The 288,358-nt window shown below is 39.9% G+C and overlaps 3 protein-coding genes across 9 annotated transcripts; 2 read left to right on the top strand and 1 right to left on the bottom strand.

The window, feature by feature from the left end:
• Nucleotides 1–73,377: 73,377 nt before the first annotated feature.
• Nucleotides 73,378–112,413, top strand: STUM (stum, mechanosensory transduction mediator homolog; the record flags this gene model as incomplete). Its single annotated transcript, XM_083358255.1, has 3 exons — nucleotides 73,378–73,600; nucleotides 106,939–107,118; nucleotides 112,273–112,413. 3 exons carry the CDS (start codon nucleotides 73,378–73,380, stop codon nucleotides 112,296–112,298), a joined length of 429 nt encoding a protein of 142 aa, XP_083214381.1. The 3' UTR covers nucleotides 112,299–112,413.
• Nucleotides 112,414–134,502: 22,089 nt separating this feature from the next.
• ITPKB (inositol-trisphosphate 3-kinase B) lies at nucleotides 134,503–208,982 on the bottom strand. 2 transcript variants are annotated; one of them, XM_083376351.1, is made up of 8 exons: nucleotides 208,762–208,982; nucleotides 201,567–203,416; nucleotides 148,380–148,479; nucleotides 145,794–146,007; nucleotides 142,254–142,458; nucleotides 140,220–140,321; nucleotides 137,418–137,489; nucleotides 134,503–137,051 (listed from the first exon to the last, which is right to left on the bottom strand). In XM_083376351.1, exons 2-8 carry the CDS (start codon nucleotides 203,220–203,222, stop codon nucleotides 136,836–136,838), a joined length of 2,565 nt encoding a protein of 854 aa, XP_083232477.1. In that variant the 5' UTR covers nucleotides 203,223–203,416; nucleotides 208,762–208,982; the 3' UTR covers nucleotides 134,503–136,835. The 2 variants fall into 2 exon arrangements, with proteins under 2 accessions (XP_083232477.1, XP_083232478.1); XM_083376352.1 differs by having other exon boundaries at nucleotides 145,866–146,007.
• A 291-nt stretch (nucleotides 208,983–209,273) lies between these two features.
• On the top strand, nucleotides 209,274–285,677 carry PSEN2 (presenilin 2). Of its 6 annotated transcripts, none has more exons than XM_083376386.1 (11): nucleotides 209,274–209,505; nucleotides 257,424–257,605; nucleotides 259,554–259,783; nucleotides 260,594–260,735; nucleotides 262,442–262,509; nucleotides 271,051–271,271; nucleotides 273,176–273,274; nucleotides 274,256–274,333; nucleotides 274,893–275,027; nucleotides 279,037–279,155; nucleotides 280,763–285,677. In XM_083376386.1, the coding sequence occupies exons 2-11, from the start codon at nucleotides 257,462–257,464 to the stop codon at nucleotides 280,916–280,918; spliced, it is 1,392 nt and encodes a 463-aa protein (XP_083232512.1). In that variant the 5' UTR covers nucleotides 209,274–209,505; nucleotides 257,424–257,461; the 3' UTR covers nucleotides 280,919–285,677. The 6 variants fall into 6 exon arrangements, with proteins under 6 accessions (XP_083232512.1, XP_083232516.1, XP_083232515.1 ...); XM_083376390.1 differs by lacking the exon at nucleotides 209,274–209,505 and adding an exon at nucleotides 250,973–251,107 and having other exon boundaries at nucleotides 274,899–275,027; XM_083376389.1 differs by lacking the exon at nucleotides 209,274–209,505 and adding an exon at nucleotides 250,973–251,107 and having other exon boundaries at nucleotides 274,896–275,027.
• Nucleotides 285,678–288,358: the final 2,681 nt, after the last annotated feature.

The following is a 288,358-nucleotide window of genomic DNA, read 5'->3' as shown; positions in this document are numbered from 1 at the left end:
TATTGACTCAAATAAAACTAGATTTGGAATAATGGAAAAATTTGCAATTGTCAATATTAGGAAGAATTGCCACAGTGAAAATGAGTTTACTACTGAAAATCTTATTTGTATTTCAAACAATACCTATAAAACTGGAGAATTTTTTTTTTGAAGATTTGAACTCACTAATTTTGAAATTTATCTGGCAAGGAAAGAAAGCTAGAATTAAGATGAAACTGTTACAAGATGCCAAGGAAAATTAAGGATTTGGCCTACTGGAGTGGGTTCTATATTATCAAGCATCTGTATTAACATGGGTAAAAGAATGGATAATTCTGAAAAACAAAAGGTTGTTAAAAGGGGCATGATTTACAAACTGGGCATGATTTACAGCTGGGGTGGCACGTTTTTTTATGGTATGGGAAAAATAAAGTTCATAAATATTTCCAAAATCATTATATAAAAAATGCATTGTTAACAACATGGGGAAAAATAAAAAGTAAAATATATTTAAAAATTCCAGGGTGGTTGTCAACAATGGAAGCATTTGTACACCCAAATTTAGTGGACTTTTAAAAAATATAGAGATATTCTAAACTCTGAAAGAAATTTAAAATATAAACAAGAAATGGAAAATCAGGGTATCAACTTAACATGGTGGACACATTTACAAATGCAAACTAAATATGATAAAGATGTTAAAATATATGGATTTTATAAGGAACAAACTGTTTGATAAGACATTGTTGACTTTGGATGAAAAATTAATTAAGAAAATGTACAAGTTTTTATTAACTTTAGAAATGGAAAGTGAACAAGTCAAAGAAACAATGATAAGATGGTCAAAATTTTTTGGTTGTAATATAGAATTAGAAAAATGGAAAAATTTATGGGAGAGAAAGTATAAATTGACAATGTCAACTTCCTATAAAGAAAACTTATATAAAATGTTTTATAGATGGCACTTGCCACCAGTGAGATTAGCAAAAATGTTTAAAAATATGTCAGATAGAGGTTGGAACACAAGTCAGGCACGTATTATCATGTTTGGTGGACATGTGGCAATGAGGGTGGCAAAGCGTGCCTACTTCACCACCCTCATTGCGTCCGCAGATAACCGCCCGGCCACCCTTTTTAGAGTGGTCCGCTCCCTTTTAAATCAAGAGACGGGAGAAGACCCCCTACAAGGACGGGCTGAGGAATTTAGTAAGTATCTGGTGGACAAAATTGCTCAGATTCGGGCTGGTCTGGACTCTGACTGGGCAGTATCTGACGAGAGGAAAACGATGAATTTGGCCGAGAACATTTGGGAAGAGTTCGATCCTGTGACTCCGGATGAAGTGGACAAGATCATGGGGAAACTAAGTGCCGCCACATGTTTATTGGACCCGTGTCCCTCCTGGCTAGTCTATGCATCTCGGGAGGTTACACGAAGCTGGCTCCTAGCAGTTATCAATGCCTCACTGAATGAGGGGTACTTCCCTGCCGCCTTGAAAGAGGCGGTGGTAAGGCCCCTCCTCAAGAAACCGGCATTGGATCCAGCTATTTTAAACAACTTCCGTCCCGTCTCCAACCTTCGCTTTCTTGCGAAGGTCGTTGAGAGCGTGGTGGCACGACAGCTCCCTTTGAACCTGGAGGAAGCTGAATATCTGGATCCGTACCAATCGGGTTTCAGACCCGGGTATAGCACGGAGACGGCATTGGTCGCACTGGTAAATGATCTCTGGCGGGCCCGAGATAGAGGTTATTCCTCTGTCCTGGTCCTATTAGATCTCTCAGCGGCTTTTGATACCATCGACCACGGTATCTTACTGCGTCGTCTTGAGGGGTTGGGAGTGGGAGGCACCGTTCAGCGGTGGTTCTCCTCCTACCTCTCGGACCGTTCGCAGACGGTGTTAGCAGGGGGGCAGAGGTCAAGCCCTAGGCCTCTTAGTTGTGGAGTACCCCAGGGATCGGTGCTCTCGCCCCTCCTGTTCAACATCTATATGAAGCTGCTGGGAGAGATCATCCGTGGCTTCGGGGTGAAATATCATCAATATGCTGATGATACCCAGCTATTCATCTCCACCCCGAACCAACCCAGTGATGCCCTCGATGTGATGTCCCGTTGCCTGGAAGCGGTACAGATCTGGATGGGGAAAAACAGGCTTCGACTCAACCCGGCCAAGACTGAGTGGCTCTACATACCGTCATCTCGTTTAGTCCAAGAGGTTCCATCTTTGACTATAGGAGGAGAGATGTTACCTCCCATTGATAGAGCATGCAATCTGGGCGTCCTCCTAGATTCACGACTCAGTTTTGAAGATCATATTGGAGTCGTGGCTAGGGGGGCATTTGCCCAGATTCGCCTAATATACCAATTGTGCCCCTTTCTGGACCAAGATGCCCTACGTACAGTCACCCACACACTTGTTACCTCCCGTATAGACTACTGTAATGCTCTCTACATGGGGCTGCCCTTGAAGACCACCCGGAGGCTTCAGCTGGTGCAGAGTGCAGCTGCACGGGTTGTGATGGGAGCACCCCGATACTCCCATATTACACCCCTCCTGCGTGAGCTGCATTGGCTACCGGTTGCCCTCCGGGTGAGATTTAAGGTGCTGGTACTTACCTTTAAAGCCCTACATGGCTTAGGCCCGGGATACTTGCAGGACCACCTGCTGCCGGGAACAAACTCCCATCGCCCAGTACGCTCACACAGAGAAGGCCTCCTCAGGGTACCGTCAGCTAAGCAATGTCAGCTGGCGACCCCCAGGGGGAGGGCCTTCTCTGTGGGAGCGCCAGCCCTATGGAATCAGCTCCCCCCTGAGCTACGGATGGCCCAAAATCTCCAATCCTTTCGCCGCGGCCTCAAAACACTCCTATTCCACCAGGCTGACCTGGACTGACAGGCATTTTAATTAATTATATTTACAATCTTTAATTTACTCTTAGTTTTTAATTTTAATTTATTGCACAGATGATTTTAATTTTATTTTTATCTTAATTTCTGTACTTATTATATGTTTTGTTGTTAGCCGCCCTGAGTCCTTCGGGAGATAGGGCGGGATATAAATCCCATCAATAAATAAATAAATAAATAAATGTGATAAAGTAAAGAATTATTGGAAAAAGATACATACTTGGTTAGAAGCGATGTTAAGAGAACATGTTGATTTTAAACCTGAACTTTTTTTATTAGGTATAATGCCAGAAAAGACTAACAAACAAAGCTTATACTTGACTTTGCATGTCTCAACAGCGGCAACACTGGAAAAATGAAGGACTACCATCAAATGAAGAAATAATTAAAAAAATACTAGAATGTGCAGAGATGGACAGATTGACTATGAGACTGAAAGAAAAAGAAAAAATGGACTATTATCAAACCTGGGACTTATTTTACCATTGGCTAGAGCAGGAGTAGGCAACCCAAAACACTCAAAGAGCCACTTGGACCCATTTCCCACCGAAAAGAAAACACTGGGAGCCGCAAAACCCTTTTGACATCTAAAATGAAGATAACACTGCATCCCGACAGGTAAAAACAATTTTAGTAGTTTATCTACCATCTTTAAATACAGCATAATTATCCCCATACCTCATCTCTTAATTAAAAAACATCAAAATATTTCATTAAACGTTCTTTACTAAAAGTCCAGTAAGGACAACCACATATATTCATATTTTCTCTCTCCCTCCCTCCCTCCCTCTCTCTCCCTCCCCTCCTCTCTCTCCCTCTCTTCCTTTCTCTTTCTGCCCTTGGTCTGCCAGTCCTCTTTCCCCACTCAGTGTGTTTGTGCGTTTTGTGTGTGTGTGTGTGAGAGAGAGAGAGAGAGAGAGGCACTTGCGCTACCCTTCTCTCTCTCTCTCTCTTCCCACCGGTGCTTCTCTCCTGCCCTTGCTACGTCTGTATGGAGGAAAGCGAGCTGCATAAGACTGTCCGGGGTATGTCAGCTTGTCAGAGAACAAGCCGGCCGCCTGGCCAAGTGAGGAGAGAGAAAGAGAATGAAAGGCAGATGAGGAGCGCTCACCCCTCCCTCTCCAAGGCAAGCTGCCCTCCTCTCCATCCTCTGCCCCCTCTCCCAAAGAGATTGGCTGGCAGTTTGTAAATCGCCACTCTTCCTCATCCCCCCCATTCTGGCTTGACCACAGAGTTTGCACCAGACGAAGAAGAAACAGGGTGCTTTCCCCCCCACCCGCTGTTTCTCTTCCTCTCTTCCTTCTCCCACCACTTCTTCGGTGCTCATTTGCTGGGAGCCCACCCAGATTTGAGCATCTTGGATTCCAACTCTTCCTCCCACCCACCCACCCTGCCTCCATGCATCCCTTATTCCTCCCCCAACCCCCTCCCCCCACCCTGACACCAGCACAGCCCACCCCCTTTTTCCAGTCATTCCCGTGAGCGTGCGGGGGGGGCGCCTAGCTTGCAATGGGACTGGCATGGAAGGCGATGCTGCTGCTGCTGCCACAAAGAGGCTAGCAGTCCTGGTGCCTGGGCACAGTAGGAAGAAGGGTGGCTGAGCACCCCCTGCACCTCTATTAAGCTCTCCCCTCCCTCCCTCCCTCCCTGAGCCCAAGAACGTTCCCCCTTTCCCATTACTCTAAGCGCCATTGCGAAGCTTTAGGGCAATTGTGAGGGGGGCAAGCAAGGGGGCTGCGAGAGTGTCAAGGTGCATACCCTGTGTGGTGCCAGGCTTGGGGTGTTTTTTGAATGCCCAGTTTTCAGAGGCTCAGTTTTAAAGTGTGAAAATTGGAAAAACAGTGTAGGGAAAAACCTTATGCCTCCACGAGTCAAAATGAAACCATTATGGCTTAACAGAGAAGTGGCAAATGCCTGGGCTTCTGAGAAAAAATTAATTAAAAAAAACCCATTACAGAGGTGAATCATCAACTGGGGACCAAAACCTAAGGTCTATCCCCTTTCTCCTGTTTAGTTCCAGCAATGCGTGGGAAGCAACCATCTGGAACTGCTCTTAAAGCCCTTTGAAATTTCCTCTAAAACTGCTGAAAGCAATCCAAGTCAGCCAGATGATCCAATTAAAATCTTTCTACATAAAGCAGTATATATAAAAAAGTCCCTTTTACTTCCACTTCTTCTATCTAATTACCAGTATTGAATTGACACACAATTTCCTTTCTTTTTATTTTTTTTTTTTAAAAAAATCTGGCCAGGCTATCATTACTAACTGCATAATCTTTCACGTTTCAGGAATTTAACAGATCAAAAATGACAAGCTCCATTTCTGTAAATATAAACTTTTTCCTCAAATACATTTTTCCGTGAGCTAAACATTTGTTTTAAATAGCAAGCCTGTCTCCAAATATGTTTCAAATGCAAGGGGACAGACTAATGAAAATGCTACTTCCAAGAATTGACCAGTGTTTCATGCAGAGAATAGCAGGAGCTGGTGGCAGCATGAAATATTTGTGTCAGGATGGAGTGGAAATGTTGACTCAACCCACCACAGTTATGATAAAAGAGGATTCCTTTAAGGAAGCATTAGGAGAGGATAGCTGATAAAATGGTTGATACTGTAATTAGAAGCGGATGGAAGCCTTTAGTTTTTTTAAAGGGCTGATGCAAATTGGACAAAACTGCATTTGACAGTCTATTAAATATCTCTGAACATAATTATTTTGGGATTTTGACCTTTGAGTATTCTCACATATAATCTCCTAAACTGTCAAGTGTGCTGAATTATATGTATAATATGGGAACGTTTATAGACATGATGAAATTTGCCATTATAATTATCCCTACAAGCACCTGCTAGCTAGATATTGTAAGGAAAACAAAACAAAAAAATTTCCATAATGTTTTTGATTTCATATGCATTTTTATGCTGGGGAGACACAACAATGGATTCAGTGACAGACAGGTTTTCTTTCAAGCTGATCCTAGACCATCATTGGTTATTGTCACAGTGCCTTGGGTGTGGAGGAATTTTCGGGTTGAGAAAGATATTAATTTTATATTTTTATCTGCATATCACCACTTTCCCTAGTTTTTCTTTGTGTGTAATATTATATCCCTATATACTTACTCATGAGGAGAAAGTCAAAGCTTTAAACCAGTGTTTCTTGACCTTGGCAACTTTTAAGACATGTGGACTTCAACTTCTAGAATTACCCTGTCAGCTGGCTGAATTCTGGGAGTTAAACTCCACACATCTTAAAGTTGTGCAGTTGCTCTAAACGAGGGGTGTCAAACTGGCGGCCTGCAGGCCAGATGCGTGATGCTCAGGCCATGCCCACCCTAGCTCCGCAAAGGCAAAAAAGTCACAATACATCATGATACGTCACGTGGCATGATTGAGTTTGACATCTGTACTCTAAACACTGCTCTAAACAAATCTGTATGTTCACAGGCATATGACTGCTAAATAAGGCTGCAAAAAAATAGATTCCTTCAAGATGGCAGTGAAACATTTAAAAAACACATGCACAAACCTTAGTCTAAATTCTAAAACCTTCATCTGGCTTTTTGCACTTAAGATCTTATAGCCCTCTACAAATATGGTCATGTCTGCTAATATGGAAATTAAATCAAACTTGGGTGTCTGCAAGCAATTGAACCAAATTATGATGCTGAGGCTGAACTTGGGCCCAGAGAGAAGAGCTTTTGAAAGCTTTTTAAATTATGCTACAGTGATTTACAATCAAAGAAGGTGCAAGTACAAAAGCAAAATATATATTTAAGAATATAGAATTCCTTGGAAAGGGCTTCAGTGCCAACAGTTGAAGCTGTGGTAAAATTCTACCACCTCCAATATGGGTTCAGTTCCAACCTACCCACGCTGGAAACAGCATCTGCCACCAGCTCTTGCCTCACCATGTATCTGATTCCTGCCTGGCATTCTGGCTTGATTCCCAGACTGATCTTGGACTTGCTTTCAGATGCTGACTTAATTCTGTTCTTCCATATTACTGTTCATCAGGCATCAGAGGACAGCCTGTTGACTTGCTCTTGAGAATAATTTTGCAGTTAACCTAAAGGATCTGATATTTTCTTATAAATGTGGCAGTGAATCTGTCCCATTTGCCTGTCAGCTCTAATACAAGACAGACTGAGTGGCTGTATACAGAGGTTCCTCCAGCATTTCCCCAAGCCTGATGGTTAACAGAGTGACTCAATTCTGGAGACCTCCATCCCAAGATTGCCATTGGACTTTTGCCTGGAACAAGAAGTTTCCTTCTGTCCAAAAACCCATTAAAAGTACCAAAGAACAACTGCCTTATGCCCTCCCACTCTTCCAGGATTAGTAATTATACCCGCTTAAAGCTTGGGTAGCATATTTTAGGCTTTGTAGCCTAAAGCAAGTACCCTAATGAGTTGCAAAGAAAACTGGTTAAGGTTTTACAACAAAAGAGTTAAATACCAAATAGTTAATTCCCTCTCTTTTAGCTAGTAAATTTTGCAGACAAAATTTTCTGCTGAGCAATAAATTATGCTACAGTGATGTACAATCAAAGAAAGAATTTTACAACAATACAATGAAGAAAGAAAGAACAATAAAATGGAGAAAAGAGCAATACATTTTAAGGAAACAGAATGCTGTGATACTCTTGTTCTATTCATGGCTTTTCAAAGGCATCTGGTTGACCCTTATGGACACAGGACTTCTGGACAAGAGCTTTTAATGCTCCTAGGTTTTTATAATAAATGTGTAATATAAGCAAGGAAAAAACCCCCTCTTAGGATGAAAGATTGGGTTTGACAGAATGATTTCTCCAGGAGAATTTATGGGCTAGAGAATCCTTTTCTCACTATTTCCAAATAGCTACAGTTTAGTTTGCTAAACAGCATTCTTTGTGAGATCCTCAAAGAAGTTAGGGACATTTTCGATACTATCTCATTAATATTAATTCATTTTAATGAGAGACTGACCCTGTTTAGGGGTTAAAGTCTGAAATAGAATTCTTTTAAGATTTTTTTCCTGAGCTGAATTTCACTGAAGTATTGCGCAGGAGTGTGGGCAGATTCTCTATAGAATTCAAACTTCTAGATGTGCTTTTCAGATTGAATTATCAGGGAAAGAGGGGGAGGAAATCTATCCTAGAAAGACTAAAAAAAATCATTTTTAGTCAATAAGACCTCCTCTTCATACATCCACCTACAGACTTTCTTTGAAACACTGAACTGTGCTGTGAACTACATCATCTCCGATCAGCCTTTTCCTCTCTGGAATTCTTTTGTAAATAGTGCTAATATCTAAACACATTACATAAATGTGCAGCATGTTCTGGTTTTGGAGTTCTTAGAGAGTCATGCAAAAATGACATTAATAATATATTTCAGCTCACAGGTGTTGGTGGATCTCTACCTACACCCAAGGACATCCCAGAGGATTTATCCACAGCTACTGGGACGGAATATAATAGATATATATTCCATTTCTAGAAAGGAGAGTGAGAAATCAATTCTGCAAACAAGAGAGAGATTAATTATAAATGATGGGAAGCAAAGTGAGGTAGAAAAACAATAATCAAACTTAACTAATTCTGAAGAACTTTCTACACCATCAGTCTAAATGAACATTTCACTTATGCTTGTTGCAAATAAGGCCACTTCTATAATGCATCTTTACAAACAATACATGTTTCACACAGATAATGTTTTCAGAGAGCCAGATTTTGAGAAGAACCCTCAACTAAGTTTTTATAACTATTGTTATTCTCAATGGATTGATCCATTCCCCTTTTATATTAGTGCATATTAACACCCATCTCCCAGTCTTGTGGTAATGGTTTTAATAGATAAATAACACACTGAAATAGTATGAAATATTGTTTCCTTTTGGCCATTCACCCCCTTCCCGTCAGCTTCATTTGAATGATCCCTGGTCCTATTGTTTTGAGAGGGGGGACATTTTTCATTGGACAATTACAGTGGATTACATTGTCCACTTTTTCCTTGCTATTTATTATCCTCCTTGGTCATTTTTTTTCTAAATTAAAGAGTCCCCAAAACTCTAGCCTTCTTTTCATAAGAAATATGTTTTAATCTCCTGATGATTTTGGTTGTATTCTTTTCAACTTTCAGGAATTATAGGTACAGTTCTAAGGTTGATCTGGATAATTGCATTCATGGACTTTCAAGCTTCTATTATATTATCTTTCAAGTAAGAAAGATTCTTCCCAAAACCCAAGTGGCTTTTTCTTCCTGAGTTTGACAATCTTGCACGGTTTGACACCCTTTAGGCTTAATCCAGTTGTCTCCCTTCTGGTTAGTTCCAAGACCAACTGCAACATAATCTAGAGTATTTAACAAATTGGTGTCTTTACTCTCAGTGTGAACATACCCAATTTATGTGAGGTTAACTAAAGCGTCCTGTTAATACAACAAATTGTATTCTCCTTCTCTCTGATTTCTTTCACCTTCTTAAGATTCCACCCATGTCTTGTTCAGGTGGGTAATAGGATATCTTTAAATGTTATATACATTTGTAGTTAGTTATTGTCCCAAAGGCAGAGAAGTACACTTTTCCAATGTTTTCTAGTATGGTACATTTTATATCTTCTTTAATGCAAAAAGTAACTTCCACAGGTGGCCCTTCCCTGTCCATTTTTTAAAGTTGGTACAGTATACAGGAATGACCCCCTTTATGGATTACTGCCTTGTCGTGGCGAAGGGGCTTGCGTAATTCAATGAAGCTATGAGCTATGCCGTGCAGGGCCACCCAAGACGGACAGGTCATAGCAGAGAGTTCTGACAAAACGTGATCCACTGGAGAAGGAAATGGCAAACCACTCCAGTATCTTTGCCATGAAAACCCTATGGACAGTACCAAAAGGCAAAACGATATGACGCTGGAAGATGAGCCCCTCAGGTCGGAAGGCGTCCAATATGCTACTGGGGAAGAGCAGAGGGCTAGTACTAGTAGCGCCAGAAAGAATGAAGCGACTGGGCCAAAGCCGAAAGGACGCTCAGCTGTGGATGTGTCTGGTGGTGAAAGGAAAGTCCGATGCTGTAAAGATTTTTTCTCCATAGGAACCTGGAATGTAAGATCCATGAATCAAGGAAAGTTGGACGTGGTCAAACAAGAGATGACAAGACTGAACATCGACATCTTAGGTATCAGCGAACTAAAATGGACAGGAATGGGTGAATTTAATTCAGATGACCATCAGGTATACTACTGCGGGCAAGAATCCCTCAGAAGAAATGGAGTAGCCTTCATAGTCAATAAAAGAGTAGGAAAAGCAATACTGGGATACAATCCTCAAAATGACAGAATGATCTCAGTTCGAATCCAAGGCAAACCATTCAATATCACAGTAGTCCAAGTCTATGCCCCAACCACCAGTGCTGAAGAGGAAGAAATTGACCGGTTCTATGAAGCCCTACAGCACCTTATAGAACTAACACCCAAAAATGATGTCCTTATCATCATGGGGGATTGGAATGCTAAAGTAGGAAGCCAAAAGATAACTGGAATAACAGGCAAGTTTGGCCTTGGAGTGCAAAATGAAGCAGGGCACAGGCTGATAGAATTCTGTCAAGAGAATACGATGGTCATAGCAAACACTCTTTTCCAACAACCCAAGAGACGGCTCTACACATGGACATCACCAGATGGTCAACACAGAAATCAGATTGACTATATGCTCTGCAGCCAAAGATGGAGAAGCTCTATACAGTCAGTAAAAACAAGACCAGGAGCTGACTGTGGCTCAGACCATGAGCTTCTCCTTGCAAAGTTTAGGCTTAAACTGAAGAAAGTAGGGAAAAGCACTAGGCCACTCAGGTATGAATTGAATCATATCCCTGTTGAATATACAGTAGAGGTGACAAATAGATTTAAGGAATTAGATCTGATAGACAGAGTGCCTGAAGAACTATGGACAGAGGTTCGCGACATTGTACAACAGGTAGCAACCAAAACCATCCCAAAGAAAAAGAAATGCAAGAAAGCAAAATGGCTGTCTGAGGAAGCTTTGCAAATAGCTGAGGAAAGGAGGGAAGTGAAAGGCAAGGGAGAAAAACATAGATATGCCCAATTGAATGCAGAATTCCAGAGAATAGCTAGAAGAGATAAGAATGCCTTCTTAAATGAACAGTGCAAAGAAATAGAAGAAAACAATAGAATAGGGAGGACCAGAGATCTTTTCAAGAAAATTGGAGAGATGAAGGGAACGTTTAATGCAAAAATGGGCATGATAAGGGACCAAAATGGCAGGGACCTAACAGAGGCAGAAGAGATTAAGAAGAGGTGGCAAAATTACACAGAAGAACTATACAAGAATGAGCTTAACGTCCCAGATAATCACAATGAGGTGGTCACTGACCTCGAGCCAGACATCCTAGAATGTGAAGTGAAGTGGGCCTTAGAAAAGCTGAGCAACAACAAAGCTAGTGGAGGTGACAGTATTCCAGCTGAGCTATTCAAAATCTTAAAAGACAATGCAGTAAAAGTGCTACACTCAATTTGCCAGCAAATTTGGAAAACTCAACAGTGGCCACAGGATTGGAAAAGATCAGTTTACATTCCAATTCCAAAGAAAGGCAGTGCCAAAGAATGTTCAAACTATCGCACCATTGCACTCATTTCTCATGCTAGTAAAGTCATGCTTAAAATCCTACAAGCTAGACTTCAGCAGTATGTGGATCGAGAACTACCAGACGTACAGGCAGGATTTCGAAGAGGCAGAGGAACTAGAGATCAAATTGCCAACATACGCTGGATCATGGAGAAAGCTAGGGAATTCCAGAAAAACATCTACTTCTGCTTCATTGACTATGCTAAAGCCTTTGATTGTGTGGATCATAACAAACTGTGGCAAGTTCTTAAAGAGATGGGAGTACCAGACCATCTTATTTGTCTCTTGAGAAACCTATATGCGGGTCAAGAAGCAACAGTGAGAACTGGACATGGAACCACTGATTGGTTCAAAATTGGGAAATGAGTCCGGCAAGGCTGTATACTGTCGCCCTGCCTATTTAACTTATATGCAGAGCACATCATGAGAAAGGCAGGGCTAGATGAATCAAAAGTTGGAATTAAGATTGCCGGAAGAAATATCAACAACCTAAGATACGCAGATGATACCACTCTAATGGCAGAAAATGAAGAAGAACTAAAGAGCCTCTTGTTGCGGGTGAAGAAGGAGAGTGCAAAACTTGGGTTGAAACTTAACATTAAGAAAACCAAGATCATGGCATCCGGCCCTCTCAATTCCTGGCAAATAGATGGGGAAGAAATGGAGGTAGTGACAGATTTTATTTTCCTGGGCTCCAAGATCACTGCAGATGGGGACTGTAGCCAAGAAATTAAAAGACGCTTGCTCCTGGGGAGGAAAGCCATGGCAAATCTAGACAGCACACTAAAAAGCAGAGACATCACCCTGTCAACAAAAGTGCGTATAGTCAAGGCTATGGTCTTCCCAGTTGCAATGTGCTGGAGAAGACTCCTGCGAGTCCCTTGGACTGCAAAGCGATCAAACCGGTCAGTCCTAGAGGAGATCAATCCCGACTGCTCTTTAGAAGGCCAGATCCTGAAGCTAAAACTCAAATACTTTGGCCACCTAATGAGAAGGAAAGACTCACTGGAGAAAAGCCTAATGCTGGGAAAGATCGAGGGCAATAGAAGAAAGGGACGACAGAGAATGAGGTGGCTGGATGGAGTCACTGAAGCAGTAGGCGTGAGCTTAAATGGACTCCAGAAGATGGTAGAGGACAGGAAGGCCTGGAGGAACATTGTCCATAGGGTCGCGATGGGTCGGACACGACTTCGCAGCTAACAACAACAACAGGAATGACTCCATCTTGCCATTTGTCAAGGTTTTTAAAAAATGTCCAGTGCACTTATGTTTTTGTTCAGACTCAAGTACTCTTATGCTCCCATCATTGTTTAGAAACTTCTAGTATTTTGTGTGTGTGTGTGTGTAGTTCTTCATGTAGATTCATAATAGTGAATTTCTGTGACTGGAAAGTTGCTTTTTTGTTACTCCAACTTTTTTTGAAGTAGGGAAGTGCTTCATATCAGCCTCAACTCCTGGTGACTGCCTGGACATCTCCCTGTGGTTTTCTTGGCAAGATTTCAAAAGTGGTTTGGCACTGCCTTCTTCCTAGAGCTGAGAAAGAGTCACCAGCTAGATTTGTGCTTAAGGCAGGACTCGAATTCATGGTCTCCCAGTTTCTAGTCCGGTGCCTTAATCTCTAACCAAACTCTTCACTTCAATTATGTAACTACATTTATTTATTATTTATTTTTGAGCCTATATCAGCTATTAATATTTTTCCTGCATCTCTTGCCTTAACAATATTAGAGAGCCTATTTGGACAAGGGATCCTGATTTTTATCCTTAAAACTTGGCGTGCTAAATAAGGAGAAACTATTTTTTCCATTCAAAATAAATTCAGTCATTGAAGGAGGGGGAGTGGGGGATAGGCAGGAAAGGAAGGCTATCAAAGACTTTTCAGACACAAGTGATTCCATGTAGGGAATGAAGAAAAACTGAAAGGGAGCCAAAGAAAGAAATGCATCCGTCCTTTTTTTCTTCTTCTTCAAGAACAGAGTCATTCTAAAGGAATGTGTTATTTGGAGTGAATCATTCTGGTGAACCAAGGACATATTCACAATAGTATTGCTGTTATATCTCCGGTTCTTTAGGCATTAAGCGAGACAAAGCGTTGAAACAGCAAACAAGTTTATTAACTGAGAACAGAAGCAGCCCTAATGGCTGCTGTGCAGCTATTTATACTGTTAGCCTCTGGGCGGCAACCAATAGGTTTGAAGTAACAATTTCCAGCCCAAAACCTAATTATCTGCCTGGAGACAGTAAGTCTGGCTTCAGTAATAGCAACCATTTAAGCAAGTGATCCAAGGCATTTAAGAAAACAGTTAAAGCCAATACATTAAAATTGCTGTCACTGATTTTGGTGGTATATTCCAGATAAGAACAGAACAATATATATTTCAGGTCTAACACATGTCCCCTTGTGAAAAATACAATACTAAAAGAAAATGAGTTGAGCTAAGACCTATCTATATATTCTCTACTCTGAGCTGCCAAAATACCAAACTGATTTGCAGGACTTGCTGAGCTCAGGACCAGTGGGTGAAATGCCAAAAAACCTATAGAAACCAGGCACATGGTATCCTATTGTAGTATAGGAGGAGACCTTCCCAAGCTTTTAGCTATGGAGCCAGGTAACTGGCAAGTGAAGGAGATCTCATATAAATGGGAAAGAGTCATTTGCCATCTTGCTGGTGGGCTGCATCTTACACTTCTTGATCTTTTTGCATGATAAGGAAATCCTTGCCTACTAATAACTTTTTGATAAGGTGGGTAAAAATGGTGCAAATTTGAAATCTGTTTCAGTTAGAGTTTCATCTGGGATGGACAGCCTATTTTAAGAACTGGAGGTGTACTAGTTTATTTAGATTTTAAAATGGCTTTCAATACATTTGACTGTATTATGGTTTTGGAATACTAGAAGGCATCTCAATCAGCATGAAATACATTAGGAACATGGTTAGCCAGTGTACTATATTGGGATCATATTATGTAATGTTGAAAGTGTAAGGTTTTACACTTAGCCTCACAATTTCCCCAGCATTACTCAGGAACTTAAAAGAGCCAAAAGAAACTCCTGAGCTGAGGTTTCAGCAAGCAAACAACTTTTATTTTGATCAAAATAGAGTTGGGTTGCCACATCTCTCTTTGTGGCTGGTAGAGAGATGAAAGGAACAACCAGGAAAGATGTCTTCCACCTTTTATACCTTTCCAGAACAAAGAGTTCTGGTCTTGGTACTAGGAATCAAAAGGTACAGAAAAATAATTCCTAGATGATGACTCATACACAACAACCCAGGTTCCACCATAACTCCTTTTCCCCCTCCCCTCACCATGCTCTTTTCACGTAAGCAATCTCCTGTACCTAAAGCATGAAACATTTGCTTTTATATTACTAATTTCCCAATATAAAGCACCTACAAAGCTGCTTGCACATAAACAAGCATATATATATGATTACAAAGTATCACTACTAATATCAACAGGGCTTTTTTTCTCATAGAACACTCAGAATGGTGTTCCAGCACCTTTTTTTTGCAAAAAAAGCTCCCTCTATTGGCTTTTGAATGCCTATTGCAAGAGTAGGCAATCTTGGCTCTTTTATGACTCGTGGACTTCAACTCCCAGAAATCCTGAGCCAGCCACGCTGAGGGGAAAGAGAGAGGTTTCCAAGCTGAGCCATGCTGGCTCAGGAATTTTGGGAGTTGAAGTCCTTGAGTCATAAAAGAGCCAAGGTTGCTTATCCCTGCACTAGAGGAGGACATTAAAATTATTTGCAAGGTTACTTCTTTAGGAACTAAAGTTTTAGAATCTAAAACAGCTAATTCAAAAAAGCCAACAGGAAAGAACCTCACATTTTTCATCTGCTTCTGTCTTGTGGAAGGTAAAATTACATAACAAAATAATCTATTTCCTATATTAACATCTCTGCAATGAAATCAATAAAGGTAACAGGAAAGAAATGAGAAACATTTTTCTCAATGTAATATGTCTAATTTAGCTGATGCTAGAAAAAAATAGTATCTTTTGTACATACTCTTGAAAACTATTTTGAATCTATAACCATCTATTACAACTAAACCACTTTAAATCAAAGAATTCTTAAGCCCAAAATTTAAGAGAAAATTTTTATAAAATGTTTTATAGATGGCATTTGGATCCTAAAAAGCTGTCTTGTACGTATTCCAATTTACAGCCCAAATGTTGGGGATGCGGTAGCTTGGATGCTACTTATTTTCATATTTGGTGGACTTGTAGAAATATACCTAAAAGCTTTTTGGATTTAAATTTGGTGGAACATTCAAAAGATTTTTAAGAGAAAGATAAAGTTTACTCCACAATTATTTTTATTGGGTGTCATTACAGATTGTGATACTAAAGAAATTAATTTGATGTTGAATTTGATAACAGCTGCAAGGTTATTGGTAGGGCAATATTGGAAGAAGGACTGTCTGCCTACTATAGAGGAGTGGATGCTTAAAGTGTCAAATTTAGCAGAAATGGCTAAGATTTCTGCTTACTTGAAGGATCATTCACAAGAAAGATACATTTCGGTTTGGAGAAGATGGATAGATTATATTCAGAAAAAATATGGGACTAAAAAGTTCCATTTAGCTTATGAGTAAATTTTAGATTGTTATAATTTAAATATTTTTTCCCTTATTTTATATATATTTTTATATATATTTTATATACACCTTCAACTAGTCGCTCAATGTTAATTAGGTTATGATTACTATATATTTGTAACCCTGTAATCAGCTTTGGGAAGTGGGGGAGGGGGGTTTAGGGGAGGGGTTTGGGATGGGATAACATTGTAATTTTTATAAAACTTTTCAATAAAAAAAATTCTTAAGAATGAAATATTCTTAATTTGGACTTTTACTGTTTGGACTGTTGTGTGTTTTGAAAAATAGATCATTTAGAATCTAGTTATGTTGCACTTCAGTCTTTAAATAATTAACCTAGTATATATATAACAATATACGATTTTTTCCATGGTGAGCTTAACATCAATAACAACATTTATTAAAAAGGCTAAAATAATTTCTGGTGGTATTATTTATTTTATTTAGTTATTTATTTAGTTATATTTATATACCGCCCTATTCCCTGAGGACTCAGGGCGGTTTACAGGGAATTAAAAATCCAAAATACAAAAATTAAGAACAAATTAAAAAGTATTAAATTAAACCTGTAGTCAGTTAAAAAACCCCAAATTAAAAATTCTTCCTCAGTCTGGGCCCGAGAGCTGAAAAAGCCAGGTCTTCAGGCCCCGGCGGAATGATCGGAGGTCGGGGGCAGTCCTCAGCTCCACCGGCAGCTGGTTCCAGAGGGCAGGCGCTCCCACTGAGAAGGCCCTATCCCTGGGTGTCACCCGCCGGCAATCTCTCACCGGCGGAACCCTGAGCAGACCCTCCCTGTGGGAGCGCACTGGGCGAAGGGCGTTTGATGCCGGCAGCAAGTGTTCCCTCAAATATCCCGGACCCAGGCCATGTAGGGCTTTATAGGTGATAACCAGCACCTTGAATTTCACCCGGAGGGCAACCGGAAGCCAATGCAGCTCGCGGAGTAGAGGTGTTACATGGGAGTATCGGGAAACCCCCATTACAACTCGCGCGGCCGCATTCTGCACCAGTTGAAGCCTCCGAGTGGTCTTCAAGGGCAGCCCCATGTAGAGATCCCCATTATCTGTACATTAAAATTTTGTTTAGTCACAATCTTTCACTTTTCACATTCTGGACAAGCAGTGGTCATGTATCCTAGCAAAAGATGTTACATATGTGCATAAGTGTAGTCAGTAGCATATGCCTTTTTAAAAATATCAAACATGTAAAGAAACAAAAATAAGTCCAAAATATCTGTATTACATCCAGAAATGCCAACTTTGCAACCAATATTTCTCATCCATAACTATGGCACCCTAAGGATACCTGCATACATGCAAATGCTTCTCTGGGATCAGTAATGCAGCAGGGATTGTTTTTTTCCTTCCAATAACAGATTGCTGGGAAATACCAAACATGGCCTTGAGAATTCCAATGTTTGTTACAAATTTTTCTGGATGTGGTTGGAAAGAGGCCTAGAAATGCCAGCACAAATACATCACACGTGCACACACAACTATTTACAATCTTCAATTATATGTGCTATATCTAAAATGAGATGGGCTGTCTCAACTGCAACTTGCAAACTGTTCCGTTTTGCGGCAAAACAACCCAGGACAAGCTGATCAGCAGAGCTTAGAGAGGACTCATTAACACAATTTTTGGGAAGGAAAGAAACAGAAGGACAGTTTAACATCTTCCAGTTGATGTTATGTTGTGTAACATCTTCTGGGAGTTGAAGTCCATGAGTCATAAAAGAGCCAAGGTTGCTTACCCTGGGCCTATTGGCTTTCAAAAGCCAATAGGAATTGCTGCAGAGCGCGCCAAAAAACCCGGCCGGCAAACGTTGTCCAGGCAAGTTGTCTGCAGCAAAGGCAGGAACTTTGCATCTCTCCCTGCTGCCCAGCTACACTATCTCAACTAGGTAAGTAAGATATTATTTGCAAATAGGATGGCAATAAACAATTTAGGTTGTATTTACATCAGGGCTTTTCAACCTTTTCCGAAATTGTACCACTTTTAGGACATGACAATATTCAAGTACCAACGGTGCTTAAAAAGGTGTCAAAAATTTGACTAAAAAAAGGGGGGGGTATTTTGGGTTTCATTGGTTAGGTTCATTTATTGTTATAGAAATGGCTAATTTATAATATTATAGAAAAGCAAAAAGTTGAGGTTCAGTGTTAATGCTTCCTTCTACTCCTGCAACAGAGGAAGTCAGAAGTCTGTGCCTTTTCTTTTTCCCTTCTCCCCCTCACCTTTCCCTTTTTCTCTTACCCTTCGCTCGCAAAAGCCCCCCCCACTCACTCACACTTTGTTCACAAAAGCCTCCAGTCGCTCTCACTCACTCCTCCATCTTTTTCAAAGGCACCTCATTCAGTCTCTCCCCCACTCACTCCGTCTCTTTCAAAGGGCCTCTTGCTCACTTGCTCACTTACTGCCCCGTTGCTTCCAAATGCCATTTGCTCGTTCACACACTCACTTACTGCCCCGTCGCTTCCACATGCTTCCAAACGCCACTTGCTCACTTGCTCACTTACTGCATTTGGAAGTGATGGGGCAGTAAGTGAACGAGTGCTGGTGCCGGAGGCCATCAGCTGTTTGGCTCCGGAGACCGCTGCCACGAGGAACACAGCTCTGGGTCGGGGTTCGGAGCAGCTCCAGCGTGGCAACTGCGGGGAGGGGAATCCCCATGGCAGCTGTGGGGAGGGGAATCCCCATGGCCTGTGGCTCCGAGCCACAGGGGTGGGGGTGCAAAGGATGGGCGGTGATGCCGTAGTAAGACACGGGCATCGCTCCCAGTGACAGCACCTCTGAGTTCTGGCACCTTTTTTTTTTTAGAAAAAAAGCACTGAATATCAATATTATAACATCAACCTTAAACATAATAAAATCCCTTCAAAAGTATGGCACTGGTGCCTTTTGCTTTCTGAATATAACAGACTGTATTAATTTTAAGCTTCAGTTTGGACTTTCTCAGATCCTCTCTCTGTATAAACCTATCTGAGCATCAAGGTTGGCAGTAGAAGCCCACTTAAACTTCCAAACACCTGTTTGTTGAGCACATGAGAAAAGCCAGTCTACTGTTTACAAATAATGGAACTTAGTCCCACAATAATCGTGCTTTGACACTAATCTTTTGATCTTTATCCAGGTCCTATGAGCTGAATAAATAGTAATTTTAATTTTTTTTACTTTTTATTTGTTTTCAATTATTAGCCATCTCAGAGCACTGTGGGTGTAAAGATAAAGTGCAGATTTGAATAACAAAAATAGACCATTTCAAACAGGTACAATATTTTATATAGGGTAATCTCTTAAGTTTTGCCAAAAAGGAAGCATATCACCAGAAAAATACATCTATATAAAGTTCGATATGCCAATTTATATGCAGAAACGCAAACTTGGAAATAATAACCATGAACCAGACAGAAATGCAGTACATTTAATTATTTTGGAGAAGTCTGTGGCCTGTGTCTTCTTTTACTCTGCTCAGATGAGGTCATAATACTGAAGTAAGAAAACAGTTCTGAAATAAGAGTTTAATTTACTCTGTAAAAAATGAGATACCTTCACTACTTTTTAGTGTTCTGCATAATTCTTTGCTGCAGGACCTTTTTTTTATTCTGTTTATTAGTCATACATAAAAACCAGAAATATATTTTGCAAAATCTCTCCCCCACTTCAATGAAGTGAGGCAGTATTGTTTGCATTGGGGAACAGCCAGAAGCAGCCTGGCATCAAAAGAGATATGCTTCTAATGAAATCCTGCCTTCCAATTTAGTTTCTCGGTTTTTGATGACCCAGGTGGGACCTGACAAATATGCTAGTACCATCAGAAACCAGGGTATCAGGCCCCAGAGGCTTCTGAATAGCATGTGAGTCATGTTTTTGTCAGCTCTTTGTATGCCTCCTGCTTCTGCCCTTATTCCTTCCCCTGCATCCTGTGTTGGTTGGTGTTTGCAGCTATAGGATTGTCTATAGGAGGGCTTCAAGGGACGCGGTGGCTCAGTGTGTTAGGACGCTGAGCTTGTCGATCAGAAGGTCGGCAGGTTGGCGGGTCAAATCCCGAGTGCCGCGTAACAGAGTGAGCGCCTGTTACTCGTCCCAGCTTCTGCCAACCTAGCAGTTCGAAAGCATGTAAAAATGCAAGTAGAAAAATAGGGACCACTACGGTGGGAAGGTAACAGTGTTCCGTGCGCCTTTGGCGTCTAGTCATGCCGGCCACATGATCACGGAGATGTCCTCGGACAAGCGCTGGCTCTTCGGCTTTGAAACGGAGATGAGCACCGGCCCCTAGAGTCGGAAACGACTAGCACGCATGTGCGGGGAACCTTTACCTTTACTATAGGAGGGCTTCACCAGCTATAAACACCATTAATGATCCCTCTACCAAATCATCTGGTTTTAATCTGCCTCTCCCTGTCTAGATGAAACTGAATTACATGTGATGTTGGAAGAAGTGCCTCTGGCCTCTATCAGTTGAGCTGGAAAGATTCCTGTTGTTGCGACTATAGTGCTAATTTGCAAACTTATTAAACATATTGTACAGGACTGCCCATGACGTGCATTCTCTGATTCTTTAGAACAGGAGTCCCCAAACCCCGGGCTGTGGCCCACTACCAGGCTGTGGCCTGTTTGGAACTGGGCTGCACGAGCAGCTAGCCAGCGCTTGTGTGCACACGTGCAACTTGATGTTCATGAGCGGCAGGCTGGCATGCACACACACACACACATACAGCTCGACTTGCGCAAGAAGTGGGCCAGCACACACATGCGCAGCTTGACTTGCATGGGTGACAGGCTGGCACGCACACATACAGCTCAACTTGCGCAAGCGGCAGCCCAGTGCATACATGTGTGCTCACACACCAGCTCGCTGCTTGCACAGGCCAGTTTCCCTCTTCGCCCCCCAGGCCGCCAAGGCATAAAGGTTGGGGACTGCTGCCTTAGAAGATTTGTTTGAAGCAACGCCAATCACCTGGATAAGCTGAATTGGACCTCCAGTTATGAGGCCACTGCTGTACCCCCGTAGAAGTTTGGCATATACATAATTATGTGGATTGTGTGTATATCTTTAGTTCTCTTTGTCATGTTCTCAACATACGCTAAATAATTATCAGCCATGGAATGCCAGCATTTCATGGATAAGTTATGGTGCTCTGCAATGTTGTCCAAAGATCCGAAAGAAGAAATTAATAGATTTGGGATCCATTTTCTAGGCCTATGAAGTATACTTTTTATGAATGAGTAGAGGCATTGGAATACCTCCTCTCAAATTCCATAGCAGGACAAAAATATAAACACTAGAAAGTTGGGGGATAAAAATTCACAGAGGATGTTTTTACATGAAAACATGCCAAAAATCCTACAACTTCTTCCTTCACATACTTCCTTGCAAAAGTGGTATATCAGCTCCCACTATAAACAAGATCAAATATTGAAATAGGCTGAATGTTATTCCATGTCCAAGAATTCTTTTTAAAAATCTAATCCCTAGCATTGCTGAAATACGCCACTATAAGCATGCTCATACTCCTCACTAAATGTAATTATTAACCTACCGTATTAAAAGAAAGGAAAAATAAAAGCATAAGAAAACTCTGTTTTGTTTATTATATTCATTTACAAAGCTGTCTATCTCACAATTCTGGTCAATAAATACAAAATTAAAAAACCAACAGAATAAGGATAGATTAAAACAAGTAGCAATAACACAATTGTAGTACAATGGTCTTAACTGCAAGCGCAGGACTCTAGTTCTCCAAGCAAAAACTATATATATATATATATATATATATATATATATATATATATATATATATATATATATATATATATATATATATGGAACATGTTACAGCTTAATTCCACTTTTCTAAAATTTCAATTTTAAATTGTACTTTTAGTGAGATTTTAATGACAACTTGCTATATTAATCCTTTTTATATGACTGTCTGTTATGTAACTAGAACAAATTATTAATTAGGAATAGTCTAATTTCTAGATACAGCCACAGCAGGTGGCAGCATTTGGTTGACTTTAACTGATATCAAAAAGGTTAAGCAAGATTCATCTTAGTAAGCACTGGATAAATCACTACTTGAAAATCACTGTAGACTAGAATGGGAAGTTGGGGGAAAAAATCCCCCAAGAAATATTTATTTGTATACCTTGGTTGAACATTTAGTAAAGATGGGGGGAAATATCTTAACAGATTCTTTTTGTGCACAGGTAGTCCTTGACTTACAACCATTCATTTAATGACCATTCAAAGTTAGAACGACACTGAAAAAACTGACTTATGACCATTTGTCACACTTATGATTGTTGCAATATCCCTGTGGTCACATGATCAAAATTCAGATGTTGGGCAACATCTGAATATTTATGACAGTTACAGTGTCCCTGCGTCATGTGATCACTTTTTGCAACCTGCTGACAAGCAAAGTCAATGGGGAATCCACATTCACTTAACAACGGTGTTACTATCTTAATAACTGCAGTGATTCACTTAGCAACTGTGGCAAGAAAGGTTGTAAAATAGGGCAAAACTCACTGTAACAGATGTCTCACTTAGTAACAAAAATTTTGGGGTCAACTGTGGTCGTAAGTCAAGGACTACCTGTATTTAGCCAAAGTATTCAGTACATTATATACAGTACAACTGATTGCATAGTCTCTTGCAGATGTTTTGTTCTTGTTTTGTCATCTCAAAGATATATTTTGTCAAGTATAGTATAGACGTTTGAGTTCTAGGGGAAGGGTTTGAGAGGAGAAATACTTTGAGAGTTGTATTAATTATTATTATCTTGGTATCTTATTAGTTATGTGCTATTTTATTTTTGTTGTATTAGGAGGAAGCAAGAAAAAGAAAAGTAACTTCTGTTTTGTGCTTTGTTTTACTTATACATAGTTTTATGTACAGAATACATCTCACCATTTCTCTGAATGGAGTTGTGATCTAAAAATATTTCTAGCAGTAAATTAAGAGGGAAAAATATGTGGTCTGAAAAACCGGAGACCTTAGCTCTGTATACATGATGCTCCTTGTGATTAAAGATGAACGATTTGACTTGAAAGAGTAGAATTCAAGATTCTGCTGGATCATGGATTCATGGGGCAGTTTGACAGTCTAGTTTAGGTTGCTTGTTTCTTGTACTGCTTCTACCTGTTTTTTAGGCTAACTTCAGAAGTGTCAGTTCCAGGCTGGCAATAGGCTGGTAATAGGGTCCGGCTGGTCCTTGGTCTGGAATATGGCCACAGCAGAACCTGACTATTGCTTCTTCTACTTCTTGCCCTTCCCATTCACGTGCAGAAGGAAGACCAGCCTTGTTTCCTTCCAGGGATTATTTTCACTCATCCCTACACTTTTCCTTTGCTTTCCCAGATAATTGTACTCATAGATGCCTTCAACCCTCTTCCCAGATATCTTCCTTGACCCTAATACAGACCTTTCTTTTTTCTCCTTCTGGTATCATCATTGCGTTTATGTTGTAATAATCAAAATAGCAGGGGGAAATATTGTTGTTGTTGTTTTTATTTCTATGATCCTCTGTAAATCTATGGATATACAGTATTGCAAGGAAGAGCTGGTAGCTCAGCTTCATAGAAACAAGTACCAATGTACCTATGAAGAGAAGGCTATTGTGAGAAGTGGTGGGAAAGGATCTGCTCATTGTCTCCTAGATGTTATTGTTCTTCTGAAGATAATGAAGATGATAAGACAAGACAAGACAAGACAAGATAACCTTTATTGTCATTTTTTACTGTGGGCACAATGGCTGTTGTGATTCAGCGTCAGCCTGTGGATTCGGCAGCTGAGTCGGACAATTCTGAAGAGGAAGAGGAGGAGGGGGTTGGAGAGCCTTTGGTGTCAGAGGAAGGTTCTGATGCACCGCAGAACTCTCAGCCAGGCCCCTCTCGTCTTGTTCCTCCTCAGACCCAGCTGTGTGAGCCTGAAAGATTGGAAGAAGACGATCCACAGCTGGCTCTGTTCAGGGACGCTAGGAGCAGGAGGCAATCCAGCAGAACTGAGCAAAGGAAAGCAATGAGGCAACCCGGGAGAAGGCAATGAGAAGCCACGCCTTGAGACTGCTGTTTAAAAGGTGAATGTGTGGGGACTTCCGGTGGCTGCGCGGCGCCGGAGACAGCCTTCCCGGGCTGCCCGCGGCTCAGCTGTGTGTTTTTTCGCCCGAAACAGCGCCGATCAGCTGTTCGGGCGAATTTGAAGCCCCCTCCTCGGGAGAAGAGGAGGGGGTGAGGCCCCAGGTAGGGGTAGAGTTCTCCGGGGCCGCCTGAGCTTGGAGCTTGGGCGGCTGAAGGATTGAACTCCCCCGAAGCCTGGGTTGCTCCCAGCTGGCCATCGTCTCTGCTCCGGACTTCTTGGAGCAGAGCCAGGCGTCTGCGACCACCCCTGCCTGAAGAAAGGACTATGGATTAAAGGAGCAGGCAGAGCGGTACAAGAGGAAAAGGTGAAGAGGATTATTTTATTTTACTCTCGAGCTTGATGGATTTTTTAAACTTTAAGTGAAAGTGCGTCACAATTGAAAGAAAAAGATGGCGGCTAAACCTCCCCCTAAAACTCTTCGGAGTGGTGGATCTTCTCCGGTGCAACAATCATCATTACAGGCGTTGCACCCTCCTGATGTATTGACACCGAAGGATTTACGAGATGCTCTGGATAAACATGCCCAGGTACTTTTGGAATCAATCAATCAATCAATGGGTGATAAATTTGCACAGATGGAGGAGAAATTGGAGAAAATGGAGGAGAGAATAGAAGAGAGGATGGAACAGAAGCTCAGCGTGATGAAGGTAGACATTTTGTCTTCAGTGCATAAAGTGGCGGAGTGTGTGGATGATTTGGATGAAAAAGTGGATGACTTGACTCAAAAGAATGCCATATTAGAAGCAAAAGTACGGGAGAATGAAGATTTAAGAGACAAAATGGAAAGGGAATTAAGTCTTGCTCAATATTACCAGATGCAGTTTGCTGTTAGAATCAGAGGTTTAAAAGAGAATATTAAGGAAGATTTAAAGCAGCTGGTTTCTGAGGCTCTTGAAGTGGTATTGAAACAGCCAGCATCTGAAATAAGAGAAGCTATGGATAAAGTGTTCCGTGTGAATTCATGGATTGCTAGACAGAGAAAGCTACCTAGAGATGTGGTGGTCTACTTTGCAAAAAGAGAAATTAGAGATGAAGTTATACAAGCTGCCTATGATGCTAAAGTTGTGATTGCTGATCAAGAAGTCTTGGTTTTAAAAGAAATCCCTCCAAAGATTTTAAGGAAAAGGAAAGACTTCACATTTCTTGTGCAAGAGCTTAAGCAACGAGATATAAGGTTCAGATGGGAGATTCCAGATGGGCTGATGGTGATGTATGAAGGTAAAAGGTACCGGCTGATTACTGTGAAGCAAGCGCGTGATTTCTATAATAACGTTCTAAAAGCAACCCCATTAACACTTCTGGAAGCTGCAAAGGGATCTGGAGAAGGAGAACATCAAGAGGTTGAAGTAGAGGAAAACGGTGCTGGAGGAGATCAAGCTATAACTTCTTTGGATGATCCTAGAGAGCAAAGGGTAACGCGTGCTGCTTTAAAACGAGCAAAGAAAATAAAAGAACAAGACCAGCAAAAGTCTTCGGAATCTTCACAACCTACTCATAGCCAAGCAGTGGGAGGAGCACGGCCTAAAGATGATAGTCCTATCAAAACAGTGCTCCAAGAGCTTTGGGAGGATATGCATGGCAACTAAATTTTTAACTTGGAACGTTAATGGACTAAACTCACCACAGAAGAGGAAGAAAGTTTTTCAATATTTAAAACAATTCAAGTTAGATGTTATATGCTTGCAAGAAACGCATATTAGAGTTTTGGATCAAAAGTATTTATTGAACTCAAGGTTGGGTACGCAATTTGTCGCTTCTGCAATGAATAAGAAAAATGGAGTGGTTGTTTATGTTAAAAGTGCCTTAACAGCAGACTTAATTGAAGCAGATAAGCATGGAAGATACGTTATGATAGAGCTGCTGCTAGAAGGTAAAAAGACGCTTTTAGTTGGATTATATGCACCTAACCAGCAACAAGCTGACTTTTTTAGTTTACTTCACACAAAGCTTACCCAGTTGGATTATAAATCTTTTATTTTTATGGGGGACTGGAATGGTGTTTTGGATGTACAGATGGATAAGGCTGGAGCTTTTAAGCGCATTCCAAGTCATGCTAGACTGCCTAAATCTTTTTTTGAAATGAAGGATGATTTGGAATTGCGAGATATTTGGCGTGAGAAACATCTGCAGGAAAAGGATTATACCTTTTATTCTGATAGACATCAATCTTTTTCGAGGATTGATTTTATTTTGTTGACTAATGACTTTTTTTTGAGGACTAAAAAGGTGAAGGTTTGTGCAAGAACTATTTCTGATCATAGTCCAGTTTGGTTAGAGATTGATAAAGAGAAAAGGGACAGGCGCTCCTGGCGTGTAAATGAGAACTTATTTAGAAATCAGAGAAATGTGGAAGAATGCAAACAGCGGATGAAGGATTTTTTTGAAATTAATATGAACAAGGGTACCTCTATGGATATGGTTTGGGATGCTAGCAAGGCCTACATGAGAGGAGTGTTGATATATATGAATAATAAACATAGACGTGTTGTGGAAGCTAGAAGGAAAGAATTGGAGAATGAAATAAAGGAAAAAGAAAAGGCTTTGATTTTGAACCCAGAGGATGTGAAGATTAAGGAGGCTATTAAATTGTTAAGAGGACAATTTGATAAACTAATGGCTGACCAAGTGGCAACCAATTTGCGGTTTGCCAGGCATAATACTTTTTGCAACGCTAATAAACCAGGTAGATGGTTAGCTTATAGATTGAGGAAAAAACAAAGTGCTTCTAATATTGACAAGATTGAGCATAAAGGAAGGGTCGTGTTTCAACAGGATCTTATCAAGGATGCATTTGTGGATTTTTATTCTAAATTATATGCTAAGGAGAAAATTAATGAAAAAGATATTGATATATATTTGGAGAATGCTAGCATCCCGGTTCTTACGCAAGTACAAAAAGAGGGGATTAACCAATTGATTACAGAAGAAGAAATTTTTACAGCAATTAAGGAACTGAAGGTGGATAAAGCACCCGGTACGGATGGTTTGACTGCGGCCTATTATAAAAATTTGCAATTAGAGATGATAAAACCGTTAAAGGAACTGTTCCAGACAATCCAGAGGGGGGGAAAGGTGCCACCGTCGTGGAGAACAGCTTTTATTTCCCTGATTCCGAAGGAAGACCAAGATGCTACTCAAGTTAAAAATTACAGACCAATATCGCTTTTAAATATAGATTACAAGATATTTGCTAAGGTTTTGGCTAATAGATTGATGAGGGTTCTGCAACAGGTGATTCATGGGGATCAAACGGGGTTTATTAGTGGTAGGCAAATGAAAAATAATGTGAGACATATAGTTGATGTGTTAGAGTTTTTGGAAAGGAACAACCAGATCTCTGTGGCGCTAATTTTTCTAGATGCTGAAAAAGCTTTTGATCAATTGAATTGGCAATTTTTGTTGAAAGTTTTAGATAAAATGGATTTTGGGGAAAAATTTTTGCAACCGATTAGGGCATTATATCAAAAACAAACTGCCCGAATTATAGTTAATAATAGCCTGACAGAGGCATGTAATATCGAGAAGGGCACAAGGCAAGGGTGTCCATTATCGCCCTTGTTATTTGTGTTAACATTAGAGATATTATTGGTTAAAATACGGAATTTGGAAAAAATTAAGGGGATACAAATTAGAGGTCAGGATTATAGATTGAGAGCATTCGCAGATGATCTGGTTGTTACAGTCACCCAGCCAGAGAACTCTGTTGTGGACCTGATGGAGATAATAACACAATATGGGAAGGTTTCTGGATTTAAAGTAAATATACAGAAAACCAAAATTTTGGCCAGAAATATGACAGTTTCGCAAAAGGCTCTCTTAGAAGGATTAACTGGATTTGAGATTGTTAAAAGGGTTAAATATTTGGGGGTGTTTTTGTCGCCCTCTAATACAAAGTTATATAAAAATAATTATGAAAAATTATGGGGGAAAATTCAAAAAGAATTGGAGAGTTGGGAAAAATTGCAATTGTCTTTGTTGGGACGGATTGCAGCAGTGAAAATGAATGTCAGCCTAAATTTTTATTTTTATTTCAAATGATACCTATTCTTAAGAAAGACTCTAATTTGGAGGAATGGCAGCGAGGTATCAATAAATTTGTGTGGGCAGGGAAAAAGCCACGAGTTAAACTTAAGATTATGCAGGATACTCGTGAGAGAGGTGGCCTTAAAATGCCCAATTTTAAACTATATTATGAAGCTGCTGCATTAGTAGGAATAAGTGATTGGATTAATTTGACACAAGAGAGATTATTAAATCTTGAGGGCCATGATTTGTTGTTTGGCTGGCATGCATATTTGTTGTATGACAAGAAGGTAGACAATGTGTTTAGAGTGCATATTTTAAGACAGGCATTGCTGAGAGTTTGGAAGAAGTATAGACATAAGTTAGATTGCAAGATACCACTGTGGGCAATTCCAAAGCATGCAATAGAAAATATACATGCTGGTTTCAAACATGATGTGACTACGTACAAGGAGATCCTAAGTCTGGAAAGAAATGTCTGGTGTTTGAAATCATATAGCCTCTTGCGAGAAGAGAAGGTTGTTCAAAACTGGTTTCAATATACTCAGTTACGGGCCAGGTGGAAAGAAGACCAGAAAAATGGTTTTACAATGACTGATGAAAATTTGATAAAGCAAATTAGAAATCAGGGTCCAGCACATATCAAACGGATATATCTTGCATTGATAGAGGTTGATTCAGAAACAGAGCTTGTTAAGGATTGTATGATAAAATGGGCCCAAAACACCCAGGAAGTTATCACAATGGACATGTGGGAAAAGATTTGGGTGAGGAACGTAAAATTTACACAAGCTCAAAATTTAAGAGAGAATTTTTACAAAATGTTTTACAGATGGCATTTAGATCCTAAAAAGCTTGCAAGTATGTATCCGAATTATCAGCCTAAATGTTGGAGGTGCGGTGATGAAGATGCAACATATTTTCACATATGGTGGACATGTAAAAAGGTTAAGGCTTTTTGGATAAAAGTCTGGTGGAACATGCAGAAGATTTTTAAACAGAGGATAAAGTTTTGTCCGCAACTTTTCTTGTTGGGAATAATTACAGATGCTACAGTTGTGGACACCAAGCTGATGTTGCATTTAATTACGGCAGCAAGACTTTTGATAGGTCAGTATTGGAAGAAAGAGGAACTGCCGACCATAGAAGAGTGGACTTTAAAGGTTTCCGACCTGGCGGAGATGGCGAAGATTTCGGCCTATTTGAAAGATCACTCGCAAGAACGCTATATTATGGAATGGAGAAAATGGATTGAGTTTATCCAGAATAAGTATAGGGTTAAGAAGTTTCATGTAGCATTTGAATAAGTCTTCTTTCTTTTTTTTCTTGTCTTATTTTAGTTTTTCTATATATATTTAATATTATTAAGGTTTGTTTTATCCAATATAAGCTAGAGAGAGATGGATTTTAGAGTTTATAGTTGTTAGTATATGATTGTTTATGATTGCTTTTTATATATATACCTTGTATTTAGCTCTGGGAAGTCGGGGGGGAGGGGGAGGGGGGAGAGGTTGGGGGGGTGAAGGGAGGGGGAGGGGGGAGGGGGGAGAGGTAGGGGGGGTGAAGGGAGGGGGAGGGGGGTTTTAAAGGAAAATTGTATGTTAAAACTTTTCAATAAAAAAAAAAGGGGGAATGTGTGGGAGGTGCTGGTTGCTGAAGGTAACCATTTGAAGAGCTTCTGATAATTGTTTAACTTTTGTTTGAACTTTTTCGTTTAGCTTTTGCAAATAAATTTGGTTGGATTAGTTCCAGCCTATTGTTTATAAAAAGGGGTTGTCCCTGACATTCCAACAGGGCCGGTTGTAGGCTGGAACAGAACAACGGAACACATCAAAAATGAAATTTAGTTGCCTGCTTTCAAGTGAAACACATACACAACATACACCTAACCATACTATATACAACATATGCATAGACCCACACCCCTACATTACATAACAAATAAATATTAAATACCATCCATCTTGAATATATAACGGAAGGAGGAAGCTTGAAAGTTCACAAGGTTAATGCTGTATGGAACAGTTTGCAAGAACAGTATGCAAAAATTATCATATACCACCTAACACTTATATGATTTATATAGCACTTAATGATAAGGGCAGACTAGTTCAGAATACTTACAAAACGTTTCCAATAAACTTTCACCTGCACATAAGTAATTTTCCAGATACATAGATCTGCCATTTTTGATTCTTCAAACTACATTGCACTTAGGAAGAATGATACACAAATGAGTTGTAACCTTAAAGTAATCACCAAAGACTCCAAAATAATAGTAATTGGGGGTTAGGACTGAAGCATACAGCTTAAAGACTTATTAGAACTTTATTTCAGCTGAGCAGTATGTGCCAGGATTAAATCTGATATACAGAGAAAACAAAGGCAATAAAACAAGAGATGAACCCTGTAGCTTGTTTTTAAACAGGAACAGGAGAATTACAGGAGAAAATCAATTGTGCCCTTGGCATTTTGTTACCTAGGTGGCATTTGACAAATGACAACATAGCTCCTTTCTGACATAAAAACAAACAGCAAGCAATCTTACTATAGCTAATAATTATGAGGCACTTGGGAAAGGAAAATAATATTGTGGCATAAATCAAGGCAAACAAGTAATTTGGAAAACTATTTTCTTGTCACTCAAGAAGGATGAGGGTAAGACTTTTCATCCTCTGGATGCCTTGTCTTGCACACAAGAGGGAAGTTCATAACATTTCCTAATATGTTTCTTTTCACTTAGCTTAGGCTGTAATCTTTTATCCACTTCCAAAGGATTCACTGAATTTAATAGGCCTTACAAGACAGGCCTTGTGTTCCTTCTGAGTCTCCATGACTTAAGACTGGTTGGTTCCACAAACAAAACAACTTGCTTCTTAATATAACCGGGTTTTCATGACACACTACCGTAGACTAAAATGAGGGTTGTTTTGGTTCAGGTTTCACTGTGTGTAAGCAGCCAACCAGGTTAGGGGAAGAAACCTGTTCTCAGAAAGAAAGAAAAAAAGAAGATGGAGTCTTTCTTATAAACAGGGCGCTGTCCTGTTTCTGTTCCTTTCTATCTCCTATTGTTTGTCTGCAACCAAGTTAAATAAGAGATAGAAAAGTGATGAATGCCTCCATGTAACAAAGTAAGTGAGCCTTCCCGCACATCTTCTTCAAATACTCATTTGCTCAGCATTCCTCCCATGGAGCTGAGCCATAGCATTGGGCTGCCTGCAAAGAGATACTGGTTAGGTATTCATCTTTGCCTTGTCTCACCACTCTCCACAACCTGCCACAGTGTCATGACTGAAGAGGGAAGATAACAAAGTTGGAAGACAAATCACTTTTGCCTGTCATGTATTGTATGTGTATAATCTGGACAATACAATTGAAGCACTAAGTCAAAACAAAGGAAGATAGGGATCAATGAGAGGTAAACAGATTTCAGAATGGATGAATAACACTTCAACTCAGCAGTCTGGAAAAATCCCTTTTGAGCTTCATTAATACAGTATGCATAATTGGAAGATGCTTTATTATATTACTGTATGAGATTGTTTCTCCCATTCATTTAGCCATTATTTTATGTTGCAGCCTATATAACTTAATGATAAATTGCAATTCAAGACAAATACATTAATTCAATAAAATGTGATGAAATAGGTCAAATAAACAACATTCATATATCGCAGAAAATAATTTTGGAACAATTCATCTGAGTCATGAACCAGCCAATTACAATAAAATTAAATGAAAGATAACTGAGTGAATACTGTTTTGACATTTGGGTTTCCTTCAATTACAATAAAATTAAATGAAAGATAACTGAGAGAATACTGTTTTGACATTTGGGTTTCCTTTCTAAAGTTTCTTTATTCTATTAAGGGCTCTAGTTGAATATGACAGGAATTAGGATGATTTAACAGCAATTTTGCTGTGAAAGAAAAGAAAAAAAGTAGGAGGAAATTGATAATTAAAGTATTTTCCATCTCTGGGAAGAAAGAGCAAAAGACATTGGTCCAACTAAAAAAGCCTCTTCAAGAAACATGTACGGTCACGTTGGAATGACATAGTATGAACGTATAAACCAAAAGGCACAGAACTAAAGGCATAGAAGGTCTTTGAAAACTCAATATTATTTTGCCTGTCAACACTTGACAGCTGTGATATAATTATATACAGGTGAAACTCGAAAAATTAGAATATCGTGCAAAAGTTCATTTATTTCAGTAATGCAACTTAAAAGGGGAAACTAATATATGAGATAGACTCATTACATGCAAAGCAAGATAGTTCAAGCCGTGATTTGTCATAATTGTGATGATTACGGCGTGCAGCTCATGAAAACCCCAAATCCACAATCTCAGAAAATTAGAATATTACATGCAATCAATAAAACAAGGAGTGTACATAGAACAATATCGGACCTCTGAAAGGTATAAGCATGCATATGTACTCAGTACTTGGTTTGGGCCCCTTTTGTAGCAATTATTGCCTCAATGTGGCATGGCATGGAAGCTATCAGCCTGTGGCACTGCTGAGGTGTTATGGAAGACCAGGATGCTTCAATAGCAGCCTTCAGCTCTTCTGCATTGTTCGGTCTCATGTCTCTCATCTTTCTCTTGGCAATGCCCCATAGATTATCTATGGGGTTCAGGTCAGGTGAGTTTGCTGGCCAATCAAGCACAGTAATCCCACGATCATTGAACCAGGTTTTGGTGCTTTTGGCAGTGTGGGCAGGTGCCAAGTCCTGCTGGAAAATGAAGTCAGCATCCCCATAAAGCTCATTTGCGGAAGGAAGCATGAAGTGCTCCAAAATCTCCTGGTAGACGGCTGCGTTGACCCTGGACTTAATGAAGCACAGTGGACCAGCAGATGACATGCCTCCCCAAATCAACACAGACTGTGGAAACTTCACACTGGACTTCAAGCATCTTGCAGTGTGTGCCTCTCCATTCTTCCTTCAGACTCTGGGTCCTTGGTTTCCAAATGAGATGCAAAAGTTGCTCTCATCAGAAAAGAGGACTTTGGACCACTGAGCAACAGAGCAGGTCTGTTTTTCTTTAGCCCAGGTAAGACGCTTCTGACATTGTTTGTTGTTCAGGAGTGGCTTGACAAGAGGAATACGACATTTGAAGCCCATGTCCAGGATCTGTCTGTGTGTGGTGCTTCTTGATGCACTGACTCCAGCCTCAGTCCACTCCTTGTGAAAGTCCCCAACACTTTTGAATGGCCTTTTCCTGACAATCCTCTCCAGGCTGCGGTCATCCCTGCTGCTTGTGCACCTTTTTCTTCCACACTTTTCCCTTCCACATAACTTTCTATTAATGTGCTTTGATACAGCACTTTGGGAACATCCAACTTCTTTTGCAATTACTTTTTGAGGCTTTCCCTCCTTATGGAGGTTGTCAATGATGGTTTTCTGCACAACTGTCAGGTCAGCAGTCTTCCCCATGATTGTGATTCCTACTGAACCAGACTGAGAGACCATTTAAAGGCTCAGGAACCCTTTGCAGGTGTTATGGCTTAATTAGCTGATTAGAGTGGGACACTTTGAGCCTAGAATATTGCACCTTTTCACAATATTCTAATTTTCTGAGATTGTGGATTTGGGGTTTTCATGAGCTGTAAGCCATAATCATCACAATTATGACAAATCACGGCTTGAACTATCTTGCTTTGCATGTAATGAGTCTATCTCATATATTAGTTTCCCCTTTTAAGTTGCATTACTGAAATAAATAAACTTTTGCACAATATTCTATTTTTTTGAGTTTCACCTGTATTCTACATAGTGTTACCACACAAATGAAATCACATACACAAACACACATACACACACTACAGATCAACTGATAGCTGAGGTCCCAGATACTGGGAAATCCTACCAGTGACCGGAAAGTGCTGGACTAAAAGGATTGAGGCACTGATCATAGCAGCACAAGAATATCAAACTCTTTGATAAGATGGCTTACCAAGCTCACTTTGACCCAACCTAAAGAACTTTTAGCAATTGCAGTGAGCAGTGCTACCTTGTCCACTCTTGAATGTAGGGACAAGCTGTATTTCTGAGGTGGTGCTGAGATCTCCGGGCAAGGACAGTGAGTAGGTGAGACTGGCCAGGAGGTTTGGCCTGTCCAAAAAGGAGCAAGGAGAGAGTCGAAAAAGAAAAGCAAAATTTGGATAGTTCTAGGTTGGATGGGCCACCAGATATAATAGATATAACTTTGAAAAAGAAATACCCATTAACACTGTCAGCTACTATAAGTGGTCAAAATGAAAGGGTGTTTTGCAGTTCTATTTTACAAGTAACTTTTTATTTTAATTTAATAAATTTATGCTTAATGGTGTATCATGATACCCTTTATTTCTGACACACTGGAGAATTACGTATTGACAAATGAAAAGGCTTCCGTGTTGGGGCTCTCAGCCTAATGACCTGGCTATCATGCAGCGCTTGTGATGATTTGTGTTGGTTTAAAAATATACAAGATCTGAATCAATTCTATGAAACCAAGAAGCAGGAAAAATTGTCATTGACAGAAAGACTAGTAATGGAATGGTGTAAACATTAGGTGAAAAACCTCTTAGAAGATTAAAAAAAGTCTTAGCACTGAAATAATATTATTACAATCAGTGCCAGAAAAAAACAGCTCTCTCCCTTGTGGTCAGCCTCTGGAGTTCAGATGGTGAAGACCTTGAAGTGGTGATCAATGAGGAGACAGATTTATTTACATAAGAGGAGTTCCTTTAGATGAGCATACAGTCTTTTCAGCTTGAGGACTGCAAGAGCCAGCTTTTAAACTTAGTTGAATTAATGCATCAACTAAATCTTGTTTCCCAGATTGAAACATCTAGGAGTGTGATCCTCTCCATCACTCTCTTATTAATTAGTAAACTCATCCTATTCATCAAAATTTATTTCCTTCTGGTTCCAACCAGCCCTGTAACCAGTCACAATTAGAAACAGAAATTAAAATGCTGTCAAGCATTGGGTGTCAGACCTACATTGGTGAGCCACAAATTTAACACTGTACTTGGTGTGGTTGTCCAATGGGAAAAATGCATTTCAGCTAGCCAAGCTAAGGATAGAGTCTTTTTCTGTATCCTAATAACTAGTTACAAACAATTTTCTCAATTTTTTAGTGTTGACATTTCAAATCTGAAAGAAAAGGTCAGGCAGGTAAAATTTAGAACAAAAGTCTACTAATGTTAGGGTCACCCATTATTCCTGTGACAAGCAGTCATTTATAATAATTACTGCAATCACGTATATGTTCAAGACATCATTTGCTTCAGCTTGTATGATTCTTTGAAGAAAACATCTTGACATTAATGCAGTTAAATTGTTCACCTGCTGGTAATGTACTGGTGGTGAAAGACTTTTGTGTTAAAATTCTATAAGCCTATTCCCGGAAATAAATCTTTCACATATTTATACAGAAGCAATCATTTTCAACAGTGTGTTTCCAGTACTACCAGCTACTAACCCTTGATGCCTTCATTGCATTAAAAACAACACATAAAACAGTAATACAGCAAAAAAAGAAAAAGAAAAAATAGCTCTGCTTTTCTTGTCCTTGAGGTCTCACCAGATAATTTTATTGCTCTTACCACAACTATCTTAAAATGCTATTGGATAGATTTAAAATGAAAATATGTGCAGGAAGAAGAGGGGGAAATTAGAATTGGTGGTATTAGGCACAGTTTAGAAGCAGAAATTCTTCCATTCTTGTAATTTTCCCCACAGACAGTTTCGCTTGCCAGAGTCACCTGTCACTATGCAAGAACTGCTCTAACAAAGAAAAGTTCAAAGCATGGTCGGTATCACCTTCTCTGCAGATAGAATAAGTCTCAGAAGATTTTAGGCAGGGTTTAGAGGGAAGAGGAGCTATAACTGCTACATGTACACGGTAGCAAAAATGTTTCTCATATACAGTACTATAAAACAAAAGGAATGATAATGCATATCAAGATATTGTTCTTGTTTACTTGGGAGCAGAGAGAAATCTTGGATATCAAAATGTGCCACAAAAATTTTCATTTGCTTCCTCTTTTACTATCTTTGAGGTATTTTCTATAAATGATAGAACCACAATTATCAAGATTCCTAGCCAGGATACTTCACAAACAACATGCAAGTGTCCTTTAGTAGTGCAGAGACTATAGATATTTCACCAATGATCAACTCATCACCAAGTAGGTTGATATCCAGCAGGAGTACTTGAGAAGAACAGCAATTGGAAGCAAAATAGAGACCGAGAGAGATTTAAAAGGAAGAGAAAGAAGTAACCATTTCTAAATGGAACTATCTAGAACAGGGGTGTCAAACTGCCAGCCTGCCGGCTGGATGCATCATAACAAGACCAGGCCCACCCAATTGCTGGCAATGGCAAAAAAGTCGTGATATGTCACAACATGTCATGTGACATTGTGAGTTTGAGACCCCTGATCTAGAACAAGAAGGCTCAAGAAGTGATCATCATTCATGGAAGAAGACATTTCCTGGTTTGGAATTTACTGCCTTATGCTTCCAATAAGCTGTGCCGTATTGATATACAGCATTTGCCTTTTTTCTAGTGTATAAGAAAACAATGTGATTAAAACCTAGAATTTGTTTCTTCATGGGCTACTCCTGCCAATGGAAGAAAGAAAATTGATTCTCCGATCATTTTTTATGGTCCCTGGTGTTGCTCACTGCCTGCTTTGAAATAGTAAACACATTTCAAGAAGGAAATTTATGAAAATTTCCTGTCTCTCCATTTCTACTTCTTGGATGCAAATATAATAATAATAATAATAATAATAATAATAATAATAATAATAATAATAATAATAATAATAATAATAATAATAAAAGTTGGAAGGGACCTTGGAGGTCATCTAGTCCAACCCCCTGCTCAGGCAGGAAACCTTATACCATTTCAGGCAAATGGCTGTCCAGTCTCTTCTTAAAAACCTCCAGTGTTGGAGCATTCACCACCTGATAATATATATTGATAATATATATTTTATTTAGGGTTTTTAAAGTTAATAATATTCTTCATTCTTGCAATTCTTATAAAGAGTCCATTGAACATTTATGCCCTTAAACTGTTTTTTTTACCAGCTAGCCTTGGTTTTCTATTTCAGAAGTTGTTAAATGACAGCTTGCATTACATCAATTCATCTCAAATTAAAACATAAGAGTCAAATGTGTTTAACACTACTGGGGCATTTGCAGTAAATGCTTTGTGGATTCGTCAACTTTCACAGCAAGTTGTTTCTAAATCTCTTTAGTGTTGCTATGGAAACTGCAAAAAATGGCAGTTAGTTGTAAATCACACACCAAGCCCTCCACTGTTGGTTTTTTGTTTTTTATTTTGCTCTTTCTTTACAAGCCTTAGCAGGTGTCTTGATTGGGCTTATCTTTGAAAATTATAGTTGCTTAACTATTTCCAACAACCATGCATAGCTCAAAACTTTTTAAAGAAAAGCTTCCGTTGTTTGGATAAATTACTCTCATCTTTTCTCCTCAGTAATTTGCACTATTAAATTTTAGAGTCCCAACATGAACATAAAGACATGAAGGAAATTAACATCTAAATCCTTCAAATCTGGTTAAACGTAAGAAACTCAAATATAACCCTTCCTTGCTGGTATTATCTTTCAAGAAAAAAAATTGAAGACTTCCCAAATGAATCTGCTTTCTTTTCTTTTTTTTAAATCCCATTTATATCCCACCCTTCTCCGAAGACTCAGGGCGGCTTACAATCTAAGAAGCACAAATCAATGTGCTTAGCAATAGCCTTCATTCTATGTATATGCCTGCTTATTAGGGCATTTGGGCCCCCCCCCCCAGCGGCATTTTTACAAAGTCAGCTTATTGCCCCCAACAATCTGGGTCCTCATTTTACCTACCTCGGAAGGATGGAAGGCTGAGTCAACCTTGAGCCTGGTGGGACTCGAACCTGCACAGGCAGCTGGTGTTACTTAAGGAGGCATTAGCCCACTGCTCCACCAAGGCTCTTTTTCCCCAATGATTTTAAAGACTTTTTTTGTTGCAAACTGTTTACATTAAAATATTTAAACACTCTTTAGAATATGTAAATATTCTACATAAAATCCCTCGTATCACCATCTAGAGGCATTTTAATAAAAATAATCCATGAAAAAGCAGCACCATTACAACAATATAAAAGCATGAAACTTGAATCATAGCATGCTAAACCAGCTAGCCAAAGGTAACTGGTGACAGACTCTTGCAGTTGTATATTGAGTTGTGAGGTTTCAAGAGTATTTCATGGATTAAGTAAAGCTTAAGTGCACTTTTTCATAGCTACATTAATGCATTCCTTCCATCATTCCTTTCCAACAGAAATCCAGTCAACACTGTTGTGGAAAAATGTGCATTTACATTGGGAACCAAGCATTTGGAGATAAATGAAAGGAGGGTTTTTTGTTAGTTTTTTTGCATGCATAACCACTAGGGTCTTCTTCAAAACCCCCAGCAGCTTTCACAAGGCAGTAAAAAAAAAGTCAAGATGGCAGTTGCAACTGCATGATCAAACTCTAACTCTTATGTATATGGACAATACATGAGAGGGGCTTTAAAGTCATGGTTAGGAGCCCCATCCTGCCTTTCTGATTCTCCCTACACCCTAAACTCTGGGGCACTGCTGGTTGGAGAATTTTGTTATTAGGATTGTCACAGATCCAGGTAGTTGTAAAGTTCTATTCACATAGACATAGGTTTTCCAAACAAGTAGAAGATTTGCCAACTAGAATATATCTTCTATGGATTTGAAAAATGGGTGGAGCAAGTCTTCATAACTGTACTGTTAGGAAATGGTATTAAAGAATGAAACTTACTTCTGCCAACCTAGCAGTTCGAAAGCACGTAAAAATGCAAGTAGAAAAATAGGGACCACTACGGTGGGAAGGTAACAGCGTTCCGTGCGCCTTTGGCGTCTAGTCATGCCGGTCACATGACCACGGAGACGTCCTCAGACAAGCGCTGGCTCTTCGGCTTTGAAACGGAGATGAGCACCGGCCCCTAGAGTCGGAAACGACTAGCACGTATGTGTGGGGGAACCTTTACCTTTACCTTTATATTTGCCTATAATTACAAAATTTTTAATTTCATGGATTTAGCAAAGGCCATTCAAGACATTTTGCTGCCTCAGGCAAAAAAGCAGATGGTGCCATGATTTCCTTCTCCCCTCCTAGTCAAGAAGGAAAGACTCCAAGGCCAATCAAGTGATATAATTGCTGTCTTATGCAGCTATTTCCCTTCTGCTTCTAGCTTTCCTAGAAATAAAAACACAATAGACATATATGAAGGAATTAAGTATTTGCAACTCTTGCATGATTTTTAGTTTACTGCACCTAGGAGTCATATTTACTGGAGAAGAATTAATCCCACTACACCTAATTAACAGGAATGGCAGAATGTACATAATAGCCACTGTTTTTAGGAAGGATTGTTTTTCCTTGCTCCGTTCTCTATTAAATACAGGTGAAACAGCAGCCATCAATTCTCTAGTAATCAAGATTTGTGAGCTTAAATCAGGAGGGACATATCCTCCACTTCCACACAGCCAACCACCATGATTGCCATATAGGATTCTTTGAAATGGACAGAGAAGGCTAAATAAGTAACAAGCTAACAAGCTAATTAGTTTGATTATAATTTTTTTAATTAAGGAAGCATATTTGCATAAGAATCTGCTGCCTACCCATCCTCAAAGAAGAAGAGAGTTATTAGAGATATATTCAGTGTCACAGACAAATGTTATTGCTAATATTAGTTCTTTGGTGCATTTCTTTCTCGTATTTCAAAATGTTCACTTTATAATCTGCATTTGAATCTTGCCCAACTATAGATTTATGACGAAATTTCTGTTCCTATATCTTTAACATTAAAATGTGATTGAATTTTAGGAGAAAAACATGGAAAGGGATTCAATTTCACCTGAGTTATTGCTGACATGCCCTCTTCTTAAGCAATAAGAGAATTGGTACCTGAAGCGTGCTTTCATATTCCAGAAAATAAAATTGCTTCTTTGTAAGACCTGAAAGGTTCTGTTTTATGTAAATAGGGTTGTGGGTGGGGGAAAAGGCTATGTGAACACTAATGAAATAATATTTCCAAGTAAAAGCTCATTAATCTTGTCTGTTTGTATGTCTGAGAGAGACCGTAGGCTTCTAGGAATATAGAGACTATAGAAAATATAGAACTATATAATTTTATCATTTTTATAATGGAGTGACACAAAATCTTTCTAGAGGCAAAAGCACATTATATCAGAGGAAAATGAAAAATTAAGATCATCTTTTGAACTCACAGTTGCTGTTCAGTAAGGCTCTTGATAATTTGCATATAGTTTCATAAATATACAGCTCAAAAGTGATATTTCTGTCAAAAGGCAATTTTTTTTTTATTCTTAGATTTCTATACCGCCCTTCTCCCTAAGGGACTCAGGGCGGTTCACAGGGCATATATAAATAACAGTACAAAAATTGAAAGAAAATTAAACCAATGCCCAATTAAAATACAAGAATGATAAAATAATAAAAACCAATAAAAAACCCATATACCCCTATCAGGCCAGACCAGCTAATTCAAATAAATGGGTCTTCAACCCGCAACGGAAGGATCGAAGGTCCGATGCCGTCCGGAGCTCAACCGGCAGTTGGTTCCATAATGCCGGAGCACCCACAGAGAAGGCCCTCCCCCTGGGGGCCACCAGTCAACATTCCCTGACCGGAGGCACCCTGAGGAGGCCCTCTCTGTGGGCACGCACAGGGCGGAGGGGAGTTGACGCTGGCAACAGGTGGTCCTCGAGGTATCGCGGACCCATGCCATGTAAGGACTTAAAGATCATAACCAAGACCTTGAACCTTACCCGGAAGACAACTGGTAACCAATGCAGCTCGCGGAGCAAAGGTGTAACATGGGAGTACCGGGAAACTCCCAAGACAACTCTCGCGGCTGCATTCTGTACCAGTTGGAGCCTCCGAGTAGTCTTCAAGGGAAGCCCCATGTAGAGAGCATTACAATAGTCTAGGTGAGAGGTCACGAGCGCATGAGTGACCGTACACAAGGCATCCCGGTCCAGATAGGGCCGCAACTGGCGCACCAGGCGAACCTGGGCAAAAGCCCCTCTAGTCACGGCCACTATATGATCTTCCAGAGTAAGTCGTGAATCTAGGAGGACTCCCAAGTTGCGAGCCCTATCCACGGGGGGGTAAGAGCTCACCCCCCATAGAAAGAGATGGAACATTTTGAATGTCCCGGGATGCCGGAATGTACAGCCACTCAGTCTTGTCACCCAATCTTGTATCAAAATATACTCCTCATGCACAGATGACACCACTTTTTGAATTCCAAATCTAACAAAAGGGACACTTTGTACCAAACCAGAGGTGCCCCCCAGCAATTTGCTGTACATACATGCCTTTGGATCTCCATTTGGATCTCCAGTGTGAGCCACAAATACAGACCTTTTCTCATTTTCAGATGGTGAGAAGTTTTGAAAACAAAAATCATGCTACTCTTAAGTAACAGACCTCAACCCCACCCCCAGTTGGGTGTCCCTTGTGAAAGATGGTGTTGAAAAGATTGTGTATTGCTGAGCTAAGCTGCAATGATTACCATGGTTTGGGCTTAGTGTGTGTTGTGCAAACCTAGCCACCTTTTTTACTCAATAAATCATTGGTGAAAACAAAGCATGGCTTAGAATAAGTTTGGGAACCTTTCTGCAGTGGCTCAAAATTTTTCTATCATTTGCGGGGGCATAAAAGTAGTATGACTAAGGAAATGGGAAAAGATGTTGGCTTTTTTGGTGTGTGTTTTGTGTGTACTCAGTGGTCAAGAACACCGAATCACTTCCGGTGGCTGCGCGGCGCCGGAGACAGCCTTCCCGGGCTGCCCGCGGCTCAGCTGTGTGTTTTTTCGCCCGAAACAGCGCCGATCAGCTGTTTGGGCAAATTTGAAGCCCCCTCCTCGGGAGAAGAGGAGGGGGTGAGGACCCAGGTAGGGGTCGAGTTCTCCGGGGCCGCCTGAGCTTGGAGCTTGGGCGGCTGAAGGATTGAACTCCCCCGAAGCCTGGGTTGCTCCCAGCTGGCCAGCGTCTCTGCTCCGGACTTCTTGGAGCAGAGCCAGGCGTCTGCGACCACCCCTGCCTGAAGAAAGGACTATGGATTAAAGGAGCAGGCAGAGCGGTACAAGAGGAAAAGGTGAAGAGGATTATTTTATTATACTCTCGAGCTTGATGGACTTTTTAAACTTTAAGTGAAAGTGCGTCACAATTGAAAAGTAAAAGTAAAAGATGGCGGCTAAACCTCCCCCTAAAACTCTTCGGAGTGGTGGATCTTCTCCGGTGCAACAATCATCATTACAGGCGTTGCACCCTCCTGATGTACTGACACCGAAGGACTTACGAGATGCACTGGATAAACATGCCCAGGTACTTTTGGAATCAATTAATCAATCAATTGGTGATAAATTTGCACAGATGGAGGAGAAATTGGAGAAACTGGAGGAGAGAATGGAAGAGAGGATGGAACAGAAGTTCAGCGTGATGAAGGTAGACATTTTGTCTTCAGTGCATAAAGTGGCGGAATGTGTGGAAGATTTAGATGAAAAAGTGGATGATTTGACCCAAAAGAACGCAATATTAGAAGCAAAAGTACGGGAGAATGAAAATTTAAGAGACAAAATGGAAAGGGAGTTAAGCCTTGCTCAATATTACCAGATGCAGTTTGCTGTTAGAATCAGAGGTTTAAAAGAGGATATTAAGGAGGATTTAAAGCAGCTGGTTTCTGAGGCTTTTGAAGTGGTATTGAACCAGCCAGCATCTGAAATAAGAGCAGCTATGGATAAAGTGTTCCGTGTGAATTCATGGATTGCCAGACAGAGAAAGTTGCCTAGAGATGTGGTGGTATACTTTGCAAAAAGAGAAATTAGAGATGAAGTTATACAAGCTGCCTATGACGCTAAAGTTGTGATTGCTGATCAAGAAGTTTTGGTTTTAAAAGAAATCCCTCCAAAGATTTTAAGGAGAAGGAAGGATTTTACATTTCTTGTGCAAGAGCTCAAGCAACGAGATATAAGGTTCAGATGGGAGATTCCAGACGGGCTGATGGTGATGCATGAAGGTAAAAGGTATCGGCTGATTACTGTGAAGCAAGCGCGTGATTTCTACAATAATGTCTTAAAAGCAACCCCATTAACACTTCTGGAAGCTGCAAAGGGATCTGGAGAAGGAGAACATCAAGAGGATGAAACAGAGGAAAATGGAGCTGGAGGAGATCAAGTTATAACTTCTTTGGATGATCCTAGAGAGCAAAGGGTAACGCGTGCTGCTTTAAAATGAGCAAAGAAAATAAAAGAACAAGACCAGCAAAAGTCCTCAGAATCTTCACAACGTACTCATAGCCAAGCAGTGGGAGGAGCACGGCCTAAAGATGATAGTCCTATCAAAACAGTGCTCCAAGAGCTTTGGGAGGATATGCATGGCAACTAAATTCCTAACCTGGAACGTTAATGGACTAAATTCACCACAGAAGAGGAAGAAAGTTTTTCAATATTTAAAACAATTTAAGACAGATGTTATATGTTTGCAAGAAACGCATATTAGAGTTTTGGATCAAAAGTATTTATCAAACTCGAAGTTGGGTACGCAATTTGTTGCTTCTGCAGAAAACAAGAAAAATGGTGTGGTTGTTTATGTTAAAAGTGCCTTAACAGCAGACTTAATTGAAGCAGACAAGCATGGAAGATATGTTATGATTGAGCTGCTGTTAGAAGGTAAAAAGACGCTTTTAGTTGGATTATATGCACCTAATCAACAACAAGATGACTTTTTTAGTTTACTTCACACAAAGCTTACCCAGTTGGATTATAAATCTTTTATTTTTATGGGGGATTGGAATGGTGTTTTGGATGTACAGTTGGACAAGGCTGGAGTTTTCAAGCGCACTCCAAGTCATGCTAGATTGCCTAAATCTTTTTTTGAAATGAAGGATGACCTGGAATTGCGAGATATTTGGCGTGAGAGACATTTGCAGGAGAAGGATTATACTTTTTATTCTGATAGACATCAATCTTTTTCGAGGATTGATTTTATTTTGTTGACTAATGATTTTTTTTGAGGACCAAAAAGGTGAAGATTTGTGCAAGAACTATCTCTGATCACAGTCCAGTTTGGTTAGAGATTGATAAGGAGATAAGAGACAGGCGCTCGTGGCGCGTAAATGAGAATTTGTTTAGAAATCAGAGAAATGTGGAAGAATGCAAACAGCGGATGAAGGATTTTTTTGAGATTAACATGTATAAGGGTACCTCTATGGATATGGTTTGGGATGCTAGCAAGGCCTATATGAGAGGGGTGTTGATATATATGAATAATAAACATAGACGTGCAGTGGAAATTAGAAGGAAAGAACTGGAGAATGAAATAAAGGAAAAAGAAAAGGCTTTGATTTTGAACCCAGAGGATGTGAAGACCAAGGAGGCTATTAGATTGCTAAGAGGACAATTTGATAAATTAATGGCTGATCAAGTGGCGACCAATCTGCGGTTTGCTAGGCATAATACTTTTTGCAACGCTAATAAACCAGGCAGATGGTTAGCTTATAGATTGAGGAAAAACAAAGGGCTTCTAATATAGATAAGATTGAGTATAAAGGAAGGGTTGTGTTTCAACAGAATCTTATTAAGGATGCTTTTGTGGATTTTTATTCGAAATTATATGCTAAAGAGGAAATTAATGAAAAAGATATTGATATATATTTGGAGAATGCTAACATCCCGGTTCTTACGCAAGTACAAAAAGAGGGGATTAATCAACTGATTACAGAAGAAGAAATTTTTACAGCAATTAAGGAATTGAAGGTGGACAAAGCACCAGGTACGGATGGCTTGACTGCGGCCTATTACAAAAATTTACAATTAGAGATGATAAAACCGTTAAAGGAACTGTTCCAGACAATCCAGAGGGGGGGAAAGGTGCCACCGTCTTGGAGAACAGCTTTTATTTCTTTGATTCCGAAGGAAGACCAAGATGCTACTCAAGTTAAAAACTATAGACCGATATCGCTTTTAAATACAGATTACAAGATATTTGCTAAGGTTTTGGCTAATAGACTGATGAGGGTTCTGCAACAGGTGATTCATGGGGATCAAACGGGGTTTATTAGTGGTAGGCAAATGAAAAGTAATGTGAGGCATATAGTTGATGTGTTAGAGTTTTTGGAAAGGAACAACCAGATCGCTGCGGTGCTAATTTTTTTAGATGCTGAAAAAGCTTTTGATCAATTGAATTGGAAATTCTTGTTGAAAGTTTTAGATAAAATGGATTTTGGGGAAAATTTTTTACAACCGATTAGGGCATTATATCAAAAACAAACTGCCCGAATTATAGTTAATAATAGCTTGACAGAAGCATGTAATATTGAGAAGGGCACAAGGCAAGGGTGTCCGTTATCGCCCTTGTTATTTGTGTTAACATTAGAGATATTATTGGTTAAAATTCGGAATTCGGAAAAAATTAAGGGGATACAAATTGGAGATCAGGACTATAGATTGAGAGCATTCGCAGATGATCTGGTTGTTACAGTGACCCAGCCAGAGAACTCTGTTGTGGACCTGATGGAGATAATAACACAATATGGGAAGGTTTCTGGATTTAAAGTTAATACACAGAAAACCAAAATTTTGGCTAGAAATATGACAGTTTCGCAAAAGGCTCTCTTAGAAGGATTAACTGGATTTGAGATTGTTAAAAGGGTTAAATATTTGGGGGTGATTTTGTCGCCCTCTAATACAAAGCTATATAAAAATAATTATGAAAAACTATGGGGGAAAATTCAAAAAGAACTGGAGAGTTGGGAAAAGTTGCAATTGTCTTTGTTGGGACGGATTGCAGCAGTAAAAATGAATGTCCTGCCTAAATTTTTATTTTTATTTCAAATGATACCGATTCTTAAGAAAGATTCTAATCTGGAGGAATGGCAGCGAGGTATCAATAAATTTGTGTGGGCAGGGAAAAAGCCACGAGTTAAACTTAAGATTATGCAGGATACTCGTGAGAGAGGTGGCCTTAAATTGCCTAATTTTAAATTATATTATGAAGCTGCTGCATTAGTAGGAATAAGTGATTGGATTAATTTGACGCAAGGGAGGTTATTAAATCTTGAGGGCCATGATTTGTTGTTTGGCTGGCATGCATATTTGTTGTATGATAAGAAGGTAGACAACGTGTTTAGGGTGCATATTTTAAGACAGGCATTGCTGAGAGTTTGGAAGAAGTATAGACATAAGTTAAGTTGCAAGATACCATTGTGGGCAATTCCAAAACACGCAATAGAAAATATACATGCTGGCTTCAAACACGATGTGACTACGTACAAGGAGATCCTTAGCTTGGAAAGAAATGTTTGGTGTCTGAAATCATATAGCCTCTTGCGAGAAGAGAAGGTTGTTCAAAATTGGTTTCAATATATTCAGTTACGGGCCAGGTGGAAAGAAGACCAGAAAAATGGATTTACAATCACTGATGAAAATTTGATAAAGCAAATTAGAAATCAGGGACCTGCACATATCAAACGGATATATCTTGCATTGATAGAGATTGACTCAGAAACAGAGCTTGTTAAGGATTGTATGATAAAATGGGCCCAAAACATTCAGGAAGTTATCACAATGGACACGTGGGAAAAGATTTGGGTGAGGAACGTAAAATTTACTCAAGCTCAAAATCTAAGAGAGAACTTTTATAAAATGTTTTATAGATGGCATTTAGATCCTAAAAAGCTTGCAAGTATGTATCCGAATTATCAGCCTAAATGTTGGAGGTGCGGTGATGAAGATGCAACATATTTTCACATATGGTGGACATGTAAGAAGGTTAAGGCCTTTTGGATAAAAGTTTGGTGGAATATGCAGAAGATTTTTAAACAGAGGATAAAGTTTTGTCCGCAATTTTTTTTGTTGGGAATAATTGCAGACGCTACAGTTGTGGACACCAAATTGATGTTGAACTTAATTACGGCAGCAAGACTTTTGATAGGCCAATATTGGAAGAAAGAGGAACTGCCGACTATAGAAGAATGGACTTTAAAGGTTTCCGACCTGGCAGAGATGGCGAAGATTTCGGCCTATCTGAAAGACCATTCGCAAGAACGCTATATTATGGAATGGAGAAAATGGATTGAGTTTATCCAGAACAAGTATAGGGTTAAGAAGTTTTATGTAGCATTTGAATAAGTCTTCTTTCGTTTTTTTTCTTTTCTTATTTTAGTTTCTTTTTATACATATTCAATATTACTAAGGCTTGTTTATCCTATATAAGCTAGAGAGTGATGGATTTTAGAGTTTATAGTTGTTAGTATATGATTGTTTATGATTGCTTTTTATATATATACCTTGTATTTAGCTCTGGGAAGTCGGGGGGAGGGGGGGAGGGGGGGAGGTAGGGGGGGGAGGAGGGAGGGGGAAGGGGGGATTTTTAAAGGAAAATTGTATTTTAAAACTTTTCAATAAAAAAAAATTTTTTTTTCTATCGTTTGCGGGGGCATAAAAGTAGTATGACTAAGGAAATGGGAAAAGATGTTGGCTTTTTTGGTGTGTGTTTTGTGTGTACTCAGTGGTCAAGAACACCGAATCTTAAAGCACTTGTGTTGCTTTTTTTTTACCTTTTGCTAAAAAGATTATACACCTTGCTAGTGAAAACCAGCAATTTTGCTCTGCAGTCTAGGGATACTTTGAAGCAGAGACATCCCCTTGATCAGCTGAGTGATCAAAGCCAGGTCCTTTTTATGTAGTGTTGCATGTGTAGCACATGAAAATGGGTGTGCTTTGATTGCACAATGGAGGCAGACATTTAGAATTTTTTTTGACTCATCTGCTCTGGCATCTGCAAAATGATGGGGCCAGGTGAGGTGCATGGGTCCAGTTGAGTCTGATGTGTGTTTACTATGACCGAGATGGCAGTCTATATCTCCAAAATGGATGAAGCTATGTCTGTTCAAGCTGGATCAGGTTGATGAGAATTCAAGATGAAATTCAAGATGAAACTTGAAGATGCTGTGGTCTTTATTCATCATGCCAGAATGATGTGATGCTAAGAAGATTATGAGGACCCTAGCAATGTTTGAGTTCTTCCCCTCTCTTAGGACATAATTAATTAGCATTGTTCAAAGAGGGAAGTTGGTTTTTTTTAGATCAAGATAGAAGAGTGTTTCTGAACCTTAGCAACTTTAAATTGTGTGGACTTCATCTCCCAGAGATGAAGTCCGTATATCTTAACATTGCCAAGGTTGAGAAACCCTGGAATAGAGAGTAAGCTATAATAACCTTTCTTTATAATTTCTATTTTGGATAGGCTTTTTTCATTTGAAATAGGTGCTTCTCAGGATATGTTATGGTGAACCAAGCATTTATTTCTGGGCAATTCCCCACTTACATCTAATGATGGCACAAATGTGCACTATCCACCTCTTTTTTGCCATGTCCTACTGATTGCTTTCATCTCGTCCCCACCTATGATTGAGACAGGCTTGTCTTTATTTGTGCTGGTATTATGATAGTGTTTTCCCTTTTTCAGACGTTTTCCAAGATATATAAATCTATTAAGTTTTGTCACTCATCACTTTGGCAGGAAGTCAGGAAGTGAGGACCCAGATTGTTGGGGGCAATTAAGCTGACTTTGTAATAATGCCGCTTGGGGTGTGTGTGTGAAAGCCCTAATAAGCAGGCATATACATAGAATGAAGGCTACTGCTAAGCTTGTAAGCCGCCCTGAGTCTTCGGAGAAGGGCGGGATATAAATGGAATTAAAATTAATTTTTTTTAAAAAAAAAGTCAGGTGACTACGGTGACTTGAAACAAAAGCAATAGGAATGGGGTAAGGATTGACAATGGGATGGGAAATTCCATGCTAGTATAGTTTTTCACTGCCTCAGCGACAGCCCTCACAGAATCATAAAATTAAAGAGTTGGAAGGATCTTGGAGATCATCTAGTCCAGACATGTCAAACACAAGGCCCGGGGGCCAGATCCGGCCCGCGAAGTGGTTTCATGTGGCCCGCGAAGCCATCCTGGAAACAGTGAGGGAACGGCCCCCTCTGCCTTGGCCCTGGACCAGAGACCCTCCTTCTGTCAGAGGCCCTCAGATCTGTCCCACTCCTGCCCGGGCCCCCATAGGCACCCTTGATGCGAACGATGTAGAGCTGGCCACACCCACCCAGTAGGCCATACGCACTCTAGCCACGCCCACCCAGTAGGCCGCGCCCACTCTGGCCATACCCACCTGGCCCCCTGAGGGCAACCGCAATGCTGATGCGGCCCTCAATGAAATTGAGTTTGACACCCCTGATCTAGTCTATCCAATGCAGGAATCCTCTACTTTAGCATCCCTGATAATTCTATTTTTAAATGCTTCTAGCAAAGGACAAATTCACCACCTCTCAAGGCAGTCTGTTCTACTGCTGAACAGCTCTTAACTATTACAAAATTGTTTTTGATGTCCAGCCAAATTATACTTTCTTATTTCTTGTTTTTGTCTTCTGGAACAACACTAAATAATTCTGTTCCACAGCAACATCCTGGGGATTCCTATGGAATGACCTTTTCCAAATGTTTGCACAGCCCTACTTTCCCAGCCATTTGGAATCTTTTTCACTAACCAGTTTCACTTTTGCTGAATTGAGTTATTTGTAAAAATAATATAGGTGGGATGTAAATAAAATAAAAAATAAATTAAATTGATAAGAATTAGAGTTCAACACATTTCTGTCTCTAAACTATAGCAAATTCTGAGACTTTGAATGTTTTTTTAAAGGAAATATTTAAATTGCAGAGTAAAGCAGTTGATAATAAAGGTGGGATAGAAATCAAATCAATCAATCAATGAGTATTTTTTTAAAAAAAAGTCTTTTGGATAATCTTCCAGGAGCAGCACACAATGACCTTAATAGGAGAACACATGGCTAGAAATTCCCATAATGCAGTCTTTTTTAATCAGAACAATGCAATTGATTTTTGTTTGATTTTTACAAATATTTTGACAAGACCAACTTTCCTTTTGTGAATAATTTTAATGAAAGACAATAATTCCCTCTATTTTAGTTCAATGAATCTCACAAAGTAATTTTATACTTTTGCTGCCAGACACATGTTTGGCTATACTATGGAAACAGAAATTGCTGAAAAATGACTACTACTTGGGATATTCAAAACCTTAGATTAATAATAGGTAAATTCATTTATCTATTATTGGCTCCCAAGCAGATGTTTGGAATTCTTTGTTGATTTGAAAGTAAAATATAATTTGTCTATATAGTTTATTTGTCTATATAAGATGTAAAGGGGTGGTGAAAAAATTGACAACTGTGGCAATTGTGCATGCACAGTGATCTGAGCAAGCTTTCAAAATGACAAACAGAAGAATGTTTAATTTTTAATAATTAATACCACCCCCTGCAGAAAGTCTGGTCAGTTAGAGTACACATCTTAATTTCAGTAACATCATTGATTTGCTATATGGTATCATCTGTTCCTTTTTATTATTTATTGCATTTGAATAAATCATTGTGTGTGACTGATAACTAGGTAATGTCACCAGAGATGGAAGGATTAAGAGACATTTAAGTGCAAAACAGAAATGTCAAATTTTAGTCAAGATCTATTGTGTACCTTGTTAGGAACAAAAATGAAAAATTGCACTGCCCAAAATACGGTAGGTGGTTTTCCATCAGATTTTGAGAGGATTGGTTTGGAGGGCAGCTGCAATCCAATATCTCATTTCTACATTGACATTGTCACAAGTAATACTTCCAATGCATTTAAGATTAAGCCCTGTTAGTCTTGACTTGCCTTGTTTCGTAATTCGATTTGGCAGTTTATCCTCCAATTTTCAATGAAAAGCTACTCTTCTTCCTGAGTTTTAGCAACTTGCCTTGGTTTTTCTCACCCAAAATAAAATTAAATATCATTAAAAAATAAAATCAATAATAGTATAATACATATGAAATATTTTATAGTATAGTTATATACTGCATAAAATTTTATATAAATAAAGTTTCTTTGACACAATTAGCTGCCTCATTGCTAATTTCCAATTATCAAACATTATAACACAGTACAAATCTTCAGGGGACTTCACGGGTTATTATTATTCCCTGTGAAAGATGTCCATTTTTCCTCCACTACTTGCTCTTCTCTACTCATTTACCTATTCATATTAGGATGTGTCCTTTGAGCTTATGTCTTGAAAGCTCCTTCTTTCTGGATAAGAATCTTAAAGGGGGAAGTGAAAAGTCGTCTAAAAACCTACTCATTGTATTTTGGGCACCAATTGTCATAATGGTTGAAAATAAAAGTAATAACTTGTCTGTATATGCCAGTCATAGCAGAATTGATTTTATTTCCAGACCCAACGTAGGCGAAGTTGACAGTCAGTGAGTTTGTGTGCCTGTGCATAAATGTGTGTGCATGTATGTTGTAAGAATCTTGTTCTGGAATTCCATGCATGTCTGCTCCAAAGATAAACAGTGAACAAACTTGTCAATAATGACTGGTCAACTTTCTTCACTTCTAATGTCAGTTGTTTAACATGTTTTATTTGAGCCCGGATTTGCCTGTATATCTGGCACTATTAAACAGAGAATTTCTTAACGAGCTTTGCCTGTTCACAAAGTTTCAACCATAATCTTCAGAGGAGGAAAAAGTTCAGCAGATTATATCTGCATTCACCCATGATTTAAACAACTGTGTTTAGACTAGTAATTCATTTTGGTTTTTTTAAAAAAATTCCACACTAAAACAGCAATGTGCCAGCATTACAAAGTTAGCCACATGGCTGGGAATTCTGGGAGTTGAAGTCATAACACATTTGGAAGATATCAAATTTACATATCAACAATACCTGCCATTGTAGGAGGGGAGGTGTGTTAATTATGGTGGCAAAAAGAAAAATCAGGGATCTGATAATACTTGTTCTGATTTTATTAAAAGGTGTAACTTTTGGGCTGACATGAACTGCAGTTCACAAATGCATACCTTTCTAAATATAATACATTAGTTAGAACCCTGGTAGGTTTTTTTTGTTTGCTTGCTATCTGCCATGGATCTGAAGGCATGGCTGTTCTCAGGGGAGGATCAAGATGGCTGGTATACCATCTTAATCAAAACCATGCCCCTTTTATACATGAATGTCAAGCGGTTGGATTTTGTTCACAGACTACCATCTTGCAGATTTTCAGTGCCTTGTAGACACTGCTGCCTAAAGATAGAAGTCCTTTACATACTATTCTTTTGATCTTTTATGCTGTTTTTATCTATTTTCAAGAATCTATCTTCCTTGGGTAGGAAGTTGGACTAGAGCAGGGGTAGGCAACCTTGGCTCTTTTATGACTCATAGACTTCAACTCCCAGAATTCCTGAGTCAGCTGACTCAGGAATTCTGGGAGTTGAAGTCCATGAGTCATAAAAGAGCTGAGGTTGCCTACCCCTGGACTAGAGGATCTCCAAGGTCCCTTCTAGCCCTATGATTCTATGATTCTAAACTGGCTACTGACAAAGTTTCTTACTGAGAAGGTACCCTCTAAACTTTGTTCCTATCCACTTCATGACACTATGGTGGTGGTTGACTGGAGAAGTGGGGAACCCAGTGCAGTATAATAGTTAAGGTCTTATATTAACACTAAAGGGACCCAAGGACTAGTTTATCCTCAGTTATAGAAACTCAGTAGGTGACTTTGGGCCAGTCACTTGCCCAATCCAACTTATCTAATGGCTGAAACTGGGGTCAGGAATAGGGAGGATAAAAGACTACATAGCTTGCCTTGAATTCCTGAACAAAATAAATAGTATATAAATTTAACAAACAAACAAACAAATAAATAAATAAGAGTATAATCAATCTAAGCAGAAAAGATGGTCACATACCTTCATTTTGGACATTTTACGAATATGTGGAGCCCCTCCCTTTCATCACTGACAGTGCTGGATTATCGGCAGGAAGGACAAGGGAGACGTGTCTTCATTAACAGGTTGTTTATTCAGTTAGCCCGGACAACAGAACAGGGAAAAACATGCCTTATATAGGCAGCTGTCAAACGGGACAGCAAATCAGCTGGGCGCGTTCTCCCGCCAAGAACAGGGGGCCAATCGGTCAGCTGTTAGGGCAGAATCTCCCCAGAGACAACGCTAGTGCGTTAGCCAGGCAGGGGATCCCGTCAGCTGGTTTTGGTGCGCGGCCGGCGTTTTGACAGCTCGCCGCCGCTACTGCGCATGCGCTAACTTTGACAGCTTGCGGCGGCCGCTGGGGCTTGCCGCGGTTTTGACAGTTCAAGTGGTAATGCGCATGCATGTCGTTTGACAGCTGTCAAACGGCCGCGTGTGCTTGTAGGCCGCGTGGGCGGTTGCGCATGCGTAGTCCTTTGACAGCTGTCAGTGCGGCCGCGTAAAAAGCGGCCTATGACAGCTGTCATTATGTTTTGAATATAATGCACCCCTTTCCCCCCCCCTTGAACTGAACACATAACTTGGAGTAACTTTCAACTGGTGTTGGAACTGTTCGGCGAACTTCCGGCCCATTCAAAATCCGCTAAGTATGCTGGCGGCCTCTTCTGACGAGTGGATCTGCGGGGTGCAGGTGCTTCTATGGTTTCGGGGGTCTCTACGGGGGAAATGGGCGGAGGGTCTATGTGGCACGGGGTTTCTTCCGGGTAGTTGGTGCTGGAGGGTTCTAAGTTTTCTGCCGCCACTTCTGGCGTGGTGGAGTTGGGGGGTGACCGGGGGCGAAGCTGGTCTGCGTGCCTCCTAAATGTGAGTCCCCTGCCCACGTTAATGGTGTATGACAGGGGGCCGGTTTGGTCGAGAACCACCCCCTGGGTCCATTTATCCCTTCCCCCATAATTTCGGGCCCAGACATTTTGTCCCTTAGAAAATGTTTTGTGTGGCAAGTTGTTGGTTTTTTCGGCCGCTGGCCTGTCTGGGTGCAGTCTGTCAAGTCGAGTGACCAGTCGGCGACCCCATCTTAGTTCTGCTGGAGATTTTCCGGTGGTGGACACGGGAGTGGTGTGGTGTGCGAGGAGGAAGCGGGCGAGTCGACGGTGCCAGTTTCCAACGATCATTCTGCGCAGAGAGTCTTTGGTGGTCTTCACCATGACCTCTGCGAGGCCATTACTGGACGGGTGGAACGGGGCCGATGTTGCGTGTCTAATACAGTTCCTCCTCGTGAAGATCTGGAAGTCACGGGAGGTAAATTGAGGCCCGTTGTCAGTGATTATGACATCTGGAAGACCGTGGGTGGCAAAAACTCCCCTTAATGCTTGAATGGTGGCCTCTGATGTGGTGCTTGAAACTGGGAGAACCTCCAGCCATTTAGAGTAACTATCTACAATGATTAAAAAGGTTTGCCCCTGGAATGGTCCTGCGTAATCGAGGTGGATGCAGGACCAAGGATTGGAAGTGGTTTCCCATTTGTGAACTGGGGCGTGCGGAGGGGAGGGTCTGGTTTGCTGGCAGAGATAGCAGCCGGCTACATGCTGCTCGATGTCCCTGTCTAAGGATGGCCACCAGACATAACTGCGTGCCAGGGCCTTCATTTTTGAAATGCCAGGGTGGCCCTCATGTAGTGTTTGGAGAACCCTTGCCCTGTGGCATGAAGGGATTATTATTCTGCACCCCCAGAGGATGCAGCCTAAATGTGTTGAAAGCTCGTGTCGTTTTGCAAAATATGGTTGGATGGGGGAAGAGGGGCAGGATGATTGCCATCCTGATGTGACCCATGAGAGTACCCTGCTGAGGGTGGGGTCCCTGGTTGTGGCGTGTGCGATGTCTTTTGCTGTTACTGGGCATTCTGCGAGTTCTTGTATGGCCAGGACTTGGCCGGCTGGGGCTGGGTCAGGGTCTATTTGAGGCAGTGGGAGCCTGCTGAGGCCGTCTGCATGGGACATTTCCTTTCCAGGCTTGTAGATTAATTGATAAGAGTAAGCAGATAGGAATGTCGTCCAGCGAAGCATTCGCGGGGATAAAATTTGCGGGGTCTGGCGGTCCCATGTGAATATGCCCAGGAGGGGTTTGTGATCTGTATAGATTGTAAAAGGTTTGCCATAGAGGTAATCGTGGAATTTCTTAATTCCAGCTACTATAGCCAGGGCTTCCTTATCTATTTGCGCGTAGTTGCGCTCAGTTTTTGAAAGTGTCCTAGAGTAGTATGCGATTGGGGCTTGCGTGCCATCGTTAAGGGAGTGGCTGAGGACTGCCCCGATGCCATAAGGTGAAGCATCGCAGGCGATGCATAGAGGTTTGGTTTCGTTGTAGTGCGATATGGTTGTATCGCTGGAAAGTAATTGTTTTAGCTGTTTGAAGCTGTCATTATGAAGTGGGGTCCACTGCCAGGGAGCCCCTTTGTCCAGGAGTCTATGAAGAGGTTCTGCTATTGTGGCTTTTCCGGGCAAAAATGAATGGTAAAAATTTAGGAGCCCTAGGAATGCCTGGAGCTCCGTTTTATTTTTTGGGGAGGGTGCGGCTTGTATTGCTTGTATTTTTGCATTGGTGGGGTGAATGCCTTTGCCGTCTATTTTGTACCCCAGGAACTCTGCGGAGGGTACTCCGATTGAGCACTTCTCACGTTTTAATTTTAAGCCAGCTGTGCGGAATCTTGAGAGGACTTCGTGCAGCCTGGTTGCTAGGGAGTGGGAGGAGTCGCCCGCGATGAGGACGTCATCAAAATACGGGCAGACTCCAGGGATGCCTTTGAGAGTTCGTTCCATGACTTCCTGGAATATTCCAGGTGCCACGGAGATGCCAAATTGGAGGCGGTTCACTTTGAACGCCCCTCTATGCGTCACTATGGTTTGGGCTTCTGCGGTTTCCCTGGTTACAGGGAGTTGCAGGAAGGCATGTGCCAAGTCTAATTTGGCAAAAATGGAGCCGGACCCTATTTCTGAAAGAACATCTCTAACTGATGGGACTGGGTACGCATGCGGATTGAGTGCGCGGTTGAGGGTCGCTTTATAGTCCGCGCAGATTCTCACTTCACCATTGGGTTTGACAGGTGTCACTATGGGGGTTTCCCAAGTTCCGCTGTCAGTGGGTTCCAGGACTCCTAGTTTGAGCAAGCGGTCTAATTCCCTGTCTATTTTTGGTTTCAGGGCGAAGGGAGCTTTCCTGGCTTTTATTCTAATTGGTCCGACCTCCGGTTTGAACTTGAGGTCGATGGGGGGGCCGTTGTATTTGCCCAGTGAGCCGTCAAACACATCCGCAAATTTTTTGCAGATATTTTCTAAGGAATTGGTTTGGATGCGGTTTGTCCCTTCGAGGCGAATGCCTAATGCCTCAAACCAATCTAATCCTATTAAGCTAGTTCTTGGTTGCTTTGTTATTTGGGCTGTTAAGTGGCCTGAGAATTTTTTAAATTTGACTTCCAGGACGGCCTGTCCCTTTAAATCTATCTGCGCCCCTTGAAAATCTGCCAGCATGATCCTGGAGGGTTGGATAGGAATGCGGTGATTTGTTTTGTTGGCTATTTTCTGGAGGGTGTCCCCTGACAGGATGGAAACGGAGGATCCTGAGTCGACCTCCATTTCACAGGGGATTCCCTGTATTTTGACCCACGTTCTAACCTTGGCTCTGGGGATGTTGTTAGCGGGAGTTTTTGTTAGGGAGCATACGGACCCTACAACCCTTGGGGGAGGGCGGGGAGGGGCGGTCCTACCTGCGGGGATCTCGTCAAGGTCGTGGAGGGTCTCCCGGTTTAGGCTGCGACAAGTTGATCGGATGTGGCCGGTCTTGCCACAGCCGTGGCACTTCGCGTTCCTAAACCGGCAGGTGGCTCTGGCATGGCTTCCGCCGCAGCTTGCACACTTCGCCCTGGCGTTGGACTGCGGTTTCTTCGTGTTGGGGCCCGTCTGTCGGTCTTGGTTGCGGTTCCTTTCCCGGCTGGCGGTCATCCGGTTGAAGCGAGAGAGGATCGCATCGACCCCGGATTCGGGCTCCGGCGGCCCTTGGTCGAGCTCCCTGGCCTGATGGACAGAGTTGCCTGAGTTTTCGCCAAACATCTCGGTTTCGTCGCGATGGCTGTCTTCAAACGCCATTATCTCCAGCGTGAGCTCTGCGAGGTCCATTGTGGGCTTTGCCACAAGCTTCCTCTGCAGACGCGCGTTCTGGAGACCAGCGATAACTTGATCGCGGATCCGGTCCTCCAGGTCGGGGAAATGGCACTTGCGGGCGGCGTGCCTGACGGTTGCGATGAAAGCGGTGGAGGTTTCACCAGGCTGCTGCTTCCGTCGGGCGAAATAGAGCCGCCAATACAGTTCTGACCGCCTTGGCATGAAGTGTTTGCTGAGGCGGTCTGTGAGCTCGGCGTACGGAATGGTGGCGACCGGGTCCGGGCTGCAGAGGCCAACGGCGACATCGTATACCGCTGGCCCGCTCAGGCATAGGAGCGCGGCGGCCTTGTGGCGGTCCTCCGTGATTTTATTCACAAGGAGGTACCCCTCGACCTGGCCTAAATGCGACTCCCATCCTTCGGGGTGCCGGACGTCGAACTCCCTTATATGTCCTAGGGTTGCCATTCCGGGTCCGCGGTACTTCGGGCACCTGGAAGGTTGGCTTGTCCGGTCGGTGACTTAGCTAGTGACTTCAGCGGTTGACCGGACAGCAACGCTCCTGGCCCGTGACTTCAGCTAGTACCGGGATCCCATCCTCGTCGCCAGGTGGATTATCGGCAGGAAGGACAAGGGAGACGCGTCTTCATTAACAGGTTGTTTATTCAGTTAGCCCGGACAACAGAACAGGGAAAAACATGCCTTATATAGGCAGCTGTCAAACGGGACAGCAAATCAGCTGGGCGCGTTCTCCCGCCAAGAACAGGGGGCCAATCGGTCAGCTGTTAGGGCAGAATCTCCCCAGAGACAACGCTAGTGCGTTAGCCAGGCAGGGGATCCCGTCAGCTGGTTTTGGTGCGCGGCCGGCGTTTTGACAGCTCACCGCCGCTACTGTGCATGCGCTAACTTTGACAGCTTGCGGCGGCCGCTGGGGCTTGCCGCGGTTTTGACAGTTCAAGTGGTAATGCGCATGCGCGTCGTTTGACAGCTGTCAAACGGCCGTGTGTGCTTGTAGGCCGCGTGGGCGGTTGCGCATGCGTAGTCCTTTGACAGCTGTCAGTGCGGCCGCGTAAAAAGCGGCCTATGACAGCTGTCATTATGTTTTGAATATAATGCAAGTGCAATCCTCAATATATTACTTAAGAAAAAGCACTGTAGATTCAGTGAGGTGAGCTGCTAATTAGCTTGTATCAGCCATAGTTTTTCAAGTGCAGAAAGTTCTGGTTTTTGTAACAGGAAACTTTAATGTTAGTTTTTATAAATATTTGACTTTCCTGTCTAGAAAACAGTAATTATTTTCCTCTGGAATCAAGACTCTTTTCGCCCCTAAGGGATATAGAGGACATCTCTTAGTCTGGAAAGTGTCATTTCTCGATATTGTTAGTATGAAATGTAAATAAGCCATCTTCTACTGGAACAGAGGGCTAGCCATGCCAGCCTGTAGTGTAAAGCGACACAATTAGTCTTAAAAGACTAACAGTTTGGAGGAAATACAGGTCACTTTATTAGAGTCATGAAGTCATGAGGTCATATATACAAGTATATGCTTGGCAGGGATAAACAATGAAGCCAGAAGAAAATTAAATACTGAAAGTACAGATTGAGGCTACTGCATTATTAATAACTGCTATTCTCAAAACAGGTGTTGGTTTGAACCAGAGACCATGTTAATTATTGACAAACTAGACTTTTGTATGATTTTTTTGAAAAAAAAACACACCACACCCCTTTTTCTGATTCACATGCACAATGAAGACTTCTTGGATTGAACAGGAGAAATGTTTGTGGAAAAACAATGGGGGAAAAAAGGCTGTCCCAGAAAACTAGACTGGTAGGTAATATATAACAGAAAAGAAGTTCTCATTGGAAAGAAAAATTACAAGAAAGAAATCTAAAGACATCTCAAAGGCTCATGTACATGATCTGTAGAACGAATGAGATCGTTAATAGCAAACCTAATATATGTGAGAGTATTCCCAGGGGTAATAGAAATTTCATAAAAACTAATTTTCCAGGGTCACTCAGTAATAAGCAAAAATCAGGCAGAAGGAAATGATTAAAATAATAGGAGCTTTTAATCTTCAAGAAGAAAGTGGGAAAGTGTGTCAGTAAGTATTACAGAATACAGATTTGCAATAGGGAAAAATTATTATAAATTTCATTGAGATAAGGAGTCTTGCTAAGAAAGATTCTTGAGAACACTTAATAAACTATGTTTAAACTAGTTTGCATTTAACAATATACAGCATTAAGGAAATTGTTTAAAATGATGTTCATAATTTCAACTCCTTCTATGTTTTTATTCAAAATAAAACAATCTCTAAGCGTTATATTGTATTGCACCCTGAATGAATCTGTATTCTACATATACCTCTAGTTGGCTTACAGAGTAGTCTTAGATCAGAGATCCTAATCCATGCTTGGATTATATTTATTGTGTATTAGCTAAAATGTCCCCATATTGTTCAGTGTTTTATTTTTCCAATAGCAGATTTTTTTTTGTTTTGCCAAAACACCTACACAAAAGTCTTGTTCGATCATGCTTCCTGGTGGAGGTCAATATTCATGGCTCCCTCTATGAATGTCCATGTATATGGAAGATTGCAATTTGGCATGTAAGAGGAATGTATATAAAGAAAAAGACTTAAGTACAAAAGTAAAGAAAAGACAAAAAATAAATTTAATTCCTATTTGAGGTCATAAAGAGCACATAAACATTTAGCATTTAAGGTGTGTGTGTGTGTGCCCCAGATATTTTACTATTTTACATATAATTTTACCTAAATGATATTAAACTACGCTCACACAACAGCCACATTTAAAATAAAAAATCCTTTCTTGCCAGTTCTTTTACATTCAATTAATCTCTAATTCTTTTCTTCTTCATTAGTGCTAAAACAGTACACTATCTAAGAGCTTTAAGTGGTATGAAAAAGGTTACTGATTTGAAACCCAAAAGTTTTTTAAATTAGTATTCTTTTTCTTTCACTTTGAAACAACAGTAATTTTTAAAAAGCATTGTTTATTCCCTAAGGAAGTAGCATTGTATGTATGTATGTATGTATGTATGTATGTATGTATGTTAGTTATTTGATTACCGAGCAGCCATTTAGTTATAAGAAATTTTAAAAAGGAAAAGTATATGAAATTTAAATGATACAAGGGATACATACAGTAAATAAAATTTCTCTTAGACCTTTTACAGGATTAGATGGTCATGAATTTTGGAAGTACTCCAAAATCTCCCATCTCCCTTGGTAGTCAGCAAGATTCAAGCAAGATTTTCCTATGTACATTCAATATACTTCAACATTTTAAATACCTGATACTTAGTTTTTCCTCAATGAAATAAGAAACATACTGAGACATATTACAGATAGTCCTTGTTTAACAACCACGATTGGGACCTGCAACCCTGTTGCAAAGTGATGCTATTATTTAACATCAAGTGGCCATTGCAGGCTTACATTTACTGCAGTCATTAAATAAGAAGTCAAGTGACTACAACTTTTACTTCCAGCTTCTTCACTGACTTTGCTTGTCGACAGCTGGTTGTACAGTGGGCAAATGGCAATCATGTGACTATGGGATGCTGTGATATATATTTGAACATAAAGTTAGAGAGAATGTAAATATAAGAGACACAATCCAACCCCCCCAGGTGATTATGTATTCAAATAAAGAAAATATATAAAAATATATTTGTTGAAATATGCTTTGTTGAAAGTTCTGCTTGAATTTACAATATGGGGAAGCACTGCATGCCAAAATTGTTCATAAATTTTTAGAGGAAGGGATAAAAGCAGAATATTTTTTTTGCTATCTGTAATAAGGCCGAAGAAAGCATTTCAACTGTATGAGTTACATCTCAAAACAGCAAGCTGTTTGCTATAATTTATCAAAAATATGTTTAGAGCAATTTAAAAGTGAAGATCCTGTTGCCCAGGTTTAATAATTATAAAATAGACTGATTTGAGAAAAGAAACTCAGAATAAGTCAATCAATAATTCTGAAACTCTTCTGGAACTTAATTGCTCCAAATTTCAAAAACAAGATGCTGCACATTAAAAGCAATATTTGAAGTTTTCCACTTCTTCATAGTTTTGTTCATGCTGTTTAAGGTGTCCTTTTCCAACATGGCGTTTTCAATCAGCCTCTGTAGTCTACCACAGATGTCCCCAACCTTTTGGGCACCAGGGACTGGTTTCGTGGAGATAGGTTTTCCCACAGACCGGAGGGTGTGTGGTTTTGTGTGCTGCCTGCATCTTGCAGATGGGGCTTTGCTTGTTTGTGCATACTGCTTGCTGGCATGCTGCGGCCCGGTACTGGTCCACGGACCATGGGTTGGGGACCCCTGGTCTACCATATATGAAGGGTATCAAATTGGAAAAGGATGGTTTGATGTTGCAATTGTTATCCTTGTGTTGATCTTAAGCACCCATGTTTTAATTAGTAGCAAACAGCCATTGCTAAAGTAATCCATCATAGTTTATAACTTCAGAGTAAACATCTTTGCTCCTGAAATTAAATAGCACATGGGAACCTTTCACAAATTTGATTTGTGCAATGCATGGATTTTGTTCATGTGGAATAAACTGTGAAAACTGCTATTTTTAGTTTCATGGCACTTTTCTGGCCAGTTTTAGGCTTTGACATTTGCAATTCAGAGTGATTTAAGCCAAAATGGAAAATTTCTAATACTCATTTCCACTTTCCAGGATCTCCAAACTGAGCTTGGATGTAAAAACTGCTTCCTTGTTTATGATTTCTTGTTTAACCAAAAGCTGTTGTTTCCTCTGCAGTTTAACTAGCATCCGGCACCAGTACATCCCTACATATTTGCAAAAAAACAAGTAAAACACATGTCCTTCAGTTGCACGTCTTTGACCCATTGTGAGATGGTAGAAAATAATATCGACATACAATTTGCAGCTCCCCATCACCGATTCCTATCCTGACTCTCTCCTTGCAATTCCTGTGGGTGTTTTTTACACTTTAGTCAACTTGTGTTGTAACAGAAAGAGTGTAAAAGGAAAGGCACAGAGAACATTTTAGGGAAGCCTAAGCAGAGTAGTGCCATTTTTGTCAGATCCTATATGTCTTTCCATTCCTACTGAATTACAGCATGGAATTGGCCACCTACAGTAGCCCCACAGCGAGATAGGTTTAATAAATTTAACAAACAATAATGTTTTTCCTTCCAACTGGTGCAGTTCTAAACAAGGACTACAGCAAAACCAAACCCTGATCACTTTTCGCATCATAAATGATGTTGGTAAAGAGTAGGACAGCCCCACTTGGCATTCCTGGGCAACAGAGACAGGATAGGAATCGGTGATGGGGAGCTGCAAATTGTATGTCGATATTATTTTCTACCATCTCACCATGGGTCAAAGACGTGCAACTGAAGGACATGTGTTTTACTTGTTTTTTTTGCAAATATGTAGGGATGTACTGGTGCCGGATGCTAGTTAAACTGCAGAGGAAACGACAGCTTTTGGTTAAACAAGAAATCATAAACAAGGAAGCAGTTTTTACATCCAAGATCAGTTTGGAGATCCTGGAAAGTGGAAATGAGAATCAAGTCATTGGCAGAGACTTTCAAGGGAGAGCACTTCTGGATACTACATAGTCAGAAGAAAGGCACCAGATGACAATGCAGCATCCTTCCAGGGTAATCCTGTGGGGTAAGGTAATGGTTTCTCCCAGTAATGATTGCACTTTTTAGATTTCTTTTTAAAAGTGCAGTCATTTATGGGAGGAAACATTACCTTCCTCCACACAATTACCCTGAAAGGATGCTGCATTGTGATTTTTTCTGGCAACATAGTACTGTGGGAACCATGTGGAGAAGGACACTTAAAAGGCCGGGGGGAATTAAAACTGTTATGTATTGGGCTCAAGTGTAACGCTACTTGGTTAGTGGGAGCAGCTAATGGCTCTCCAGCAACCCAGACTCCAGGTCTCCAGTGCTGCTATTGGCTGCCCCTAGGCGGCAATGGGTTACTTTAAATCTATTGGCTGCCGCCTAGGGGCCAGGCTATAAATTGCTGCAAGCTGCAGCCCAATTCTCAGTTCAGATCCTGCAAGCAATAAACCATGAGCTTTTTAAAACTCACTTGCCTTGTCTTCTTTCCTGCGCGAAGAACTCACTACACAACAAAGACGATGAGCAGTCTATTGTTCTGTTCAGTGCTGCAGCAGGAGGAGGAAAGCTAAACTCGCTTGTAATCCTTTTTTTAAAAATATACTGTAGTGTATTTGTATTGCTGCCAAAAAAATTATCAGCTCCAACAAAGATATCTCTCTTTTAACTTAGCTGCTGCACTTTTAAAAAAAAATTAAAATTACTGCCGAAATAGAAATCGAGAACCTTTATTGTTTCCTAAACAGCAGAGGCATATAATCTAAGACCTAGAGAAGTATGATTTGTACCCCAAAGTCTTCAGTACACACCCCAGCAACTCTGCTAAAGTTGTTACTGAATTCTGGTTTTTAATATGAAAGAAGAAGAACATTAAGTGTGGTGTACCAGTAGGGTCCATCAGTAAGGTGTACCAGTAAGGTTATTTTACAGGAAAAATTGAGCAGGGACTATTTCCACTTTGAGCTCCTGGCAGAAAATGGATCGATTACAAATGTTCACTTGCAAAGCTAACCAATTAAAATTATGATTGCCATTTATTTTTATTTATATTAACCTAATTTCATGTATTTTCTTGGCTGCACTTATTTGCTCCCTTTTCCGTATTAGATAAGCTGTATGAATTGAGGCAGGCTCCTTAAATGTTGAAATGTAGAACATTTTTCCTAGAATAGATGTTTCTCAAGGGGCAAAACAGAAATCCCTAATTTTAGTTTTTCTCCTGAGCAACTGGTTTTGTTACTCATAACTGATACTGTTCTGGCCACATTACTATATATATTTAGGTATATCAAATCTCCTTATGAGCAGAAATAATTAACTTGTTGCATTAAGAGCAATCTGAAATTACAAAAATTAGATCACTGATATAAATGATAAAAGCCTAGCAATGGGCTACAGTAACTCTATATTTATGCCAATGCCAATGAAAATGGGATAGGACAAGTTATGATAGGATAAGCCAATTTTCTAAGAGCTGCCTTTTTTCTAAACAACATTCCTAATTTGTTTTACATTTTGGTCTATTTTTGTCTCATGTCTGAAATATGTAAAATGGCCTGGTAATCCATTCAAGATTTGTATACAGGATGTGTGACTTAAACAGATATTACCCAGAGCAGAATAAAGTTTAGAAGAAACAGAATAGAATGTCGTTTCGTTTGAAGCAGCACCACTGGGGATTGATGGTACTGGCTGTGTATATATTTACATAAAAGCAAGTGAAACATGTTGGGAATCAGTGTCCTGTTCAAAACAGGCTGCACAGACACAGACTAACCCTACATCAAGTTTTCAAAGAATAGATGCCCATCTCAGATGCCTTAGTTTTTGCCAAGTCATATTAACATTTCTCTACCATCTTCAATCTGCCATATTTTCTGCTGTTGCCAACTATAATGGTGTGTGGAAATGGGAGACAGAAGTTTAGTTAACAGTCTGATAAAAGAAATTTGGGTGCAAAGGACAAAGGTGGCAAAATATCTCAGAAGGGACCCTTCCTAGTTTTTAGGAGAATAAAAGTGAAGGATGGGGACGTTATGTACTGGGCTTTTGGAATATCACCACGTGCTCTGCTGGAGAACCAATGGTTCTTCAGCATCTCAGACAGGACGGCGCCAGTCCTGCTATTGGTTAACATTGGGCAGCAAGTATAGCTTCAATCCGATTGGTTAATACCATACAGCCTGGCTATATGTATTGAGGCAGGGTGAATCCAATCTCTCAGTACAGTTTCTGCTTAAATAAAGTATGTGTTTGTCTGTATTCCTCTGCATGTTCTTGTTCCTGCTCATCAGAGCCACGACATAATAGGGGAGATACTTTTAGACTTGCAAGACTCTGTTAATGTAACCTCACCATAAAGATAGAGCTAAGAGCTGTGGTGGTGCAGTGGTTAGAATGCAGTACTGCAGGCTAATTTTGCTGACTGCCAACAGTTCGATTCTCACTGGCTCAAAGTTGGCTCAGCCTTCCATCCTTCTAGGGTTGGTAAAATGAGAACCCAGATTGTTGGGGGCAATATGCTGACTCTGTAGACCTCTTAGAGAGGGCTGTAAAGCACTATGAAGTGGTATATAAGTCTAAGTGCTATTGCTATTGCTAGAACTCCTGATCATGGTTCTTGCAAGGTTCTTGCAAGAACAGCCATTGGATCTAATCTTTAAAGCTTTTTATGGTGCAATAGCAGGACACATTAGCCAATGTCCTTTCAAAACTGAATCTGCCATCAAGAAATGGGCTGTTTCTGGTTCCACAGCCTCACAATAGTTCAAAGACAGAGGGTTAAGGAGAGAGGGAAAGAGAGAGGGAAAAGCATCCCCAGTGGTGGCCTCCAATTTTAGGGAATACTTCTGGAAATACAGATCGTCCCTGCTGTTTTGCATTTCACAAACTGACCAGAGTGGTGTGCTGGTATTTCACCTTTAGATTAGTTTAATGAGCACTTTTGGAAGGATTAATTCTTTTGATGCTATTTTAATTATTTATGCTGGATGCCACAGTTGATTTTTCTGTTTTTGCCTCTGTTACATCCCATCCCAACTCTCTTTAGATTATGTTGTAAATTCAGTCAGTTCCCAGATAATTGTTAGAGAAGCCTTTCCATTATCTAATTCAAATGAGGTGGATTTTTTGTTGTTGTTACCTATGATTCTTTGGGACTCAGGGATGGACATAGATTTGCTAGAATTTTCTGTCAGTAACTGCTTTTTTAGGTTCTTTAAAGCTCAAGCTCATATGTCAATCATAGCAACTAGAGCTGGATTTTTTCAGGATCAGAGCCTTTTTCAAATACTCCAGCTTTGGCATTATGTGCCCAAAATATTGAACCACTAGCCTCAAAATTAGTTTTTCCAGTGCATTTTACTTGATTTATTTTATTTTCTTGCCTAAGGTACTCAAAGCTATTTCCCCAATGCCACCATTCTAACAAACTGATTTTTCTTCATTCAGCATTTTTGATGAACCAACTTTCACAGATAGATATTACAACTGGGAAGAACCTGACCTTGCAATATATAATGTTTGCTGGCAATGTATCTTTAAAATGTAAAACTTTACATTTACAATATATGGCTAGATTTGTCGTAGTTTTTCTATAAAGAAGTAATAAATTCTTTATTTTGTGGTTAAAATCAACATTCCCTTGGACTTTTGATTTCAGGAAGGGAAAGTTGACTTCCATTACTTCATCTAGTGCTGAATTTGCCCTAGGTAGGTAATTTGTTTTGATTTCTTTGATTGTTGTGAGCCACCCAGAGTTGCTGAGAGTTAGACAGAATACAAGTAATGATTACGAAGATAATGATAATGGTGACAAAATCTCAAGTCTTCTTTTTCATGTGTTTTTACATTATTGAACAATACTGAGATAACATTATCAAATGCCAAAGGAAAGAGCTGAGAATTCTGGCTTGCTCAGCTTTGCATTTCAACACATGGAACTCAACTTTTCTTTCAAATTTCATTTTTTTTTCTTTCCAAGAAGGATGCTGGAGTTGGTTGGGGACAAATGAGAATGAACAAGCTGAACCCTAATCCAGAAAAGATATAGGAACAACACCACTTTACCATATTGGTCTCAGAGGAAATTAACTGCCCTCCTTGCATCAAGTACACCATCTCTGCAGATGGTAGTACAGTACTGATCAAGATTTTTTTCCAATTTATTTACAAACTGAGACTGTACTATAAAGCATTAATTTGGTTTTAATTATCTTTGTTTTAGTAACAACCAAGCCATAATATTAATATGTGGGGGCTCAAACTGGTCAGATCGTGTACATTTTACCGTAAATTTGCACTGGTTGCCAGTGTAATTCTGAACTCAGTTTAATGTAATGGCATTGGCTTTTAAAGTCTTAGTTTGGATCCTAGTTTTTTGGATCCAAAGCATTTTATATTTTGAAGCCTTATTGTCTTTAAGACCGAAGAAGCAATCAAGATGGCAAGCCTGAATATGTATTTTCAACAGTGTCTCTCTGATTATGGAACTGCTTCAGTTTATATTCACTGAACTCATCATTACAGGACTTCAGGGAGACCCCCAATACCGAGCTCTTTATTTTGACTTACAACTCAGATAGGACTTTACTGAGTTTAATGTAATCTGTTAACTTGGATGTTTTTATTATATCGTTCTTAGATTTTTATTATCATTGTGATAATAAAGCCAATTTATACAAATTCAAATGATTAATTAAAATGATAGCTCATTTCTCCATACCTTTTTAACGTAAATGGTTTAAATTGATTCACAATTCAAGTAAAATTGCCTTGAGTTGAACGGAGGTCAACTTTATTCTTTAATGTCACATGTCTACATTTTCCCTTGTGACTCTTTGTAATATTCCCTTTCATTATTTTACATATTCCGTCACCACCATTGTCGCTATTCCAAACAAATGACACTTCTATTAACGTTCTACACAGTAGGTTGCAGAATGAATTACAATTACTCATCATCTATTAAAAGGTTTTTACAACTCACAGTATCAGGACATGTTCATAACCCAAAGACAGGAAAAAGAAACAAAAAACCATAGCAAACTGGAGGGGTATGTTTTCACTCATTGTATAGGAATTAAATATTTAATTCTATTGCTGTGCATTGTAATCAGTTTTCATGCAACAAACAAATAATACTAATAAAACACACTGTTGCTTTTTCTTATAATTTCCCCTCTTTTTCAATTGTTACAGTGTACAGTATATGATCTCATGAAATGTGTGTCTATATGAAAATGGAATTGTTTATTACAATTATGCATAACTGATAACAAAATTCCAGACTGTATTACAGAATAACAGAGTAACAGAGTTGGAAGGGACCTTGGAGGTCTTCTAGTCCAACCCCTTGCTCAAGCAGGTGACCCATTCCAGACAGGTGGCTGTCCAGTCTCTTCTTGACAACCTTCAGCGATGGCACACCCACAACTTCTGAAGGCAAGCTGTTCCATTGGTTAATTTTTCTCACTGTTAGTACAATGTATTTATTACACAATGTACTTGTATTATACAATGTATTTATACAGTACAATGTACTTATTTACTTATCGATCAATCAAATTTAAATGCCACCAATTTCATTTTGACTTCTTGTGGCTTACAATTGTTAAAATCCCCACAAAATGCATGACAGTATAAGCAACAAAACACCCACACCTACAATAAGAAGTAAAACATTAAAGTATTCACTAACATGTTCATGGAAAACAGTCTAACAAAGAACACAAAACAGTATAATGTCCTACCACTATAGTTAACTAAAATATACCCCTAAATACAGCAACAATTTTATGCAATCAATTTAAACTTACAAAATAGAAAGAAGTCCATAGGCCCTCTCATACAGCTTGTCTTTCTTGCTTTCGAGAAGATGCTCACAGTGGGGGTTTACCAAATTTCAAAGGAAGCTGTGGGATAACTTTGATGCTACAGCAGAAAAACATCATGTCCTAGCCTGATCTCTTTTATCTCAAGAAAATGTGGGATTAGCCAGAATTTCTCCCATAATTAATCCACCAATCAGTTCTAACTGGAACACAGCCTGCTTTCTACAGCAGAAAGACTGACCATTTGTTGAAGTCATGTGTACATTTCACATGTTGAGCTGGACAAAAGCATTCTGGCGTGAAAATAGTATTTTGTATTTTATGCTAGAACCAGACCAACTTTGTTGTGGATTCTTAGTTTGTTGAGGACCTTTTTGGAAATTGATGATTTGTTGAAATATGGCTGTGCCACACCTGGAATTATCAAGTCACAATCTATCAGCACTTGAAGGTCACAAGTTGCCAATATTTGAAAGTAGGTGAAGAGTCAAACCAATGGGTTGCATTCTCTAACCCAGTATTTTTTAGCCTTGGCAACTTTAATATACCATTTGTGGACTCCAATTCAAAGAATTCCCAACAGCATGCTTTAAGATGTGTGGATTTCAACTCTGCAACTGGGGAACTATGGGAATTGAAGTCCACACATCTTAAAATTGGCAAGGTTGGGAAACAGTGCTGTAATCCAAATCCCTATTGGAAGCATGCATAGTGCTTCACTGATTTATTATTTCCACTAGCTGCCTCTTTTCTCTATAGTGTTCTCTGTGGAGCTAATCTATGTATTTTTTAAAAAAATTGGAAGATAATAAAACTGGTCCCATTGTCTTGATAATCAGGACAAAGGATAAGAGAAGAACTAAGATATCAATTGTGCTGCTTTACAGATAGTTGTCAAGGGCATAGCATCAGAAATGGCATCTCCAGCTCAAGGCAAGGGAAAGCCATAGCTGAGATGAGACTATGATTCTGGATTGAGAATCCAGAGTGCAGAAAGATTAGATCCTCATATCATATGGCAATAAATATGGTTATAAACTTCCTCGGCAATGTAAAATTAACAGAAAAAACCCAAGCTTATATGAAACATGTGAGACACCTTGTAGTTTATGTGCAAGGAAATGAAAAATTGAATGAGAGTCAATCAAGAAAAATATGAAATTGGACAGATGGATGGAAACTAGGAAAAGTATAGTTTAATGTGCACTAGAAAAATGCATCTGAACTATGCCAGAACAAATATTTTGGTGCTTTGCTTCTAATCTTAATTTATAGGAACATAATACTTATACTACACTTTTGAATTAATTTTGCCATTGCAAAAGCTTCCAGTCAGTTCAAGCACCTAAACTAAACAAATGCAGGTAGTCCTCCACTTACGACCACAAGCCCAGAATTTTTGTTGTTAAGTGAGACAAGTTATCATTCAGGCAAGTTTGGCCTTGGAGTACAAAATGAAGCAGGGCACAGGCTGATAGAATTTTGTCAAGAGAATACGATGGTCATAGCAAACACTCTTTTCCAACAACCCAAGAGACGGCTCTACACATGGACATCACCAGACGGTCAACACAGAAATCAGATTGACTATATGCTCTGCAGCCAAAGATGGAGAAGCTCTATACAGTCAGTAAAAACAAGACCAGGAGCTGACTGTGGCTCAGACCATGAGCTTCTTGTTGCAAAGTTTAGGCTTAAACTGAAGAAAGTAGGGAAAAGCACCAGGCCAGTCAGGTATGAATTAAATCATATCCCCGTTGAATATACAGTAGAGGTGACAAATAGATTTAAGGAATTAGATCTGATAGACAGGGTGCCTGAAGAACTATGGACAGAGGTTCGCAACATTGTACAAGAGGTAGCAACCAAAACCATCCCAAAGAAAAAGAAATGCAAGAAAGCAAAATGGCTGTCTGAGGAAGCTTTGCAAATAGCTGAGGAAAGGAGGGAAGCAAAAGGCAAAGGAGAAAAAGAAAGATACGCCCAATTGAATGCAGAATTCCAGAGAATAGCTAGAAGAGATAAGAATGCCTTCTTAAATGAACAGTGCAAAGAAATAGAAGAAAACAATAGAATAGGGAGGACCAGAGATCTTTTCAAGAAAATTAGAGAGATGAAGGGAACGTTCAATGCAAAAATGGGCATGATAAAGGACCAAAATGGCAGGGACCTAACAGAGGCAGAAGAGATTAAGAAGAGATGGCAAAATTACACAGAAGAACTATACAAGAATGAGCTTAACGTCCCTGATAATCACAATGAGGTGGTCACTGACCTCGATCCAGACATCCTAGAATGTGAAGTGAAGTGGGCCTTAGAAAAGCTGAGCAACAACAAAGCTAGTGGAGGTGACAGTATTCCAGCTGAGCTATTCAAAATCTTAAAAGACGATGCAGTAAAAGTGCTACACTCAATTTGCCAGCAAATTTGGAAAACTCAACAGTGGCCACAGGATTGGAAAAGATCAGTTTACATTCCAATTCCAAAGAAAGGCAGTGCCAAAGAATGTTCAAACTATCGCACCATTGCACTCATTTCTCATGCTAGTAAAGTTATGCTTAAAATCCTACAAGCTAGACTCCAGCAGTATGTGGATCGAGAACTACCAGAAGTACAGGCAGGATTTCGAAGAGGCAGAGGAACTAGAGATCAAATAGCCAACATACGCTGGATCATGGAGAAAGCTAGAGAGTTCCAGAAAAACATCTACTTCTGCTTCATTGACTATGCTAAAGCCTTTGATTGTGTGGATCATAACAAACTGTGGCAAGTTCTTAAAGAGATGGGAGTACCAGAACATCTTATTTGTCTCTTGAGAAACCTATATGCGGGCCAAGAAGCAACAGTGAGAACTGGACACGGAACCACTGATTGGTTCCAAATTGGGAAAGGTGTCCGGCAAGGCTGTATACTGTCGCCTTGCCTATTTAACTTATATGCAGAGCACATCATGAGAAAGGCAGGGCTAGAGGAGTCAAAAGTTGGAATTAAGATTGCTGGAAGAAATATCAACAACCTAAGATATGCAGATGATACCACTCTAATGGCAGAAAGTGAAGAGGAACTGAAGAGTCTCTTGTTGCGAGTGAAGAAGGAGAGTGCAAAAGTTGGGTTGAAACTAAACATTAAGAAAACCAAGATCATGGCATCCGGCCCTCTCAATTCCTGGCAAATAGATGGGGAAGAAATGGAGCTAGTGACAGATTTTATTTTCCTGGGCTCCAAGATCACTGCAGATGGGGACTGTAGTCAAGAAATTAAAAGACGCTTGCTCCTCGGGAGGAAAGCCATGGCAAATCTAGACAGCACACTAAAAAGCAGAGACATCACCCTGTCAACAAAAGTGCGTATAGTCAAGGCTATGGTCATCCCAGTTGCAATGTATGGCAGTGAAAGTTGGACCATAAGAAAGGCTGAGCGCAAAAGAATCGAGGCCTTTGAACTCTGGTGCTGGAGAAGACTCCTGCGAGTCCCTTGGACTGCAAGGCGATCAAACCGGTCAGTCCTAGAGGAGATCAACCCTGACTGCTCTTTAGAAGGCCAGATCCTGAAGCTAAAACTCAAATACTTTGGCCACCTAATGAGAAGGAAGGACTCACTGGAGAAGAGCCTAATGCTGGGAAAGATTGGGGGCAAGAGAAGAAGGGGACGACAGAGAATGAGGTGGCTGGATGGAGTCACTGAAGCAGTAGACGTGAGCTTAAATGGACTCCAGAAGATGGTAGAGGACAGGAAAGCCTGGAGGAACATTGTCCATAGGGTCGCGATGGGTCAGACACGACTTCGCAACTAACAACAACAACAATTATAATAGAAATAAGCAGCTTCAAAATCTTAGTTCATATTTTGCATACCTATTGAAAACATTTTTTCTTCCTTCACCCACACAATTCACCCATGGGATACAGGATCATTGGCTGAGCCCCACGTTGTGCTACTATACATTGGGGCAAATTCTGTCCCAGCTGTTGGGTTAGTTGTTATTGTGGCATTCTACAAATTGGTCATCTGTGCATCCGCTTGGGGAGGGGGGGTAAAGAGTGATTTTTCATAACTTTCTAGAAAAACTACTCGACGGGGCAGAACAGGTGAGCTATGCTGGCTGGGGAATTCTGGGAGTTGAAGTCCACGCATCTTCAAGTTCCTAAGGTTGGGAAACGCTGGAATAAGCCAAGTCCCCCTGTAACGTGGCGGTCGGAGAGAGTCTGCGAAGCCAGGACCTGAGGAAAGAGGCAGAAAGGCCATCAATCTACCGCTCGCCTTCGGGCGGGAGAAGCGCGCGCGCGGGGCGAGGATAAGAGAGAGAGAGAGGCGGGAGCGTGCGTAGCGCGGTCTCTCCAAGCGGCGTAGTCGGGCGCTTGGACGCGCGTTTAGCACCGCGCCTCGCCTCGAGATTCCCTCCACTTATGCTCAGGCGCCTCCTTGTCCTTAGGCAGACGCGGAGTCCCGGTCGGAGGCTCACACGAGCGGAGACGCTCTGGGACGCAGCTACTCCGGCGCTTCCTGGCTGCTCCGGCTAAAGCGGGCGTCATGGACCATGGCCCCAAAGAAGGGGACGCTGCCGGGCCGACTGCTGGCGACGCCGCGCGAGGAAATGCCGCCGCCGCCGCCGCCACTGCCGCCTCCTCCTCCTCCGGCGGCGTGGTAGTGCAAGTGCGCGAGAAGAAGGGACCCTTGCGTGCCGCCATCCCCTACATGCCGTTCCCTGTAGCCGTCCTCTGTTTGTTCCTCAACACCTTCGTACCTGGACTAGGTAAGCCGCCCCTGCCCTTCGCAATTGCACGCCCGCTAGGCGGCGCTCGCGTGACTCCACCTGCTAGAAAAAACAAAAGAAAAGAAAAGAAAAGAAAACTAAGCGGGAACCGGGGACGTACCCGAAGCAAGCGGAATTCCTCTGTTAAGGCAGACGCAGCTAACCGCCCAGGTGCGAAGGTGTAGCCTGGGCGAGGCTGCTGGGCGGGACGTTCCGTCTTGCGTCCGTCTGTGCCTTTCCGTTTTGGACTCGTGGGGAGCTTGCCGGTTAGGCAGACGCCTTGGCTGCCTCTCTCGGGCGGCTGCTTTATGTTTCGCCGTTACTTGGGAGGTGGGAAAGGGGGTCTATTCTATTACCAAGCGCTCAGTTGCAAACCAAGTCAAGCTGCCTGTCCAGGCTAGTGCGAGCAAGTCGCGTGGAGAAGTGGAAAGTCCGCACAACACGTCTGGCGATTGTAACTCTTCTCTTTGGTAGTTCCACTGAAGGGAGCAGAGTGGCCAGCCTGCACTCCCTGAAGTTGGATTTCTTATAGGGGAAAGCAGGGGTTTCTGTGGGACCAGGACGAGTGTTCATATAGCATGCAATCCAGCACTGTCTTTTTCTTTGGCAGTTAACCAAATATATACCAGCAGAGCCTAAAAGCAGTTTTAATTGATGTTGGTAGAGCTGCATCCCCCATTTGGTTATCAAAAGTTCTGGAGCTAAGAACTATATTCGTCTTTATCCTCTGTGAATATCTTTCAGCTACTGTTAAAAATAGCACTGATTTAAGCTAGTAACTGTTGCTAAGTACTGGGGGTTTTGAATTTTGTAAACCAATTTCGGTGTTGTTTATCCTGAATTCATTGTGATGTTTTAGAATGGAGCCAGGAGAAGTCTGTTCACAGAGTAATTAATTCAGAATCCCAAATAAAAGCTTTGCACTTCTCAAGTTCTGACATTCTTGTTAGGACAGGAACTTAAATGTGGGGAAGAAAATGTAAGCATCTTTTGCTTTAATTGTATGAACATACGTAGTAGCATAACATATGCATTCCCTTTTAAAGTTGTTGAGGTTTATCTACTGCAGCCACCACGAAAAAACATTTTGGGTTTACATTATTGGCTTTTCCTTCAATTCTCTACAAAATTTCCATTTAGTGGAAATACGAAACTCTTTCACATGATGAATCGGGTCCATCTCGAGTGGAAAAGGAGAGGTGAAATGCTCTTGCATGGCCATTAGAATGGGAATATTTAGAGAGAAAAAAGTCAACTTCCAGAATCAGAAGTCAGTTTTATTAGATATAAGATTACTGAAACAAGCTTCATGTCACCTCATAGCTGAATTATACCTCTTCTGATAGGAAGATTCAGAGAAGCAAAATTCCCATCTGTTGTATTTCTCCTTGTTGTATCTGATATGGCAAACTGTCAAAAAGATGAGTTATTTTCTTCTTCTAGCTATATTGACTATTCATGAGAGGAATTTCTCTTTGTATTGCCTTTGAGAAATGTTAAGTTTTGCAATTGTTTAAACTTGTAATGTTAATGTAGCCAGGATAGAACTAGAGGCTATTTGCAAAAAACCAGAAGAGAAATTTATATATGTGTGTGTATGTGTGTGTGTGTGTGTGTATTAATATGAAGAAATACTATAGAATGTGGTTGGCAAAATTCCTCTTGAGTACAAAATAACTGGGTAATGTGTCCTTGAGCAGCACTGAGATAAGACTTTACATATGCTGACATTGTTAAAATAGCATGCTGTTTAATCCTCCTGTAAATATATTAAAAGCCAAAGAATAGTGCCATGGAATTGGCTCTAAATGTTCTTTTGCATGGTGTGATATTACACCAGCACATTGTTGATAATAATTCAAGCAAATAGTTGTTATATTTTAATTAAGTCTTAACTTTATGAAATACCAATCAGCATAAATGAGTTTCCTAAATTTTGCGCCCTTTCTTGATAGGAGCTGGTGCAATTTAAGACCATCCTCATATATCTCCCTGACGTATGGCATGTATTCCAAAGGAAATACTGTGAAGAATATTTTGTAGTGTTTCCTCTGGAGTTGCATTATAGACTGTTTTCCATAAATGAGAGCTTTCTTTTTTTAACCCCTTTCCTCTTGTATTATAATTGTATTATAGAAAACCATGCCATTCAAATCTCAGATTGTGCCCCAGCTAACAAATCTACCAGTTAAAGCTCCAGATTTGAGAAGGAGAGCCAAGTGATCCGCCCCTTGGCCTCTCCGTACAGTATGGAGACTATGGGACCATCCTGGAAGCAAGTGCTATTTCAGAGTGGCCACAATTCATTGCAGTTGCTTCCAAGGTAGTTCCCACTTCTGGGACGGTGCCACACTGCCTCCATGTAGGAAGGCCGTGTGGCGGAGAGGCTATTTCTCAAATGACATCTAGAGAAAACCTAAGTGAATGAGCTGTGATGGGGGTTGGGGAGGAGGATGTGAGACCCAGCAGGGTGTGAAGCAGACCCAAAGCCTGCAGGGATCTGACAGGGAGGGGGATGTGGGAGGAAGATAAGCAGGGGAGCTGCTGCAACATCCCTGCAGTTGACCATAAGAGCAGGTGCCTTGCTGAGCACCTGAATTTTGTTCATGTGACCATGGGGGCACTTCAGTGGCCATAAATTCAGGCAGGGCTCATAAGTCCCTTAATTCAGCACCATCGTAATTTCAGTTGGTCACTGAACGAAGGGACTACCTACCTGTAAGGCATGACATCACACACAGACTTGATTATCAGATTCCGCAGTAGGTACAATGATACACCTGATTACTTCTTCAAATGAAGTGATGATCCTATAGGTTCACATCCTTTTGTTACACACAAATATATAGCTTTGGATCATTTTCTTCAATAAATCAATGAACAAGTATAATGTTTTTGACTCGATTAACTGTGCTCTTTATTTAGTTTTAGGATTTGTGTGGAGAACAGGTAAGATTTTAGGTCATATTTATGCAGAAATATTAAAGATGTTCACAAACTTGTAGGTACCACTGTTTTCAATATGAAAATGAAAAGGCACTAACCAACCAAAGTTTTAAAAATTCAGAGCATCAAAGCATCCAGATTGGGAAAATAAATGTTTCAATTAAATACAGTATATTGCCATTCAGCAATTTTAGGTAGGTTGTATTCTTTTTATAGCGTTCCCAAAGTCTTAAAAGTAGAAGTAGTGATAAGCTAATTAAAGGTGTTAATTTTTTTAAAGAACACTTTTCATGCACCATCTTTAAGTAAGAATTATTTTAGACCATGGGTATCAAACTCGCGACGTCACGTGATGTGTCGCGATGTAGCGTGACTTTTTCCCCATTGCCGGCAATGGGGTGGGCGGGGTTTTGGCGTGATGCATCCTGCCCATGGGTCAGCAGTTTGACACCCCTGTTTTAGACAGTCAGTTTTTCATGAGAAGTATCAGATCTAAATCTTATTCCCAGTAATATGTCTTGGTGTTTGTTGTTTTCAGTAAAGTTAATTTCCAAACAAATTACAGCTAAACACCTGCCAGAAATTCAGAGGAGCCAAATAATAACTTTCTAGTTGTACCCATAGAGGTTCACATTCAAAATAATTTCCATTCCAAAGAGTCAGAAGTTAATGTATATACCAAATGGTATAATTAAAAATCAGGAAAATTAAAATTAGGCTTAGGCTTAAACTGCAGAGATCTTGGCTGATAATAAGTATTTTAACAGGAAAAAGCATAGGAAAATAATTGGAGGTAAGCCCACCCATAACTATACAATTGACCTGGCAACTCTTTTTTCAGTAGAACCAGGTCCCAATGTTACAACTTAGCTAGGAGAGAAAATTATTTTGAGTGGATGTTATATAAAATTGATTTCCTGTATCCACTACTTTGCCGGCCCCAAATAAGAGGTGGAGGGAATTTGGAATTGATGAGTAAAAATGATACCAGGATTTGAGAGTTGCTTGTTTCATTCTATTCTCCTAAAATCTTTATATTTCAGGGATGGTGACAACATTAAATCATAGTACAATTATAGTAGAAATAAGCAGCTTCAAAATCTTAGTTCATATTTTGCATACCTATTGAAAACATTTTTCTTCATTCACCCACACAATTCACCCATGGGATACAGGATCATTGGCTGAGCCCCAAGTTGTGCTACTATACATTGGGGCAAATTCTGTCCCAGCTGTTGGGTTAGTTGTTATTGTGGCATTCTACAAATTGGTCATCTGTGCATCCGCTTGCTGCTGGTGTTTCAACAATGCTACTGCCAGATGCACAGCAGATAGTGGAGTTCCTTGGGAATTGGTAGCCATTCCTGAAATTCTTCTCTTTGGAAGAGAGTAGAAAACTTGCAAAATTGATGTTGATTTCATGAGATAAACCAGATAAGAATCACGATCAGATTACCTATTTCTACAAAATCTTTCAACTGAAAATATATTCAAAATAATGTATTTTTATCATTCCAGCAAGGATTTTTAAGTTGCTAATTAAAAATTCTGGTATGATAGCTTTATTAAAATATATTTTAGCATTCTGAATGCTTATTTCTGCAAATCGTTTGTGCAATTTTTATCTGTTGATTGCAAAACTTGTGCTATAGTGCAATTGTGGGAAGAATCCAGAGAAAGAAACATTTTGGTAAATATTAAAAAGGCAGAATATATTTCCCCAAAGGATTTTAAAGGTAGAAAGCAACCCCCCCTCCCCCCAAGTCTCTCTGCCCCAAACAGAAACCAGGTCTGCAGAAATGCAGATGTGATGATCTTGTCAGGAAGATTGGAGTCAGGAAGCTTGGATTAGAAAAAACGATCCCTAGAATCAACAATCTCTCACACCAAAAAATCCAACAGTCATCAACCACACCCCCAGGGAAGAAGGATATGGCCTTTGGGACATAATAGGATTAACCCACCACCATCAGAATACCAGAAAGCCACACTCAGACTCAGGTCAAAGTTCATGCCACAGGAACAACTCCAAACAAAGGCTCAAGAAGGTATACAGTAAAAACCCACTCCCTAATACATGTGGTCAGTTTTTCCAGAGCCATCTTTCTGTCTGGCTCTCCTCTTCAATAAACTACAACCTTCTTTCTAAAGCAGTCTCCATGTTTGTTTATTCCCAGCTTGGACTGGACCCTGATGAAAAAAAAATTGTTCAACACAATTATTACTAGAACAAGAGGATTTTTTTTTCAAACTGGTACTAGATGGCATGTGATTAGTAGTTGCAGAATTGTATTTGTAATGGTATTAAAATCTCTCACGAATAATTTATTTGTATAATACAAGTGTATGTTTAAGATAACTATTACAGCCATTAATGATTATTTAAATGTAACAAGTATAAATTACATTTCATCTGAATCTGATAAATGAGTCCTGTAGTGGAATCTGGAGTTGAAGTGAGGGGAGAAGTAGGAGACTGACTAGCCTGGAATTGTGGAGGGAGGGGGAGGGAGCAGCGGAAAGCACACCCTCCCTAAACTTTGCAGTGTTTATCTAGTAGTTTATCTAGTCAGTGCATGAATCTGGCAAGATTCCTGTTAATAGGCAAGTGGCAAAAACATACCATTCTGACCAGCTACCTTGTTCCTTGCATCTGACAATTCAATAATATTTTATAACTGTAAAAAAAATAAAGTTTTTCTTGGAAGTTTATAAACAAAATACAACAATAATTGTTAATTGCAGTTCTTGCCTAGGTTAAAAGTTATAATAATTATCCAAGATGTTATACATAGTAAGCATAACAGCATAAAAATAGTTTAAAATGAGTATAACAAGTTATTTACTTACTTATTTACTTACAAGTAAGTAGTAGAATCACATAATCATATCATAATCATAATAGTAAAGTTAGAAGGGACCTTGGAGGTCATCTAATCCAACCCCCTGCTCAGGCAGGAAACCCTATACCATTTCAGACAAATGGCTGGGGCACCCCACTACACACTTCCGTCCATGTAGATGCGGTTCCATTCAGGACCACACACTGAGTACGGCCTGTCAGCCAGCTATGAATCCATCTGGTGGTGATGCTGTCTAAGCCACATTTGTCTATCTCATCAAGTAGTAGTTTGTGATCTACTTTATCAAATGCCTTATTGAAGTCCAAGTAAATTATATCCACAGCATTCTTCTGATCCACTAATTTTGTCACTTGGTCAAAGTGCAACAAGATTTGTCTGGCATGAACTGTTTTTGACAAACCCATGTTGGCTTTTAGTAATGACTTTGTTTGCCTCTAGGTGCTCGCTGATTCATTGTTTGATTATCTTTTCCAGAATCTTCCCAGGTATTGAGGTCAGTCTGATAGGTCTGTAATTTCCTGGATCCATTTTTCCCCTTTTTTGAAGATGGGAACTACATCAGCTCTTTTCCAGTCCTCTGGTAGTTCCCCAGTGCTCCAAGATCTTTGAAAAATATAGTTCAGTGGTTCTGAGATCACATCTGCCAGTTCCTTGAGAACCTTGGGGTATACTCCATCTGGTCCTGGTGATTTGAACTCGTCTAGGCTGGACAGGTGCTCACTTACCATTTTCTTTCCTATCTTAACTTGTGTTTCTATCTGTTTTTTATGGCACTATTTTTGATAGGTTGGTCTGGTTTTTTCCTTTGTGTAAAGACACACAAAAAATTAGTTAAATAGTTCTGCTTTCTCCCTGTTGCTTGTCACCTTCTTGCCACTTTCACCCACTAATGGAGCAATCATTTCCTTTACTTTTTTGTTTTTTGCATGTTGAAAGAAGCTTTTTTTTTGTTATTTTTGACTTTGGTCGCAAGCCTTAGTTCATTTTGAGACTTAGCTTTCCTCACTTTGTCTTTGCAGGCTCGGGCTATTTGCTGATATTCTGACTTAGTTACGTTCCCCTCTTTCCACTTTCTATACTTGTCCTTTTTATCTTTCAATTTATCAGTGAGTTCTTTATGCAGCTATGCTGGTTTCTTTTGAGAGCTGTTATTTTTCTTCTTTGGTGGTATTATGCTAGACTGGGCTTTTATTATCTCACTTTTCAAAATTTCCCAAGCTTCTTGAGTTGTTTTCCCCTTGAGGATTCTCATCCATGGAATCCTTCCCAAGCTCTCTCTAAGTTTATTGAAATTAGCTCTCTTAAAGTATAAGACTGTAGTTTGACTGTATTCTATTGCTTGTGCTTCCATAATGTTGAATTCCAGTATTGCGTGATCACTTCCTCCCAAGCTTCCTGTGGCTTCAACACCTTCTATCATTTCATCTCTGTTAGTGAGAATTAGATCCAAAATGGCTAATCCCCTAGTTCCCTTGTCTACTTTTTGGGTGACAAAGTTGTCTGCTAGGTTTGTCAGGAATCTGTTTGATCTTCCACTTGGTGCAGAGTTTGTCTCCCAGTTGATGTCAGGGTAGTTAAAGTCCCCCATTACTATTGTGATGTGCTTCCTACATACCTTAGTTAGCTGACTAGCAAAAAGTTCATCTATTTCCTCTGTTTGGTTGGGTGGCCTATAGTATACACCTATGGCAATGTCATTTTTTCTCCCTTTTACATTGACCCAAATGCCTTCAGGTTTACAATTTTCATCATTGTTGTGCTCTATTTCTGTAGAGATGTAGTTATTTCTTATAGAGAGAACAACTCCATCTCTTTTATTTGGTCTGTTTCTTTTGAATAATTTAAATCCCTCTAGCTGTGTGTTCCATTTGTGGGTTTCATCCCACCATGTTTCCGTAATGGCAACAATATCATATCTGCCCTCATTAACCTGAATTAACATGCTTTGAATTAATCTTAAATGATTTTTAAAATGATTTAAATTTATGATGTGGCTGTCCTTTATTTTCTGCATACAGGGAAAGTGTATTTAAATACATTTCTGAAAGAATATATTTTGTATAAATAGTTCCTGTTAATTTGCTATTTTTAAAATATTTCTGAGTTCATTCTTGTTGCCATGACAATTTCATTTTCATAAACACATTTTTGTGGTGTCTATGTCTGCTCCTATTTGACATTCTGGAAATTATATAAAATTGAAGAAAACAAATCAGTAATTTTGATATTAAACAGATAATGCTATCAATTTTGAGTGGTTGTATATTTATGCATTTTATTGGGGTACTTTACACTACTTTCTGACCCCCAAATACTCCTACAAAGTAGCACAGTTTAATACAATAAATAGCTCAAATGCCAAACTCAAATGATAATACTGTAAAATTGGGACCAAAATAAAATGATTTACACATTTTCTTAAAAAGAAAAGCTGGAAAAAAATCTTTAAAGTTCATCTGATACTCGGAAAGAGACAGAATCAACTGCTACATAGAAAGAGTTTCTCAATCAGTTTCATTGAAAATGCTCTCCACCCCGCAATGCTGTCAGAATCTTGCACAAGTTTTTCATGTATTAGAAAAAATGATCGGGCTCTCGTACCCATGATAGGCTTTGTAAGAAGCTGAGTCTGTTTTTAAAAAAAAACATAACAGAGAAGCCAAAAAGGATCTTTTTATAGATCTGCTAACACAGTGTCAATTTAGCAAGCTGCTAATAAACACAGAGTGGGGAGGGAACATTTCAGATTTCAAATTAATTTAGGTAAGATATTATCATAAGTTAAATCAAGAATAGAAGAAGAATAGAATAGAGCTGGAAGGGACCTTGGAGGTCTTCTAGTCCAGCCCCCTGCTCAAGCAGGAAGACCTATACCATTTCAGACAAGTGACTGTCTATCTCTTAAAAACCTCCAGTGGTGGAGTGCCCATGATTTCTGAAGGCAAGCTGTTCCACTGGTTAACTGTCCTCACTGTTAGGAATTTTCTCCTTGATTCCAGGTTGCTTCTCTCTTTGGTCACTTTCCAACCATTGTTTCTTGTCCTGCCCTCTGGTGCTTTGGAGAATAGTTTGACCCCCTCTTCTTTGTGGCAGCCCCTCAAATACTGGAATGCTGCTATCATGTCACCCCTGTTTCTTCTTTTCTTTAGACTAGCCAAACGCAAGTCCTGCAGCCGTTCTTCATAAGCTTTAGTCTCCAGGCCTTTGATCATTTTAATTGCTCTTCTTTGAACTTTTTCCAAGGTCTCAACAACTTTTTTGTAGTGTGGTGACCAAAATTGGTTGCAGTATTCCAGGTGTGTTCTGAAATCAGCTGCTGTCAGGCCTTCAAGATAGCCCAGACTTGGAAACCAAAGCCATAAATGCTAATGCTACCTTTACTGTAGTTACAGTTATAGAATCTTGCAAGTTGGAAAGTGCTTCCCCTCATTGTCCAGGCTGCAGCCCTTCCTACTATCTCTCAAGGTTATTCTGACAGCCCATTATAATTGCACAGTTAAGAATAAAAGAGATAAAATACCTGTGCCAATATATACATTGTGTCTTATTTGATTTGCTGTTCTACAAGCATGCACTGAGACCATAACATGAGCAATCATGCATGTAAATACATAGAGCTTATCACCTCACTCTACCCCAGGAACTGCTGGAAGCCACATTTTTACCGCTTTACAAAAACCCAGAGTGGGTACCATATGAACTTCAGGGTGAATACTGTTCCACAGGAAAAGCATAGTGTCTACTGAGAAGACACATCTCCTAATTCCCACAAAATGACAGTGCTTTATAGCTGCGACCTGGAGTGTGCCAACTCTAGCAAATCTTACCGCCAGAGGAAAGTCAGCTATACATATTCAAATTCTAAGCCATAAATTACATCCAAAAAGCCACTGATAATCAATGCACCTTGAGTTGAGCCCAAGCTCATTTCTTTCCCCCAAAACAGGGGTCAGCAACCTGAAACAGTGAAAGAGCCACTCGGAACCGGTTCCCTCACAAAATGAAAAACTGGGAGCCGCAAAAAATATGTGCGCATGCGCATACATGCAAGCATGCGTAGAACAGGGTTTGACTGAAGAGTGGAGCCAAGGTGAAATATGCACCTACCCTGCATATTTGAATTGATTGGCTGAACTTTTTTAGTCCCACTTTTTTTTTTTTGGACTGCACATGGCAGAGTACTTGGAGCCGCAGGAGATGGCTGAAAGAGCCGCATGCGGCTCCGGAGCCGTGGTTTGCAGACCTGTGCCCCAAAACTTTGCAGCATTCAGGCACCAAGACAGGATCTCAGTGGCATTGCCTGTCCATCTAGGGGTCAATATTTAAAACGGAGTATCATTCAAACATTGATGATACCTGACAATCATGCCAATGGGTGACTTCACGCACTGGCCTCATGTAGATGTTGAATTGGAGTACATAAGGAAAGTGTCAAGCTCTGTGAAATTCTATATTGCAAGAACTTTGCATTATATCACTCCTTATCACCACCAACTGGAACAAGCCCCAGAAAGTGAATCACTACAGTCCAGTGCTCCCTGCTCCTAACTCTCATCAATGGTCCAGAAGGATGCTTTGATTTTATTTTTATCCTGCCCCCCTTTTTAGTATTTTAGTATTCAATACTTTTTGATATTGAATGCTTCTGAAATATCAAACAGAACCAGGAGAGTCATGTCACCCCTATTCTGGTTCTGCCAAATAAGTACAACCAGTGTTGTCTCAGGGCTGTACTCAGACTGAAGGCTTGACCAAAATGGCTTCAGATAATCAGTTTCCTTCAGCCTCTACTTTATCCTTAAATGTTGCACAAAAAACGGAAAGTTGGAAACTGGTTCTAAATTATCCCACAGTTGTCAGTTCCAGTTACGGCTTCATGAGGATGGAATGTACCATTATTCAAGGCAGATGGGATAGTCCACTCAGTCCAGAATGAATGCATCACTGTTTGAGCCCAGCCATTTGTCACCCCCTAGGAGGCCTTAACCAACTAGGAGGGGCAAGAGACAATACTAATATCCCCAAGGACCTTGTCTACTTTCTCAAGACCTACCTGACCAGGGTCCAACTTCATTAAATCTGAATGATCTTATCCATCAGATGTCTAATGTATTCATGATAGCAACTCTTCATATATTCATCTTGTCCTTCAATGTCCATGAGTCTGAGGGTTGCTTTTAAAAGGGCTATTGGACAGTGATAAGCATAGTAAAATAATTATATACTGCAATCCTTGTTATCATTACATAGACTGTAATGTGGGCATAGTCATGTTTAAACAGATTTATTCTTCATCTTTCTCTAGCAGTAATCTAGGCATCTCTTCTGGCTACTCTGTTTCCCTGCAGTCCTTAGAAAACCAAGGGGCTCAGTGAGATTAGCAGCAGTAGCTCATATGCAGTCCTATACAACACAACTGACACTTCATCATTTGTGGACGCAACTAGGATTTCTGGTGAACTTTCAGAAAAATTTCCAAATACCAACTGAAAACCAATTGTGGGTCCATCATGCATCTATTGCAGACTAATCTAAGAAGGTCCATCTTTCTTCAGGATGGAGGACATCAGAAAGTTTCAAAGGAACCAATTTCTGAACCGTGATCAGAAATTGATCTGACCATGACAAGGCAAAGTTACAGTCCCCTGCAATCTTCAAAAGCCTGGGCTTATTATCTAGGCAGGGTTTTTCAAATTGTGGTCTGCAGAACCTCTCTCTTTCTCATGTACAGCTCAACAATGTGAGGTTTTTAAAAAGTAACCGTATATCATAAAAAGGTGAGTGAAAAAGGACAATAGAAACAACCAGCAGCCAGATCTTAAGACCAGTAATGTGGGGGGCCTGCAATTAGTGCAGGTTCGCATCCCACCAGGCTCAAGGTTGACTCAGCCTTCCATCCTTCCGAGGTGGGTAAAATGAGGACCCAGATTGTTGGGGGCAATAAGCTGACTTTGTAATAATGCCGCTTGGGGTGTGTGTGTGAAAGCCCTAACAAGCAGGCATATACATAGAATGAAGGCTACTGCTAAGCTTGTAAGCCGCCCTGAGTCTTCGGAGAAGGGCGGGATATAAATGTAATAAAAATAAATAAATAAATATAGTAACTCTTGATCAGGAATTCTGGATATATATATATTTAAAAAACATTAATAGATTCCACTCCCTAAAAAATGTTTAAGACCTCTGATCTAGGCAATATGGCAGCATTAAATATACCTCCTGGTAAACATATTTACTATGAATTTAAGGATTTGGATGGAAAAGAACAGATCAAGAGGCATTCTGTTATATTGTCCCAGATTTCTGCCTCTGAAATCTCTGAAAGGGGTGGGGGGTAAAAGATGGGCAGTCAAGATCAAAGATGCTTTTAAGTCATCCTTCCTCTCACTCACCTGTATAAATGAGCCATATGATGTTGAAGTGATTTCTTTGGGTATAATGTCTTTGTGCTGTAACAAGACTTCAAAAAGAGCTATGAAGCCTAAATACTGGGTAGAATAAGAGCAAAATATAAATGAAGGTACAGTGCACACATATTAACTCAGAGAGCTGTTTAGTGGATGGAAAAGCAATATTTTCCTGACAAGTTTGTTTTTAAAATCCTGGGTTTAAAGGCACAGTTGGGATTTGTTCCCTAGCAACAGTGTACATCTAAGGCTTGTGAATGATTGCCAATATTGTGAAAAGCTTCACGGAAGAGTGAAGCAATTAGGAATGTGGAGGGTGGGAACAGTTAAATAAAAAGGTAGTATGGTGAAAGAAATTGTCAAAGATCTTCTGGAGCTGAAAACATTTCTAAGTAATAGTCAGATACTTTAAAACTTAACACTTGAAGAAAAATAATTATTTGATTGACAGCTTGTTGACATAACCACGTTTTCATAACCAAAAAATTAATATATTGTTGAAGCAACAGTGAATAATATATAGAATTATACAGCTGTTGAAAATTATGGAGAAATGAAGGTAGGCTATATTATTAACTCCCACTAATATGCAAGGAAAGCATTTTCTCCTTAGGAATAATCCTGATTTTCAGAAATGATTGTTGCAGGTGTGGAAGGATATTTATATTTATATTTATATATTTATATTTATTTGATTTGAGAATGGTTCCTGAAAGCAGAATATAATTTGAAGGAATAATGTTCTTCTTTGTACAAGAGATATAAAGGGAAAGTTTATACGTAGATTGAAAAGGGTCTAAGTTTAGTTTCTTGCTTCTACAGCTAAAGGGAATTAGATTCAGAAATCAAGTAATGGAAAATATCCTCTATGAATTTTAGTTAGTTATATTTAATATAAGTTTTAATCATCCATTTTCAAATCCAAGAGATGATGCTTCTGGGGTGTACATTTTTATGATACTTTTTTGGGTGGCTTGATTCTGTTTCATACATTTAACAAATTTGTCTAGTAAGATGAAAGGAAATACGTGTGCAGATAAGAGGCAAACTTCCTGAAGTAATTTTAAATTGTATTTTAAAAGCTGTATCTGCAGATTGAGGAAACAAGTGATGGGTTTCCCAGATTTGCATGTATGCATGCTATTATATAAATCACAGAAGGAAAGTTTGACATAGTAAGCCCAAGAGATAAGAATATAATGGGATAATAACTCTAGGTTTGCACTATGTATGTAAAATTTGTATTAATTCATCATTTTTTCCTATCAAATATAACTATCTCAGTCTTTAGTATATTAATTTTCAGATTTGGTTCTTAGAAAACAATTCTTCAATCTGACTATGGAAGTACTACATTAAACAACATACTCTAACTTCCCTACAAGGAAAGATCAAACTTCTATTTTACTGTCTGTTCAATGTTGTATTATTTGCTAACTATTCCATGTATTCTATATTCTACAAAATATTCCATAATTCAAGCTGATTTGTTAGATTCATAAACAAGAAGAGAAGAGCATTGTTCAGAGGCTTCTAATTCAAGACAAAGGATTATAAGTAGTTCTAAAAAAGGAAGATTTAATATTCCTGTGATTTGGCTGATAACTGTGGTGGCTGAAAAATAAAATTTCCCCCTTGTTTTTGAGGGGAAAAAAAGATAATAAAGATAAAATTAGGAAATGTTATCGAATTGTAATGATCCCACAGTCTTTAAATATGTACTGCTTAATTTTCGCAAGTAATGCCAGTTTAGTCTCAGTTTTACTAAAAGCCCATGGTGGATTGTGTGCTTTAAGTACTGTGGTAGATACAGGTTACCCTCAATTTACGACCACAATTCAGCCCCAAATTTCTGTCGCTAAGTAAGACATTTGTTAAGTGAATTTTGCCCCATTTTATGGCTTTTCTTTCCATAGTTGTTAAGTGAATCACTGCATTCTGAAATTAGTAACACAGTTGTTAAGTGAATACAGCTTCCCCCTTGACTTTGCTTGTCAGAAGGTTGCAAAAAGGTGATCACATGACCCTGGGACACTGCAACCTTCATAAATATGAGTCAGTTGCGAAGCGTCTGAATTTTGATCACATGTCCATGGGGATACTGCAATGGTTGTAACTGTGAAAAACAGTTATAAGTCACTTTTTTCAGGGTTCTTGTAACTTTGAACGGTTACTAAACTAACTCTTGTAAATTGAGGATTACCTCTACAACAGGCTTATAGATGATAGTTTGTAAATAGGGTTTTAACCATCCTGTACTTATTTCTGAACATAAGACGGGAATTCTAATGAAACAAAGGAGAGTAAGAATTGATATATATTTGAGGGATAGGTTCCACGTTTCTTGTTCTTTGTGGGTGGGGAGGATAAAACCCCATGTATTTGGTGCAGTATTTTTAGCCTCTCTTCCCAAAGATTCAAAATAAAAATTATTGATGGTTAGACAAGATTGAGATTTGACTTTACATGCATTCTGCCAAGGTACACAGAAAGAGAAAAACTTCAATATTACATCTAATGATTGTTTCAAAAATACATCAGTGCTACGTTAGGGTTTTTTATCACTTATATTTCAGTAACAATTGTAAATAACACCTTGCCAGATTCCCTACTCCACCCCATCTCAATATAAGCCAAAATAAAGACTAAAAGGTGGAAGTAAAGCAACATTCTCTTGTGCTTTCTTTGCATGACTGTTTTTAACTAAAGTGAAGGGGGTCACCAGTCTGAGCTTCCACCCTGGATTTTAGTAAGCCTGTTTTATTATCTTGAGTATTTGGATACCCAGAGTCCACATCACTCAGCCTTTTTAAAAGGAAAAGAGTTAATAATTTAATATTCTGAATAATACAATTGTCATATAATAATGATAGCCTTATTGAGCTCTATTGAGACCTGGCTCAAAAACAATAACTGTGGGAGGGACCTTGGAGTCCTAGTGGACGATCACTTGACTATGAGCCAGCAGTGTGCAGCAGCAGCCAAAAAAGCAAATACAATCCTGGGTTGTATAAACAGAGGCATAGAATCAAGTTCATGCAAAGTATTAGTACTGCTTTATAGAACCCTAGTGAGACCACACCTGGAATGCTGCAACCAATTTTGGCCACCATACTACAAAAAAGATGTTGAGACTTTGGAAAAAAAAATTAGAGAAGAACAACTAAGATGATCAAATGCCTGGAGACTAAAGCATATAAAGAATGGCTACAGGACTTGTGTTTGACTAGTCTAAAGAAAAGAAGAAACAGGGGTGACATGATAGCAGCATTCCAGTATTTGAGGGGCTGCCACAAAGAAGAGGTGGTCAAATTATTCTCCAAAGCACCAGAGGGCAGGACAAGAAACAGTGGTTGGAAACTGATCAAAGAGAGAAGCAACCTGGAATTAAGGAGAAACTTCCTAACAGTGAGTAGAATTAACCAGTGGAACAGCTTGCCTTCAGAAATCCTGGAGGTTTTTAAGAAGAGACTAGAGCAGGGGTGTCAAACTGCCGGCACATGGGCCGGATGCATCATAGTGAAATTGTGCCCACCCCATTGCTGGCAATGGCAAAAAAGTCACGATATGTCGCAACATGTCACGTGGCGTTGCAAGTTTGACAACCATGGACTAGACAGTCACTTGTCTGAAATGGTATAGGTTCTCCTGCTTGAGCAGGGGACTGGACTAGAAGACCTCCAAGGTCCCTTCCAACTCTATTCTATTCTAAACTCTATTCTAAGGATCCCTAATTTTGTATCCATGGGCACATTTCTATTGCTAAGAATCAGAATAGTTCTTACAAAATAGTTACTTTTACACATCCGGGTTCTCATTTATTGATTTGTTTAATAAAATGTAAAATGAAAGGGTCAGATGGACCCTTGCAGTCATTGGAGGGGAGTAGTCATTCCATGTCTACAGCTTTTGAACTGTTTAGTATTTTAGATATAATCCTCCAAGGGAAGCATACACTGAACTGATTTTGCCCTGAACTCAGGCCAACTGAGATACAGTACCGGTATATTATTTCTTATCTTCTTTTGAGAATCTAATTCTGATCATTTAAGTCTGTCTCAGTCTCATGATAACAGGAGGGTTTTTTTGTTTTAAGAATAGTATCTGCATTAAAAGTCAAATTACCTTTTCCATGATTGCATTTATTTATCTTTTTTCCCTCTTGAATGCATGCTTCCACTATCAAATTATCTTGAAAACTATAATATTGTTAAAATTATATTTATAATTTTATAGTGCAATAATTGGAAACTGCATACAATGTAGCCAATAAAACTACACTTGGATGATTCTGTGATTCACATAAAAAACGTTCTGTTCTAATCAAGGAGTGAGAAAAAAAACATGCTGCTGCATCTGTTGAAAACTTAAGACTACTCAGTACTTAAATGCAGTTTCAGTGCTTGGCCTTACTTGTTCTCTTGTAATTACTTCTTCTAAATTATCATTTCTGTAGTTCATATCAGCTGTTTCCTTTATATTTCCAATTATTAACTGAGTTATTTCTATATTCTACTATTGTGTTTTTTATCTTCCATTTTCACAATATTTCTGAATCAATTCCAGTTCTGCATTCCTGAATATTTCAGATCTAGTAATTAATCCCCTTTGATCTGCCAATTGTTATTCAATGATATTTGAATCTGGATAAATTCTTTTCAATGTTCAAACATTTGCTTTAGGTATACCTGCTTTGTTGGTTCTGATGTATAATAGCAGGCCATATTGGCATGATTTTCATACACAGGATACTTTTGCCTTTTCTGTGGTTTTTGTTCTTCCAATAATCTTACAGCCATAGTTACCCACCTTCAGCAGGTGCCCAGGAATTCTAATATCTGATGCAATATTTGTTGATCTGGACAATGTCCGATCCAATATAGAATTCCTTTTGTTTTCTCACCCCATTAAATGGATTGATAGATACCCTTAGTCTGGCTCTTTTGCTATGGCTGTCTGGTAGACACAGTACAGCCAGCCTAATTATGAACCCTACCAAAGCATCATAAGCTCCTTCCCTTTGGCAAGAAAGTATTATTTCCCTACTTACTTGCCTCTGGGGTTTTATCTTTTAGAGTGTGAAGTGGGGTGCATCATTTCATCATTACTTCAGTCACTTGAATCTCCTATGACTTGAGCTAAAACAACTAAGAAGAAATTTCTTGACAGTGAGAACAATCCATCAATGGAACAACTTGCCTCCAGAGGTTGGTGGGTGCTCCATCACTGGAGGTTTTCAGGAAGAGATTGGACAACCATATGTCCAGAATCACATAGGGCTGGAGCAGGAGGTTTGGTCTAAACTCTAGAAGACCTCCATGGCTCCCTCCAACCCTGCTATTCTATATTCCAATATAATCCCTTCTGTGCTTAAACTCTTGTAACTCAACTGATTGGAGAAGTTATTTTGAACCAGCCCCTTTCTGTTTACAGTACCAGGCAAATGTTAATAACTATTGTTCTGCAATACAAGTACTAGTATAGGTAGTTCTAGAAGGCGTTAGAAACCAACAGGACAGTAAGAAACTAATTTTTATTTTAAAGCTGATATGCCTGTTTTCATGTGTGCTAACTTTGTATGTATAAATTTAGCTTAATCTTCTGTTTGTATGTGTGTTACAAGACATACCTCCATGAAGGAAAGCATTTGGGAATTGTTTTCCCAGAATAGAAACTGGATGGCCGAGCAACAGGTGAATAATACAGTTGGAGGACAAGGTAATTACTGTCTGGACTGAATATCTCACAGGTTTTGCTGAATTATCTCAGTCTAGACAGGATTTTCTAAAGCATACTTGGAAGCAAATTATCCTGAGCATAATACAGGAGCATCTTAAGAATACAATGTGCTCAGAGGCTAAAAGTCCTGAAAACATTCCATTTCTGTAGGCATTGTAGCATTTTTAGCATATAAAATAATATATTCTGGAACATTTCTAATTAATTTTGTTATTAATCAGATTGTTTTTGTTTATGCAGATGCTGAACATTTTTCAGAAAGTTGAGCCAGCTATGCTTATAAATATGTACAGTATTCCAGGTGCTGCTTATAAAAAAACCCAGAATGATAACAATAATAATAATTTGTGCCTTTTATTTATCTTGAATTTTCTTAACCTTATTAGAATGTTGGTGCAATTTTAATACAGTTCCTCAGAATGGGTTTTCTTTTGTTTTAGTATCAATAGATGGATTACTATGATTGAGCTACATAATAAGCATATATGTTATGAAGCTAATTTTCCTCCAAATATCTGGGTACTGTTATTATATATTTACCCTCCAAATTCATACTTTGAGGACCAATACAATTACACAATAAGAGCCTATACTGTTTTTGTAAAGCCTTTTCCCATAAATTCTAGGAATGATATCAAGTGTATGATTTTGGACATGACATCTTTGTGCTAATTCTGTAGCTTTTATTAGTCTATGCAGGTGTTCCAATACCAGAAAAATGTAGTGGTTAAGGTGAGGAACTAGGCATTCTAGAGAGACCCATGTTTAGTCCAGCTTCAAGCTTCTAGTCCAGAATTACATTGGGTGTCTTTGGGCCAGTCATTCTCTTTCTTCATATCTACTTCAACAGGTTGTTTGTGGAAAAATGCAGGTAGAAGTTGTGATTTGAAGGTTGGCCAATTCTTTAATAGGATAGAAACCAAATAAATAAATGAAATATGTGTAATTAATAACAGAATAACAAGAGTTGGAAGGGACCTCGGAGTCTACTAATCTAATTCAATCCTCTGCTCAGGCAGGAAATCCTATATCATTTCAGACAAATGGTTGTCCAATCTCTTCTTAAAAGCCTCCAGTGTTTAGTATGAAGATATTTCAGTACACCACTAATAAGGTCTGTCCATAGTTCTTTCAAAGCACTGGAGAAGACAAGAGGGAATTTCACAGTATCAAGTAGTATAAATCCTACAAAATAAGGTTCAAGTAGCTTTATGACAAGGTTAAATGTAGGATATCTTTCTGACAGGATATTTTTTTCACAGCACTAGAGAATCCTGGATCCTTTTTCTTATGAAAAAATGTAGAATTTCAATTCCAACTATTTTGCAGTGTTAATACATGGGCAGGTTGGGCGGGTATTGACAAGAAGATCAGAAGTACAATTAGTTCTCGACTTGCAACCATTCATTTAGTGACCATTTGAAATTACAATAACACTGAAAAGGGTGACAGTCGGTCCTCACACTTTCAACTGTTGCATTCCCACAGTCAATATGGTCAAAGTTTGGGTGCTTGGCAACCTACCTGCATTTACAATGGTTGCAGTACCCGGTCATGTGATCACCATTTGCGACCTTCCCAGCTGGCTTCCGAAAAGCAAATAGGGGAAGTTGTATTCATTTAACAGCCACATAATTCACTTAATAACTGCAATGATTTGCTTAACTATGGCTAAAAAGATAAAAAAACTGACCATAACTAATTTAACAACTCTTTGCTTAGCAATGGAAATTCTAAGCTCGACTGTGGACATAAGTCAAGAACTATCTGTATAGGAAGAATATCTCCTTTTGCATACCTCCACCTGTTCCATTTTTAATATCTTATTTGATAATGTGAGGATGTGTGTTTGCAAAAATACAAAATTCTAAGTATATAACTTTCTATGCTTTAATATTAATCCTGAAAACCTTTCTAATTCTTTTCCTATAAGTTATCCTGTTTCTAAAATATTTGTGTACAATATAAAGCCTTTCTCTGACTAATAACAACTGTGTTATCTATTTGGGTAATGAGGTGCCTGCAAGCAAGCAAGCAATCAAGTTCAGAGAATACCAAGAACTGAAAAGTTCAACCCTGAACTAGAAAATATTCTCTTACACTAATAATGCAGCTGTATTGCAAGACTGGAATATTAATAATGCTATGTTGTCAAGCATCTTTAGGGGTTTTTCCATACAAATAATGGGTTTAATGGGAATCCCTCTTTCAAGTCCTTCTCTTCTCTGCATTCATTCACTCAGAAATACCAGGAGAAGGGGACTGACCTTGGGAGGTTTACTTAGGGATTTCTGTTTATTTTATAATATAAAATACTATATTTTAATGCAACTAACAATTTATTATTGCAATCATTCATATATTTTAATATTGCGGACATTATTCACAGATGAGGTTTTCATTGCTTTGTTGTTAGCACCTTTGATTTGCTTTTATCATTTATCAGTTTTTAAGCTTTTATTTAGCCCTGATTAGATGTTGCCCTGGAAATTGTTAATCAGAAAGGTTTTGATCATTTGCCATAGTGCAGAATCTGTGGAAACTCATGGTTGGGCTATTGGTCTCTTAGTAATTCTCTGAGTTTGCTTCTCATGGTGAGCATGAGATGTCCGTTTTGTAGGGAAGTGCCCTGTAGATGTCTCTGTATTTTGTATTTCATGGTGATGACTTTTGTTTTTCTTTACACCACTTCCCCTACTGTGCAGCTTTTCAGGGTTTTCTTTTCCTGCAAAAATCACACAAAGTGGGCAAAGTACTGGTTACAGTAGCTATTAATGCCAAAGGGGTCATGTTTTAACTGTCCCATTAAGAAAATAAGCAGCTGTCTTTGCTAATTAACTGGAAAATCTTTCTTGTCAGAGGAGAAGCAAATAGCACATTTCTACTACTTAGCTCAATCTTACATTGAAATGGCCCTGGAATAATAATAATCTTGAAACTATTTGTTACACTGGCTTGAACTTGTGTATAAAAGACAGAAAACTTCTGTTTTGGACTTGTTAGGAAAGAGGAATGTCCCTGGATGTGAAGGCTGGATTTTTAAAAACAACTTTCAACTGACATCTCTACAGTTGTGATAAAGCAAAGAGGTTTACATTGTTTTCACACAATTTAAAAGAAGTTAAATAAATGAATCACAGAGCAGCAAGGGCTTTTTTTTATATTCAGACTATCCTGTGGTGTTCTTATATCAGGACATTGTAGCAAAGTCTATTGATGCTTCTGTGCTCTCAGCAAATCAACCAGGCCAACCCTAACAGTGTGGCCAGGTAGGTTAACAATTCATTTCTGTCCATTTACTTTTAACCTGGTCCAGAAATAGCAGTTTCAAGAGAGACTTTGGATAGGATGTATTACAAAGATGTAGCCTGAAAGATAATGACAACATGAATAGCAGCTGTTTGAATCTCAATGGAAACACTGTCACATTCTCATTAGAGAAAGCAGGTGAAAAGCACATTGTCAGTTATGGCTTGATAATAATAATCTCATGCACTGATCATGTTCTAATTAGGCTGAATTCCAGTAGTTCACTGGGTACCGCATATATTTTATTTTTTCAGTAACCCTTTGATTCTAAGGTAGTTGATACACCATGGTAAAAAGATGAAACCTTGAGCTAATATTGTAGAGTGAGCAGATAAAAAAATTAGTTCATGCTTTTCCTTCCCTGCATATTTATTACTCCTTATTAGCAGAAAAATTAGTATTTTTTCTAAACCATAAATTTCTGAGTTGGGTGGATTATGCTTTATAGCTAACCATAAACGAAAGCAATAAAAAAATGTATTAACTAAGGAATTTTGCCTTTGTTTCCACCAAACATTCCATAATGTTTGGTGGAAATCACCCTAAATTGATCCTCTGGAATGAGAGAGAAAGTGAAAGAGAGATACATTTATCAAATTGTTTTGCTGAATTGTCATGTGAAAATTGAATCTCACAAGATTTCAGTATATTTGCATGAGATCGCACACAGGATCCGTGTGATAAGATTTATTTATTATTTATTTGTAAAATTTGTTGGTTACCCATCTTACCATAAGCTAACTCTGAGCAGCTTATAATCATACAAAGATAAAAGCTATACAAAAGCTAAAAGACATAAATAAAATACTGTGAAGATCCAAATACTGTGGCCCAATGAAAAAAATGGGGAGGGCAGGAGCAGGTGGGGGGAGAGGTAGGATCTGTTGTTAATGGATCATCTCCACTTTGATGCTTCCCTATTGGGGCTCCAAGCTAACTGGCAGAGCCAGATCTTTAGGCTCTTACGGAAGATTGGGAGGGTTGCAAGATGTTCCAAAGGTCAGGTGCAATGGCAGAGAAGGCTCTTCTCTTGGACCTGGCCAGGTGGAATACTTGGGCCAATGGGGTCTGCAGCAGGCCTCCTCTGCTGGCAGAGGTGGGGCAGGCCAATCCCACTGGGTGAGATGGTCCCTCAAGTAGCCTGTATCCATGCCATAAAGGGCTTTAATGGATCCTGATAGATTCCAAGCGGCGCTGTGGTCCCCACCTGCCTCCACTGCTCACAGCTCGGCGGATGCCTTAGTGGAAGCCTGGGAAAGGGCAGCCACTGAGGCACTTGACCGGGTTGTACCCTTGTGGCCCCTGACCCGGCGCAGATCCCAGCGAGCTCCATGGTTTTCCGCGGAGCTCCGGGAGATGAAGCGTCGGAAACGGGGCCTAGAGAGCTGCTGGAGGTCTAGCCGATCCGAACCCGACCGGTTGCGGTTAAGAACCTATATTAGGTCTTATCTCGCAGCGATGAGGGTGGCGAGGTGCAATTACTTCTCCACCCTCATCGCGTCCGCAGATAATCGCCCGGCCGCCTTGTTTAGGGTGACTCACTCACTTCTTAATCAGGAGGTGAGGGAGGATCCCTTGCAGGGTCGTGCCGAGGAATTTAGTCAACATCTGTCGGATAAAATCGCTCGGATTCGGACCGGTTTGGACTCCAGCTGGGCAGAGTCAGGCGATCAGGACACGGGCGGTCTTGTCAATGTTATCTGGGAAGAGTTTGATTCTGTGACCCCTGATGAAGTGGACAGGATTATGGGGAGGCTGAGCTCCTCCACATGTTTGTTGGACCCGTGCCCTTCCTGGCTGGTTTATGCAGCTAGGGAGAGGACACGAGGCTGGCTCCAGGCGGTTATATCTGCTTCTTTGAGTGAGGGTTATTTCCCCACCGTCTTGAAGGAGGCGGTGGTGAGACCTCTCCTCAAGAAGCCTGCCTTGGACCCAGCTGTTTTGAACAACTTTCGTCCAGTCTCCAACCTTCGCTTTCTTGCGAAGGTTGTCGAGAGTGTGGTGGCGCATCAGCTCCCTCTGGTCCTGGATGAAGCGGATTATCTGGACCCCTACCAATCGGGTTTCAGGCCCGGGTACAGCACGGAGACGGCATTGGTCGCTCTGGTGAATGATCTCTGGAGGGCTCGGGATAGGGGATATTCCTCTGTCCTAGTCCTATTAGACCTCTCGGCGGCTTTCGATACCATCGACCATGGTATCTTGCTGCGGCGTCTCAGGGGATTGGGAGTGGGAGGCACAGTTCTTCAGTGGTTCTCCTCCTATCTCCTGGGATGCACGCAGTCGGTGTTGGCAGGGGGACAGAGATCGGCCCCTAGGTCTCTCGTTTGTGGAGTTCCTCAGGGGTCGGTTCTCTCGCCTCTCCTGTTCAACATCTATATGAAACCGCTGGGTGAGATCATTCGTGGTTTTGGAGTTGGGTATCATCAGTATGCCGATGATGCCCAACTTTTCTTTTCGACCCCAAACCACCCCAGTGATGCCCTCGCTGTGATGTCCCGTTGCCTGGAGGCGGTTCGGGTCTGGATGGGGAGGAACAGACTTCAACTCAACCCTGACAAGACTGAGTGGCTGTACATTCCGGCATCCCGGGACATTCAAAATGTTCCATCTCTTTCTATGGGGGGTGAGCTCTTACCCCCCGTGGATAGGGCTCGCAACTTGGGAGTCCTCCTAGATTCACGGCTTACCCTGGAAGATCATATAGTGGCCGTGACTAGGGGGGCTTTCGCCCAGGTTCGCCTGGTGCGCCAGTTGCGGCCCTATCTGAACCGGGATGCCCTGTGTACGGTCACTCATGCGCTCGTGACCTCTCGCCTTGACTACTGTAATGCTCTCTACATGGGGCTTCCCTTGAAGACCACTCGGAGGCTCCAACTGGTACAGAATGCGGCCGCGAGAGTTGTCTTGGGAGTTTCCCGGTACTCCCATGTTACACCTTTGCTCCGCGAGCTGCATTGGTTACCAGTTGTCTTTCGGGTGAGGTTCAAGGTTTTGGTAACGATCTTTAAGTCCTTACATGGCATGGGTCCGGGATACCTCAGGGACCACCTGCTGCCGGCGTCAACTCCCCTCCGCCCTGTGCGTTCCCACAGAGAGGGCCTCCTCAGGGTGCCGCCAGTCAAGGAATGCCGACTGGTGGCCCCCAGGGGGAGGGCCTTCTCTGTGGGCGCTCCGGCATTATGGAACCAACTGCCGGTGGAGCTCCGGATGGCACCAGACCTCCGAACTTTCCGTCGTGACCTGAAGACCCACCTATTTGAAATAGCTGGTCTGGCCTGACGGGGATGGGTTTTAATAGTTGTTGTAGATTTGTTCACTGTTTTTAACTGGGCATGGGTTTAATCTTTTTTTTAATTTTTGTATTGTCTTTTTTATATATGCCCTGTGAACCGCCCTGAGTCCCCACCAAGGAGAAGGGCGGTATATAAATTAAATAAAACTAAAACTAAACTAAACTTTAAAGGTGGATTAACAACACCTTGAATTGTACCCAGAAGCAGACCGGCAGCCAATACAGCTCATGGAGCAGTGGTGTTACAAATTTCAGAAACTGAAATTTGGCATCTCTCAAGATTAATCCATTTTAAAATAAATGTTTGGAGGAACTCATACCATTTTATAAGATCACAACTCACATCCACTTAGTGAAAAGATTGCTGATCTATGACATGATAGCAAGCACTGCGTTTAAATAACACTTGTCTACCACACTAAAATATACAGGACTATTTCTTAATCTCTTTTACCATTATCTTCCACTTGCTCTTTCTGGAATATATTTTTTTATCAGAAAAATATTGTCAATAGTTCAGAATTATGAGAAAGGCAGCTTTAATTAGGTTTAATATCAACATTCTGGATTTTGAGTTTTTGAGTGTGAAGTCTTTTGTAATGTGAAGCATACTACAAAAGAAGATAATATACAATTCTGAAAAGTGCTTTAGAAAAAATTCTTTGAACCTAATATCCCCCAAGCAGTCTTTATTATTCTCTCTTTTGTGTTATTCTATTCTCCAATTTGATTAATGGTATTTGAAATTTAAGTGGGATTGTGGGAAGACTGACATAATGGGGAGCTCTAAAAACCTTGGTATTAACATCTGCTTTTTAAAGAACTATAAGAATGAGGCCAGAAGTAGTGCAAAGATGCCCTTTTCTTTATTGAAAAGTTTTTCAATACATTTTATCTTTAACAAAACAACCCCTCCCCACCCCCAACCCCCCTTCCCAACCCAACCCTCCCCCCCTCCCCTTCCCCCCTCCCCGACTTCCCAGAGCTAAATACAAGGTATAAAAGTAAAAAACAATCATAAACTACCATATGCTAACAACAATAAACTATTAGGTCTATCGCCCTTTAGCTCTTATAAAATGACTACAAGCAATATAAACGTCCCATCAATACTTATTCAAATGCTAAATGAAACTTTTTAGTCCCATATTTATTCTGGATGTAATCAATCCACTTTTTCCACTCCACGATATATCGTTGTTGCAGTAGTGCAAAGATGCCCTTGACTTGCCTTAATTTACAAAACGTTTATTTCCCTAATATGAAAAATAAAAGCCCAGGCAAATTGTATCTCAGTTTCAGTTCAGAATTTCTTTACGTAGTTTAATTTTGACTGATCCTGTTTAGAAAAAGATTGTTACGTTTATATCAAAACTACAGGTACAGGTAGTCCCCAACTTACAAATTAGTGAAAAAAATGAATTATGACTCTTTTTCACACCTGTGTCCCTTGGAGCATTCCCATAGTCACGTGATCAAAATTTGGATGCCTGACAAGTGGTTCATATTTTTGACAGTTGCATTGTCCCAGTTTCATGTGGTCACCTTTTGCAACCTTCTGACAAGTGAAGTCAATGTGGAAGCCAGATTCACTCAACAACCGTGTTACTAACTTCAGAATGCAGTGATTCACTTAACAACTCTGGCAAGAAACATCATAAAAATGGGACTCATTTAACAGCTCAATTGTCGTCATAAGTTAAGGACTACCTATACCTGTTTTAGTAACATTTGGAATCCATCACATCTACTTCACATTTTTTATTTTTCTTCCTTTGTCTTTTTTTCCATGGTTGCCTGTATTTTGAGCTATTGTTAGATCCTGTATTTCTACCATAACTATTAGCAAAGGAAAATATGTTATTGATTTTACCTTTGATTCCTTCAATGATATTTTGGTTGTTTTTGCCATGAAAGTAGCTCATGTTATTGATTCTTATTTGCACACAGGATTGGGAGAAGTAAGCCATCTTAGATTTAACACAAATTGGTCAGTATTGTTGACAGACCAGCAGTATAAATCCAGGGTTCTATGCAAGTGCTCTTTTCATCCATGACTACATAAGCTGGTCTTCTGCATTTAAAGCATGTGCTGTATCCTTATGTTGAATCATCTCCAGTTATTAAATGAAGCAAGAATGGATGGATTCAAGTTAAAATAGTGATGAGTTGCACTGTTGGAAGACCTGAAGGACTAGGTTGGAAACAGATTATCATGGACAAAATCTATATGTGTACTTAACTTGAGGGCACATAATTTTAGTCAAGAAAAGGCTATTGTTTAAATGTGTGAAATCCTTAAGTAGTGGTTGTTGTTGTTATTATTATTATTATTATTATTATTATTATTATTATTATTATTATTATTAATTCAGTGTATGTGACCGCCCATCTTGCCATATCAACTATAGGTAGCTAAGAGCATATAAATGCATAATATAAAAAGCATTGAAACAGCAACACATGCAGCCAAAATAAAAACCATTTTATAGTAAAATCATAACAACCACTACATAGACTCAAACTAACCACGTGATCTCCATGCCCAGGAACACATTAATGTCTTCAAAGTCTTCCAAAAAGCCAACAGATCATGAACAATCTAAACTCAGGGGTTATAATGTTCCATTTGATTATAGAAAATATAAGTCAAAAAATTAAAATATGTCTTTGCCTATTTAGATGTAATTTCTGCAGTAGAAATGTGTTTCTGAGCCTAGAATTGAACCTGAGCCTTATTGAAGCCATACCTCTTGACCAGTGGTGGGATTCAAATATGTGAAGATCCAGTTATTTTATTTTTTATTTTAATTCCATTTATATCCTGCCCTTCTCCGAAGACTCAGGGCGGCTTACAAGCTTAGCAGTAGCCTTCATTCTATGTATATGCCTGCTTATTAGGGCTTTCACACACACCCCAAGCGGCATTATTACAAAGTCAGCTTAATTGCCCCCAACAATCTGGGTCCTCATTTTACCTACCTCGGAAGGATGGAAGGCTGAGTCAACCTTGAGCCTGGTGGGATGCGAACCTGCACTAATTGCAGGCAGCTGGTGTTACTTAAGGAGGCATTAGCCCACTGCTCTACCAAGGCTCTGTGTGGATGCCGCTTCCGGAAGTCCATTCTTGGCCTGGGCAACAAAAAATTAGCTACCGGTTCTGCTGAAGTGGTGCGAACTGGCTGAATCCCACCACTGCTCCTGACCCTCCCAGCTTTATGTGCAACTGTATTTTTTTAAAAAAGTAATTAAGGAAACTTTTATGAAATGTAAGGGCTAAGTATTCTTTGACTCTCTCCCTCAGAAATCTAGCACATTTGAAGAATAATTAAAATATCTTAATATTGATTTGCAGCTTTTCTCTGTGTGCTTTGTTTCTGTCGTCCAGATACAAACCTCCGTGTAGACTCAGAAGCAATACAGCCCAGCCAAGCCTATATGCCTCTGGCTCCAAAGCGTCTCCCACTGTTCTACTATATAATATCTCTTTATGATGGAGGCTAGCAGGGAACAATGCATGGATTTCTATTTCATTGTATAAAAGCAGAAATCAAAGGTTTTTTTTGGCAACCCCACTTGCTTACCGATAAATTATGTGTATGTAGAATCATGTATTATATAATTGAAGGTCTTGTAGTGCTTGGATCTGCATTAAGTCTAATGTAACTACAGGCAAGGCATCCAGAAAAATCACTACTGCCATATTACACTTGCCAGCTTCAGAAAAATGCAGATTGAGACTAGTGGCATACAATACTGTTTTTGTCTATGATATATTTAGCGTTTCACCTGAAAGTAAGACTCCCTTTTTTTCCTTTCAGCTCAGTTAGGAAATAATGTATGTTTTCCTTGGCTTGTTACAAGAGGGGGAAAAAATCAGACTTGATTTTGAGGTGAAATTAATCAGAAATATCCATACAGTAATTTGTTAGTTGCACCCAGTCTGGGAAGAGCTAACAAGTAAAATAAAAACAGCAAGTTTTAACTCAGAGTGTGAATTCTGGTTTTCTGAGAGACAGATTTCTTCCTGTATCATTAGCAAAGTTGTCTACTTTTAAAAGTTTGTGTGTGTGTGTGTGTGTGTGTGTGTGTGCGCGCACGCCCTTGTTTGGCATGGATAAATACTGTACATTCAACTACTGTCTGCATCAGGTCTTAGGCATTCTAATTTGTATCTCTATTGGAGAAGTCTGGGGATGAACATTTGGAACAGTAAAGTAATCCAGAATAGTATCAAGCGAATGCTGAGATACTGAGCCAAAATGCACAGATCAGGCTTACTGCCAGAGCTTGAATCATCCAGCCACTCGACCACTATATTAATAATTAGGTACTTTGTTTTGTGTTTTATTGACCTCTTTATTCTTTTAAAGGTATAATTTCTTTATTTGCAAAGCAATATACTGGCTAATTAGAAGTCTGAGACAATAGTAAGGTTTTAATCTGTTTTTATTTTTCAATCCTTTTTATTACTACTTTTTTGCTTGTGGAATAAATAGCTATTTCCTTATAAGGTTAGGAATGATGTGGTGCACTTTAAAACTTAATTTCTTGTCCTTTTAACAGAGGTTCCTCATGATTTGTTCCTCAGCATTTGTGGGCTGAGATCCATGTAACTTGGAGGGAGGAAAACATAAAGAACAATGACACTTAGTGGGTAGACAACCTTGGGAGCTTTTTACTAGGGGTTTATTTTAGGCTTTTAACTGTGTCAAGCCTTTTTTAAAGACTTTTGCTATCACTTTATGTGTTTCCTCCTTCAAAATAATGGAAAAGCAAAATGTCAATGTTTGACAATCATTCTCTGGTTCTGTGATTTCTTGAATAGGCTTTGGGGATGGGATAATTTTTAACCTGCTACAATGATTGCTTAGAACAGTTGTGGTGAACCTTTGGCATGCGTGCCAGAGGCGGCACTCAGAGCTCTCTCTGTAGGGCATGCACGCCATTGCCCCAGGCCTACCTCCCCTCGCAGCCCCCTTCTCACCAGCAGCCCCCCCTGAAGAGCCACACCTTGGCGTGGCCCACACAGACCAGTGCAGCCAAGGACATGGCAGCCGGGCAGCAGGGACAAGACTCCACCCTCGTGCCTCATTGCACAGAGAAGATGCTGCGGGGCATGAGCAGAGGGGGTGGCTACCATGGCACTGCAGGGCTGCCTGGGCGAACTGCTGCAGCAGGCCATGGAGGCAGTAGGAGACCCTGCGGGCAGGTGGGGTGGGGGTGGGCGGGCGGCAGAATGGGGGTGGTCAGACAGTGGGGCAGGCAGCAGAGCGGGGTGGTTAGCGGGGCGGGGGCAGGGCGGTTTTTGGGCACTCAATGTTTAAAAGGTTCACCATCACCCTGCTTAGAAACTAGGGATAGAATGTTGTTGTTGTTGTTAGCTGCGAAGTCGTGTCTGACCCATCGCGACCCTATGGACAATGTTTCTCTAGGCCTTCCTGTCCTCTACCATCTTCTGGAGTCCATTTAAGCTCACACCTACTGCTTCAGTGACTCCATCCCGCCACCTCATTCTCTGTCGTCCCCTTCTTCTATTGCCCTCGATCTTTCCCAGCATTAGGCTCTTCTCCAGTGAGTCCTTCCTTCTCATTAGGTGGCCAAAGTATTTGAGTTTTAGCTTCAGGATCTGGCCTTCTAAAGAGCAGTCAGGGTTGATCTCCTCTAGGACTGACCGGTTTGATCGCCTTGCAGTCCAAGGGACTCGCAGGAGTACTATGGACAGTACCAAAAGGGATAGAATAAATTATTTATTTTCTATATTTTGAAATTTGAATTTTGCTTTTCATGTTTAATGTACTCATCCCATTACAGAGGCAGATTGATCTGTACCTCCTCTCCAGCAGCTGTTTTGGATTTCTTTTGGGGTTTTGCCATTTTTATTCTGTTATGGAATATGAAGGAGTTGTCAGGCCAGAGATTTCTCTGGCAACTCTAGTTTTAAATACTGAATTTCCAAATAGTATATATATGGTTTTATTAAGAATTTTCATTATAATAGTAAAATCTAATAATTTTCTTTTACTGCTTTTTGCTCTCTCTTTCAGCTTCTTTAAGCTTATAAGTAATTGTTCTTTTGTTCAAAGCTTAAAATAAACTCATCAATGAAGATATTTGAAACATCATTCTGATGGTCTCTAATAGCTTTAAAGTTAATAAAGTTAAGGAAAAAAAACAGACCCAGAAAACTATAGACTAACAGTCTAACATCAATACCTGGGAAAATACTTGAAAAAATAATAAAAAACAGATAGCTGAAAAACTAGAAGCAAATATAACTAGGACCCAGCACAGGTTTGTTAAAAACAGATAATGGCAAACCCATCTTATTTCATTCTTTGATAAAGTGACTAAATTAGTAGACCAGCGAAATGCCATTGACGTAGTATACTTAGATTTCAGTAAGGCATTTTACAAAGTAGACCACAACCTACTTCTTGGTAAGCTAGAAAGAGGCAGAATAGACAACATCACCACCAGATGGATCTGTAGCTGGCTGACAAACCGTACTCAGCGAATAGTCCTCAATGGTGCTACATCCACATGGAAAGAAGTAAGCAGGGGGGTACTACGAGGCTCCATCTTAGGCCCAGTACTCTTCAATATCTTCATTATTGACTTAGATGAAATAGAAGGGGAACTCATCAAATTTGCAGATGACACTAAACTGGCAGGAATAGCCAACACCCCAGAAGACAAACTCAGGATCCAAAAAGATCTTGGCAAAGTTGAACAATGAGCCCTATCCAGCAAAATGAAAAGCAAAGTTTTACATTTAGGCAGGAAAAAAATCAAAGGTATAAGTATAGATTAGGTGAGACCTAGCTCAAAAACAGTAACTGTGAGAGGGACCTTGGAGTCCTAGTGGACGATCACTTGACTATGAGCCAGCAGTGTGCAGCAGAAGCCAAAAAAGCTAACACAGTTCTGGGTTGCATAAACAGAGGCATAGAATCAAGATCACATGAAGTATTAGTACTGCTTTATAGAACCCTAGTGAGACCACACCTGGAATATTGCAATCAGTTTTGGTCACCACACTACAAAAAAGATGTTGAGAGTTAGGAAAAAATTCAGAGAAGAGCAACTAAGATGATCAAAGGCCTGAAGACTAAAGCATATAAAGAATGGCTGCAGGACTTGGGTTTGACTAGTCGAAAGGAAAGAAGAAATAGGGGTGACATGATAGCAGCATTCCAGTATTTGAGGGGCTGCCACAAAGAAGAGGTGGTCAAATTATTCTCCAAAGCACCAGAGGGCAGGACAAGAAACAGTGGCTGGAAACTGATCAAAGAGAGAAGCAACCTGGAATTAAGGAGAAACTTCCTAACAGTGAGGAGAATTAACCAGTGGAACAGCTTGCCTTCAGAAATCGTGGGTGCTCCATCACTGGATGTTTTTAAGAAGAGATAGACAGTCACTTGTCTGAAATGGTATAGGTTCTCCTGCTTGAGCAGGGGGCTGAACTAGAAGACCTCCATGGTCCCTTCCAGCTCTATTCCATTCTATTCTAATAGGAAATTTCCAAAAGTGATTAGAAAGTGAAGCTTGTGATCTTAATGTCCTTGAAAAGGCTCCACTGTGATTGTGAGCAAGATGGCTAATCCTTTGTCTCCCAGTGCTCCAATTCATAGAAAATGTCTTCCTGTCATTGGCTTGTGAGGAGCAATCATCCAGAGTTCATGTGATTGATCTCCCATCTTGTCCTTATATGGAGAGATTTCAAGAAACTCATAGTTATCTTCAGTTTGCCATTCCTCCCCCTAGAGTCTCTAAATTTCAAAATCGTATCTGAATGATCAAGTAAATTTTGAGTTAAATTCTAAATCAGAAATTCAAATGCAGTTTAATTCTCAACTGCCTGATTTTAGCTGTATTTAATTAATGCTTAAATAGGAAATTATTTTGCAAAATAATATTACAACCTTGCCTACAGGTTTTTTAAAAAAAATAATAGTGCTGTTCCATAAGCATTTTTAGCACAAATAAGGGAATGACACCCATCCTTTCCACATTATGCAATTGTAAACTGGCCCACCAATGGCAGGATCTTTTAATTGACTAGTCAATACACTATTAACATCTCTGCCATTCCTGCTGCTCCCTGCTTTGCTTTTGAACTGATTCTCGACCGCCATGGTCTTTGGCAGGAATGTGTACAACGGGTGGTTTTACATACTTGGGTGATAAACAAAATAATAGTCAAATATTAATGCCTAAACTCTTGCCTACTGTCCACAAAATCTACTTGTATTAAGAAATGTACTCTGAATTTTCAGAAATGAATAAAAAGAAACTAACACTGAAATCTGGTGTGCTCTATTGAATAAGCAAATAAATATATAGCTCATCTTATAGCCTAACAGCACATATATTCTAGGACTGTTATTGAATTTAATTAGCACCTATCTTCTAGATTTTCTTACTATAACAATATTAATGATTATGTGGGCTGATCTGTGGAAATGGTGATTCTGATTTGTTATGTAGGAGTAGGCTAAAATTTGGTTGATTTGTTCCTTTCCAATTCTGTGGTCCTACAATAAGCTTTTTCTAAGCTGTAAATAATATGCTTTTTAATATATTAAAATGCTGCAAAATGTTTTCAAATGTAATGGATATTTTTATTTATTTATTTGTGCCTTTTGAAACAAATGCAGATAATTTCTGAGGCTGTGCCTGCCAATTATTCTACTGCTCTTATATGATGGTGTTTCGTGTGATGTGCCTGACCGTTGTTTTCTTCTGAGTTTTTAATGCTGATCTTTCTTCCTACAGGGACATTTGTATCAGCTTTCACAGTGCTGTGTGGAGCCCGGACTGATCTCCCTGACAGACACATTTGTTGTGTGTTTTGGTTGAACATTGCAGCAGCTCTGATTCAGATTCTTACAGCAATTGTGATGGTTGGCTGGATCATGAGTATATTTTGGGGGATGGACATGGTCATTCTTGCCAGTAAGTTGAGTACAATCATTTTTGTTTGTTATTCCAATAATTAAGAATTTAAAGTGAGCTTATGGGAAGGGGGATAAAAGTGGGCACTAATTAAATCAAATAGTTCTCTAACAGCTGCAAACTCTTTTTGTGTGAGTTGATACCTTTATGGAATATCTTTGCAGAAAAAAGCTAAAGAAAAAAATTGCTTCCTTCTCTTTTTTCCTAATTTTTCTTTGAACAGAAACAACATTAGGAAATAATAATAATAATAATAATAATAATAATAATAATAATAATAATAATAATAATAATAATAATAATAATAATAATAATAATAATAATAATAGAAGAAGAAGAAGAAGAAGAAGAAAAAGAGAAGAAGAAGAAGAAGAAGAAGAAGAAGAAGAAGAAGAAGAAGAAGAAGAAGAAGAAGAAGAAGAAGAAGAAGTAGTAGTAGTAGTAAGGGACCTTGGAGGTCATCTAGTCCAACCCCCTGCTCAGGCAGGAAACCCTATACCATTGCAGACAAATGGCTGTCCAGTCTCTTCTTAAAAACTTCCAGTGTTGGAGCATTCATCGCTTCTGGAGGCAGGTTGTTCCACTGGTTAATTGTTCTAACTGTCAGGAAGTTTCTCCTTAGTTCTAGGTTGCTTCTCTCCTTGACCAGTTTCCATCCGTTGCTTCTTGTCCTGCTTTCAGGTGCTTTGGAGAATAGCTTGACTCCCTCTTCTTTGTAGCAGCCCCTGAGATATTGGAATACTGCTATCATGTCACCCCTCACCCTTCTCTTTGTTAAACTACACATACCCAATTCCAGCAACCTATATGTTTTAGCCCCCAGTCCCCCAATCATCTTTGTTGCTTTTCTCTGTACTCTTTCTAGAGTCTTGACATCATTTTTTACATCGTGGTGACCAAAACTGGATGCAGTATTCCAGGTGTGGCCTTACCAAGGCATTGTAAAGTGGTATTAACACTTCACGTGATCTTGATTCTATCCCTCTGTTAATGCAGCCTAGCACTGTGTTGGCTTTTTTGGCAGCTGCAGCACACTGCTGGCTCATATTGAAGTGATTGTCCACTAGGACTCCAAGATCCCTCTCACAGTTACTACTATTGAGCAAGGTACCACCTATACTATACCTGTGCATTTGATTTTTCCTGCCTAAATGTAGCACCTTACATTTTTCACCATTGAATTTCATTTTGTTAGATAGTGCCCAGTGTTCGAGTCTGTCCAGATCCTCCTGTATCTTAAGCCTATCTTCTGGAGTATTGGCTATTCCTGCCAGATTGGTGTCATCTGCAAATTTGATGAGTTCCCCATCTATCCCCTCATCCAAATCGTTGATGAAGATGTTGAAGAGCACTGGGCCCAGAACAGATCCCTGGGGCACCCCACTACACACAGCTTTTGTGATGGAGTGACCTCTAAAACATTTTCCTTCACATTCAACTGGTCTTATAAATGTACCGTACCTGTTTTCTTTACTAGTCAATCAGTTGGCTCTGAGTAACCATAAATGGTGCATAAAGGCAATCAAGATTTATTTATTTTTTAAAAAAATGTAATCAATTTGGCCATCTCAATTACCAAAGGAATTCTAGGCAGTGTGCAGCAATGTAATAAAAACAGATTAAAACAAACCTAACAAAAACAGTGTACCAACAGAGAAGCTCACATTAGGGAAACGTTAATATAATTATATGGCTAACAAATAAACATCATAAGCTGGGCCACAAAAGCAACCCATCCCAGGGCCTGCTCAAAAAGCAAGGTCTTCAAGCCTTTCCTAAAGGCAGCTGGGTCACAAGTAATGCTCTTTCAGAGGGCAATGGCAGACATAGAGAAGAGAAGTCTCTGGGGTCCTGTAAGATAACACTCCTTCATCTATGGGACCTGGAACATGCTTAGTCTACAATATTTACTAAACAAGTAAACAACCAAACCATAGATAGAAAAATATATTCATGTAGGTAACTAGACCTCAAGTCATGAAGGTGCCTACTGTCATGTGGAATTGCAACTGGAAGCCAACTGGTAACCAGTGCAGCTTGTGAACTAGAGGTGTCACATGGGTGCAATGGTCTGCAGCTACTCATGCTGCTTCATTCTAGACCAGGGTTAGGCAACCTTGGCTCTTTTATGACTCATGGACTTCAACTCCCAGAATTCCTGAGTCAGCATAGCTGACTCAGGAATTCTGGGAGTTAAAGTCCATGAGTCATAAAAGAGCCAAGGTTGCCTACCCCTGGTCTAGACCAAATGCAGCTTCCAGGTGCAACCCCAACTGGAGCGTGTTGCAGTAGTACAAACAAACAAAAGTATCTAAAACCTGAAAGACTATTTGAGAAGGGCCTCCCAAATTAGAAAAGGGCATAATTGGCTGAGCAAATGTATTTGTGCAGGTAGCCCTCTTGGCCATAGCTGCCATTAACCCCCAAATTCTGCCTGGGTTACTGCAATGCAATTGAGAACTAATATTAGAAAATCTCTAGAACAGAAGGTCCTTGCATCTTCAACCATTCAGTGTTGCTAGGGTTGTGAAGAAAACTCAACAAGGCTGAGAATGAAAACAAAAGTATTTCAAAACATAACTAATAAAGGTTGTTTCAGTATCAGGGTTATCTGGGGGGGGGAATGAGTGGTTAGTGCTTCGGTTTCATAATCTGGAAAAAAAGGTTCAATAATTCAGTGATCCCATCTCAATGAATTCATTCCTAAATGTAGGTAGGAATTTTGCTTATTCTGTTTCCAAGATTCTATATTCTAACCTCTTATTTTCCAACAATAAGCCTAATTAAAGACATTCCATGTGACTCTTGTTTCCCCTTCTGCTAAGGGCTGCACAGGTTGACCCCGATCCTGTTCCTCTGTATCCAGATCCAATATCCGTGAGGCACTAGAGCAAAACATTGGCAATGCGGTCCATTGAGTTTGGGATTGAAATAGACAACAGGATGTCATCCACATATTGACATTCCCTAATCCAACGTTTCCTGGTTACCCCACATAATATCCTTATGTAGATGTTAAATAAGAATGGGGAATGCATTGAATCCTAAGGGTTCAAAAAATGGGGGTTTCAGGTGTCAGGATGCTTTCCCTCCCAACACAACTGGAACCAATCCTAGAGAAACATGGAAAAATACAGTATGATAGCCAGCCATTCATTCAGCAACTGTTCAAGGTTATGTTGGCACTGAAATATGGACTTAAACTGGTTCTTAAAATTCCAGCCAACCCTGCGGTCACATGATTGCAATCCAGGCACTTGGGAGCCTGAGTCATGATTACCCTGTTGCAGTGAGCTGTGTCATGTGATCACCATTTGTAACCTTTTCTGTTAGCTTTCCACAAGCAGAGTCCAGTAAGTTGCTCCCATCTCTTTTTGTCCAGGGAGCCCATTACAGAGATCTCATACTCCTTAGAACCCCTTCCTGCCTGCACTCCATAGTGCACGCCTGCTCACAGCACCCTGCTCACACCTTCTGCCAGCCTGCCCATGTTCTCCATCACCCATTGGAGACCCTTGCTGCCTTGCACACATTCCCTGGCATCCACCTGCAATTCTTATTAGCTCACTGTGTTCTCCACAACCCACCTTTCAGCCTTACCAAGTAGACTAGACAGGAAACATGACCAAATAAACTAATTCTACGTTATTATGAAGCTGCAGCAATAGAATCTTGAAAGTCTGAAAGTACAATTTTATCTTTACAGCCCAAGAGCTTGGAAAGGATCCCTTGTGATCCTCTTGCTTCACCTGCTATACGACTACAGCCTATGCTCTTTCTTATCTGACCATTCCTTGCATTGTATTTCTTTGCCTTGCCTCCCAAGACCATTCCCACATACCATTTCATTTCCTACAACCTCTGGTAACCCACCTGAGGCCTCTGCCAGCCCTCCTGCAGCCCTGCCATCCTGCCCACATTACATAGTGTCTGCCTGTGGCACCCGCCCCCTGCACAGCACCCTCTCACCAGCACCCCCCGTCCTGTGCTCTTTGCCTAGGACTCCCCTGTTTCCATGTAATGATTTCCACAGTCCTGAGGTTATGATGACAACTGGGACTGCCGGGATTGGTGTTGATAAGTGATCTGATCACATGTTGTTGCACTTTACAACTGTATCACTTAACAGTGGCAGTCCCAGTTCCAATTGCTGTTGTAACCTGAGGGCTACCTGTAGCACAGTCCCTTCCATTCCCAACTCTCAGACCCAGTCCGGAAGAATATCATAACCAATAGTATCATAGGTTGTTGAGGGGGCAAGGAGGGAAAGCAGAATTATACCTCCTACTGTATATCCTGCTATTGCCAGAAGTGGTCCACATGTATGATAGATGCCATCTCAGGCATATATAAAGCCTGAATTTCAACTGAAATTCCCACTAATGACAACTTCCTCTGATCCTGGACACATTTTATTAATATCCTGAGAAGTTGCCCTTTTATAATTATCTTAGTTGGGGGCGGTCATCATGTGATTCTGATAGTTTTAACAACTCTATGTGAAAAAAATACAACTTTAATCACTCTCCACTAGTTTAATGTCAACTCCTTATATATAGGAGAAATTTTTCCCCTCTGTACCATACATGACGTTGTATCACTCTGTCACTTTCACTATGCTAGCTAAAATAATACCTTTTGGTAGCACATTTAATTCCTTAATTCTTCATTTGGATTGCCATTTTAATACCTTTTTAGCACTATAATATTCTTTTGGAAAGATAGCACTTACAATTGTACTTAGGGTACCAAGTATGGTCATGTTGTATTAATTTAAAACATTGTGATGTTGATGGTTTTATTCATGATATCATCTTTTTCGGTTTTGTGTTCAGTCAAAATTTTAATTCATCTGATCCCTACAAACCCAGGGTTATTTTCCTTCTCAGATTCCCTTAATGCATATCCAAGTTTATAAATGTGTCGCTTCTTAATAAATGCTTCATTTTCTAGACGCAAATTTAAATTCTTGTTAGTTAGGAATTTGCAAAAGAAAAAAAGCTTCAGTTCTAAAATGCCATTCTTTAATAAACAGAGAGTAGCTAATCACTGTACTTATGTCTTTCCATTTGCTTTTTTTGAATAATTCCTTATAATTATGGCTTTGTTTTTCTCTTTTATGGTTCTTTCACTCCTTCTGAATGATCAACCAAGTTTCACAAGGTATGTTTTTTTTCTGATATTTTCCCCCACAATTTAATCAATTTAAAGATAAATGTTTTCCCCCAGGGAAAATATTTTAAAGACTAAATTAAGCCTGCATTTTTCTATTGATTTAAACCACAACACAGTTGGTTTGTGTGGGGCTTAGGATATTGTGAACTAAGCCACCAATATTACTAAATCATCGCTTATAGCTTTGTGTAAAGCCAAAGAAGTGTGATTTATTCAATAAATCATGATAATAAAGCAAAGCCTACCATAATGCACGTGAACCCCCGTCTTTAAGAGTTTGGCCTGAGATCACTGTGAACAATTCCATGATCCACACGGTTCAGTTTCTGAATCTCTGAATGAATTTTGCTTCTTCACGTTATGAAGCTTAAAACAAACTGCTTAAGATTTAAAAAATAATAATAATTGCACTGCAAGGGTTAGGAGCATACTCAGAAAAAAAATCTGCAGAAAAATTAGGTGGGCAGCCATTTCATAAAATATCTCTGTGGGGAGTTATTTCTTGTATACCAAATGTTGTATTCAAATATGTCCATTCCTCCTCCCCGCCCAAACTTAATGTTAATTTGCTTTCCAATCTAATTCCACATAAGAATAGATATATTCTGGGATCCTGCTGTATCTGATATATATTATAATGGTGGCATTACTAGTAACCAGAGTCCTTTTTTCTGAATTTCCCCACATCTGGTTTGTAGGCAAAAAACAATGACAAAAAAAATTCTATAAAAACGTATTTACTTGAGGTGAGTAACAATGGAAGGCAATTCTGAAGGGAAGAATATGTGCCAAGCACAAACACAGTGTCCCTCTGAGCTTCTGTCCTGATTTCTCAGCATGCAGACTAGAATGCAAAATATATGTCAGCTGTTATTTACATGATGTTCCTTGTGTCACAGAAAAAAATATATCCTTAAGCTGTGCTTAAGTTTAATCTTTAAACTTGGACTTTGGAGAAATAATGCTTGCAACGTCTTGACTCTCAGCTATTTCTAGACTCCAGGATGTAGAGAGCAGCAAATGGAAGCACCTTTAGAATATGAATGGAAACACTGTAGGCACTGTAAATGGGAAGATTTAATTTAATATATTATGCCAATGGATGCAGAGCAGTGGTACTTTTTGAGTGCCCTTAACAATTAAAATTCTCTGAAAACTCAGTTATATATCCTGAATAAAATCAAGGAAACCTTGTACATAATTTTTTTTCTTATTTCTTTCACTTGGCCTAGGAAAGGCAGTGACTAAAGTTGCTGGAAATCCTTACCTTCTATCTAGGTAGTTTAATATCAAACCTCCCCCCTTGCTTGTTTTTAATCAAATATTGTCTTTATGTTTGCATTTATACTTTGCACATCTAAGGCCTAAATAAATAATTTTCAATAAAATAAAATTAAAGATATGATTCCCCGGAGACTGACTTTGGTTGCTAATATTCACTTGTACACTCTTAAGCTTAATCACAGAAGAATATTCTCCTCCTTCTTCTCATTAGCTCTGAGCAGTAGTCCAAAAGTTTAAGATTTATCTTATTGCTAAAACAGTGCAGATTGTTTAACCTTCCTTTTCCACAAGAACCTAAGATACTGCTGGATTCCAATGGAACCCAACAATAACATCCTTTCCATCTTCTTTCTTTCTTTTGTGTGTGTGTGGTTGAGTATCCAGCAGAGCGGAGGTGTAGATCAGCAGAGAGTGACCTTCACTGATCACTTGGACAGTTAACGCCGCTTATGGAGACTCCGACATGTGGATTTTTGAACTGGCACAGTCAACATGACAGAATGACAGGCAAGCCATTTCAAAAGTGGGAGAAAGCCAGTGACTGGGTAGGGATACAGCTGAGGAGGAAGATAACATTTGAGCACTGAAGAAGTTGAAATTTTTTTCCATCTTGTGGGACGAACTACATGGGAAATATTTCACTTCCTTTGCGACTCCTTGAGGAAATGTCCTGATATAAATATCAAGAAGCAGAGAAAATATTGATAGATAATGTGCAATATATCAAAGCAAACATTTGAAGGGAGATTTCCTGCCCCCTCAAAGGCATTCCTTTGGTGCAGGAAAGTTCAAGTTGTGACTTACCTGCTTGTGTTCGTACCTGTGGAATTTTTTTTGGTGCTCGTTTAAAAACTCTTTTCTGCAACCAATTTAAGATTCTACTTAGTGCTTTCGTAGATCCTGTCACTATTGCTTACCTGCTCATGCATTTTGCCACCTTTTACCTTCTGAATGTTGGAAAGAAGCTGTGAACTCTGTGTCTAACAAGAAGCAAGAATTTGGCTGTTGCTAAATTTTATTATCCACCATTACTTTTACAGATGTTTTATTCTTAAGTGTGAGGACTGGTTTTTAAGAGATTATTATATGGAGACACATTTTATTGTATACTATGGAAAATGAAAGAAGAAAGAAGTACTCTTATCTGCTCCCTCAAAGAAAACTGTACCAGTAAATGTTAACGTATATTGGAAATGTGTGTATAAATGATGGATAGTATTTATAGCTAAGCTGCAGTAAAGGTGTGATATCTCTTTCCTAGTACATGTGCCCATACGGTTAATTACAGGTAAAACAAGTTAATACTTTTAAGATACATACAAAAATATGGCTGACAATTTACTGAAGTTAACAGAAGCAAAACCTTGTGGTGGAATTTGTTGAGCAGAACTCCATTGTGTTGCTACTTATACATTCCAAGACCTCGTAAGAACTTTTTTTTTACCAGCATCCATTCAGATTCTTGGTTATGACTATTGGTGTTTTTATTGATCATGATGAGAAGAGTTTAATACACAAATTACAGTCCTTGTTCACTCATGATGACCTTGGTTCACTTGCTTTTTCAGCCATAATGTCATTAGTTTGTTTTGAAGTAAAAATAGGTGTATGTGTGTGAAAATCATTAATGCTGCCTGAATGGTAAAATAAACATATTGTGTGTGAAACATGATGCTCTTTTCTGTTCAGAAAAATGTTTTCAGGAACTGGAAATCAACTACCATAAAGGAGACTTGAAAGTTCTGTCAGTTGGGCTAAACTGTGACTTTTTTTGCTCATCCATTAACCAGTTAACAACATCTGTTTTATTCCTCTACAGATAATCATGGTTTTTTTTAGTGTCAGATTTGAATTACTGCTGTTGTACTCAAATTATCCATTGCCTATCATTTTAAATGTATTATTGGTTTGCTACCCAGCCTTGAGTTAATTGAAAGGCATAATAATGGAAGTATCTGTCATAAATGAGAGAGCTAGCATATGCAGAGAATTAAATTAAAAATCCAGGAATCTGTATTTTTATCACTTAAAACACTGTAGGACCAATTCTGATACTGCAGCCCACCTTATACCAGGTTTGTGAAAACTCTAATAAATCTCAGGTAGCCCTGAAAAGCTGTGCAATCTCCATGCCTGTGACAAGAAAAAAGGTACTTTGGAGGTTATGGTTCTACCTAGCCTTTGAAAGTGAGCTTTGCCACAAAACAAGAACAAGTTAAATCTTCCTTGCAAATAAAATAGCCATCTCTTTTATTGAGCTCAGCCTCTTTTCTTTCACCCAGTGAAATCACTGGGCACGAACCCAAATCTACTTCATAAGGAAATAAATATCACAAATATCCTTTTTTATCGTACCTTTTATTTTTGCTTGTAAACAGAGAATCCTAGTTAATCTCTTGCAGTAAATCAAGGGAAAATTGTTTAACACCCTCAAGTATCACAGTATTGCCGCAGATGGATTGACCAATCAGCCTCAATTTCTAGTCCTTAATGGAACTGCATCTACATGGAGGGAAGTATGCAGTGAAGTACCTCAAGGTTGTGTCTTGAGTCCAGTACTCTTCAACATCTTTATAAACAATTTAGATAAGGGGATAAAAGAGGAACTCATCAAATTTGCAGACATCCCCAAGCTGGCAGGAATAGCCAACACTCCAAAAGATAGGCTAAAGATCCAGTAAGATCTCGACACATATGAAAACTAGGCCCTATCAAACAAAATGAAATTCAATGCTGAGAAAAGTAAAGTGTTGCACTTAATCAAGAAAAAACAGGTATATAATAGGTAGTACTTGGCTCAACAGCAGTAACTGTGAGAGGGATCCAGGAGTTCTGTTGGATGACCACTTAAATATGAGCCAGCAGTGTGCTGCAGCTTCCAAAAAAAGCCAACACAGTTCCAGGCTGCATTAACAGATGGGTAGAATCAAGTTCACATGAAGTGTAAGAACTGCTTTATAATGACTTGGTAGGACCACATTGGAATATTGCCAGTTGGAAGCAGTTTTGGTTGCCACAATGTAAAAAAAGATGTTGAGACTCTGGAAAGAGTGCAGTCAAGAGCAACAAAGCTGATTAGGGGACTGAAGGCTAAACCATATGAAGAACTGTTGCAGGAATTGGGTATGCTTAGTCCAGGGGTGTCAAACTGCCGGCCTGCTGGCCGGTTTCATCATAACAGCCTCACCCACCCCATTGCTGGCAATGCAAAAAGAGTTGTGATATGTCACAACACATCATTTGATGTGGTGAGTTTGGCACCTGTGGTCTAGTGCAATGAAAAGAAAGACTAAGGGTGACATGATAGCAATCTTCCAATATCTAAGGAGTGTCACAAAGAAGAAAGGGTCAACCTATTCTCCAAAGGACCTGAAAGCAAAACAAGAAGCAATGGATGGAAGCTAATCAAGGCGAGATTCAACCTAGAAACAAGGAGAAATTTCCTGACAGTTAGAAAAGGTATTCAGTGGAATGGCTTGCCTTCAGAAATTGTGGAGGTTTTTAAGAAGAGATTGGACAGCCACTTATCTGAAATGGTATAGGATTTCCTGCTTGAGCAGGGGACTGGACTGGGAGATTCCTTCCAAATCAGTAATTCTATTCCTGTTCTGTTCTGTTCTATTCCTCATGTATAATACATTCATTACTCTTCATGCTGCTTTTATTTTATTATAATTCTAGTAGTTGGGATTGTATCATGGTCGGGGTTCAGTGAGGAATCCCTATGAAATAGTATTTCAGAAAAGCAGTGCACTATACATGAAGCTGATTAGTAAGGAACCTATGGGGAACAAAATGGCTCTTAAGATCAATACTTTACTGCCAAAATTTAGATCTTTGCTGCCTTACATTTTACCTCCTAACGGGACTAATGAAGCTTTAAAACTTTTAACCAATCTGACTTTTGATTGGCTAATTTGCTAATTTAAAAGCAAGCCACCACCATATTTATATGCTTATTTTACAGTAAAATTTCCTTCAAGGAAATCTCAACTCCTGGTGACTATATGGAGACATACATTTAGTTCCCTTGGCAACAGTACAGAGATAGTTTCCCATTAAATTCTGCCAGGGTGTTTCTCACCTTTCCTACCCGGCTCACAATCCTAGTTTTTCTTGGTAATCTCAAATTCTCAGATAATCCAACCCTGTTTAGCTTTTTAATATGAGCCAAGGTCAGGTAGATGCTGCCACCTAGTTGAGGATATGCTTATTCACTTTTTCTGTATTTGTATCACGTTGAATAGATTTGTCTATTCTTGAGAGGAAGCTCACTTTTAAAAACAAAGTTTATCTGAGCTGTAGAATTATTTGATAGATATTGATATCTCTGTTTTAAAAAAATATACGGGCAATCTATGACCTTCAGTTGTTGATGAACTAAACTGCCCAACCAAACCAGCTAGCAGATGAGCACTCTTTCTTCAGAGTTTGCCAAAAACTTTCACTAAAAGTTCAGAAATATCCCCTCTTCTTGGGAATATTAAAATGGAAGTAGTCATATTATCAAAGACAATATTTCTGCACCCGTTCATACTGTCAAGATAGGATGATATCCTATTGACTAATTATGTGCCATCAAGTTGGTATCAATTGGTATCAATTCTTAGCAACCAAGAACATTTTACCAAGATGAATCTTTGAAGTGCATGGCTCACGTGGTTAGGACACTAGATTGAAGGTTAGCAACCCCACGTAGGCCTCTGAAGTTGGACCACAACTTCCTTTATTCTTTCCACTGCCTATATTGACTTGATCTGATGCACGTTGAATCAGACAGTGTCTGGAACCTTGCAAATTTTCCATTACTGGACTAGAAAGTCTTTTAACTCCTATCATTCTATTGAATAATAGACTAACAGAGTTGGAGGGGACTTTGGAGGTCTTCTAGTCCAATCTTCTGCCCAAACAGGAAACCCTGTACCATTTCAGACAAATGTTTATCCAATCTGCTCTTAAAAAATCTCCAGTGTTGGAGCGCCGACAACTTCTGGATACAACTCATTCCCCTAATTAATTGTTTTAACTGTCAGGAAATTTCTCCATAGTTCCAGGTTGGCTCTCTCCTTGATTAGTTTCCATCCATTGCTTCTTGTCCTGCCTTCAGAATAGATTGGAGTATACTGTAGATTGACCCCTTTTTCCTTGTGACAGATCCTTTGACTTTTTGAGTTCCTTTCCTGTAGTGAATCATGTCATTAATTTACTTTTGTTATTTAAACAGTAAAGTACTAACCCCTGCCCCATTTTAATCTATTTTCCTTTCCTTTTAAAAAAGTAAAAGTACATTAAATCAAAGTAATATATATGGTCATACATGCTAAGGAGGGGCATTAGATCCATTTAGACTAGAGCAATGTTTCTCAACCTTGGCAATTTTAAGATGTGTGGACTTCAATTCATGCTGGTTGGAGAATCCTAAGAACTGAAGTCCACACATCTTAAAATTGCCGAGGTTGAGTAATGCTGATCTAGAGAATCCCTGTATTTTTTGACTATGTAACATGAAGAGTTACTCTCTGAATGTCGCAGGAAGGTGTAAGAACTTGATCTGCCTGTTTGTTCATGGCTTTTCTGGGTGCTTTTTTATCATGATTTTGTATGTTCCAGCAAGCACACTGAATCAGGAAACAGTTGCTATGGAAATCTTGAACTCCAAAGGGTTGCCTGTGTATTGTGAGCCTATTTCTATCTGTGTCTATTTATGCTTGGGCATGTTAACTGCTTTCATTGTTTTAATGGTGTTGTCAAAGATCACTTCATATGTAATGTAAGCTGGCTTGAGGATATATAATTGGTATGTATTTTATTGCTTTGGTTCTTTTTAAAAAAAAACCCACAATTGTTTAAATTCAGTGTTTCAATTGCTTATCTGAAGTGCAAATGGAACAAGAATCTATGAACTAATTGCATGCTTATTTCTTGAAGAAAAATACCTGTCAAACTGAATTTGAGTGTCCAATCAATTTTAATTAACAGTGGTTTAATCTTCCATGTTGTTAACTTAGCTATTTAAATATCACCCAAGATTGTTATTTAAAACCATAACAATAGCCCCATACAAACTTGAATATTCTAATTTTGTTTTAATGTTTCTTGCTCAACGTCAATTTGTGAATACTTACATGACAACATTTAGTTAGGGATAGAAATGGATTGACTTGTGATGGGCTGTTTGGAAGTTGAAAACACAAAAATCTAATGAGATTTTCTAAAAGTAGGCCAGCTGAACAAGTGAAGAGACTCAAGCGTCTGTTCTTCTATGTCCCATAGACATGATTTATTAAGTGTGATTAGGTGTAAACTGTAATAAATGCCATTGCTGCTTCATCTTGAATGCTATTCAGACACAGATATTTGAATTAATAAAATCTGAGAATCTAATAATTTCAGCCTCTCTTCCCTGAATTAACTCAGTATGTGCTTTAATAACAAAATCTTTTCTAGTTCTTAAAGTCAAAAGTCTGTCTATACTAGCCAGCATAAAGTATTAGTGAAATGGGATATGAATTCCATCAATAGATTTCAACTAAGCAGAAACTTTCACAGTCTGCTTTGATCAATTCTAAAGTACTTTGTTTAGACCACTGGCCTGTCTAGCCTAACAGCAACATAACAAAGTCTCTTATATCAGGCGTCCCATGGTTTCATTGACTAATCCAAGCAAGACATAATACGGTTTGTTCAGCTCTGGCTTCGCATAGTATTGGAACCCAGCTATTCAAGGTTGTATCTTAACAGATTGCATGTGGTCAGGCAAATGTAACTTATTTAAGAACCATGGCAGAACAAGCAATGCAAGGAAGCGGTCAACTTTAGAATGAGCATGATTGCAGCCATCTTTTTCCTTCTCATTCCTAGTTGCCACAAGCAATGAGATCCCAGTTGATATGTCTATTGTAAAATAATGTAGATGAAGTCTTGGAAAGGAGGAACAGAGCAATGAACCACTAAAAGTGGAGAAAAGATTACTCAGTCCTGGGGAAATGGAAAGCATAAGAAAGAATTTTAAAATAGCCCCAGCATGGTTTCGAAATAAAATGTGGTAGAGAGAAACTGAGAGGCTTTCAAGATTTTATTTTATAACAAGGAGCTCTCCTGAAATCCAAGCTGTTTTTGTTTCTTGACCTTGCCATCCATGAAAGGCTGACATCCATGTAGCTCTATACTGTCCTCACTGATTGGCAATGGCTCCCCAGAATCTCAAACGGACCTTTTTCCTAGCTTCTGCTTACAGATCCTTCCTGCTGAAGTCATTGTAGTTTAATTTTGTAGAATAATTTTTTCACCAAGTTGATCTTCTGACTCTTTTGCCTTGTAGAATCTCTATGGAGATTTTCAATCATTCAGGTCATAGTTGTCCCAAAAGTGCTTTTTCCAAAAGGCAACTGGACTTTCTTTTTTTTTTCCTTTTTCAGAATGCTTCACTTCTCATCCAAGAAGCTTCTTCAATTCTCATTTCGTTAGGACTGAAGAAACTTCTTGTTTCTTTCTCCCCCAAAGAAAGTCCGATTGCCTTTTGAAATATAGTATGGACAATGATCAGTAGGGCTTATAAATCATAAAGAGTGGAATGTTTGGTAATCAACTATTGCATGGTGAAAGTTGAAGGAAAGGTCACAAACCAATTTCAAATAGTTGGGATGAAGAGTATATTCATTATATATCTCTGAATAGTGCAAAAAATGAATGCAAAAAATGAACAGCCAGTGTTCATTTTAATGGTATGTTAAAGAAGTACATGGAAAATATGTACTGGTTTGCACAAGTATTTGTTTTTTGCTGAAAATTTCCCTGAAAATTCAGCATATAAGATCTGGTTAAAACTTTACAAAGGAAAACTTATTATTATCTACCATAGTAATGCACTGACTTTTAACTCTTTTCTATTTAATTTTCCTTGAGGAGACATCTCCTTTCCCCCTCATTATAGCAGTCCCAATAGTATTTCCTACCACAGTCATTTGTCTGCAAGCACCTCATGTTAAAAGTTTTGACACGAAATAAGCACAATTGGAGAACGGAAAACACTTTTATTATTGTTGTTATTGTCATTATATTAACAGATTCATACAGCTGCCTATCTACCAAAGCACTTTGGGCAGCAGACAACTAAAAAACAAGAATCCTTATCAGGAAAAAAATGGCATAAAAAGAAATAGCAACAGTGGTGGAGGTCCCTGAAATATCACAGAAGTAAAACAAATTGACTTGCAGCTATATCAGAGCTCCATTAGCACTCTGGGCACTGTGCCTTGGGGAAGTGTCTATGGTCCCTTGGAAAGCCAGCTGGTTAGGGCCATTCTGTCTTGGGGAAGGCTATTACACAAGACAGACGCATGACAGAAAAGTTCCTATGTTGCCACTATTTCAACTCCCCAAGCCCACAAAAGCAATATGAAAATGAGGCTCTATGAACTGCTGGTTTGGACATTCTGAGGGCCAAGTGCACCTCATTGCTACACATCTAGCTGCCAAAGGCCCAACAGCAACAAATATCACCTCATCCCTATTCAACACAAAGGAGATTTTTTTAAACAAATCAAAGAAGTCTCATGCTTTGTAGATCTTTTTTTAAATATGGTATAGAGTAGGTGGTACCTGGCTCAACAGTAGTAACTGTGAGAAGTATCTTAGAGTCCTAGTAGACAATCACTTATATATGAGCCAGCTGTAGCTGCCAAAAAAGCCAACACAGTCCTGGGCTGCATTAACAGGGATAAAATTGAGTTCCTGTGAAGCATTAGTACTACTTTATAATACTGTATAAAGATCACATTTGGAATATTGCAACCAGTTTTGGTCACCACAATATAAAAAATATGTTGAGAGTCCAGAAAGAGTGCAGAACAACAAAGATGATGAGGACTGGAGGCTAAAACATACGAAGAATGTTTGCAGGAATTGGGTATGTCTAGTTCAGGCATGTCCAAAGTCCGGCCCGTGGGCCATTTGCGGCCCTGGGGGTGGTTTAATACGGCCCTCTAACAGCCCTCCCTGCTCTGTGTAAATGCGGCCCTCCCACGGCCCTCCCTTCTGATTGAGGGCGGCAAGCAGAAGACTGTCTGCCACAGGAGGGAGGGCGGTGAGAGGGTGTTTCTGAGCAGCATATGGAGTCTTGGGTACTGCCAGATCCCCTCCTTTTTTCCCCCTTCTCTCTCTCTCTCTTTCTCTGTGTCTGTGTGTGTTGGACCCGCGGGGAACAGCTGGTAGGGAGGCGGCAGTCCGGCATTTCCCCCCCTCTCATTTGTGTATGTGTGTGTCGGACCTGCGGAGAGTGGCTGGTAGGGGGGCTGGTAGGGAGGCGGCAGTCTGGCATTTCCCCCCCTCTCATTTGTATGTGTGTGTGTGTGTGTGTGTGTGTGTGTGTGTTGGACCCGCGGGGAATGGCTGGTTGGGAGGCAGCAGTCCGGCATTTTTCCCCCTCTCGTTTTGTGTGTGTGTGTGGGGGAATGGCTGGTAGAGGTGGTGGCAGTCTGGTGTTTGCATCTCTCTGTGGGCCCGACACACACACACAGGAGGGGGGGAACGCCGGACGGCCACCTCTACCAGCTGTTCCCCACAGGTCTGACACACACACACACAGGAAGGAGGTAAACAACGCCGGACCACCGGCTCCCTAACCTCTCCTGCGTGCGGAGAAATGCCCATTCCCTCTGCTGAGCCATCCCAGTTGTTTGCATTGCGGAAGGCAATCATTTGGAACGAAGACACGAGATTCGGTGTTTCTCCGCCCGCGCTGATCTCGCCCTCCTTACAGTCTCCCTCTCTTTGTTTCAGCTTGCTTTCTGCATTTGGGATGAAGACTCGAGAGAGGAAGACTGTAAGGAGCGCGAGATCAGCGTGGGCTGAGAAACGCTGAATCTCGAGTCTTTGTCCCAAATGCAGAAAGTGCTGATATCGCGCTCCTTACAATCTCCCTCTCTCGAGTCTCCAGTCTTTGTCCCAAATGCAGAAAGCAAGCTGAAACAAAGAGAGGGAGACTGTAAGGAGGGCGAGATCAGCACGGGCTGAGAAACGCCGAATCTCGAGTCTTCATCCCAAATACTTGCCTTCTGCAACGCAAGCAACTGGGATGGCTCAGCAGAGGGAATGGGCGTTTCTCCCCGCGCGCTGATCAGCGAGCGCAGAGAAACACGGATTCCCTGTGCGCCCTTGCAAGATATGGAGGTGCTCCAGGGAAGTAACTGGGATGGCTCAGCAGAGGGAATGGGCATTTCTCCGCACGCGCTGATCAGCGGGCGCGGAGAAACACTGATCCTCGAGTCTTCATCCCAAATGTAGAAAGCAAGCTGAAACAAAGAGAGGGAGATTGTAAGGAGCGCGAGATCAGCGCGGGCTGAGAAATGCCGATCTCGTGTTCAGATTGTTGGGGGCAATCTTGCTCCAGCGTCTCGGCGAGCACACTGGGCCGCCCCGCTCCTTGGGGCTCGCTGCTGCCATGGGGGCCGGCTCGGGGATTTGTTTCTGCAGGTTAAATCGGAACCAAGCAGCAAGTGAAAAAGTTAGCAGCAGTAGCGGGAGTGGTTTTAATTGCCAAGCGTCCCCATGGAAGTCAATGGAGGCGCCGCGGCTGGCCTTTTGAGTTGGTGAGTGAATGAGAGCGAGAGAGAAACGTTTATTGAGCAGTGTGAGTGAATGAGAGCATGAAAGAGGCTTTTTGGAGCAAGAGTGAGGGAATGAGAGAGCGAGAGAGAAGCTTTTGCAAACAAAACATGAGTGAATGAGACCGAGAGAGAAACTTTTCCAAGCAAAGGTGAGTGAATGAGAGCGGAGGGGGCAGGGTGCCTGTATATCTCCCCTTAGGCTCCACTGTTCTGTCAAGCCTCTTGTTTTGCACATAAAATACATTGTGAAAACTCAGCTGTCAGTTGATCTTAATGTTATAAAATGAAAAGTATGCCATTTGCAATTAACTTGGCATAAAATAATTCATTTGCATTTAATTGTAATTGTTCAAAGAATGTTCGGAAAAATGTTCGGCCCTCCAGCATGTTCACTTCATCCAATCTGGCCCTCTTTGAAAAAAGTTTGGACACCCCTGTATGGTGCAGTGATTTGCAACATCAGATTTTTCCAAGTATTTTATGGTCCAACACATTTCCGCACTCAAGCACTAAAATATTAGCATTTACTTTCAGATTTAGCATAGGGTAAATTAATAATAATAATAATAATAATAATAATAATAATAATAATAATAATAACAACAACAACAACAACAACAACAACAACAATAATAATAATAATAATAATAATAATAATAATAATAATAAAGTTGGAAGGGACCTTGGAGGTCATCTAGTCCAACCCCCTGCTCAGGCAGGAAACCTTATACCATTTCAGGCAAATGGCTGTCCAGTCTCTTCTTAAAAACCTCCAGTGTTGGAGCATTCACCACCTCTGGAGGCAGGTTGTTCCACTAGTTAATTGTTCTAACTGGTCTATAAGACAAGAGTAGGGAAACTATATTTTGCATTCCTTGTGTGGCTTTTTCTGTATTCCTAAAGCTGCACAGCCAAAATTTGCAAATATGGCTCTTTGGGGAATGTGGGAACAAACAAAAATGTTCATAAGCCTCTGCAAAAATGTAACACTACTTCAAAAGATGGGGACCCACTTCTTCAAACTCTCAACCCTTGGAAATCATAGAACCACCCACTGAAATGATTTCATCCTCTCATTTGATTAATGATTTTTGATCATCAGTTGATTAATTTTTAAGAACCATCCCCCATTTGCTCCTGCCATAAAGCTTCAGTCTATTATTTTAAATGTTTCCATTTTAAGATTAGAAAGATGTATTCTGGGGTTAAGTCAATCTGACTTAAAATGCTGAAAGTGTGACAGTACTTTCAACAGGATTTAGAAAGCTGAAAGGCAGAAAGTAATTGGAACAACTTTCACGATATCATGTTGGTTGACATCTGAGCAGGCTTGATTAGATAACTAAATTATCCTAGCTGTCTTGATTGGACCTGAAAGTGCCTTAGACCAGGGGTCCCCCTACCCTGGGCCATGGCCTATTCAAAACCAGGCTGTGCTGCTTGTGCATACATGCTAGACTGCCACTCATGAGTGGAGCTGCGCATGCGCGCACCAGCCCATTACTCACCTGGCCTGGTTCCCCTCTCCCTCCCAGGCCACAAAGCCATAAAGGTTAGGGATTGCTGCCATAGACCACTATTAATTTTTATTAAATGGATCTGCTGCTTCTATTAATCTAAATGAAAACTATGATATTCAGAAAACTAGTCAAAGGTTATAAAGATTTTGCACATTCAATGTTGGGATTTTATGTTTTATGCCTTTGGCAGAAAGACTATAAAGACTTCCATGCCAATATTTGGGCAAACTATTTCTGATTTTAAGCATTCAGAGCCCAGAATTTTCAGAAGAGGAGTTGAATGCAAATCAGGGGCCTTCCTCCACTTCTACCCAACCATGCTACAAATATCTCCTAGCAACCATTTTAATTTTTTGCCATAACCTCATGTCACTGCCTTCATCTCATTCCTAAGCCAAACCTGGGACAGACTTAAACTTAAGTTTTCTGAATATCATACTTTTCCTTTAGATTAATAGAAGCAGCAGATCCATTTAATAAAAGCTAATAGTGGTCTAAGGCACTTTCAGTGATCAAGACATCTAATCAAGCCTGCTCAGATGTCAACCAACATATTAGGGATTTCTGTAGCAGGACCATAGATACAGTAGCTAAATTGGATTGAAAAAATCTCTCTTTAAATTTGTTCCCTGTTACAGTATGTCACAATATCATGGATCTAACTGGTAAATGGCATTTTTCCAGTTTTGAAAAAAAAGTCTGATAATGTTCCATGCTAGTGACATCTTTATTTATATTGCTTTTCACCAGAAGCTTGGGTTCTACCAGATCTATTTTTAAACTGCAGCTTTGACAAGAGGTAACCTTTTGGAAAAGAAACAAAGGAGCTTCAGAAGCACTCAAGCAAACAAAGCAGGGAGAACAAAGAACAAAAGTACTAGCTCAAATACAGTCATTAGGTTATGAAACTGTTTTTCCTGCATCTGAATGATGATAAAAGGAAGCACAATGTGTGCCAAGGCTGCTCTGTCAAGTTGGTAGTCTAATTTTCACTACAAAAGTTGCTAGAAATTGGGTTTTCTTCTTCCCAAGTTGAGAATCTAGAGTTCATCTATTACCAACCTGTTTAAATCATCCCCAGTTTAAATAGCTGCAGCAACCCACCCTTGATATTGATGGCATGCTGCTTGAATCCTCATCCCACTGAATCCACTGATTTAGAAGAAATGTTCTGAAGAGGCTTTAACAAGTTCTCCACATTTATTGCAGCCAATGAATTATGTCATTCTATCTAAATGGAACTTTGGCTCTGCTTGATTTGCTTTGTTACTCTTCTGATGCCCAGAGAAGTAGTGAGAGCCTATTTTCCCTTCTGCTGATACCACCAGAGCAATGTGTTCCTTTTGCCAATCCTTTGAAATCTTCCTGCCAAAGAGGAGTATTTTGACTGAACATAGCTTAAAATGAGGCCATATAGAATCCCATCCAGAGCAGTAAGATGGCAGATGGTATTAGATGTTAAGTGGAAATGCTGTTTGGTGGGCAAAGCAGGGATGGATAGAAGAGAAGGGGAAGTCTTGTCTGAGGCAGTTTAGTGAGCAAAAGGAAATGAGTTTGAAATTACTTGTGGGAGTATTTTATGCCTAAGTATGCCCATGAGGGAGGATAATAGATTGCTGAGAAGTGCCATAGGAAAAATATAGCATCATGTCCATCACAGTTGCCTGGGTATTAGAGAGGAAAGACTGATGCAGGGTGACAGCTGTGAACCATAAACACAAAGCTTTTGCTGTGTCCCTGCACAACAGATACAGTGCCCTTGCTGACCTTAATAGGGACATTAAGGAGACAGGTAAAGGTATCTGTGATGATAACTCAAATAAGCAGGGGATTGTGGTCCGAGATGAAGAACTTGTTTGCGACAGGGAGAAGTGCGAATCAGGTATTACACATCAGTTATGCAAGAACAGAAAGGCATCCAAAAAGAGAAGCCACCTTCTGGATGGTGATTCAATTATAAGGGATGTAAGTTTAGGAAAGGACACAGAGGTTTTGAAAGAGGTCAAGTGTCTTCCAGATGCTACTGCCAGTAGGGACAAGAAGCGTATTTCTAAAATAATCAAGAATGCCAGCAAGGACTGTGATGTGGAGGCTATTGTACATCTTGGTACTAACGGTCTGTCCCAAAAAGATGTACTCTCTGTGCAGAATGATTTCCAGAGCTTGGGGGAGGAACTTAGCAGAATAGGCTGTAGGCTTATTTTTTCCAGAGGTTTTACCAGTGTATAAGGAGCAAAATGGAAAAGGTCAGCATATAGTACAATTCAATATGTGGCTAAAGGAGTGGTGTAAAGGGGAAGGCTTTGGATATATTACTCACGATGTCTGTAGCTGGTCCAGTGAAAAAATGTACAAAAGAGATGGTTTGCATCCATCAAAGAAAGGGACTGAGTTGCTCGGCTATAAATTCACAGACTTTCTGAAGGAATATTTAAACTAAACAGCGGGGACAGAGAGTTAATTGATACAAAATATCCCTGTCCCTGGCAATCTAAAAATTATAGGGCTCGCTGTCAAGCAAAATCAAGCTTAATAGCGAGTGCCACACAAATAGGTGGTAAGACAATAGATGAACTCAGGCATCACACAGGTCATGTAGTACATAAACACAGGGTCAGTCATAAAGGACTTAAATGTCTATACACCAATGCACAGAGTATGAGCAATAAACAGGGTGAACTACAAATTCAGGTTAATGAGGGTATTGTGTAGTGCAGGGGTGTCAAACTCAATTTCATTGAGGGCCGCATCAACATTGTGGTTGCCCTCAGGGGGCCGGGTGGGTGTGGCCTACTGGATGGGCATGGCCTACTGGGTGGGTGTGGCCAGAGTGCATATGGCCTACTGGGTGGGCGTGGCCAGCTCTACATCGTTCGCATCAAGGCTGCCTACGGGGGCCTGGGCAGGAGTGGGACAGATCTGAGGGTCTCTGGCAGAAGGAGGGTCTCTGGGCCAGGGCCAAGGCAGCGGGGGCCGTTCCCTCACTGTTTTCAGGATGACTTCGCGGGCCACATGAAACCACTTCGCGGGCCGGATCCGGCCCCTGGGCCTTGTGTTTGACATGTCTGATCTATAACAATAAGAACCTCATAAAAGGCCTATTTCAAACCCTAGTGAATCCTAATGAAGCTCAAGGGTGACCTGTGACAAGTTTAAGGTAAGCAACCTCCTCGCCACTGGATACCATATGTCCTACATGGCCTTTTGAATAATAATTATCATTAAATTATTGATATTACCAATAAATATTATTTACAAATAGAAAAATTAACAACTAATACAAAGTAAGAAAAATATAAAACATAAAAACTGCAGAGAAAAAAAATTAAAGGAAAAAAATCTAATTAAGAAAAGAGAGATGAAGAAATGACTTCCTCCTTCATAACAACTTCAAACAATTTCAGTAATTTATTTCTCTAAGAACACAACAGAAGAACTCCTCTTCCCATATTTCATCTCCTGTCTATAAACAAATCTTTATAGTTACTTAATCCTGGTCAGCAAAAAATACCCCATATATTTTAACTTTTATCAAATAAAGCAAATTTATGTTTCTTCCCTTTGATTTTAATAACTTGCTCTTTAATTCCTTAAACAGTGTCCGAGAATTTAATTTCTTTTCTATCTCTCAAAAATGGTCAAATTAAAAACTTTAACGTGTCTGTTAAATCCAAAATAAGGAATTAATCCAAGTCACTCTTCTTGTTTGTTATTTGTATATTCCTTTTAATTATTACAACATCAGCTGGTTTTATTTATAAATCCAGTATAACATCTTTTCCCATATCATTCTTGTAAACTTGTCATTTTTAAAGCTACATTCAAATCAACCTCAGTGTCCATCTTGTCCAGTGTTCCGGTTCCTCTTCTATAACCTGTTATTAATTGATTTTTATGATAGAAGATTAACTGCTGAGTGCCCTCAAATATCCTTGAATTCTTCCCAAAGTAGAGTATCTGTATTAATGGGTCTCTTCTCCTTTAATTATATCCTTTAGTTCTTTCTGGTTTCCTTAGAGTCCAATCTTCAAATTTTCATGGTTTTCCCCCCCTAATCAATAGTATTTTCCCATTTGTAGGTTTCTTATACATAATTTCATAATCTTCATATATTTTAAAAGAATTCTAAACAACTCACAGAAGGGATTCTTGTAATTAATTTCAAAATCTTATTTCAAATCTATAGGACACCTTAGTCCATTTTCAAAATCAGTGTTCTAATCAATCTTTTATTGTGTTTTCTTTGTCCATAAAATTGCATAAAACTTTTTTTTTGTCAAAGATTGAAGGAGACTCACCTGTGTAATGACTTTTCCTTCTAAAGGTTCTTAATATGCAAAACCCCTGTTAACAAGTAATTTCATGAGTAATTCAGAAAGGAAGTATGTGAATACAATATCTTTTTAAAGGCATCGACTTTGGCTTGGACAAAGATGGCAATCTCTCGGTTCCTAGACTTCCAAACCCACTGGAGACTTCTATCTTATAGACATGCTATCTGAAGCACTTTGTGCTATTCAGAATCTTCTGCAGAGGAATTCCTCCAGAGAAAAATTCTGAGAAGCCAGACCACTCATCAGCTCCTCATTTGTCCATGCTCTTTAGTTCATTATTGTGTCCCCACATATCATAGATGGCTTTGAGCTCCTTGGGAAAAAGTGAGCTAGAAATGTAGTAAGCAAGCAAGCGGGCAATAAATTAATATCTGTCAGGGCAAGGAAATGATAACATATCTGAAGGTTGCCATATTTGGAGTGACTCACTGACAAGTCTCTGCGAGAAGATCTAAAAAAAACCTCACTTGGAAGCACTGAGATGTTTCTTGAGTATGTAACTTTCCTCCTGAAAAGACTTCAGGGAGTAGTTCTGTCCATCTGAGCTAGTGCCTTCCTTTCACTCAAGAGAATGCTTGTGTTTCCAGGATACACTACTACACCATACCAGGCCATAAACTAGTCCACTACTTGTTATCATATACCTCAAATCCAGATTCTGGTTAGTTCATGATTCAATCTGTCATGCAGAACCAGAAAAATGGGTTAATTCCATAAACTAAGAGTTAACCATGGGTATGACATGCAAACATAGATGTTGAATTGAGCCCTTGCCAAGAGTATACTGGTTACTTTCCTTTAGGAGGAAAGGGCTGAACCTTCTTCTAGCTTTCTGTACTGTACAATTTAGTTTTAATTCTCATAACATGACTGATCTTATATTGGCTAATATTGGGATCCATTTTCTCCTCACTAAATTGAGATGGAAGTAAAAATGAAATAATGCTGTGAATAGTAGCAGGTCATAGCTTCAATGAGAACCTACCTTTTCAAGATTTCTGAATCTTTTTCTATTGCCCCAGAGACTCTTACGTGATTTACATTATCACTATTTTCTGGCAGCATTTCCCTTTTTCATCAGAGTTATTATATCAGAAATATGCGATTATGGCAGTTCTGTATTAGGGAGTAGCCATCATTCACGAGACCACGTAAGTGTTACTAAGGTAGTTCAATTTTCTTTGCAGGACTGACTTGGTGTACTTATTTCTGAAATTTAAGAATAAATTACCATATTGTTACCATAGGAAGAACTGATGAATTATTATTCCTATTGATAATTTTGTTGTATTTCTGCTTTTGTTGTGGGTTTAATATATTTGATTATGTTTTACTGTTAATTGTCTTGCATAAATTTATATTATTATTAAGCCATTGTAAGGTTAGATAGCAAGATAGGATATCAATATATTAAATCTCTGAAATAATCAGAATAAAGTAAGATGTACATTTTCATTTTTTATAACATCCAGATTTTACTTATGCAGAGTAAAATGGTATACAGGGATCTGAAATTGCTAAAACATTAATGGGCCACATGTTTCTGAAACCTATTGCTTCTTTCTTATGAAAGAGGCACTTGCTCCTTAGTTCTATTATGAAGATATGACTATCATTAATTTTGAAATGTTATTAAAAAAAACTAATTTGGATCAGATCTTTTTTATTCTGTTCTTGCTAGTGTGTCTAAACAAGAGAAAATGTTTGCAAGTCTCATTTTAAAATACTGCCATCTCTTGGCTACACAGAGCACAACCATCTCACTTTAGTGTTTGTAAGTTGTTTGTAAAGGCTATTTTGAAATGCACAGCCAGATCTTTTGTCTGAATTAAATAAAAAATGCTGAGAGCATATTAAGCTGATTATGCCATATGTGACAAATCCCGATTACTTTTAGCCCCGATTACTAAGAATTATAGGTGGTGAAATCCAAAAATCTGGAGGGCACCTAGTTGTGTAAACCTATTCTGTTTCAGTTTGCCTGTAGTGGCTGTTCTTAGTCTCCAGACCACTTAAAAAATTTCAGAGACATAATTACAAGCTGGCAGCTAGAAATATTGCTGTTTCCCCCAGTAATGAATGAGAAATTACCAGGAGAGGAGAAAATATTGAAACTGAGCAGAATCATTGTGTAAAATTTGCATGCAATGAATCCCCAAGTACAAGAGTCAAGAGATCAGCAAGATGGTTATTAACTTAGATCATTTGTGAAACTCCCTTAGTGATTTCTCATCCTTTCTTTTTAAAATATGAATGCTGAACAAACGTAGTTGGTTTCTAAGAAAAGGCAACGTTGAAAAGCTAATAAAACTTGACAAAATTCAGCAGGGCTTTTTTTGTCATAGAACGCCCAGATTGGAGTTCTGGCACCTTTTTTGGATGGAACCTTGTAGGGTAGGCAAAGCAGGTTGTACGACATGTGTTGAGTTCTGGCACCTTTTTTTTTTAATAAAAAAAGCACTGGAATTCAGTAATCCATGTCAAAAGTTCACCTCAGAGAACTGAAGCAATGAGCCTGTGCAATCTTCACTAAATTTGGAACATCTTTCCCCACTGCTTAATGTGCTATTTTGAGATTAGTTATGAAATTTCCACTTATCCTGAATTCAGGAGTTATGTAATTATATTAGACAAATGCTTTAACATTTTTTTCTGACTCTTTTGAAAACGGGCAACTGTGATTTCTGAGGTAAATGCTTATTTTTAGGTGTGAAAAATATCCAAGAGTTCCATAGCATAGCCTCCAGTCTTGTGCAATTATTTTGCATTTATACAAGGGCAATTCGGAAATAAACCTCCATTTGGTTATCAATGACAGACACTCACAAATACAGAACTTTTATTATACACATTATTTATTTATTTATTTATTTATTTATTTATTTATTTATTTATTTATTTATTTATTTAATTACATTTATATACCGCCCTTTCCCGGAGGACTCAGGGCGGTTTACAGGGAATTAAAAACCAAAAATACAAAAGTTAAAACCAGTTTAAAAAAGATTAAATTTATCCCTGTACAAATAAAACCCCAATTAAAATAAATTAATCCTCAGCCTTTAGAAAACTGCAACATTACATTACTTTTTGACATAATAACCATTCAAATTGAGGCACTTGTCATAATGTGTTACAAGTTTTGACATTCCTTAGTAGTAGTTGCTTGGCGCCAAATCTGGGCTATGGGGGAAGAGGTGATCAAAAACATCCCAATGGAACTGCTTCAAAAGTTCTTGGGTGTGTCTAGCAGTGTTCGGGCGAGCATTTTTGTGAACCAACAACACACCGGAAGTCAGTGTGCCCCAACGCTTTTTATGGCTGTCTCATCTGAGTTTTTGTAATGTTTCACAGTAGCCTTCTGAATTGATGGCCAAACCACACTCCATGAACTTCAGTAGTAGTACTCCTTTGGCATCTTCACATTTGGAGGGATTTTCTATGGCACCACGTCCGGTGTGGTGTTGGTTCACAATAATGCTTGCCCGCACGCCACTAGATGCACCCAAGAACTTTTAAAGCAGTTCCATTGGCATGTTTTTGATCACCCCGCTATAGCCCAGATTTGGCACCAAGCGACTACTAAGGAATTTCAAACCTTGTAAATCATTATGACAAGTGCCTCAACCTGAATGACGATTATGTTGAAAAGTAATGTAATGTTGTAGTTTTCTAATGTGTATAATAAAGGTTTTGTATCTGTGAGTGTCTGTCATTGATAACCAAACAGAGGTTTATTTCCAAATTGCCCTCGTATTTGTCTCTATAATTGCCTGATCCAATTCTGATATGTAACTGGAGTTGCTCAGAAGGCTAGTTCCCACCTCATAATGAAGATGATGAACCAAGGTAGTTTTGAAATACTGTCCCTATTGTTAGTTTGTGTCTGTTTAAATGTGACTAAATTTTTTGCATATATCAGTCAAGCTGTCTACCACTTAAAGAACTTGGTAGACTGTCTTACCTAATTCTGGGATATCAGAATAAAGTCCAGTCGGGATAACTGGAAAGAACCGGAACTCTGAGAAAAAAAGGTAACTTTCTACTACAAACAGTTTAATATAAAATTGCCTTCAATAAGTCAGTATGCTATTTAAGTGACAGCACTGGGACTTATTTCCAAATCGATTAATATGGTATGCACAATCTTATGTGCATTTTAAATAAAGACCATACAGAAAAATAGAACACTGAGCTGATTTATATTTTTCTGTTACTTTCATATCCCAATGAATACTTATACTATACCTCTCACCTTTTATGGATATGCACGTATTTGTTAAGAATGGGCAATTTGTTTATTGATATATAGTGAGAGGGAATAAAAAATACTCGTGTGAAAAATGCAAGATAACTGGTTTTCAACAATTCATTAGCATTCTTAAATTCAAGATATTAAGTATCTCTAAAACATTGTTCTTTATTATAGTTTGAGTTGAATAATTCATCAACTTGTTAGGTAGGTAGATTTGGAAATCTTAAAAATTTTAGTATGATAGAAATCCTAGGATTTAGGACTTTGATTGTCCCACATTGTCAAAATTGATGTACCAGTCAGTAGATCAAAGTATTGTACATTAAGAAATAGCTCACCAATTCCATTTCTACCAGTCTCTCACTACCAGAATATCTGAAGCAAATGTTACACAATTAGAAAAGATAATCTATCACAACAAAAAGTTAAGTTGTATGTTTTTATTTTAAGTTGTTTGACTTACAGACACTGTGCACTCGTGATGTTCCATAACTCTGCAAGTTCCTCATCTCCTTGCTAATCAAGGGGAACGGTGTGGAGAGTGTTAGGAGAAATACCTCACAGCAATAGTTCCAGCCTCCAGAAAGATCCAAAAGATATCTGGAGAAATATTTCACTTCTTTAAAAGTCAAAAAGCAAAGAATCTTATTTTACAAGCAAACCAGCATATATATTTTTTTAAAAAAGTATGTAATAGAAGTAATTTAAAAGCTAAATACATTTTTAAAATAGGATGAACTGATGCTGTTTCATGGTCTTCCCCTTTCCATAAATGTGGAAAGAGATTTCAAAAGCCAAGCATTATCCTTTGAAAAATCCCATGCATTAAGACTTAGTGTTCTAGATAACTAAAAGTATGGCAATAAATAGCACTTTAAAAAAACCACAAAATTTTTTTCATGACACTGAGTGGAACAGACACTAGTCCATAAGGCACTTTCAGCATAGGCTATTATTAAACAGCAGTAGGAAGCCTGAAGGGAAAAACTTGTAAGCAAAGCAGTTATTTACAACACCACTAAGAAAAAGCAATATTATCTTAGTGATATATGAATGAAGCAACACTCAATGGGATAGAATCTTTCTGAAAAGCTTTCAAAGGGACTGTATCCCAATGAATAGCCACCCCCTAAAACAAATACAATTGTTTCAAGGACAGCACATCTGGATGCAAGAAATAGGATTACAGCATTACTCTTTGGAAAAATAGTAACAACAGGCAATAGAGGGATATGGAATACATTATAAATATGGTAAGGTTTAAAAAAATAGCCAGGAAATGGCTCAGAAAAAAATGTAACATAAAGTTATAGTCTCAACATCCAAGGTTTCTGCAGTATTATGAGTTCTCCAAGAAAATTAAATGAACCAATAAACTTTTTCTCCCAGTTGCTGACAACTTGATTTCAGCATTCAACATTCAAATGTTCCAGGAACTTACATAATAACTTCTATATCCTAAATAGACATTCAGATATATTTGCAAGACTGAAAGTGGCAAATCCTTATTTAGAGAGTCTGCCTAGATTACCTACCAAATTACCTACCATCTCCTTCCATATCCCTTGCCAGGCATGCAAACACTATGAACCTTTACCATTATAATACACTGCTTGCTGATATGTTAGATCTAATTAATGTCTCTTCTTACAACGGGAGATTTGTAATGATTTGCAGGAGCTCACCTGAGAATGTATTACCGTTTTCAAAAGGGACTGCAGTGCTAACAGAAAGACACCCAGAGGATGGGAGTCGGTGCCTTCGTCATTCTGCACCAGCCCCTTTCCTGCCATGTGACCAGGTCATGCCAGGCTAATGAAAGGGTAGAAAAGGGATCAGATCCTTGTTCTCAGTAGTCCAGATAATTTCAGTAGCTAAATGGATGCACCATGTAATGTAACCCGCAAAGGCAAACTTTTGCAGTTGCTACAACCATGTATATATTGCACAGTAAGCCAACAAGAAATTACATGTAGAAAAGTCTATCTGATGTTAATTATTCCTATAAACTATTATATTCTAATTCTTGTATTTAGGAAAGTTAGTAAATATAAGTTGCTACCATTCCTTTTGTGGGACATTCCCACAAAGAAAAAAACATCTATAAGAAATATACCAATATAAGCATGCTTTCAACATCAGTTGCCCAAAATAATGCTAGCTTTGGACACGAGAGGGCAGCAGATAACTACAAATGCATCCTTCACTCTGAAGATTATTAGCTGGATACAATTTAAACAAGGCATTATCCTCCTGGTGCTCAGGATATAAGAAATTTATCAGATTTTTTACACAAAAATATTTTCTGTTTTAGGATGCAGGAGACCTAACTCCTAAGGCCAACATTGCTATCCGGCTTGTGTAATTTCTAACTTCTTGTTCAGTGTTTCTTCGGGCACATCACATTTTATTTACACTTTAAATAAAAGAAACGGAGCTTCTGAATTTTAGAACTGGAAGAGAAGGTGGAAGAAAAGTGTCTTGTAGTGCAGATCAGAAAGTCAGTTGGAGGAACTAGGTTGTGGACTGTGGACCCTTGGCTTTAATGCAGATCTTCACGTTGAGACAATTCTGTTAGGATCTCAATAAGATTATCCAGCCCCCACAGGTAGCCATCCTCTCTGTTCCCTTCTATCCAGGGCACATTGTGCTGCAGAACTTGTCCCTCTGGAAGTGGAATGGTTTTCCCAAAATCAATCATCCATACTTTGGCCTGCTCCCTCTTGTCATGGATGAAGAGAAGGGAACTCCCAATTACCTGCAAAAGCAAACGTAAAAGAACTGAGTATCCCAAAGCAGGAATTAAGAACAAATGTTCCAAATTCTGCTGAAGATAAGATTGCAATTTTTTTAAAAAAAAATACATCTCCATAGGATATTAGTATTAAAAAAAAACTAAAAACTGGAATTTTAAGTTCTGATTTTTTAAAAGTAGAAATGTTTAAACATGTGAGGCTGTAAAAATGTTTCTTTGGGTTCTCAGTACATACAGTTGTGATGTACATGCATTCTTTTAAATTTTCATGAACCAGATACCCAGTTATTCCCACTTGTGTGTTTAGGTGATACGATACGATTTGATGTAGCTCTAGTTTTTTTAAAAAGGGAAAATGAATAATTTTACCTCATGGGTCTTGAAGAATGGTGATGTTTCCAAAGTATCATGTATCCCCTTTAACCGGTTACAATAACTGTTCTGAAGTTGCAAGAAAAAAAAACCACATACTGTTTTTGCATGCATATACACAATGAACATAAACACACATACAAAAGTCAAGGCATTATTCCTGAAACAGATGAGTTCCATATCTCAGCCCAGATACCAAGTGACTTATAAAAAATGAATAACAGGTGAGAGTAGAGAATGCTGTAGTTGGCTCTGAAGCACAGATTGTCCACCTTTAACATATCTGGATTATGGAGTTATTCAATCATATTTTGATTTTGTTCACATCTTTTTACAAGACAGGATTGCAAGCAAGATTATTTGCATAATGATGATTTTGCATCAAACACAGCAATATCCCTCCAAGTACTGCTCAACCTTATTTCTGGGGTGGTGATGGAGTTACTCAAGTTTATGGTGTTGGGTGGGTTTAGGTTGCCCATCTGGGTTGAACTTTCCAAGGTAGCCCAGGAATTCATGGCCACCTTATACCAAGTCATCTTGGCCTCAATCCAGTTGGGAGGCCACAAATTAGATCCGCTTTTTGTCTCGGATTGAGAGAAGATAGCATTTGTACTTTGTCATGGTCACCAGAGTCTGTGATGTCATCTCTGCCACTTGTACTCTGTCACCAGAACTTGCCTTTCCTGATTGGTGAAAGCAGAAAGCAGGGTGAGGGCCAAAGTGATGGTTAATACATCCTTGAGAAAGGAGGTGCTGTCACTGGTTTCAAAGTAGTAATGGCCCATCCTCATAAAATCACTGCTGAATTTTAAATAACTACCACAGTAAAAAAAATACCTAGAAGAAATAGATTTAGATTTAGATTCATTTCAGTTAAAACTGGGCTTCAATATGGCACTGAAGCCACTTTGATCATACCTGCAGAGGACCTGTAGTGAGACTGGCAATGACAGTGTGCCTCTCTTGGTCTTGGTCAACCTCATGGTGTCCTCCTTGACTGCCTACATAGGTTAGGTTTGTGGGAGCTGTTTTGCAAGTTCTCTTCCTTTTTGAGCAATGGAGGAGAACTTTTGTTACGATGTCTTACAAGGCTTGCTTTTCTCACATCTCCTTTTTAACATCTCCTTATATGAAGCTATTCAGAAAAGTCATCTGGCACTCAGGGTTGAGTATCTTCAGTATGCAGATAGAACTCAATTGTATATCTTGATTCTGGGCCAAACAAGAGACATGGCTAATATCCTCTCTTGATGGCTGGAAGCCATCAAGATATGGGTGGAAGAGAAGAGGCTTAATCCCAACAAGATGGATAGCTAGTTGCACTATACTAGACAGAAGTGATTTAAAATCTAGGGCTCCTTCTGCACTCCTAGCATATTATCAAGGAGCGGGTGACATTGTGGCTAGTTGGGATCTTTGCATAATTACATCTTGTGTATCAGGTACAAGTTTGCCTGAAAAAAAGTCTCATGCCTTAGTTACCTCTTTTTGGAATATTGCAATATGGCCTGTATTGGCTGCTTCGGAACTCAGTAGCTTGAATAATGATAGCTATTACAAGGTACTCTTGTGTAACACCACTATTTCAGGAACTGTGACAGTTGCTAATTAGTTTCTACTAACTACCAAAACTAGAAAGATCTAAATGGTCTGGGATATGGATATCTTGCTCCCACTTCCACCCCTATATTAAGTCCTTTTTTAAGAGAATATCATCCACAGAGATTCTGAAGATGAGGCTTCTTTGTGAAAATTGCCCACCCACCCACCTCTGCAAGATTAGATGAGGCCCTTTCCTGTTAACATCCTGAAATGTCTCAAGGTCTGGCTATTTCAAAGCTCTTGGATTTTTGTGATGAAGCAAGCTCCCTACAGTTGTGCATGTGAAATTTATTATTTTGTGCAAAGTTTATTGCAATGGTAATTTATTGTTTGTCTTAATTTATTTGCTATTTCAATATATTATTTTTAATCCTTTTACTGGAAAGGGGTTTGTAAACTGTTCTGAGTCTGTGGATTAGAGTGGTACATTAACTCTAGAAAATAAACCTAGTTTATTTCTTCTCATCAGGAAAACAATTTAATTAAAGAAAAGAAAAGAAGAAAAGGATTCCACTAAATCTGATTGGGGTTGAAATTAATATGTTCAATAAAGTAAAGAGCTAACACAATTTTGATTATGTATTCCAATTTTTATATGCTTCCTTTCAGAATCAAAATCAATTTCTTCTAAGGAACATAAACAAACCTTTTAAAAAACTTTGTTTATAAAGTTTATAATAAGGCTGAAACACTTAGCAAGATGTCATAATTTAAATCAACCTATCTGGGATTTAGTTTAGTTAAAGCAAAATTTAGGTTGGGTTTTTTTTGTTTTTTGCTCAATGGCAACACATTTTGGATCCCTGCAAAAGCATATTGCTATGACACCATCAACCACTGCAAAAGCCAGTATTTTGGGCTTACTTGACTGTGGTGTCTGTATTTTTTTTTAAATTAAAAATGGGTGTTAAGCCCACAGATGTATCAGTTATTTTAGGGGTTCTTAGTTAAAAAGATTCCCACCCAAATACCAACATTTTGATGCTGCTGAATTCTGGCAGCACAATATTGGGGTGGGAGGGGAATTCAAAGGGGCATAAAAATGGATTTGGGGCAGTTGTGGCCTGCTAATCCTTGAGTGAAAGTATTGCCCATTTCATTACACATCTCCCCTTCTCATTTTGGCATGTAATTTTTGGATGTTAAATTAATCCAAAGTAAGCTATGTCAAAGGAAATAGCTGGAGTGGCTCACTAGAATGTTATGGTTTCCTTTTGTAAATTCTCTGAAGGCGTCCATGACTTCTTCCTTTGTCCGAGTCTTCTTGAAATCCCTGTTCACGGTGCCATCTTCTTTCTTTAAAAAACAATGATAAAAGCGTGGCTATTACTCAGAAGAACCTTTTTCTATTAATAACACTTGCTGTTCACTAAACAGAATGTAGTATATCCTATGACAAAATTTAGGGAAATTTTGAAACATTAATCAGAGCTTAATAAACAGTCACGGGGGTGGGGAAAGACTGTTCTTGGGACACTGGACAAGTCGTTTCTAGGTTTATAGCTTTCAATGAAATCAATTGTGTCCAGCTGCTGCCATCAGAGGCATTTTTTCCATTTGAAATTTTGTTTGGAGGGTTTGATGTGGATTATTATGGATAGGGTTGCAAACAAGGTGAGAAAAATTCATTTCATGAGCAGGTATCATATTGACTAATGCTAGATATGTAGCTCTTCAACACAATGCATTTTGGCATCATGAAAATTATAAAAGCTGGAAGGAATCTACTGTACATGTTCACCCCAACTTTTTGTCTTACCAGTTGTTGCATTAAGGCTTTAATGTAGTGAGCTATTGTTAGGAGATTGCATTCAGTGCAACCAGTGGAAACTGTAGGCCATTATTTCACTACACTCAGTAATGTTCTTCCTAAACCTACTGCCTAATATTCCTTTAAACCCATGAGATTTATTATATAACCCTCCTCTTAAGCTTTAGTTTAATGAGCTCAGAGATGCCTGAAGTTGGAGTTAATATAATCAATCAAATATAACCCACTAGTTTAGATCTGGATTAGAATGACAAAATTTGGCACCATAGTTCCTCTATTCCAAAACATGTACAGCATCATATTTTTTACTCTTGCTATCTCCTTCCTGAAAATGGGATATTTGCATGCTTGGGCTCCAATACTTTTTCAGATAGCATTTTTTTAAAAAAGTATTAAAAACAATAGGTAGAATAAAAAAAAACTTTTTGTTGTAGTTTCTATAAGAATTTAATATTTCCTTCCTAGCGGTTTAGCTTTACTAAGAACTGGTATCTGAAACCGCCATAGACACAGCCAAAAGTCTGGATGCGCTAAAACAGGCATGTCAAACTCGTGACGTCATGTGATGTCATGCGACGTATCTCGACTTTTTCCCCATTGCAGGCAATGGAGTGGGCGCGATTTCGGCATGACGCATCCGGCCTGCAGTTTGACATGCCTGCACTAATGTCATTCCAATACCCTTTTTGTAACTTCACCAGATAGCCAAACAACTAAGAGAGTGTTGTAATATCTGCAATATCCAGTAAACCATTTACATCTGAGCTTTTAGTGTTGCTCACATAGATAAGGAAGGATAAGGTATGAGACACATTCCACTTATATGAACATAAGCGGTGCCCTGCTGAATTGGACTCTGGCTCATCTGGTCCAACAGTCTGCTTCCTACTAGTTTCCCATTGATCCCCATGACTTCCATGAATCAGTCCATTCCTTTTTTGAAGGCAGGCAAAGGGGCTTCATGACAGCCATGAGGGTATAGCAAACCTAAGCCTCTGGAGAATTATACTGGCTTGCACTATTCAGAGTTTCTTAGGAAGAATTCACATGCTGCTGTATTCTTGATTCATAAGACCAGTCTCTTGGTTGAATAAGTAGGTTTAAAGCTACCACTATATGTACCTTTATGACTATATAATATAGTTGGAGTTTCTATGAAAAGCAAGGCAGGAAGTTTTACATCTGTCAGCTGCCTGTGCCCAATGACTCATCACAAAAAGGAGGAGGGAAAGAGTTAATGCCACAAAGAATTCCATGATCCTGCCACCCAAGTTGATAATGGGAAGTCACATCTGTCTCCAAAGGGACCTGCCTCAATGACAAGTACTCTGCAAGGATATATTATACATAGAATGGTTAAACTTAAACAAAAATATTTGACATTTTACATGATGTGACAAGTTAATCACAGACTTGTTTCCCGCGCACTGTTGCAACTGACAAATCTGAAAGCTTACTTTTATTCCTTCAATCCGGAATCCTAACGTTGCTGTAGAACTTATGGTTTCTCTCCACTGCATGTATCGAGGCTTGGTCACCGCACGTTGAGAGTTCTCTTCCTCCGTCGGAGCCTCGGGATCTACTTCAATCATCTTCTGATACATGTCTTTCCGCAAACTTGGCTTCTTTCTGGCCTTTGATAATTCCTCTTCCAGGTAGGTCCTGCAAAGGCAGTATGTGTTCACACTATCATAATTGGAAACTGATCCATTACCACCGGATCACTGATATCTGGGCAGGTAGACAGATTCCTTCCTATCTCCTCTAGAATAGGACAGGCAAAATGCAGTCAGTGGTCCTCATGGAGGAATACAAATTACTCGTCCATACTCTAGAGCGTCTTCACTTATTCCAATATTATGGAAGTCAACATCATCTATAATCGGTACAACAATAAGGGCAATTTTTGTTGAGCGATTCAAGTGAACATATTGGAACCAATCAGATCTAAATATTGGAAGCACTCTATAATGCGGACACAATTATCCTTCAAGGACATGATCCTTCCTGTGAAGCCTAGTCTGAAGTTTTGAGGGAACTTTAGTTTCCAAACTACATGGTATGAAGAGTGCTTATGTGTAAAAACTATTGTTTTCTTCTTCAATGATACATAGAGTAAGTAGCCAGAAATGGTCTGAGTCACTAGTTGTTCTGAAAGCTCCATGATAGATGTGAGTGGTTTCCTTAAGATATTAAATTGTGTATTTTGGAACGTTCTCCATATCAAAAGTGCTTCCACCATCTACTGGCAAGTAGACATGAAAGAATGCTACTGACACTTCATGTTATTTGCAGTACAATGAACCTAGGTATGGAATACAGTAGATTGAACAAAAATGTTTTTCTAAATTAATTTTCCCTATTTGCCCACTAGAGAGCTCTATTCTGCAATTTTTTTATTGTCCTTTAACCTTAAAAACTAAGATTCTGATTACACATCTTATAAACTTCTACAAATTCAACTCCACATTTGCAGTACACTCCTAGTCATGATAGCTTCTATTTCTTAGCAGTAGTTTTGTTATTTCAAACATGAAGGGTTCCATGTTTACATAGGAACATCAAACTGAGAACAGCATATGTGCAAAATATTCATTGACATATTTATTGATCTCAGAATGATAACATCTTAAATCATGGGCAGACAGCCTTGTCGACTAAGCTACCTAGAACTGAAAGGTCATACACTACTATCCGAAGAGTCAAATAGGTTGCTTTTTGCTTTCTTAAACCTTACCGTGATAAGCAGACCTCTACCAAGTTACATTAAGTGATCTCATAATCTGCTGTCTTCCTTATAGCATTTAAGGCCACAAGCAGAGCATGTTTCCCAGCAGCTTCGGTGCAGTCATATTTTAAACTTGATCTTCAAAGTCATGTTTAATAAATATCAATATATCTGTATTCACTTATTTCCTTTGAAAATCATCTGAATCAATGATTATATAACATATGTACGAAAATGATGCCTATATGTGTGAAGAAACAAATTTAGTTTGTCTACTGAAAATAAGCTTAAATGTGCAACCTTGCTTATGTTTGAGATAAAATAAACTGAACTAATTTTTTTAGCACTCTGCTTTCTGAACATTGGCACCAAGGATTCCCCTACACCACAGGTCTGCAACCCGTGGCTCCGGAGCCGCATGCGGCTCTTTCAGCCATCTCCTGCGGCTCCCAGTCCTCTGCCATGTGCAGTCCCCCCCAAAAAAAGTGGGACTAAAAAAGTTCAACCAATCAATTCAAATATGCAGGGTAGGTGCATATCTCACCTTGGCTCCACTCTTCAGTCAAACCCTGTTCTGCGCATGTGCGCATGAACGCGCATACGCACAATTTTTTTGCGGCTCCCAGTTTTTCCTTTTGTGAGGGAACCGGTTCCGAGTGGCTCTTTCACTGTTTCAGGTTGCTGACACCTGCCCTACACCAAAGTATTCAATAGACTAGAAATACATTCTAGGATTGCATTCTACTAATCATGGGTATCAATTTCATATCCTCCAGGTTTTTTGAATTTTCTCCAACATTTACTTTTTTTTAACCAACCTAGTTAACAACCTAGTAACTCTTAAAACTATGGTGTCTGAAGTTACTAGATAGCTTTGCCATTGGCCATGATATCTGGGAATTTTTGGATCTGCAGTTCCAACAAATCTGAGAGACATCAATTTGCTTGAAATGTATAAATGGAATCACTGATCTTCAATACATATTGTTAAATAAAGTATTTTCTGTATATTTTATTTTCAATAGAGCAGCCAAGGTTCTATATATAACTGAAGAGCTATATGCTAAACACACTCTCAAACACAGATACAGAAGAACAGCAAATTTATAGTTGTTTCTAGATCAAGTAAACTGTAGTAATCCCCTATTATCTCTCTGACGAAGATGTACTTTTTTGGAAAAATGTGCTGATCAACCCAGACTTTGAATGTTTTTCCATTTGTTCATGCAGTTAATTTGATTTTTGCTTTCTTTAAGTGCAAGAAAATTCTAAATCAAACAGCAAACAGCCTTTCTCACAAAGAGTAAACTTATGATGACATAGAGCAGTGAATTTCCTTTTCTATCATGGGTTTGGGGTGGCTAGAGAACACAATTCAATACCAAAAATGCTATTAAAAAGTAGTGTATGGAGGACCCTTTTTTTCAAGAGACTGGAAACCATGATTCTAATTCCACCTTAAGCATGAAAGACAGCTGGATGACTTGGGCCAGTTACTCTCTCTAAGCCCAACCCACAACACAGGGCTGTTGTTGTGGGGAAAATAGGAGGAGGAAAGAGTATTAGGACTTTTTGCTGCCTTGAGTTATTTATAAAAATAATGGCGAGATAAAAATAAAGATCCTAGATACACTACTAGCCCAAATGACTTAGAATTCCCCTTTTGTCAAACTTCCATGTTTTAAATTATTTAGATAAGAACTGCAGACCATTCATCATGTTAGACATCAGAAGTCTGTTCTCTCCACTGAATAACAGAAAGAACAATCCAAAAGAAACTCTTATCAGTCAACATGACCATCCACTTTCCTGGTTCAGGGTAATGGGAGTTAATTGAAAATCCGAATGGCATTAGATTAGGGAAGTTTCTTTTGGACTGTTCTTTCTGTTATTCAGTGGAGAGAACAGACTTTTGCCTACAATCGGGCTTCACTGGTCTGTTCATGGTTAAACTTAAACAATGAAATCATCTGCTTTTTCCAAAATAATCATCTCTGCCAGATTTCAAACAGAGATAAAAATCAACTTGATCTACAGCGATCATGCAAGAACATCTGATGTAAAATTGAACTTCAGATTTGCATTAGAGCAAACCAATTAGTAGATTTTTCATTGTTAACAAACTCTCAGCAGGGTTATGGCAGGGCAAGGCTAAATTACTCTGCTTGCCTCACATACAGGTAATAAAATCTATATTTGCCTCACATTTCTTTTCAAATATTGTAAGAATCAGGTTACTCTATATTCTTGTCTATAAAGAAAAGCTAACCTGACTCCCATCTTGCAGTCCATGACACAAGGAGAATCAAAATCAGCTAGGAGATCTTCCATCTGATTATACCTCTCCCCATCCTTCACAATATCTCCATGATAGGCAGGAACATAAGGCTTAAGGACATCATTCATCAAACGGTCTAAACAACGCTGTTCAGACTCACAATGTTTCTTTAATATCCTCCCATTTGCAGCAGCTTTGAAGCTACCTGAAAGACAGACCAAAACAAAGTTTGTTTTTTTAAAATGCAAATGGAACCATTTTTAAAAATTACCACAAAAAATATTTCACCCTGTTATGGAATGCCTCGGCTGTCCTGCCTGATACCCTCCAGGTATGCCGGATTTCAATTCCTATAACATTCAGCACAATCTGAACAGCAACAATTTGGGATCAGCTAGAATTCTTTGCTTTTTCTATTGTATTTAATCAAATGGCTATATACCCTGAACTTTTATAGATGCTACTTGCAGGGTCAAGTGAAAAGGCAAACAAGATTATTCTTTTGTTTTTTGACACTGTACAAATAGACAGTTTCTGTTATGATATTAAATGAATATCAATAATGCTTCAGACAAAACAGCATAAAAAGACCAAATAGAATATTTTGTTAAAATGTTTTCCCCCAGTTAATTTGGGAAAGAGATACAAAATGAGACTGAAAAAGCATCACATCCTAACTAATGAAAGTGTTTCAATGGTCTCCCTTGTGCACAAGGGGAGCTGACCTAAAATTACTCTCTCATGATTAGGAAGCTGATAATCGACTTATCTAAATCATGTCCATATCACTGGCATATAAAATATATGCAGCTCATGTGCAAGTTTAATGAGTACAGAGGAGAATGTTGTTTATCCCACATATACAAATACTGTACTATTATATAATTTACTTTCTTTCTGGTCAATTGTTTTCCTTCAAACACAGCTCTTTTCCTGCTTTTTGTACTAAAAATTATCTAAAAGTTGCAAAGGAGTTTGTATAAAGGATAAAAAGGGTAGGGGAATGTCAATGAATTACTCCATGACACTTTTAAAGCATTTCTGGGCTCCTCATTTTGTTTTGTTTTGATCAATCGTGTATGTGTGAATAAAAAAGTGAACAGAAATCTATATCCACTACATTCCTGCTTGATTTAGGACAGAGACCCCTGTTCATGTGCAGATCATGCAGTTTTTCCCCTGAGTGGTGGTGCAACTTCATTGCATCAGGAATGCTAGAAGGGAAAATAACACATGCATTCATTACCTACACTTTAGTGCAGGAGTGACAATATTTGCTCATTTTAATGTTATGACTAAAGGGCCAAATAATCTCCCAGAATGTCCTCTGAGGCCTCACCCACAGAGGACAGAAATCTAGTCTGCATTTCCCTCTCTTGCAATGAATTGTGCACGGAATACTGCTGATATATAGCCATGGAGGAAAAGCCGGTGTCTCTTTTCTTATGACATCTTCACTTTGTTTCTGTAGACAGGATTTGTGTAGGGCAAAAAAAGATTCCACAAGAGCTTTGGTGTTAATGGACGTGCAAAATTTACAGACTCACAGGCCAGAGGTGCCCCACCCCTACTTTAATAATATAAGCTGTTTGGGTAGATAACTGGGAGCTCTGTGGGAAGGATGGCTCCTATCACATAGTAGCAGATGGAAATTAGAGGGAAGGCTAACATCTAAGAAACTGCATAGGAAGCCAGGAATATTGCTTTACTTACAAAAACAACATTACAATTCTCTATAGGGGACATACACAGGATATGCTCATTATGGGGAAGGCCCTATATTGTATGGATCATTCTGACGGAGTGTTAGAACCCTATTTTTTCTGAGGAAACACAGATGATTTGCTTTGTAAGAAATTCAGACAGAGTTGTCCATAGCAGAGACATAGACTTGTTATGTGCCCAAACTGTTAAAATGACAGGACAAAGAAAGGATGCAAAATATTAGTCCTTGGCTCAAATATTTCAAGTAGCATTACATTTTCAAGACTTTATACATAATTCAGAGTTATTTTGGAGTTGTTGAGCACAACTGGAATTTTACGAGAAAATCATGGGTGATCACACAAAGCGGCTGTCATAGGAAGGTAGGCATATTTATAAAATGGTTGTCATGACTAGTTTCAAAACTACTTCCCAAGGATGAGTCTCATGATCCTTTCTAGCCCCCAATTTATTTTTGTAATTTTTCACGGCAGGTGACATTTCCAAACAAATACTAGATTGCAGCCACATTATTTTTATTTTCTAGGAATGTTTAAGGAGTCTATATAAGGTAGAGTCATTCTCATTAAGCAAAAATCTCAGAAATCAGAAAGTGAATTTCTTGGGCGTTACTGATTTCCTCAGATGCCTGCTGTACTATGTTTAAAACAAACCAGCAATTCTAGTACAAACCTAATCTGAAATTATAATGATAAAACAGTAGGGAAAAAACACAAGTACTTATAATTCAATTTACAGAAGTAATTTATGTTGAGACTAGCTAATTATCTTAAATTCCCCAAGAGACTTTCTGAGCATTTTCCTTTCAAGTTTCGCTTTGAGAGGGAAATAGCACAACTTGATCTTTAATACCTGCATGCCCTGCTAATTGGATCCAGGGATATTTCTTCTTAAAAGACATAACAAAAGGGGACCAATGCACCATGTTCTTGATTTTCCGCCACGATTTGCTCTAGAAAAAAAGAAGATAAATTAAAGAGACTACAGAAATTGTATTTATAGCAATACCTAATTTAAAAACTCTGGTTAAATATGAATAGTGAGATATTGGTGGTAGAATAAGCTCAACCAGGCATCTATGCTGAAGAAAACACCAACTAAATAACTCAAGATAAGCCAATTTCTTCTTATAAGACCTGTTCAGATGTTCACACTTTCATGATTTGCTTCCAATTCCCGCCATTAAATTTGTTCTCTCTATATATCTGGTAGAGGAAAAAGAAAGATATATTTGAAAAGTAAGTAAAGGAAGCTATCTAAACATGTTTAAACTCTTTCCTTCCATTCCCCACACATAACTGATCTTTTGCTTTTGCTATGCTCGGAGATCTGCTTTATTTATTAAGTCTGGACTGAAATGTCCCATTATGCAAACACCGCACATCAAATGCAGTCCCACCTTTGATTACATCATTGTAATTACCCTATTTATCGGTGTATAACACGCACCGGCGTATAACACGCACCTCATTTTAAAAAGGAAATTTCAGGAAAAAAACTTAAATTTCAAATAAATAACTATGGGTCATTAACATTATATCGGCGTATAACACGCACACATCATTTGCCCCCTATTTTCAGGAAGAAAAAGTGTGTGTTATACGCCGATAAATACGGCAAGTCTCCCCTATGCAGATATGCTAAGAGCCCACTGAATGGAAGGAGCAGTGAAAATCAAGAGTTGCCCACTTCTTTTCCAAACCCAGCTAGAGCAAGGAGCACCATTTCTGCTGCTAGGAAATATCCATGGCTGCAGAAAGCAATGACAAGATATTAGCTAAGACCAGACAGAGTTGTATATTAATTACACAAGAAGTACTTTGAGTATGTACTGCCCTTTTTCTCTTCCAAAATACCTTCAGGGTGGAGGAGTCCCTGAATAAGTTAGTCTTGTTATTATCTTTTAGGAAGAATTTCCCCCCCTCCCAAAAAAGGAGAAACTTTAGCTAACTACATCAGCAAAGCGTCACTTAGAAAACAGAGGAAAGCCTCAGTCCTTCCTGAAGGAAAACAGTTTCCCACAATTTACAGAAATGGAACATGTGGCTAATTAAGGCCGAGGTGTTTCTTATCTCAAAACCAGAAGGCAAAGCAAACTGTCTAAGAAGAAATTTGAAAACAAAAAACAACGGGTGAAGTGGTTAATAGAATAAAAGAAGACAACCACAAGGATTTAAACTCTAAGCAATCAAGTATCATAGTCAAAATCCACACTAAAATGTCGAACAGAGGGCAGAATAATGTAAGACGTATAAAAGGAACAAACTATGAAATTGCCATTATGGCCAAAAGAATTACATATGAAATCTGATACAGTGTATAAAACTGTCTTGTGGCACAAATGAAATGTTCTTAAAATTAAAAATTATTTATAGTTAAAAACATGATAATTTCATTTGTACTAGAAGACCAAGGAAAAGCTCAGCCATAAGCAACATGGCAGTAGTTTTATTCAAAAATACAATATGTGCAATGTACAAAATTTTGAATAATTGTTCTCTTATATTGGAACTTTATCATTCTTTGCAGTTTGCTGTTTTTCCACCCTTGCAAAATCATATGTAATCTATGCAAGTTTACCTAAATTTCTATAACAAACTATTGTGTAGGCACCTTCTGGCCATGAAAAATTTAGGAGCAGCTATGTCATGGTCAAGAAGATAAACAGAGGAGTGAAATAATTTCAGGGGGCCCTTTTCCTTTTTCATCAAGTTCATGTTTATCCAGACGTGTAGCTTTAGTCAATTTACTGTCAACATTGCTAAAGGCATCTTCCTATACCAACATGTGGGTTTCCAAGAAGAATGCCAGGAGCGCTGTACTTTAGCATTTTTGTTCCTTGTTGGCAGAAAGCACTGTTGGATTCCCCTTTACTAAAGTGTTTCTTTGCCTCGACTCATGTTTGCTTAATTCTTTTAAAAAGAAAGCCTCTTGGGGAATTTGGGTTTCCACATCAATAAGACTCAACTTGCCCAGAAGAGGGATCCTCCTATGAAAATGCAAACATTAAGTCATTTAGTCCCAGGATAAAATGTTTCTGAGAGAAGTAACTGTTCTAGAGCCAAATTTTTCTTTCCACAGTGGTTAGTAATCACAGAGCAGAAGAAAACCTGAGCTACTTCAAAGCCAGAGTTAAATGAAACAAGAATAGCACATAGTATCATAATAGCTTCCCAGGTGCTGTTATAAAAATGCTCATTGTCAAGATTAATATTTCTATTCTACACTGATAATGTTCAAGACATAAAATTATTGAAAAGTACATGGATCTGGGAAAAATGTGTATTAAATGGGTTGAAATTTACATTTATGATCTCAAAAATAATTTTTATAAAATGATGTACAGTGTCATTGGAACATGACATCAAAACATTATAGAACATATAGCACTTCAAATGTATGTTTGAAATGACAACAAACGGACATTTTATCATGCTTGGTATATGTGTAAAAAAGCTAAAACATTTGGATTCAAATACATATTTTGATACAGAGGATTTTCAAGATCAATTGAAGCTGGAATTTTTCCTTCTAGGATTAAGAATATATTGCTAACAGTTCTGCTGACTGGAAGCCTGTTATGGGCTTTCTGAATAAAAATGAAAAAATAAACTTGTGACTTACAGTTTTGATAATTAGACAAGTTAGATTATAGAAAGAGTAATATGATGTAACTTTAGAAAGAGGTCAGAATATATTTGTAGTTGTGAACTGCTGTAAACAATATCAAAAGCCACTACTTTACAGGGCTTTTTTTGTCATAGAACGCCCAGAACGGAGTTCCGGCACCTTTTTTGGATGGAACTTGTAGGGTAGGCAAGGCGGGTTGTATGACATGTGTGAGTTCCGGCACCTTTTTATTTTACAAAAAAAGCACTGCTACTTTATATTGTCTTTCTTTTCTATTTTCCTTCTTTGTACATTTTGCTTTTTCTTTTTTCTTTCCTACTTTCTATTAGTTTGTATTAGTTTTATCTTCTGTGAGGGTGTGTCTGTCTGTTTGTGTGAAAGGGAAGTACAGGGATCTAAATTAACCCATAACTAACAAACGTTCATCCAGCCTTTGACTGAATACATCCATCAAATGGAACAATAACTTAAGATTATTGTTCTCTGTGTTGTGCTCTTTAATCTTCTTTTCAAGTGCTGGAAAAATGCTTTCATATCCTGATTCGGTTATCCTTTCTCAAGACTAAACATACCCTATTCCCCCATTCTCTCTTCCTAAAACTTAATGTCCAACTACACTTGTTGACTGTATCTGTTAAGTTTCTCTGAAACTTTCTGAAAATGTGGAGCTCGGAACTAAACATAGTATTTTGAGTCTGACCAATACAAAATAGTAGAACTATTACTTCCTGTAATTTGGAAAATAAACTTTAGGATATAGCCTAAAATTAGTGATTCATATTCACTTATGATATATTATATTTCCAAGTGCGATTAGCAAGTCAGGTGCTCCCCGTCCTATATCTCTAAATATGATTCCTTGTTCCTTGGTTAAGTATTTTGTAATCTGCATATTACATTTTATTTTGCTATTTTCAGCCCCTTCTTCAACCTTGCCATTAACCTTAATAATACATTTTGGAAAGTAAGCTTATGTTTCTAGTAATGTACAGAAAACCTTTTATACCATGTATTAAGGGGAACAAAAACTAATTCTTATGATCTGACAAAGTCTTCCCTTTCAAGCCACACGTGAAAACGTATTATTTTAAGGAATCCTTATCTATGCATAACCTATTAATGTGTGAAACATGCATACCTGTACTCAGTGCTTTTTTTGTAAAAGAAAAAGGTGCCGGAACTCACACATGTCATACAACCCGCCTTGCCTACCCTACAAGGTTCCATCCAAAAAAGGTGCCGGAACTCCGTTCTGAGCGTTCTATGAGAAAAAAAGCCCTGCCTGTACTTATTTCTCTGGAATATATACACAATTCATACATAATTAGATAATACACAGAGAGTCAAGTTGGTGTAGTAGTTAAGGCACCAGACTAAACTATGAGTTCTAGTCACACCTTAGTCTTAAAGCCACCTGGGGGGACTTCACTTCTGGGCTGGACCAATCACTTACTCTCAGCCCTAGGAAAGAGGCAATGGCAAACCCCTTCTGAAAAACCTTGCCAAAGAAACTGTCCATGAATTGGACACAATTAAATGGGGGAAAAAAACCACATAGCTAAGTTCTTCAACACTAACATTTCAGCATATGCTGATGAAACTGGGAAGGATTTTTAAGTTGCCTGAGCATAAGAAAAATAAAGTTTAAAATTATTACTGTAAACTCAGAAGATAAGACTTGTTATAAAGAAATCAAAGCATCTACCAAACTTTGTGGTTTTCTTTTAGTTTATATTAAAAATAGTAGAAAAAGTAAATCTTGCTTTGCCCACATCAGGAACATATAGAAGTGGCTTAAGGATATTTGAATAATTGGCATTCATTCAACTGAAACTCTATTGATACAGTTCTCTGATAGAAAGAAAAAGAGCATTGAATTATCTTTTAGTAGATGGAATGAAGACTATAGGATCTTCTAGAGATTGCTGAGTACAATTGAGTACAATTCCAGCACTTCTAATCATTAGTCATGTTGGCTAGGGGTCTCCAGAGGTTATAGTTCATAATATGGACCTCTATTGCAGATCATATATAGTGAAATGAAATGAACCTTTATTGTCAAAGTACAACTATGTGTACATTGAGATTGGCTGAGCCTCCCTTTGTGCTCCCACCCCCCAACACACATTGACAACAAACCCTCCATCTTACTGCACCATGTGAACCAACTACACCACACACCGGCCTCTCAAGTCAATTCTGCATAAAATTCACAAAAGTTCACAAAAGTTATTTCTCATTCAAAAGCCTAACAGCCCACGGATAAATATATAGTCTTCACTGAATGGCAGGCACTGATATTGAAGTAATAGGTTGGTAGGAGTAGGCTTTCATGCAATTCCCTTGCCTACTCAGCAGCTGGGCCTTTTTATAGAAATCATGATACTACCTAAATAGAAACTAAGAATTTCAAATACGGGCAACTAGATTTTGAGTTTAAAACCAAGTTAAGTAATCCAGTGTGTTTTCTCATCCATATGTTTGTGTCCAAGAAGTTTATGGATTTTTGGTGTTTTTGTGATTCTATTTTACCTGATTTCATTTCTAAATTATGTGGAATAGCAATCCAAGATACTAACTTTTGCACATGTTTTGAGTCTGCATTCCCATTTACTACAGAACAATTGGGAGGGAATTCATGGCTTATGAGGATTTTTCTACTAGCATTTTTCTAGCCAAGGCTGAAAAGGAACTAGTGTAAGATAATTCTCAGAAGAAAAAGTATCATATTGATCTATCTGCCTTAGTAGCTGAATTTTGTTCTAGTAGCGATTGATATCTCTTACTTGGGCAAAAATCTGAGTTTTGAATGTGAAAAATTTGGTAAGCTTCTGTGAGAATATTCTTTTATTTGTCTATCCTTTTAAGTAAATTTGTATTCAGCAGGTAAGGAATGGTACAGTATTCTGCCAAGTTTTCTCAACTGTTTATTTTTCCAAAGGAAAGTGAGGAAAAACAGAAGCTAATTTAAGTTATTTATTGGCCCAGGTATATGGAGCAACATATAGACTGGAAAAAGCATTTTGCTGTGCAAGCATAGCTTTCTTTCTTTTGTGTAACACGAATGAATTCTAAGAATAGTCAAAATAATTTTAAAGAAGGAAAATTCTATCTGCCAAATAAGCCATTTTTAAAAGCTTATAATGCAAACAGTCAAGAAATTGTATACTTTAGTAGTAAGCAAAACTTTCATCCTTACAGAAAGTTAGATAGTTTTTTAAAGAATGAGAGGCTTTAAATAAAATGCAGGAAAAACAAATACATTCCCTCTTCCTCTACGCAATACAGGAGTCTATTTTGGACAAGGAACACTGGACTCCTCTGTTTGCAAGCCTCGGCAGGTAGAAACATCTGGTTGAATGGCTTACACCAAAGCACAGCTATTTCAGACATTTGGAATTCTCTGAGAATACATAGAGAGAGACGCTTTAATTTACAGAAAACCCAGTTTGGTTAGTTGTAAGTGCTCTTGTCACATCCAAGGGCTTCATTATGTGCCGCTGCTTTTGAAAATTTGGAAACTTCAGCTAATGTGGAATAATATTATTTGGAGCTTGTTGGGGCTTGAAAGTCAGATCCCATTATACCAATTTGTCAGTTGGTTTCCAAACATGAATCAGGGTACTGTTTATTGTTTATTTACAACGTTCCCCTATTTTGGATACAGGTTATTTGAATATGCTTGGATGCCAAAATCAATTTTGGAAGTGCTGTCTGTTGTCCTGCTACAAACATTACCCCAAAAAGTTGGATAATACTTGAAATAGGATCTCCTTAGGACGGGTTGCCAACCTAAAAAAGTATCTTGAGCAAGGCATAAATTGCACCTCTATGTTGTTGCTTTTAAGAGGGTGTTTCTTCCAGGCTTTTAGTTGGAAATGAACTGCAAAAAGAGCCAATCAGTCAGTCCTGGACTAAATAATGACTTGAGGTGATGATCAACAAGCAAAAACTCACATACTGGGCATGCAGTTTGAGGGGATGATGGTTATGCTTGGCATTGTTGAGGGAAACAGTAAAAGGGAGAAACAACAGATAAGGAGAACAGATGGATCAAAGAAATTATGGGAAAATCCTTTCCTTGGAACAGCTACAAATCATTACAAGACAGAGATTGAGATGGCAAGTACCTCTCTACCCAGTCACCCAAGACTTGAATCTGGTTGAATGGCACCCAAGGTATTTTTGAAAAACTGTGGCATTGAAAATAACTGAAAAATAGGCTGACTGAATGAATAAAATTACCTCTCATCCTCAGAATTTATTTTCCTATTTTGCTTACTACATATGTTTCAATTCTAAACTTCCCAACTGTAACTAAAGATTCTGATTGGTGTAAAATATTCTGTACTTTGTCATTTGTTATCTAGTGACCGGTATTTAGAGAATGGATAATAGATAAATGGACTTTTTTTAAAAAAGGTGTATAAAAATCGAGTGAATATCAGAGTTTTGGCAGCACCTAGGGCAATCTCTGATTTTTAAATCAACACGTTAGTTCTCTGAACTGTTGTGATTAAAACGTTCTTTCATTGTGTATTTGGGAATCAATGTGGAATGAGGTTGTACAGGAGCTTGAGATATATTTAGTTGTTTTGATATTATATGGTGTCATGATTTTTATGACTGTATTATGATTTATATAAGAACCTATGTACTAAATAACATTTAGGAGAACACCTAAATTTCCAATGGGATAAATTAAGCTACAGCTCTAAGAAGCCAATGCAATCCTGCTAATAAAGTTAGTGTTTTAGCAGTTTTCTTTTAAAAATACAATTGTTTATTCTTCAAAATTCATTTAGAAAAACTATTTCTAAACACATCTCAGTTTTTAATAACAGAAGTCACTCTAACCAACTTATTTAAAAATGTCTTATGGTTGACAAACTACTGCTTTTAAAATCAAATAAATACTGCCTAACAATCCTGACATTTTAATTCCTTTCAGTTCCTCTTAATTACTTCTGGTTTACATTTGTCATTTAGTAATTTAAAACTCTGTTTGTAATATTACTGTTTTGCAGACACTGGAACTGAAATTAAATGTTGGTAAGAGGGTTAATGAGCTCTCAGTGAGCAGCCCAACAGCAATCGAACACAAGTGTCAAAGCGATGTATCTCTAGAATAATCCGAGAATATAACTTTTTTAAAGGATTTATTTTTTGCAGGTAGCATAGATTATAGTTTTAATAAAAGGAAAGTGTTTGTGGTGCCAATTTAAAATTTAGGGAATCAATTGTATTTTTGTACATTTAAACTTTTTTGAAAATGATGAAAGCTTAAAACTGTGTTTTCAGATGTGGTACAACACTAAAACTGATTCATTGTATAAGGTAAAGAAATATCTTCTAAACTAAAAGGGAAACAGTCATTGGAAACAGGAAAATGGAACATTTTAACATTAATTATGGAACAGCATTTAAAAGACATGAGCATACTTGCAAATGCTGAGATAACAGACAAGAAACAATTCTTACAAAATCTATTACTTTAGGCAGGATGTGTCCATTGTCATTTACAGTGCGTATCATACAAAGCCATTACATTCTTATCTGGGCTTCCTCCAAAGAGTTCATGGCTTGTAAATGGAATCACATCCATGTCTCTAGGACTCTTTTTTGAGTAACAGTCCTTATATTACTTCACACCCTTAGTCATGTACTGTGTAAAGGAGCCTGTACAAGAATCTCATAAATGCAGAAATGAAGAAACTTTTTTGGAATCTGCAGGATGCAGCATACAAGTTTAATAAATTGTGATATCACACAAATGCTGAACTTTCATCAGGCATCAGAGCACAAGTATATAAGTTGAAGTATTTATATTATAATACTATTGTATTCATCTTGATGAATATAAATCTCCAGGACCTGACAGATTCCATCCCAGAGTTTTAAAGGAGCTGGCAATAGATTATGCCAAACCAATTTTATTTCATTCTTTGACAAAGTGACTAAATTAGTAGACCAGTGAAATGCTGTGGACATACTATACCTAGACTTCAGTAAGGCATTAGACAAATAAATCTCAAGCTACTTTTTTGTAAGCTAGAAAAAAGTGGGATAGATAGCATCATCACCAGATGAATTTATAACTGGTTGACAAACCATACTCAACAAGTAGTCCTTAATGGTACTGTATCTATATGGAGGGAAGTAAGCAGTGGGGTACCACAAGGTTCTGTTTTAGGCCCAGTACTCTTCAATATCTTCATAAATTACTTGGATGAGGGAATAGAAAGGGAACTCACCAGATCTGCAGGTGATACTTAGCTGGCAGGAATAGCCAACACCCTAGATAATAGACTCAAGATCCAGATGGATCTTGACAAACTTCAATACTGGGCCCTATCTAACAAAATGAAATTCAACTTAGACAGAAGCAAAGTCTTACACTTAGGCAAGAAAAATCAAAAGTACACATATAGAGTAGGTGAAATCTGACTAAATAACAGTAACTGTGAGAGGAATCTTGAAGTCCTAGTGAACAATCAACTACATATGAGCCAGCAGTGTGAGGCAGCAACCAAAAAGCCAATGCAATCCTAAATTGCATTAACAGAGGGATTGAATCAAGATCACATAAAGTAGTAATACCACTCTATAAAGCCTTAGTAAGGCCATACCTAGAATACTGCATCCAGTTTTGGTCACCACAGTATATAAAATAAGAGAAGAGCAACAAAGATGATTAGGGGCCAGGAAGCTGAAACATATGAAGAATGGTTGCAAGAACTAGGTATGGCTAATCTAGTGAAGAGAAGGACCAGGGGTGACATGACAGCAATATTTGAGGGGCTGTCACAGAAAAGAAGGGGTCAACTTATTTTCCAAAGTTCCCAAAGGCCAGACAAGAAACAATGGATGGAAACTGATCAAGGAGAGATTCAACCTAGAAATAAGGAGAAATTTTCTGACAGTGAGAACAATCAACCAATGGAACAGCTTGCCTTCAGAAGTTGTGGGTGCTTCATCACCAGAAGCTTTTCAAGAAGAGACTGGACAGCCACTTGTCAGAAATGGTAAAGGGTTTCCTGCTTGAGCAAGAGGTTGGACTAGATGACCTACAAAGTCCCTTCCAACTCTGTTATTCTGTATTCTTGGTTGAGGCAAAATATTTTACGTAGATTAAATATTGTATGCAGAAATTTATCTTTCCTATTAAAATAGAACGTCAGAAGCCACTGAATTCTCAAATTGTTTCCAGGTCCCTAATAATGAATGTTTACTGCAAAGCAACTTAAATGGCTCTTAGATGTTAAGACGAACATGATTCACTAGCAACAGGAAATGCTACTGTAGTTTGAAGAGGCTTAACTCCTCTGAACCAATAACCAATGGCTGAACATTTTCTGCTGTGTTTAGAAAGCCAGTTAAATTCTTGGCATAGCTCACAAAGTATCTTTCTGTTGGCACAGTACTAGTTGCAGTGACACCAGGAAGTTCTGGTATTTCCCTGTTCTTCAGCATTTCACTCAGTGGGGGATGGTGGGGAACACAAATTGCACTTCAAAGCTCGTGCAGAAACTGAAAGGCAAGTCTGACTATTAAGAAGAAGTGCATTACAGTGGTTGGTTGCTAAGTTACCACATGACGTACATGCAGAGCCCGGGTCTACATTTTTCCATTACATTCTCCTCAGTTAGGCTAGCCAGCCTGAATCAGAGATGCCCCTCAAACAAGCCAACTTTATTGATCTCAAACTCTTAAGGAAAAAGTATTAACATTATTTGTGAGCATAGTATGACAACAGATGTCTTAACGGCCTTGCACAACATTTCTACCATGGGTATGTGTGAAACATAAAAGAACAGAACTGTCTGTCTTCCCACCTGATTTGAAGCAGTATACTTTAAATAACAGTTTGATAAACAAGCCATAATGTCTGGTTTATATAAAATGCTTAGTCACACTGAGTGGATTCACATGTCATGTGAAATAAAAAAATCACCACATTATATCTTAGTATAGAGTATGAAGTCATTAAAATTGTGACTCCTATTTTTAAAAAAGAAGTGTATAGGGGAAAAAATTCTTCACACAGGGTTTGTTTGATTTGATATTTTGGACTTGACTTTCCACATTAATGTAGAGATGAATCACAGCTTCACTTGAGAAATCTGTCTATTGTCTATTTTGTTTACTGTTCAAATGTCTTCTTAAATAGAAGACATACACACTTGTATTCTTTCAAGAGAATTTTTAAACATTCTAGAAGTATACGCTAAAATTATGTTGATGGGAAGTACATGTTCTCCAGGTATAGTCACAAAGGTACATTGAACATGATACATGCACAATCAAAACTATTTTGATGTGCAATCAAAAATTCAAGTATCACCTAATTGGGGTGTGTGTGTCTACTTGACACTTTGGAAGATATATAAATTTCAAGTTCTTGACATGATGAACGTCTCTAAGCAAAACTCATGCAATTCAGTGAGAGAGTGTGTAATGGCATATTTTATTCTGCTTTAATTAGATCTCAACAGGGGTAAGGTGTCCAATTTGGGATATTACAGTCCAAAAACATCATGAGGTACCTATGAACCACGTCTTATGAAGAAAAGCTGGATGCATTAAAAGGTTATATAATAGCCATCTTCAAATAATCTGAATATATTACACAGATATTGATATAAATACATTTTCTTTCACTCTAGAAAATAGAATCCATGTCCAATAGGTTCAAATTATAAGGAAGGGAATTTCAATAGAAATTAATCACAGCTTATTATTAAAGTAGACTTTGAAGGGTCACCTACTGAAGATACTATATGAAAAGTTCTTACAATGTTATTAAAAATTAAATATACTAAAGTAGTATATTTCAAAGCTGGTATTTGAATTAATTGTCATTGGGAGGGTTTTTTTGTAAATCACAGATTTAAATAGATCTTTTTCACCTATGTCAACGATTGTTTCCTTATATTTTATATTAAATAAAACTAGGAAAAATTCCCTGCCCCAGTACTAATTCACATTCATAAAAAAGAAATAGGCATGTCCACTGGGAAAAAAATAGCAACAATAATTTGAATGGCCATAACTATATTGTTAAGGTAATATTGTTTAAGAATTATAACCTAGGAAGGACTGTGCCTTCCAAAATACCACTTCTTTTCATTACCTTCTTCTCATACAACCCTAGATAAATGGGGAAAAAGCTTCACTTTGAACATGTTTTATTATTTTTAAACCTTGATTCATAGTCAAGAGTACTTGAATGCTATATTCACTGCTTATCTGTCTTCTGCAATAGGGCTTTTCAACCGGTGGTACGCATACCATTGGCGGTACTTCGGCACCTGGGAGGTGGTATGCAACCTAGACAAGTGTGCCAGGGGGATGAGCTGAAGTGGCAGCAGCACTGCACATGCCTGGGAGAGATTCAGTTGGAGCTGCAGTGTTGCTGGGGCTCTGCTGAGGGCCTAGGATCAGCACACACAGCTCCAGAGGACCAGCACTTCTGGCGGCCTTGGGGGTGGCCCGCAGCCACATGCAGTCTTCGGGTGGAGATTCAGCTGGAGCTGGGGCTCTGCTGAGAGCCCTGGATGGGTGCATGCGGCTCCAGCTGATCAGTGCTGTGTGCAATGGCCAGCCAGAGAGTGGGTGACTGCATGGGGGAGACAGACTGGGGTAGCGACTGATGCTGAAGCTCTTCCCTGAGCCGCAGAAAGTGGCGCACCCAGAAGAGAAAAGGAGGATGAGGGAGGAGAGAGGAGAAGGAGGTTTTGGCAGGAGAGGGAGAGAGAAAAAAGACTTCAGGAAAAGAGAAGGGGATGGAGAAAGAGAGAGGAGCTTCTGTGAGAGAAGCAGTGAGGATAAAGAGAGAGGGAGAAGAAGAGAGGCTTCTGTGAGAGAAGCAGTGAGGAGAAAGAGGAGAAGGGGACAGGTTTCTGTGACAGAAACAGTGAGAAAGAGAGGGAGAAGAGGAGAGGCTTCTGTGAAAGCAGCATTGAGGATAAAGAGAGAGGGAGAAGAGGAGAGGCTTCTGTGAAAGCAGCATTGAGGATAAAGAGAGAGGGAGAAGAGGAGAGGCTTCTGTGAGAGAAGCAGTGAGAAGAAAGAGAGAGAAGAAGACAGGCTTCTGTGAGAGAAGCAGTGAGGAGAAAGAGAGAGAAAAAGACAGGCTTCTGTGAGAGAAGCAGTGAGGAGAAAGAGAGAAGAAGAGGCTTCTGTGAGAGAAGCAGTGAGGAGAAAGAAAGAGGAGAAGGGGACAGGCTTCTGTGACAGAAGCAGTGAGAAAGAGAGAGGGAGAAGAGGCTTCTGTGAAAGCAGCAGTGAGGATAAAGAGACAGGGAGGAGAGGCTTCTATGAGAGAAGCAGTGAGGAGAAAGAGAGAGAAGAAGACAGGCTTCTGTGAGAGAAGCAGTGAGGAGAAAGAAAGAGGAGAAGGGGGCAGGCTTCTGTGACAGAAGCAGTGAGAAAGAGAGAGGGAGAAGAGAAGAGGCTTCTGTGAAAGAAGCAGTGAAGAGAAAGAGAAAGGGAGATGAGGAGAGGCTTCTGTTAGAGAAGCAGAGGGATCAACAAAGGTGTAGGCTATGAAAGAGAGAGGAAGAGGAGAGAAAGAAAGAGGAAGAAGGGTTGACCAGCCACCTGACCACTAAGATAGTGGTGCATATTAATAAATATGAATAAATTCAAAGATCTTTCAAAGATCCTGGAGCACTGGGGAACTATTAGAGGACTGGAAAAGAGCTGATGTAGTTCCCATCTTCAAAAAAGGGAAAAAATGGATCCAGGAAACTACAGACCTATCAGCCTGATCTCAATACCTGGGAAGATCTTGGAAAAGATAATCAAGCAACGAATCAGTGAACACCTAGAGGCAAACAAAGTCATTACTAAAAGCCAACATGGCTTTGTCAAAAACAGATCACGCCAGACAAATACATTGCATTCTTTGACCAGATGATAAAATGAGTGGATCAGAGGAATGCTGTGGATATAATTTACTTGGATTTCAGTAAGGCATATGATAAAGTAGAACACAACTTACTACTTGATAAGATAGAAAAATGTGGGTTAGACAGGATCACCACCAGATGGATTCGTAGCTGGCTGACTGGCCATACTCAATGGAACTGCATCTACATGGAAGGAAGTGTGTAGTGGGGTTCCCCAAGGCTCTGTTCTCAGCCCAGTGCTCTTCAACATCTTCATCAATGATTTGGATGAAGGGATATAGATGGGGAACTCTTCAAATTTGCAGACGACACCAAGCTGGCAAGAATAGCCAACATTCCAGAAGTTAGGCTTAAGATACAGAAGGATCTTGACAGACTTGAACATTGGGCGCTATCTAACAAAATGGAATTCAATGGTGAAAAAAGTAAGGTTCTACATTTAGGCAAGAAAAACCAAATGTACAGGTATAGTATAGGTGGTACCTTGCTCAATAGTAGCAACTGTCATGGTTCCGATTAATGAGACAGATCAAAGAACACTGCATGATTGTTTATTCCAAAAAAGTCTATAATAATGAGAACGGAGCATCGGCACACATGGATGGATGCCAGAATTTGAATCCTCCTCCCCTTTACACATCATATCATACAGAATCTCCCTCCCTTAATTACATGTCATGAATCACATTCACCAATTAGTTTAACACACGAAGTTTCACTTCCCTCCTGAAGTGTGCTCTTATCGTGTCAAAAAAATCTGGGTTGAATTCCTCCCATGCTTTAGTGATTCAAAGCCAAACAGTTAAAGCAAAAGGCTGCCTCTTACATTGTCAGTGCAAAAACATGTCAATATTTGCAGCATTGACAGCAACTCTGAGAGGGATCTTGGAGTCCTAGTGGACAATCACTTAAATATGAGCCAGCAGGGTGCTGCAGCTGTCAAAAAAGCTAGCCCAGTGCTAGGTTGCATTAACAGAGGGATATAATCAAGATCACGTGAAGTGTTAATACCACTTTACAATGCCTTGGTAAGGCCACACTTGGAATACTGCATCCAGTTTTGGTCACCACGATTTAAAAAAGATGTTGAGACTCTAGAAAGAGTACAGAGAAGAGCAACAGAGATGATTAGGGGACTGGAGGCTAAAACATATAAGGAATGGTTGCTGGAATTGGGTATGTCTAGTTTAATGAAGAGAAGGACGAGGGGGGACATGATAGCAGTGTTCCAATATCTCAGGGGCTGCCTCATAGAAGAGGGAGTCAATCTATTCTCCAAAGCACCAGAAGGCAGGACAAGAAGCAACAGATGGAAACTAACCAAAGAAAGAAGCAGCCTAGAAGTAAGGAGAAATTTTCTGACAGAACAATTAATTAGTGGAACAACCCGCCTCCAGAAGGTGTGGATGGTCCAACACTGGAAGTTTTTAAGAAGATATTGGACAGCCATTTGTCTGAAATGGTATAGGGTTTCCTGCCTGAGCAGGGGGTTGGACTAGATGACCTCCAAGGGGGGGTTGGACTAGATGACCTCCAAGGTCCCTTCCAACTTTATTATTATTAATTCATCATAGGTTAGTCAGTGCAAAGGGAAAGTGATTCAGCAAAGGAACCACCACCAAAGAAATTGAAACCAGTACTTTTTTCTTTTTTGGTCATCATGTTTTTGACACCTTGCTAAGCACTGGTGGTACTCAAATACTGTCATGTCCTAAAAGTGGTACAATCTGTAAAAGGGCTGAAAAGCACTGTTCTACAAGACACTCAAGCATACATATCCAAGAATCCCTCCAAATAGAAATAAACGCAGTGGGTATATCTGTAAATGAAACAAACAAACTTAGGAAATGCATTCATGCATCTGATAGCACTTTTAAGCACCACTAGTCATTTCAGGAGAAAAGGTTACAATTTAATACTCTACTTCCTTAATTAACATGATATGCCCGAATGTCTTGCTGAAATGAGGTTCTAGAGAATAGTAAGCAAAAATAGTTAGCAGCTGTGATTAGCTGTACTGGAGATAGAAATAAATACCAAGAAGCAGCTATTTAGAATAGGACATTTTAAAAAACAGAACATTTGGATAAAAATTATTTGTATTTGAATAGATTACCTTTGCATTTATATTTACCACTGACAAGCTTTCACTAAATGCAACTTCCCTCTGCTACCAAAACAAACAAACAAAAATCAAACAAATTCTTGGTGTAATGAAGGCAAATCCCAGTTGATTTACAAACCTTATATGGCCATATTCCTTGCACACCCTCTACAGTCCTTTATCATCTTATAAATATATTATCTATAGCCCCTAGATATCCAAAGTTGAACATGATCCAAACATATAGATACAGATAAATGTGCACACACAGCAAATTATTAATGATTTAAATGTTGCAAACTGGAGTACCTTGGACTGCAAGGCGATCAAACCGGTTAGTCCTAGAGGAGATCAACCCTGACTTCTCTTTAGAAGGCCAGATCATGAAGTTGAAACTCAAATACTTTGGCCACCTAATGAGAAGGAAGGACTCACTGGAAAAGAGCCTAATGTTGGGAAAGGTTGAGGGCAAGAGAAGAAGGGGACGACAGAGAATAAGGTGGCTGGATGGAGTCACTGAAGCAGTAGGTGTGAGCTTAAATGGACTCCAGAAGATGGTAGAGGACAGGAAGGCCTGGAGGAACATTGTCCATGGGGTCACGATGGGATGGACACGACTTCTCAACTAACAACAACAACAATAACGTTTGCTCGAACCATCAACTCTTGAAAATAATCATAATAAAGTATCTAGAGTTCAAGACTGTCATTTTATTATATTCCATCATATAAACTGCAGATACAACATAACTACTCTGTTCTACTTAAACATCTGTGATGTAGGACAGCCTGTTTCTATACAATTAAGTTCATAATGCAAACATAACAGCTCGGGACTTCATGTTCTACCCTAAATAATCATTTATTGACACAACAGTTCACAAGAAAAAAAAATGCCAATAGTTTAGAGGTAATGTATGTCTAACACTTAAAATAAGTGAAATAATACTAATACTAAAATTTAAGCAACAGTAGGAAAAATAGCTGCAGGGCTGTTCTTTACAAGGTACTGCAAAAGCTAACAGTTACATTATATTTTTAGGATGATGGTGTTAAATCCACAACCTGAGAAACATCTTCATTACTTTCCGCAGAGTTTCATGAATTTGCAATCACTGCAATGTTTTTTTCCTTCAGGGAGTTGACTCAAATTGAGAAGAACCACCTTATCTCTGAAAGACCCTATTCATTGACTGGCTGTTTTTCATGTGCCTTTTAAAATTAGTTTAATAAATAAGCTATAATGTCTGTATTTAGATATACCATGAAGCCTTAAACTATGGTTTAGAAATCACAATGGCTCAGTTCATCCTTCTCTGAAGAGTTGTTATATATAATTATTGAAACTTATTTTCTATTATCATCTTTCTTGTCTTGCATGTTAAGAAAAAAAAACACAGTCTCATTAATCGAAGAGGCTGTTTTCTTACCTTAGATAAAATGCTTTTGGGAACTAGCTCTTGCCCATTGTTGCTGTCCAACTTTGGAGCCTTTGGAACCTTCATAAAGAGTTCTTTTTTCTACTGAGAATATAGTGCCTGATCAGAGTAAATAGTGCCAGCACTATATTTAGCTCTTTCTTGTTCTTAATACTTCTCAATGTGATTTGTGTTACTTGAATAACACTCCAGCCATACCATCAGAGACTTCCCACCTTAACTGCATAGAGATTGGCTATGGCCACTAATCAATTATTTCATTCCAATTTGTGCCAAGGTGGAACTATTACTTCATAGCACATACTGTACTAGATAGCAGTTGGTTCCTGTAAACTACCTGCTCCAATTCAAATAAAACACTTCCTTTTTTGCATGACAGAAACAAACTTAAAGCCATATAAAAATTATGATAAAAGAGAAATAGAAGTGAGACTAGCAAGGAATCCCAGAAGTCTATGAAGATTATCTCAAAATGCAACCGTTGCAATAAAACTGAGGTATCTGGCAAATAGAGATTGCAGTATATATTACTGTTATTAAGCTTTTGGGGAAGGTTTCTTAACCTTTTATTGGAGAAGAATCCTTGCGTAAAAATTATTGTATATAGAGTGTGTTTTCTTTCCTGTCATGATCAGGGTAGAACAGGGTGGAACAACGGCTAATGACCCTCTTTTACTGGTCTACTATAGAGAGCGTCGTACTGTATTGTGGTTTGGTATGCTGGTCTGACAGCAGCGGATAGGAAAGTATTACAAAGGGTGGTGAGCACAGCACAAGACATTGTGGGCTGTCCCCTGACACCACTGGATGACATCGCCAGGGCTCGCTGCCTTGGAAGAGTGAGGAAAATTCTCAGGGATGACTCACACCCTGGACGGTATCTCTTTACTCTCCTACCTTTGGGTAGGGGATATAGGAGTATAGCCAGCCGTACCAACAGGCTGAAGAACAGCTTTTATCCATGGGCTGTTAGGCTCTTGAACAGGAAATAATTTTATGAACTTTTATGTATGATTGAATTGCGAGGCCGGTGTGTTGTGCAATTAGCTCACATGGTGTAGTAAGATGGAGGGTTTGTTGTCACTGTGAGTTGTGGGGGGGGCACGAAGGGAGGCTCAGCCAATCTCAATGTATACATGGTTGTACTTTGACAATAAAGGTTCATTCATTCATGGAACCCTTATTGATCTATCCTTTTGTTCCATAGAATCTCAGCTAAGAAAGGCTGCCTTTTGGACATTCACTGTATAGATATAAAAAAGCTTTACAAATAATTCATAAAAAGGCAAATGGCATTTTATAGAAATTAACTTTCGATTACTGGATCTTTTGATTAAGAAAGAAACTTTAGATCAGGATTGCATCAACTATTGTTATCATTTTGAAGAGTGTGCAAAGTGTTAATAAATTAATTAGTTAGGTTAACCACTTCCTAGAACCTCCCCATTGGGGAGAGAGTACTCAAAGTTTAGTCTATCAAGATTCTGTCTATTGGATTTAAGCAAATAAAGAACTGATTGGCTGGACTGTTCTAGTCATTCTTGAACTCGGTTTGACATAGATCTTGCCAGACTCAATACTCCCAGGAAGAGAAAGGAAAATTCAAGCATGGCTGTGGATCTGCAAAGAACATTGATAACTCAATAGCACCTAGCAGCAGCCTTACTACAGCACCAGCAGTGGTAGTAGCAAGGCAGAAATTATTGATTGTGCATCAAGTGTATAGATTTGATGCATAAATCAATAATTTAAAAGCCACAATAATGCAGTTGTTGCAGTAGGTTGGACAAAATGCCCAGCAGCCTTTGGTGGCACTCCCATAACAGCTTGCTAGAAAAGTATGGAGCAATTAAGAACTTTTCTTACTCAGTGTGAGATGTTCATGAAAGCAGACACGCAGAGTTCCTGACTGACAGCACCAAGATGACCTTTTTTCTTAAGCTTGTTGAAAGGATTAGCAACATTGACTGAGAGCAAAAATCTATTACAATTGCCAGAACATCCTTGGGAGTTTTAGAGTCTTTTTTGGGAATCCCAGAGAATCCCAGATAGTTGGCAGATCTGGAAACTTAAATAGGCAACAGGACAGTAAGATTGTCCATTGCAGATTTTAAACTGTTGGATGGAGATGTTGGATGAAACGAGGTAACCTTTACTGACCAGTTTAGAAAGGAGTTGACCAATGACCTTCAAGATGAATTGGTAAGGCAAGGAACTCCAGACCCTGGATGAACTATACCAGGGTCTGTTGTAACTGACGCTTGAGTAAAGGAATTTAAACAGAATCATGGTAAATGCAGAAGTGGCTATGGGTTGACATTCAAGGTTTCTTTCCTCTGGCTGCTGTGGTCCCAGATCCAGGAGTGGAGGAGCCGATACAGACTGACTTTGGTTGCAGAAAGCTGGCAGGAAGTTGCTTTATCTAACAACCATGGGATTCAGTTAACAATAGCAACTAAGACTGCAAGGATTGCCATTGCTAAACAATGCCATCATGTTTCATGGTCTCATTGCTTAGTCATGGAAATTCCAGTCCAAATTCTATCGTAAGTCAAGGTCAACCTGTACTGTCACATATGCAAGGAATATATAAACACAAAGACAGCATGCAAATAATCTTGAATATGAATGTGTTCTATTTACACTGGTAATATATAAGCATATACCAGTAAATCAGAAGTTTGACTAGCTAATCCATCTGCTTTATACGAATAAATGTATAAACAGTAGTCTGTCTAATCCTGTTGGAAGGACCTTTCTGGGCATATAGAACACATTTTCAGAGGTGTAAGAAATAGTCCCAGTGGCCATAATAATTCTTCAAAAAGATGTCGCTTCCTCAAATGGTTTGCTCTGTCTTAATAAACAGATGCATAATTTTCACAATCCAGTGGTGTCACACCCAATGTTTTGCCATAAAGATAAAAAAAAATGTCTAACCTTGTCTTTATGCATAACTGCTTTCTTCTAAACAAAGATAATAACTTGATATAATATACAGAGTGATATATATTTGTACTCGGGTTTTTCATTACATCCATTAATATCTAAATATAACATTTTCCTAATTTTAGTTATTTTGTAATAATGCATATCATAAAATTATAAGCTTAACTAAATCAACTTGGCAATAGAAAAACAAAATCCATTTTTTTTATTTTCTCATGACCTACCATTACAAGATAATTTACTTGATTTATTTTTATTATGAAAATAGCATTTGCATAGCCTGATAGGAGGAAAACAGCCATACACAAGATGACATAAAAACTCTTAAACCTTAGAAATAAACCATTGGCTAAAGGGTTGGTGTCACCAAGAAAACTTTGGTTTCCTGGATCATGGACTGCATTTCCTACAGGAAGGACTGTTGGCAAGGGATGGGCTGTACCTCATGAAAACAGGGGGAAAAGACTGGCCCAACTCATCAGGAGGGCTTTAAACTAAAATTGAGGGGGAAGGGTGACCAATCTCTAGAATCTCTAGAACCCCAAAACAATCAAAAATCTCAAGAAAACAAGTCAAACAATGAGGTAGGCAGTGACGAGAAAAAAGAAAAATTCAAACATAAAAGTCTTAAATGCTTATATACAAATGCTCAAAGCTTGGGGAATAAACAAGGTGAACTAGAAGCAATAGTACATATTGCAATAGTACAATAGTACACGTATTCTATCCAACTCTTCAAATCCTAATAACTTGGAATATATTTTAACAATGTTCAAGTCCAATCTGCCATGGTGCTACGTATTGATGGAGTCAATATACTTCATAAATTTGCAAGTAACTTGACTCTTTAATTCCAAATGATACCAGAGGATCATTTTCTTAGGACGAAAGATGGGTCAAATATGCAAACTACAGCAGATGTTTTTTCCTTTCTCGGATGTTTCCATATGTAAATTAGGTTTGTGCAAATGGCTCAGCTTTCAAAAATATGATCCAATTGACATGTACTAATGTACAATAAAATATATGTAAATTGATATATCAGATTGCTAATTTTAGGCACATTTTAAAAGATAATCGCATAGCCTTGCTTTACGCTTTGTCCTCCAATGTTTCTTCTTTCCTTATGTTAAAGCAGGGGTCTTCAAACTTGGCCCTTTTATGACTTGTGGACTTCAGCTCCCAGAATTCCTCAGCCAGGCATGCCTGGCTGAGGAATTCTGGGAGTTGAAGTCCACAAGTCATAAAAGGGCCAAGTTTGAAGACCCCTGTGTTAAAGTATTTAAAGAATGATGGTTTATCTTTATCAAATGAACACATAAGTAATATAAGTTCATGAAATAAATTCTACCCTCCTTATTCCTCACTATTATGTGACATTATTTCTATATTTTAGCTGGGGGCTCTTTAGTATGATTTTTTTCTATCTTCTTTTTCTTATGTGCATTAAATCTTAGGTCAGATTCACAGAGCTGTTTTGACCTGCTCCCTTTTCAGAGCCAGCAGGGAATCAGCTTTTAACACACAAAATTCTAAGGGCCATTACAGGTGAATTTCCTCAACTAGTTCTGCTACAGTAATCAACTACATGAAAAGCACTCTCCGGTTAATGTGCACAAGGTTCTGAATTTTTTTCTTTATTGCCATGAAATTGATTGAACTTTCAGGGCTTTGTACTCTCTGGGTCACCAGCCTCTTTAAAGCATTAAAAGAAAAGGATTTTGTTGCTGGGATTCTGTTTTTCCTCATGGTCAAAAAAAGCTTGAGGAGCAACTCCCCCCCCCCCCAAAAAAACCCAACAACAACAGAACAAGGTTAAATGGAAGAAAGTTCTTCTAGAGGAAACTGGCAGACATAATTGCAGCCATAAGTTTGCTATCACATACCATTTCAGGCTGCTTACTCCATGCATATCAACATCTGCACATCAGCAATGGTCCCATACTGCCTGCATTGAGTTAGGACAAAATTATTATTTGCAGAGTGGATCATCTAAAACCAAACTGGATCAGCTGCAGATATACAGTAAGATTTGTGTGGCATGCAGATATATTTTCTAGAAATGCTTATATAAATGTGTTCATAGACCATCTTCATGCTGGAACAAGGAGGCTGGATGAATTTGTCCCTATCTCTCATATTTAAGCCACAACCCACTAAAAGCTTTCCTATATAACATGCATATAAAAAGAGGGTTTAAATTTGTATTTATACATGTTTCAAAATTCGGTTATGATCTGCTTAGGAAGAATAAAATATGTCTATTGCAATAACTGTACTCTTAGATTTTCTTCATTCTTTCATTCTCTACCCTTATTCTCTGAATATTTTTATACTCAAATCCTGCACTGTATCATTGATTTAAATGTACACCCACACATTTAAAAGGCCCAACCAAATATGCACACTTGCTCCTAACCAAATGCACCCACACACTTCCCTTCTATCAACTATAATCTTGTGAATGTGTTCAGTTGAGGCAGGGACGCTCACAACATGTGTTAAATACAGATTGACTCTTAATTTACTCATAGTCTGATTTTTCCCATTCTAATCCTCAACTATCACACATATTACAATCTTTTTAATCAAAATGTAAAAATTAGAGCAATGCTAATTAGTACTATTTACAGAACCACTGCTGCTGCAATCACTGTAATGATTTACCCTGAGATAATTTCCTCAATGTAGAAAATTCCACTTTGATAGGCATGTTGATAGGCAGATTGTTTCACAGTTATTTGAGTTGAGAATGTGCAGAATGTCCTTTCACAGATTTGGGCATGCCTGCTCTAAAGTTGCTCAATTTTTTAGTAATATTCAGGTCTTAAAATAGTCAATAAGTAGAAAGATTTGACAGACAGACAGCTCTTGGATCCTTTGGGGCACAAATCCTTAGAATTTTGACTGTGACACTGAGGTTGGAGCAAAGAGCAGACATTCCCTCATTGGATATTATTAATGTACTCTTACACTGTAATACAATAGGGCATCTCAGAAAGTCTGATGACTAAGCAGAGAAAGAAGTGATTGTAAAAGTCCTGTGACTCAATTGAAACCCAAGCTCAGCCTGGTCTTAGTTTTGTTTTTGGCAAAAGAAGAGGAGAGGAAAAGGCAAGGCACAACGCTAGAATCGGAATGATGTGAGCAGCATCAATAAGTATAGAAAATAAAATAAAATCCCGTACTTGCAACTGAAGACCATACAATCTATCTTTTAAATTTCTTTCTGTCTTAAAAAAACAAACATATGCATTGCTGTATAATAAGTCTCTAATTTTATAGAGGAATTGTATGATTGTATGATAAGATTTACAAACACCAGCAATGCATGGTTTATTCATCATCTCAAAAGCTAAACCAGAAACTATGCCACAATGGTTGGATTTGTGTAAGATGTAAATCAAATAAATCGCATAGTTTAATTTGATTGGTGAAGAGAGTTTGTTGGTTCTCATAAAATGAGAAACGGCATTTTTCCCCCTTTCATTCAGTCACATCCAATTCTTGGAGACCATCTGGACAAGTCTCTACAGTTTTCTTGGCAAGGTCTTTCAAAAGTGGCTTGCCATTTCCTCCTTCCTATGGCTTATTAGAGAATTAAATGGCCCAAGGTCACCCAGCTGGCTTTGTGCTTAACACGGGACTGCAACTTATGGTCTCCTGGTTTCCAACCTGATGTCTAAACTACTGCACCAAAAACAGCAAAAATCTCACTTAACTTTAATTTATTAATTTATTTATTAATCTTTAATTTATTTCAATTTCAATTTTAATTTACTGTACAGAGACCTTTAATTTTTGTTGTTGTTAGCCGCCCTGAGTCCCTCGGGAGATAGGGCGGGATATAAGTCCCATAAATAAATAAATAAATAAATAAATAAACTTGATTCGTGATAATTGCCTCTTGGTTCTCATAAAATGAGACAGCATGATGAGAATAGTAAAAGGTAAATGTAATTCTTCTCCTTAAAGAATTCCCATTTCCTCAAACTTGTTTTAACTATCATTGCCATTTAGAATAAAAAGCAAGATATTAAAAATGTAATTATGTTCCAATACTCTTCTAATAATCTCTTAATGTACCAGTCTTATAATGGCTACTCTATGATTGGTGCTAAAGGTATTACTAAATCCACAAGCATTTTTTTTCCTCTTGCTAACTGCAATAGTTACAAAATATTAGTTCATCATTATGAGAAATCCTAAAACCAATTTTTCCGTTGCGTGTTCTGAGGCACATGGTTTTTTCAACATCATACAACAATTGCAGATCTGAATTCAGCAAAACAAAATAGCTCGGAGTAACCATTTACAGTTTTGCTTCTAAAATTAAGCTTACACTTAAAAGTTACCTGATTTGAAGAATGGAAGAACATGTATAAATAAACCTGAACTGTGGCAAGAATTGTTAGATCCAGAATTTCCAAATGCACATGTACCTGTGTATTTTGATTTTTTAATGAATTCATTAAAGCCACATATATATTTAGACATTGACAAACATAGCTTAAACTAGCCTTTCCAATTCTGGTGCCTATTTGTAGACTAGATCTGATTTCTCACCATTATCAGTTAGTAGAATTTTCAGTGCAGTAAAAAATACATGGAATTTAAAACAGCTTCCTTGCTACTTGTATAGGGAAAAACCCAGGAAATTCATAGTTGTTTGCTAGCCTGGGAAATAAAAAACAAAAAACCCCAAACCAAGAAGACAATGGCAAGTCACTTCCCGACATTCCTGAGAAAACTGTATAGAAAAATCACCAGAATTAAGTTTAATCTGCCCAACTAAGTGGCAGCACCAAGCCACCTTTTATTTAAGTAAGTATTGTTCAAGTGAAGCAATTAATATAATATCTATGGAGATTCTCAGTCATCCAGGTCATGGTTGTCCCAAGAGTGCTTTTTAAAGAGGCAACTGGACTTGTTTTTCTTTGAAGACACTTTGCTTCTCATCCAAGAAGCTTCTTCAGCTCTGATTGGATGGTGGGGAATGAAAGGATTTATATTCCTTGCAGACAGCTGTCATTTGCATTCTTTTAGAGCAAACATGTCAAACTCGCAACGTCACGCGACGTATCAGAACTTTTTCCCCATTGCCGGCAATGGGGTGGGTGCAATTTCCTCGTGATGCATCCGGCCTGCAGGCCAGCAGTTTGACACCCCTGTTTTAGAGAGTTGTTGAGGCCAATCCATGTCCTCAGGGTCACCTGAATAGTGTAAATGGGTGTGGAGCCTTCTTGGAACTGCTGAAAGGACTGTATTGTAGACGAGATAGATAAAGTTGTATCCCTTCCCCTCTGTTGACAGGGTTGTTCAATTGTGACAAAGAAGGCCTCTTTGACCCCTCTTTCAAACCAGTGGTCCGCTCTGTCTAAGATGTGGACTTTGCTGTCTACAAAAGAATGACGTTTGTCTTTTAAATGCAAGATGGACTGCTGAAACTTGTCCTGATGGGTTTGTTGTCCTATGTTTTTCAACTGAATTACAGTGGTCATGAGTGCACTATTAGAAGATATGAAAGACCAGATAGGCATAAATTTTCATGGAGAAAATCTGTCTATGTGGTCTCTAAGAGTCAGTATCAACTTGATGGCACCTTATCAACCAAAAATGAGATTGGAATGCTACCTACAATTTCCATTCCTGTTATTAAAATTCTGGGGGGGAAATGGTCCAAAAATGTCAGTGATAGAGTGAGAATGTTGGAGAGTGAGGAGGCAAATTTTGGAATAACGAAGAATAGTAATAAGGCAAATTATATTATTGTAAAATGATAATAGGGTTTTGTATAGAAGAAATCAAAGGAAGTTACAATCATCTACAGCATTTTCAGAGTCCATGATATGCATTGATAGCATCATCACTGATATGGAGAATACTAATCAAGAGCAACAAGGATAATTAATCAAATTAATCAAATAAAAGTATATACCAAAATAGCTAGATAGTTGTGAGAAATATTCTTCGGTCAACTACTGTGTATGTATTGTTTGTAATAAAAAAGGAGTGAGGGGAGATATAAGTGTTATTTTTAAAGGTATTTGCTGACTGTGCAATGACTATATAATTTAAGGGTTGTTGGCTGGAATTGGTGGATGAATTGTGTGTGGTAAATAGTAAATTTTAATATTGTTACATGTTAAATTTAAATCATCCTGTTGAAAATCATAGAGATCAGTATCCTGCACATGACCATTTTGTCAACTGCTAATAAAATGAGCTGAATATGTCAGAGATCAATTATCAAAGGTCAGCTGATGCTGAATTCATTACACATTATGTGTCACATGTTTATCAAATGAAAGCAGGACTAACACAAGGAAAAACAGAGCTACTTCATGCTCAGAATGTCATGTCTACACTGACTTTGCATGCTTGAGTCAGAAGATAAAGCCATAAAGTAGGGAATGTTGTGATGACCAATACCCAATATAATTAAGGGTATAGAAAATAAATCTTTTGTGAAATCTGATGTGTAGGACCCTGTAAGGTTTTTCAGATACCATAAATGATTACCAAGAGTAATGTGTCTTACACATAGTTTAATCACTGCCTATTTGTTAAAGGCTTGGAGGGCATGTATGTACACAGAGATTTTTCCATATGATAACCTTAGTTAGTCATCTTGTCAAGTTGCTCCCCCCAGTAATCATCTCTATAACATAGATTACTGCCATAAAGTTGAGACAATTTCCTACCACTTGTGCTTATGTTACATGTGATGTCATCTAAAAAAGAGGAAGAATTGCTATCCTTTTCCTGAAAAAGGCTCTGTGCTTTTTTCCAAGCAGAAAAAATGCTTAGCTTTCTGAAATTATCCTTGTTACCCTGTTGTTCCATTTGTCAAAATACAAAACAACTGACAACTCTATTAATGTCAAAATTATTGAATCATGCCTTGAAGCACATTTTCAATCCAACAGAGCCATGTAACTGGATTATGCTGACACTGAAATATAGGGAGCACATAGTGAAGTAGTATGACTCCCAGGTTATAAGTGACAGACATCTATCACAAGCCTCTTTTAGAAAGAGACATGTGATAGTAAGTTTGATACTTGTTTTATTATTTCTGAAATAATAAATGTACCATGAGGCTATGCCCTATCCTAAAATGCTTTCATCAAACTGTAGTTAAAGCTTTTCATGTCTCACAACACCTTTTTTAAAAAAAATGCCTTTTCGTATTAATGAGCTTTGTGCTAGCTGTTTAGTATGAAGATCAGCACTTCTGAAAATATTTTTTTCTTCTGAGCAATAATTTCCCCAAGACCCATGGATTCTTCATATACAGGTTTTATAAGAATATAAACACATTAAAATAAAAATTATTTTTAATTTTCAAAATGTATTATCCATTCTAGTATCAAAGAATTATAATTAATAGTAGCATATTAAGAATAGCCAGATAGCCATGCAATAATGGGTCTAGGATTTGTTTGTTGCCTGTCCTTCTTGCATTCTTTGTGGATCTGTCATATGCTAGTATTCACAATGTAAAACTTTGTAAAATATTGTTTCCATGCAGTTATTAGAGTACCGTTCATTTTGCCAAGCTTTCCCTTCTGGAGCATGAGCACATATGAAGACAAACTTTATTTTATTCATCCTTAGACAGTTTTGTCACCTCTTTCCTCCCAGTGGCCTGAAAAAGCAAAATGTAATAAATGCACATTTTGTCTGATGAATTTTTAAATCTATAAAAAAAATAAAAACAAAAACATAATATTAACACTACATTCTAATTCACAGAAGGGTATTCCCGACTTAATTCTGGTTAAAACATCTTAGCAATATTTTTGAACAAACTGTGTGGGTTCTTTTATAATATTTCCCAATAGTGTGCTCACAGAACCCAATTAAAAAGTAATCCACAAATTCAAATAAGAAGATTGGATGAGAGCTTTAATAAAGCTGGATAGCACACCAAATACTTTTAGTCTCCCTCCCTCTTTCCTGCCCTCCTTATAACCGTAACGGATGTTGTTTGCTTACGATGAAGCTGGCTGACTGTCTGACATTCCATTTAGCAAACCAGTTGAATAGCACAACTGTTAAATATCTGGAAGAATTAACAGCTACCTTCTGTCTATATATACATTAAGACCTTGGAAATTTCCAGAACTGCAATTCAGTTTCTTCACAAGCTTATCCAATGGTGTTGCAGCTTTTCCTGTGATGCAGCTTTTTTATTTGATACTCTGCTGAGTTTAAATGATAACCAAGGATGGCAAAGTTCACAGTAAATTGTAGCTCTAATAGTAGCAAGAGTTTTATTTATTAATTCATACATAACTGGAAGAAAAATTGAGCTCATTTTCATAGTTACAGCTCAATCTGCCATGAATAAATTCTGGGCAACACACAAGACATCTGTATGTCTAGGATTTTTCCATTACAAAGATATGATCTGAAGTGGCACAATTTGATGGCTGCCCAAAGCTACTGAATCCAAGTTTACAACAATTCCCTCTTTTTTCTATGAATTCTCATTATATCCTTCAATCCTCAGAAACATTTCACAGGGTATACTTGATGCCTTCTACTTAGATCCTGAATTACCATATCACGCTATATGGTAAATATGTTGTGTTGACTCTTCCAAAATTAATTACCTTCTCTAATAATCCCCTTGCCCTAGAATTTCTCTCATCCTTCCCTAATTGTTAATATGTGGAAAAATATAATTTAAGTCCAGAAATCTACTCTAGGGAAGTAAATGGCATACTATAAGTATTTCAACAAATCTTATACTGCCATTCCATATGATCCTGGTTGTCACAAACAACCCTAAAAAAGCAGTTGAACTTTAGCCACTTTCTCAGCTAAAAATAAAACAAACATATCAAAGAAAAAACATTCCATAAGGGTCAGAGTCAGGGTTAGGGTCCTCTTACAGAAAGTTGGAATCTAGTTCATACTACCAATTGAGTATTTCTACATTGAGATGAAGTGGTTTGGGCTATTTCTAGAGCTCTCAATATGGTCATGAAGCAGTATGACTGGACAAGTGGCCCTTAATTTACAAAAGTTTGTTTAGTAAATTCAAAGTTATAATGGCACTAAAAGAAGTGACTTATGACCATTTTTCACCCTTATGACCATTGAAGCATCCCCATGGTCATGTGACCAAAATTCAGATGCTTGGCAACTAACTCATAGTTATGATGGTTGCAGTGTCCTGGGCTCATGTGATCCCCGTTTGTGGCCATCCGACAAGCAAAGTCAATCGGAAAGCCAGATTCACTTAACAACCATATTATTAACTTAACAATAGCAGTAATTCACTTAACAAATGTGGCAAGAAAGTTCATGTTGTTGTTGTTAGTTGCGAAGTCGTGTCCGACCCATCGCGACCCTATGGACAATGTTCCTCCAGGCTTTCCTGTCCTCTACCATCTTCTGGAGTCCATTTAAGCTCACGCCTACTGCTTCAGTGACTCCATCCAGCCACCTCATTCTCTGTCGTCCCCTTCTTCTATTGCCCTCAATCTTTCCCAGCATTAGGCTCTTCTCCAGTGAGTCCTTTCTCCTCATTAGGTGGCCAAAGTATTTGAGTTTTAGCTTCAGGATCTGGCCTTCTAAAGAGCAGTCAGGGTTGATCTCCTCTAGGACTGACCGGTTTGATCGCCTTGCAGTCCAAGGGACTCGCAGGAGTCTTCTCCAGCACCAGAGTTCAAAGGCCTCAATTCTTTGGCGCTCAGCCTTTCTTATGGTCCAACTTTCACTGCCATACATTGCAACTGGGAAGACCATAGCCTTGACTATATGCACTTTTGTTGACAGGGTGATGTCTCTGCTTTTTAGTGTGCTGTCTAGATTTGCCATGGCTTTCCTCCCCAGGAGCAAGCGTCTTTTAATTTCTTGACTACAGTCCCCATCTGCAGTGATCTTGGAGCCCAGGAAAATAAAATCTGTCACTACCTCCATTTCTTCCCCATCTATTTGCCAGGAATTGAGAGGGCCGGATGCCATGATCTTGGTTTTCTTAATGTTTAGTTTCAACCCAACTTTTGCACTCTCCTTCTTCACTCGCAACAAGAGACTCTTCAGTTCCTCTTCACTTTCTGCCATTAGAGTGGTATCATCTGCATATCTTAGGTTGTTGATATTTCTTCCAGCAATCTTAATTCCAATTTTTGACTCCTCTAGCCCTGCCTTTCTCATGATGTGCTCTGCATATAAGTTAAATAGGCAAGGCGACAGTATACAGCCTTGCCGGACACCTTTCCCAATTTGGAACCAATCAGTGGTTCCATGTCCAGTTCTCACTGTTGCTTCTTGGCCCGCATATAGGTTTCTCAAGAGACAAATAAGATGTTCTGGTACTCCCATCTCTTTAAGAACTTGCCACAGTTTGTTATGATCCACACAATCAAAGGCTTTAGCATAGTCAATGAAGCAGAAGTAGATGTTTTTCTGGAACTCCCTAGCTTTCTCCATGATCCAGCGTATGTTGGCAATTTGATCTCTAGTTCCTCTGCCTCTTCGAAATCCTGCCTGTACTTCTGGTAGTTCTCGATCCACATACTGCTGGAGTCTAGCTTGTAGGATTTTAAGCATAACTTTACTAGCATGAGAAATGAGTGCAATGGTGCGATAGTTTGAACATTCTTTGGCACTGCCTTTCTTTGGAATTGGAATGTAAACTGATCTTTTCCAATCCTGTGGCCACTGTTGAGTTTTCCAAATTTGCTGGCAAATTGAGTGCAGTATTTTTACTGCATCGTCTTTTAAGATTTTGAATAGCTCAGCTGGAATACTGTCACCTCCACTAGCTTTGTTGTTGCTCAGCTTTTCTAAGGCCCACTTCACTTCACATTCTAGGATGTCTGGCTCGAGGTCAGTGACCACCTCATTGTGATTATCAGGGACGTTAAGCTCATTCTTGTATAGTTCTTCTGTGTAATTTTGCCATCTCTTCTTAATCTCTTCTGCCTCTGTTAGGTCCCTGCCATTTTGGTCCTTTATCATGCCCATTTTTGCATTGAACGTTCCCTTCATTTCTCCAATTTTCTTGAAAAGATCTCTGGTCCTCCCTATTCTATTGTTTTCTTCTATTTCTTTGCACTGTTCATTTAAGAAGGCATTCTTATCTCTTCTAGCTATTCTCTGGAATTCTGCATTCAATTGGGCATATCTTTCTTTTTCTCCCTTGCCTTTTGCTTCCCTCCTTTCCTCAGCTATTTGCAAAGCTTCCTCAGACAGCCATTTTGCTTTCTTGCATTTCTTTTTCTTTGGGATGGTTTTAGTTGCTACCTCTTGTACAATGTTGCGAACCTCTGTCCATAGTTCTTCAGGCACCCTGTCTATCAGATCTAATTCCTTAAATCTATTTGTCACCTCTACTGTATATTCAACGGGGATATGATTTAATTCATACCTGAAAGTTCATAAAATGGGGCAAAACTCACTTAACAAAGATCTTGATTAGCAACAGAAATTTGGGGCTCAATTGTGGTTATAAGTTGAGAACTACCTGTACCTACAGTTTAGTATGTACCCATACTCATTTTAGACCTTAAAATAAACTCAGGATTCTAAGTAGCAGAGTGTGGTCCTCAATGGAACTGCTTCTACATGGAGGGAAGTGTGTAGTGGGGTGCTCAAGAGCTCTGGTCTGGGGCCAGTGCTCTTCAACATCTTCATCAACGATTTGGACAAGGGAATAGATGGGGAACTCATCAAATTTGCAGACAACACCAAGCTGGCAGGAATAGCCAATACTCCAGAAGAAAGACTTAAGATACAGGAGGATCTGGACAGACTTGAACATTGGGCGCTATCTAACAAAATGAAATTCAATGGTGAAAAAAGTAAGGTTCTACATTTAGGCAGGAAAAACCAATGCACAGGTATAGCATAGGTGGTAACTTGCTCAATAGTAGTGACTGTGAGAGGGATCTTGAAGTCCTAGTGGAAAATCACTTAAATATGAGCCAGCAGTGTGCTGCAGCTGCCAAAAAAGCCAACACAATGCTAGGCTGCATTAACAGAGGGATAGAATCAAGATCATAATAATGAGAATTGAGCATCAGCACTCATGGATGGATGCGGAAATTTGAATTCTCCTCCCCTTTACACATCATATCATACAGAATCTCCCTCCCTTAATTATAGGTCATGAATCACATTCACCAATTAGTTTAACACACGAAGTTTCACTTCCCTTCTGAAGTGCACTCTTATCTTCCCAAAACATCCGGGTTGAATTCCTCCTGTGCTTTAGTGATTCAAAGCCAAAAAGTTAAAGCAAAAGGCTGCCTGTTACATTGTCAGTGCAAACACATGTCAATGTTTGCAGCATTGACAGCAACTGTGAGAGGGATCTTGGAGTCCTAGTGGACAATCACTTAAATATGAGCCAGCAGGGTGCTGCAGCTTTCAAAAAAGCCAACACAGTGGTAGGCTGCATTAACAGAAGGATATAATCAAGATCACGTGAAGTGTTAATACCACTTTACAATGCCTTGGTAAGGCCACACTTGGAATACTGCATCCAGTTTTGGTCCCCACGATGTAAAAAAGATGTTGAGACTCTATAAAGAGTACAGAGAAGAGCAACAAAGATGATAAGGGGACTGGAGGCTAAAACATATAAGGAACAGTTGCTGGAATTGGGTATGTGTAGTTTAATGGAGAGAAGGGCGAGGGGTGACATGATAGCAGTGTTCCAATATCTCAGGGGCTGCCACAAAGAAGAGGGAGTCAAGCTATTCTCCAAAGCACCTGAAGGCAGGACAAGAAGCAACGAATGGAAACTAGTCAAGGAGAGAAGCAACCTAGAACTAAGGAGAAATTTCCTGACAGTTAGAACAATTAATCAGTGCAACAACTTACCTCCAGAAGTGGTGAATGCTCCAACACTGGAAGTTTTTAAGAAGAGATTGGACAGCCATTTGTCTGAAATGGTATAGGGTTTCCTGCCTGAGCAAGGGGTTGGACTAGATGACCTCCAAGGTTCCTTCCAACTTTATTATTATTATTATTATTTATTTATTATTATTATTATTATTATTATTATTATTATTATTATTATTATTATTATTATTGTTATTGTTATTATTATTAATCTGTATATATTAGACCAGACATGTCAAACACAAGGCCCGGGGGCCGGATCCGGCCCGCAAAGTGGTTTCATGCGGCCCGCGAAGCCATCCTGGAAACAGTGAGGGAACGGCCCCCACTGCCTTGGCCCTGGCCCAGAGACCCTCCTCCTGCCGGAGACCCTCAGATCTGTCCCACTCCTGCCCAGGCCCCCATAGGCACCCTTGATGCGAACGATGTAGAGCTGGCCACGCCCACCCAGTAGGCCATATGCACTCTAGCCACGCCCACCCAGTAGGCCACGCCCACCCTGGCCACACCCACCTGGTCCCCTGAGGGCAACCGCCATGCTGATGCGGCCCTCCATGAAATTGAGTTTGACACCTCTGTATTAGACTATGCAAATGTTTCAAAGAAACACTTCAAATGCAAATTGTCAAAATAGATACATATTTTTCTAGCCTTATTTGGTTGCTTTATACACTCAAGTAGCAATGTGAACCTAGAAAAAATATATGACTATTTCAATAATTTGAAGAGAAGTACCTCATATGCATTATACATGCATTACAAAAGATAGCAATAGCTATAGCAGTTAGACTTATATACCGCTTCACAGTGCTTTACAGCCCTCTCTAAGCGGTTGCCCCCAACAATCTGGGTACTCATTTTACCAACCTCAGAAGGATGGAAGGCTGAGTCAACTTTGAGCTGGTCAGGATTGAACACTTGGAGTGAGCAGTAAGTTAGCCAGCAGTACTGCATTATAACCACTGTGCCACCATGGCTCTTTGAAAATATCTCTTTTAAAGCATTTGCTTAGCCCTAGTATTTACTTATACTGTTCTGCCATATCATACTACTGCTTCCTAAAGCCAATAAATGTATGCAGCAATTCATACAGAAGTATATCATCAGATATTTGAAAAATATATGTGTATAAATGGTGTCTGGCATCTCATATGTCTTGGTTTATGAATTCTTCTCCAAATTCTCAACTGAACATGGTATATTGAAGGAAAATGTAATATTTGTGGGTCTAGCTGCAGAAAATGGGTACTAAGTCAAATATTTAGAGTAAGCTCTGGAGGTTTTTTCAAAACCCCCACTAACATCTTTTTCAGATGTTGATGAAAGAATCCATTTTAACTGGTCCAATGTTTGTGCTTCTATTAGGGTTTTGATATTAAAACATGAGAAGCATAAAAAACCTTAAGTTATGTATTTTGCTTTTGCATCTAGACACTTGTCATAGGATCTCAACATTAACTCAATCAACTGAATTGAGTTAATGTTGAAAATGACAAACAGGAACATTAGATTTCTAATTCTGATACATCTGCAACAGGTAAACTCATGCATTCAATGTGTAAATGTATTAGTCATTAACTCTTTAACTCTGCTATTAATATACTAAACATGTAATACACAACACTGAATTACCATGTTATTATTACAAAATGAAAAGTTAAGGCTATTATTTTTATTAGGAACTTTAAAAAACTATTTCAGTTAAATCTTTAAAAGTTGCTTTAGAATAATTTTCCATACACTGACAATGGCAAAATAGGTGTAACTATTTTAATGTGGACTAAATTAAAAGAAGTGTAATACAATACAAAACATTTTTATTTATAATTCTGATGAGCAGATCGCTAGTTCTCCATTGAATAGCATTTTTGTTAATTCCTATTTGTGAAAAAGATGCAGATTTTGATTACTAATTCCCTCAATTATATGAAAAAGTATTGCTTCAATAAAACAAAATAACTGTTTTGTGGAAGAAGCTTTGGAGTCCTCTTCAGTTTTTAAAAAATATATTAGTATTTACACATTGTATAGTCCTGCCTAAAATCATGATTACTGTTTCTTTTTGCAGATCAATGCCAAAACAATGATTTTCATGTCAAGATATTAAAGGATTACAGTATATTGTTTATATCATTTATCTTTCTTGTTTACTGTTCTAGTGGTAGCACGAAGGTGTTGGGAAACAAAATCATTACTCAGGCTGCTTCTTAAATTATTATTATTATTATTATTTAATTCCATTTATATCCCGCCCTTCTCCGAAGACTCAGGGCGGCTTGCAAGCTTAGCAGTAGCCTTCATTCTATGTATATGCCTGCTTATTAGGGCTTTCACACACACCCCAAGCGGCATTATTACAAAGTCAGCTTAATTGCCCCCAACAATCTGGGTCCTCATTTTACCTACCTCGGAAGGATGGAAGGCTGAGTCAACCTTGAGCCTGGTGGGATGCGAACCTGCACTAATTGCAGGTAGTTGGTGTTACTTAAGGAGGCATTAGCCCACTGCTCCACCAAGGCTCCTTTTTATTACCATTAAGCCTGTTAAAATAATTGCTTTCCATATGCAAACACTGCTGATTTTTTCCAATCTAGTATTTATTTAAAAAAGCAAAGACACTTCAGTATCTTATTGGATTAAGCAAACTGATTCAACTCCAGCAGTGGAAGAAATACATAGCAAGAGATCTTACAGAATTGTGTGATTGAAGTCATCAAATTGCTATAGATAAAAATAAAACAAATATAGTTGAGCCTGGAAAGAATGTTGCTAAAATTGGAAAAATATTTCATGTGAGTTGCATACAGGTATAGTAGCACTGTACTTTAAGTAAATCAAGCTGTGCAAGCATACCAAAACACTGCAGACTTGGCTCTTTAGTTTCTAGATCATAAAAGCAAATCTCTTGTATTTGGGGATTGGTTTCCTAACGCTATAGATTCAAACACAAAGACAATGTGTTTAGCGGAAACTACTCAACAAACTATCCTACTATAGAAACAACATCATAATTTTTACAAACGGTTAGTGTTTACAAAGCTTCCAATAAGGATAAGAATGTCCATGTGAAATTTAACTAGTTACTACTAGTAATAATGGTAGTTATCTATTAACATATGGGAAATGGAACAGCCTTTAAATCACAATAACAGAATCCAACTAATCTGTAACCAGCCATGTAATTAATAATAATAACAACAACAACAACAACAACAACAACAACAATAAAGTTGGAAGGGATCTTGGAGGTCATCTAGTCCAACCCCCTGCTCAGGCAGGAAACCCTATACCATTTCAGACAAATGGCTGTCCAGTCTCCTCTTAAAAACTTCCAGTGTTGGAGCATTCACCGCTTCTGGAGGTGGGTTGTTCCACTAATTAATTGTTCTAACTGTCAGGAAGTTTCTCCTTAGCTCTAGGTTGCTTCTCTCCTTGATTAGTTTCCATCCATTGCTTCTTGTCCTGCCTTCAGGTGCTTTGGAGAATAGCTTGACTCCCTCTTCTTTGTGGCAGCCCCTGAGATATTGGAACACTGCTATCATGTCCCCCCTCGTCCTCTTCATTAAACTAGACATACCCAATTCCAGCAACCGTTCCTTATATGTTTTAGCCTCCAGTCTCCTAATCATCTTTGTTGCTCTTCCCTGTACTCTTTCTATAGTCTCAACATCTTTTTTACATCGTGGTGACCAAAACTGGATGCAGTATTATATGCCTAACCTTTTTCAAGAAATATAATAATGCAATAAAATAACCTTTTCAATCATTGGTTTGTTCAGAATGAAAAACACATCTTCAAAAGAAACCAGAAGTATTCTGTTTTTTTCCCTAGGCCTCCGATTACAGAATGGCTAAAGGACTCATCCTCAGCCATGTCACTGCGTGTTTTTTTAGTTTTGCCAGCTTCACTCATTTCTGTCTGTACATTTTCCACTGCTCTCTGCACCTGTGTTATTATCTTATCATGTAACCATAGTGAATCACATGTCCAGCTATGTTATGGTTTCAGACTGTTTTGTGCGCATGTCTAGAAAAAGTTTCTCACTTTAGTTTCTCTTCACTTTTGCTTTGTATTCTGCCTGATGAGAGATGTAGTCAGCTAGGTCTTTTGTTTTCTCATTAAAATTTTTTCGTTATCATGAAATGCCACATGGGTTTCACGTGAACAATAAGTTAAGAGACATAGGCTATTTTCAAGATTTTCTTGTTGACTGCAGCGTGGAGAATTTAGGATGTTTATAGTTTCGCATGGTAAAATAGGAGTATGGATAATGATTTGTAAATAACTAAATATGTAAAAAAAGAAATGCATTATAGCCTAAAGGTACATCTGTAGGGTAAAAAGTTTTTAAAGAAGCAAACTATCATTGAAATCAACATATTCTGATGAGAATTTAGCCACAAACATATTTTCAAGATGAAAGTAGACTTCTTTATTCTTTATTTAGGTTAAAGTAGAACCAAACTTGTTTTCAAATGGTGTTTTATAAATATTAAGATACAACTTTTAAATCTTTCCAAACCCTTAAGCAACTAAGTTTAATTATTTCCTCGGCATCACCTCAGTACAGAAATCACCAAAGTGTGGTGGATTTTACAATTGAGTTTTTTAACAAAGAAATTAGACTTCCTGGATGTGTAGCCATGTTGGTTGGTTGAAGTATAAGCTGTCAGCTTAGTATATTTGGAAGGAACCTGACTGGGAAAGGCTGTCTTAAAAAAAAGACTTTCAAGTATTTTTTTATGGAATTTGCACCATCTTACCAACAAGAAGTCACTCAACAAAATCTTTCTTTCAACAGGATTTTGATAAATACTTATCTGAAATATGTATTTATCTACACCAGGGGTAGGCAACCTTGGCTCTTTTATGACTCGTGGACTTCAACTCCCAGAATTCCTGAGTTCCTGACTCCACGAGTCATAAAATAGCCAAGATTGCCCACCCCTGATCTACACCAAAGATTGGCAGTGAGATGCCAATCTTTCTGGGCAGCAACATTTCTGGGTAAGAACAGTGAAACCCCATAAGGTTTCAGGCTGAATATGCTGGAATCATGTGAGATTTGTAATCTCATTATATTTTGATTATTGAAAATATTTTTTGATGCTTGGCACCTAAATAGTTGCTCATTATGATTTCCATATTATGTTTTTAGAAAAAAACAACACTGAAAATTACTCTTGGGAAAGAGAAAAAAGGCAATACTTATTATGGGCATTATTTATATCTATAATAATCTCAATAAAATGAAAATTTCTATAATATTTCAGGCATTTTCCAGTCATGCTATTAAGTCTGAAAGGAAATCATATAAGCAGAGAAAACAGAAAACAGAATTTTGCTTGGATACAGACATCATACGATACAAAGCTTTGCCCACAGCTGACTGAAACAACTAGACCCCTGTAACAATCTAAACTATGGGTATGTGAAGGGGAACAAGTGACAGTGACAAACTGTGTGTCATAACATCCCACAAAGGATGCAAATTCAAGTCATTTATATGATGTCATTGTGATGTCCATGGCTTCTAATGGATGCCTATTTGCTATACCTAGTTATTTGTACACTGCCCAGAGTCACTCTATTTAATAAAGGACAATATTTGTAGCTCAAGGTTAACATGAGGGGTGTTTGGTGCTCTCTGAACTTGCTTGTTTTCTTGCAGTTTCATTACCCAAACTACAGTAGATAACATCATCAGTGCTAGTAAGGAATGCTGTTTGTTGCACTCCTTATTAGCACTGATGATGTTACCTCAGAGAGCACCAAGGGCCCCTCAAGTTGCTCTATTTGTTTGGTATAAACAAATAAATACCAAAACCTAATGATACAATATGCAAAGTATAAATTCTTCAGGTATGTAGACTATAGTGACACTTTATACAACATTATTCTAAGTGCAAAAATATATTATCTTTACAATGTTTAAACCATGTATCAACAAACGCTATTATTTTATGTTCTGCTACTACACAATCCTGAATCTTACACCTTATATCAGATTCTGCTTTATTGTTGAATAAACCATAGAGCTGCCACTGACAACCCATTTATATCAAATACACAACCAAATACATTGTAATTTGTTTTAACGGTACAAAAACTATGAAAGAACTGGCCTTGAGAATGAGGAAGGAATGAGCAAACTGTAAAGGGGACTGTTTTTAGAAAAGATTATTCGGTCTTATAAAAATGTGAGAAAAAATTTATTCTACTTTACAACAAGAAAGAACATTTCAGGAAACCCCACATACTTCTGGTACTGTTATACGGGGTCTAAAAGGCAAGGTCCAATTTCTTTCAAGAAAGTAGTGAGAATAATGAGGCTTTCAAGATCAATATAACCTTTGAGGTAGACAAGATCAAGCCACAGCTTCAGTGGGGTTTCCTGAAATGTTCTTTCTTGTTGCAAAGTAGAATAACAGAACCCTGAAACCTAGAGATTTTGGATTATAAACTTATGCCAAACTGAATCAAAATGGAGTTTATTAATTTTTTTCTCACAACTTGAAACTGTCTATAATTTCAGAACCTTTTATTTATTCAAATTAAAGCAAGCAGATTTTTCTTTAAAAAATATGCCTTATCTTAGTATGTATATTTGTGAATGTGTAGTTTGGTATAGTGGTTAAGGAACCAGGCTAGAAGCCAGGAGACTGTGAGTTCTCCTCTTGCTTAGGCATGAAAGCCAGCTGGGTAACCTTGGACCAATCTGTCTTTCTCAATCCAACACATTTCACAGGATTGTTGTTGTAGTGAAAATGGGAAGAGATAAGGAGTATTATATTTGCGACCAGTTATTTTTAAAAATAATAAAGGTGGTGTATGTGTGTATATGCATGTATGGGAGGAGCAACTTGTGATTTCTTGTTGGCTTCTGCATTGCTTTTTTTGTGTGGTAACCTGGCAGGAAACGGGGAAAATTCTCCTTTTTCAGCACCATGATTACTTGGAAGAGTTTTTGAATGAATGGCCATAACCCAAGGACTACCTGCACCAGGTATTTTAATAGAGGATTTAAATAAAAAAAAAACTAAACTAATGAACAGTAGCTTTTTCAGTTGCTGAACTGTCCCTCTAAAAAATTTTGCTTAGGAAATTCAGATTTCAACTCCTTTTAATATAGCTTGAGTTGGCAGATCCAGAAAGCCAAATTCTTCAATCCAGCCTTGGGACCTATACATTCAGTTTCAGGTAAAAACATGACCTGAGTTTCAGACTGTTGAAGAATATATAAATGTTATCTACTTGTAGATCTCTATATGATGTCTATCTGTAGTTGATCTCAGTCTCTTATTCAGATATATTTATAACTCTCAGAAGCATACTTATGCCCCAATTGAATTGAAAAAAACTGAGGATGCTCTGGTCATTAGGAATAAATTATTTGGTGGAAGGACTACAAACTGAATTTTATTTTGATACTTAGAATGTGCTGTCTTATTTAAACAAACAAATAAATAACCAACCAACCATCCTCAGCAACCATATCATTAGCAAGTTTCTATAGATGCTCCAGAAAGTACCTTTGGTTTTGTTCATTGTGACTTCATATCTTTTTGACTAACATTCCAACAAAAACTTCAACATTAAAATGGGAATAAGACAAAGCTTTATAAATTTAGCCATAAATACGTTATTTAATGTATTTATGGCTAAATACATAAGGAATGTCTGTGGTGATACCAAAGGTGCATGAGTTAAGGATATGACCAGTGGTGGGATTCAGCCGGTTTGCACTGGTTTGGCAGAACCGATACCTAATTTTTTGTTGAGTTCGGCAAACTGGTTATGATAAATCTGTGTTTTCCAGAACACGTCTGGTTTTTAGTCAACTTCCTTCCAGGTGGGAGAAAAAAAACTGCAAAGGGCACGTGTGCATCCCTGCAACTCCTGGAGGCTCCGAGCACTGTTTTTGGTGCTGCTTGGTTTCCTACTGCAACCCCACCAGGCTGATCTGGTGGGCGAGATTGCCTTCTGCCTTCCCCACCGCTGCATTGGCAGCTGATCCTGCCCTCCCAAGAGGTAGCACGGCGATTGGTCAACGGCCAAGCCACAAATGGGGATAGACCATCTCCCAAATCTCAGCCATCCTCCCCACAGCACGCTGCAGCTGATCCGAGGTGGCCGGCCAGGCACCGAAGCACTGAAGAGCCGCTGAAAACACTAAGGCAGATGTACACAATCTGCACCCCCCGCACCCCCCCATGTCTCTGCCTGCATGCTCGGCCTGTTAAATCTCACTTCAACAGTCCGGTAGCCAGCTGATCAGTTAAATGAAGTGAAGGCAAGGGGGGAGGCGGGCGGTGCAGATTCCCTGTACTTGAGACTGGGATTTTTTTCTCTGCTGCTGGCTTTTCGCTGCCAGACTGTTTAATTTTCTTTCAATTTTACTTGATCCACAATGGGAAGGATCCACATTCTGCCATCAAGTAAACTTTAAAATGGCAGCAAAAATCCAGCAGCAATGGAAAAAAACCCCATTTTTTCGAGATGCCAGATTAGCATGCATCACGTGCCTCCAATCTCCTTGCTTGCTGCAAAGCCAGATTAAAACGGCCATTAGGGCAGAGAATCGAATGTTAAATTATTTGAATCCCATCACTGGATAAGACGTATATATACATTTTTGTGTATAAAAACTGTCATGTTACTGACTGATAGCCCAGCATATTTGCAACAAAATATTAGATACCCAATATACTGCAAGATGAAGTATGGATTTGAAAATTAATGTACCAAGGAGCAAGGCAATTGGATTTGCCATGGAAATAATTGAAAATTATACATAAATGGTGAAAACTAAATCAAGTAGAATAGATTTGTATTTTTTGGTAAAAATGCTTACTAAATGTGGGAAAACAAAAATAGATACTAACAGATAAATATAAATAACAAGAAAAAAGTCAAAGAAACAGTCAATCCACTAAAGAGAGAAGATGGCAAGAAAGTAACAGGCAATAGAGAGAAAGCAGAGCTGCTTAACTCGTTCTTTGCATCAGTCTTCATGCAAAAAGAAACTATAGGCCAACCTACCAAAACCATAACTGTAAAAAAAAATTAAAATAAGCAAGAAAATGGTAGGAGAACACTGTTTGACCTTGATGAATATAAATCACTGGGACTTGATGGATTCCATCCCAGAGTTCTAGAGGAGCTGGCAGATGTTATCTCAGAACCATTCTATCATATCTTTAATAAATCTTCGAGCATTGGGAACTACCAGAGGATTGGAAAGAGCTGATGTGGTTCCCATCTTCAAAAAAGGGGAAAAAACAGACCCAGGAAACTACAGACCAGTCAGCCTAACATCAATACCTAGGAAGATACTTGAAAATATAATAAAAAAACGATAGAAACAAACAAAGTTATAACTAGAAGCCAGCACGGGTTTGTTAAAAACAGATTATGCCAAACCAAACTTATTTCATTCTTTGACAAAGTGACTAAATTAATAGACCAGTGAAATGCTGTGGATGTGGTATATTTAGACTTCAGCAAGGCATTTGACAAAGTAGACCACAACCTACTTCTTGGTAAGCTAGAAAAATGTGGGATAGACAACATCACCACCAGATGGATTTGTAACTGGCTGAAAAACCCTACTCAACGAATAGTCCTCAATGGTACTACATCTACATGGAGGGAAGTAAGCAATGGGGTACCACAAGGTTCTGCCTTAGGCCCAGTACTCTTCAATATTTTCTTAAATAACTTAGATGAGGGCATAGAAGGGGAACTCATCAAATTTGCTGATGACACTAAGCTGGCAGGAATAGCCAACACCCCAGAAGCCAAGCTCAGGATCCAAAAAGGTCCTGACAGACTTCAATAATGGGCCCTATCCAACAAAATGAAATTTAATGTGCAGAAAAGCAAGGTTTTATACCTGGTCAGAAAAAAACAAAGGTACAAGCACAGATTAGGCAAACCTGGCTCAAAAACAGTAACTGTAAGAGGGACCTTGGAGTCCTAGTGGATGATCACTTAAACATGAGTGAGCAGTGTGCGGCGGCAGCCAAAAAGGCTAATACAGTCCTTGGTTGTATAAACAGAGGCATAGAATCAAAATCACATGAAGTATTAGTACCGCTTTATAAAGCCTTAGTAAGACCACACCTGGAATACTGCATCCAGTTTTGGTCACTACATTACAAAAAAGATGTTGAGACTTTGGAAAAAGTACAAAGAAGAGCAAATAAGATGATTAAAGGCCTGGAGACTAAAAGATATGAAAAACAGTATTGGCTAGTCTAAAGAAAAGAAGAAACAGGGGTGACATGATAGCAGTGTTCCAGTATTTAAGGGGCTGCCATAAAGAAGAGAACATCAAACTATTCTCCAAAGCACCAGAGGGTAGGACAAGAAACAATAGTTGGAAACTAATCAAGGAGAGAAGCAACCTAGAATTAAGGATAAACTTCCTAACAGTGAGGACAATTAACCAGTGGAACATCTTGCCTTCAGACATTGTGGGTGCTTCATCACTGGAGGTTTTAAAGAAGAGACTGGACAGTCACGTGTCTGAAATGGTATAGGATCTCTCACTTGAATAGGAGGCTGGACTAGAAGACCTCCAAGGTCCCTTCCAGATCTATTCTGATTCTGATTCCTTTTCTGTGCTTTATATAATGTTGCACACTCTGAAAGTGAATAGCATGCTGTTTATGTATGTACTATATTTAATTCTAGTTGCTGTTTTTCTTTCACAACAACTAGCTCTTGCTATATAATGTTTGTTTTCCCATTCCCAAGTTCCTAGAGAAGAAATAAGAGTGGTTTATATAGAAAATTAATCTTTTTTGCTCTTGCTGTTATAATCCACTGCTTTTGAACTCCTCAGGGGAAAAAAACCAAGGGCTATTCATAGTGCCTGAATAAAATATATTATTATGAACTACTGTAAGCACATTTCAACATTACTTCTCACTTACTGCCAATCAAAGAAATGAATAAACTTTTCATTTTAATAGCTAACACATGCAACACTTCTCAATCTTTTGCTTATGTTAAATGTTTTTTGCTCAAAGTAGGCAACAATTTTAGAATGCTTTGTCCTGTGCTAGCCCTGGGCACACAGAAAAATAAAAGTGATTGTTCTATTTCAGTACTAAGAAACGTTTTTCAGTAATTGACCTTAACGTATGAGGCAATTCAATAGTAACACATAACCCTTTTTTCTATTTTGCATTCCACCTGGAGCCATCACACTGTGCCAGTTGGAGAAACTAAACAAGCGCTGGGTCCAGCAGATCTGAAAGGTGATGGGTCAGTAAAACTTTTCAAAATGTTTTTATTACAAACACAGCATTCATGAACTGTTGTGACTATGTAGCAAATAGTTTACCACAAATTCATCTCCTGTCATAATATTTTGGAGGTCACTGATACTTTGCTCTAATAAAACGTTTATATTAGGAACCTAGTAGCAGTTATTAAGATAATATTTCAACAGTTCTGTTAAAAGTTAGGCAAATCTTCCTTCATAAAAAGCCATAATGGTTTGATAATATGGAAAATAAAATTCTAGTACATCTAGAGAACGGGTGTCAAACCTGCGACATCACGTGACGTATCGTGACTTTTTTCCCATTGCCAGCAATGGGGTGGGCACAGTTTTGGCATGATGCATCCGGCCCACAGGTCAGCAGCTTGCCACCCCTGATCTTTTATTATTTATTATTTATTTTATTAAATTTATATGCCGCCCTTCTACCTAAGGACTCAGGGCAGCGCACAACAATAAAAATTAAAAACATAAAATAGAAAATTTTAAAAAGAATTAAACAATAAATACAATAATTATATGACAATTTTTAAACCAGTAAAAAGCTAATTAAAACCGTAGTCAGTCCAGGCCCGCTTGTTGGAACAACCACGTCTTCAGGTCACGGCAGAAGGACCGAAGGTCAGGGGTTGTCCGCAGTTCTGGGGGCAATTCACTCCAGAGGGTTGGCGCGCCCACAGAGAAGGCTCTCCCCCTGGGGGTCACCAGCCAGCATTGCCTGGCCAACGGCACCCTGAGGAGGCCGACTCTGTGGGAGCGAACCAGGCGATGGGAGGTTGACAATGGCAGCAAGTGGTCTCACAAGTGATCTAGAGGTTACCAGCTAGGAGAAGAGAGATTCACCTTCATGGCCTAACTAACCTCAGCAAGCAGAATAGCCTTCTATGTCAAACAGGAGCAACAGAAACAATTTGGTAGCAACTATGCATAGACTGAAAGGGACACGGTGGCTCAGTGGGTTAGGACGCTGAGCTTGTCGATCAGAAGGTCGGCAGTTTGGCGAGAATCACGAGTACCGCATAACAGAGTGAGCGCCTGTTACTCGTCCCAGCTTCTGCCAACCTAGCAGTTCGAAAGCAGGTAAAAATGCAAGGAGAAAAATAGGGACCACTACGGTGGGAAGGTAACAGCGTTCCATGCACCTTTGGCGTCTAGTCATGCCGGCCACATGACCACGGAGACATCCTCGGACAAGCGCTGGCTCTTCAGCTTTGAAATGGAGATGAGCACCGGCCCCTAGAGTTGGAAATGACTAGCACGCATGTGCGGGGGAACCTTTACCTTTACCTATGCATAGACTAACTCTTTCAAGTCAAAAATAAGCACATTTACCACTTCAATATTTTTAAATTCTAAAGGCATCCTGTTTAGTGCTCTTATGAAAATGTTGCATTTAAAACCAGAAAAAGTACCTTAAAAGTGCTGCGCTTTTGCTTTTTTTTGCCAAAGAGAGAATAGATTATTCTCATAAGAACTAGAAAACTGTATACAGTTTCTTTGTGAAAAAAGAGAAGAACTAATTCCTTGTTCTCTTCAAATCCTATTTAAAATAACTTTTACAATCACTGAGTAAACTAGACACAATAATATTTTTATCAAGATGCAAAATTAGCAAAATATGCTATCAACATCATTAATTTTCACAATTAGGGGTTATAGTAGGCTTTATGTAACACAAATGTATATTCTTATCTCATAAGAGACTTTTTGCATTGTTTTTACAAGAGCGTGCTCTCAAAGCCACATACGTAATTGAACTGAAAAGTTAACATTCTTAACTGTCTCTGGGGAAACCTTGCAAATTCTGAAACTGTTGTTGAAATGTTGCTATATATGGATCTTCCTTCAAAGACAAACATATTGTTTGTAATGCTTTAACTTAAAACAATTGTAACACTTAACTTAAAACACATGTTCTATTATAGATATAATTTTTGAAACAGGAATCTGTATTTTTTTTAAAAAAAACTATCTGACATGTACTATTGTGATAAATATTTCTTGATACTAATTTCTTGCATGCTTTGTTTGGGGACTTGAATTTACAGTATGAGATGCTTCCTCTCAAGGATCAAAAATATTTTAGTACAAGCCTGGACCAACATTACAATTACATTTTCAGGGACTAATTGTTCCTACATTGTATAATCATCTTCTATAACAAAAGATTATAGAATTAAGATGGAATCAAGTATGAAATATGAGATTGAAAGAGAGGGCTTCCATTAGGAAAGAAAAATTGTTAAAGCATTATGGATAAAATCAAACTTGTTGTGCAAAAGAAAAAAAAGCACAAAATAAGCCCAGTTACGTTTATCTCATTATTAGGAAAGTTCTGGACTCAAAATACATCAATCATGAATGTTTTATTCACAAAGGTAGCCTTATATAACCTTTTTTTTCCAAATGAAGAGGGTTAAGAAAAAAAAATTGAGTGACAGCAATAGAACTTAAAACTGAGTAAGTTTTAAAAACATGCATTTATGCTAGCGAATTCAAAGCAATGTTTTATTAATTGCTTCATATCCAAATTGAGCAAAGATATATATCACACTAAGAATAAACAACACAAGTGCATATTGTGGGTTGTTAGGAGCCAACACTGCAAAAAAGTTGAAAGTATTCAAGTCATATCTTTTCATCAGAGTTCTATACTTTAGTAACAGCTTTAGTTAAGTGGAATGAAACATGTGATTTGTTAAAAACAAATGAAAGTTGAAATTTTCAGAGTAATGTTACATTCCATGAATTCCATGCTGTGTGGGGTAAGAACTTAAAACCAACTTGCTGGATCACAACATTCATTTATATAGTTTAGCAATCTAACTTGAAAACTAACCAATAAGATATTTCTGCAAGTTCATAGGCAAAGCATAAAGATGACAACCATCATCTAATTATTTCAGACATCCAGTATATATACATTTACTGCTTTTAAACATATGATCTCCCATTCTTGTCTATTATATTAAATAGCTACTGACAGGTTTATTTTCCTTGCTCATAATCTTCTAAAATTCTTTGCATTACCATATCTTATGATACGTAATTCTATAAAATAACTTTGTTAAATGCATTTTTGTCTTCCTGGAGTCTATTATTAACAGCTTCAGCCAATAAACCTTAATTCACACTGCACAGAAATTATGTTTCCAAGAGCATAATGCAGTATATGATAGCTATGATGCCTATTCCTTAATTATGAATTTTTAATAATCCTATCCTGCAATACTTGTAAATATTAATCTATATCTATTTTTCAGTAAACATTCTGGTTTTTCTATGTTTATGCATTAGTTGTTACAATATATTGACTTTATATCATCTCTTTTATATCTGTGTTTACAAATGGATATCTGACATTTTTATACTAATCCATTAGATTTTTTTGTGCAAAATCTGTTTTGAAAAGAATTCTTTTTCTTTGAAAAAGTAAATTGTGAATCTATGAGAATGAATTGAAACAGTATGTGATGTAGGTTTCTAGAATAGAGGAAAAATAGCATGTGATATACTTCAAAAATTACTAAACTTCATTGGCCCAAGGCAATACTAAGTCAAATGATGAAAAGCCTTACAATTCCACCGAAAATACATAGCAAAATTATTATGTTAAAATTATGGGCGAAGCACAATTCATATAATACATTAAATTCAAACCACAAGCATTAATATTCCTTAGTATGATGTGTGAACCAGACCACAGAGTTACAGGACATTATCCTGTAATAGGATATTAGAAAGTGACAGAGAAACCTTGTTGAAAGTAACTGAAATGCTCTACAGATATTACTGGCATAGAACATAATGTTGCTTGGTGTTCTTATCTAGACAAGGACTAATTTACACAGTGTTCCTATGTGGTATTGTACACAATTTAAGCAGAACAATTTTAAAGATAGTGATTTAGTATATTTTGATACAATACTGAAACAATAAAATGGGAATTGCTTCAGAGTGTCTTTCTTTTTTAGAAGAAAAATATATTAATTTTAATCTAAAACTTTCTAGTTCAAATAGGAACTATGGATTGAAAAATATATCGAAGTACTATTGTGTTGAGACATCAATGCAGAAACCTACCCACAAAAAACATGAGTTACAATAAGACAAGCAGATGTTCCTGAAAGATTTCCTCATCATTCAGTGTTGATTAAGAAAAGGACAATCACCAGAGCCTACAGTTATAAGTATTTAAATAAGGTGTATCCTACTTCAAGCCATCACTTATTCTATGTCCTTATTAGGACATGCAGTTGAGTAATAAAAAGACAAATATTTCACTCCTTCATTGAATGATGGGAACTATTATTTAAAAGTTTTAGTAGACGTGCTGGTTAAAGGGGAAAATTACAAAGCAAAAATTATATTTGGACAACTAGTTTTAGAAATGCTAATAGGAAATGCTAAACTACAAATTTTAAAAAGATATTGCTTTGGTTAGTTTATATTTATTTATGCATTTATTTTTATTTCATATTTCTAAACTGCTCAGGTCCCTCAAAAAGAGGCTCTGGGCAGTGTGCAATATAATATAACCTATAAAAAGTATAAAAATAACATTAAAATTAAAAATTGAATTAGGGTTAAAACAATTAATGATAAAATAATGACAATTAAACATCAAAAAAAACCACCTAAAATGGCCATTTAACATTGGAGTGTAACAGGTGGGGAGGCTCTCAGGGGACTAGCCAACCCCATGTTTGCAATGTCCTCTGTATCCCCCATGCAAGACCGCAGAGCTAAGTTTTGACCCCTTTGCAAAAGGCCAAGAGATCAGAGGCTTTCCTGGTCCCATGAAGGGTTTTATAGGTGATGACCAACACCTTGAACTGGACCTGGAAACAAACTAGTATCCAGTGCAATTTTTATGCACCCAGTATGGCTCCATGTCCGCATTCTGCACCAGCTGAAGCTTCTGGAAACTTTTCAGGGGTAGCCCCATGTTGCAATAGTCCAATTGGGAGATTGCTATATTTCTGTACAGACCATAATGTATAAATTGTTCTCAGGATCTGGATGCATGAAATTATTTCTAGCAGATAATTAATGAGGCAGCTTCTTAATCATGAAAATACTATGAAGTGCTTTTAGAAGAATATATTAAAAATTCTTCATACTAATAGGCAAAGGTGGCAGAACCCATGGATATGAATACTGAGGTAAAATCAGAACAATTTTCAGTCCCTTTTATATTTTGTGCTTTCATACATTCAGACAGAAGATTGGTTTGCTTGGAAACATGACTGATTTTTCAAGCATTAAAATATAGCTGCAGAATATAGCTAGAGGCAAAGATTTGGGGAATGTATATCAAACTATCATCAAAACTGTGTCTCAGGTATTGTGCTTAGCCATATGAAAAGACCAGATGGGATTAGTTGAGTGGATTAAACTGCGGGTTCAGTTTTCCCATAATTTTAAGCTTTCTTCAGTCTGACACTTTCCAGATGTATTGGAATGGCAATATTCAGAATTCTCAGCTACCTGTTAGCAATTCTGTATAGGAATTATGTAAATTATAATCTCAGCATAGTTAGAACTTGGAAAAGCTTGTTTAATTCTGTTGTAGAGCACATAGATTCAATCTCTAAAAAGTGCTTCAAGCTGTAAAGGAGAACATATTTGTTTCACCAATGGCACTTTTTCTAGCATCATGAAGAAACTTTATTTTAACACTCCATAGTACCTTTTAGAGATAAAATTTTGAACAATATCCCTTGCTGCAATCACTGTATAAAAAGAAAATCTAACTAGCCCATTAGAAAGCTTCTTTCTCAGAGCAATCTTGGTAATCTGCATCTGACCAGATTTCAAATATTATGTTGTATGATTTAACCATAATTTACAGAATCAACCACAACTGGATAAGCTTTCAATATATACTGAACCATAAACCATAGTTTACAAACTGTAATTGCTAGATTTATAGAGCATTCTAAACTAAAACCAAGAAATCACGTGAATTAGTATGAACCCTGCCATTAACTCTTGTAATAGGTGGGCAATGCTCTGCCCTAAGACACAGTGGTATCCATGAGTATGCAATCCAATATCCCTGTATTTGTACTTTAAAATGTCCAGTTGTCTAGCATCTGCATAATCTTTTTAGCTTTCTTCTCTTACCCACAAGATAACGACTACAGTTTCTTCCCTTTAAAAGTTTAAAAAAATTCTTCTATTTTGATTTCGTTCTACATTTTTGCAAAAAAGAGGCAAATCTCAAAATGTCTTGATAAATCAAAATTCCAACATAGTGCCCAAAGGAAAAATGAATATTAGCAAATTTCTATTTGGGGAAAATCTCATATGCTTTCACATTATGTTCACATGGTTGCAAAAGGAATTTCCTGAAGCTGTGAGGTAACTATATTTTGTTAACATGTTATCTCAGATATATATTATGCAATTTCCCCAAAACACCAAATGGTGAATTACAGTACCTTCACAACAGAAATAAGTCCTATGGCATCTTAAAAGTAGTAAATATGCCATCATCTGATCATGCTCTTACTAAAGCATCCAGAATAAATTTCATTGTCTAAGCTAAGGAATTACATGCCTAAGCAAAGCAGCTCCTACCCTGACAGTAATGCCTATCTTTGCAGCAGTGGCCTAGTTCACAAATATTAAGGTTTTTTTTTTAATTCCATTTATATCCCGCCCTTCTCCAAAGACTCAGGGCGGCTTACAAGCTTAGCAGTTACAATGTATTTAGCATATTATGCTAAATCAGGGACATTATGGTTAAATATAATATGTAAACCACTTATCCATTAACTGTGAGCACAGAGACAATATTTTTTTGTTTATTTGTAGTAGAACTTAGAAATATATTAAAGAGAAAATCTGGTGTATGTTCAAATCAGAAATCCAGGAAGCTGTTTCAGAAGTTACAATGTGTATTTTGAAAATCTGTCTATTTTATTTATATACCATATGTTCCTGGTACAAACCAGAAATCAGGAAGCAGGATGAGGATATTAGGGCATATTTTTTCCACATAAGAATGCTTGATTACGACTAGAAAAGCAAGGGAATAAACCAGAGTTAAATGTTAACATTCAGTACTGTAAAATTTAGTAAAATACACCAATAGCACAGAAAATCTCAGAACCTCATTCTGAAAAGCTTAATAAGGTATTATGGACTGTCTGTTCAAATAAAGATTGACTATAAGGGAGAACTCATATAAGGGTTTTTATCTAAATGGGTGTGCTAGTTAAATTAGTATGATTTGCCTATCAACAAACACTAGAAAGAAACTATAACATAGCTTTCTCCAACGTGATGAGTTCCAGATATATAAAGGCTCAGACAACTTTGAAGACTGAGTTTCCCAATACATATTTTGCACTGTGACACGGAATGTTGGACAGCACTTTTCAGAATGAAAAAAGTTAACATCACCATCATCATCATCATCATCATCTCTACTTATTTATATGACTCTTATATCACAAGATGCCCAAGTTATATGCTACTTATAGCTGTTTATAAAAAGCCATAGCTAAAAGAACTGGAGAATGCTTGGCACTTGTTCTGGCTTTTTATTTCAGAATTACAGCATGAAACAACCCAATTAACAACAGCTGATACATTTCTTAATAATGAAATAACATTGTGTGGCAAATTGGCAACTTTTAAAAAAGTGACAAATAGTCATTCTTTCTATTCATTTGGGATAAATGTTAACAGCTGAAACTCTCCGCTCTAAGCAAGGCCTTAAAATTCAAATTACCGGTAGTAATACAATATGATTATCTGTCCTATTTTCTGTTCAACCCATGTGGTATTTGATTATGAAAAGATAAACCTACAGCAATTATAGGCCTACATGAGTTTCAAAACCATCATACCCATTGCAAACAGTACACCACCATCTCATCTGTCTTTTCAGCACTGTAGTGAGATTCATACAAAACCACTATTTATACTGAAAGTAGGTTTAAATCACTTTTTTTCCTAATATAAATTAGTTGTTCAAATGAAAAATCTACACTGCAGTCTTAGTCTGCAAATAAGCCATCTGACTTATGTACAGATAATGACAATGGAAGTAGGTATCTGATGTCCAAATAGACTTCTGCAGGACATGTGAACTTTTAAAATGATATTTTTGCTTGCACAATGCTACACTTTGTTAGAGCAGTCAGTATGGATGCTTGTTTAGAAGAATTAGAATGACAAGAACATCAAGGAATTTTGATTTAAATCAGTAGTTATTTAACTTTAGTGATTTAAATAGTGATTATTAATAATTTTCTTTAGCAGATTCTGCAAGGGGCAGGGGGTGAGTTTCGATGATCTCTGGAGTGTTTGAAGCTTATGATTCTGTTTAGATCCATTACAAACTTATTTAGGAATAAATCCCACTGGGTGCAGAATGCTTCTCAGCAAATATACACAGAACTGTGCATTAAATTGTTAGAGTTAATCACCACATCTGGTTTCACCACAAAAATTAGATGTAGTCCATTTATGCTTTTCCCCCCCACGATCTAATTTCATCGTGCTATAGTTCTTCCCACCAATAAATTCCATGCCAGTTTCTGGTTTCCATAATTGATGGAATGGTCCCTTAAAGTCACCTGGAACTGAGATACAAATTTTATGGCTCAGTTTGCAGACGTAATGCTTTTACTTTTTAACAAAGAAAGATCAGAATAACTCACATGCAGGAAAAGTTAATATCACAGGAACTATTTAAAAAAAACATTCTTTGAAAAAACATAAGGGTATTCTATCTCCATTAAGAGATGGTCAGGGAAATTTTATCGCATCTTGAGAAGACGCCTGGTTCCCCTAATCATCTGAGACATCGCTTACTCAGAACTTACCACTCTGGGTTTATCCAGGGTCTGCAGGAAGGCTGGACTCTGGTCCAAGGATCGCTCAGGATCACTGGAGATATCTTCTTCAGACTCTTCCCAGGATGAGGAAAAGCCAGTGGAGGAAGCTGAGGAAGACGACAGCTTCCTGATTGGCATGTCCTTTGGGGGGGTTGCTCCTGTTTTTTCTTCCTCCTGAGCATCCAGGTCTGTCACAATAACAGCAGGAATGCTTGCACCTCCACAGCAGTTCCCCCCTTCCACTAGGGACTGCCTAGGTTGTGATAGAGCTGCAGAGGTCCCTGAGGGAAGCTGCTGTTCTTGCAGCCCAACAGCATGGGCTTCAGCCATAGTCTCAGACCAAGACTGCTTTTCAGAGAATGTCAAAGCGAACAGGCTGCTGCTACCCTCCTTGCTGTCAGTTCTGGCAAGGCAAGGCGGATCTCCTGAAGGGAGCAGCTCTCCAAGGGGCATCTCTATGGCTCCTGAGCCCTGCCCTCCAGAAAAGTCCCTCCTCCAGAGCCCAATTTCTATAAAGCCTAGACTCTCATAGCAACTGCTCACCTTGCTTGACCCCTCCAAAAGTTGTGCCTTGCCTTCACCTGGCTGCATCACAGTGCTCATCTCATCAGAGCCCCGAGTTTCCTCACGGCTTCCCCTGCTCTCCATACCTTTGGAATCTTTGTCTTCCAGAGGCTCACTTCTCACCTCAAAGCCCTGCCTCCCAATAGGCCACGGACCCCTTTCCGCCTGCCTGGGCTCCTGTGCCCTGGAAACCCCATTGACCCTCCCCATCTCATTAGAAGTGGGCCCTTTCGACAAGGCAAGTCCTTTATCCATTTGATCTGAACTCCACATCCCAGTTTGGCTCCTGCTCTCCACCTCTTCTGAATCCTGTGCTCCAGAGTTCTCTTTGGCCCACTGCCTTGCCTTTGGGCGCTGTTCTCGGAAGAGCCCGTTTTCTTTCTCAGTGGAGGGAGACGCACAGTCCTTTCTTCCCTTGCCCGCCACCTGCAATACACGGGGGTCCCCGGAAGTCTTCTCTGCCGCCTTCCCGGTAGTTTCCAGTCGGAACCAGAGTCTGTCGAGCTCCTTGATTCCCTCCTCTATCTCTCGTTGCCTCAACGGGGCATCCTCCGCCAGCTGCAGGGGGCTCGGTGGGCTCGGGGAAGGCGACTTTCTCCTGGGCAGGCGGGGACTCTTTCGGGGGGAAGCGGCGCCCCCCGAACTGTGCGCCTGGATGTGCGCCTCGAAGAGCCCCACTTTCTCAACCACCTGCACATTCTGCAGCTCCCGTTGGAGGAGCCGCGCCGTCCCGCAAGACTCTTTCCAGCCGGGCGGAGGAGATCGGCTCTGGGGGCTCATCCAGATAGGACCGCCGAGCTCTCGAGGGCTCCGGAGAACGGGAGCCTCCTCGGTGGCCCGCGGCGGCTCGGCCGGAGGGAAGAGAAATGCAGTGGAACTGCCGCTGCCGCCCAGAGGCAAAGGGCAATAGGTGCTATGCCTCCCGCTTCCCCGGACGACTTCAGGCGGCGCTTGTCTGCGCGTGGCAGGCGGGGTCTTGCTCCTGCCTCCTCGACAGCCCCCGCTCTTCTCCTCTTCCTCGCCGCTCTTCTTCATGATCACTAGGCTGTTGAGCGCATAGCAGAAGACGGCCATAGTCATGGGTCCGGCCGCCGGGGGACAGGCTCCGCTTCCTCCTCCTCCTCCTCCTTCACCCAGGTCAGTTTCTGCCGAACAGCCCACGTCCTCTTAGGAGGGGGTGGCGGCGGCGGCGGCGGCTGCAGCATTGCCCAGGGAACGGGAGACGCGCCGGGGCGATGAGCGGACCCGGCTCCACAGCTCCATAAACCCGCAAACTGAATGGAAAGACAAGAGAGAAGCAGACAGTGAGCGCGCGAAAAACGCAGACGGCTCAAACCGGCCCTGCCGATTGGCTGCGGTAGACAAGAGTTCGGCCAATGGCTGCAAAGCTCTCACTCTGAAGCCCTTGCTGCCAGAAACGCAAAGGTTCAGCGGAGTCCAGCTCCGCCTCTTTTAAAAGGAATAGCCTATTAACCCGAATCTTTACACAATTCAGATTCTCATTTCAGTGCTAAGGTTCAGTCCCAGAATGCACGAATAATAAAGAAGGATCCTTTATGTGAGTAGTAAAGCAAAGATGATCCCCAGATTGCCCCAAGGATCCTTTAGGAAGCCCACAAATCCCGTTTGATCAGGACTGCTAAAAACTGACAATACAGTTTCTCGTCATTTTAACGGTGAGAAACGCATCGCGTGTTGTAAGCTTTACCCCGCTCACTGGTAATCTATTCTAAACTCCCGTAAAATGCTAAATGCAACGCTTGGCTGCAAAAACGAGAACCTTATCAACTTTGAAGTAAGCTGCTTTACATCCATATATAGGTAAATAAGCTTGTTACATTTTCTACAGAGTTAAAGGAATGAGAGGAAGAAGAAAAGAGAAAACAGAGATCAGGCCTGTGAAGACTTTGGCAACATAAATTAGAAGCCAAGGATTAACATCTATTTCCCAGTAGAATAAATAAGCAGATAACACAATTGATAGGTAAATTAAAAGAATGCCTCTGAATCAGTGGTGGGATTCAGCCAATGTGCACCACTTCGGCAGAGCCGGTAACTAATTTTTTATTGCCCAGGCCCAGAATGGACTTCCAGAAGTGGCATCCACACAAAGAACCGGTTGTTCACATATTTTAATCCCACCACTGCTCTGAATGTGTGCAAAAAAAATCTCTTAGCAATCACAATCAATATTGAAGGATAATGATGCGAGATCGAATTTGGGTGGGTCACTGGGACCAGAGATTTACTTTCCCAAGCTTTCAGACTCATGCTGGAGCCCATCTTGAGGGAATTTCTCTTTGTGGAATTCATGCTTTGGGCTGTTCTATGAGTTGTGTTTATATGGTGCCTTCTATTGGCTGATTGGTGTGTTGATGGCTGGCAATTGGCTGTTGTTTCCCAAACCCTCAGCTCCTATAATTCCCTGAAGATGGGCTCCAGCATCAGTCCGAAAGCTTGGAAGAGTAAATCTCTGGTCCCGGTGACCCATCCAAATTCGATCTCACAATCAGTATTTCCTATGATGGAAAAAAAAGCTTAATGGCAAGAAGATTGATCTTGGTCTCCTTGAGTTGGTCTTAAATTCAGTTTTTTTATAAAAGAATAAAAGTACTGATAAAGCTACCAGTTCTGCTTCTCAGGCAAAGCCCCAAGAAGATACTGAGAGGGTCAAGAAATGGAAAAGCTTGAGATGGTATATTATAATAAATTAGTAGCTAGTGATGCCAACCATCCACCTTCTGGCCATGGGTCAGAAAAAAAATCATCAGATAGGAAGAAAATAGCCAAGTATCAGAAGTCCTTCCATGAAAACAAAGGAGCAAGTCTGGACCTAAACATGGGTTTTCTCCTGGGAAAGTGGTAGGGAAAAGTCATGGGACTTAGGAAAACCAAAACTTAATATGTATAATTTTTCTTTTTAAAATGAAAGTAACAGTGGGAAGGAATGATAGAAGGCCTTAAATGCTGGCCTCGAAGTTGTGAGAAGTAATGCTGGAAGGCTCATCATTATATGCTCTAGAAATTGCACCTGAGGAAACTAAAAATAAAATAATGTTATAATTAAAACAATAGTATTCATAAATATTTGAAACATAAAGTTAGAAACAGAGCTGTAGATTTTCCCCTTAATTCATTTTTTCTATTGTGGAACAGTATTGTGCATCAACACTTTGCTCTTTTACTTTATTTCTTATTACATCACTTTAAGCTGTACTTGTGCTCATTTTTACTCCTTATACAGTATTGCCTTATGGGAAGATACAAAATGTGTAGCCTTCTTCCTGGTTGCCATACTGACTGAGAGTGATGGAAATTGGAGTCATCTTGAAAGTCACAAGGCACATTACAGTTTTGTTGGGTTAATTAATTTTTGAAACGTTCAGTAAATTGTCTCTTTACTAAAGTTGTTGAGATTATACAGGTAGTGCTTGATTTACTATCAAAGTTATGATGGACCTAAAAGGGTAGTTATGACCTGGCACCATTGGGCTCCCTCCAGGGTCACGTGCCTGTATTTTGGGAATGCGGCAACTGGCCTGCATTTATGGCCATCTAAAGTGTACTGCATTTATGGCCATCTAAAGTGTATACATGATCACAATTGATGACTTTTTGCCTGAAATAGGCATATACTTTCGGTTTCCAGCAAAAAACATTCATTGCTGACAAAGGGTTTCTTAACGACTGCAGATTTTGCTTAACAACTACAGAATTTGCTTTAAGTTCACTTAACAACTTCTGCAAAAAAGGCTGTAAAATCAGGCATGGTCACATGATGACCCACTTAATGAGTAGCACAATTTACAATAGTAATTTCATGCTCAATTATTTGCAAGTCAAAAACAAACTATTTAGATTAAACTCTATTGAACTGAGTGGGATTTATTTCTAAAATCTGAAAAAGCACAATATATAACTATTTCCTGCTGCAAGGATATATAGTTTTATTAGTATTACATATTTAAGCATGCATTTATATATATGCTATGCTATTATGTATTGTATTAGTGTAGACAAATTTATAACCTTACACATCTGTGTAGTACTGCTACTCCAAATGAAATCACACCTCTTATCAGTTATATGCTAAGAATTTTGATTCTGGTGTAACTTAATGCCCTTCATGCTGTGGCAAATGTAATTATTTGTCATTCTGTGTGCTATGCTTCTGTATGAATCTTTGGAACTTATCCATCTACCTGCATACAAGAATAAAGTATAGATTTTTTTATTTGCTAATAAGTTTGCCTAAATATTTACTATGCTTTGAAATTTAAGTTTGTACACTGTTGAAACTGAAGTAGAATTATATAATGTGCACACCATAATTGCTGGCAAGAATAACCATATAGAATTTTGAATACAGGATTAGCCCAATATGTATTCACATCATCCATAGTCACCTGGTCAAACATCTAGCCAATACGAGGTGATGTGAGTTTTTTAATAAATGAACAAGACAATAAGCATATGTAGGGATAATATGTAATATACTGTTGGTTTATGCACTTTTTCTATAATGCTTGTTCTATACCACAACAGCACTCATTTTGTAATCAAAATTGTGTAATTTTAAATATATTGTAGTACTTGGAAGGGGACTATATTTATCATGGGTCTGAACACATTTTTATCAGAAACATGTTATGTTCTCTACCCTTGATGACCAAGGTAGATATGGAAATGTGTACCTTTTAAGTTTTTGTTTGTTGCTAAGTCTTAATAGCTGATATGCTGGCTGTAGTGGAGGATGATTCTAAATAAGGTAAAGATGCTAAAACAATATTTAACATTTCCCCTTTTTATTGTTTTTTTCAATTCCCAATCAGTATCTCCATGAAGAAACTGTAATGTGGTATTCAATTTAAATAGGAAAGACAAACAGGTTTAACAGTATCTCATCCTGTCCTATGGTCCTGACTGAAATTGCCTTTGTTTAATTTATACATTTCCTGTCTCCCTATACTGAGTGAGTCCAGGCAGCAAGTTACAATAACTTCATTGCTATAATTAACAACTCTTGAAGATAAAAATAATTGGACTCCAGTATTTTCTTTAATTTGGCTTCTTGAAGCTTATCAGTGGATGTGGGCCGCAATAAATTTGATACCATTCTTCCCTTAATTTTTTTCCATCCATCTCAAATAACACTATATTACCTCATTTATTACCAAACTTATAAGATTTTTTAAATGCTGGGATCATACTATATCTTAGAAACACACACAGTACAGAATCCACAGCATTAGCCTCTTTCTAATGAGGTAAACACTAGCATTGGTAGTGTTACTCTTAAGATTTCTAAGGCTAGGTGTGACTTCTCCAGGTTTTTTTATATAGTAAGCTAATTGGGAATGAATTTTTAGCTATAAATTTAATTGTTTTGCTACTTTAATTTAGTGATTTGCTTTTCTTTTATCCCACCAAGTAATCTTGTGCAGCTACATATGAGTTCGTAAAGGTGTTCTTTGAACCAAGACTATGCTTGTTTGTCATTTATTTCTGTGAGTTTCTATGATATATGCTTCCAGGCAATGTTTTACAATTGTATAGCATTGTATTTATAGTTTCATGCACACTTCTTCAGCTTTTCTCTGACCCATTTTTAAAAAGTTTTCTTAAATTTCTGAAAAGGGTTCATTATCTTGGGAGTCTTTATTCATGTTTTAAATAACAACTATTTCTCACAGTTCCAACAGTTATCATTTCTATGCATATAATGGTGTACAGAGTAATTTATTTGTGGATCTAGTAAATAGGAAGTGTGCTTCAAATGGAATGTAGTTCTTTAGGGTAATGGCTTATCTACTGGAAGAAGTAGCAATCATATTCGGCCCCTTGCACACTGGGCAATTTCTGGACCTCTGTCCCTGAATTATTCTTAAAATTACGCTAAGTTTGTAAAAAAAAAAAATCGTGCGTCCAGTATGAAAGCAGGAAGGCAGTGGTGCGAGTTAAATATTTTCTAAACATGCTGGACACGGCTGTGCGGTTTGTGTGCAAGCTGAACCCTGTGATGCGTGTCTTGCCCTCATATTATATGGAGGAAACAAATGATGGCAATCTCTGTGGAGACACGAAGATCAGGGCTCTTTTCGCTGTTCTCTGCAACAAGAGTTGATTTGGCTGAAGTGCTTCTCTTTCTACGGAAGCCAGCTGAAATACATTTTGCTTCCAGGATAGTTTTGGTATGATATTTTGTGTGCGTGTGTGTGCGTGTGTGTGTGTATTTATGTATTCTAACTCCCGGCACCGGTGGAGCGTATCCGAAAAAGGCAGCGTATCAGAGGCACCCCCGCAAAACCAAGGTGCGGTTTACGGTAGCCCTCAGTAACGAAAGCTCACTGCCCATCTGAGTTTGGCGCACTTCAGAAGTAGGAGCGGTTGGAAGCTGGTTTCTCGCGACTGATCCACGCCCGTAAAACCTGATTTCTCGCCCTCTACTGATCCCAGCCTAAAACCGGGTCTTGTTCTCCGACCCGGTCTCCAGCAAAAGAGATCGATTTTGACGCAAGAGTTGGAGCTCAGGAAAGGAAGAGACAACATAAGCAAGGCTTAGGATGCGCCGAGAAAAGAGCAAGGATTAAGAGCGCGAAATCGGAGAGGTTGGTCATACCTGTCCCGGAGAGATTGGTGCACCTTGACTATCCAATTGCCTCGGGAAAAGCTCGAGCCATTGAAGAGGCGCAGACTTGAAAATTGCTCTAGAAATAATCTCTTCCTCCTGGGTCAAACCGTTCAGACGCTTCTCCTGTCCCCGCCTGCGGCGCGTAACTAGAAAAAAAACGAGCGAATTCGATGGTCGGCTGGATCTGTAACTTTATTGTTCCTGCTATTATTTTAAACTGCTCAGCCGCCGTGATCGTTACTCGCCTTTTCCAACATCACCCGTGTCGTTGGCTGTTTCTTCGGTGTTTGTTGAATGTGCGGGAGAGAGAGAGAGTAGGGAGGGGAGGGGGTCGGAAAGCAGGAAGGAAGTTGTGAGCCTGTCTGGGGTTGAACTCAGCGGAACAAGTTTCTTTTCTTTCTTTTTTCTTTTTTTCCTATTGCTTTGGCAGGACTGATGGAGGGAAACATTAAAAAAAAAGTTTCCATTGTTAGCGAGCTCAGAACAAAATCTGCTCCACCCTTTGTGGGTTAAAGATACACCGTCCTTTTTTTTTTCTTTCCCCGGCTCCTTGTTCCTCCTTACTATGTATAACTTGCTTCAGCTATTTAAAACCTTTTAAATGCTCCAGCTTTTTCAGGAACGAGAGGAGATGCTGGGGTTACTGCTCTGCAGACCGGATCTCCCTTCCAAAGGCCTTCAAAGAGCAAGTGAAAAAATGTGACCCCATGTGAGAACATGGATATGTTTCAGGTATAGTGACTATATATCTGTATAGCTATCAAAAATCTAAAGTTTCCCTTTAGTTTATCTAAACTTTTCAGACAAATTTTAATTTTTATGAGGGAGGTAGTCAGACTATTTACACGCTTAAAAGGGAAAGTGGCCCTCTGAGAATGTGTCCACTCTGTTTAAACCAGTCAAATCCCAGGGGGCTGAAGGAGACTCCAAATATGTTTTATCACAGTATTGAATGAAATTAAACACTGGGGAGGCCAGTTACTCTTTCTTAGCCCAACCTAATTCACTGGGTTGTCATTCTGGAGCAAACCAGGAGAATGAAGTTTTATGTATTCCACCATGATCTCCTACACAAAAGGCAAGATGTAAGTCTAAGAAATAGATAAATATGTTTAAAGATATTCCCCTGTTCTGTCTGCAGCTGGAACGCTACAATTACCGCAGCATAAGGCACTTTTCACGTTTGAATTATTATTAATTTAAAAACCAGAAATTAAACACATATATCTTAAAGTCCTATCAGTATGATTCACTTCAGGTCAAATATGCTTAGGGCAGAAGAGGCTAGTGTGGCATATACTTTTGTTTAGGGAATCTAAGTAATGGGACCTTGCCCTACAATATGTATTTCTGGTTCTTCTGTTAGAAATGATTCCATCTTGCTATTTCAAAGAAAGAAAAGAGATATTACAAATTTCTTTGATCAGCTTTGCTTAGAAAAAACTTCCATTTGACCTAGAATGATCTCCGTATGACATTTGATGTATATATCAAATCAGAAAATGTTGGTCAAATTGTATATACACATGTGCAAGGTGGTATACATTAACCTAAAATAATCCCAAACTTAAAATCATGAAACATGCCTTCTCAGTTAAAAAGAAATAGGAAAGATGCCCTGTATCTCCAGGTTACTACATAAAATGTGCTCATGTTTATCTATCTCTCAAGATCTGAACTAGTAAGTAAAAAGCACTGGTCTATGACATATTATAGTAACACTGTGTGTGTGTGGGGGGGGGTACTATAAAACTGGAGTAATGAGAAATTGCCATATATCTTTAAAGATTCCCAGATTAGGAAGATAATTGTTAGCAATTCAGACTCCCATAGCCTCAAGGGCAAAGTCCCTTACATTTAATATCCTTATGGACAAAGCACTGCATTTTGCAATGAAGTCTTTTCTGTAATGAGCAATTGTTATACTGAAGAGCTAATCCACTGATTTTGACATTTAAAAAAAAACAAAAACCAAAAGTTAAAATAATTTGGAGTCAGTGACATTCAACTGGTGACCTTAGTACCTTAGGGAACACCTGCTGCCGGCATCAACTTCCCTTCGCCCTGTACGTTCCCACAGAGAGGGCCTCCTCAGGGTGCCACCGATCAGAGAATGTCGATTGGTGGCCCCCAGGGGGAGATCCTTCTCTGTGGGCGCCCCGGAGCTATGGAATCAGTTACCGGTTGAGCTCCGGATGGCGCCCGACCTTCGCTCCTGTCTAAAGACATTCTTATTCGAACAAGCCGGCCTGGCCTGATGGGGGATTGGTGGGGTTTTTTATTGTTATTTTAATATTTGTATTTATTGTTTTTAGTGGGCATATATTTAATCCTTTTTTAACTTTTGTAACTTTGTATTTTTTATTCTTGCCCTGTTCACCGCCCTGAGTCCTTCGGGAGAAGGGCGGTATATAAATATTATTAAATAAATAAATTAAATAAATAAAATTTACCAATATGTAACACCCAGAAACTAAAACCAAGATCATACAATATAAAGCAACAATAAATTCTGGGAATTGACCATACCAAAAATAATGTTAAAAGTAATTATACATCCAGAGGGACGGTTTGGCTATTATAACTTGGGACTGCTGGGGTAAAACTGCTGCAATTCAATAACACTTGGAGGACTGCAGGTTCTCCATCCCTTCAAATAGCCTGTAATATTTTGTCTACAAGGTGCTTACAAGCTACACTTCTATGATATACACACATACACACACACACACACACACACACAGACACATACACACACATACATACACACATATACATACATACTTACATATACTGTATGTGTACACACTTCAGTTTAATGGATTGCTTGGGGGAGATGTTCTATTATTCCTAAATTGTTGGTTAAATCAGAATGTGTCAACCATAATACCATTATGCATAATTTCACATCACCTGCATAGTGACACATAACAATAGGAATTATTTTCATTATATTTGAAATCCATTGATTCAAAGTATATATGTTTAATATCGCACCATTGCACTCATTTCACATGCTAGTATGTTTAAAATCCTACAAGCTAGACTCCAGCAGTATGTGGATCGAGAACTACCAGAATTACAGGCAGGATTTCGAAGAGGCAGAGGAACTAGAGATCAAATTCGGCAAGGCTGTATACTGTCGCCCTGCCTATTTAACTTATATGCAGAGTACAACATGAGAAAGGCAGGGCTAGATGAATCAAAAGTTGGAATTAAGATTGCCGGGAGAAATATTAACAACCTAAGATATGCAGATGATACTACTCTAATGGCAGAAAGTGAAGAAGAACTAAAGAGCCTCTTGTTGCGGGTGAAGAAGGAGAGTGCAAAACTTGGGTTGAAACTTAACATTAAGAAAACCAAGATCATGGCATCCGGCCCTCTCAATTCCTGGCAAATAGATGGGGAAGAAATGGAGGTAGTGACAGATTTTATTTTCCTGGGCTCCAAGACCACTGCAGATGGGGACTGTAGCCAAGAAATTAAAAGATGCTTGCTCCTGGGGAGGAAAGCAATGGCAAATTTAGACAGCACACTAAAAAGCAGAGACATCACCCTGTCAACAAAAGTGCGTATAGTCAAGGCTATGGTCTTCCCAGTTGCAATGTATGGCACTGAAAGTTGGACCATAAGAAAGCTGAGCGCCAAAGAATTGAGGCCTTTGAACTATGGTGCTGGAGAAGACTCCTGCGAGTCCCTTGGACTGCAAGGCGATCAAATCGGTCAGTCCTAGAGGAGATCAACCCTGACTTGCTCTTTAGAAGGCCAGAACTTGAAGTTGAAACTCAAATACTTTGGCCACCTAATGAGAAGGAAGGACTCACTGGAGAAAAGCCTAATGCTGGGAAAGATTGAGGGCAATAGAAGAAGGGGACGACAGAGAATGAGGTGGCTGGATGGAGTCACTGAAGTAGTAGGCGTGAGCTTAAATGGACTCCAGAAGATGGTAGAGGACAGGAAGGCCTGGAGGAACATTGTCCATGCGGTCACGATGGGTCGGACACGACTTCGCAGCTGACAACAACAACATATTTATTTAATAGGGGATGTTATTTTAGCCACACCAGACACCAAGTTTTGAACATTTCTTATTTAATAAATTCATGATTGAAACCTTATCTCTTTTCAAAGCGCAGTTAGAAGAATGATCATCCAGAACTCAGAAATTTGCCTCCATTATAAGTATCTAGTCTGGCATGCCAGGGTTATGCATTAGGGAAATGAGTTATAGCCAGTGAAATTTGTGCCATAAAGCCTATTCCGAATGTCATGTGATCTGTTGTTGTTTTTCTACATGTTTTGTCTTTGGAGTAGGATCTGCAATGACTAGCAAGTCACTCTTTGCAGGATCAGAACCACATGTTTTTGTTGAAACATTGTCTTTCTGTTGAAACTGTCTTTGGGTTCCACATTTCCAGGGCAGTTTACATTAGCTGATAAGATCCAGGAAAACAGTTTGCATCAAAAAAGGCAATGCCAAAAACAATCAGAGCTGACATTTTAAAAACATCCAAATTAAAAAGCCTGGGGAATATGCACACTGAGCAATATCTTTCTGTCATAAATCAGTGTCCTCCTGCTTGCTCTTGGACTGCAATCTGTTATGTGCAGTTTCTTCTGAATAACCATATGGGCATTGCCAATCTACTTTGTAGAGGCTGTTCAACTCTATTGCTTCAAAAATGATAATGGTTAAAAGCAACAAATTAGTTTTAGAGGCTCTGTATGCAAATATAAGTAGAGCTGAACAAACGAAAAGATTGAAGATAATATTTATTAATCAGATTCATATGGTCACCCATCTCCTCCCAAAGGGGACTCTGGGCAGCAGACAACAATAAATAAAGCAGCCAATAAAATGAGATTAAAATCTTAGAATAAGAATAAGCACACAGAACAAAGCAGTGGAGAAATTGAGGTGAAGTCATTGTCCATTTATATAGAAAGGACACTGTTGTTTAGTGTTTAGAATAGAATCCAACAGTTATGAAGATCACATATTATCATTTCTTATTTTTTCTCTCAGCAAACCTACCTCATGCATTTTTATGAGAATAACAAATAGAAAGGAGGAACCCTTAATCTCTTTGAAGGAAGGATATGCTAAAAATATAAGAATAAAATATTTACTTAACAGTTATCCTGTCTCTATTCCCATTTTGGGTTTTGTGTACATGCACGCATGCCCTCTGATATAAAGGCTCATTCACACAAAAGACACTGCATCATTAGAACTACTAGATCTGGACTGCAAAACTTGTAATGAACCCTGAATGGCAGAACAAAAATAAAGAAGTATAGTAAAGGTATTCCTTGAATTACAACCGGTTGCTTAGCACCATTCAAAGTTACACAGACCCACCTTCCCCAAAGGCAGTTAAGATCCAATTCTGAATTTCTGATGGCTGCCTTCCTCCCCCCCCCCCAGTCACATGACTGCATGTCAGGCACTAAGTGTCCAGGTCACTTTTACAGCCATTTTCAGTAACCTGCAGTTACATGACCACGTTTTACAATATTTTTGCTGAAAACTAGCATTTACTTTCGGTTTCCGGCAAAAATCACCTTATAGCGTACAATGGATTTGCTTTATGACTGCAACATTTGCTTTACAACTGATGCAAAAAAAATCATAAAATTGGGTTGGTCATATGGGTGACCTGCTTTACGACTACCATGACTTATGACATGGTAATGGGCAGGCTCCATTACCGTTGAAAGTCAAGGACTACTTGTACTATAGTTCATGACATTTAGTGGCTGTCTGGAATTTTGTAGCCATAATCTGTAAGCACTGTGCATAAGTAGTAGACAGCATATTATACTGAAAACATAAAAACAGGAAATAAAAGATGTGTTCCATCTCTGATTATTTTTAATTTCCAAGTGATCCTCCTTAGTACAAGCCTTACACCCAGGGAATTGGCTGGTCTATACCTGTGGTTGAGCATTCTGTGAAAGAACGATTTAGATGTATAGATATGCTGTTTTGAACCATGCATTCTTTATTTAGATGGTTTAATCTTAATATGACATTTTTTAACTTGTGATAGTATTTGTGTGGGACACCACATCTAACCTTTATTATCCTAACATATAGTGGATTTCACAGTTGAAGGTTGCTATAAGTGAAATATTACAGGAAAATAAATTAAAGCTGCTGTTCTTTCTATAAGGATGTTTTGTTCCTATGTGGTTGGTTGGAAACAAAACAAAGAGCAAGCAGATGCTGTTGGAGAGTAAGAGTTTTCCATCGCTTTTCAATATTTCTGAAGTTCCATCGCTTTTCAATAGATAGATAGATAGATAGATAGATAGATAGATAGATAGATAGATAGATAATAGATAGATAGATAACCTTTATTGTCATTTTTTACTGTGGGCACAATGGCACACATTAAAAATGAAATTTAGTTGCTTGCTCTCAAAGTGTAAGACATATTTAAACATACAATATACAACATATGTATACACCTATAGCCTTTATAAGTAACATATAAATATTAATCACTGTCCACCTTGAATACATAATGGAAGGCGGAAGCTTTAGAATTCACAAGGTTAATACTGTATGGAACAAAACTGTGACTGAATCTGGATGTTCTGCTTCAGATACCACAAAGCCTTCTCCCAGAAGGTAACAAAGAAAACAAGTTGTGAAGAGGATTTTATTTATTTATTTATTTATTTATTTATTTTATTTAACTTATATACCGCCCTATTCCCGTAGGACTCAGGGCAGTTTACAGGGCAATTAAAATCATACCATACAAAAGTTAAAAATTTAAAACAGTTAATTAAAACAGTTAGTTAAATTTAGAGCCCAAAATTTAAAGGTTAAAACATTAAAACCCAATTAAAACCCCTCAGTCTAGGCCCGACAGCTCAAAGAGCCAGGTTTTCAGGTCCCAGCGGAATGAGCGGAGGCCGGAGGCAGTCCTAAGTTCCATCGGAAGTTGGTTCCAGAGGGCAGGCGCACCCACAGAGAAGGCCCTCTCTCTAGGAGTCACCCGCCGGCAATCTTTTACCGGCGGTACCCTAAGAAAGCCCTCCCTGTGGGAGAGCACAGGACGATGGGAAGTTGATGCTGGCAACAGGTGTTCCCTCAGATAATCCGGACCCAAGCCATTTAGGGCTTTATAGGTCATCACCAGCACCTTGAATCTCACTCGGAAGGCAACCGGAAGCCAATGCAGCTCGCGGAGAAGAGGTGTTACACGGGAGTATCGGGGAACTCCCATCACAACTCGTGCGGCTGCATTCTGCACCAGTTGAAGCCTCCGAGTGGTCCTCAAGGGCAGCCCCATGTAGAGAGCGTTGCAGTAGTCTAACCGGGAGGTCATGAGCGCATGAGTGACTGTGCGTAGGGCATCTCGGTCCAGATAGGGCCGCAACTGGCGCACCAGGCGAACCTGGGCAAAAGCCCCCCTGGTCACGGCTCCTATATGATCTTCAAAGTTGAGCTGTGAGTCCAGGAGGACGCCCAAGTTGCGAGCCCTATCAACGGGGGGTAACACCTCACCCCCCATCCTTAATGATGGAACAAACTGGTTAACCCGAGATGCCGGTATGTACAGCCACTCAGTCTTGGCAGGGTTGAGACGAAGCCTGTTTCTCCCCATCCAAACCTGGACCGCTTCCAGGCACCGGGACATCACATCGAGGGCATCACTGGGTTGGTTCGGGGTGGAAAGAAAAAGTTGGGTATCATCAGCATACTGATGATACCCCACCCCGAAACCACGAATGAGCTCGCCCAGTGGCTTCATATAGATGTTGAACAGGAGGGGAGAGAGGACCGACCCCTGAGGAACTCCACAAACGAGAGACCTCGGGGCGGACCTCTGCCCTCCCGTCAACACCGACTGCGAGCGGCCCAGGAGATAGGAGGAGAACCACTGTAAAACAGTGCCTCCCACTCCCAACCCCCTGAGACGCCACAGTAGAATACCATGGTCGATGGTATCAAAAGCCGCTGAGAGGTCTAATAGGACTAGGACAGAGGAACATCCCCTGTCCCGAGCCCGCCAGAGATCATTCACCAGTGCTGTACCCGGGCCTGAAGCCCGATTGGTACGGGTCAAGATAATCAGTTTCCTCCAGGAACAGAGGAACCTGATGCGCCACCACACTCTCAACAACCTTCACCAAAAAGCGAAGGTTGGAGACAGGACGATAGTTATTTAAAACAGCCGGGTCCAGGGCAGGCTTTTTGAGGAGGGGTCTCACCACCGCCTCCTTCAAGGCGGTGGGGAAGATACCCTCCTTCAAGGAAGCAGTTATTACTGCCTGGAACCAGCCTTGTGTCTCCTCCTGGGCCGCATAAACCAGCCAGGAGGGGCATGGGTCCAATAAACAAGTGGTGGAGCTCAGTCTCCTCATGATCCTGTCCACGTCATCGGGGGGGGGGGACACAGGATCGAACTCAGTCCAGATAACATGCTGGTGTGTAGTGTCCCAGACAATCTTGCGGACCCTGCTCAAGCAACATATGCTATGTCCTGGATGGAAGGGAGGGAACTGCCAATAATCTTTTCAGCCATCCTTACCACTCTCTGCACTGCTTTCCTGTCTGAAGCAGTGATGCTTCCAAACCAGACTGTAATGCAATATGACAGGATGCTGTCGATCGTCCCTCTGTGGAAAGTGGTAAGGACAGGGGAAGGAAGATGTGCTTTTCTCATGCGACACAGAAAATGCAGGTGCTGCTGTGCCAGCTTCACCAGTGTCTCGCTGTTGAGTGATCCAGCCAGCCTACTCGTTAGCTGCACACCCAGAAATTTGATGCTGGTAACCATCTCCACAGGTGAATCATTAATGCACAGAGGAGTGTGGCTGTGCCTGCCTTTTGTGAAATCGATAATGATCTCTTTGGTTTTACCAATGTTTAAAACTAGGCTGTTTTCCTTATACCAGTTCACCAAACCGTCAACCTAGTTCTTATCTGCTCTGGACTATAGAGGTGAAGTAGTTATATGATAAAATAACTAATTTATCAGAAGCATTTTACAAAGCCAAAATTGCATTTTTAAGTATTACCCAAACGGGCAAGTATCCTGGTATAACTTTGCCATCCTAATGCAAGTTCACTTGGTGTAAGACATTGAGTTCAAATGGACATTCGTTTGGAAATGTCTGAATACTAATACTAAACTAATCAGAATAGAGCTGGAAGGGACCTTGGAGGTCTTCTACTCCAACCCCCTGTTCAAGCACAAGATTCTATACCATTTCAGACAAGTGTGTTACATGTTTTGTGCCAGCCATGGCAGTTCCCTAAATAGGTCATCAGATGGAGCAAAGAGGCTTCTTTGCTCCCCTGCAGCAGCCCCATTGGTGAGAGAGTTTTATGGCTAGGGAGGGGCCGAGACCCCCCATAAATACCTCTGCCCAGGGGCTGCTTCTTTGTTCTAGCTCTGCTCCTCTTTCTATCTATCTTCTATCTTACAAGCATGGATGCTTCCATGCCATATAGCTCTTTTTATATAACCTGTCGATGAATAAAGCTTCATAATGACTGCATCTATGCATTCTGCCTATTTCGCTTGGAAGCACCTTAACGTTCCATCGATCTCTTGTGAAAGCTGCTTCACAAGTTGGTAGCAGAGAGGATGGTTAAAGGGAACGCTTCCAAAGCCTGCAGCTAATGCCTAGATTTGAAACTGAAATGGATGGCCGGAAATCGCAGATTGTGACCAGGAGTCTTCAATCAAGATTAACAGCTCTAGCCCCTGAAGCAAGCCCCGCTCCAGGTGAGAGCACAGATGGCCTCCTTCTGCATGCCACAGAGGGAAGCTTGGAAGTTTTACAGTCCGCCCAAGACTGTCAAGATGCAGCAGAAGCGCTCCGGGCCCAACGCAAGCAACGCGTGGATCAAATGTCTACACCAGAATGCAAGGAACTGCTTCTAAAACTCCTTGAAGTACAGGAGACCCCACAAGCCTCTCCACGGAGGACATCAGTGCAGAAGGACTGTGGATGCCGGGTAAGCCCCCCCTCAGCCACCACGAGGCCCCTCAATATGGCGCCTGCCACCCTGAGTAACCCCGGGACCCCAGGGCTTTCGGCGCGAAATCCCCTGCCTAACCGCGACCTCCAGCTTCCTGGGGCAACAGGAAACAAGATGGCTCCACCCAGGGAGACCGCATGGCCCGGCACAGGAAGCAAGATGGCAGCCCCCTGTGCGCCCACATTTTCTAACAAAGAAAGGCCTCAATTTAGTCTGGAGGCCCAGCAACCCCTCGCATACGGCCGAAGCAACATGCAAACTCCTGGGCTCTCTCCAGCAGAAACCCTCGTGACCTATGATGGCAATAAGACTGCTCATTACCCCCCAAGGCCCCCGACCCTCTCTCCGGGGGCCCCAGCCTTCCCTTCGCCCCCGCCCAGGCGCTCTCCTTACTTGGCCTTTGGGGGGGGTTGGCCCCCTCCTCCAGCATCGGCTTTAGCCATCCCCAAGGTCTTCGGGAACAGCGATGGGCTTCTCAAGGCAATCCAGGGCCGGGGAGGCTCCAGGAAGGATTTCCAGAGCATTTTCAAAACCAAGTGCCGGCCGGCAATCTTGGGCTCCGCCCACCCCCTGATCACATGTTTTCCAGACATGCCCAGTACGGGCTTTTTAACCCAGAAGGGGGGCCATCTGAAAATCAGAGAAATATACCACCAACGCCCACTAGAGGGGTACCTTTACCATTTTTTTCAATGCCAACCTCCCAAATGCTCCAAGAATGGGATAATACGTTTCTAATTGCCTCCCCGTTGAATCCCAACTTTGAAAAATTGAAAATTGGGGGTGAGAACTATCACAGTTGGAATAGAAATTTGCAGGTATGTCTATTAAAGGATGGGATTCTTGAAATGGCCCTGAACCCACCACCTTTCCCGTGGAGCTCACGAGAAGAGTGGCTTCATAGACAGACTTTTTCCACTCTGATGGAGTCCATTGATGATAATATGTTCCCTAGCATTCCAGATGGACTCACAGCTTGCGCAGCCTTGCACTTATTATACAATTTATTCAACAGCAAGAGCATGGGTTCTCTCACCAGACTCACAACTGAGTTTTACAACACAAGACTCAGGTTTGGGGCCAGCATGGCAGAACATCTTGGAAAATTAAAATCCCTCAGGGCGCAACTAATGTCCAAAAATTACCGAATACCTGAAGAGAACTTGGTCGCAGTTATTGTGGCTTCCCTGGACAAAAGTTGGAACAATTTTATTATTTCCCTGGAAGGGGGCAGGGATGGACCCATGCCTCTGTCCTACCTCGAGGGCAGACTCATTGACGAAGATAGCAGACGTAGACATACAGGAGAATACAACAGAGTCACCAGCCAGCCAGCCAACACACGACACCGCAACTCAGAGCGGGTTAATGCTCTACTCAAGTGTTTCACCTGTGGCTCTGAGGGGCACCTCAAGAAGGACTGCCCCCATTTTCAACAAGGCCCCAAGCGTGGTCCCAATCAAGGTAGGGGCAAGGGACAAGGAAGGGGCCGTGGCGGGGCCAAAAGTACTAACAATCTTGTGTCTACCTGTGCCCCCACCACAAGAGCTGATAGCTCCACTGACTTATGGTTGCTGGACTCTGGAGCTTCATCTCACATTACTAATGTGAGTCAAGGTTTTAAAAGGGTAAAGAAAATTAAATCATCTGTCAAGGTGGCCAACGGTGATAAAGCTTTGGTTATTGGGGAGGGCACGGTTTCTCTACCCGGGCTTGGAAAAGTTGAAGGTGTCTTACACGCGCCTTCTATTGCCAACAACCTGTTGAGCATTATCAAGTTATGTGACGATGACGGGGTGGAAGTTTTATTTCGCAAAGGGGGAGGTCATGTCACCCGGGACCAGAGGGTCATTGGAAATATAGCCATCATAGATGATTTGCCATATTTCTCCCCCTTAGAAGGGGCCTCACAGACAACCCCAAGGCTGCTTAACGACCGCAAAGGTGAAGCGGTTGCATCCAAGCCCCCACAGCAAGGCAGTGTGGATAAGAAATCCCAACCTCAGCTGTCACCTGAAGCACCGCTCAAGGCTACCAAAGCCAAGAGGGTGTCAGTCGGGAAGCCACTCCACGATAAGTGTGCCCATATTTTGCACCGAAGATTAGGTCATGCAAGCTTCTCTGTGGTTAAAAAGATGGGAGAGTTTGCTGAGGGAGTCCAGCTCAAAGATTGTGAGGTATTCCTGGACTGTGCAATCTGTAAGAAGTCAAAGAGGAAAGCTGCGCCTATCCCAAAAACATCACTGCGTAAGACCCAATTCCCATATCAACTAGTTCATGTTGATTTGGTCGGGCCTTTCACACCATCTCTAGGGAAAAGTCAGTATTTTCTCACTGCAGTTGATGATTTTTCACGGTACGGCCATGTGTATATCCTCACAGAAAAATCTGGAGCCTTTGACGCCATAAAATCACTCTACAACCTTGTAGAGACCCAGTATAAAACCAAGATTGCACAACTGCAGAGCGACCGCGGGGCTGAGTTCATGTCCCGAAAATTCCAGGACTGGGTAAAGCGTAAGGGCATCCGCCATTTTCTTACCGCGCCTTTCACCCCCGCTCAGAATGGTGTGGCAGAGAAAAGAAATGGAGTCCTACAAACTATGATGCGTAGTCTGATTGCAGACGCAGGGGTCGCAGAATCATACTGGGCAGAAGCGGTAAAATACGCCAATTATACCTTAAACCGCACTTGGAGCAGTGTTGTGAACCAGACCCCATATTTCCTAGTTCATGGTAGGAAACCAAATCTGGGACATTTACGTGTTTTTGGGTCCTATGCATGGGTTCACATCCCCAAGCAGCTGCGGAAGAAGGGGAGATCTGTCTCCCAGAGACTGAGGTTCTTGGGCTACGCTCCTGGCTCCAAGGCCTACCGTTTCCTGGGAGAAGGGGGCAGGATTGTGACTTCCCAATCTGCCTCCTTCGAAGAGGACTCCAATTGGGCCCAGATACACTCCAATGATCTGAGCCCATATATCAACCGTCCCAACAAGGGCACACCGACTACAACATCACCTGAGACGTCCACATACCCTGCCACCGACGAAAGTGTGGAACAAGACGAAGATGTCATCCCACCTGGTTCAGATGGGGAGGATGAGCCGTCCAGTTCCCCAGCAACGCCTCAGAAACCCGCGGAAGAAAAAGGCGGTGAGTGGCAGAAGGTAAGGAGGTCAAAGCGGTCCAACAAAGGCATCCCGCCAAAAAGAATTGACATTGGGCACATCGCATCTGTTAACAGCGTTGTGGTCACCCCAAAATCCTTCTCTGACATCCAGGAGCTGCCCATCGAAGAACAGGAGAAATGGCAGCTCGCGATGGAGAAGGAAATGCAGAGCTTAAAACAACTCAAGGTCTTCACCCCCCAGCAACCTCCAAAGGAAAGTCATTGGCACAAGGTGGGTTTACAAGGCAAAACCACTTGCCAATGGCCTCTACCTGTATAAGGCCCGTTTGGTAGCTCAGGGATTCGCCCAACGCTATATGGAAGACTATGGCGAGACATACTCTCCAACTGTCCGGGCAGAGAGCGTCAAGACTGCCCTCGTGACTGCAGCTGCTCTGGGGGAGGAAGTCTTCCAATTCGACATCCAGACGGCTTACCTCCACGCCAAATTGGACCGGCAGATCTACGTGAAGGCCCCTCCTGGCTACCAGCAAGAAGGGGAAAATACATGGTTACTTCACAAAGGGTTATATGGTCTCAAACAGTCAGGGAAACTATGGTATGACTGTCTTAGAAAGAGTTTAGAACGAGTTGGTTTCACTGCATCCCGTGCAGATGAATGTGTTTTCACACGCAACTCAAAGGGTACCACAGAAAGGGTGTTAGTTTATGTGGATGACCTACTATATGTAGGACCTGACAAGGAAGGGTGTGATGAATTTGCCAAGGCCCTGGAAGAAAAGTTTACTTTGAAATCTTTGGGGCGGGTTGATAAGTACTTGGGTGTGCATATTTTGGCCACTAAGGGGGGGTTCGCTCTATCTCAAAAAGAAAAGATAGAGGAGTTATTGGCCAAATGCAAAATGGCAGAATCTAATCCCACGCATAGTCCAATGCAAAGCGACTTTTACAACCATACTCACAAGGACGGTCCTGAGTTCACAGATAACACGCTTTACAGATCTGTGATTGGCTCCTTGCTATATATCAGCAATTGGAGCAGGCCTGACATAGCTTTAGCTGTAAATCTATTGTCCAGGCATGTGGAACACCCAAAGGAATTCCACTGGACTGCTGTTAAGAGGGTACTTAGGTACCTCAGGGGCACGACCGATGCCCTCCTTGTGCTGGAACCAGAGAAGGGGGAGACGGCCCAGCTCTCTGCTTACTCAGACGCAGACTGGGCTGGCGACACCAAAAGTAGGCGGAGCACTTCTGGTATACTCATATTGCTAAATGGCTGCCCAATACATTGGCATGTTAGGCAGCAAAAATTTGTTTCTTGCTCCACGGCCGAGGCTGAATATGCCAGCCTGTCAGACACGGCCAATGATTTGACTTGGTTCAATGAGCTGATAACGAGCATCTGGGCAGCTCCTCCTCTGCCCATCCAAATTCTAGAGGACAACACAGCCGCCATTGCAATCTCGGAGGCTTATGCAGTAGGCTCTAGATCTCGCCACATAGACATACGCTATAAAAATGTCAGACAGCTTGTCAAAGAGGGTTTTATACGTGTAGAGCACTGTAATACAGCTGACCAGATAGCTGATCTGTTTACCAAACCTCTTCCCATTGACCGGCACAACCTTCTGTGTAAGCGTTTGTGTTTGGCCTTCTGAATGTTTTTATACATGTCTATGACACCTGCTTACCCCTCACACACATTCACTGGTCCCTGTCATTGGCTGGCAAGAAGGGGAATTGTTACATGTTTTGTGCCAGCCATGGCAGTTCCCTAAATAGGTCATCAGATGGAGCAAAGAGGCTTCTTTGCTCCCCTGCAGCAGCCCCATTGGTGAGAGAGTTTTATGGCTAGGGAGGGGCCGAGACCCCCCATAAATACCTCTGCCCAGGGGCTGCTTCTTTGTTCTAGCTCTGCTCCTCTTTCTATCTATCTTCTATCTTACAAGCATGGATGCTTCCATGCCATATAGCTCTTTTTATATAACCTGTCGATGAATAAAGCTTCATAATGACTGCATCTATGCATTCTGCCTATTTCGCTTGGAAGCACCTTAACGTTCCATCGATCTCTTGTGAAAGCTGCTTCACAAAGTGGCTGTCCAGTCTCTTCTTAAAAACTTCCAGTGATGAAGCACCCCTATAACTTCTAAAGGCAAGCCGTTCCACTGGTTAATTTTTCTCACTGTTAGGAAGTTTCTCCTTAGTTCCAGGTTGCTTCTCTCCTTGATAGGTTTCTTGTCTTGCCTTCTGGTGCTTTGGAAAATAAGGTGACTTCCTCTTCTTTGTGGCAGCCACCCAAATACTGGAATACTGCTATCATGTCACCCCTAGGCCTTCTTTTCATAATAAACATCTTTTTTCTTCTTTTCATAATAAACATAGTAATAATAGTAATAATAATAATAATAATAATAATAATAATAATAATAATAAGAAGAAGAAGAAGAAGAAGAAGAAGAAGAAGAAGAAGAAGAAGAAGAAGAAGAAGAAGAAGAAGAAGAAGAAGAAGAAGAAGAAGAAGAAGAAGAAGTTGTTGGAAGGGACCTTGGAGGTCATCTAGTCCAACCCCCTGCTCAGGCAGGAAACCCTATACCATTTCAGGGAAATGGCTGTCCAGTCTCCTCTTAAAAACTTCCAGTGTTGGAGCATTCACCCCTTCTGGAGGCAGGTTGTTCCACTGGTTAATTGTTCTAACTGTCAGGAAGTTTCTCCTTAGTTCTAGGTTGCTTCTCTCCTTGACTAGTTTCCATCCATTGCTTCTTGTCCTGCTTTCAGGTGCTTTGGAGAATAGCATGACTCCCTCTTCTTTGTGGCAGCCCCTGAGAGATTGGAACACTGCTATCATGTCACCCCTCACCCTTCTCTTCATTAAACTACACATACCCAATTCCAGCAACCGTTCCCTATATGTTTTAGCCTCCAGTCCCCCAATCATCTTTGTTGCCCTTCTCTGTACATAATTCTTCTTTTCATAATAAACATCATAATACATATTATGAAGTTTTGCCAGGTTCTTAGTTTAAATAATAGTATGCCTTAATGTACGATGTTGTTATTAATTCTGTGATTTCTATATATATCAGGTTAAAAACTGTTGTACATTTATTATTTTTATTTATAAAATTTAGAATCTTTCCCTTCAATTAGCCAAAGTAAAACAGTACATCCTAGATAATAGTTTATCATAAGTAAATTAAAATAAATACTTCAAGACCGTCGCTGTGTAAGCCACATTGAACTTTTATGTTTAGAATTGCTATGCCATTGATACAGATTTTATTTTCCTGGGCTCCAAGATCACTGCAGATGGAGACTGTAGCCAAGAAATTAAAAGACGCTTGTTCCTCGGGAGGAAAGCCATGACAAATCTAGACAGCACACTAAAAAGCAGAGACATCACCCTGCCAACAAAAGTGCGTATAGTCAAGGCTATGGTCTTCCCAGTTGCAATGTATGGCAGTGAAAGTTGGACCATAAGAAAGGCCGAGCGCCAAAGAATTGAGGCCTTTGAGCTATGGTGCTGGAGAAGACTCCTGCGAGTCCCTTGGACTGCAAGGCGATCAAACCGGTCAGTCCTAGAGGAGATCAACCCTGACTGCTCTTTAGAAGGCCAGATCCTGAAGCTAAAACTCAAATACTTTGGCCACCTAATGAGAAGGAAGGACTCACTGGAGAAGAGCCTAATGCTGGGAAAGATCGAGGGCAGTAGAAGAAGAGGACGACAGAGAATGAGGTGGCTGGATGGAGTCACTGAAGCAGTAGGCGTGAGCTTAAATGGACTCCAGAAGATGGTAGAAGACAGGAAGGCCTGGAGGAACATTGTCCATAGGGTCGCGATGGGTCGGACACGACTTCGCAGCTAACAACAACAACAATGCCATTGATGTTAATTGCTGGGTAAAAGCAGAAAGAGAGAACTGATTGTTCCTGTCCTGCCTGTGAGTTTTCCACAGACATCTGGTTATTCATTTTTGGAAACAGGATGCTGGAATTGAAAATTACATCAAAGTAATGCAAGTGGGTTTTTGGTCCTGCAACAGGACTTCCCCTTATTCTGTCTTTCTCTGTGCTTCCTGTATCTCAATCTCTAACCTCTAGGGCAGATTTGGGGAGAGCAAGGGAAAAATGGAGGGTGGTGGCGGCTGATCTGCTCTGTGATTGAACAAAACTGCTCTTGCAATCAGAGGAAAAGGTGGCAGCTGTTTAGATTCACAATTAAGACAGGCTAAGGAAGTTTCCTTTGTTAACTTAGCAAAAAATTTTTTCTTAAGGTTGTGTTTGGACAGATAACTATTACAGTATAAAAAAGGGAGAAGGGGAGTCTACAGTATGTCCCAGGAAATAATTTTCTTCTTTTTTCTCCTTGGGTATTTTTCTTCTCTCCTTCAGCTTTGTAGCTCATAACACAGGTATATTTTGTGCTGTTACTGAAATAATCCACAGCACCTTTTATGCATGACATGAGCTGGAAATTACAGAAAACAGCATGAAAGTTTCCATTGTCTGCAGTTTATTTTGCAGAAAAGTAGTAAGGTATTGTGAATGGCTTGTGAGAGGAGGGAATCACTCTGTAACAAAATAGGATGGTGGAAACTTCATATACTCAAGATTTCAAACTGCATGAGTGAGTATAATTTGCCCTATGTGGTGATGACTTAATAATGATACAATAAGTTTTTAATTTTATCAATGGGAAAGATCATTCTGAAATCATATGTCCAACATTATAAGTTTATACATATGGGTTACTGCTAATTTTGTAAAGCTAAAAACATAAAATTATGAAAATACACTAATTGGTGGTGATAATTTATCATTTTTTTCATAAACAAAGTCTAGCTCATAAGTTTAAAGCAACAGTTATGAGAATCTCTCAGAAAAGGTGATATTTGGAAAGTTATTTTATTCCTTTCTGTTATTTCTTATTCTATTAATTTCAATCACTGACTGATTCCAAAGCGGGTATGGGTAGCTTATAATGTAATAAACCACAATAACACCATACAAAACAAAATACGTCACTCTATACAAAAATATAGACCAAACACATCTAACAAGAGGCTCCATCCATCTTAATCCAAGGTCTCAGAGTAAACCACTATTTGAGGCATTACGAAATGCCAACACAGTAGAACCACAAGGATTCCAAGAGAGATCTCATTCCAGAGGGCAAGCACCATGACAGAGAAGGCATGTTTCCTGAGATGGCACTGTTTAATTGACGGAATCTTGATTTTGCTAACTTTACCATCACATACTGGTGAGGCAGAAGCCACAGGAGAAAGTTGGTCTCTCAAATCATTTGGCCTTATGCTATGTAAGGCTTTATAGTCGTAACCAGCATCTTGAATTCCATCTGGAAGCATACATGAATGGGACCAGGTTACTTAAAGAACTGTCTTGTCCCAATTACATCAAGCCCTTCCATCTGGTCAGGCAAGATATAATCCTGTCAGTTAAAGAATTTGAACTGGCAAGTCTAGGAAAAGAGCCTTCTCTGCTGTTGCCCCTGCCCTGTGGAACATCTTGCTCCCAGAAGTGAGGTTTGCTCCCACTCTGGGTCCTATGTAGAGCATATTGCTGTAATCAAACTGAGGTCACTAGAACATTTGTGCCTGTCCAAAGGGCCTCCCGATTCAGGATGTGTTTGACTGGCACATTAGATGGAGCTGGGTGAAGATCTTGGCCATAGCTGCCACCTGGTCTTTGAATGGGAACCTTTTGGATTCAAGACACTCTGAGATTATTAATTATCTCTCAGAAATATTGGAGAAAGATGATCAAAAGCGCATTCTCCATGATCCCTGTCTAATGTATGTAATTGTTTCAACAATTTTTCATTGTTCCATCTTTGAGTTGTAAATCATCTAGAGACAAGTGATGACAGCATAAAAATATAATGTAAGAGTAATCTTCAGAGCTGAAGAAGCTTCTTGGATGAGAAGCTAAATGTCTTAGAAGAAAAACAAGAAAGTCCAGTTGCTTCTTGAAAAAAAGCACCTTTGGGACAACCAGGACCTGGATGAGTAAGAATCTCCATAGCCATCCCAGAAGGTGGCAACCACAGATGAGTTGTGTACTGTACTGTTGCCAGGAAAATTATGTGAAAGTGTCCCTATGGTCACTCGGAGTCAACTATGACTCAAAAGAGACTTTACCTTAATAGGAACTATAACGCAAGAATAATCTGTTCATGTCAGAGGAAGGAAAGGAAGAAAATATCTCTAGCTAGCCAAGAACATGATTTAAGATGAGAACACAGCATGATAAAAACTGTTGTTGTTAGTTGCAAAGTCGTATAGCCTACTAAACTACATAGCCTCAGCACCAGAGTGGCTACTGGGAGAACAAAACTTCCATCTATCATTTCTGTTCTTGATATGCCTGAGAGCAACCCCAATATACACAAGACTACAAGCTGAAGAGAAAATAGAATTTGAAGTGAAGATCATCTTGGAAATATATTGTGAAAAGCTACACATTTTGTCTACTTCAAAATATATGAGCTAGAAAAACATTCATGGAAACTGACTACCCATATTCATTTGCTGCAGCTTCTTTTCCCATTTTTATAAATAGTTAACTTCCAAACTGGAATCCCCAATTTTTGGATAGTGCAATAAGCAGCAAGAGGGTAGTGTGTGTGTGTGACATGATGTTTAATTTTAATCCTTTGTTAGGTTAGAGCAGAGGTCTTCAAACTTGGCCCTTTTATGACTTGTGGACTTCAACTCCCAGAATTCCTCAGCCAGGCATGTTGGCTGAGGAATTCTGGGAGTTGAAGTCCACAAGTCATAAAAGGGCCAAGTTTGAAGACCCCTGGGTTAGAGCAATGTTTCTCAACCTTGGCAACTTTAAGCTGTGTGGACTTCTATTCCCAAAATTCCTCAGCGAGCCATAGAAAGGAGAAGGAAGGAAAGAAGGAATCATTACCCAGAGAACCATCATACAATATTCTACTTCAGAACCTTCTAAGCCAGTAGATTTTATCATATTCCTTGGCAACCCCACAATGCATTCCCCACTGCCTCCACATGAGATGGCAGCTGCAGAATCAACAATGGCCTGTAGGGAATTCTGATTGCATGTACGCAATAAACTAAGCCACCTTGTGGCTATGTCTAGATAATAACTATTAGATAATAGTTTCTAGAACACATCATGGACCAAACTGTTTTTAGGGAACCTTAGTCTCTATTGGAAAGAATGTTTTGTCATAGGTTACTCGCAAAATATTGTTTCTGGTTGTCATTCAGACAGAAATTCCAATTTGTAAGAGATGATTCTTATACTGACAATGAGACTTGGAACCATTATGTAAGCAAAACATAAGGTCAAACTGCCTTGCCAGCTTAAAAAGACTGGCGTTGTCCCCACTGAAATCAAAAGCTGAGGTGGAAAAATGCCAAAGTTAGTGGCTTTTAATTGCTTGTAAGTAAGTTTGATTTTTAAATGCAAAATTACTTGCCAAATGTTTGAAACAATGCTTCAGGCTTTCCTCTAATGCTTATTAATCTGAGTCCAAGAGAATTGTTTTTTGTTCTTTTCTAGTCATGTTTCTACTCAAATCTTGTAATCAGGAGTCACTGTGAGTGAGTTGAATGGCCATATAAATTTTCTTAAATAAATGAATCAGTCCTAGACCCAGGGACGGAAGATTGAAACAGCCACAAAAATTAGACTTTCAGTGACAGGGTAGGTACTGTCATTTATTTTTTTCACTCATGCTGAGGAAAATGTTGTCCACAAATAATGTTCACTTGGATCCCGCAAGATAATTACTGGCCAATAATGGCAGTTAACCAGCAAACTGTTGCTAGATGTTATGGAACTCATCAGTTCACCCATGGACTAGACTGGTAAAATGAACATACCTTAAAGGAGCCATGGTTAAAAGGGCATCCAGGGCTTGACATATTCCAAAAGGCCTCTGTGTAATATTGTAAACCCCCCCCCCCAAAACTGTCTTTGAATACCTGACAGTCAGCATCTCTTTCCTGTAAACTAAGTGAGGCTACAATATTTTATAAACTGAGCTGCTCTGTGCCGCTGTGGATGCTTTGTTTGCCAGAGACCTTTTGATTACTATACCTTCCAATCATTGTTATGAATAACCCTCTGCTTGTACAATTGGTGTATATGGAAAATTTTCTAGGAGAACTACTGTTAGGATTTATGCTTTTGAAACTGGCCACAGCTACACTGAATATTTGGAATCCAACAAATGCACCATACAAGGTAATATAGAAACTCAGGTGTACATATAAGTTTACAAATATAATTATTGCCTTTTTTAAGATGCTCTGGGTCCCCAATATGTTCTTAGGAAGTTATTTCTTCATTCAATGCTTCCTCTCTGTTGGATTACTAACAAAAAACTGAGGCTACTGTAGATTGTACATTGGGTGGGGTTGCTATCAATTTTATTTATACAGAATACAACTTAACAAATTGCATATTCTCAGAACCAGTGTTTGCTGGTTCCAGTGGTAGTCAGATAGACTATCAATTAATTTCCTAATAATATAATTTTTATACAGTTTCATTTCCTACAAAGGATTAGAATTTCCAGCAGGAGGACTAACTTAATACTGCAATGAAATAAGCTGTCAAGATAATATGGAATGACTGTCCTCTTGTGCATATTCATTGATTTGTATAAGCTTTATCCAAATCACTGTAACATAATGAAATTAGCTTCACTGCTTTGAGTTTGTCATGGCTTTCATTTCTTTCAGGATCTAACAAAAAATTCTGATAAAAGTAAGTTTCAGCTATTTTTTCACAGAAGGATGATCAGTATTTATGATGTCTAAACATCATGATAAATATTCTTATTACTTAATGTAAACATCTGCATCATCACCTTCCTCTTGTCCTACTTGGCTACTTAATTGGCATTGCCCTTCCAGGATTAAGTTCAACAAAGCAGCTCGCAGCTCATGTTAACAATCAGAATTTGAAACCATAATTATTTGTAGGTTTCACATTTCAGGTAGCGCTAACTTGAAATGATGTATGGCATTTGCAGATTACTTTTAACCACAAAAGAGCTGCCAACTGTAGCTAAAGAGGATGCTAAGTAATGAGGCAGCATGTATACTTACGTTAGCCATTTGGAATGGGTTCACATGTTGTGTCACCATGTCTGATGACCTCCATCCATCCGACAGTAGAGTTGTGAGGTCTTCAACCAATTAGCTTGTCCAGAAACAGAACTCACAGTGTTGCAGGACTCAAATAGTTTTAGTATTTTATTGTGTTACCAATAAAATATCTGAAACTTACACAGTTCAACAGCTCTCCTCTTCTCAATAAATATAAAAACAAATATACCAAGGGACAGGTACTAGGGCACCAAAGACTGGTTATGTGGAGAGAGGTTTTTCTGCGGACTGGAGGAGGTATGGTTTTGTGTGCTGCCTGCATCCTGCAGATGGGGCTTGTTTGTGTGGTCTGGCTGCTGGCATGCCGTGTCCCGGTACTGGTCCACAGACCGGGGGTGGGGACCTCTGCACTAGGGTGTACATTAGTTCAGTTAAACAGGGAAAAGGAGATTTGAGTGTCCCAGGAAATTGATTTAACATCTGCTTGCAATTCCTTAAAGGAGCTGCATCCTTTTCTGGGATAGCACAGCTGTCCATTAGTCACACAATCTCATGACAAGACACACTGAAAGAATACTGTGGTTACATACATTCATAAAATGACAGCTATGCTCATTTTCAGAAAATTACCGCAAAATAATTTTCTTTTTCAAGCAAATTTTTTTCCTGTCATCCTTCTGGCCCCCAGGATGGTCTGTTGTCCCAACTTGAGTTTGGTGGGTTTTTCTTTCCTTTTTTAGGGCCCCTCCTGAAAACTGGACAGCAGGCACGGTCAGCCTGGTGAGGTAGTCCAAACAAGAAACTCATCCCAAAGTACTACTCTAACTTTATTGTAAGATTACTTTAACAAAATTGCAGATCTGAATGCACATCTTTCCCCCTCAATCTTTATAGTACTAAAAACTAGACAGGGTCCCTTCCAAGAAGTTTGCCATACCCACATTGGTTTTGCAGACTCAGCTGCGGCTTGTCTGACTGTGACTAGCCTGCAGCTCTCCCTTCTGTCTCCCAAGGTCATTCCCATAAATCACAGGTAGTCCTTGAATTATGACCTCAATGAACCCCAAAATTTCTGTTACTAAGCAAGACAGTTGATAAGTGATTTGTGCCCCATTTTATAACCTTTTTGCCATGGTTGTCAAGTGAATCACTGCTGTCATATGAATCTGGCTTCCCCCATTGGCTTTGTTTGTTGGAAGAGAGTTGGAAAGGTTACAAATGGTGGCCACATGACTCTGGGACAGTGCAATTGTCATAAATACATGGCAGTTATGAAGCACCCAAATTCTAATCATGTGATTATGGGGATGCTGCAATGCTCATAAGTCTGAAAACCAGTTAAAAGTCATTTTTTTCAGTGCCATTGTAACTTCAAACTGTCACAAAACAAATGGTTGTAAGTTGAGGATTACATGTAGGTAGCCACATATTTTTTTATTATCAATATTATTATAAATGCAAAATTGTGAAATCAGAGTTGCCAGTTCTTTAAGTAGTGTTAGCCTTCATATGCATCAAGTTCTTCCCAAGAACCTAGGATATGATAATGCACTGGCATAATATATATGTGGATTCAAACAATGTGGCTTTTTGTAATTGACCATTGTAAATTTTTAAGAGTCATGAAAGTTCTCCTGCTTGAGCAGGGAGCTGGACTAGGAAGACTTCCAAGGTCCCTTCCAGCTCTATTCTATTCTAATTCTAATATTTTGGTATGGCACCCAATATGCTGGAACTATTATGGCCAGTTTATACCATAATCTTTCAATATCAATTTCCAGATCTTGATACGTTGTGATCTTCTCCAACTCTTTGTCATTTATATTATTATCCCCTGCTATTGCCACGTCATTTATCCACACTTTCTTCTTTTCAACCAGAGTTATATCTGGTGTGCTATGAGCCAAAACTTTGTCATCTTCAGAAATCCCAAAATATTTTAAATTGCTCATTCACTTACTTTTTCAACTCTACATTCCCACCAATTTTCCATTACTGGTACATGATCATTTTTACAGATGTTCCAGTGAATCATTTTGGTGATGTGTTATGTTAGTTTTTTATAATCAATTTGTACAAAAATTTTGCTCAAGCTGAGTGTATGTTTCTTCTGCTTCTTTCCACAATCTACACTTTGAATCATTTGGTGATTTTTCAATTCGGATCCTTGATTGCATTTGTTCTGACAGCTTGTTCTTGTGCAACTAAAAAATCATACCTTAAGTTTCTTTTTTTAATGTTCCAGCTGTAAACTATTGCGAGGTTTTATCTTTATCCATTTTCCTCAATCTTTTGTAGAAATTGACCATGTAATAATACTTTTCCTCTCAAGTATTCTATTTGTGTTATTACATTATTCTGATATTCAGTTTTTGTTTCCTGTACATTTAGTATCGTCTAGTTCTTAACTTGCATCAATTCTTATTTTTGGCTACCAACACTTGCTTTTCTTCTTTGATAATTTGTTTGACTTGAAGTAAAGCTCTTCTTCCATTTCTGCGAGGCAAGTATAATGTATCAATATCAGTATGAGGATGTAATGCATATTGAGTAGACATCAGTTTTGTTGTTTTTGGCCAAAACTGTCCAGTTCAGTTTGTGTCCAGTTAATAATTTCAGCAGTGCATCATATCACAAATACGGCACAGGTACATTCCTTACATCTGATATAAATTTAAGTTTTGAAAGAGGAATGTCTTTTAACAGATTTTGACATCATTTCTTCCTGCTGCTTTGAGCTTGCATATAAAAATATCCCACAAATAACATTAGTTGTTGATGCATATAACATCCTTGACAATGTTGGACAAGGTTTGAAGAACTGTTTGCTTTTTACTGAGTCAGTTCCATTTGTATTTCCTTGTCTTCCCAATAAAAACACTAAGAGTTACTTCTGGACAACATGATTGACTGAAGCCTAAAACGGGCCCCCATTGAATTGTCAGTTCCTGGGAGACTGAATGGAATGTAGTAAGTCTGTTGCTTTATTTATTGATTTTATTTACTTGGAAGAACAATCAGAACAACTTCTGTCTCAAAACGACATCTTGCCAACAGATTATTTTTTTGGCAGATCTAAAAGCTTTGGCAATTGAGTTACATTGACCAGGTTGGCTCGTAGTCCTAAGAGCTGTGAGCCTAACATATCTGTATATCTCCTGAATGGGGGAAGCTGTTTTAAGCAATGTCTGTAGAACACAAGAAAGTTCTGCTCAGACAACAGCAGACAGAATGTTAAAGACAGATGAGGGATTTGACTTTTTGGACATTTTATTTGGGAAAAAGTGTACAAGACCAGCCAATTGCATGACATTTTCTTCTTTTCATTTCAAATGTAATCCTCCCGCATCTACAAGATCCAAAGTTAAGATGAGCTTGCTAATCAAAAGTGGAGGAAATTATGACAGAAAATGAAGCACCAGCAGCGCAGTATGGTTCTGGAAAGACCTCCGAGGAACATTATGTACCCTTTCTCTTTCCAAACTTTTAATGGAAAAAAATTATGTCATAAAGGTGCCATCTTTAGAAATGTCATGGGATGCACTGAACGTTCTGAATGCTTATTGTTACAGACAAAAAAAACTTAAAAATGAAATATTCTATATAATTGGAATGCTGCCTTGGAAAAATAGTCTTTTTCCAGTCCAGTCTTTCTCCCTTATATTTTATAAATCTAAGTTATAAATCCAAAAACAAAATGCAACTGCAATTTGTCCACTAAATGAAAAAACAGTGATTGCAGGCATTAAAGTGGCTGACTCAAGTTGAATTGAGTGCACTCCTGGTACAAGCACTGGCGTTTCATCAGTACAGATGAGACCTTCTTAAACCTGCTGCTCTTCTGATGGATCCAAGTGATCATTTTCACAATTACTAGTTAGAAAGCATGTGTTTGGAATAGTCAGCATTGGAATATTGAGTTTCATAGTGTTCAAAAGGATGGTCAAAAGACTTTGCCAGTTCTTTGTTTTGCTTTTTCTTCAGTATCCTAACAGTAATTAGAAGAATAGAATAGAATAGAATAGAATAGAATAGAATAGAATAGAATAGAATAGAATAGAATAGAATAGAATAGAATATGCTTTATTGGCCAAAGTGTGACTGAACACAATGAATTTGTCTCCAGTGCAGACAAATTATTATGGTTTCATTTCCTGGATGTTTTCACAGGACAAACTAACCATAAAACTGTACACATCCATATCTGCAGTTCTCCAGGAAGAATAGCAATGAATTGTCTAGACATGGGTAAGTGTTCATGTTTAAGCCTATACCATGGTGATAAAGGGGGGTAAAGCAAGCTCACTAAAAGCATTCATGGACTCTGCTTCAGCAGCTTAACATGCTCATTATTGTGAAGTTGGAATTAGGAAATTCTTCTCAGTGTTAATGTTTGATGGGGAAATACTTCCATTGTGATCTGAAGGTACTCCTAGATTGCTGGCAGTTGCCAGAAAAGCAGATGGAAGCTATGGCTTGGGGGGTTTTTGCCCAGCTTCAGCTAACATACCAATTATGGAACTTCTGGGGAAATCTGGTGAGTTTTGGCTAGAACTACTACACTTTTTATGGGGTTACCTTTGAAGACCACTCAGAAGCTGCAGTTCACAGAATGCAACAGCCCGCTTACTGATGGGAAAAGCTACCAATGCCACAAAATACCAGAACTGCTAAGTCACCAATAGGTGTCTAAGTACAATTCAAAGTGCTGGTTATAATTTATAGAGCATTTATAACTTGGCATATAGATATCTACAAGCCTGCCTATTTCAGGAGAACCATCCCATCCAATGAATTCAGCCCTCAAATGAAATAAGAAAGGGCAAAAGTAAATAGTTTTTTATGTTATGTACCTCTTGTGTGGAACATCTTGATTCCTCCCTTGCTGTCATTTTAGGACAGCACTATACAGTGGCGTAGCGTGGGGGGTGCAGGGGGGGCCAGCCGCACCGGGCGCAACATCTGGGGGGGCGCGCTCGGCGACGAATTCCTAATTTGCATTTAGAGGTGCAGATTGGCACACGCAACTTTCCTTTTCAATCTGGATCCTAGTTTTTGGTCTTGGGGCTTTGCATGAAGGGTGACGGTCCTTTGCTGTTTCCGCTTGGAGCACTTTAGCATTGCTCGGCGGCGCCCCAGTCGCCCCCTCCCCGCAGCGCTTCAGCGGAGGAGTTAAGCGCAGAGTTTTTGCACCTAGAGAGGAGAAGGGGGCTGGGAATCCAGCTTCCTGCCCCTCCATCTCCCCTTCCTGGTCTCTTGACGCCTCTTACGCCAGGGCTGCGGAGGTTCCCCTGGTGGGGGAGGGGCGCCAGGTGGGCAAGGAGGCTCCGAGAGGGGGAGGGCAATCAGGAGGGGGGGGAAAGGGGAGGAGGGATTCCTGTGGCGGGGGAGGGGCGCCAGGTGGGCAAGGATGCCGCGAGAGGGGGAGGGAATAGGAGGGGCGGGAAGGGGAGGAGGGATTCCTGGGAGAGCCAGGTGGGTTTCCCCCAGTTGCGCCCCCTCCCCTTCCGAGTCTCCGCCTTTCCTCGTGAGTTTTTCTGCTCCGTGGGAAGCGCTGCGCCTTCGCTTCTCCTCCTCCTGGGTTGCGGCTTCCACGAACGGCTCTCCGATCCCCTTCAGATCCTTCCCCCAAGACCCCCTCCTGCCCCACAGCCCCACCTCTTGGCGCAGCCCAGCTCCCCGCCTGGGAGATCCTGGTGTTTCCCGGAAGGTTGGGCACCCCCGTTCCCATGTTCGGAGGAAAAAATAATTTTAGGTCAAGTGACAGGTCTGGGAGCTCTAATTGCCTCCACTTCTCTGAGATCGTTCTCAAAACAACTCAAATGCAACTGATTGATGTTGAAAGGACAGTGGGAGATCCAGGGAAGAAAGGAGGAATTTGTTTTATGACTTTTACAAGCAAAATGTTAGAACTGGATTTCCCACTTCTGTACCCACATGGCTTTTCAGTACCGTATTCTCTTGGAGGAAAAAATAAACCCAGGAGTTTCTCTTGTTGACTATCAGAGTGGGGCAGTTGACAGATACAGAAATGAGCAGGCACTGTGCAACTTACTGTAAATAAGAAGCTGTTTGAGGCTTTATAGAAGTAAAATAGAATATAGATTATTAACAAAGTGCTTTGACATTTTAACTTTGCTGTTGGTTCACCTGTTAACTACTTTGCCTCTCTATCTACCAAGTAGATTAAGGTCAAATTGGTTGTAAATAGAAGTAGAACTTCATAAATTTTGGGCCTACTTCGTAAGGGAAGGAAAGTAATATTGCTCCAATATATTTATGAATGTTCAAGTGGAGGGGAATAATATATGTAAATCTGGTTTTGTCTTATTGATGCACATATTTTCCTTCTATTTGAATGTTCTGTATATCCTCCGCTGCGCCGCCCGCCTCCTGGCACGGCCTCGGGTCCCGGCGCTTCTGCCGCACGTGAGGGAGGGGATGCCGGACCTTCCCCCTTTTCCCGGGGGAGGCGTGGGTGGGGGGTGCGGCGGACACCCAGGATGCGGGGCTCCCTGCGGCAGACTCGAGTGCTAAAATCCAAGGGTTAGGGGGCGCAAATTACTTGCCTTGCCCCGGGTGCTGACAACCCACGCTACGCCACTGGCAGTATACTGTTCCTTTGCAGGGCATTTGAGGTGTTAATTATGAAGGAAGTGCTCTCTTGCCGTGGTTGATTAGGTAGCATTCTTTTGGGGGGGAGGGGACTTTAATGTTTGTTTTTACAGAATCTATATGTTGTAAACCTCTTTGACTGTATATTCTGCAATAATCCATTTTCACTGATAGCAGCTTGGTTACTATATTTTGTACCAGTTGTAGCTAACAAGTCATCTTCAAAGGCAGCATGCCTAGACCTCTTTGCAATTCTACAACCTCATTTTCTTATTCACTGTTTAAGCATAGTAAGAAAGGAAGCAATAAAACATACCAGTACAGGGACACTAACACAACCCTTAATTAAAACAGGCTCAAATAGCATCCTAGCTCAACCCAGTTATTTTAAATACATTAAATACATTAAATTATTGCAAAACATCAATAAACTTCTAATCATCTACTAAAGAAAGCCAGACTTAGGAACATTCTGTTCCACTATCTTTCTTACCATTGCTGTTCTTATTCTGCCTTTTTCAAAGTAACACAACTTTATCATTAAAGGGAGAGAGAAAGAGATTAAATACTCTTGTTACATTTAAAGAATGTTTAATTTTGTCCAGAGAGATATGCTTCTATTAGTTAATTCAAAACGGATGGTTGCCTAGTCCTAAATACAGTTGCTTGGTTACCATTTTGCTGGGCATAAAAACAGTTATTCAGCCAGCAAGGAACACCCCACTCTACTCCACCCACTCACCCATTGCTTGTCTAATATCCTAAGAAGGAAGCAAAGGCAGATGCCTGCCTCCTGTTCAGACAGACTGTAACTGCACAGGTTGCTCTCCCTTTGGGATCCATCTTGTTCTGCCAAAAATGTGTAATGCCTTGTCCTATCTATAAATGGTATGAACTTCGGTAGTTCTGACCATCTAATTCATTCTGGTAATTCCTGCAGAATAATTATAGGAAGGGCTTATGCTGGTGATATATAAGCAACTTTTCTTCCAGTGGTTCCACAGCTATTGACCCTGGTTCTCAGCCAACAGTCCTCAATCCTATAGCCCATTTGTCGTCAGATGTCTAGGAACTTCAACATCTAGCACAGTTTTTATTGGCCTAAGTGGCAATTGATGTGGTATGGGTTTCTGTGGTTACGTCTCACCATATTGTTTGACACTCTACATATGGTTCCTTTGATAAAATGTGTCCAATTCATTCTAGTGAACACTGAAGACCACTCATCTTATTAGATAAGCAAATGTTCATATTCATGCAATGGTTAATATATATTGATGTCTTTATATTACTCTTCCTTAACCTGGTGCTCTAGTTGTATTTTATTTGAATTTCTCACATCTCTAGCCAGCAGCAGATTAGAGAAGACTAGTATAACCAGCTTAAAATGATGCCCGTTGAAGATCAATATATCTGGACAGCATTTAATTAAGGAAAATGGTTGTATGCCAGAACGATGACATTAAGCAACTACCTAAAACTGCCTTATTGTCTCTTGTCTGAGATTGTGGACAAGCTTCTCTGGGAGATACAATTCAAAAACAGTTAACCACTGATCAGTGCTGTGAACACCACTCCCCGATACTTGCTTCTTTTTAGCTCCAGTAGTCAAAAAGTCAGAACAAGGATTTACATACGTACTAAACTAGCAAATAGCTGGCCCTAATTCAAATTAGTTTCCATTGGTTAGACGTGTTTGTTTTGTTTTTAATTTTCCATCTGAAATTGTGTACCCTTACACAGTGAATGCTTGTCTTTGTAAAAACACAACGTAAATGTGATGTTATTGTAATTGCTCAACGAAGCTCAAATGCCAAGTCTTGGGACCTCTGCCCTTACTGCACATTGCCCAGGGATATCTTAGCAGCACAATGGCCGAGGCTGGCAGTAATCCCTATAGCGGGAAATAGATTTCTCTTATACTCAATGGGAAGATTCATTATTCAACCCACTCCAGACAATAGGGAGCATTTCATTGAAGAAGGAAAAGCGGACCCAGAAGGATAAGGAGAACTTTCATATCTTTAACCTCCATCTCCACCTTTCATCTTATTAAATATATATATATGTATATATACTGTGTGTATATGTTGTTGTTGTTAGCTGCGAAGTCGTGTCCGACTCATCGCGACCCTATGGACAACGTTCCTCCAGGCCTTCCTGTCTTCCACCATCTTCTGGAGTCCATTTAAGCTCACGCCTACTGCTTCAGTGACTCCATCCAGCCACCTCATTCTCTGTCGTCCCCTTCTTCTATTGCCCTCGATCTTTCCCAGCATTAGGCTCTTCTCCAGTGAATCCTTCTTTCTCATTAGGTGGCCAAAGTATTTGAGTTTTAGCTTCAAGATCTGGCCTTCTAAAGAGCAGTCAGGATTGATCTCCTCTAGGACTGACCGGTTTGATCGCCTTGCAGTCCAAGGGACTCGCAGGAGTCTTCTCCAGCACCACAGTTCAAAGGCCTCAATTCTTTGGCGCTCAGCCTTTCTTATGGTCCAACTTTCACTGCCATACATTGCAACTGGGAAGACCATAGCCTTGACTATACGCACTTTTGTCGACAGGGTGATGTCTCTGCTTTTTAGTGTGCTGTCTAGATTTGCCATGGCTTTCCTTCCCAGGAGCAAGCGTCTTTTAATTTCTTGGCTACAGTCCCCATCTGCGGTGATCTTGGAGCCCAGGAAAACAAAATCTGTCACTACCTCCATTTCTTCCCCATCTATTTGCCAGGAATTGAGAGGGCCAGATGCCATGATCTTGGTTTTCTTAATGTTAAGTTTCAACCCAACTTTTGCACTCTCCTTCTTCACCCGCAACAAGAGGCTCTTTAGTTCTTCTTCACTTTCTGCCATTAGAGTGGTATCATCTGCATATCTTAGGTTGTTGATATTTCTTCCAGCAATCTTAATTCCAACTTTTGATTCATCTAGCCCTGCCTTTCTCATGATGTGCTCTGCATATAAGTTAAATAGGCAGGGCGACAGTATACAGCCTTGCCGGACTCCTTTCCCAATTTTGAACCAATCAGTGGTTTCGTGTCCAGTTCTCACTGTTGCTTCTTGGCCCGCATATAGGTTTCTCAAGAGACAAATAAGATGGTCTGGTACTCCCATCTCTTTAAGAACTTGCCACAGTTTGTTATGATCCACACAATCAAAGGCTTTAGCATAGTCAATGAAGCAGAAGTAGATGTTTTTCTGGAACTCCCTAGCTTTCTCCATGATCCAGCGTATGTTGGCAATTTGATCTCTAGTTCCTCTGCCTCTTCGAAATCCTGCCTGTACTTCTGGTAGTTCTCGATCCACATACTGCTGATGTCTAGCTTGTAGGATTTTAAGCATGACTTTACTAGCATGAGAAATGAGTGCAATGGTGCGATAGTTTGAACATTCTTGGGCACTGCCTTTCTTTGGAATTGGAATGTAAACTGATCTTTTCCAATCCTGTGGCCACTGTTGAGTTTTCCAAATTTGCTGGCAAATTGAGTGTAGCACTTTTACTGCACTGTCTTTTAAGATTTTGAATAGCTCAGCTGGAATACTGTCACCTCCACTAGCTTTGTTGTTGCTCAGCTTTTCTAAGGCCCACTTCACTTCACATTCTAGGATGTCTGGCTCGAGGTCAGTGACCACCTCATTGTGATTATCAGGGACGTTAAGCTCATTCTTGTATAGTTCTTCTGTGTAATTTTGCCACCTCTTCTTAATCTCTTCTGCCTCTGTTAGGTCCCTGCCATTTTGGTCCTTTATCATGCCCATTTTTGCATGGAATGTTCCCTTCATCTCTTCAATTTTCTTGAAAAGATCTCTGGTCCTCCCTATTCTATTGTTTTCTTCTATTTCTTTGCACTGTTCATTTAAGAAGGCATTCTTATCTCTTCTAGCTATTCTCTGGAATTCTGCATTCAATTGGGCATATCTATGTTTTTCTCCCTTGCCTTTCGCTTTCCTCCTTTCCTCAGCTATTTGCAAAGCTTCCTTAGACAGCCATTTTGCTTTCTTGCATTTCTTTTTCTTTGGGATGGTTTTGGTTGCTACCTGTTGTACAATGTCGCGAACCTCTGTCCATAGTTCTTCAGGCACTCTGTCTATCAGATCTAATTCCTTAAATCTATTTGTCACCTCTACTGTATATTCAACAGGGATATGATTTAATTCATACCTGAGTGGCCTAGTGCTTTTCCCTACTTTCTTCAGTTTAAGCCTAAACTTTGCAAGGAGAAGCTCATGGTCTGAGCCACAGTCAGCTCCTGGTCTTGTTTTTACCGACTGTATAGAGCTTCTCCATCTTTGGCTGCAGAGCATATAGTCAATCTGATTTCTGTGTTGACCGTCTGGTGATGTCCATGTGTAGAGCCGTCTCTTGGGTTGTTGGAAAAGAGTGTTTGCTATGACCATTGTATTCTCTTGACAAAATTCTATCAGCCTGTGCCCTGCTTCATTTTGTACTCCAAGGCCAAACTTGCCTGTTATTCCAGTTATCTTTTGGCTTCCTACTTTAGCATTCCAATCCCCCATGATGATAAGGACATCATTTTTTGGTGTTGCTTCTATAAGGTGCTGTAGGGCTTCATAGAACCGGTCAATTTCATCCTCTTCAGCACTGGTGGTTGGGGCATAGACTTGGACTACTGTGATATTGAATGGTTTCCCTTGGATTCGAACTGAGATCATTCTGTCATTTTGAGGATTGTATCCCAGTATTGATTTTCCTACTCTTTTATTGACTATGAAGGCTACTCCATTTCTTCTGAGGGATTCTTGCCCGCAGTAGTATACCTGATGGTCATCTGAATTAAATTCACCCATTCCTGTCCATTTTAGTTCGCTAATACCTAAGATGTCGATGTTCAGTCTTGACATCTCTTGTTTGACCACGTCCAGCTTTCCTTGATTCATAGATCTTACATTCCAGGTTCCTATGGAGAAAAAATCTTTACAGCATTGGACTTTCCTTTCCTCTGTGTATATATATATATATATATATATATATATATATATATATATATATATATATATATATATATGGAAAAAATACCAATTTTCACGTGTTTTGGATAACTTACAATTACTATTACTTAGGTTACAATGACTGTGCTAAACCATAATATGGTTTATATGATTTATGGATAACTTACAATTACTATTACTTAGGTTACAATGACTGTGCTAAACCATAATATGGTTTATATGATTTATGTTCCCAGCCAATTATTTATTTTACTCATAGTTAAGTCAGCCCTGGTTTACTGTAATATGCAAACTAATCTGATTTAATAAATTCAGGTCTGCAGGTTTCATTTGCCTGTTTGAAATGGCAGAACTACAGTGAAATAAAATACTTCATTTGTTAATCCAAACAGCCATATAAAAAATTACATTAAGTCTTTTTCCCCAAGCTAAACTTGAGCAGGAACTGGATCTAATATCAACACATTCTATAGCTAGAGGTGGATTCTCCTCTTTCCTTAAACTTTCCAAGATTTTAGATGATGGGAAATGAACATTAGATTCTTTATTTTATGGCTTGTCTGACAAAGTACCTAATAGTTAATGGATACTAAAGTTGGGGAAAAAAACCCTCCAAATGATCATGATATAATTATATAGATCCTAAGTGTCTGTTAATTAGCCTCCTTGCCTATTTTTATTTTACCTGTTTTATTGAGTTTAGAGGCCTCTTGATTCCCAGTGACTCTGGAGAGCTTACAGCTTGAAGGGAAAGAATAATGTATGAACATTTTTATATTTGGATAAGAAAAATTAAAGGTTTAAATTGGAAAGATGTAAATGCAGAAAGGATCTAAATCAGACATGTCAAACTCGTGACGTCACGTGACATCGCACAACTTATTGGAGCTTTTTCGCCATTGCTGGCAGTGGGGTGGGTGTGGTTTCCCAGTGACACTTCTGGCCCACGGGCCAGCAGTTTGACACCCCTGATCTAAATAATGTTGCAGGAAAAGTCTTCAACATGGTTCAGTCCAAGCTGGGAATAAACAACATGGCGACTGCTTTAGAAAGGTTGCAGTTTATTGAAGAGGAGAGCCAGACAGAAAAATGGCTCTGGAAGAAAGAGAGAGCGCACATGTAGGTCGTGGGTTTTTATATCCTCTGGGGCTTTTGAGGTTGTTTCCTGTTCCTGTTTGAGGTTTTGTATTTCCTGTGTCATGTATTTTGACCTTTGTCTTGAGTGCGCCCCTTTGGCATCTGTGGGTTAATCCTATTATGTTCTGGCTTAGAGTTTGAGTGGGGTATGTAGATTTTAGGTGTCTTTGTCTTCCTAAACTTCTAGCTGGGGGCCTCCAACCTTCCTGGATTATTTACATCTGCATTTCTGCAGAGCTGGTTTCTGCTTGGGGAGGGAGACTTGGGGCTATTAAGAAAAACTGGGCATGCTTTTCTGCCTCTTTTAAGATTCTTTGGGGAAATATAATATTCTGCCCTTTTAATATTTCCTTCTCTGGGGGGGCTAACTTCCCACAATAGCTTGGTAGATCACAAGCTGAACATGAGCAAACAGCGTGATTCACTTACATCACATGCTATACTGATTCAAAAGAAGCACACTGTCAAAATCAAGATAGGTCAGCATTCCTCTCTATTCTGCCTCAGCTAGTAAATTATTTCAGGATATGTGAAGGGGAGTTTTCCCGATATTTCCCAGGGTGAGTCTAGTTACAATGGTCCTTTTGTAGTTATGTGGGATAGTCACTGCAACAGCTGCTTTTAGACAATTGTTGGTGTATTAGTGAAATACATCCCTTGGTTTTGAGGGTCCATTCTCAAGATCCAGCCTCAAAGGCAGTTACCATCTCGCTGATATTGGGCTGTTCCTGATTAGTAAATGTTAGCAGAGACAACTTTTAAATCTGTCCTTCAAACAAAAGGAAAACACTTTGTGCACTTGTTAAATTCAAAGCAGAATGACAACAAAATAACTTTTGAACTACTTTCTGCTTGTAGTAGAGTAGTGTAAGTTCAAAATTTCAGAACACTTGAGAAATGTGATGTAATAGTGACCCAACATCCAATTTGAGGCACTCAGAGTTGGATGCCAGCCTTATTTCAGTCTGGAAGAGATGCTTAGGGAGGAGTCTTGTCCAGTCATTTGGAAATGGTTTGAACTTTTTTGAACCTGAGGAAGTAAACTTGTTCCTTGGGACTTTGAGCTCAGCTACCTGAGATCTGTGCTTTTCCTGGCTTGTTAAAGCAGCTCAGGAGTTTTGTTTTACCAATTAACATAGAAATTTAATAAAGTATTCCAAATAATGCATTCTACAGAGGTAAATGACACTATATTTTTAACAAATTACCATGTCAATCTGCTTTCTATTTGGGTAGTACTTCAAGGATCCAAAGAACTGTATTCAGCTGTGTCAGTAGGCAGGCAAAAGAATGTGGTTAAAATAACACATATAGTTTGGATTACAATTTCCATACTGCAGTTCCTTAACATGACCATTTTGCTAGGATGGATGGAATTCAAATCCAAAGCAAGTTAGAGAAAACACAATGTGCCCTAACGTTAGGAGGAAACCTTTTCAAAGGGGCAAAGACCCAGAGAAGAGACCTTGTTGTCTTCTATGTTAAGCATGAGAATTTAGAGGCAAGCATTCCCCCCCCCACCCCTGCAAGGTGGCAATTTTTTTGCTTGTCTCTTAGGCCAACATGTTCGTGTCATAATGCAGTCAAACCAACTTTCACACTGCAGAAGTCTCTTTCTTAATATATTAATTTACAAATTTTCTGATAATTTCCAAGCTCACTGAATTTTTCAGAAATGGCCTTTATCATAAAACAGCCCACTTGCAAAGCATTACAGAGAGCTGTGTTTGTCCCATCAGGGGTGGAGGAGAGGAAACAACTAATTTCTTCAGCTAGGTTCAAATCCAATTTCTGTACCACCAACGCCCCATAAATTAATCTGAACCGAAGTGCAGTATCAGCAGGAAGCTATCAAGAAAGCAAGTCCACATCCATAAAGAGAGAACACCATGTTTTAAATAATCTGTCATTTACAAGGTCTGCTGGGATACTCTGATGCCATTAGTAACAATTCTCCTGTTCAGATCAAAACACATCAGTTTCCAAACAATTCAGGCAGGCAATAATATTCTACTTTTAAACAGCACAACTGAAACTTGAATTACAGAAGGCATTGTACAGATACTCAAGATGTCCCATTTTACACTCAAGGACAATTATATAGAAGACTTTCACCCCCTAGTGTTACATTCTCAGGATTGCAATTTATGGGGGCAGAAAAAGAACCCCAGGCCACTTAGCTACAGATATGTTGTCTGAAGCTTGTTAGCTTCCTAATATTTTATGTTGGAAATACAATTTCCAGCTAGGTGTTTGGCTTGCTGGTGAGGAATGCTTAAAATTGGAACCTCAGAATATCTGAGAGCAACTGGCTAAGAAAGGCTGGCACAGGTATTTCTTTGTTATTTGAATATCTAAAATCTCCATTTTTTTCCTGGGGAAAGTAGATCCAAATACAATCCAGATCTTATTACCATAATCTTATTACTACAATATTTCTATTTCATACACACACACACTGATGATTCTGTTTTAAAATAATTTTATTAAAAGTTTTTAATAAACCTAATAAAAGCTAATACAAACTAAACTAGAACAGAAACAAGTAAAAAAAGAATAGAAAGGGGCAACAAAGAATAAATAAGCAGCATCACATGGAGCATAAGCTAATATGTTTCACCCTTCTTAAAATTACATATAAAACAAACCCATGTTGGCTTTTGGTTATGACTTTGTTTGCCTCTAGGTCAGGGGTGTCAAACTCAATTTCATTTGAGGGCCGCATCAGCATTGAGGTTGCCCTCAAGGGGCCGGGTGGATATGGCCAGGGTGGGCGTGGCCTACTGGGTGGACGTGGCTAGAGTGCATATGGCCTACTGGGTGGGCGTGGCCAGCTCTACAGCGTTCACATCAAGGGTGCCTATGGGGGCCTGGGCAGGAGTGGGACAGATCTGAGGGTCTCTGGCAGAAGGAGGGTCTCTGGGCCAGGGCCAAGGCAGTGGGGGCCGTTCCCTCACTGTTTCCAGGATGGCTTCGCGGGCCACATGAAACCACTTCGCAGGCCGCATCCGGCCCCCGGGCCTTGTGTTTGACATGTCTGCTCTAGGTGTTCACTGATTCGTTGCCTGATTATCTTTTCCAGAATCTTCCCAGGTAGTACTTCAACCTCCTCAAAAGGGCCTCACTGCCATTTCAGTGCCCCGATATATTGGAACAGAGAACCCTTAAATTCAGCATGTTGACGCTACAAGTAATATATGGCAGATTACGAATAACCAGCGTAGAGTACTGGTTAAGGCCAAACTACCTACTAGTTTGGAGTGTGGTTTGACAAGCTATTGTCTTTGCCTGTTGAAGTCTCATGGATTTCTCAGAAGTAAAACTTAGAATTCAAGAATTATTAAAACTAAGCAAGCTAAACCTTGCCATATGGTTTGAAATTTGATTATTTCCAAAACTTTCTAAAGTTGCAGGGTTCTGTCTTGTACCAAGCAAACAGTTGGATTAGATGACTTCTGAGCTTCTTCCAATTCAATGATTCACATGACATGATGTGTGTTTTCCTGCCCAAACTCAATTCAAAGGAAATAATTAATTGTATTCATGGGAAGAAAGAGTCACACAATTCATTTACCAATCATAAGTGGTCAAAATTTGAGAATCTCTGGCTTATGATACTGGACCATATCCAGGAACTCTTGAATTCAAGCCCATTTTCGCCTTTGAGCTAACCACTATCTTAACTTAACCCAATCCATCCTACTTCACAAAGAGGAAAGAGTACAATGTACACTGCCTTTAGCTCTCTGAGGCCAGACAGGCAATAAATGTAACAAATGTATGAAAGAGTTGTTGTATATACTAAGGTTGTACAGACCTTCAGATTCAAAGGCAACAGGTATATCTGCAACTCTTTAAAACTTTGAAGATTGCACAGCTATTACTCAGATGGTATAATTTTTTTCAACCATTAATCAGAAAAATTTTCTTTTTATTAAAAAGCAACAAAAGATTGCCACTTTTAAATACTTCACTTCATATAGAAAAGATTATCTCCTGCAACAGAAAAGCTAGCAGATAAGGAAGTAATATGCCATCCTTTTCTATTTTGCTAGAAATATTATAGAGAAATGTGCATTATGTTCACTCATGTCAATAATCTATATTTCCCCTGAACTCAGAACTGCTTCAACAAAGAGTTTGACATCCAGAAGCTTAATGAAATATAACATACTACTGTATTATTCAGTGTTTCCATGTGCCAGATATAATCTCTTCCAAAATACTTCATTGCAAGTTCCTTTTATTCTTTTCCCCAACAATTGCTCTGTGTTCCATGGCCAATGAATACTCTTTGTCCTTAGTGGGATGGGACTTTGTGGGAGAATAGTATATATTTTAAAATTTCTTTTCAAAAAGCCTCCACTATAATAAACCAATTATAGTTAACATAAACCACCAATACAAGCATTCATATCAACATTAAAATCTAGCACAGTACAATCAAATCATCAGCAAATACAAGGAAAAATTAATGAAATTAATAGGTCTGTACAAAAACCTATAAATAGAAAGCTTGCCCATACCACTAAGAATGATTTTAATGAGTAGATGGATTGAGTAAAAGTTCTCTCTCAAGTAATGTTCGACTAGTTCGCCAACTACGGCCTTATCTGGACCTGGATTCCTTACGTACAGTCACCCATGCCCTTGTGACCTCTCGCCTGGACTATTGTAACGCTCTCTACATGGGGCTGCCCTTGAGATCCACTCGGAAGCTTCAACTGGTGCAAAGTGCAGCGGCATGGACACTCTTGGGAGCCTCCCGATACTCCCATATCACACCTCTCCTCCGTGCGCTGCACTGGCTTCCGGTTGCCTTCCGTGTGAAGTTCAAGGTGCTAACAATGACATACAAAGCCCTACATGGCATGGGTCCGGACTACCTACGGGAGCACCTTCTGCCAATGTCAGCACCCCACCGTCCTGTGCGCTCCCACAGAGAGGGCCTCCTCAGGGTGCCACCGCTCAAGGAATGTCGGCTGGTGGCCCCCAGGGGGAGGGCATTCTCAGTGGGTGCACCAGCCCTCTGGAACAGCTTACCTACCGAAATCCGGATGGCCCCCGACCTCCGTACCTTCCGACGCGACTTAAAAACTTTCCTGTTCCAGCAGTCCGGCCTGGCATGATAGCGTTAATTGGGGTCCCAGTTTGTTTTCACTATTGTTTTTATTATTTTTATTGTTCAATCTGTATACATTCCTTCCTCTGTACACCGCCCCGAGTCCCTCGGGAGAAGGGCGGTTTATAAAAACTAATAAATAAATAAATAATGTACAGTAACTGTAGACCAAGATTTTGATATCAATCATAATTAAGTTGCAAACCATTAATTATATTTTGCTAAGCCACAATTTCTTGAACTATTCTCAGTTGATCTCACAATCTCAAACAATAGACTAAGCCATAATTCAGGGTTTACAAATCATATTATACAGCAGACTAAGCTAAAACCAAATTATCTTTTTTTAGCTTGATCCAATATGTAATGCCAATCTAAACTATATAGCAAAATTTTACAGAATGGCGATGAAGTTCAGAAGCAAGCCACTTGGAATCTGAGTAGCTATTTATTTCCTACTTTTATAAATAACTCAAGGTGGTGAACATACCTAATACTCCTTCCTTTTCCTATTTTCCCCACAATAATAAACCTGAGAAGTGGGTTGGGCTGAGAGAATTTAACTGGCCCAAAATCCTCCATCTGGCTTTCATGCCTAAGGCGGGGGTTAGAACTCAAGTCTCCTGGTTTCTAGTCTGGCTCTCTAATAAAAAGAGAGAGCATATAAACAGAAAGTACAGGTATTCCTTCACTTATGCTCATAACTGAGCTCAAAATTTGTTGCTAAGCAAAACAGCTGTTGAATTTTGCCCATTTTATGACCTTTCCTGCCCCAGTTGTTAAGTGAATCACTGCAGTTGTTAAATTTTTGTTGTTAAGAGAATCTGGCTTCCCCATTGACTTTGCTTATCACAAAGTTGTAAAAGGTGATCGATCACGTGACCCTGGGACACCTGCAACTATCATAAATACTTGCCAGTTACCAAATGTATAAATTATAACTTCATATGGTCACTAAATGAATGGTTGTAAGTCAAGGACCATCTGTATGAAGCTATGCATATTTTTAAAAAGTAAACATACAGCAAAGGCAAAACACACTCCTGTACTTGCCACTAGATCCTCATTCCTTCCTTGACATTCTCTGCTCTGCAAATGAAGATCTTAAGTCAAATATTCTGGATTCACTTCAACAGTCTATTCTCCCAAGATATTCAACAATACAAAACAGAATCACTAGAAACAATAATTAAGTTTCCTCTAGGGTCAGATGTTTAAGATGTGATAGTAAAATAGTAGCACACAAAGCTTGCAAACATTTAAATAGCTCTTAAAGATAGAAAAAGCTTTAAACTGCCATATTTTTTTCTGGAAAAAAAAACAATTGCACAGCTGAAAACATTTTGGGGCAGATAACTGAAATAAAATTTTTTATCAGTTAAAAACTTTTGCTGTAACAGTATATTTAGTGTGAAAAAGTAGAGATGTTTGCTAACTTTTTTCAACTGTCATTATTTTCAGGGTTTATGATTTGGTAAAATATAATAAATACTGATGTATGTGGAATCACAATCACACAAGCTGGATAACTGTAACTTTTTTGATTTTGGACTGTTAATAAATAAACACAACTCTTCCAAATAAGATAACATCACAAGAAACAGTATACAGATAATTTCCTTACTTTCCTTTCAATAGTCAGCTCAGCCATACAATATTACAGAGATTAGTTTCTACATATTTGCACACTGAATTAGTCATATTTAAGGTACCCTAGCGAGTTTCTCCAAGGAAATATGGCTGAGCATATTTATGGCTGCATACATCACCCAAAATCTCAAAATTACACACGTAATAGCAAGCTATTGTTTAAGAAGCGCAAGGAGAACATCGCAATTCTTCCAGCAAAAATACATTAATAGGATTTTCCTCAATCGCAGCTCCTATAGTAAAGCCCGCAAACCGCTGATCCACCCGGCTTGATTTAATCCCGGTCTCCCCTTCTGGTTTTGCTTAACAGCGCTCCTTCTTCATTGGCAAATTGCTCCTCCAGCCGTTCTTCTTTATTGGGTGAGGAATTGCTTAAAGGAGGCGTTTTCGTGAGTGACAGCCGGCTGGAGCAATAGTACGCTGCGCTAATCAAAACTCACCCTTCCGAAATAGGTCGTGCTGCAACTAATGAAGGGCGTCCAGTTGTCGTGCTTTCTGTAAAGAGGAGTTGGTAAACAAGCCCCGATAATCAGGGCTTGGCATCCCTGTGGAATCGACCCTGGGCAGCGAGCAGTGTGGAGCACGCAGGTGAGAGATCCTCAGGAGCAGCTGTCGGCGCGCGCTCCGTTAAAAAGCAGCCTGGCCTCTCGTTTGCATCTACTTCCTGGGCCGGCTTCTGGGAGACCTTGACTCGGGACGTTTTGCATTTCGGCACCTTGCCTGAATCAGTGCAAAATTGCCGCCTTGGGGCGCATACGGTGCAATCCGTAGAGAAAGGTCTTCACTCAAGAAGATAGGGGGAGCTTTCGGTGTGAAAATGGGTCTTCTTGCGAGCATCCTTAATGGGGCCTTTCTTAGGAGGTAACTAAGATTAGGGCTGCAGCCCTCGGAAGTGGCAGTAGTTGAAGTCTGGGATTGGAAGCAATTCGCACTGTTATGAAGGAGAAACTTCCTAGCAATGAGAACAATTGAACCAGTGGAACAGCTTGTCTTTAGGAGTTGTGGGTTGTGGCATCACTGAGGTTTTTTAAGAAGAGACTGGCCAGCCACTTGTCTGAAATGGTATAGGGCAGGGGTCTGCAACCTTGACAACTTTAAGACTTGTGGACTTCAGCTCCCAGAATTCCTGTGCTGGCTGAGGAATTCTGGGAGCTGAAGTCTACAAGTCTTAAAAGTTGTCAAGGTTGCAGACCCCTGGTATAGGGTCTCCTGCAACTAACAAGTGACGAGCCCTGGAAATCAGGAAGACTATGACACTATGAAAACACTCCCATGTGGTTGGAAACACTCCCATGAGCTATTGTAAAACAAGTCCAGTGCTCTTTCAGAAGAGTACTAAACTCATGTTTAAAACAGCTGGATTACTTAACAGCTGATAGGCACCAAGGTATGTACACCATGCAGCCTCACTCCCTTGCCTAGTCAAATGTAACAGCTTACAGGTCCAAAAGAGGAAGCAGTGGCAGAGGGGAATGCAACTCTTTACCCACCAAATAAACAAGGCTTTGAAGTAACCCAGCCACTTTGGTATTTTGCCTACTCTTCCAGCCTGGGAATCAACTGTCTGGAGCTTCTCAAAGCTTTAAGGAAGGTTTGAAGATGCCTGAACAGGTCTAGCCAAACTTTGCTTCTTTTACAGTTCCATTCATGATTAAGGAGAATCATTGATTAAGGAGAATCTGGTAGATATTTTCCTGCCAGTTGGTGACATTTATTGAGGGAAGAGGAAAGCAAAATCAGGGAATCCACTATTTCCTTAATATGCCCTGTATACAATAAACAAGGGCATCATCATTAGGTGGGACACTTCCTTTAGCACACGTGTGTCAAACTCACCACGTCATGTGACATGCCGGCAATGGGGTAGGCGCAGCTTCAGTATGATGAAACTGGCCTGCAGTTTGACACCCCTGCTTTAGCAGGATATAGACTGACAGTGGAAACAGTAGGTTTTATGCTGGTATTGTTTTCTGATGGCTGAAGGATTGGTGAATAGTTCTTTAACAGAATCATGAGAAGGAGCTTTTTCAGGCTACAGGTCAATGTAATTGAGTTCCTCAACCTTTGGTGATTAGTGGCAACATTTGGAATTTTGAAACATGTTTTGGATATATTAACAAAAGACTACTGGAATGAGCCTGAATTCACAAAATGGCTGCCATATGTGAAATAAGTTAACAAATATCAATCAGAATGTTATTTGCTACCTTCTCTACCTACTTTTCTGAAGGATGCTTCTTACAGTTATGCTATTTCTTTTTTTTTTTAAAAAAATATGGAACGCTTCACGAATTTGCGTGTCATCCTTGCGCAGGGGCCATGCTAATCTTCTCTGTATCGTTCTAATTTTAGTATATGTGCTGCCGAAGCGAGCACACAGTTATGCTATTTCTGAATAGATGGGTAAATTTTCAAACAGTATTGGGAAACAACTTTTCTATAATCTTAAGAAAGGTGAAGTCATATTTGTGACTCAAGGCATTTTGGATAGTAATGATAATACTGAAATTTGCTACTGGTTAGCTCCCCATTTTTAATCAGATTCGTTTGTTAGAAAAGTACAAAATTAAGTGGGACAAGGAATCTGGCAGGCACATTGACTGCAAGCCACACAGGTACTTGAATTGTATTCACTAAATGTGGCGTAAGCCTTGTTGAAAGTAATAATATTTGCTTTCAAACACTCATCTTTGGGTGTTGATATTAGGCTTTATCTTTCCACTTAAAATAAACATGAATTAAAGATTTGCAGTCTTAACATTTATTAGTTTTGCTTTTTTTAAAAAAAAATCTTTCAAGCTTGACATTGTTCTTGGCTCAGACAAGGCCACCTGTATATTGGAATTTAAAGCTAATGGAAAATACGTCTACAGAGAAAGGATGTGGTTTATCTTTGCACACAGAGAAGTTCTATTGTGTTTTTAAATAGATAAACTAGATCTGCTCAGATCTGCTCACTCTAAATGTTTTTTTAAAAATTTTCATGTAATATTTTATTCTTATCAGACCAGTATATTTTCAGTAGTAATTTGGCTTCTGGCAATACCCACTAATACTTTTTTTCTACTTGATTTAAACCAGGGATGAATATAACTCAGACTTTACTATTGTGTTACTTTTATTAGAATTCCAAGAGTTGCTAACAAGTACGAGGTGAAAAAGCAAAAATGTAGGTGGAACTAGGTATCTGCTGTATCTTATGAACAATTCTTCAATTCAAACCTGGATCTAAGCTATATTTTCTTTTTCCCCCCAATAAAAAGGTATTGTTTTTTTATTTTATTCTTTTTTAAAATGTACACCTCCCAGAGCCTTTTGGAACCAGTCAATGCCTAAGTAAAGTAATTGTTGGTTGCATATTCAGCCAGATATTTAGACTGGATGTTGCATTTTTATCCTTTTGAATTCTTCCTGAAGACCTGGGAAAAGCAGATGTTGTTTGATGGTGTTAGAATCATATGGTTGGAAGGGACCTTGGAGGTTGTCTAGTCCAGTTTCTTGCTCAAGGCAGGAGTCTTCATCCCAGCTTGGATAAATAATTGTACAAACTTTTTTTGAAACCTCGCAACAATGGAACACCCACAACACTGGGAAGCAAGCTGTTCCACCGCTTAATAGTTTTTGCTGCCAGGAAATTCCAGATTGGATCTCCCACTGACAAGCTTCCACCCATTGTTTCTTGTCCTACTCTCAAGTGCCATAGACAATAAGTCAATGCTCTCTTCCCTGTGTAGCCTTTCAAGTATTGGAAGACTGCTATCATGCACAAGTCTTCTCTTCATGAAGCTAAACATACCTAGTTCCTTCATGAGTTTTAGCTTCCAGATTTCTTATCATCTTTGTTGCTCTTCTCTGTAATCTTTATAGGACATTAGCATATTTTTTTGTGTTGTGACCAGAACTGGACACAGTATTCCAGATAGAACCTCCCCAGTCTGGTCTAGAGTGGTACTGTACTTTTCTTGATCTTGATACTAACTTCTGTTTATGCAGCCCAGGACTAAGTTGGCTACTGACTCATCCTTAAGCAGTGGTCCACCAGGACACTTTGAATGCTCTCATAGGTACTACTGTTGAGCCTATCCTGTATCTCTATACCTGATTTTTTTTCTATAAGTGCAGGACCTTTTTTTTGCCACTGAACTGTATCTTGTTGGATAGGGCCCCAGGCTCAAGTCTGTCAAGATCTTTCTGACTTTTGACTCTTTATCTTCCAAAATGTTAGCAATTTCCCCTGATTTTCTGTCATCCCTTTGGGGTTTTTATGAAGATGTGTTATTGTCATAGAATATAAGCTATTACAAGCAAACATTTCCTTTTGCAATTAACTGATAATGATTTTATCAATGCCAATAGTATTTAAATAGTGCTAGTGGTATTTCTTGCAGATATTCCAATGCACCATTATTGCTACTTTGTCATACTGTTATTTGTAGGTAGTCTGTGGAATCTTCTTGCAACAGCTAACTAGGTCAGAGGTAGGCAAACTTGGCTCTTTTATGACTCGTGGACTTCAACTCCCAGAATTCCTGAGCCAGACTGGCTCAGGAATTCTGGGAGTTGAAATCCACGAGTCATAAAAGAGCCAAGGTTGCCTACCCCTGAACTAGGTGGTCCACTGTTTCTTCACCTCCTTTACAGAGTTGGCATTTGCTGTCTCCTCCTTTTTTTTCAATTCTGGCTCTATATGCATTTGTTTTTAAGGTTGGTCTTACTGTATGTAACTGGAATTAGCCCTCTGTCTCTTTCTTCAACTTTCCTGCTTTTAGCCATTGCCAGGTCTTTTTGTTATTTGCTTTGCCTGCTATTTTTTGTGTACTGGCCAAGTAATACTTTGCCTGCCATGTCTCTTTTCTAGACTTTATTTAGTCTTTCTTGTAGGCTAGTTTGTTCTCTTTCCCACTGTCCTTCAGATATTCTTCCAATGCCCTTTTTTTCTTTTTCAACTGTCTGTGTACTTGCAACTTTCCATGTCCAGCTATTTTCCTTGGTAAGTAGAGTCTGACATCATTGCTGTGAGGATGAGGGGCATGATTCATTATAATTATTTTCCTGGTCATCCTAGCCAGAGCTTTTAGTTCCGCTTGAGTCCAGGCCATTGTTCGAGCTGTTTACGTAATGACTGGAATTACCCAAGTGTTAATTGCCTTGAAGGTATTTTCTTCACTGAGTTTGGACTTTAAGATTTTCTTCACTCTCATGATGTATTCACTTCTAACCTTCTTGACTTAAGTATGCTTGATGTTGTCAGCTTGAAGAATACCCAGATATTTGTAGTGATAATCTTCATCCAGACTCTTGATGTTATTTCCATCTTGATTCCTTCAGTATTCACTATTTTTCCTTTGTTGGTGCACATTTGTCCTGTTCAAACTCCATTGCAATATCTTGGCAGTACTTATAGACAGTGAAGAGCAGCAAAAACAGATTTTCCCACTAGTTTTGTATGGCTCCATACATGCTAATTCTTTCCTGCTTTGTTCTTCACAATTGAGGGTCTTTTTATATTAATAGCAATAGTAATAGCACTTAGACTTATATACCACTTCATAGTGCTTTACAGCCCTCTCTAAGGGGTTTACAGAGTCAGCATATTGCCCCCCAACAATCTGGGTCCTCATTTTACTGACCTCAGAAGGTTGAAAGACTGAGTCAACCGTGAGCCGTTCAGAACTGAATACCTGGAGTGAGCAACGAGTTAGCCTGCAGTACTGCGTTCTAACCACTGTACCACCACGGCTCAGTTAATATGTTAATATGTATCATTCATCCTAACCATGGTCTATAACTTTCACATAAATTAACTCAGAAGGGGAAAGGGAAAATGCACCATGAAAAGAATGTCGTAAAAGAATGCAATTCTGCACGAACTGTGCATGCAGTATACTAATTTGTATTTAGAGGTAACTAGAAAACTAATGAACCATTGGGTTGTCGTTTCAGAGCCATTTCTGTACCTAAACAGAGAAACCAAATGATCGTGCAGAAAAGCAGTAGGAGCAGTAGCAGCTTCTGATTTCCTGCCGTCTTTCCCATTGATTATCTTTGTGGGAAGCTGGCAGGGAGCATTAGAAATGGTCAGTGTGGCTAGGTGCAACAGGGCTAAAGCGGCCATAACTTTGCCAAATATAATAATAATAATAATAATAATAATAATAATAATAATAATAATAATAATAATAATAATATAAAGTTGGAAGGGACCTTGGAGGTCATCTAGTCCAACCCCCTGCTCAGGCAGGAAACCCTATACCATTTCAATCCCAAGGGAATAGTGGATCCTGGACTTTGGATGCATTCTTTAGGTTAGCCTATTTGAGGAACGTTGATTCAAAATTTGTTGCCCTACGATCTACCATTTTGCCCAACTGAAGGTTACAAAGAAACAGGTGAGTTTTTATAGTACAATTGAAAAAGAAATACACTGCATCTTTCTCTTTTGCGGGGAAAACTGTAACAAGACAACTAGATGATGAGGATCTGTTATTGGTAACATAAAGCATTTAAACCTGTTTCTCTGTTGGGTACAATTGGATATAACAGTACCATTTCCCAATCTGATGCTCTTCAAATTTAGTGCCAATTAAATAAGTGGCTGGGATTACCCAAAATGTAACCTAAGTCAGCTAGAAGGTACTGCTTTTGAGAGCCCTAGAAAAAAGTTAGTCTTTTAAAAATTGAATTCCAATACATTTCTTTTTTTAAAAAAACATACACCATGCAAAAAAAATCAATTTTATAAATAAATGTGAAAGCTTTTTAATAGTTCTAGAATACTGGTTATTGCAGAAAAAAATCACCAGTTTTAGAAGCTATCAGCTACCTTGTTAAAGGCTCTTTAATTTTGTAATTATTCTGGGCAGTCTGTTTTGCTTTTACTCTTGTACATTACTTATTTCTACAGTGTCGGGTGTGATTAAGATTCTCCATGAAGAAGGAAGCATGATCGCCTTTATGAACAATTCTGACAGTGAAGAGGAACACTGCACTGAAAGGACATCGTTGATGTCAGCTGAAAGCCCCCTTCTACCTTCTTATCACGATGGAGCACAACCATCTGAAGCTGCAGAAACACTTTCCCACAGGGTAGGAGTCTTTGGAAAAGAATGTGCTGCTTTGCTTAGAATTGGCAGGTATTGTAGAAGTCATTTAGTCACCTTAGGACTAGACTCTCTCTGAAAGTTATTGTTCAATCTTTAGGTTGGAAAGAGTCTAAAATCATTAATATGTACCAAATGAGATACTGGTATTCATTGTATTTAATGAATGACAGTTAGTTTTTAATTGCACTTAAATTAAATCAGGTTTTGTCTGAACCCTGAAAAAGGTCCCTAATGTACATCACTTCCTGAGCAGTGCAGTACAGTACCTATTACAATGTCCTTGACTGATGGCTATTCAACTTCTACCTAAATAACTCAAGCAAAGGGGAACTCACTATATCCCAAGGCAGTTCTAATGCTGAACCATACTATTAGGAGACTTCTAAATTTAGTTAGAATCAGATTTGTCTGTCATGCATAAATAGAAAACAATTCTGTTCCTTTGTCTGACTACCATCCAAGTATAGTATATAATGGTGATCCTGTTCTCTGTGTGAATTCATTTTCTGTGAGTCCTTCTTTTGTATCTTTCAAAAGGCTAGAATGGGCAATTTCGTATGTTCAAGTACATTAGGGTAGTTTTCCCACTGTTTCCCCATCACAGATGGATTGAACTATGTACTAACCAAGTAGGACTATTAATATCCTTGCTTGGGAGTATGGAGTTGACATCCAAAGCACTGGGCTGGCTGTGTTAAAGTATTTGAGCCTCAGCCACCACCAAGACGACACAATAATTTTTAAGGTCAGCCAGTGGCTGAGAAATCAAAGAGCCTTCCTCTTACCATAGCCTCACATGGCCAGACTGCACAAATGAAGATATGGTGTCACTGAGCATATCTGTATGCTTTCAATTAAGTTCTCTTTTTTCTCTTTCATTCAATTGTGTCCGATTCTTTGAAACTGCCTGGACTTTTCTTGTTAATTTTCCTTCAATTTTCTTCTCAAAGTTTCCAGAGGCTAAAGAACATGCCCAGTAACCATAATGCCTCAGTTGACACAGTGTTACAGAAGAATACAGAAAATAATCCAGTTCAATACTACCTTCTTTCCCCATCCTTTATCCCTATAATCAAATTCTGAAAATACAATATGGGTCCTCACAATTACATGATTATCCTTACTAATTGCTAAAATATGCCAACTTCTCTCATAAATTTTAAAAACAAGAGTCTATAGTAATTATATAGAATCTATAGAGATATAGTTACTACATAGAATCTATAAGGTTCATAGCCAGTTGAACTGATTAAGAGACCATGAGTTCTAGTACTGTCTTTGGCACAAAGCCAGCATGGTGGCCTTGGGCCAGCCATTTTTTCTCAGCCAAGGAAGGAAAGAAAGTAATATTGAACTGGATTATTTTTTGCATTCTTCTGTCACATTGTGTCAACTGAGGCATTATGGTTGCTGGGCATGTTCCTTGGCCTCTGGAAATTTATTTATGTATTTATTTAATTCAATTTATATCCCGCCCTTCTTTGAAGACTCAGGGCGGCTTACAAACTTAGCAGTAGCCTTCATTCTATGTATATGCCTGCTTATTAGGGCTTTCACACACCCCAAGCAGCATTATTACAAAGTCAGCTTAATTGCCCCCAACAATCTGGGTCCTCATTTTACCTACTTCGGAAGGATGGAAGGCTGAGTCAACCTTGAGCCTGGTGGGATGCAAACCTGCACTAATTGCAGGCAGCTGGTGTTACTTAAGGAGACATTAGCCCACTGCTCCACCAATGGCAACTTCCTGGACTTTTGACTCTTTTATTACTCAGTTTGCTACAATATTTTTGTCTCCTCAGTTTTTAGATGTCTGAAATGACCACTTTTGGCAAGAGGTTCTGAAGGCATTAAGCAGTTCAGGAAGAACTCTGCTGGGAAGGTAGATCTGCACAACAGTTGCTAACTCTTTCTGTTTATTGTTATTGCAGAATAGACGTACTGGCAGCACTGACAGTTCTAATAAAACACAGGGACACGGGCCTGATCCAGAAAGTGCAGCAAAAGGACATATTGTGCTGGATAATGAGGAGGAAGAGTTGACCTTAAAATATGGAGCAAAGCATGTGATCATGCTGTTTGTGCCTGTAACACTGTGCATGGTTGTAGTTGTTGCAACCATTAAATCAGTCCGTTTCTACACTGAGAAGAATGGGCAACTGTAAGTGATTCTTCACAGACTTTAAAACAATGAATGCATTGTACCAAAAGTGTTTTTTCAAGAGGCAACTGGACTTTCTTTGTTTTTCTTTGAAGACGTTTTGCTTCCTATCCATGAAGCTTCTTCAGCTCTGAGGAAGAAGAAGCTTCTTGGATGAGAAGTGAAACGTCGTCAAAGAAAAACGTCTTGAAAAAGCACTTTTGAAATAACTATGAGAATCTCCATAGACAATGAATGCATTATTTACATTAAGATTATTTCCTATTATTTAGTTTCTTCCAGGGGTGTTTGGATTGCAAACTCCCATAATTCCTAAGTGGAAATAGTAAATTTGTGATAAAGCATGAAGAGATCCAGGAGTCAAGTTTTTAAAGGCGCTTAATTTTTTTTTCATGCATTCCGTATTGTTGTAAGTCCACATGAAATCATATATATTCAAATACAAACAGCACTGGATTTCACAAGTTGAAAATTCCTGTACTTCAGTGATATTTCCACAATCTTTTGTGCATAACAAGTTGCTCAATTTTTTCCAACCTGGAGTCATTCAGATGTTTTGGTGTTCTGCCCATACTGGATGGAAATTAATGAGTGGAAATTCAGCATATCTTGATTCGGGATGATACTGTATCTAAAGATAGGATAAATTCAAAAGCTACATTGCTTGTTTTATAAATGTCTTTTGTTTCTATTGCCTCTGTATTTGAGCTAAAGATTGGCATTCTGTAATACATATATTTTGGAGGGATTGGATTTTGTCTTGATAGTCAATGAGCTTCTTCTCTTAAGATATTTTGCCTTTTCTTTCAGGATTTATACCCCCTTCAGTGAAGATACCCCCTATGTGGGCCAGCGTCTCTTGAGCTCTGTGTTGAATACCATCATCATGATCAGTGTTATTCTAGTGATGACCATCTTTTTGGTTTTGCTGTACAAATATCGTTGCTATAAGGCAAGGCTTTGAATATGTTAGTGAAGGGTCTCAAATTATAGAAGCCTTTTATTTAATTCTATCAGATACTTTCACTCCCTGGTGATAGGCATTCTTTAGGCATGATCCTCAGTGATTCATATGGTATACATTTGCCACATCATTTTAGGCAATTATTCTGCATTTTTCCACGGATTGGAAACATTCAGAAGTGATACTGTTACATCTTTTTAAAAGTGTTGACTGCAGAAAAATAATATCTTAAAAGAATTTTGCAGGATTTAGAAGAACCTCAGTATTATTTTTCAATATTTTAAATTATTCAAACTGTTGGTAAACAAGTAAGATCTTTCTATAGGTTTATCTTGACACATTTTAAAATTGTAAGAAGGTTCCTCTCTATATGTTCAACATGCTATTTTAAGAGTGATTCTACGGGCAAAATAAGGCATCGTTCATTCCAAAATAGGTTGAAAAGTGTTGAGTCATGAAATTGCATTCTTAAACAGATCTGTGTTGCTGATAATGCATTTAATCAAAAAATGAATTCTTCTAGAGGGGAAGTTTTTAACACAATAAAAACATCTCCAGCCTGCTGCTGGATTATGTTGAAATTATATTTCCCACCATTTATCAATACATAGGGGGCGCGGTGACCTAGCGGTTAAGATGCTGGGCTTGTCAACTGGAAGGTTGGCGGTTCAAGACTCAAGTACTGCATGATGGGGTGAGCTCCTGTTCTTGCCCCAGCACCTGCCAACCTAGCAGTTTGAAAGCATGTGAATGCAAGTAGATAAATAGGTACACTTTATTGGGAAGGTAACAGCGTTTCAAGAAACTTGACATATAGTCAAGCTGACCACATGATCATGGAAGCACCTTAGGACAACACTGGCTACCCCAACTAGGAAACAGAAATGAGCAATCTCCACCTAGAGTTGGAAATGACTGGACAGGGGAAACCTTTACCTTTTCCTGTATCAGCAATACAGCCAACTGATTGAGAGTTATGAGTATAGCAGACTAGCACATCTGGAGGGCACAGTGTTAGAGAAGTCTAGCCTAATATTTAGGGAATACTTATAAACTACTTCTGGTGATAAATTCAAAACTTAGTATCCTCATGTTTCTTGCAGGCTTTTGAATGGCTATATAGTCTATTTATATAATGAGATTTTAAAAGGGAAGTAGAAGGCTAATTAAATCAGGCTGATGTGATCAGAGAATATTCGAAAAACAGAAGTTTTAGAGAGGGGCAGGAGTAGAGGAGGAAAATGTACTAGACATTTGGGACAGGGGACTGTTTGACAAGCCTCAGGGAAACTTTAAAGAGGATTAGGTGGCAAAATAAATGAAGGGTGAAATCAAGCTTTTTACTCTTGTCAGAGTTGCATAGAAATACCTGATCTCTCGGAAGTAATTTTTCTCTGAAAAACTTTTGGCATTTCACAGTAAAAACTTTTTTTTCTAAGTTCCTGTGAATTTTTTGACTTTCATTTAGAGTTGGAGGCCTTCTTTATTCTTCTTTGTCTTCCTAAGGCAGCCTTTCCCTCTCTCTCCAGGTATGCTATCATGTGCTGCTAAGGCTTCCATTACCTATGAAGTGAAATCATAGCAAAATCAGGTCAATGTAGCAAAATCGGGTCTATAGCAGAAATCAGGTCAATGCAGTTATCTTTGGAACGTGCAAGAAAGACACCTAACTAGCATATTGTCATCTTTTGCAGTTCATTCATGGGTGGCTGATTCTCTCATCGCTGATGCTTTTGTTTCTCTTCACTTACATCTACCTTGGGTAAGTGAGAACTGTGAATCCTAAGCCACTTAGTATTCTTTAAATAAGGACAGACACAGGTTTAGTGTAGGGATTGCTAAATGATTTGGGATTGCTAAATGGTTTGCATTTAGATTTGGATTTTTGAGGAATAACAGAAAAACATATATGATCAGCGAAAAAAGATGAAGCAACATGACACAAAAAGAGAATAGCATGAACAGGGAAGAAGAAAAAAGCAAGTTCCTTAAAGAAGAATGTTCATTCTTAAATAATGAGGGTCTTTATGTAGTTAAAGAAGAGGAATAGTCTGCCTGTTGGAGCTTTGCTTTCATTCTCATATTTCTTATATAGTCTGATAAAGCAGTCACTGCTTACTAGCTATGCCAGGTCATTAGGCGGCCTTTGTATAATTGTGTGGAACCTAGTTTGGCTGCATTAGCAAAATCTCGGGTAGCGTTTGAAGTACATTTATGATAGACAAGACTAGATGGCTCTTACTTCTGTTCGTTACTTTTAAAATTAGGCTGAGTTAGGCAATTATTGGGCGATGTGTAATATCTCCTTCCTAACCTAGCTTGCCCCATATGTATTTTGTATTCTGAATTAAAATATCAGCTTTCCCACCCACTTCCAAGGGACCTGTAGTGGGGATGATGGCTTATTGGTTAAGTAGTTGTAGAATATCTCTAATGTAGTTTGTTCTCTTCTCTTTGATATCACATAATAACTTATTGGGGAAAAAATATGCTGATCTCCAAAGAGCTGTGATTAGATTAGTATATGCTTGGCTAGGTGGACACATAATGTGACATGGGATCAGGTACCGTATATACTTGAGTATAAGCCGAATTTTTCAGCCCACTTTTTGGGCTGAAAAATTCCACTTCGGCTTATACTCCAGTCAACAAAAAAAACTTACCGAGGACTTGTGCGCGGCCGAGGCTTTGGTGCTTCCGGGATCGCGCGCACCTCTCCCAAGCCACCGCCGTCCGAGACCTGCCGAAGTTTGGGGAGGTTTGGGGAGGTGCGCGCGCACCTCCCCAAACCTCCCCAAACGTCGGCAGGTCTCCGTTCCTCCGCGCCCTGCCTGCCTGCTTCTTCCCGCAGCGGAAAGAAGCAGGCAGGCAGGGCGCAGAGGAACGGAGACCTGCCGACGTTTGGGGAGGTTTGGGCGCCTCCCCAAACCTCCCCAAACGTCGGCAGGTCTCCGTTCCTCCTGCCGACGTTTGGGGAGGTTTGGGCGCCTCCCCAAACCTCCCCAGGTCTCCGTTCCTCCGCGCAGACCTGCCGACGTTTGGGGAGGTTTGGACGCCTCCCCAAACCTCCCCAAACCTCCCCAGGTCTCCGTTCCTCCTGCCGACGTTTGGGGAGGTTTGGGCACCTCCCCAAACCTCCCCAGGTCTCCGTTCCTCCGCGCAGACCTGCCGACGTTTGGGGAGGTTTGGGCGCCTCCCCAAACCTCCCCAGGTCTCCGTTCCTCCTGCCGAGGTTTGGGAAGGTTTGGGCGCCTCCCCAAACCTCCCCAGGTCTCCGTTCCTCCGCGCAGACCTGCCGACATTTGGGGAGGTTTGGGCGCCTCCCCAAACCTCCCCAAACGTCGGCAGGTCTCCGTTCCTCCTGCCGACGTTTGGGGAGGTTTGGGCGCCTCCCCAAACCTCCCCAGGTCTCCATTCCTCCGCGCAGACCTGCCGACGTTTGGGGAGGTTTGGGCGGCTCCCCAAACCTCCCCAAACGTCGGCAGGTCTCCGTTCCTCCTGCCGACGTTTGGGGAGGTTTGGGCACCTCCCCAAACCTCCCCAGGTCTCCGTTCCTTCGCGCAGACCTGCCGACGTTTGGGGAGGTTTGGGCGCCTCCCCAAACCTCCCCAGGTCTCCGTTCCTCCGCGCAGACCTGCCGACGTTTGGGGAGGTTTGGGCGCCTCCCCAAACCTCCCCAGGTCTCCGTTCCTCCTGCCGACGTTTGGGGAGGTTTGGGCGCCTCCCCAGGTCTCCGTTCCTCCGCTCAGACCTGCCGACGTTTGGGGAGGTTTGGGTGCCTCCCCAAACCTCGGCAGGTCTCCGTTCCTCCTGCCGACGTTTGGGGAGGTTTGGGCGCCTCCCCAAACCTCCCCAAACGTCGGCAGGTCTCCGTTCCTCCTGCCGACGTTTGGGGAGGTTTGGGCACCTCCCCAAACCTCCCCAGGTCTCCGTTCCTCCGCGCAGACCTGCCGATGTTTGGGGAGGTTTGGGCGCCTCCCCAAACCTCCCCAGGTCTCCGTTCCTCCTGCCGACGTTTGGAGAGGTTTGGGCGCCTCCCCAAACCTCCCCAGGTCTCCGTTCCTCCACGCAGACCTGCCGACGTTTGGGGAGGTTTGGGCGCCTCCCCAAACCTCCCCAAACGTCGGCAGGTCTCCGTTCCTCCTGCCGACGTTTGGGGAGGTTTGGGCACCTCCCCAAACCTCCCCAGGTCTCCGTTCCTCCGCGCAGACCTGCCGACGTTTGGGGAGGTTTGGGCGCCTCCCCAAACCTCGGCAGGTCTCCGTTCCTCCGCGCAGACCTGCCGACGTTTGGGGAGGTTTGGGCGCCTCCCCAAACCTCCCCAAACGTCGCGCAGACCTGCCGACGTTTGGGGAGGCGCCCAAACCTCCCCAAACGTCGGCAGGTCTGCGCGGAGGAACGGAGACCTGGGGAGGTTTGGGGAGGCGCCCAAACCTCCCCAAACGTCGGCAGGTCTGCGCGGAGGAACGGAGTCCTGGGGAGGTTTGGGGAGGCGCCCAAACCTCCCCAAACTTCGGCAGGAGGAACGGAGACCTGGGGAGGTTTGGGGAGGCGCCCAAACCTCCCCAAACGTCGGCAGGTCTGCGCGGAGGAACGGAGACCTGGGGAGGTTTGGGGAGGCGCCCAAACCTCCCCAAACTTCGGCAGGAGGAACGGAGACCTGGGGAGGTTTGGGGAGGCGCCCAAACCTCCCCAAACGTCGGCAGGTCTGCGCGGAGGAACGGAGACCTGGGGAGGTTTGGGGAGGCGCCCAAACCTCCCCAAACTTCGGCAGGAGGAACGGAGACCTGGGGAGGTTTGGGGAGGCGCCCAAACCTCCCCAAACGTCGGCAGGAGGAACGGAGACCTGCCGACGTTTGGGGAGGTTTGGGGAGGCGCCCAAACCTCCCCAAACGTCGGCAGGTCTGCGCGGAGGAACGGAGACCTGGGGAGGTTTGGGGAGGCGCCCAAACCTCCCCAAACTTCGGCAGGATGAACAGAGACCTTGGGAGGTTTGGGGAGGCGCCCAAACCTCCCCAAACGTCGGCAGGTCTGCGCGGAGGAACGGAGACCTGGGGAGGTTTGGGGAGGCGCCCAAACCTCCCCAAACGTCGGCAGGAGGAACGGAGACCTGCCGACGTTTGGGGAGGTTTGGGGAGGTGCCCAAACCTCCCCAAACGTCGGCAGGTCTGTGCGGAGGAATGGAGACCTGGGGAGGTTTGGGGAGGTGCCCAAACCTCCCCAAACGTCGGCAGGAGGAATGGAGACCTGCCGATGTTTGGGGAGGTTTGGGGAGGCGCCCAAACCTCCCCAAACGTCGGCAGGTCTGCGCGGAGGAACGGAGACCTGGGGAGGTTTGGGGAGGCGCCCAAACCTCCCCAAACGTCGGCAGGTCTGCGCGGAGGAACGGAGTCCTGGGGAGGTTTGGGGAGGCGCCCAAACCTCCCCAAACTTCGGCAGGAGGAACGGAGACCTGGGGAGGTTTGGGGAGGCGCCCAAACCTCCCCAAACGTCGGCAGGTCTGCGCGGAGGAACGGAGACCTGGGGAGGTTTGGGGAGGCGCCCAAACCTCCCCAAACTTCGGCAGGAGGAACGGAGACCTGGGGAGGTTTGGGGAGGCGCCCAAACCTCCCCAAACGTCGGCAGGTCTGCGCGGAGGAACGGAGACCTGGGGAGGTTTGGGGAGGCGCCCAAACCTCCCCAAACTTCGGCAGGAGGAACGGAGACCTGGGGAGGTTTGGGGAGGCGCCCAAACCTCCCCAAACGTCGGCAGGAGGAACGGAGACCTGCCGACGTTTGGGGAGGTTTGGGGAGGCGCCCAAACCTCCCCAAATGTCGGCAGGTCTGCGCGGAGGAACGGAGACCTGGGGAGGTTTGGGGAGGCGCCCAAACCTCCCCAAACTTCGGCAGGAGGAATGGAGACCTGCCGACGTTTGGGGAGGTTTGGGGAGGCGCCCAAACCTCCCCAAACGTCGGCAGGTCTGCGCGGAGGAACGGAGACCTGGGGAGGTTTGGGGAGGCGCCCAAACCTCCCCAAACGTCGGCAGGTCTGCGCGGAGGAACGGAGTCCTGGGGAGGTTTGGGGAGGCGCCCAAACCTCCCCAAACTTCAGCAGGAGGAACGGAGACCTGGGGAGGTTTGGGGAGGCGCCCAAACCTCCCCAAACGTCGGCAGGTCTGCGCGGAGGAACGGAGACCTGGGGAGGTTTGGGGAGGCGCCCAAACCTCCCCAAACTTCGGCAGGAGGAACGGAGACCTGGGGAGGTTTGGGGAGGCGCCCAAACCTCCCCAAACGTCGGCAGGTCTGCGCGGAGGAACGGAGACCTGGGGAGGTTTGGGGAGGCGCCCAAACCTCCCCAAACTTCGGCAGGATGAACAGAGACCTTGGGAGGTTTGGGGAGGCGCCCAAACCTCCCCAAACGTCGGCAGGTCTGCGCGGAGGAACGGAGACCTGGGGAGGTTTGGGGAGGCGCCCAAACCTCCCCAAACGTTGGCAGGAGGAACGGAGACCTGCCGACGTTTGGGGAGGTTTGGGGAGGTGCCCAAACCTCCCCAAACGGCAGGTCTGCGCGGAGGAACGGAGACCTGGGGAGGTTTGGGGAGGTGCCCAAACCTCCCCAAACGTCGGCAGGAGGAATGGAGACCTGCCGACGTTTGGGGAGGTTTGGGGAGGCGCCCAAACCTCCCCAAACGTCGGCAGGTCTGCGCGGAGGAACGGAGACCTGGGGAGGTTTGGGGAGGCGCCCAAGCCTCCGTTCCTCCTGCCGACGTTTGGGGAGGTTTGGGCACCTCCCCAAACCTCCCCAGGTCTCCGTTCCTCCGCGCAGACCTGCCGACGTTTGGGGAGGTTTGGGCGCCTCCCCAAACCTCCCCAAACGTCGCGCAGACCTGCCGACGTTTGGGGAGGCGCCCAAACCTCCCCAAACGTCGGCAGGTCTGCGCAGAGGAACGGAGACCTGGGGAGGTTTGGGGAGGCGCCCAAACCTCCCCAAACGTCGGCAGGTCTGCGCGGAGGAACGGAGTCCTGGGGAGGTTTGGGGAGGCGCCCAAACCTCCCCAAACTTCGGCAGGAGGAACGGAGACCTGGGGAGGTTTGGGGAGGCGCCCAAACCTCCCCAAACGTCGGCAGGTCTGCGCGGAGGAACGGAGACCTGGGGAGGTTTGGGGAGGCGCCCAAACCTCCCCAAACGTCGGCAGGAGGAATGGAGACCTGCCGACGTTTGGGGAGGTTTGGGGAGGCGCCCAAACCTCCCCAAACGTCAGCAGGTCTGTGCGGAGAAACAGAGACCTGGGGAGGTTTGGGGAGGCGCCCAAACCTCCCCAAACTTCGGCAGGAGGAACGGAGACCTGGGGAGGTTTGGGTAGGCGCCCAAACCTCCCCAAACGTCGGCAGGTCTGCGCGGAGGAACGGAGACCTGGGGAGGTTTGGGGAGGTGCCCAAACCTCCCCAAACGTCGGCAGGAGGAACAGAGACCTGCCGACGTTTGGGGAGGTTTGGGGAGGCGCCCAAACCTCCCCAAACTTCGGCAGGAGGAACGGAGACCTGGGGAGGTTTGGGGAGGCGCCCAAACCTCCCCAAACGTCAGCAGGTCTGTGCGGAGGAACAGAGACCTGGGGAGGTTTGGGGAGGCGCCCAAACCTCCCCAAACGTCGGCAGGTCTACGCGGAGGAACGGAGACCTGGGGAGGTTTGGGGAGGCGCCCAAACCTCCCCAAACTTCGGCAGGAGGAACGGAGACCTGGGGAGGTTTGGGGAGGCGCCCAAACCTCCCCAAACGTTGGCAGGTCTGTGCGGAGGAACGGAGACCTGGGGAGGTTTGGGGAGGCGCCCAAACCTCCCCAAACGTCGGCAGGAGGAACGGAGACCTGCCGACGTTTGGGGAGGTTTGGGGAGGCGCCCAAACCTCCCCAAACGTCGGCAGGTCTACGCGGAGGAACGGAGACCTGGGCAGGTTTGGGGAGGCGCCCAAACCTCCCAAAACTTCGGCAGGAGGAACGGAGACCTGGGGAGGTTTGGGGAGGCGCCCAAACCTCCCCAAACGTCGGCAGGAGGAACGGAGACCTGCCGACGTTTGGGGAGGTTTGGGGAGGCGCCCAAACCTCCCCAAACGTCGGCCGGTCTGCGCGGAGGAACGGAGACCTGGGGAGATTTGGGGAGGCGCCCAAACCTCCCCAAACTTCGGCAGGATGAACAGAGACCTTGGGAGGTTTGGGGAGGCGCCCAAACCTCCCCAAACGTCGGCAGGTCTGCGCGGAGGAACGGAGAGCTGGGGAGGTTTGGGGAGGCGCCCAAACCTCCCCAAACGTCGGCAGGAGGAACGGAGACCTGCCGACGTTTGGGGAGGTTTGGGGAGGCGCCCAAACCTCCCCAAACGTCGGCAGGTCTGCGCGGAGGAACGGAGACCTGGGGAGGTTTGGGGAGGTGCCCAAACCTCCCCAAACGTCGGCAGGAGGAATGGAGACCTGCCGACGTTTGGGGAGGTTTGGGGAGGCGCCCAAACCTCCCCAAACGTCGGCAGATGTGCGCGGAGGAACGGAGACCTGGGGAGGTTTGGGGAGGCGCCCAAGCCTCCCCAAACGTCGGCAGGAGGAACAGAGACCTGGGGAGGTTTGGGGAGGCGCCCAAACCTCCCCAAACTTCGGCAGGAGGAACGGAGACCTGGGGAGGTTTGGGGAGGCGCCCAAACCTCCCCAAACGTCGGCAGGTCTCCGTTCCTCCTGCCGACGTTTGGGGAGGTTTGGGCACCTCCCCAAACCTCCCCAGGTCTCCGTTCCTCCGCGCAGACCTGCCGACGTTTGGGGAGGTTTGGGCGCCTCCCCAAACCTCGGCAGGTCTCCGTTCCTCCGCGCAGACCTGCCGACGTTTGGGGAGGTTTGGGCGCCTCCCCAAACCTCCCCAAACGTCGCGCAGACCTGCCGACGTTTGGGGAGGCGCCCAAACCTCCCCAAACGTCGGCAGGTCTGCGCGGAGGAACGGAGACCTGGGGAGGTTTGGGGAGGCGCCCAAACCTCCCCAAACGTCGGCAGGTCTGCGCGGAGGAACGGTGTCCTGGGGAGGTTTGGGGAGGCTCCCAAACCTCCCCAAACTTCGGCAGGAGGAACGGAGACCTGGGGAGGTTTGGGGAGGCGCCCAAACCTCCCCAAACGTCGGCAGGTCTGCGCGGAGGAACGGAGACCTGGGGAGGTTTGGGGAGGCGCCCAAACCTCCCCAAACTTCGGCAGGAGGAACGGAGACCTGGGGAGGTTTGGGGAGGCGCCCAAACCTCCCCAAACGTTGGCAGGTCTGCGCGGAGGAACGGAGACCTGGGGAGGTTTGGGGAGGCGCCCAAACCTCCCCAAACGTCGGCAGGAGGAACGGAGACCTGCCGACGTTTGGGGAGGTTTGGGGAGGCGCCCAAACCTCCCCAAACGTCGGCAGGTCTACGCGGAGGAACGGAGACCTGGGGAGGTTTGGGGAGGCGCCCAAGCCTCCCCAAACGTCGGCAGGAGGAACGGAGACCTGGGGAGGTTTGGGGAGGCGCCCAAACCTCCCCAAACGTCGGCAGGTCTGCGCGGAGGAACGGAGACCTGGGGAGGTTTGGGGAGGCGCCCAAACCTCCCCAAACATCGGCAGGTCTGCGCGGAGGCGTTTGGGGAGGTGCGCGCGCACCTCCCCAAACCTCCCCAAACTTCGGCAGGTCTCTGGACGGCGGTGGCTTGGGAGAGGTGCGCGCGATCCTGGAAGCACCGAAGCCTCGGCCGCGCACAAGCCCTCGGTAAGCTCCGGGCGGTCACTTGCTTCGCGTCTCCTGAAGGAAGGGGGGGCGACTGGAACGGGCGTGTTTCCTCGCCTGCTGGGCGCCGCGATTTGCCCGGGGAACGCGCGGGCCCCGAATGGCAGCGTGGAGCGAGGAAGCGGACAGCCAGGGCTTCCCCGAGAGCCGCGGCCACACAGGGTATTCCTGTGTATTCAGGCTTGCAAAATGGCGGATCGAGCCTCTGCTGGCGGCAGAGGCTTGCAGAGCGCGGATCCAGCCTCCGCCGGCGGCGGAGGCTTGCAGAACTGCGGATCGGCTTATACTCGAGTCAACAACTTTTCCCAGTTTTTGGGGGTGAAATTGGGGGGTCTCGGCTTATACTCGAGTCGGCTTATACTCAAGTATATACGGTATTTGGATCCTAATTTGATCCTATGAGCTCAGTTATACAGCACATGATTTTGGTCGTACACCTGCAACTTCCCTGTTCTTCCTCTCTCCGAAATAGTGCAGCGTCTCCTTATGTTGTTAGTTCACAGTTACTACATCATAGCAGTGAACTATTTTTATTTTTTATTTTTTTTAACAGCGAAGTACTCAAGACTTACAATGTAGCTATGGATTACCCTACCCTGTTCTTTGTCATCTGGAATTTTGGAGCTGTTGGGATGATTTGCATCCATTGGAAGGGGCCTTTGAAACTTCAGCAAGCCTATCTCATTATGATCAGTGCCTTGATGGCTCTAGTTTTCATTAAGTACCTGCCAGAGTGGTCAGCTTGGGTCATCCTGGGAGGCATCTCTGTTTATGGTATGTCTGCAACAGAATTTGTATGGTGATCCTCTTCTGAAACTGAACATGTCTTTTTGAGGAGATTAAACCAAGTTAATACCATGTCCTAGAAAGAATAAATAATGATAAATATTAAATCTTTGCATTTCACTCCAGAGAGATTATTTCAGCTTTGAAACCTGTATTCAGAAAGTTGCACTCACATATTGCAATACACCTTGATTTATTGTGGTCTTCTCCAGGCTGGGTTTGCGTTTTGTTCTATTCCAGGGGTGTCAAACTCAATTTCATTGAGGGCCGCATCAGCATTGTGGTTGCCCTCAGGGGGCCGGGTGGGTGTGGCCTGGGTGGGCGTGGCCTACTGGGTGGGCATGGCTAGAGTGCGTATGGCCTACTGGGTGGGCGTGGCCAGCTCTACATTGTTCGCATCAAGGGTGCCTATGGGGGCCTGGGCAGGAGTGGGACAGATCTGAGGGTCTCTGGCAAAAGGAGGGTCTCTGGGCCAGGGCCGAGGCAGTGGGAGCCGTTCCCTCACTGTTTCCAGGATGTCTTCGTGGGCCACATGAAACCACTTCGCGGGCTGGATCTGGCCCCGGGGCCTTGTGTTTGACATGTCTGTTCTATTCTGATTGCAAGCAAGGGATCCAAACCTTCCACTCTGATAATAGCCACTAATACTTTCCAAACCTGACAAGCCATAGTTTGTCAAAAAATGGAACCAGAATTATTCTAACTGTTCTGTGTAGCCCCATGCAGACACAAGGAGAGCAAATTGTGGTAACTGATTTATTATCATCATTGTTCATTATGACATTGGAATGTGGCCCGAAGTCATATGCATTGAAACGGCAATCACAGCAAAGCTTTAAATGGATTTTTTTTAATCCAATAACTGTTCTAAAATACATATTAAGAGACTGTGACCAAGTTTTGAAGTACTGTATATACTCCTCAACTTATAACAGTTAATTTATTGACTGTTCAGTTACAATGGCACTGAAAATAGTGACTTATGACCATTTTTCACAGTTATAACCTTTGTAGCATCCCCATGATCAAAATTCAGATGCTTGGCAACTGGTTCATACTTATGACCATTACTGTATCCCAAGGTCATGTGATCCGCTTTCACAACCTTTTGGCAAGCAAAGTCAGTGGGGAAGCCTGATTCACTTAACAATCGGGTTACTAACTTATCAAATGTGGCGAGAAAGGTCGCGAAATGGGGCAAAACTCACTTAGCAAATGTCTCACTTAACAACAGAAATACTGAGCTCAATTGTGGTTGTAAGTCGAAGACTACCTGTATACACAAATGCTTCTCAAAGCTACAAGTCTAAGAATACGTTTATAGTGAAATGTTTCTCCAATTCTTAGTTCCATTTGAATTGTCTTTTTTGCTCTTTCTGTTATTATATTGGCTACATTTCTTCACAATATTTTCATTGCAAAGGAGGGGTAATTAAGAGACAGAAGAATTTGCAGCGGGATATAAATGAAGCAAGAGATTGTTATCTCTTCAGTGATATCAACATTTATTCATGAGTCCATTACCTTGCTTTGCCTAATCATAAAGACGGACTGCGCTTGTCAAGAAGCATTAGATTCTGTGCGCCAAATAAAGTTTGGTGCTTTTATTTCCCTGGATTCCTTATATTATATGGGAGTTTTATTCTGTGAATTTCTCTTTCCCTCATTTGAGGTTCTGAAATTGTGTTTATCTTCTCTCTTATTTCAAAAAGAAAGCTCTCCAAGATTCAGAATGTTTTCTTTGTATATTGTATTATATTTTATTGCTATTATTAGTAAAGCCATAAGTACCTTTTGAGAAAAGTTTGAAAAAACTCCCTGCCATGTAGCAGCAGGAAAATTAGGTGTTCAGAATGCTGCTTGGGATTAAATTGAGATTTTTCTGTCCACAGACTTGATAGCAGTTTTATGTCCAAAGGGACCTCTCCGAATGTTGGTGGAAACAGCACAAGAGAGAAATGAGCCAATATTTCCTGCACTTATTTATTCCTGTGAGTAGAATACAGGCTTCTTTTCTGTGACTGGCCTTTATAGGATTACCCCTGTTGTAGCAACTACTGATGCCTTATTAACTGAAAATATTATTTCGGAATGAAAAAGAAGGAAAATAGAAATTCTATCCTGTTCAGAGGTATTGTTGGATATGCCCAGATCGTGGAAATAGATATAAAATTCAACTTCCTGATTATCTCAGCATTCTTTTAAAAGGAAAGTTTCTGGCCTTGTAAAGTTAGGTTTGCAAGTATGGGCACAATGCCCAGGTTACAGATTTCATATATATTTATTTATTTTATTTATTTTATTTTATTAAATTTATATACCGCCCTTTTCCCGTAGGACTCAGGGCGGTTTACAAGGTGTTTAAAACATCAATACAATACAAAAATTAAAAAACAATTTAAAATGATTAAATTCGATCCCTGAAATAAAATATAAAAACCCCAATTAAAACTCTCAGCCTGGGCCAGAAAGCTCAAAGAGCCAGGTCTTCAGGTCCCGGCGAAATGAACGAAGGTCGGGGGCAGTCCTAAGCTCCACGGGCAGCTGGTTCCAAAGGGCAGGCGCACCCACAGAGAAGGCCCTCCCCCTGGGTGTTATCCGCCGGCAGTCTTTTTCCGGCGGCACCCTGAGAAGGCCCTCCCTGTGGGAGCGCACAGGACGAAGGGAACTTGATGTCGGCAGCAGGTGTTCCCTCAAATATATATAACATATATATCTGTTTCCTAGCTAAGGGAACTAACATTGTATGAAAATGATTTCATGGTCATGTGGGCAGCGTGACTATATGCCAAGGCACACAGAACATTGTGTACTGATAGGCAAATGCAAGTAACTGTAGCATTGGCACATTTTCTTAATATATCACAATTGAGAAATGTAGGGTGGGCTTCAGATTACACTGTACATTGTAACTTTGAACAACCCATCAGTCTTGTTTCATAAGTTTTTATGTTGTTTGTCCTTTCCTTAAGCTGCTATGATGTGGACAATTGGAATGGCAAAGCCAGACAGTGCAGAGAGAAGGACTTCTCAGGAGATATGGAATCCAGGTAATTGATGCACTTGATATAACAAGGGTCATTCTTTTGTTGTTAAGTAAAGTTGAAATGGAATCTACAATGTATTATATTCACTGGATTTCTTGCTTTTTGCAAGCTAATTATAAAGGGAAGCTTCCATGAGAATTATATGGGAACTACATTAGAAATCTCTGCATTGAAAGAGTAAGTTCAATTACTGACTGAATAACGTTCTGAATTCTTTGACAATTTATGTACAGAAAAAAGATTTTGCCAAGCTTTATTTGAGAGTAGTTTATTTGGTTGTAAGATTCAGATCCAGCGTGACTAGTCATATGAATCTGTGAACCTTGTAAACAACATTAGGAAAATCGTAAATTCTACACCCCAGCTCTACCACATCAGAGAACAAATCAATTATCTTCTCCATGACAACTGGTTTAAATCAATATTATTGCACAGTCCTGTTACAACAGAGAGAACTTTTATTCTAACAAGGTTTTTTCTTAAAATGTAATATATATGTAAATTGATTTTTTTTCTTTTTTGCTTATGTTTCTCTCATTGTTATGCCTCTAATTGACTGAAGAAGCAGAGACCCATGACAGTTCTTCACATGCTGAGCATGAAGTTCCAGAAATGAGAAACTCAACTATCGATCAAAGTGGCCAACAACTTGGTCAAATTGCCCGCAACTTTGAGGAAACCCAGGAGGAGGAAGAAAGTAAGCTGTAGTCACTTAAATTAAAAATTCACTATTGTTAATCCTTTAAAGCAAGGGTCCTCAACCTTGTCAACTTTAAGACTTGTGGACTTCAACTCCCAGAATTCTTTGCTGGCTGAGGAATTCTGGGAGTTGAAGTCCACAAGTCTTAAAGTTGCCAAGGTTGAGGACCCCTGCTTTAAAATAGGAACAGCTGTCTAAAAAGAATTATTTAACTGTTTTATACAGTTAAGAGTCATTTGCTGTTGGATAGGAGTTTTCTTCAGTTGAGCATTTAAATGAAGATGTCAGAGAAAGAGCTAGGATTTTGAGTATGAAAGAATATTGTCATCCTTTGTTTCGTTTTTGACATGTACCATCTGTGAAAAGTTCTAGGAAAGTCCTGGATTACAGCACATCTGCTTGAGATTAGTTCTGTTTATTCATTCATTTTGGCCCTGAATTTACCTTGTGGTTATAGTTACAAAATACAGGAACATTGGGTGCTTCTTTACCTTAATGCAGAAATAAAATGTTGGCCATTTCATACAGGGAGTGCAGAATTATTAGGCAAATGAGTATTTTGACCACATCATCCTCTTTATGCATGTTGTCTTACTCCAAGCTGTATAGGCTCGAAAGCCTACTACCAATTAAGCATATTAGGTGATGTGCATCTCTGTAATGAGAAGGGGTGTGGTCTAATGACATCAACACCCTGTATCAGGTGTGCATAATTATTAGGCAACTTCCTTTCCTTTGGCAAAATGGGTCAAAAGAAGGACTTGACAGGCTCAGAAAAGTCAAAAATAGTGAGATATCTTGCAGAGGGATGCAGCACTCTTAAAATTGCAAAGCTTCTGAAGCGTGATCATCGAACAATCAAGCGTTTCATTCAAAATAGTCAACAGGGTCGCAAGAAGCGTGTGGAGAAACCAAGGCGCAAAATAACTGCCCATGAACTGAGAAAAGTCAAGCGTGCAGCTGCCAAGATGCCACTTGCCACCAGTTTGGCCATATTTCAGAGCTGCAACATCACTGGAGTGCCCAAAAGCACAAGGTGTGCAATACTCAGAGACATGGCCAAGGTAAGAAAGGCTGAAAGACGACCACCACTGAACAAGACACACAAGCTGAAACGTCAAGACTGGGCCAAGAAATATCTCAAGACTGATTTTTCTAAGGTTTTATGGACTGATGAAATGAGAGTGAGTCTTGATGGGCCAGATGGATGGGCCCGTGGCTGGATTGGTAAAGGGCAGAGAGCTCCAGTCCAACTCAGACGCCAGCAAGGTGGAGGTGGAGTACTGGTTTGGGCTGGTATCATCAAAGATGAGCTTGTGGGGCCTTTTCGGGTTGAGGATGGAGTCAAGCTCAACTCCCAGTCCTACTGCCAGTTTCTGGAAGACACCTTCTTCAAGCAGTGGTACAGGAAGAAGTCTGCATCCTTCAAGAAAAACATGATTTTCATGCAGGACAATGCTCCATCACACGCGTCCAAGTACTCCACAGCGTGGCTGGCAAGAAAGGGTATAAAAGAAGGAAATCTAATGACATGGCCTCCTTGTTCACCTGATCTGAACCCCATTGAGAACCTGTGGTCCATCATCAAATGTGAGATTTACAAGGAGGGAAAACAGTACACCTCTCTGAACAGTGTCTGGGAGGCTGTGGTTGCTGCTGCACGCAATGTTGATGGTGAACAGATCAAAACACTGACAGAATCCATGGATGGCAGGCTTTTGAGTGTCCTTGCAAAGAAAGGTGGCTATATTGGTCACTGATTTGTTTTTGTTATGTTTTTGAATGTCAGAAATGTATATTTGTGAATGTTGAGATGTTATATTGGTTTCACTGGTAAAAATAAATAATTGAAATGGGTATATATTTGTTTTTTGTTAAGTTGCCTAATAATTATGCACAGTAATAGTCACCTGCACACACAGATATCCCCCTAAAATAGCTATAACTAAAAACAAACTAAAAACTACTTCCAAAAATATTCAGCTTTGATATTAATGAGTTTTTTGGGTTCATTGAGAACATGGTTGTTGTTCAATAATAAAATTAATCCTCAAAAATACAACTTGCCTAATAATTCTGCACTCCCTGTATGCTTTGGTGCTCTTAAGTTGGAGCCACAAAGAAATGCTACACTGTATGTAGGAAATAACTAAAACATTACCTTGCAACATGGGGTATGTAATCTTTTTGGGATGAGGACTCATTTAAATCTTAAGATCTGCTAATGAGTACACTTGGCCACAACAGTTAGTATGAAAGTCACAAAACATCCATTTTTCAGGAGGCAACAAGTATTTCAGGCACCCTGTACCATTCCAGAGAGAGCCTTAGGACCAAAACAGATTAATGCAAATTTATTTATTTATTTTATTTAAATGATTTATACAGCCACCCATCTTGTCGCAATTACTCTGGATAACATGCAAACATTAAAATAGTATAATGCACTATTTTAACAATATATTTCCTGCCTGAGCAGGGGGTTGGACTAGGTGACCTCCAAGGTCCCTTCCAACAACAACTTCTTCTCCTTCTTCTTGTTGTTGTTATTATTATTATTATTATTATTATTATTATTATTATTACTATTATCATCATCATCAACAACAACAACTGTATAAACTCATGAGGTCTTGGTTACATAATAACTCTCAAATAAAATCACATTACGAACAGATATTGTTACCGATGGACGAATATTTGTAAGTCTGAGTTGAACTGTGGTCGTTTTGGTGCTCTTTGAGCTTGGTTGTTTTCTTGCAGATGTTTCATTACCCAACTAGATAACAACATCAGTGCTACAAGGGAGCCTGGTTTCCTCTTATGTTATAAATGTCTTGCCCTGTCAGTGTTGATGGGAGTGTTCTTGGTGATTTCTTGATTAGTTTACTATGTGATTGTTTGTCTGAGTTGTTTCTTGATTAGGGAATTGTTTACTACTTGATTGTTGGTCTAGTATAGGGGTAGGCAACCTTGGCTCTTTTATGACTTGTGGACTCCCAACTCCCAGAATTCCTGAACCAGCCATGCTGACTCAGGAATTCTGGGAGTTGAAGTACACAAGTCATAAAAGAGCCAAGGTTGCCTACTCCTGGTCTAGTATTAATCTTAGTGTTACTCTTTGCTTATCTGGATGTTGATTACTGGTAAGGAGGTTTCCTTTTTAGCTTTTTTGTCTCTTTTCAATGTAGATGTTGTTTATCTCTTTGTGCTTATTGATGGCTGATTTGTCTGAGTGCCAGACTTTCATGAATTCTCTAGTGTTTTTGGACTTAGTTTGGTCTAGAGCAGAGGTGTCAAGCTGCCAGCCCACGGGCTGGACATGTCATCTGGAAGCCGTGCCCACCCCATTGCCAGCAATGGCAAAACTGTCCCGATACATTGCGCGACATCACATGACATCGCGAGTTTGACATGTCTGGTCTAGAGGCTCACAGTTTCCCCCACTCCTTTGTAGCACAGATGATGTTACCTGGCTCGATAATGAAATGTCTGCAAGAAAACCACCAAGCTCAGAGAGCACCAAGAACCGCGCAGATATTGTCCAAGTTCCTGGACAAAAGCCTGGAGGAACAGTCATGTCTTCCAAGCTTTATGAAAGACTGAAAATGTTGGGGTTATCTGATCTTTGGAGTGATGCTTTTCTACAAGGTGTGTATGGCACAGAGAAAGCATCTCTCCAGGGTCCAAGAAGATGGCATTGTTTCATGGAGGGAACACAGAGCATGCCCTTTGTGCTACACTTGGTAGGTGGGTAGAAACAATGGGAGACAGGTGGTCTCACAAAGAGGCTGATCTTACGCCATGTAGATCTTTACAAGAGATAATAGCACCTATAAAAATAAAAGAGGTCTTAGTTTTAAAAGGCAGAAGATTTGGTGTACAAAGGAAAGTTTCTGAGCGCCCTTTCATGTTCATAAATGTCATGTCTCCTTAAAATACAATTTAAAATGTGTATTGTAAGACAGATGCAGCTATCTGATGGAATTATGTTTACTTCTAATAGGAGGAGTCAAGCTGGGTCTAGGAGACTTTATCTTCTATAGCGTGCTTGTTGGCAAAGCAGCTGCCACTGCTAGTGGGGACTGGAATACAACATTGGCTTGTTTTGTAGCCATCCTTATAGTAAGTAAAATTAACACAGTAAGCCCAATACCATTGTACTTTCAATTTCTTTCCCTGCTGTGTTTCCTTTTGATTGTAAACCTGAGGATAAGAATTATCTCGCAATTGTGACCTCTCTGGGATTATTTTTTTACATGGGGAAAAAAGACAGATATGATAAGAAATACCTATTCTTCTGCTTTGTCCTTCGGCATACAATAAAACTAGGATAACAGCATGGATTATCAGCATTGGGTCCTAGACATTTGAGCACCTGGGACTGAAGAGTGAATCCCAATACGGTTGGGATCAGACTTAATTGGGGGGCTTACTCAAATGATAATGAGTGGGTTTTTGAAGAGGATCAGTTTGAATCTTTACGGTGATATGACATTCTGTTTAGCTTCCAGCATTAAGATCAGAAAGGTGATGATAACCTAAACATTATTTTCTTTTTTAACTTTTTTAACTATTTAAAACCTTAGCAACTCTAAGATATCTGGACCTCTACTTCCCAAATTTCCCAGCCAGCCATTGTTTAAACGCACATTTAGCACAGGTTTAAATATTTATTTAAATATTTGGTACTCAACCAGATAGTAAAAATGCCCTGAATTAAAAACAAACTACACAGAAGCAAGAACAGAAGAATGTATAGTTCGGGAATATATACTCATTTGTAATTTTAAGCAAACTTACAAAATTTTTAACATCCATATTCTATATTTCTATTAAAGATTAAAGATTCTTAAGGACTTTTTCTTTTGTGTGAATTTTTCACCCAGTGCTGTTTCTCCCAGTTTTAAATACTGCTAAAAACTGAATACTGCTGAAGCAAAGGTTTTCCACAGTTTTGCAGTTGTAAATCAGGCTGTATTGCTGTTAACAAGTAAATATTATATTGCAATATATATCTGAAAGAGGTAGACAATAAAATTACACAATAATTAATGATTATTGTGTAATTGTTTCAATTTCCTCAAGTATTCAAGTAAAGTAGCCAAGTAGGCACTGCTACCAGAAATTCCTCTTCCAAGATATTCAAAGGCAGCAAAGAAAGTGAAATGTTAATGTATAAATCCTGGTGTTTAGTTAGTTATACCACTATCTGTATGCTGCCAGAACCTTGAATTGGGCCCAGTAGTTGATCAGCTCCTATAACATGAGGAGGAATTAAACCCGTTTTGTTTTGTTAAACCCATTTCTATGGATCAGCAATCCAGCAGCTACAATTTGTACCAGCTGTAGACTTTGGTTCATCTTCATGGTAGTTGGCCATGTAGGCCAGGCATGTCAAACTTGCGACATCACGTGACATTGCGTGACATATTGCGACTTTTCCCCCATTGCCAGCCATGGGGTGGGCGCAGTTTTAGCATGATGCATCCGGCCCATGGGCCGGCAGTTTGACATGCCTGATGTAGGCCAACTTGCAGGAATCCAGCAGAGTAATAGCAAATATATGAATATCATCAGATGAAATAATATTTAATTCATTTCTTGTTGTACCTTTCTGGGCAAAACTCAGAAAGTATCACAGGATATTAATATTTTTAATATTTATCTGTATGAAAAAATGTTCCAGCTAGGTATATTCCTGCTGATCATGTTCCTTTTCTTTCTCTTAGGGTCTGTGCTTAACTCTTCTATTGCTTGCAGTCTTTAAAAAGGCACTACCGGCTCTTCCCATCTCCATCACCTTTGGCCTGATCTTCTACTTCTCAACAGATTATCTTGTGCAGCCTTTCATGGATACCCTTGCAGCTCATCAGTTATATATTTAAGAATAATGGTGATCCTGTTTAAGAGCAGGCCAATTTTCAGTGGATAAAACCTTGTGAATTTTGCACTTAATTCCATATCTTTTTCAAAGGATACACTAAAAAAAACCAGTTTTGCTAATTTCCCCTGGAACTACACAGCCGATTCTTCAGACTATTAATGCTTCAGGTATTAGGATCTATGCAGCCTGAACTTACTTGCACATATTCAGAGCTGAGTTCACCCAGAACATTTGGAGCATAGAATTATTATTGATGACTTTCCTCTTCATATTCTTCATCAATATATTAATTTTTTACTTTGTGTAGAAGGTAGATTGATTGCATTACCTTAAAGTAAAATGAAGAATCCGTCTTGAGAGAGTATTGGTATTGAGAAGTTTAAAGTCCACTTTATATAATCACACATAAAAATAATAATACAGGGTATTTTTTTAACATTGAAAAAGCACTCTGAGTGAAGTACAGGAACTGTCTGAAAGGAGAACAGAGTATAGGGAGTTGTGGTTTCTACAGCTACACCACTAAAAGTGGCCTGTTCAAAACTCTAGTATAACAGCTAACCATGGGCTATCATGGAACTTTTGACATTCCTGGTTTCCGCAGTAAAATCAGCAAGAAGCAAATCGCAAACAGCAGAGCTGTTTAGTGATTGTTTGTTCCACTGGGAAGCTTAGTGCTGATATAGATTAGCTTACCTTCCATGTACTCTAAATGAAGGTATCTGAATCTCTGGCTAGGTTCCTATGTCATTCTTAGCCAGATTTCATGTAACTATGATTTGCTGAATAATTGGCTGTTTTCATGTATTTAAGCCACAAATCGTGATTAATATTTATGGGTTCAATATGCTTAGCGACCTCATGTTACATGCCCTGATTTTATTTTCTATCAATACCGTTTCAACTAAAAACAAAATGAGAGGTAAACTGATGCAAAGCACACCATGTCGGTTTTTATAGTGATGGGACACAATCTTGCCAGTTTGCCTTCTGTTAAATGACTGCCTGTGTCCACCATTGCAACAATTTGTAGGAGCACCTGTAAACTGTTCTCAAACTTCCAAATGTACTGCACCTCACAGAGATTAATGTGGACCTTAAACTGGGTTCGCATAATATACTAGGCCAAAATTCAAATAAATCACATTATGAGTATAATGTGTGAAACCATGTCACTCTCTCATTCTCATCTGCCCATTTTGTAATCACAGTTTATTTGGCATTGCTCATTGCTCAGGGACGCGGTGGCTCAGTGGGTTAGGATGCTGAGCTTGTCGATCAGAAAGTCGGCAGTTTGGCGGGTCGAATCCCGAGTGCTGCGTAACAGAGTGAGCGCCTGTTACTCATCCCAGCTTCTGCCAACCTAGCAGTTCGAAAGCACGTAAAAATGCAAGTAGAAAAATAGGGACCACTATGGTGGGAAGGTAACAGCATTCCATGCGCCTTTGGCATCTAGTCATGCCGGCCAAATGACCACGGAGACGTCCTCGGACAAGCGCTGGCTCTTCGGCTTTGAAACGGAGATGAGCATCGGCCCCTAGAGTCGGAAACGACTAGCACGCATGTGCGGGGGAACCGTTACCTTTACCATGTATGAAAAATGACCCAAGGAAAGGAGAACTCACAGCATAGTTCTAATTCCATTCATGAATGACCCCATAATGACCCCATAAATTAACAGCAAGCAGGTTCTCTTCCCTTCCTAGACTGAGTAGCAATAATGTGACCAAGAAGCCATTCAATAAAGAGTTGACACTTGATCAGTGGAGAAAGTTTGGACTGTTTTATTCCTTAATCATGAATTCTGTGGAGGCTTATCTTGTACTCCATCAAAGGATGATTTTTTTTATGCCTATTGATAAAACTAGATTGGTTTTTGCTAGTATTCTGGAAGTACGGACAGTTTGTCTTTCCCTGGTTTCTGATCTTCAGAAAGTCCTATGCTTAGAGTAAATGGCTTTTATGCATAAAGCATGATATGTAAAGGGTCTAATTCACTGAATTTCTCTTCTCCAAAATAGAACAAGACCACATGCAAAGTAGGCTAAAGTATTTATTGTGGTACATACACTAGTAACATCTTTTTCATTAAAAAAGATAATTTCCCTCCAGATCAATACTTTATTATCACCAGGAAAAAAGGAAGAAATTAAAGGTTAACTTGTTACCGTTCTCAAAATTGAGTTCTTGCTGAAAATAGTATTGGCTACGAAAGTAATACTTTCATTTCCATTTTGACTCCTTTCATTTCTCCCACCAAATCCCTTTAATATTCTGTTGCATCAGAACTATTGTTCTGCCACACCTTATTAGGCCAGCTTGGCACAGGAAGTTTTATTCCGTTTCATTTTGGTATGCAGTCTCATATAAAATAGAGCCAGAGAAGCTTCAGTGATATTGAAAGTTATAAGGAGATTTGATACATTAAAGTAGATTGCAGTTCACTTCCAGTGGTTTCTTATGTAGATAGATACGTTACATAGCTACTATGAAGTGAACTGTGAGGATCAGTACACCGTCTCTGTTAGCTTATTGTGTGCTTGCTTTTTATTCCTTGCAACTCATGTTCCTTCATTTCTCCCCTACAGACTCCTTTCTGACAAGTCAGTGCATTTAGATATCTCTTTGCATAAATAAAGTATTTATTTTAAGGGGGAGATGAGCATTTTACCCACCTACATCAGATTATTTCTTACCTTAGTAGTAACACATAGAGCTAATGCTGGGCAAACTGGAACTTTAAAAGGAGACTCTTGACCAGCTAGACTTGGGTTTCTTGCTTCAGGAAGATGTAGATATTTTATTGTTTTAGATAAAATAACTGCATAATTGGTTAATCTGTTCAACTGGGGGAAAATGCCAAGCAGTAGAGGTCAGAATTTCACTTTCCACTTTGGATCTTCTTAGTAAAAACAACTTAGCATTGGCTTTCCGGTGAATTGTGTATGGGAAGAGAAAGTCACTTTAGAAGTGTTTTTAGGAATATTATATTTTTTTTAAATTTAAAAGTGAATTATTTTGCAATTGTTACAGCTCATGATAAAATTGAAAGGTCACATTGGGTGTATTATAAAAATTAGTCTAAATAAGAAATTGTTAATTCAAGCTTCTTTCTAGGGATATCTATCATTGGAGGATTTGCTTTTTGGTGCTTTATACTTGGCATTAGAAAACTGAGTTTTTCTTTCAGTTGTTACTATTTGTGGGGGGGAAAAACTTGCTTGATTTAAGTGCAAGGGAATAATGAGTTGACCCTGAATATATTAGGAAATATAAAATATTTCCTAATTTTTTATAGGTAACAAACTAGATTTGGGGCCAGTTCAAGATAGAAAAGTCCAATAGTACACCCTACTCTTCTATATCTTAATTTATATTTCACATATTCAGAAGAATTCCATTACCATTAGTGATACTGACTAGGGCTAACAGGAACTATAACCAAGCACATTTGAAGGGCACCAGTTGGCAAATGTGAAATGCCCTCCTTGAGCCAAATCTGATATGTTTTACACATGGCCTGATCTTCTACAGAGATTAGCATATATCACATTTAATTCTATAACCCTATAGCAGCTTAACCAGAATTATTTGGTACAGAAGGATGCATATCTAGCTAAATACTTCTGTCCAGGGCCAGGATGGAGAATGTTGGAGCCTTTATATGTTGAAACAATTCCGGCAGCCTCAACCAGAAGGCTATTCCTTGTATAGCAATATTTATACAAGGGCTGTTTCGCATCCCAAGTAACAAACCAATCAAATGAATATTGCACTTAAAATCCCTGCAAGTTCTTATTGCCAATGCAAGCAGAATTAAGATGTGTTATCTTTTTGCTGAGAGAAAAGATTTTACAGTTGACCGGTATGTGGAAGTATTTGAGGGCATAGGTATATCTAAGCATGTGTGTTTTTATATTCTGCAAGTGCAGCTTACAAGGCATGGCGTGGCCCTAGGATCCTCAAACATTGCCCATCCATGATCTAGGTCTTTTCTTGTTGCTTCTTCATAAAGCTGCACCAGTTTAATATACATATTAGCTGCTTCTCAATAGACTTGGGACCTTTTTGCAAGACTTTGCTGGCCTAGAGAAAATGTGACCAAAAGTCAAGTATATATCAAATAGAATATGAACAGATAGATTAGGCATGTCAAACTGCCGGCCCGCGGGACAGATGCATCATACTGAAACCGTACCCACTCCATTGCCGGCAATGGGGAAAAAGTCACGATATGTCACGCAACATCACATTTTTATTTATTTTTTTATTTTAATTCCATTTACATCCCGCCCTTCTCCGAAGACTCAGGGCGGCTTACAAGCTTAGCAGTAGCCTTCATTCTATGTATATGCCTGCTTATTAGGGCTTTCACACACACCCCAGCGGCATGACGTCGCGAGTTTGACATGCCTGACATAGATGCTTACATAATGCTCACTTCCTGATACATTCGTGAAACAATGCTTTTAAAAATGTTTTAACAGGATTTTCCCTACCATTTTAAAATCTTTATTCCCAAATCCATGAAATACAGTACATGTCTCATTTGTTTCCTTTAGAATGACTTTAATATAGGTCAGAATTTGAATGCATCCAGTGCAGCCTTTTGCTTAAAAATAAGTGTGGGCTTAGTTAAGGCTGGGTGAGAAATAACTAGGAAAATGTATGTATATATGTATGTATGTATATATATATATATATATATATATATATATATATATATATATATATATATATATATATATATATATATATATATATATATGTTCCACAATGAAAGAAAAATAGAATGTGCTTAATAACAATGTTTTATATTATTTTTGCATAAATTAATAAGTAAATTCTGGATAACAAAACAACGAAAAATCCCTTTGAATGCATTTCTAATTTGCTGGTTCTCAAGATGGACATAGTATGTGTGCAGAGACAGTACAAATATACAGTATATGTACAGGAAATTATTCTTAAAATATGATTATTGAAAATGTAATAAATACAATAAAGTGATGGTATAACTACTAAGCACTACTGATTTGTATACTGGAGTTAGTCTGGTGGGAATAGCTAACAGGCAGGAAAATTGGATTTATTTAAGGTCATTTAGATTGTACCAATTGTGCCATTCTACCAGGAAGACAATGAAGCAAGAAAAAAATAGTTTCTGTATTCAACTACAATTCATTTTCCTTATTTATTTGAGATACCATTTTTTTAGTAACTAGACGCAGAACTGGCAAGTTTCATTTATCTATTTTGACATAGGAAAAAATTGATAACTTTTAAATGATCATGAAAACTTTTTTTCATTAACTTGAAAAAATAAAGTCAAAATACTAAAACCATTCCACTTTTTCCAGGTGCCACATTTTCCTCTGCATTGGATTTTATATGTTATTTACACAACTAAAGTTCAGAAAACTAAATAGCCTTGTTCGTATAGTGCGCCAATTTTAGCAATAAAAGCTAAATCAATTTCTGTGCTTCCAAAGTTGAATATTGTCTAAAAGAAAATTGCACTAAATTAGCCACTCTTTGGCCATCTGTTCTCAGCACATGATAACACACAAAATGTTTCACGCAATAGATACCTCCACTTTGAGGCCGAGTGGCTAATTTCCTATTTTGGGGAAATGCCCTTCGTTAGAAAAAAAATCAAAGAAACGAAGTATTGTGAAACATTTCGCATTTTGTCTGTTGCTGAGGGCTAGAGAATGACCAGTTTAGTGCAGTTTTCTTTTAACAAATATGTATTTTTTATTTATTTAAAACTTATATGGCCACCCATCATGTAACCAACTATTTTTCTCCGCTCTTCAGAAAGCTCCATCTGCCACTAGAGAGCAGTGTGGCGATAGAGTAACTTTTCTCTTTTAAGAAGATTCAAACTCTGTCTTCGGAGCTTTGTAGTTGTATGAGACCTCTAAAACCTTTACTTTTTAAAGTTATGTTGCTATTGTCTTCACATAGGTAGCATAATAAAGCAGAGGAGTGATGGAAGACAAGAGTTAAAACAGAATGATGAGGAATAGACCTATTAACGTTCTGTTCAGGAAGCATTCTTAAGACAGACTGCTGGAAAAGCATTCCAGCCCTGAGCGTATGCTAACAAACGAAACGGAACAAACACACCATTGTAAGAGGAAAACACAACAAATAACAGTTCCTCTCATTAAATGAAAAGTGCAGGTTTTCACCATTGATCAAGCACTGCCTAAACAAGAAGCCAACTGGTCTAGATCATGTCTAGAGGACAAGGTGTCCTTTAGATGTGTTGGACTGTAACTCCGTTATCCCCAGCCAGAGTGGAAGGATTGTGTTAAACCTATGAAAAATAATCATGTCCTTCCCCAAAACAGAGTTGTTTTAATATAGTTTCAAGTTACCCTCGCTCTTAAGCAGTGAAACATGTCAAGCCCAAGAGGAGGGTGTGAAAAGAGCACAATGTGCTCCTGCAGGAGAGGCCTGCAGTTTCTCTTATAGAGCATCCATAGTATTTTGTTTATGACATTTCTGTCCCATGCTCAGAATCTAATGCACGAAGCCTTTCTTTAGCCACTTAGCTGAACTCAAAAATGATCTCACTGGCTAATTATGGGTTCAGTTTCAGTGAACAAAGATTTGCAGCTGAGTTCTTGCCTATGTTTAAAAAGATGACAAGCAGGATAAAGGTGGGTGGGTAGGTGGGTGACATACCATGGCCGGAAACTGACACACTTACTGAAAATGGATTGTGCTTTATCAGCGGATACTGGCAGAAGAAAGGACTTCAGGATAAAATAAGAAAAGATACTCTGGTGCTCTCTAGATGTTTTTGGAAGATACTCCACTTGCCATTGGCTGTACTGGTTGGGGCTAATGGGAATTAGTCCAATGTGTCTCTGGCACCATGTTGCCCATCTGCATTGAACGATCGACAATAGCTTCAGGAAAGTAACTATCGGGAAGAGGAGAATAGCACTGGTATTTCCCCTAGCAAATGGTTTGCTTATATACTTATTTACTTTATATTATTTATTTACTTATTTATTTGTCTGAAATAGTATAGGTTTCCTGTTTGAGGAGGGAATTGGAATAGAAGACTTCCAAGATCATTTTGTTATTCTGGTATTGTGTTATTTACCAGGTTATTTTTATAATGCATATATACGGTACTTGGTCTTTTTGCTGAGTCAGCTGAGAATTTCAAAACAAGATTCACAAGGGGAAAAATCACACATGTATTCTGTGTTGCCACATAATGTTCCCTTCAAGCCTGTACCTCTGAAAAGCCCCACCTCCAAGAAAAGGTAAGTACTTGTACATAATCTTATGAAAATCAGCCTCATACAAAAGATACTTGTCTTCCCAATTGCTCTCTCTCTCCAGTATGCACATCATTCTGGTTACCAAAGTTATTAGGGGTCATCTGTTGTATCTTTTCCCCAGAGTGGGGGAGGCA

Source organism: Vipera ursinii (assembly GCF_947247035.1).
Source record: "Vipera ursinii genome assembly, chromosome: 1".
In the NCBI taxonomy this organism is placed as follows: domain Eukaryota; kingdom Metazoa; phylum Chordata; class Lepidosauria; order Squamata; family Viperidae; genus Vipera; species Vipera ursinii.
The sequence above is the reverse complement of the archived record's forward strand: the minus strand, read 5'-3'. Positions and strand labels throughout refer to the sequence as shown.

Coding starts and splice junctions, on each gene's coding strand:
- PSEN2 (XM_083376386.1), top strand. CDS start 257,462: ATGATCGCCTTTATGAACAATTCTGACAGTGAAGAGGAACACTGCACT. Junction 257,606..259,553: donor CAGAAACACTTTCCCACAGG/GTAGGAGTCTTT, acceptor TTGTTATTGCAG/AATAGACGTACTGGCAGCAC. Junction 275,028..279,036: donor AACCCAGGAGGAGGAAGAAA/GTAAGCTGTAGT, acceptor TACTTCTAATAG/GAGGAGTCAAGCTGGGTCTA.
- ITPKB (XM_083376351.1), bottom strand. CDS start 203,222: ATGACTATGGCCGTCTTCTGCTATGCGCTCAACAGCCTAGTGATCATG. Junction 146,008..148,379: donor CCAATTAGCAGGGCATGCAG/GTATTAAAGATC, acceptor TCTGTCTTTCAG/GTAGCTTCAAAGCTGCTGCA. Junction 140,322..142,253: donor TCCGGATTGAAGGAATAAAA/GTAAGCTTTCAG, acceptor TGTTTTTTAAAG/AAAGAAGATGGCACCGTGAA.